The sequence below is a fragment of the Triticum urartu genome, chromosome 3A, assembly GCF_056163025.1.
Source record: "Triticum urartu cultivar PI428250 chromosome 3A, HENAU_Tu73, whole genome shotgun sequence".
In the NCBI taxonomy this organism is placed as follows: domain Eukaryota; kingdom Viridiplantae; phylum Streptophyta; class Magnoliopsida; order Poales; family Poaceae; genus Triticum; species Triticum urartu.
The window spans coordinates 376,373,908-376,662,265 of NC_141875.1; the positions used below are offsets into that span (position 1 = coordinate 376,373,908).

At 46.9% G+C, this 288,358-nt stretch overlaps 1 protein-coding gene across 1 annotated transcript; it reads right to left on the minus strand.

The window, feature by feature from the left end:
• Positions 1–208,770: 208,770 nt before the first annotated feature.
• On the minus strand, positions 208,771–215,060 carry LOC125544052 (Protein kinase superfamily protein). Its single transcript, XM_048707590.2, has 6 exons — positions 214,540–215,060; positions 211,325–211,662; positions 211,095–211,230; positions 210,560–210,696; positions 210,355–210,478; positions 208,771–209,737 (listed from the first exon to the last, which is right to left on the minus strand). Exons 1-6 carry the CDS (start codon positions 214,727–214,729, stop codon positions 209,229–209,231), a joined length of 1,434 nt encoding a protein of 477 aa, XP_048563547.1. The 5' UTR covers positions 214,730–215,060; the 3' UTR covers positions 208,771–209,228.
• Between the last annotated feature and the right edge of the window lie 73,298 nt (positions 215,061–288,358).

Below are 288,358 nucleotides of genomic sequence, written 5' to 3' on the forward strand. Positions count from 1 at the left end.
GAGTCCCAGTTGAGTCGCCGGAGGAGGAATGAGACGTTCCCTGATAGTTTTAATCAGATGGGTTAAGAGGTTGTAGAAAAAGACCCGCCTTTGGATAAGATAAGTAAGAAATGGTTGAAACCTCCGATCGACGTTTGCGAGGTGCTGGGGTGTTCGGTAAGCCGGAGGATAAAACTCCACCGCCACTGTTCTGGGTTGTGCGGCGAGCTTCATGTTGCTACTTATTCAAAAGAAAGTTGGGATCCAAGTAAGCTAAATGATGAGAAAATCTTACTTTCCGGCTTGCTTGTCGGGTTTTCCGTGTTGGCAGAGGGTCTGAGCCAGAGGAAAGAGTAATTACCTCTTCATCATCTGCACGGCTGGCATCTGCATCATCCTGATAATGGTCATTGTCAATAAGATGTACAAATAATGAGCCAAGTGAATCGAGTTCTACCTCCGACTCATAATTTTCATGATCGTCCAAGTTAAATAACTCGACAGGGTTGGCTTTCTTCTTGCAGGCTTTTTGATAGCCTTGCTCTTTGTCCGGGTCTTCTTGACCGGTTTATCCTGTAGTTTCTTGGTCCAAAAAGGTGAACCAGCCTACAAAAATTGAATGAGGGTGAACAGACAGTACAAGTGAAACACATGATTCAAGTGTGAACCTGATTAAAAGCTTACAGCCGGCGATTTGTTCAGAACGCAGAAAGGACTTAATCTGACCTTACTGCAATCTTCCAAGCTCTCATTTAATAGAGACTTGGTCATCTCATTGATGTCTTCATCAGTCAGTTCAATTTGATAGTGGCGTTGAGGATATGATAACTCGCCGGTATATTCATGCATTAAACCGGGACGGCGGCTTAGAGATAATACTCTCCAGGCGACCCAACATCAAACCAGATCAATTCCAGTCAATCCATTGGCCATCAAGGCCCGGATATTTGAAAAAATTGGCATGTACTTCTTTTGCTCTGCTGTACTGATGTGATATGGATGGGGATGCCTGTTGCTAAGTCAGTTGGCGTGATAACCCGGCAGAGGATTTTCCTCTTCGGGAGAAGTGTCCTTGCAATGAAAGCAAGTCTGGTTCCAGTCTTTGGGATGACTGGACAAGGTGGCAGCTGGTAAAGTGGCTTCTTTCCGCCGTTGTATGAAAATGCTGCCTAGCTGTAGCTGGGCCCATCCGTGAATTCGTTCTGCCGGTTTAAATATTAAAACTCCCTGAATAATTCTACGGTGGGCTCCAGTTGAAGGTAGACCTCGCAGAATACTTGGAAGTTGCAAATGTTTGAAATGGAGTTTGGGCCGATATCTTGTGGATGGAGCTTGAAGAAATGCAACACGTCGCGAAAGAATTTTGAGCCGGGAGGGTTGAAGCCCGAAGCATATGATCAATAAAGACAACTACGTCCCCATCCTTAGGCTCAGGAGGAGTTTCGGTGCCTGGGACCCTCCAATGGATGACGTCCTTTTTGGCCAGGACACCTGTCTGAACATATTCGTTCAAGTCTTCATCGGTGACCCGGGAAATGACCCAATTGCATGCAGTGATAGTTTTACCCATTTGAAGATTGAAATCCTAAAAGAAAGAAACATTACCGGTTTTGAAAGGGGACCATAAATTCAAAGGTAAGGTGCTATAAATGGCTGGAAGGTTAAGCCGGATGAGCAACATTGAAGTACGCGGATATTCATATTCGCGGCTTAAAAGGGGGCTAATGGTACCTGCTGGGTTATGTTTTCTGTTGTTAAGCTGGATAGAGTTTAAAAATCAAGTGCATTGTGTAGAGCCAAATTATGAGGATAAATAAGCGAGCATGGTTAAACTGGAGATGTATTACCGTTTTATACAAGCTATGAAGCATATGATGGTGGTTTAAACATGGCTTAGTGTTGCATGGTGGGTCACAGTTTATGATATGAGCCGCCATGGCAGTTATGGTACTTCAGATCTATCAGTGAATTTTTTTCTAAATGATGGACAAACAGATTTCATATACTGAGGCTATGATTTTGTATCTACAACAATTTAGAAAAGACAGTAAAATTCTAAAGCCTAAGGTGGTGGTAGCAGAAAGTTTGGGTGCTCCAACGAGATCTTCTATGGAAAGAAGTTATTCTAATGATAAAAATAAATGCTAAACTACTACCGCACAAGTTTCATGACCTATTTAGATTAAAAGCTTCTTGAGTTGAAGGAGAAAACGAAGAACGACGAAGAACATCGATGAACAGAGGAAACCCTAATGCAGATCTGAGGTAAAACGAGAGAAGCACTTACACGCGACGAAGGACAGCGGTGGCGCACCGGAGTTCTCTAGTCAGGTCAGGTTGATGCAGCGGCCTGAGTTAGTGCAGCGGTCGGAGATCGCGGTGGCGAAGCTCGGGCGGCAGAGGAAGACGAAGGCGATGAGGCAAGGGAAAAATTAAAAAGACCCCCGTCCCAATTTATAAGAGGGTGGATACAAGGCATGCACGGGAATCGAGGAAGCCAAAATCATCATATGGCTATATGGATGCCTCGATTTTCGGGATGGTCATTAAGATAAGGACCAATTAAAGATATTCTGGGCCTCGTGTGAAATTAATGCGAAATGACGTCACGATGGTTTAAGAAGATTCTGTGAGCTGACGTCATGGCGGGTTACAACAAGTTTATTAAACAAGCGATGCAAGATTTTGACATGTCATGTATTGAAGATTGATATGAACAAGTTCAAATCAACCTGGGGCCTAATGTTGGGGATATAACTACCGGGTATGAACCGCCCAGGAGGGGCCGGGTCATACCACTGGCGATTCATCAATGAAGATGGCAGCTCATACCAGCCCATTGACGGCCCAACACCCAGAGGCGACTTGAGGCCGAAGAGGATGAACATCCATATGTGTACAACTTATTTTATAAGGCAAGCATAGTTAGTCACTGAGCCAGACACGCTGTGTACGAGCCGGCCGGGACTCCGTGAGCCGCCGGGCGTCTTCCTGTGTATATAAAGGGATGACCCGACAACGGTTTAGGGACAGATAACAAACAATCGAGAGCTAGGTCAAGCGTATTCGCTCCCTGGTAATCGAACCCCTAGTAAGACAACACAAAGCCGCAATAGGCTTTTACCTTGTTGAGAGGGGCCGAACTTGGGTAAACTCTCTGTGTCCTTTGTCACGCTTAACCCCTTCAAGCTAACCTAGTTGCGATGGCTCCACGACTAAGTCCTTGCACTAGGACATCTGCCATGTCAAGTCCAAGACAATAACCCATGTTTTTCATGCATTGTAGTCATCTTGAACTAGGAATCCCCTGTAGGACTTTACTTTATGCTTGACAGAACCCAATAGAAGAAATGTAGGTCCATTATGTCTTGACCTTGTAACCAACGAGTAGTTGCTTAGCTGCTATTACGTGGATTGGGATCAACATACAAAAGGTTACTATATGCTTGACTAGTTAACTACCACTTAATTAATGAATCGATCTGGGTGGACTAGTTTTGATTGGGTCACCGGAGTGTATTCAGTGATGGGGAATGCCACCCAGGTATCAAAGGGATTGTACGAGTTCAAAGTTGAGTACCTTCCATGTGTAACCATGAGACAATATGGGCTTTGTCTGGACCAAGTAAGTTGTGGGAACTCTCCTGGGCATGACCAGCAGGTGTAGATTTTGCATGTAGGGAAATTGGACAGGGTTTGCTGTTTCTGAGAGGGCTACTACTTCCCAAAAGTCTTGTCTTGATCTACCTAGATACTTCACGAGTGAAGTTTAGTAGCGGAAGGGTGTGATTGGAATCATGGGTAAAGTACACAAACATCTATAGTGTATAAAACTAATCATGATTAGTCATGTCCCTGGTTACAGACTACTTTTGAGTAACTCATCGGAGAATTGTCAGCTTGATCTCATCACCTCTTCTAATAAAATTGATGAGATGGACAAAAGGGGAGTATGGACCAACTCAAATGCGTAACGGGATACCGGAGGGATCATCTGGGTGTGGTTTAGGGTGGTTGTGTGATGTGGAGGCCCACATACTCAAATGCTTATTTTTGGATGATCGCATGATACAATCTGTTCAGGACCACTGTGTGATGCGGTGTGTCTATCTATTAGAATAGACCACTATTACAAAGGTAGGAAAGCTATTTTCACACATAATAAAACATAGTCACACCAAATTGCATGTTTAATGTCCCAACAAGCCAATCCTGGTGCAGCTTGCTAATACATTCAATGTATTAACCCTTGCGGCTGCAACGTATCATGTTACAACAAGCTTACTGTATCGAAGGAGAGGTATGGACTAGGGTTACGATGCTATACTCAACTCTTGCCTGTGAGTGGACGGACGCCAAAATACTAGAATATTATCTCGCTACATGATTGTATACTAAGCTAGCCCATGAGCTAAGCAAGTGTGTATTGTAAAGCACTTGATCTACGATGTAATACTATGACATGTGTTGTATTCTTGGTATTTCATCATCAGTTTTGCATGTCAGCTATTGATCCATGGACTAGCATAGAAAGTGCTGAGATTCGGGCCCCCCTTCGCAATCGGTTGATGACATAGCCCAAGCTTTGACCAGCTCTGCCCAAGCAAACCAAATCCATTGGAGTCTAAGGGTGGTTGCAAACTTGCGAAGGTTGAGAATACCCAGACCCTCGGGAGATTGAGGCTTACACACCTGTTCCAAGTTGACCTTGCACTTGCCGCCCGACACCTTGTTGCAACCACCCCACAAGTATGTTTGAAGAAGCTTGTCAATAAAATCCAAAATATCCACCCGAAGCTCGAGCGGTGTCATGTGGTAAATAGCAATCATAGTGAGAACCATCTTAATAAGAACAACACGATCATCCAATGCAAGATGCTTCCCAAGCCATGGAGTGAGCTTGCCCGCAACATTGTCCTTAAGCGGTTGGAAATGAATCAACTTGAACTGCGTGACCGAAAGGGGCAGCCTGAGGAATTTCATCAGAAAGGTTGAGCAAGTGGTCCGAAAGGCCTGGAGGATGTCATTGATGACCCACAAGTATAGGGGATCGCAACAGTCTTCGAGGGTAGTATTTCACCAAAGACACAAGGGGAGCCAAAGAATATTTATAAGCCCTAGCAGTCGAGTTGTGAATTGAACCACACCTGAAAAGTTAATTCTCTGCAGTAAAATGTTTAGTTACATAGTAGTATGATAGTTTTGATAGTAGCGGTAGCAATAGTAATAGTGACAATGATAGTAGTAGTTTTGTAGTAACTGTAACCGTAGCAAGAATAGTAATAACTTAGCAAAAGTCAATATGAGCAAAGCGTAGGCATTGGATCAGCGATGGCTATTTGTATGGATGACATTCATCATGTAACAGTCACAACCTAGAGCGATACACAATAGCCAATTCATCAATTCAATGTAGGCATGTATTCCATATATAGTCATACGTGCTTATAATAAGAACTTGCATGACATCTTTTGTCCTACCCTCCCATGGCAGCGGGGTCCATAAGGAAATCCAAGGGTAATTAATGCCTCATTTTAATAGAGAACCAGATCAAAGCATTAACACATGGTGTAGGCACTACAAAAAAAATACACTTCCGTGATGATACGTGTTTGTCACAGTAGGTCGCTTTTTTGTCATGCATGTACATCCATGACAAATTTATGACAGAATCAAGATAGTCATACCTGTGCTGTCATAGAAGTGTTCCATGACATTACCAAAATTATCATCACGGAAGTGTCCACTTCCATGATGATAAATCGTGCGTCACAGAAGTGCTTTCGTCAAGGGTGACCGACACGTGGCATCCACCGTAACGGAACACCATTAAGCTATCGGGTCGGGTTTTGGATCCGATAACCCATTAACAGCCCCGACCAATGGGGATTTTCCATGTGTAAAATCATCATTGGCTGGAGGAAACACGTGTCGGCTCATCGTTGGGACAGATGTCAACCACTCATTGGACGGGAGGCACCTATGATATGTCGACACGTGGCACGGCCCAACAGAGGCCCATTCCTGTGAAAAGGCCGGCCCGTTTGACTTGGTCAAAAGGTGGCGGGCCGGCCCATGGAAAGCCTATTAACGGCCTGTTCGCATATAGCCCATTTACAGCCCGCTAACCCAAGGCCCGTTACGCCCTATCCGAATTAGGCCCAGTAGCGTCATCTGGGCCATCCAATATGATTCCAGCCCGTTTTCACTTCTGGCCCATGTATGGCCCATGACGTCTTTCGGCCCATATGAGGCCCTATGTAACTCTTGGCCTATTAACGACCCATGGTGAAACTGGCCCGTAATGAACAGTGTATCACTTTACACCCATTAACGGCCCATGGTGAAACTGGCCCGTAATGAACAGTGTATCACTTTATACCCATTAACGGCCCGTTATTCCGTTGGGCCGTTTCCAGCCCATGTTATCTTTCGGCCTTCTCAGAGCCCATTTATTCTTGGGCTCATTTTCGGCATTCGTTTACTTACGGCCCGTTACTGTCATTTTCTGCTTGTGGGTCAAATTCAGCCCGTGGTTACAGTCAGCCCGTTTGTGGTCCGTTAATATGTTGGGCCGTTTTCATAGCGTCATCAAATACGACCTATTAACGATGGCCCGTTACGGTCGGCCCATGAACGGACGATTCCAACTCTAGCCCGTTTACGACCATAATGCGGCCTGTTATTGGCCCATGTTTGGCCAATCGATCATACGGCCCGTATAAGGCCCATTGATGATACGGCCCGTAGAAGGCCCATTGTTTCTACGGCCTGTAGAAGGCCTACTGTTTCTATGGCCCGTAGAAGGCCCACTGTTTCTACGGCCTGTAGGAGGCCCAGTGTCACTACAGTAAATATTAGCCCATGGTTATTGTGGCCTAGTTTTAAAAAATAGGTTATTGCAGCCACTAGTTAACCGCGGAAAAAGAACTGCAATGACTACAAGCAAACAAAGAAACAAGACAACAAGGAAATAAATAAGCAAGCAACTAACGCTAGGCTATCACGGCTATTACACATATTACATCCACTGGGCATCAAAGTTCGCCACCAGTGCAAATATAGGGAACAAAGCAGCATATCATATACACTGGCCGTCAAAATTGGCCACCAGTGCAAATAAACGCGGCAGCAAAACAAGAGCATAACTGAAACCACTTCAGAAGAGCTCAAGAAACGTTATCCTGGGTATCCACCATGCTGGAAATAAGCTTAGCAAGCTGATTAGCTTTGTCCTGTTTGGCGCTAAAATCCTCCAACGCTTGCTGTTGCACCAGAAAGTATGCATCTGAATGCTCCAGGGACTTCCGCAGTCCTTCCGCTTCTTGTCGCAGCACAGCTGATCGATGTCTTTCAGCTTGTAGTGGAGACTCAAGAAACCGAACTGATTCATACAATGAGTTTGAATAGCTTGTGCAAGCGGTAGTGGCCAGTAACTCCAACACTAAACCAAGACAGGATGTGTCACTATCCTGAACCTTATCTACATTACTTCCTTTACCGTTGCTTAATAAGGTACTCTTCCCCAATATTCTGCCAGCATTCTAAAAGAAGAAACAAGCAGACACATAACAAGTTTAGCATGTACTAGTATATGAAACTCATTTCGGTGAACCAGTTCATTAGTAAGGTGGACAGGATTAAACTACCAAGTCTTCTATTGCCAAGTACTAGTACATAATAAAAGCATCAAACAAACATATATCTATGTCCTATGGTAGCAATGGAATCTTAAATTAGAACAGTTGTTCTTCAGGTTTAGGCACTTGTTCTACATGAACAGAGTACAGTAAGACGCAAGAATATAATACTTAAAAATAGAAAATGAGCTCATAGACCTTACCACATTCTTGGTTCGGGACCAGTACAGAACAAGGCGTTCCCAGTCATCGTCCAGTAAATGTGTCTCAGGAGAACGTAAGGGAATTTGACGAGTTTCTTTGCCGGTGAAGTACGTCTTCTTCAGGTAATTTCGATACTGCCACCAAGCATTCTTGAAGATAGCAGAGGTATTAGCACAGGTTACCTCATCCTGAGTTTCCAAATCGGTCCTTCTCTATAGAGAAAAATGGGAAAATTTGTTGTATTATAACCATCATGGAGGTAGGATATATGGGACGAAGCAAAGTAATTGCCATGAATAACATTACTTACACATAACTCCTAGACAAACACCTGCAACTGGCATTTTCCTTCATCTTCAGTATAATATTTCCAAGATGGGAAGATACGCACATACAATTTAACAACATCAAATGCCATAGATGCTAAACTACGACTAGCTGGTTGTGCTTCCTCCACAGGAATAGGCGTACTAACTGGTGGAGTTGGGGTTCGCCGTGATAGTACTGGCCCTATGGGCACTGGAGTTGCCTTACTAACTGCTCTTGTTTGGGAGCTCTGTGGTGGAGATGGTGATGTGTCAACAGGAACTGGGTTACTATCGGCTGGGGTTGGGGTTAGATTGGGTGAAGCTGGTTCTCTGTCCATCGTAGTAGGGCTACAATCTGCGAGAGTTTGGGTTATGTGTGGTAGGGCTGGTTCTTGTGCATGTACAACTGGGGTGCTATCTCCACCAAGAGGTAGCACTGTTTTATTTGAAGACCGTGTTTTTAGTTCGCTAGATACTGGCATCACCCGCTCCAATTCAAATGGCTGATAAACAGGAAACATAGTTGAATGTACAGACATTGTATGAGAGACAGATGCAATAGATAGTGTGGAAAAAAGAGGGCATGAAATAGTTGACATGTATATTGTTTAATTAAAACGGATAGCATGACATAATTTCACATATATGATGTCTATCTAAACTGGATAGCATAGCATAACATAATTCAAAGATATGATGAATAACTAAACAGGATCGCATGACATAATTCACCTACATGTTATCTAAGTAATCAGGATCGCATCATTTAATTCACATATGTGATTTGTATGCTAAACAGAGGGCATTCAATATGATGTCTGAACTAAGAACATGGTGTTGAATATTGTGTATATGATGTCTAAACTATGCAATGCAAGACACCATATGCATGATATGAGCAGTATAACCGTGCCAAGTTAGAGCATACACCTCAGTGGGGGAATTGGACTGTTCATCTGTCTCTGAATCCATCTCTGAGGAGCTATCGGGACCCAACAAGAGATCTGCTTCGACAGGTAGCACTGTCTGCTCTGAAGGTCTTGTTTTCACTCCAGATTTTTCCATTTCCCACCCAAATGGCTGATTCACAGGAAGAGTAGTTTAATGTACAAACATTGTCGACAAATGGAAATGTAATGAAGAAAAGGATGGGCAAGATATCATTCAAATATATGATGTCTGGTTAAACAGGATGGCATTGCACATTTCACATATATTATGGCTGGCTAAAAGACATGAGACTGCATAATTCCCATATATGATATAGAAACTAACCAGGTGGCAATACAGAACATGTCTAAACTAAGCAGATGACATATATGATGTCAAAAGTAGGCACTGCAAGACAACATATGCATGATATGACTAACATCATCATGCCAAGGTAGAGCAAACACCTTGGGGGGTAAATAGGAGTGGTCAGCGGCGTCCGAATCCGCCTTAGAACAGATATCTTCCTCTGGATTACAATCTGGAGAGGGGTGGGGAGGGTTTGCCATTGAACCCACCATGGAGCGATGTCTGCATGACATTGTATTGCCGCGCAAAACTCTTCTCTTTTTCTCTACATGTTCAGCAACTGTGTACAATATCTGACATGCATACGAAAAAAATATGGTGTGATTATGTAAGGAGAGCATGCAGAAATTTAGAGTGATGGTAACAACCAGTGGATCAATGTTTTTCCGTTGAACCAAAATAGCCCTAATGGATCGACGTGAATGTATAGTAATAAGTGATGCAACAAGTGTACAACCTCTTTGCCGTAGCCGTGTCAACCTCAGCATCATTGGGTTGCTCGCTGAAGCAGTTGAGGCAGAGGTGGCTGTCAGAGGTGTGGAGGAAGATCTGAGGAATCTGTAGACGGCATCCAGGGCACTGCTCTATTGTGACGGATCGTTCTGTCGTTGGAGCAGCTCCGGTGAGCCGTAAGACGTCAAGGCTGAAGCAGCACAAGACATACATCGTCAATCTCAAGTTGGATTCTAATAGCATCTCCAATAGATGATGTAAAATGGATGTAAAATTAACATCACCAAAAACCACCTGACTGCAACAGATGAGGTAAAAAATGTTGACTCTAAACTTAACTGTTGAAACTGAAATTTACTGTGGAATCTGAATGCTACTGTCAAAACTGAACGCAATGGTAGTAGATAGGCACTTGACATGTAGTTTAGGGAGGGCCTACAGTTCATCTTCAACCTGCACCCCCCTGAGCCCCAGCCACCACCGGCCGAACCGCCAGCCCCAGCGCCGCCTCGCCGCCCCGAAACAACTCGCCACCGCCGCCCTGGCCAGCCCTCTAGGCCCCCCGCCCCCACCCTAAACCCTAAGATAGATAGTGGGGTACCTCTCCGGCGAGCCCCCATTCCCACTGCGGGTGGTTCTTCCTTAACTCCGGCGAGCACCCCAACCCCTGAAAATCGACTGACCCAAAAGTTGATTCAGTCGACTGATGTGTGGCCTAATTGGAGCAGAGTAGCAGCACGAGCGAGGGGGAGAGCAGCAGCAGCAGCTGGGCGAGCGAGCGATCAAGCGAGAGCCGGAGCAGCAGCAGCAGATCCGGCTGGTATGGACGCTGCCGCTGAACGGGCCTCGCACTAGGGGAGAGCCGCCGTGGAGATGTCGCCCGCGGCGCCGGCTTCAAGGTAGCCGCTCCATGGTGGTGCGGGATGGAGCACCGTCGGCGCCGGGAGGTCGAGTTAAGGAGAAGGTGCGATGCGATGAGTGTACAACCTCTTTGGTGGCGCCGAGTAGGCCTCGGCTTCGTCCGAGGAGTCGGTGAGGATGCTACGGTTCCAGTGGAGCAGGTTAAGGCGGCGCTGTGGGGATGGAGCAGCCGCGATAGACGAGGCGATCGTTGGAGCAGCTCCTTGGAGGTGGAGGACGGGGCGGCTGAACCGGCGTGACGGCGAGATGGACGACGGATCCTCATCCGGGGAGGTGGACGAGGGACGTCGTGCTGTTGCGCTGGACGATGTCGTCGGGGAAGAGGCTCCGGCTGGGCAGCGGTGACGTGGCGGACAGAGGAGGGTGGGGTTTCGCGGCTGGAGTGGAGAGGTTATGGCGGCCTGGGATTTCAAATGGCGAAAAGGGGGCGATGGGAGGGGGTGAAGCATGACTTAGGAACGCGCTTGTCCAAAATGTAGGGTGTGTTACAAAAGTACTCCCCACCGATTTGAACTAGCGGCCCTTTCGGCTCAGGGTTAGAAGGGGGATTTTGCATGTCGGGATTTGGCAGCTGGAGGGAGTTTTCGCGCGCGCTGTAATTTCGGGATAGCAAGGTGCGGGTTGTGAAGGCGCCAGTTTTGGGAGCACGATATCTGATTTTTCGGGATATAACAAGACACGGGTTGAATTTCAGGGACAAGCCTAACATGTAGTAATATTGTACTTGTACGTACCAAATCAATTCGCACTTCCCTCAACCAAAAAGAAAACAAAAAAATAAAACTATTCACACCACACAAAGAGAGAGTCTTGTCCCATTTTACTATACAAATGCTATTCAAAGCTACTCCCTCCTTCCATCTATATAGAGCCTAATGCGTTTTTCAATGCTAACTTTGACCAAATATTAGAGCAATGATATATGACATGCAACTTACACAAAGCACACTGCTAAATTCGTCTGTGAAAGGTTCTTTCAATGATATAATTTTCACATTGTGCATGTCATGTACTATTAATCTTGTCAATAGTCAAAGGCGGTCTTAAAAATCTCATTACGCCCTATATAGATGGAAGGAGGGAGTATGAATCCATGTTATGTCCGATTAAATTTTTCCGCTTGCTGTATAATGCATGTAACCTACTCATACCAACATTTTAGTGCGTTCCAAATGTCTATACTACCACTGCAATTCGAACTAAATTTGAATTCATTTCTCTATTTCAATAAGAATCTACAATCATGATTGTTGCCAACTTCAACCATCATAGTTTCCTTGCTATCCGCCAGATATAAATCAGACGGCCTATAATGCAGGATGGCAGGCACACCATCATCAACAACTCCGTTTTTTATAAGAGTAGAGATAAAACATATTAAATGTAGTATACCATGTTCATAACCACACCATGTGTATCACCGTTATATATATTCACACATCCGTCGGTTTGAAACACTATGATAAATTCTACAAATATCCGAATTCACTTTTTATAATGAAGTATATATGATCTCTATCCGTCTTTTACACCCACACAACCCTCTTATCTTTGTAGCTAGCGCTAACTTTCTCTTGTGCATGCACACGCCCGCATCCCTCTCACCCTCCCTCGGCATTCTCTAGCTCCATCGCGCAAATTCGTCTTTTCACTTTAGGTCGTTCACCCACGGTGTGTGTAGGCCCCCAGTTCCTTCTTTACGGCACACATCTATCGATATGCCTCTCTAGCCAGGTGTGCCTAGCACAAACACAAGCTTCCCCTCTTCTCTTGTCACCGTCCATGCCTCACTCCCACCACTCTTTTCATCGTTCTCGTACTCACACACTCCTCCCCCTCGATATAGTATGCCTCTCGTACCACCTCCTACATGCATCCCTCTCCCTTTATCCTTCTCCTCGTGCCTCATTTGCTTCTAACACACACATGCATGTATACCGATCGATCTCCCAACATATACCTAGATCGACTTTAACTACCCCCCATCGATCGACGTACCTCACAAGTTATGTCTCTCCTTTCTCTTACAAAGGGCGATTGATCTTCCTATGTAGTTATGTCTGCTTACCATAGCCACATCGCCCCCCCTCATCATTCGTGCATGCCTCCTGACCCATCTTTCACACGCACGTGCACAGACAACAAGCATCCATCTCCTCTCTTATTGATATTGCAGGCGTGCCCTCCGTTTGTCTAGCAAGCCTATCCCACCATTTGTTAGAAGCAACTCCACTACCACCCCCTCCAACACTCTAGCTCTGTCTCTCTCCCAACCTTATTCATCTCCTGCACATATGCATGGATGTCGATCGATCTCCCTTAATACATGAGGCAGATCGATCTCCTTAATACATGAGGTAGGCCTCTCTCCTCCTCCACATATATACCAGCCATTGTACCTCTATAGTTAATTGGGCCTCCCTCTTCCCCCACCACACACTGATAGTCGAGCGCTGCAGGTAGGTATCCATGCCACAGAGACAAACTGCACATGTTCCATCTCACGTTCCAGTAGGCCAACCACTCTATATCTTTGACGTGGGCACACACAAATTCGATGGCACTCTTTATCGATCGCTCGCGCGCGCACACACACACACATCATCCCTCTCTTCAATTCTATGGACACCTCAAGCCGATGATACCTCCACTCTCTTCTCGTGGATCGCCCCCTCTATATATATGTTATATCCAGGACTCTATTTCACACACATTGCATATGTTAAAATTTTTGATTGACCCCCCCCCCAAAAAAACTCTCAAGAACCCACACACTATATCTCTCTAGGTTTGTATCTCTCTCACACAACCCCACGCAGGTGGTGTACGTATACAAGAAGAGAATAGGTGCACCGTGCACGTACTCATGCTTCATGCCCAGCCACACCCGCGTGGGTACACGGTGGAGCTCATTTCTTTACGAAATGGCAGCCCACGTGCTAATTTGAACGCCTGTAGCGGTTGTTTACCTAGGGAGGTCGTGTAACATGCGTGCACGCAACAAAGTTCGACTTGACGCGTTGCCGCGTTATTTTTAAATAAATTTATAGTGCTCAATGGCACGTACACAGAATATAAAACGATTTTTATGGAGGAAAAGGTAGTCCGCTCTTCAGAGTATCTCACACAAGGCTCCAGTGGCCTCTCTCTCTCTCTCACCATTGGTCACTGATCCGGCCGCATCCCGTCCGCCGGGGGAAAGGGAGTGCGGTGGCCTCTCTCTCTCACCGTTGGTCACAGATCCGGCCGCATCCCGTCCGCCGAGGGAAAGGGAGTGCGGTGGCCTCTCTCTCTCACCGTTGGTCACTGATCCGGCCGCATCCCGTCCGCCGGGGGAAAGGGAGGAAGTGCATCGTTTCTCCGTTCGACGGCGCCGAGGCAGCACGTCCCAATCTGCGGTACACGCCGTTCTCTCTAACCAAGCTCCGGCGCGGCAAGGCCTACGCCACTTGCTCGCAGATTCCGCCCGCCGCCGCTCACCTAGTTACATCCCGACGACCTCCAGGTATCCGCTCCGGCCTTGCTCCACTGCCCGTTTTCCCACGTCGCTGCATGTGGATCTTCCATAGTTCTTTGCCCAAAACGTCGCTCGTCCGGTGTACTTTCCATATTGCATTCTCATCCTCACACCATTTTAGACAAACACAACCATGTTGTTATCTTCCCTTAGTACAAGGAATATGCTTCTTTTTTGTCGTCGCATGTGTCATCAACTGTTATTGGCCAGTAATTGTTTCCTTTCTACCTCTTTTTGCAAACAGGGCTATCCGTTTCACGTCATTGCTATTGCGACCTTTTGGTGAACTGCACAAATCACTTTTTTCTTAAGAGTGTTTTGTGCAGTTGTACGAAAATGTCACACGGGCAACGTCTCTACATTTCAGTGCGACTGCACAAAGGGAGATTGGTTTTGCTCTATCCTCCTCATCCAACTCCGAGCCTAATCTTCTCCAACTAGTTAGTCTTAAGTGAGACTGCAAATGTGACCTGCTTCTATTTGTGTGTTTATTATTTCATCAGCAATCCTCTATTATCGTAATCACACTTGATATCTTTGGAACAGGGACGCTCAGCTCTATTTTAGTGGAACTGCACAAAATGATCGGAATGTTGCATGCTCCAGACAGCTACTTTTTTCCCAACATGCCTTGTTGATTTAGACAGAGCTGGGGGGACATTGCTGCCAATGAAAGCATGGATCAATTTTAATTTAACACCTTCTCACAACTTTGTCTTCAGTTGTGATGTAATTATTAGCTCTGATCTGCTAATAATCGACATGCATTAGCAAGGAAGTTAGTTTTTTATTGTTTCTGAAAGAGCATCGCTGGCAAGACACGCGAAACAAAAGCTGAAAGCTCACACCATTGTACAATTTCATGTCGTTGGAAAATTATTTGTATAGTACGTCAATTATGTAAACAAATGATGCAAGCTTGATATCATTGCCAGAAGCCTCTTCATCATCCGGGTCCATGTGCCATGCACAAAATTATACTCCTTCATTCCTAAATATTTGTCTTTTTTACAAATTTCAAACGGGCATATTTTAGAGTGTAGATTCACTCATTTTGCTTCGTATGTGTACTCCCTCCGTTCCTAAATATTCTATTCGTCTTAACAGAGATTTCAACAAGTGACTACATACGGAGCAAAATGAGTGAATCTACACTCTAAAATATGTCTATATACATCCGTATGTGCCAGTCCATTTGAAATCTCTAAAAAGACAAATATTTGAGAGAGAGAGTAGTCACTTGTTGAAATCTCTAGAAAGACAAATACTCCGGAGTACATTTAAGAACCGAGGGGGTAGTGCACAACCGCATGGGAGACTCACCCCGGTCGTTGCGCTGCATTAATAGTGAGTAATGAGCAATCAAATCATAAGCCCCACCATTCCCACTGTAAGTTGCTCTGAAGAAGCAACCATCAATACCCTCTTCTTTGAATCCGCTCGTACTACTCCATCTGTCACTATTTATACAGCGCGCTTCAGAAAAAAGGAAAAAAATCTATGGGACCAAGGCGACTAGCGATCGGCCTGAAAAATAGCATTGGTAGTTATAGCACGGCGTCTATTACTAGAGGGAATAATGTGTACACACATGCATGCAGTGCTTCCACCCCGGGTACACACATGCATGCACTCCGTAGTAGTACAGTACATGGAGAGAAAATTGCGGACTTGATTGCGGTTATGACACCCTAATTAATTGAGCATTATACCAAACGCGTCTAAAGTCTCTCTGGTGGTGGAAATGCATTGAGAGAAATGCATCATAATGAAGCGCGCCCTGTAAACTGTGACGGAGGGTGGAGTAGTATGAAGGTGCAAAACCAAGTACGCGTACTACTGCGCTTGGCTCTTCGCCCCTTCGTGAAGTCGAATAATGATGGTACTCCGCATGTTGGGTACTACAGTGTATGCCTCTGACAATCTGACACCGAATGGACTGATGCATGTCCACCGAGGGTAGGTTGCATTAGTCAAAAGGCGTAAGCGAGCTGCACCTTGTCCTGCAAGCTTCTCCTCGTTCTGCGAGTTGACGGGACACACCAAAAAGTAGTGCTAGTCCATACTCCCTCCTTTCTGGTTAATATGGCTTAATCTTTTTTGCGGGTAAATGAGAGAGCTTTATTCATATATAAGCATTCTTAGGACGATCAGCAAAGACACTGGTCACTAGGAAGCGAGGTACCCTGCAAAAAAAGAAGTAGGAAGCGAGGTGTTTCATCAAGCCAGCTCTCGGCCACATTCAAAGTGCAGCAAGCACGGTTCGCACGAAGATGCGCCGCAAGGTTTGCTGACCTGTTTACATGCTGAATAACAAAAAAAGAGGAAATATTACCGAGTGCTACTATTTGTAACAGGATATGAGCCAGAATTAAGCGAGAATTGTGGCGAGTGTTCCATGCAATCAACTTCCATTATCACATGCAAGAACCCTCGAAGAGAACCAAATGTGTTGAAGATTGCTTTATCACATTTTAAAATTATAATAAGAGTGCAGACGCTCCTCCATCCGGTTCCTAGTACTAGTATAGTACGCACCTTTATGGACTATAGTAGTAGTACTAGTAAACTTTGCGCGTGGCTATTCGGGAAGTCGAACAATAATAGCACTAGTAGTATAGTGTATGCTTCTGGCAATCTGACACCGAATTAACTGTTGCACGTCCACCGCCTGAGCGAGGGAGAGCTTGCATTAGTCAAAAGTTTCTCCTTGTCCTGCGAGCCACCGCGCGCAAGCTTCTCCCGCCCTGCAACCTTCTCCTTGTTCGGCAAGTTGACGGGACACAGCAAAGTAATGCTAGTCCATGTTGCCTCCTCTCCGGTTAATATGGCTTAATTTCAAACGAGATAAATACACTGTCTGTCACTATATATTTGTAAAAATACGATCAATGGACTTCATAATACGCTCATTGCGCTCAATATATATATTTTCCGATGTTCATACGGTCACTAGCTCACCCTGACTGAGTATGTGTGTGCATGCACGTGTAGGTTGAGCACTTGAGCGTGACCGTGTGTGTTCCGTCATGTGCTCGTACATGCATGCATTAGGGCATCGCGCGTGTTTTTGCGTCCATGTGTATGTGTGACTGTTGCATACACGTAGGGGGAGTACGTGTAGGGGCCACTAAGGAGCAGTCAAATCACACAGTAAGTTAGTCAGAAGAAGCAACCTTCATTTCACTCTTGAATGACACGTACGCAATATAAAATGGTCGATATGGAGAGAAAAAGAAACCACTATATATACACTAGCAGGAGCCTAAGCTACAAGCCTGCTTGCTTAGGTTGCTCTCTTCACAAACATAGAACGACGGGCCTGATCCTGCAGCTGGGGGAAGGGAACAATGTTCTGCGTAGACGCTGTCGACATCGGCGAGGGAGAAAACCCACAGTCGGTGCGTCCCAATCGGGGGTCACCGTGGTATGGGCTGATGCCGCGTCCCAACCGCCCTTCTAGCTACAGCCCGACGTCCCAGGTAGTCCATCTTCCTTTTGGAGCCGGCTTGCTCCACTGCTGTAGCTCCATCTCCATGTCGATCTTTCTCTACTTCTACCGGCTTCTATTTGTGATGAGTTTATGTCTCCTGAACTAGTGCCAGTACTATTATTCTAATCACACTTCTTCAATATCTTTGCCATCAGGGATGCTCAGGTCGATTTTAGTGGAACTGCACAAAAGCATCGTATGATCTGAGGGTGCCAGCCGTCTTTCCTTCCCGACAAGGAAAGTGCTATGGAACAAGAGGTACCAGAAGGTGGAGAACCAAAGAGTGCTGCTTCTATTGTTGCTGACATTCTCACTAAAGAATCTCCCTCTAGCACATTCCTTCGATAGGTTCTACCTGGCCAGGAAATTAAATCATGTTTAGGGTTTAGGGTTTAAGTCGTAGCGACCCCATCAGTAGTTTTTCTATCATACACGCTCTGACAATTTTTTTCTTTAGTTGTGAAGTAAATATTGGCTATGATCTATGAATCATTGAGATGCATCAGCACGCGTGTTAGTTTTACTTTGTATTTGATGGAATGTTGTTATGGGGCAACCTTGGAATAGGAATGAAAATGGAGTGGAAAAGTTTCCGTTTTTCCGGAGAAAAAATGGAAACGGAGAGAAACCAACATTTCGTTTCATTGGATCGCGCCATCGAGCAAAACCAACATTTAAATCACTTCTATCGTGTTCGTGTCTCACCCTCCTCCACAGCTCGACCCCACATGGTCGCTCGGCATGCCACTCACCGCAAACTGAGTAGTATACCATAACTTTCCCGCCTGCTTGTCGATGGATCGCGCCATGGAGTACTAGCACTACTAGAAGAGATTGACGAGTTGGGGGAGGACAGCTAGCTGTAGCACGGACTCCCAAGAACTTACTGGAAGAGATCGCACATGTTGTAGCCAGCTATTGTGACCTTTGAACGCGGAGCAGCCGCGTGCACCCGGAAGCGGCGCGGGTGACGCTCTCTCGGCCGGCGCGCCACAATCAATGCCGGCGCCAGTGAGAGGTCGCGTCCGCTCTGGCCGGGCATGAATGCGGCACTCACCGTTTCGGGCGGGAAGCACGCGCGCGTGATGAAGAGGGTTTGGGTTGGTCAGGACCGGCCATGTGTAACACCCCGAGAATCATGCTACAGTAATCCCATGCTAATGGCCATGTCATCGTGATCATCATAGTTAAATTTCCATAAGAAATAATTCAACTCCCAAACCCTAGTCAAGTTCAAGATTCAAATTGTAAGTGAAATTTAAAGTTTCACAAACATGTCTGAAAAATAGTTCATGTTTTAGAAAATATTCCATACGTATTTGTCATGATGAAACCAACCTCATTTGGATTCCAAAAATGCCCCTGGGAATTATTAAAGTGGATCAGCAGCATTTAAGTTGGCCGTTTAAAATTCAAACACAAATGTAAATAATTGTAAATGCCCTCAAACTTTTTATGCAACCCTAGAATATTGCATACCATTTTTGTGCAAAGTTTCATAAGTAACAAAATTCTTTTGATCAGTAAACTATTTAGGAGACAATAACTACTTATTGTTTTAGCGAAAGAAAAACACGGAGTGGAATTTTGCACTTGGCCCATTGCTACAGTAGGAGCCCAACCCACCTAGGGCCTCTTCTTCAAGCGTTCTGTTCACAGGGAGACAGAGTGCCTCCGTGTCGAGCATCCATGGCATCCTGGCCATGGATGGCCTCCACGTCCTCCCCATCGTCCTATAACTATGTGAAAGTATCGATATGGTTGACTAGAGGGGGGGTGAATAGGCAACTAACAATTTTTAGCTTTTCTTTAACAATTTAAACTTTGCATCAAAGTAGGTTGTCTAGATATGCAACTAGGTGAGCAACCTATATGATGCAACGAGGATAGGTACACAAGCAAGCAAGAGATATGAAACAAGTAAGCTTGCTCAAATAAAGGCACGAGATAACCAAGAGTGGAGACGGTGGAGACGAGGATGTGTTGCCGAAGTTCCTTCCCTTTGAGAGGAAGTACGTCTCCGTTGGAGTGGTGTGGAGGCACAATGCTCCCCAAGAAGCCACTAGGGCCACCGTATTCTCCTCACGCCCTCACACAATGCGAGATGCCGTGATTCCACTATTGGTGCCCTTGAAGGCGGCGACCGAACCTTTACAAACAAGGTTGGGGCTCTCTCCACAACTTAATTGGAGGCTCCCAACAAAAACCATGAAGCTTCACCACAATGGAATGTGGCTCCGAGGTGACCTCAACCGTCCAGGGTGCTCAAACACCCAAGAGTAACAAAATCCACACAAGAAAGTATGGGGGAAGCAAATATCCTTTGGTGGAAGTGTAGATCTAGGTCTCCTCCTTCAATCCCTAGCAAATCAACAAGTTTGAGTGGCTAGAGAGAGAGATCGGGCAAGAGAGCTTGAAGGGCATTAATGGTGGAGTGAGAGAGCTCAAAGGTAGGAGTGGTAGGTGGGAGAAGCCCCCTTAAATAGTCACCCCACATTTCAAACCGTTACTGCGTTTTTTTGCACTGCAGCGGTACAACCGGTCCTCGTCCCGGTACAACCAGGACTCATGGTGTAACTGCAAAACCCTACCAAGCGATACAACCGGACAGGCGGGCGGTAGTACCGGCTAAGAAAAATAACCGGACTAACCGCCTGGCTACCACCGCATCAAAACAGGAGCTTGACCGGTACTTGGGCGGTGCCTGGCCGGAACAACCGCATGGCCTTGAGCTCTTGGGCGGCTAAGTACTGAGCGGAAGAACCGCTCGGACCACCGGTGGTACCGGTCATCATGGAACGACCGGACCAACCGGGCTACTACCGCCCAAGAACCGCATCAAACCAGAAGCGGGAGCGGTACTTGAGCGGTGCATGGACGGAACCACCGCCCCAGCTATTGCAGAGCATGGTGGCAGTACCACCGCCCGGAGGCAGCGGTACAACCGCTCGAGCAAAGCTGGTGAGCGACAAGACCTAGCGGTACAACCGCTCCAGAGAGCGGTACAACCGCTGGGCAGAAACAGTGAGTAGAGAAGAGGGGAAGAGGCAAGGAAAACTCTCTCTCTCCCACACACACCTGAGGAAGGCAAAGAGAGGGTGAGAAAAGTGTACGTGAACTGATTCCCCCAGAGCTTCCTAATGAGGATTCCCTCTTGATAGTACGGGTACTCTACGACCAAAGAAAATAAAAGCGTGGAGGACACGTCTTCGATCTTTTCCTTTGAGAGGCAATAGCAATCCGATGTAAGCCTAAGCATCGAGAACCTGAAACATATAGCACACGATTAGACCATAAAGGGTTGTCATCATCATCCAAAACATAAAGTAGGGAAATGCCCTTTCAATCTCCTCCTTTTTGGTGGATGATGACAACAACACGATTTGCAAGAGATAAGTCAATGAAATCTAGACGGAACTCCCCCTGAATGTGTGCCCCAACAAGTACTAGCTGATAGAAAGCATGGGCACACTTTCAGGACTAGACTCCCCCTAGATTTTATAGACTCATCACTCTGAGCTCAAAAGGATAGGCAATAATAACGATAATGACCTACGAATGGAAAGGTAAACAGAGTAACAAGTCTCATGAAACAGGTCCACAACCAAACACAAAACACGAGAAAAAAAACCCAAGAAAATCCCCAAGACCTATAGAACCCTCTCCCCCTTTGGCATCAAGACACCAAAAAGGAAAAGAGCGAAGCTAGAGACCCAAAGCTCAGGCGTCCTCCTCTGACTCCTCAGTTGCATCTGGATCTTCATCATCAGAGTCGTCATCGTCGTCGTGATCAGATTCTTCCATGGCATTGTCAGCTGCTGCAAACAAGGATGATGGCTGGGGAGGGGCTTCATCATCAGTCCAGGTGCTATGGGTAGAGATCCAACACTCCTCTGGGGTGATGCTCTTCTCAGAGCCACTCTGAACCTGCATGTTGAGGTGCTTCATCATTGCAATTTGGCGACGCCATGCAAGCTTCTCATTGACATGTGCCTCATACATCTTCTTCTGGATGTCAGCCTGGAGACAAAAGGTCTTCTTCACCTTGGCAGTAAGTTTAGCCACCCACGAAGGCTGGGCCCCTGGCTCCAGCTCAAAGTCCTCATCGTCAGAAGTAGCATAGACATCCTCAGGAGCATGTTCAGGGAAGCGAGGCTCGGCATGCTTCTTCTTCTTAAGGAGCTTGACCTCATGAACAGTGAGGTTGTCTGGAGAAGTGAGGAGCTCTCCAGGACGACGAACAGCCCACACAGAGTTCAGAAAGCACATGACAAACGGAGCGTAGATTGGGACTTTACGGTAGATGACCATGTTGTACATCTCATGCCACAGCCAATTTGACACATCAAACGTTGCCCCTGTCCCCACCATGGTCTTCATAGCAACCATCAAATCAACCAGATAGCCATGAATCTCATCTTGATTGCCCACCTTGGGCAAGAGCACATTGCGGAACACTCGGTGCATGATGTCATAGACCTTCTCCAAATCCTTGGATTCTCCAATAATCCCACGGCCCCGAATGTACAGAGGGGCAAGCTTCTCCTTAGGCATGGACTCAGGAAAATCATGAGGGCGAATGCCACCTGAACACACACATGAGAAGAACACACAAAAACCCAACAAGGATGAGAGGATTGCACCCACTAGCAGAAAAGGAACAAGTTGCAACAACAGAGAAGATAGAACAGTGCTTAGTGGTTGATATACTCCGGTTGTACCGGATCTTCCGCCGGTAGTACCGCTCCAGCGGTTGTACAGCCCGTAGGGGCGGTAGAACCGCTGACAGTGGCACTACCAGGGAAGATAGATCTAACCGAGGCATACGAATCACACAAGTAATATTCCGAATTCTAAGTGATGCAAACAAGATAGGAGGCTAACAAAGAACTCTTCTAAGCCATAGATCGAACACTAAACGCGGAAAGATAAGAAAAGCCCTAGACAAGGAAGAACCCTAAAAAAATCTAGAGGCAAAGAACACGAGGCATTACCACCATCCATGGGAAGAGATCGGGAGGCCTCCACGGAGAGCCAAGGATCCGAAGCGCGAGACGAACTCTGGGGCAGGGGTAGAGATGGCCGGCGGCTAGGGCAAAAAAAAGGAACGAGGACAAAGGGAAAAAGACAACCCTTCAGCCCCGTCGAGTATATATAGGCCCGTACACACGCCCCGGTAGAACCGCTTAGGGGAGTGGTTGTACCGCTCGTCTGGTACAGACCGGTGGATGGAGGCGGTACTTCCGGTGCCTGGGAGGCAGCGGTAGTACCGCACGACATCGACCGGTAGTACCGGACGTGAGTTACCATGGGTTTGTGCGGTGAAACCGCCCAAGCACCGAACGGAGACCCTTGGGATGGCACAACCCGGTACCAGCGGTAGAACCGCTCGTGGTACCGGTTGTACCGCCCGACCACCTAAGCCCAAGCCAAGATCAAAAGAGTGCAGTCCGAAGGGAGGAAGAAGGGGCACAAAACAGGAGAGAAACAACACCCTAGGAGAACCTAACACAAAGAGCAAAGAGAGAAAGAGAGAAAACAACACGAGAACAACAAGGCTAACTCCAACCTCCCGAAGAGAGGACGGTGGCCGAGGCCACCTATGTTTGAGTCAATTGGTATGGCACCGCGAAGAATTATCCTTGGGTCCATGACCAAAACTCGTCTTTGAAGCACAAGTACCATCAAATATGGCTAATGTGAAAGACACAATCAATTTATGCATAATGGGGGGAGGGAGAGTTCATTGAGAGAACAACACTCCCCCTATGTCCATGCCTACACCTAAACTAGACAACAAATTGAGCGTGGTAGGGTGTGCAAGGGTTCAAGCCACATTGCTCGAATCAATGATATTTAGCTCATGCCTTAACTCGCGAAATCTTGCTTCATCTAAGGGCTTCGTGAAAATATCTGCAAGGTTGGCATGAGTGTTGACATAGTTGAGCTCGATCTCTCCTCGTCTAATGTGATCCCGGATGAAGTGATACCGGATCTCAATATTCTTCTTCTTGAAATGTTGCACCGGATTGAGAGAGATCTTGATGGCACTTTAATTGTCACACCAAAGAGGCACTTTGTCACAAGTGACACCGTAATCCTTTAAAGTCTGCCTGATCCATAGGAGTTGAGCACAACAACTGCCGGCGGCAACATACTCCGCCTCAGTGGACGAGAGAGACACACAACTTTGCTTTTTGGAAGACCAACTTACCAAAGAGCAACCAAGGAATTGGCACCCTCCGGAAGTGGACTTCCTATCCACTTTGTCTCCCGCCCAATCGGAATCCGAGTACCCTACAAGCTTGAAGTTTGATCCTCTAGGGTACCATAGGCCAAAGTTTGGGGTATGAGCCAAATATCGAAAGATTCGTTTGACCGCCACATAGTGACTTTCCTTAGGTGCGGCTTGAAACCATGCACAAATTCCCACACTCAACATGATGTCCGGTCTAGATGCACAAAGGTAAAGCAAGGATCCAATCATGGAACGATATACCTTTTGATCCACCACTTTACCATTGGGATCTAAGTCAAGTTGGCACTTGGTGGGCATTGGAGTGGAAGCCGGCTTGACGTCACTTAGCTTGAATCTCTTGAGCATGTCTTGAGTGTATTTGGATTGATTGATGAAGGTTCCTTCTCTTCTTTGCTTCACTTCGAACCCTAGAAAGAACTTCAACTCTCCCATGGAGGACATCTCAAACTTTGAGGTCATGAGAGCGGCAAATTCCTCATTGAAAGCTTTGTTAGGAGAACCAAAGATAATATCATCAACATATAATTGGCACACAAACAACTCCCCTTTGACCTTCTTAGTAAAAAGAGTGGGGTCGCTTAGCCCAACTTCGAAACCACGGTCTTGTAACAACTCGGTAAGGTGGTCATACCACGCACGTGGGGCTTGTTTAAGGCCATAGAGCGCCTTATCGAGTTGATACACATGATCGGGAAAGTAGGGATCCTCGAACCCGGGGGGTTGCTTGACGTAAACCAATTCATTAATGGGACCATTAAGAAAAGCACTCTTCACATCCATTTGTTGTAACTTAAAATTATGATGAGAAGCATATGCAATTAACATGTGAATGGATTCAAGACGAGCAACGGGAGCAAAGGTTTCACCGTAGTCGATACCCTCGACTTGGGAGTAGCCTTGTGCTACCAAACGAGCCTTGTTGCGAATGATAATCCCATGGGCATCTTGCTTGTTCTTGAATATCCACTTGGTTCCAATGACATTGTGGTTCCCCGTTAGCCTTGGCACCAATCTCGACACTTTGTTGCGCTCAAAGTTGTTGAGTTCTTCGTGCACGGCATTGAGCCAATCCAGATCTTCTAGCGCCTCATAGACCTTGTGGGGTTCCACACAAGAGAAAAACGCGTGATTCTCACAATAATTTGCTAATTGTCTACGAGTGCTTACCCCCTTTCTTAAGCTTCCAAGCACATTCGTCATGAGATGATCCTTGGTGGAGAGCTTGGATGCAATCTTGGCGGCACGACGCTCTAATTCCTCCTCGGTGGTGAGTTGAGGAGCGGTTACTTGATCATCTTGAGCGCCGTCATGAACTTGTTCTTGATCTTGAACTTGCTCGGGGGAGAGAACTTGACCTTGGGCATCACTTGGTGTGTCAACACCGTCTTGAGTATGATCTTGCCCTTGGTCTTGTTCATGAGGTTGAGGGCCTTCACTTTGTTCTTCGGAAGCGTGTGGGCCTTGGGTTGGTGATGGCTCCACTTGGGTGGAGCATTGTCCTTCTCCTTCGGCCACAAGGGGTTCCTCAATGGGTAGGATAAAACCAACACCCATTCTTCTTATGGCTTGAGGAGGAATTTCATCACCTACATCACAAGTGCCACTTTGCTCCACTTGGGAGCCGTTATTCTCATCAAAATCCACGTTACACGTCTCCTCAATAAGTCCCATGGATTTATTGAGGACACGGTAAGCATGAGAGTTTGTAGCATAACCAACAAATATGCCCTCATGAGCTCTAGCCTCAAATTATGCAACCGAACACCTTTCTTGAGAATGAAACACTTACACCCGAATACCCGGAAGTACTTGAGGTTGGGCTTGTTACCGGTGAGTATCTCATATGGAGTCTTGTTCAAGCCCTTGCGGAGGTAGAGCCGATTGGATGCATGACACGCGGTGTTGATGGCTTCGGCCCAAAAGTTGTACGGAGACTTGAACTCCGCCATTATGGTCCTTGCCGCATCCATCAACGCCCGGTTCTTCCTTTCCGCAACACCATTTTGTTGAGGGGTGTATTGTGCGGAAAATTGATGCTTGATTCCCTCATCACTAAGAAATTCATCCAAGGTGTAGTTCTTGAACTCGGTGCCGTTGTCACTTCCTATTGTCAAGATCTTTGCATTGTGTTGACGTTGTGCTTCATTTGCAAAGTCAATGACGGTTTGTTGGGTCTCGCTCTTCCTCTTGAAGAAATACACCCACATGTACCTTGAGTAGTCATCCACAATCACCAAGCAATACTTCCTACCTCCAAGACTATCAAAGGATGGAGGCCCAAAGAGATCCATGTGAAGGAGCTCCAAAGGCCTCTTTCAATAAATGATAGTCGTGGGAGGGTGAGCCTTCTCATGTAGCTTTCCTTCGATACAGGCACTGCAAGCACGATCTTTAGCAAAACTAACATTCGTTAGTCCATGGACATGGTCCCCCTTGAGGAGACTTTGCAAAGATCTCATATTGACATGGGCTAAACGGCGATGCCAAAGCCATCCCACATCAACTTTAGCCATTAGGCATGTCGCGGTCTTAGTGGGTCGCTCCGAAAAGTTAATCACATATAGACCATTCTCGACATGCCCAACAAAGGCTACTTTAAGAGTCTTGCTCCACAAGAGGGCCACGGTATCGATATCAAAGAAAGTGGCAAAGCCCATGATTGCAAGTTGACGAACGGAAAGTAAATTGTATGCAAGGGACTCAACAAGCATGACCTTCTCGATCATGAGATCATGAGAGATGACCACCTTGCCAAGTCCCAATACCTTAGAAGATGAGGCGTCACCCCACTCGACATTGGTGGGCATAGATGGAACCTTGTGCATGTCCACCACCAAGTCCTTGCTTCCGGTCATATGATTTGTAGCTCCGCTATCAAGCAACCATGATCCACCACCGGAAGCAAACACCTACAAGAGATCAATTCTTGGTTTTAGGTACCCATTTTGTAATGGGTCCTTTGATGTTAGTAACAAGGGTCTTAGGAACCCAAATAGACCATTCAATGTATTCATGAAGAGAACCAACAAATTTGGCATAAACATGCCCATCACTAGCACGGCATAACACATAAGAAGGATTAAAATCGCCGGCTTTGTTGGGAGGGGTGACATTGCCCTTCTTGACATTGTTCTTCTTCTTCTCCTCTGGGGCACTCTCTCCCTCCCTCACAAAGGTTTGCATGAGAGGAGGAGGTCGTTTGGTCTTGTCATTCTTCTTGTTCTTGGAGTCGGGCACGTACCCAACCCCTTCCTTGGCCACAACTCCCTTTTGGTTGATCAAGAGATCGTTGAGGTTCTTCTTGCCTTGTATGCAAGTCACAAGACCTCTCTCAAGTTGCTCCTTCAACTTAGCATTTTCCTCAACAAGATGTATATGCTCACAACACGGGTTAGTAGCATTTGCATTATCAATTAAAACCATATGAGGAAAAGTTGCTTTCTCCTTAGTTAGCTTCACTTGGAGTTGATCATGAGACTCCTTGAGACTAGCGTGAATACCCTTCAAGGCCTTGTGGGCCTTGTCAAGTATATCAAACTCCTCTTTGAGTCTAGCAAGATCAACCCCGAGTTTGGCCTTCTCGGAATTTAGCACACGAGAAACAATGAGGTCATGATCATAATCTTTCTTTAACTTAGCATGATCAACGTTGTGTGACTCCTCAAGAGCTAAACGAAGACCATGCTCTTCCTCAAGAGCATTGGAAAGATCCGAGATCTCATTGGCATAGTCACGACTATGCCCTTCCATCTTAGAGATGGTGTTCTCGTGAGCCTCGATCATGTCATTGGCTTCACAAAGTTGTTCCAAGAGAGCAACAAAGTGCTTCTTGGATTTTCCCTTGAGTTTGCCCATAAAGGCCTCAAACTCGTTAGCCTCCACATTAGCTCCCTCAAGTTCATTAATGCAATCCGTCGTGGAAGGATGATTAATGATGGTAGTTTTGATGTTGGAGGTTACCTTGTTGGTGGCTTTAGCCATGAGGCACTTGGCGGTGATGCTCTCGTTGGGTGAGTGGAAGAGAGACACCCATGACGTTGTTGCAATGGCAACGGAGGCCATGGCAACCGACTCATCATCTTCATCATCGTCATCATCCTCATTGTACTCTTCTTGCACAACCAAAACCTTGGGAGGAGTCTTCTTGGAGAAGTTGTTCTTGTTGGGGAACGACTTGGCCTTGTCCTTTCGGATGAGCTTGCCACCATTGTCTTCCCTCTTCTCATACGGGCATTCTGCAACGAAATGACTCACGTTGCCGCTATTGTAGCAAGTCCTTACACGTTGCTTGCCCCTTGTACCACTCGAGTTGTTTTTGCTAAAGTTTGGCCTCGAGTTTTTCTTGCTCCAAAATTGCCTTGAAGCAAGTGCCATGTGTTCATGATATGCATACTTCGTATCTTCGGGGTTGCTCTCCTCTTCTTCCTATTCTTTGTCTTCCACGATGAGCTTGGCCTTCAATGCAAGGTTAGGCTTCTTTGCCCGTTGAGAAAGGAGCACCGCATTGTCGGCGGTCTTGTCCAAAATGTTCATGGACACAGACTCATCCAACACTTCGCTTGAGGTCAAAGTGTGGAAGTCCGGTCTTTGACGAATGACGGAGGACATGGCCTTGTGATAGGGCATCATTGCCTTGAGGAATTTGCGCTTGATCCAATTATCATCCGTGTCCTTGCTCCCGTGATCTCGTAGTGAGACCGCGAGTTTGGTTACTCTCCGATAGAGCTCACGAGGTTCTTCATCTTCCTTCATTGCAAACTCATCGGCCTCATCTTGTACCACTTCATAGTTGGAGCGTTGAATGCTTGCACTTCCCCGGTAGAGAGACACGACACAATGCCATGCATCTTTGGCCAAGGCGAAAGGACGAAGATGAGGTAGGTCTTTGGGTGGAATTGCATCTTGAATGATGAAGAGAGCATTATCATTGAATTGATTGTCCGCGGCTTCTCGAGGAGTGAAGTTGCTTGGATCATGTGGATAGAAACCTTCTTCAATGATTCTCCAAAGGTTAGTGTTCACACGATTTAAATGACATTTAAAGCGGTAAACCCAAGAATCAAAATCCTCATTTTTCACAATCTTAGGGGGAGGACCGGCATGATTCAAATGAGTGGAAGGAACCGGTCCACCATAAACAATTGGTGGTTCCACATGGGCAAAGATGCCGGTGCCATTCTTGCCACTAGAAGAAGGAGCCTTTTCACTACTAGCTTCCCCCTTGTCGGGGATAGCATCCGTCACCTTGTTGGCGGGATCACCCACTTTCAACGGTGCGGTGGATAGTTTAAGCCCCTCAAGAAATTTAGTAAACATGCTTTCGACTTCGGTCATCATGGAGGTTTTAAATGTCTCTAAGGCCACATTGAACTCCTCATGAGAGACCGAAGTTCCCCCATCTCCCGTAGACGAGATCGGATTCACACCGGAGTGTTCCTCCACACCGTCTACGGTATCAACCATACTCTTTGGACGGTAAAGTCCTTAAAAAAGAGACGAGGCTCTGATACCAATTGAAAGGATCGATATGGTTGACTAGAGGGGGGGGTGAATAGGCAACTAACAATTTTTAGCTTTTCTTTAACAATTTAAACTTTGCATCAAAGTAGGTTGTCTAGATATGCAACTAGGTGAGCAACCTATATGATGCAACGAGGATAGGTACACAAGCAAGCAAGAGATATGAAACAAGTAAGCTTGCTCAAATAAAGGCACGAGATAACCAAGAGTGGAGACGATGGAGACGAGGATGTGTTGCCGAAGTTCCTTCCCTTTGAGAGGAAGTATGTCTCCGTTGGAGCGGTGTGGAGGCACAATGCTCCCCAAGAAGCCACTAGGGCCACTGTATTCTCCTCACGCCCTCACACAATGCGAGATGCCATGATTCCACTATTGGTGCCCTTGAAGGCGGCAACCGAACCTTTACAAACAAGGTTGGGGCTCTCTCCACAACTTAATTGGAGGCTCCCAACAAAAACCACGAAGCTTCACCACAATGGAATGTGGCTCCGAGGTGACCTCAACCGTCTAGGGTGCTCAAACACCCAAGAGTAACAAAATCCACACAAGAAAGTATGGGGGAAGCAAATATCCTTTGGTGGAAGTGTAGATCTAGGTCTCCTCCTTCAATCCCTAGCAAATCAACAAGTTTGAGTGGCTAGAGAGAGATCGGGCAAGAGAGCTTGAAGGGCATTAATGGTGGAGTGAGAGAGCTCAAAGGTAGGAGTGGTAGGTGGGAGAAGCCCCCTTAAATAGTCACCCCACATTTCCAACCGTTACTGCGTTTTTTGCACTGCAGCGGTACAACCGGTCCTCGTCCCGGTACAACCGGGACTCACGGTGTAACTGCAGAACGCTACCAAGCGGTACAACCGGACAGGCGGGCGGTAGTACCGGCTAAGGAAAATAACCGGACTAACCACCTGGCTACCGCACAACCACCGCATCAAAACAGGAGCTTGACCGGTACTTGGGCGGTGCCTGGCTGGAACAACCGCATGGCCTTGAGCTCTTGGGCGGCTAAGTACTGAGCGGAAGAACCGCTCGGACCACCGGTGGTACCGGTCATCGTGGAACGACCGGACCAACCGGGCCACTACCGCCCAAGAACCGCATCAAACCAGAAGCGAGAGCGGTACTTGAGCGGTGCATGGACGAAACCACCGCCCCAGCTGTTGCAGAGCATGGTGGCGGTACCACCGCCCGGAGGCAGCGGTACAACCGCTCGAGCAAAGCTGGTGAGCGACAAGATCCAGCGGTACAACCGCTCCAGAGAGCGGTACAACCGCTGGGCAGAAACAGTGAGCAGAAAAGAGGGGAAGAGGCAAGGAAAACTCTCTCTCCCACACACACCTGAGGAAGGAAAAGAGAGGGTGAGAAAAGTGTACGTGAACTGATTCCCCCAGAGCTTCCTAATGAGGATTCCCTCTTGATAGTACGGGTACTCTACGACCAAAGAAAATAAAAGCATGGAGGACACGTCTTTGATCTTTTCCTTCGAGAGGCAATAGCAATCCGATGTAAGCCTAATCATCGAGAACCTGAAACATATAGCACACGATTAGACCATAAAGGGTTGTCATCATCATCCAAAACATAAAGTAGGGAAATGCCCTTTCACTATGCCAAATGAAAACCCTAGATCGAGCGCGTCCATCTCCCCCTCATTCCCCCATTGCCCCCTTCTTCTTCTGCTCGAAATCGAGCTTGATATCTTCGATGTCACCACTGCCTCGCCCTTGTTGCCGCGGCCACCGTTGTCGCTGTCGCTCGGCGGCATGTCCGGGAGGATCGTTGTGCTCGGCTTCGTCCGTTCCGGGGACCAGCTCAAGCCAGGGAGCTGCGTAACCACCGCCATCATCGACTTCTTCAACCGGCCGTCACCAACTCGCCGTCGATGCCGTCACTCCGGTCCACCCGACCATGTCTTCGGCACCGCTGTGAGACGCTCTTCCAAACCCCCTCTCCTTGTTGTCGATTAGTCGTCGTAACCGCCGTCCCCGAGCTCATCCGAGTTGCCGCGTATGTACATACATGCATACTGTCGCTGCTACTCCTGCTAGCTTCTCCGCTAGTTGCTGGTGCTTTGCACAGCTACCGCCCTGCTATTGCTGCCGTAGCCGCGTGCCATGTTGACCCCCTGCTCGCCGTCTGCGCCCGCGCCGCCCGTTCACCGGTCGTCACCCACCTTGGCCGGAGCTGTCCCCATCTGCGCGCGTGCCCTGCTGCGCCTGACGCCATCCTGCGACCGTGGCCGGAGCTCCATGTACGCGCACCAACTGCTGCTAATGCTTTACAGCGGCGCTCCGCCGACGGTCCCGCGCTGCCCTGTCACCCGCACCTGCTAGCCTCTCCCATCCGCCTGGCCATGCTCGCCCGCGCCGCTCGAGCTTCCTACACATGCGCTCGCCGCAGCTGCCGCCGCTGCCGCCGCCACTGCTAGTCCTGCGCGCGCCCGCCGGAACTCTTGCCTCCGCCTCCGCCTGCCACTTGATCCGACAACGCGGCCCGGGCCGTATCCGGCCATGCACGGCTTTGCCTGGCTGCCTCCGTGCCATGTGGAAGACTGCTGCTGCTCTGAACGTACTACTGCTGCTGAATGCTACCGTATCTATGGCTAGCTTTGCGAATATTACGCTGATTAACCCCCTTCACAGCCTCTAATCAGCGGGTAAACAACTACTAATAGGCCAAGAAAAATTATGAGTAGAAAGTATACTTGAAAAACTTCATTTTATCCCATTGGACCAAATCCTTTCGATGAACAGATTAAATCGTATGAAAATCACAAAAGGCTATCTTCTGTTAACAAAGAACATAATTAACCCCTAGTTGTGTGTGTGCGTGTGTGTTCTGTGTTTGTGAGGCCGGCCCCATGTTCAATTAGTTTAGGGTTAATTAGTATTTAGGTTAGCTACTAATAGATGACATGTGGACCCCATTAATTAGGTTAGTATTTATTTATTTGTTTAGGTATAGCCTATGACATGTGGGATCCACTTCTACTATTCATGTGTTGACCAGTCAAATATTGACTGGTTCAACCCAGCCCCACTAGCCCCACTATCATACATTGTGGCTAGAATACTGCTAGGTGGCAAAGTATTTCACCGTTTATAATTCGAGTTAAATAAATTCTAGAAATCTTTTAAACTTTGAAAATTCACAAAATTAACCGTAACTCGGATGAAAATACTTTGAACATGAAAGTTACTCAGATCGATGAGATAAATCTGAATATGCAGTCCGTTCGTCCGCCACGCATCCCTAGCATAGCAAACACGCAACCTTCCCCCTCCGGTTCATCTGTCCTAAAATGCAAAACACCAGGAATACTTTCCCGGATGTTTTCCCCTTCACTGGTACCACCTCGTACCGCATTAGGGCACACCTAGCATCACGCTTTGTCATGTCATGCATCTTCATGCATTTGTTTGCATTATATTTATTGTTTCTTCCCCCTCTTCTCTCGCTAGACACCGAGACCGACGCCACTGCTACCCAGTACGACTACGGTGTTGACGACCCCTCCTTCTTGTCCGAGCAACCAGGCAAGCCCCCCCCCCTTGATCACCAGATATCACCTACTCTTCTCTATACTGCTTGCATTAGAGTAGTGTAGCATGTTACTGCTTCCGTTAATCCTATCCTGATGCATAGCCTATCCTTGCTACTACTGTTGTTACCTTTACCTGTAATCCTAATGCTTAGTATAGGATGCTACTTTATCATCAGTGGCCCTACATTCTTGTCCGTCTGCCATGCTATACTATCGAGCCGTGATCACTCGGGAGGTGATCACGGGTATATACTTATACATATATATACATGCTATACAGGTGGTGATTAAAGTCGGGTTGGCTCGTAGGAGTACCCGCGAGTGATTCCGATGTTGGGGGCTGAAGGGGCAGGTGGCTCCATCCCGGTAGAGATGGGCCTGAGTTCCCGAAGGCCCCCGACTGTTACTTTGTGGCGGAGCGACAGGGCAGGTTGAGACCACCTAGGAGAGAGGTGGGCCTGGCCCTGGTCGGCGTCCGTGGTTATATCAAAATAACATGCTTAACGAGATCTTGGTATTTGATCTGAGTCTGGCTACTGGCCTATACGCAAAAACCATCTACGCGGGGACAGTTATGGGCACTCGACGTCGTGGTATCAGTGGAAGCCTTCGCGACATCAGCGACTGAGCGGCACGCGCCGGGTTGGACCGCGTAACGCAACTTCCTTTGTAATGGAGGTTGCTAGGTCTGCTCTCCGGCTGCGTACGCAACGTGCAGGTGTGCAATGTGCGATGGGCCCAGACCCCTGCGCCACAGGATTTAGACCGGCGTGCTGACCTCTCTGTTGTGCCTAGGTAGGGCTGCGACGTGTTGATCTTCCGAGGCCGGGCATGACCCAGAAAAGTGTGTCCGAACAAAGGGGATCGAGCGTGTTGGGAAATGTGGTGCACCCCTACAGGGAAGTTGATCTATTCGAATAGCCGTGTCCCTCGGTAAAAGGACGACCCGGAGTTGTACCTTAACCTTATGACAACTAGAACCAGATACTTAATAAAACACACCCTTCCAAGTGCCAGATACAATCGGTGATCGCTCTCTCACAGGGCGACGAAGGGAGGATCATTGGTTAGGATTATGCTACACGATGCTACTTGGTGAACTTACCATCTACTCTCTTCTACTGCTGCAAGATGGAGGTTACCAGAAGCGTAGTCTTCGAAAGGACTAGCTATCCCCCTCTTATTCCGGCATTCAGTAGTTCAGTCCACATATGATACCATTAATCCATTTGATACCAATGCATACATATGTAGTGTAGCTCCTTGCTTGCGAGTACTTTGGATGAGTACTCACGGTTGCTTTGCTCCCTCTTTTCCCTTTTTCTATACTCGATTGCTGCGACTAGATGATGGAGCCCAGGAGCCAAACGCCACTGTCGATGACGACTACTACTACTCGGGAGGTGCCTACTACTACGTGCAGCCCGCTGACGGCGACCAGGACTAGTTTAGGAGGATCCCAGGCAGGAGGCCTGCGCCTCTTTCGATTTGTATCCCAGTTTGTGCTAGCCTTCTTAAGGCAAACTTGTTTATCTTATGTCTGTACTCAGATATTGTTGCTTCCGCTGACTCGTCTACGATCAAGCTCTTGTATTCGAGCCTTCGAGGCCCCTGGCTTGTAATATGATGCTTGTATGACTTATATTATTTGTAGAGTTGTGTTGTGATATCTTCCCATGAGTCCCTGATCTTGATCATACACGTTTGCGTGTATGATTAGTGTACGATTGAATCGGGGGCGTCACAAGTTGGTATCAGAGCCGACTGCCTGTAGGAATCCCCCTTCCACACTCCTTGGGCGAAGTTGAGTCTAGACATTACAAAACTTTTACTAACATGGCTGTGTGCCTTATGGGCCCACGTCGCCATCTGGATGGTATTAGTATCTTTTACTCCTCGATCCTTACTTTGGGACTCTAATCTCTCTTATCTTCGGGTTAAATGAATTTTCTAAAACTCTAACATTAGGTTCTTGTAACAAATTTCTCCCGGAGAGCCACTTATTACAGATGATCGCCTGCTGCACCAGAAGATTCCGAAGTTACTCACCGATGTTCTCTCGAGACCTTGTTCCCGTCGCTTTTGCAATTCCCTATCATCGATATATCCCTATGGATAAATACATACACTTGTCGTTCTTACCTTTATTCCCGGTTGCTCGTGTTATTAGAAGATACACCGAAAATTATCTCTATTGTTCTGAGAATACTTTGTGGCTACTACCTTACAGTTCTTTGCCACCTGAATACCCCTATGGATAATTTCTCGCACTCATCGAGTATCCGCTCATCCCCAGTTGATTCTGGTATTTCACAAAAGCTTTTGAAATACCATTCGATCTTCCGAAGATCCTCAACAACCTATTGCTCTTGAAATTCTTGGTTGCTTGCATTGGGATTAAATCCTATAAGTCTGGTAATCTTATTGGCATCCTTTGTCATTATCAATTTAAGTCTGTTGATCCAATATGATGTGAATGCTCTCAATCCTCAGTCATATCCTAGAATTCATCCTTCCGGCTCAGACATCATTTCAAACGTGAGCTGGTTCTCGCCAATCAAGTTGTCGTTGATTGTGCCCCTAAGTATATTGGACTTATCCATCCTTGATTAGAGCGTCTGCTTCTGATCCTTCACTTTGTAAATCATAATTCCTTTGCAATTGAGCTCTAAGTTACTTAGTTGTTTCTATAATCCAATGTCTTTGCATTGATTCTTCCTCTGGTTGTGAGCTGTTACTCACATCAGATCCTTTATGGACCATCAGAACCTTGTTGGATTTTATCCGACAACGTCCTTCATATTCAATCACTTTGGAAGTTCTTTCCCTGATACATAATGCCTTTGGTATATCTTATTCCATGATTTAGCCAACCATGCTATGCTTTCGAGCTGGTGATATTTACTATTGAAGCTTGTAGTATATGTTTCCATGATCCCTAATGGGTTGAACCAACGCCTTCCCTAACCTATGTGAACCCGAAAGATTTCACGGGTAATACTTATCTGGTATTGCACCAGGTAAAACTTCCAACAACTAATGTCATTTTCGAAATACGAGGAGGTGAATGGAAGGTTATGCATTAAGGAAGTGGGAGTCGACCTTGAACCTTTGTGTTCATGCCCATGGACACGATGTAGATCCTATCATGGAAGCTTCTTGTAATAATAACTATTTCCTTGATATAATATCCTTGGTATCGGTGAATTAATCCTTTGCAATCGTGGTTCCGACCATATGTTCTTCTTTGATCCCATTTCTCGGGCAAGTTTAAGCACTTGTCTTCTGTGGATCAATACACCTGTCCAACCTTTACTTTGATCTTTCGTCGAGTATTACACCCTGGTATCTCGAGATCATCACAGGACTGCATAACTTCTTATGAGTTCTCCATCAAGTACTACATTCTCACTGATTCCAAATTTTCACGGGCTTTTGAGTTATTAAACACTCAAAGACACCGATAACTGAACCGAGTCCGCACTACGGTTCAACAACTTTTAGTAATCTTCTTTACTTACAAGTTTGTACCCAATCACGCCATTCCTAGCCTGTTCGGCTACATCATTACCGTGCTAATTTTAATTGTGCTACTTGGCCCTTCCCGGAGCACAAATTTTGACGATGAGCTAAGCTTACGTTGACTTTCCTCGTCATATCCTTTTGCCTTGAACAACAAGCTGGATTCTAGGTTTGTGATGTACCCGTGGTTCCAATAACCTTTTGCTTCATCATTCCTTTGACTTGATGTCATTGCCGATCGATTACACCTTCATGAAATCTCTCGACAATTGTGTCGTGATCATCATCAACATTCTGAGCTCTTCCAGGATATCAATTGAATTCATGATGGGAAATACCATCCTTGCCCCTTGATGATTTGTGTTATCATCAACAACATCTTTGATTTCCCTCTCAACACAAACTTGTTCGTGTTTTGTGTTATACCTTGATATCCTTGCTACCTAGCATTTGTTCTTCTTTACCTTGGAAGTATTACCATCTTTTATGTCAAGAATGTTGTGAGAATTGCTCCACCTCTTAAGAATTCTTGATATAGTAACACTTCTTGCCATCACCATTCTTTCTTGGTCCCCGTGTTGATTCTAACCGAGATACTAACAAGTGAACAATGCTCCTTGGATTCTATACTTCTAGCAACCCTATTGCCATGAAGTCAATGGTCGATAGTTCATTCTTAGACTATTGGTTATTGAATCGCCATTCTAACATTGATCATGCTACCTGAGCCCATATTTCGGTTGCACCTTTCAACCAATGTCTAGTTGTGTATGTTTTCCTCTAGCATACATCTTTATATCATTTGATCTGACAAATGTTATCTCCTTGTTCACATAATTGTGGAAATCCATCTTTTGGAGATCTCGTTGAATTGTCGTTGAGTCCATCAGCCACCTCCTCATCCTCTTCTTCGTTTACTGATGAACTCTTGTTCCGAAACTCGCTTCCATAGTTCATTTCCCAAGAAACTTGCTATGTCATCTCGACAATTTGTGTTGCACCTTTCCTTCTCAGGCCTCCAAAGTCTGAGGTATCCTGGCACCAATCAGATCTGAATCTTGGTCAGATATGATGGTTGGAACATATTTCCAAGAATTATAACATTTGGTCGTTATATGGCCCATTAAGGTGATGTCATTCCTAGCACACCTGGCCGGAGGACCTATTGTTATAGTATCCTCTTTAGCAAGGTTAACCACTCTTCCAAGCGGAAATTGTAAGACTTATTCTATAAGTTGTTCCTAATAAGTCCTTTGTGTATCTAGAGTCCGACCTTTGATTGAAGACCATGTCAATGCTATCTCGAAGCATGTCGGTGGTACTTCGATCTTCAATAAGAATAGTTGAAACAATTCTAAGTTCTCATTATCAATTATCCAAACACTGTTGCATGGATAATGTCATGAAATTTCTCTTCCCTCACCTAAAGGGTTTACTACTTTATATCCTATCGTGCTTGTCATTGGGAAGGATATACCTCTGAAATATGTTTTTAAACACATTTTCCTTTCCATTGTTTTGTTTGACCTTTCTTGTAATATGACTTAACTGAGCAGTAATAATTCCATGCTTATGTAAGTACCTTGTTATACCACTCTGTCAGTAAGACCCTGTTACTATTGTCGATGACATTCTGGTATCCACCGATGGACGAGAACCTTGCCTATTGGTCCGCCTCGTTTAACAAGCAGGAAGATGGTTCTCTTCGTCCCTCGCAGTTGGTACCAACGGTTGTTGCCGACATAATTGACAGGCTACCCTCTGACAGGCCTTGCTATAATAACCGTACAAGATGTCACCGCCCTTCCTACTTTTAACCCACATGGTGGCCCCATAACCCATAGTTCCACAGGATCAAAACCTGACTCTCCTGCACACCCTCCTGTTTCCAAAGTTATTCCTCGCGTGTGGCCTCATATGTAATTCACGAGCCACCTTCCGAGATATCATCAATTCTGGTATCAGAAACAAAACTTATTCCCATTGCTCTGGACCACTTTTACATTATGTTTCAGGCATCGAACAATTGCCTACCCGCTTGAAACTTCTCATGGTACCTTCTTACTTGGCTCTCAAATTTTCTTAAGTTTTAGTTTGAGAGTTACTTTCCGCCACCTTCCCCGATGTTAGCTACCAGATAGTCAACCTTGTAGAGGTCCGTTCTCCCGGAATATACCCACCCTTTATTCTTTCGTAAGTACGATGGAGTTCCCGAAGAAAGGATGCCGACTTCATCATGATGACCTGGAGAAGAGAAATAAAGACATCAGCATAATGGACCGACCTTTTCGAGAAGAGCAACCAAGACCGAGAAGACTCGTTAGAATTCCGTAACCAAATCTATCCCCCATACTCCACCTCCTAAATCTCGGGACGAGATTTCTTGTAGTGGAGGAGATTTGTAACACCCCAAGAATCATGCTACAGTAATCCCATGCTAATGGCCATGTCATCGTGATCATCATAGTTAAATTTCCATAAGAAATAATTCAACTCCCAAACCCTAGTCAAGTTCAAGATTCAAATTGTAAGTGAAATTTAAAGTTTCACAAACATGTCTGAAAAATAGTTCATGTTTTAGAAATATTCCATACTTATTTTTCATGATGAAACCAACCTTATTTGGATTCCAAAAATGCCCCTGGGAATTATTAAAGTGGATCAGCAGCATTTAAGTTGGCCGTTTAAAATTCAAACACAAATGTAAATAATTGTAAATGCCCTCAAACTTTTTATGCAACCCTAGAATATTGCATACCATTTTTGTGCAAAGTTTCATAAGTAACAAAATTCTTTTGATCACTAAACTATTTAGGAGACAGTAGCTACTTATTGTTTTAGCGAAAGAAAAACACGGAGTGGAATTTTGCACTTGGCCCATTTCTACAGTAGGAGCCCAACCCACATAGGGCCTCTTCTTCAATCGCTCTGTTCACAGGGAGACAGAGTGCCTCCGTGTCGAGCATCCATGGCATCCTGGCCATGGATGGCCTCCACGTCCTCCCCATCATCCTATAACTATGCCAAATGAAAACCCTAGATCGAGCGCGTCCATCTCCCCCTCATTCCCCCATCGCCCCTTCTTCTTCTGCTCGAAATCGAGCTTGATATCTTCGATGTCACCACTGCCTCGCCCTTGTTGCCGCGGCCACCGTCGTCGCCGTCGCTCGGCGGCATGTCCTGGAGGATCGTCGTGCTCGGCTTCGTCCGTTCCGGGGACCAGCTCAAGCCGGGGAGCTGCGTAACCACCGCCATCATCGACTTCTTCAACCGGCCGTCACCAACTCGCCATCGATGCCGTCACTCCGGTCCACCCCGACCTCGTCTTTGGCACCGCTGTGAGCCGCTCTTCCAAACCCCCTCTCCCTGTTGTCGATTAGTCGTTGTAGCCGCCGTCCCCAAGCTCGTCCGAGTTGCCGCGTATGTACATACGTGCATACTGCCGCCGCTACTCCTGCTAGCTTCTCCGCTAGTTGCTGGTGCTTTGCGCAGCTACTGCCATGCTATTGCTGTCGTCACTACGCGCCGTGTTGACCCCCTGCTGGCCGTCCGCGCCCACGCTGCCCGTTCGCCAGTCATCACCCACCCTGGCCGGAGCTGTCCCCATCTGCGCGTGTGCCCTACTGCGCCTGACCCGTCCCGCGATCGTGGCCGGAGCTCCATGTACGCGCACCAACTGCTGCTGATGCTTTACTGCGGCGCTCCACCGATGGTCCCGCGCTGCCCTGTCACCCGCACCTGCCAGCCTCTCCCATCCGCCTGGCCATGCTCGCCCGTGCCGCTCGAGCTTCCTGCACGTGCGCTCGCCGCAGCTGCCGACGCTGCCGCCGCCCCTGTAGTCCTGCGCGCGCCTGCCGGAACCCTTGCCGCGGCCTCCGCCTGCCACTAGATCCGACAACACGGCCCGGGCCGCATCCGGCCGTGCGCGGCGTTGCCTGGCCGCTTCCGCTGCTCTGAACGCACTACTGCTGCTGAATGCTACTGTATCTATGAATAGCTTTGCGAATATTACGCTGATTAACCCCCTTGACAGCCTCTAATCAGCGGGTAAACAACTACTAATAGGCCAAGAAAAATTGTGAGTAGAAAGTATACTTGACAAACTTCATTTTATCCCATTGGACCAAATCCTTTCGATGAACGGATTAAATCGTATGAAAATCACAAAAGGCTATCTTCTGTTAACAAAGAACATAATTAACCCCTAGTTGTGTGCGTGCGTGTGTGTTCTGTGTTTGTGAGGCCGGCCCCATGTTCAATTAGTTTAGGGTTAATTAGTATTTAGGTTAGCTACTAATAGATGACATGTGGACCCCATTAATTAGGTTAGTATTTATTTATTTGTTTAGGTATAGCCTATGACATGTGGGATCCATTTCTACTATTCATGTGTTGTCCAGTCAAATGTTGACTGGTTCAACCCAGCCCCACTGGCCCCGCTGTCGTACATTGTGGCTAGAATAGTGCTAGGTGGCAAAGTATTTCACCGTTTATAATTCGACTTAAATAAATTCTAGAAATCTTTTAAACTTTGAAAATTCATATAAAATTAACCGTAACTCGGATGAAAATACTTTGAACAGGAAAGTTACTCAAATCGACGAGACGAATCCGAATACACAGTCTGTTCGTCTGCCACGCATCCCTAGCATAGCAAACACACAACTTTCCCCCTCCGGTTCATCTGTCCGAAAACGCAAAACACCAGGAATACTTTCCCGGATGTTTTCCCCCTTCACCGGTACCACCTCGTACCGCATTAGGGGACACCTAGCATCACGCTTTATCATGTCATGCATCGTCATGCATTTGTTTGCATTATATTTATTATTTATTCCCCTCTTCTCTCGCTAGACACCGAGACCGACGCCACTGCTACCCAGTACGACTACGGTGTTGACGACCCCTCCTTCTTGTCCGAGCAACCAGGAAAGCCCCCCCCTTGATCACCAGATATCACCTACTCTTCTCTATACTGCTTGCATTAGAGTAGTGTAGCATGTTACTGCTTCCGTTAATCCTATCCTGATGCATAGCCTGTCCTTGCTACTACTATTGTTACCTTTACCTGCAATCCTAATGCTTAGTATAGGATGCTAGTTTATCATCAGTGGCCCTACATTCTTGTCCATCTGCCATGCTATACTATCGGGCCGCGATCACTCGGGAGGTGATCACGGGTATATACTTATACATATATACATGCTATACAGGTGGTGATTAAAGTCGGGTTGGCTCGTAGGAGTACCCGCGAGTGATTCCGATGTTGGGGGCTGAAGGGGCAGGTGGCTCCATCCCGGTAGAGGTGGGCCTGAGTTCCCAAAGGCCCCCGACTGTTACTTTGTGGCGGAGCGACAGGGCAGGTTGAGACCACCTAGGAGAGAGGTGGGCCTGGCCCTGGTCGGCGTCCGTGGTTATATCAAAATAACACGCTTAACGAGATCTTGGTATTTGATCTGAGTCTGGCTACTGGCCTATACGCACTAACCATCTACGCGGGGACAGTTATGGGCACTCGACATCGTGGTATCAGCCGAAGCCTTCGTGACGTCAGCGACTGAGCGGCGCGCGCCGGGTTGGACCGCGTAACGCAACTTCCTTTGTAATGGAGGTTGCTAGGTCTGCTCTCCGGCCGCGTACGCAACGTGTAGGTGTGCAATGGGCGATGGGCCCAGACCCCTGCGCCATAGGATTTAGACCGGCGTGCTGACCTCTCTGTTGTGCCTAGGTAGGGCTGTGACGTGTTGACCTTCCGAGGCCGGGCATGACCCAGAAAAGTGTGTCCGGACAAAGGGGATCGAGCGTGTTGGGAAATGTGGTGCACCCCTGCAGGGAAGTTGATCTATTCGAATAGCCGTGTCCCTCGGTAAAAGGACGACCCGGAGTTGTACCTTGACCTTATGACAACTAGAACCAAATACTTAATAAAACACACCCTGCCAAGTGCCAGATACAACCGGTGATCGCTCTCTCACAGGGCGACGAAGGGAGGATCATCAGTTAGGATTATGCTACATGATGCTACTTGGTGAACTTATTTTCTACTCTCTTCTACTGCTACAAGATGGAGGTTACCAGAAGCGTAGTCTTCGAAAGGACTAGCTATCCCCCTCTTATTCCAGCATTCTGCAGTTCAGTCCACATATGATACCATTAATCCATTTGATACCAATGCATACATATGTAGTGTAGCTCCTTGCTTGCGAGTACTTTGGATGAGTACTCACGGTTGTTTTGCTCCCTCTTTTCCCCTTTTCTATACTCGATTGCTGCGACTAGACGATGGAGCCCAGGAGCCAGACGCCACTGTCGATGACGACTACTACTACTCGGGAGGTGCCAACTACTACGTGCAGCCCGCTAACGGCGACCAGGAGTAGTTTAGGAGGATCCCAGGAAGGAGGCCTGCGCCTCTTTCGATCTGTATCCCAGTTTGTGCTAGCCTTATTAAGGCAAACTTGTTTATCTTATGTCTGTACTCAGATATTGTTACTTCCGCTGACTCGTCTATGATCGAGCTCTTGTATTCGAGCCTTCGAGGCCCCTGGCTTGTAATATGATTCGTGTATGACTTATTTTATTTGTAGGGTTGTGTTGTGATATCTTCCCGTGAGTCCCTGATATTGATTGTACACGTTTGCGTGTATGATTAGTGTATGATTGAATCGGGGGCGTCACACTGTGGCAGCGGTCCGGACATGCGCAAGCAAGAGATGATGTACATTAATATTGTTGCGTATATAATTAGCAACGTAAATAATGTGCCAGTTGGACAAATATGATTGGAGATGGAGATGGAAATGGAATTTTACGTAAACATGGATATGCATGTCTATGTCTATGTGTGTGTGCGCGACGACTCTCGCGACCTGGAAGCGGGGGCGTGTTTTGATCGAGTTTTCTTTCTTGGTATGTTAGAAAATCAGTTTGTCTAATTCACATCTAGATGTTATTTAAGGATATCACATCTAAGCTCCCACAAGTATATAATGTAGAAACAAGAAACAAAAAAACTAGGAAAAGACCACAAACAGAGTGGACATCAACTTATATGTGACATAACTATGTCACATCTAGATGTGTCCTAGACAGACCCTTAAAAAATTGTCCGCCAGTTTTCGTTTCTTTTTTCCGGGAACGCGCGTATTCTATTTAAAACCAGTGCTATGGAGAGATTTTTTACTCCATTATAGCCTCTTGTTTGATAGAGTTTCTCGCATCTCGCTCTCTCACCCTCTCCATATCAAAACAAGATGACAGTGTCCACTCTATCTCTCTCCTCACCGGTGGTCACAGATCTGGCTGAATCCCGTCCGCTGCGGGAGGTGAGGAGGTGCAGCATTGACGTTGTCGCTGTCGGCGACGGGGGAAGCCGATGCGCGCCGTCCTCTCGGAGCCAGCGCTGGCACGGACGAAGATCCTCCGCGCCCTTGTTCGCTGCCATCGTGTGGGCAAATCCCGCCCGCCCGCCTAAACGACATCTCGCCCACCTGAGGTATAACTTCTTGTACTGGTCCATCTCTGTCATAGCCCTAGAGTTTATTTGCAAGTAGTTGCATAATCATCCATGCCTCATGTCTAAATTTATTGGAAACCTGAAATAGGGGTGATCAAACCCTAGCACTTTAAAAATCCAAATAGGTCCAGCTTTAAAAAATGCATTCAATGAACCAAAAATGCTCTTCATTAATGTCTGGTATTTTTGGCAAGGGCTTAGACCCAAACCAAAAATAATGAACATTTTTAAAGAATAATTTCTGGCACTGAATTTAAATCATATTATATTTGAATTTGGAATTATATTCTTAATATATGGAATACATTTCAAATAACCCTGAGTTATTTTATGTACATCTGGCCTAGTCCAAAGTATGTGCATAAAAACAATCAGAATAGTTTGGCACTGTTTTAGTTCATGTGAATTTGCAAACAGTGGCAAATATTAAACAAAAACAGAAAAACAGAAAGAAAGGAAAGAAGCAGAAACTTACCTGGCCTCACTGTGCAGCCCACCTAGTCGGCCCAGCTGTGGCCCAGCACCATAGAGAGCCCAGCCCACCACCCCACCGCGTCGTCTTCCTCCTGCTAGTAGGAGCAGCTCGCTGTCGTGCGCGCGCTCGCCCCTGGCCACCTCCTGCTTCCTCCCCGGACCTTCTAGCGACGCCACGGAGACGCCCCGTGGCCCCTTGCTCCTCTCCCTCACTCTCTGCTCTCTCCCTCGCCCTCTATTCCTTCCCCGAGCGCGACCGAACGCAGTCATCACCGCCGACGAGCTCCACCGCGGCCACCGGCCACCCCACGCCTCACCGACGCGCCCAGAAGCTCCGCCACTTCGTCCTCGACCTCCTCACCGAGCCACGCCCCGCCGGACGCCCTCGAACGCCGGCCACACCATCTTCTTCAACCTCGGTCCGCCGAGATCGCCATCGCCGCCCCGCTTGCTCCGGCCCATCCCCGAGCTCGCCGACCAGCCCTACACGATCCCCGTGAGCTTCTACACCGTGTCCCCCTTGTCTCCGCGACGTTTGCTAGCTCTAGTCGCCGTTTTGCCGATGACCGAAACCCGCCAGCACCTGTGACCGCCGCCGACGTGCCTCCGGCCACCTAACGGCCCGGTCGTCGTGCTTAGCTCCCTCCCCACGCTGCGTAAAGCACGTAGGTGCCTCGCATGAGCCTCCCCGACCACCATAGCGTCGACCCCGAGCTCGCCCGAGCTCCGGCGACCACCAAGGTCGACGCCGGTGATGACTCCAGCCATCTCAGGCCCAGCCGCTGCCATTACTCGACGCGGACGAGCGCCCGCGTCATGTAGACGCCCTCCGCCGGCCATTTGGTCACCGGAGGAGGAAACCCGCAGCTCTCCGCCGCGTCTCGCCTCACCGGCGTTAAGTCGCCAGCAGGTGTTGACCTAGTTGACCCGGGTTTGACCCCGCTAACCAGGGGGTTTGACCTCCCCGACTCACTGACTTGTGGGACCCAGGCCACTAACTAAACTTGGTTAATGTTAGTTTAATGCTAACTAAATTTAGTTAGCTTAACTAACCACTAACAGACGGGACCCATAGGTCAGGGTTGACCTGGACCGTCGCCTTTGACCTGCTGACGTCACCACGACATCATGCTGACGCAGTAACTTATTTTCTGGATTTATTCTTTTACAGGAAATTCCAGAAAATGACTTAAACTTCAAAAAAATCATAGAAATTAAACCATAACTCCAAATGAAATAATTTATATATGAAAAATTATCACAAAAATTCAAGGAATCTGTTTATGGCATTTTCATGCATGTTAGAACAACTTATGGCTGCTTTTTAGGCCAATTCACATAAATGGAATTTAAACTCTCACATATGGAGTTTGAATTTGAACCTAGGGTTCAAACCAACTCCATTTAACATGTTGCTAGTTGCATTAGCTCAAAACACAGCATATTGACATGTCATGATCATGCAACATATTGTGCATTGCATTGATTGTGTTCATTCTCTGTTGCCGGTGGTTGTCCCCTCTCGATAGACGTTGTACCGACGCTGTGATTGTTGACACTGATGAAGACCCAATGACATCTTCAGAAGTGCCAGGCAAGCAAAACCCCCCTTATTCATTCCGATACAATCCCACTCTCGCTCCTGCTCTCTTTTACTGCATTAGGACAACAACGATTGAACTGTTACATGTTGCGGTAGTTGAACCCCTTTCCTCTGCATGACCTGTCATTGCCACAGTAAATAGATGAAACCCACTAGCATGAGTAGGAGTTGTTTGAGCCCTGATGTGCCTACTCATTCATGCTTGTTTGTCATGCCTGCTACTGCTAAGAGTTGTGTTAGGTCTGATTCATCGGGAGTGAATCGGAGGTGTGTGAACATGTCCTACTGTGTGTGAGCTAAGTGTGTGAACACGTTTTGGTAAAGGTAGCGGTGAGAGGCCATGTAGGAGTACATGGTGGGTTGTCTCATTGAAACCATCCTCAGGAAATGAGTTCTGTGTCTTTGATCCATGAACAGCTACTACCACTCATTGGGATCTTTAATTGACCCTCTCGGCTTCTTAATCACCCTAGTACTCTGTCCAGGAGTTGCAACTAGTTTCTGGTGTTTGTAGGTTATGTGTTGGCGGCCGTGCGTAGCGCTGACCCTAGGGGTGGGCTATGTTGCGGTAGATACACCGTGGCAAGGTGTACCGGGCGCCCGTTTGGTGACTCGGGAACCCTGTTCACATCGTTCGGGGCCGTATGTGGAAACCTCGGCTGGACTCCCTGCGGATGGAACCTGGATAGGCGATAAACCTGGACTAGAGACTTAAGTGTTTAGGTAGGCCGTGGCCGACACCCTCGCCAGGCTTCCGCTTGAAAGTTGCTGAGATACATGACGTGTATATGGTGGTAAGTGGTGGGAGCGTGTGTGAAGAAGTACACCCCTGCAGGGTTATCATTATCTATTCGAATAGCCGGATTCCTCATATATGGAAACTTGGACCCCTTGCATAGTTCATAGACAAGTGAAAGTGGATACTCTAAAACTCGCAAGATAAGTGTGAGTGCTATGGATGGCGTTCTCGTAGGGAGACGGGAGCGGATCCATAGTGCTGTATTGATATGGTGAATATGTGGAATCGTGTGCGCCACCTCAAAAGAGTTGCTTGCAGTCGTAGTTCAGGTTAGCCACTGAGTCAAAGCTGGCTTGCTGCAGTTAAACTCCACCCCCCCTTGTTGATACCGATGCATATGTAGCTAGTTCTGATGTAAGTCTTGCTGAGTACCTTTGTACTCACGTTTGCTTAATTTATGTTTTGCAGAGAGAGACTTCAGTCTCGCTAGTAGTTCCGTGTGGACTTCGACGTTAGCTTGATACCTCAGCTACGATCTTGTGTCCTCGGCAGGATCTGGTAGATAGTCAGGCTTCTTAGCCTTTTTCATTTGTACATGTCTGTACTCAGACATGTTAAGCTTCTGCTTGTGCCTTGATTTGTATGCTATGTTTGTTGGGTCATGAGACCCATGTTTGTAATATCTCGCTCCTCGGAGCCTAATGAATAAATACTTGAGTTGTAGAGTTATGTTGTGATGCCATGTTGTATTTACACATATCAAGCATATTGTGTGTATGATTGAAATGCTTGGTATGTGTGGGATCCTACAATCTAGTTGTTTATCCTTGGCAGCCTCTCTTATGGGGAAATGTAGTCTAGTGCTTCCATGAGCCATAGTAGTCCGCTACAGCCTGGTTCACCGGAGTCCTGTTAGCCCAGCACTACTGCTCAGGACACTTGACTGGCCGGCATGTGTTTCACTTCGTTCCTGTGTCTGTCCTTCGGGGAAATGTCACGCGGTGACATCCGGAGTCCTGTTAGCCCAGTGCTACAGCCCAGATTCACACACTGCTGACCGACATGCTCGATGTGATTCATGTATGCTTGTTCCCATAGGTTGGTGCCGCTTTGGGTTCACGACTAGCCATGTCAGCCCGGGTTCCCTGTCATATGGATGCTAGCGACACTATCATATACGTGAGCCAAAAGGCGCAAACGGTCCCGGGCCATGGTAAGGCGACACCCGTGGGAATACCGTGCGTGAGGCCGCAAAGTGATATGAGGTGTTACCGGCTAGATCGATGTGACTTGGAATCGGGGTCCTAACAGCTTTGGTATCAGAGCCTGACTGCCTGTAGGATTACCAAGCCAACCGGTCGAAATTGAGTCTAGAACTGCTCTAGTTATATAAGGGAATTGAATGTGGAAGGGAACGTAAGGCTCTTTTTACTCCTTTACCTTATGCCCTTCTGATCTGAGTCAACCTCTTATTTTCTACGGGGTTAAGAACTATGCCTTCTCATCTATCTATCAGGATGACGTGTTACTAATCCATTGACTTATAAGATTGTTGGATTTAAGCCCCAGTTATGTTTCTACTACTTCCGTGTGTTGTTAGTTAATCTCAGAACCTTGATATTATGATGTTGAGAGGTTATGCCACCATTTTTGCAAGATGTCTCAAATCTTTTTGAGCATTTACAGCCGTTATGTTGTCCGAGTCATCCCAGGTATCTACATAGTCTGATCCATTTGCAAACCCCTTCCTCCTGTTCCTGATGTCCATTTGGGCTAGATTAATCACACTAATCAGTGAGTTAAGGTACTCTATTGCCTCGACATATATGTTGGAGCTATTATTATGACCCTAGGTGTTTTAGGGAGTCACCTAGTGATCTAGCCATGTTTTGTATCCCCAGTGTGTGATTCTGGCCATTATTCTCAAAAGCATCCCGTGATGCCATGTAGTGGTAGGTATTCTATTCTTGGGTTCTTGAACCCGAGATTCACCCTACTTACCTCATGCTGATAGTGTTTGATAGTTCCTTTAGGATATTAGTAACCTTGCGACAGCCCTCAAGGTCTGTGGTATTTCCTTCTTCCAAATACCATGAACCATTAATGCAGATGTTCTTTGAACCAAAATATCACAATCAGAGTACTCTTGAGGAGTTCTCCATTCATAATTGTGATTCTGCCAGTTCTACCTTTCTGCATGGGTTATCTGGAAGAAACCTGTTGGACTTGGTTCGACATATTAATCTATGCATCCACAACTCAGAAAGATATATGTCCCCTTGAGTTGTCCCTCTTCATTTGTTATCCGACCATCATCTATCATTTGATAGTCAGGACTAGTTGTGCATTCCTATTATCGATGCCTATTATTCTTGTGGTCTGTCAAGCCATTCTATTCCGGAATGACTAGGAGAAACTAACTCCAGCACCTCATCCATTTCTTGGAGTGGTCAAAGTAGTTGTGTTCCGTAGATCAAAATGCCAATCCAGCATTTGTTCTATTCTACCTCGGAGTATTACCCCCTTCATGTCAGGATTGTCAGGAGAATTGCACCATTTCTCATGAATTCTTGACATAGATATACTTCTCGCTATCAATATCCATTCCTCGGTCCCGTGTTGTTGTAACCGGAGTGCCGACAAGTGAACTATGATGTGTCAAATCAATACTCTAAGCAACTCGTTGCTTTGTAGTAAATGGACAATATTCTTATTCCTAGCATGTTGGTTTTTGAGCTAGCATTCTAAGATTGATCGTGCTACCTAGTCCATATCTCCGGGTGCACTCATCGACCAATGAGTTAGGATTGTGACAATCCCTCGCTCCTTGATCATATCGTCTTGCCCTCAAAAGCAAGATTGTTCTCGAGCTTAATAACATATCGGTGGATCGTGATTTTCTGAATATCTTCTCGGAAGTATTACCAGGTTGTTCCCTGATCGCTATGTTGAGTTCGTGATCATGTTGGTTTTTCTATAAACCACCCCTTCTCCAAGAATCTGTGTTGGATACCCCTGAGCTAGATGGTTAAGCTAAACAACAACTTGGAGAGTTGGAAGATAAAAGGCTTTGCCGAATTTGGTTCTTTTTGAAGGGATATCTTTGTGTTGTGTGTGTGTGTTGAAGAAAGATGATATCTTCACCAATTGGTCCTCGTGATCAGTTGTTGGATCTATTGTCTTGTCAAAACTATGACTTGAGTATTGGTTATCGTCAAGTCAAATCAGAACCAACAATATTCGTAGTGTTGTCTTACTCGTGGTTGATCCCTCGAGAATACACCATTACATCTTTTGGTCTGACCAATGCTATCACCATGTTCACATGATGGTGGAAGTCCAGTGATATGGAAATTCCGATGAGTTGTTGTTGAGCCCATCAGCAGCATTTTGTCTCCCCCATGATTCATGTTGAACATCAACCTAGTGTTGAAAACTTTGTAAGCAATGCCTTCGTGTTCCGTTCATGAAGCTTATGCTTGGATGAAAGAAGTGACTTTCTCCAAGTTCACGTGCACTAGGTGTAAGTTGCCGCCATGAATTTGAGAAAGGTTTGTTTTGTTTCCCTTGGAATCATCCCAAATCAGTCATGCATATGTGTGAAGTATTCTATGGTTTGAAGACTTGCAACCTTCAGCCCATATGTATCCCTAGCACACCAAGCCACTGATTGATTTGTTCAAGGAGAAGGAGTTCCTTCATAACAACTAGTCATGACTTATGTTAGGACTTCGTTATCCTCAATGATGGTTCCCAACCTGAACTCGGTAGTGTTTATTATAATACTACTAGGTGGTCATGCTTGTCTAGGACCGCATGTTCACATGTGTGTAGCATAACCATCTCATGTTTTGGAGCTTGCTATCGTAGTTCATCTCCTGAGAATCCCGCAATGTCATCTCGTCGGTTTGTGTTGCAACCTTTCTTTTCCACACATGAGTCTGGAATATTCTGACACCAACCAGGTCTGAATCTCAGGAAGATATGATGGTTGGAACGTTCCTCAAGAACTATAATATTGGTCTCCCTGTAACCCGGTAAAGTGGATGTTGTCGCCAACACACCTAACCGAAAGGCTGATTATTATAGTATCTTGATTGAGAAAGTTGGCCACCTCCCCATAAGGATTTCGTAGGATTTATTTCCATAATTATTCCTTATGGATGCTTGTACTCCCGAAGTCCGACCTTTTACTTGATGTTCTATATATCAAACCATATCTATGAATAGGATACACTAGCACATCAAGTAGAACATTAGAGGCGGAGTGCTATATGTCTCTCAGTCGATCATCCAGATTTTGTTCCTTGGCCTCGCTAAGGTGAAATCTGAGAAAGTGTTATCTTCCTTTGCATCTGCATCACCCATCACCATTCATCATGGTGGTATGTTGTGTTGCCAGGATCCTTGACACGGATATTGGTAAAACCTTGATGAATATGGAGATGCTCAAGTTCTTGAGAGCACGCGCAAGCACCAGGTTTTACCGTTGGCGTTAACTGGGATTTGCTTCCAGTTTCATCGGTTATGTTATAACCTTTTCAAACAGTGGACTCACTCTCGACTGTTGAGTTCTTCCCCAGTTACCAGAATCATTCCAACATTTGCATTTTGTTCCCAGCTTGCACCTCAGAAGTTGTTGTTCAGGATCATCTTCAAAAGTGGACTTACCATGGGTCCCATCCATTTCCGATGATAAGCAAAATAATCCATTGCGTTGTCCTCAACAAGGTAGTCCACATCATCCATTCTAGTCTCGGTATGCCATCCCTACTTACTCCGCCAAACGATTGCTCGAGATTTTCCCTAGGCTAGTATAGAGAATTTTATTGATCTCTGGATCAAAAGTAATTCTTTTTGCCGCTTAAGGGATGATTCTACGGGTCACCCTCCCCCAAGATGTCTCGTTTTGGTGTCATGGCAACTCAATTCCTTGCTACATTGGCAACCGACCACCACCCTCTTAGGTGTGGAATTGTTTGCCTACCTAGTGTACCTTTGTCATGTGTTGCACTCCAATCCTCTCGATGTATGCTTTGTGTCTCAGCTCGAGAGTTGTTTCAGCGTCTCGCTCCATGAGTTGATCCTGAGTTGTTCGATCTTCGATAAGATCAATCCTTCTAGAGTTTTTCCTTTCCTCTCATTGTCATGTTTGTTGTAGTTCTCAAAGCAAGACATCTGGATCGTGAAGATTGTGATAGTTATGTTCCCCCACTGTCTTCTTACTTCACTTCTTGAATCTCGGGACGAGATTCTTGTTTAGTGGGGGTGAGTTGTCACAGCCCTAGAGTTTGTTTGCAAGTAGTTGCATAATCATCCATGCCTCATGTCTAAATTTATTGGAAACCTGAAATGGGGGTGATCAAACCCTAGCACTTTAAAAATCCAAATAGGTCCAGCTTTAAAAAATGCATTCAATGAACCAAAAATGCTCTTCATTAATGTCTGGTATTTTTGGCAAGGTCTTAGACCCAAACCAAAAATAATGAACATTTTTAAAGAATAATCTCTGGCACTGAATTTAAATCATATTTTAATTGAATTTGGAATTATATTCCTAATATATGGAATACATTTCAAATAACCCAGAGTTATTTTATGTACATCTGGCCTAGTCCAAAGTATGTGCATAAAAACAATTAGAGTAGTTTGGCACAGTTTTAGTTCATGTGAATTTGCAAACAGTGGCAAATATTAAACAAAAATAGAAAAATAGAATTGAAACAGAAAGAAAGGAAAGAAGCAGAAACTTACCTGGCCTCACTGTGCAGCCCACCTAGTCGGCCCAGCTGTGGCCCAGCATCGTAGAGAGCCCAGCCCACCACCCCACCGCGTCGTCTTCCTCCTGCCAGTAGGAGCAGCTCGCTGTCGCGCGCGCGCTCGCCCTTGGCCACCTCCTGCTTCCTCCCCAGACCTTCTAGCGACGCCACGGAGATGCCCCGTGGCCCCTCGCTCCTCTCCCTCACTCTCTGCTCTCTCCCTCGCCCTCTATTCCTTCCCCGAGCGTGATTGAACGCAGTCGTCGCCGCCGACGAGCTCCACCGCGGCCACCGGCCACCCCACGCCTCACCGACGCGCCCAGAAGCTCCGCCACTTCGTCCTCGACCTCCTCATCGAGCCACGCCCCGCCGGGCGCCCTCGAACGCCGGCCACGCCGTCTTCTTCAACCTCGGTCCGCTGAGATCGCCATCGCCGCCCCGCTTGCTCCGGCCCCTCCCCGAGCTCGCCGACCAGCCCTACACGATCCCCGTGAGCTTCTACACTGTGTCCCCCTTGTCTCCGCGACGTTTGCTAGCTCTAGTCGCCGTTTCGCCGATGAACGAAACCTGCTGTCGCCTGTGACCGCCGTCGACGTGCCTCCGGCCACCTAGCGGCCCGGCCGTTGTGCTTAGCTCCCTCCCCGCGCTGCTAGAGCACGTAGGTGCCTCGCACGAGCCTCCCCGGCAACCGTAGCGTCGACCCCGAGCTTGCCCGAGCTCCGGCGACCGCCAAGGTCGACGCCGGTGATGACTCCGGCCATCTCAGGACCAGCCGCTGCCATTACTCGAAGCGGACAAGCACCCGGGTCACGTAGACGCCCTCCGCCGGCCATTTGGTCGCCGAAGGAGGAAACCCGCAGCTCTCCGCCGCGTCTCGCCTCGCCGGTGTCAAGTCGCCGGCAGGTGTTGACCTAGCTGACCCGGGTTTGACCCCGCTAACCAGGGGGTTTGACCTCCCCGACTCACTGACTTGTGGGACCCAGGCCGCTAACTAAACTCGGTTAATGTTAGTTTAATGCTAACTAAATTTAGTTAGCTCAACTAACCACTGACAGACGGGACCCACAGGTCAGGGTTGACCTGGACCGTCGCCTTTGACATGCTGACATCACCACGACATCATGCTAACGCAGTAACTTATTTTCTGGATTTATTCTTTTACAGGAAATTCCATAAAATGACTTAAACTTCAAAAAATCATAGAAATTAAACCGTAACTCCAAATGAAATAATTTATATATGAAAAATTATCAAAAAAATTCAAGGAATCTGTTTATGGCATTTTCATGCATGTTAGAACAACTTATGGCTGCTGTTTAGGCCAATTCACATAAATGGAATTTAAACTCTCACATAGGGAGTTTGAATTTGAACCTAGGGTTCAAACCAACTCCATTTAACATGTTGCTAGTTGCATTAGCTCAAAACACAGCATATTGACATGTCATGATCATGCAACATATTGTGCATTGCATTGATTGTGTTCATTCTCTGTTGCCGGTGGTTGTCCCCTCTCGATAGACGTTGTACCGACGCTGTGATCGTTGACACTGATGAAGACCCAATGATATCTTCAGAAGTGCCAGGCAAGCAAAACCCCCCTTGTTCATTCCGATACAATCCCACTCTCGCTCCTGCTCTCTTTTACTGCATTAGGACAACAACGATTCAACTGTTACATGTTGCGGTAGTTGAACCCCTTTCCTCTGCATGACCTGTCATTGCCACAGTAAATAGATGAAACCCACTAGCATGAGTAGGAGTTGTTTGAGCCCTGATTTGCCTAGTCGTTCATGCTTGTTTGTCATGCCTGCTATTGCATAGAGTTGTGTCAGGTCTGATTCATCGGAATGAATCGGAGGTGTGTGAACATGTCCTACTGTGTGTGAGCTAAGTGTGTGAACATGTTTTGGTAAAGGTAGCGGTGAGAGGCCATGTAGGAGTACATGGTGGGTTGTCTCATTGAAACCGTCCTCAGGAACTGAGTTCTGTGTCTGTGATCCATGAACAGCTACTACCACTCATTGGGATCCTTAATTAACCCTCTCAGCTTCTTAATCACCCTAGTACTCTGTCCAGGAGTTGCAACTAGTTTCTGGTGTTTGTAGGTTATGTGTTGGCGGCCGTGCGTAGCGCTGACCCTAGGGGTGGGCTATGTTGCGGTAGATACACCGTGGCATGGTGTACCGGGCGCCCGTTTGGTGACTCGGGAACCCTGTTCACATCGTTCGGGGCCGTATGTGGAAACCTCGGCCGGACTCCCTGCGGATGGAACCTGGATAGGCGATAAACCTGGACTAGAGACTTAAGTGTTTAGGTAGGCCGTGGCCGACACCCTCGCCAGGCTTCCACTTGAAGGTTGCCGAGATACATGACGTGTATATGGTGGTAAGTGGTGGGAGCGTGTGTGAAGAAGTACACCCCTCCAGGGTTATCATTATCTATTCGAATAGCCGGATTCCTCGGATATGGAAACTTGGACCCCTTGCATAGTTCATAGACAAGTGAAAGTGGATACTCTAAAACTCGCAAGATAAGTGTGAGTGCTATGGATGGCGTTCTCGTAGGGAGACGGGAGCGGATCCATAGTGCTGTATTGATATGGTGAATATGTGGACTCGTGTGTGCCACCTCAAAAGAGTTGCTTGCAGTCGTAGTTTAGGTTAGCCACTGAGTCAAAGCTGGCTTGCTGCAGTTAAACTCCACCACCCCCCCCCCCTTGTTGATACCAATGCATATGTAGCTAGTTCTGATGTAAGTCTTGCTGAGTACCTTTGTACTCACATTTGCTTAATTTATGTTTTGCAGAGAGAGACTTCAGTCTCGCTAGTAGTTCCGCGTGGACTTCGACGTTAGCTTGATACCTCAGCTACGATCTTGTGCCCTCGGCAGGATCTGGTAGATAGTCAGGCTTCTTAGCCTTTTTCATTTGTACATGTCTGTACTCAGACATGTTAAGCTTCCGCTTGTGCCTTTATTTGTATGCTATGTTTGTTGGGTCATGAGACCCATGTTTGTAATATCTCACTCCTCGGAGCCTAATGAATAAATACTTGAGTTGTAGAGTTATGTTGTGATGCCATGTTGTATTTACAAATATCGAGCATATTGTGTGTATGATTGAAATGCTTGGTATGTGTGGGATCCGACAATCTAGTTGTTTATCCTTGGCAGCCTCTCTTATGGGAAAATGTAGTCTAGTGCTTCCATGAGCCATAGTAGTCCACTACAGCCCGGTTCACTAGAGTCCTGTTAGCCCAGCACTACTGCTCAGGACACTTGACTGGCCGGAATGTGTTTCACTTCGTTCCTGTGTCTGTCCCTTCGGGGAAATGTCACGCGATGACATCCGGAGTCCTGTTAGCCCAGTGCTACAGCCTGGATTCACACGCTGCTGACCAACATGCTCGATGTGATTCATGTATGCCTGTTCCCATAGGTTGGTGCCGCTTTGGGTTCACGACTAGCCATGTCGGCCCGGGTTCCCTGTCATATGGATGCTAGCGACACTATCATATACGTGAGCCAAAAGGCGCAAATGGTCCCGGGCCATGGTAAGGGACACCCGTGGGAATACCGTGCATGAGGCCGCAAAGTGATATGAGGTGTTACCGGCTAGATCGATGTGACTTGGAATCGGGGTCCTGACAATCTCCCCAGGTCACTACGTGCGGGTTTTCTTCTATGCGACTACTCCCCAGCTCCCCATGCATAGTAGCCAGGGTTCGTCGGCTGGTCCAACATCACCTACTAGTACTATTATAGAGGAAATGCCACTCAAAAAGTTGTCCTGATTTATGCCTCGGTGGAGGTATACACGTTGTTTCGGCAAAAATTACATGGTGGTTGTGCAGTCATTGTCCATATGGTGGTAGTACTATCACTGGTTAAATGAAGAAATGCTTTTTTTCTCGGGTATCCTGGTTTAGTTCCCATCAAGATAATTATGATTCTTCTGTTTGTTGGTGTATTTTTCATTAATTCTTATTGACAATTGAGATGTCATTGCTAACCCTTTTTTATATTTTTGGAAACAGCGATGCGTGTCTCCATACCCGGGCATGTCTTCCTCAATTTTAGTGGAACTGCACAAAATTGGATGGCCATTGTTGTTCCGCCTCACTGTCCTCTGCCATGTGGTTCTGCCTTCCTCGAGCTTGATTACTGAGAAGAAACAGACCACAGTGATGATTTGTCGAACTTCTTAGGTGCCTCACCCAAACTTGATGCCAAATGGATGATGCATCACCACGATGACCTATCAATGCTCATGGTTGTGCCTCATGGTTGCGTCTGCTGGTGAAGCTGGTCGATTTTCGACAAAAAACAAGCTGTCTTCCATCAGTGCTCTTTGCTTGTTACGCACAAAGATGATATCCTTCGTCAGTTCACCTTGGTTGCGTTGGAGACGCAGTCGTCTTTCACGTTGGTGCAATTTTTGCTAGGGTTTTACGATAGGTGGGCCCAAAATGTGGCTGGCTCACCTGTCATACAGCCAAAAGCAGGTGTAGTGAAGGAACCGGAGCTCAGTCCGTACTACAGTAGTATATATATAAGCAGGAGCCTCAGCGCTTGTTCGCTAGGGTTTGCACTCTCCACACGCTCGCCGCACTACATATATGTTTCTCCCTCCGTTCTGAATTACTTGTCTTAGATTTGTCTAGATACGAAGGTATCTAGCACTAAAATGAGTCTAGATACATTTTCTAGGGTTTGCTATATTCATAGTCTCTCACCCTCTCTTCACCAGATCTAAACAAGACTACGTTGGCCTCTTGTCTCGCTCTCCCCCTCACAGCTGGTGAAGGAGGCGTTCGTATCCCGTCGGAAGGGGAGGAGGTGCAGCGTTCACTATATCGCCTTCGATGAGGGAGGCAATCCACTGTCGGCTGCGCTATTCTCTTTCACCCAGCGCCTATGCGGGAGGGCCACCGGCCCCTTCTTCCTCGCTACCGTACTTAGTGTGGGTAGATCCGGACTCCCGCCGCATGCCTTGCCACATCCCGACGACCCTAAGGTATAAGTTTCTTTGAAACCATCATTGCTCTAGCTGCATGTGGATCTTTTTTGATCTATAGTCGAATCTAGGTCTTGGTTCCAAGAGGAATGAAGGGTGCGATGGGATGGAGCAAGAATCTAGGACGTGGTTCAATGAGGAAAGGAGGGGCGGAAAGTAGTATAGACTGGCTATCCAGCTCCTTTGTAGGTCGAAAAGGGAAAAAAGGGGGTACCCAGTACACACATCTATAAGGAACCGATCTCTTTGTTGAAAAGGGAAAGAAACTGGGGGGGAATGTAGTTTGTGCATGACTAGATTTGTTGCCCTCACATAGGAAGAAGGTTCAAAGAGAACAAATATGGGACCAACGCATATATGCTGTTTGGCTACATACTCTGCATCACCCATTTATACGTGTGGACGCACATGGTGCTGGCATGTCCCATGCAGCTATTTTGCTGTTGTTAATCTCAGAATTAACTACTGATCTATTTTAAAAGAATTTCTCTGTTAATATGAATCAATGCAACCGTTTTAGAAATGCTACTGTCCTATACTTTGTTTTCCATCAAGATAAGGTAGATGCTTCTTTTTGTGGCCGCATGTTTCATCCTCCTTTATTGGCCAGTAATTGTTTTCTTTTTTGCCTCTTAAAATAGGGATATCTATTCAACTTGTTGCTATAGAAAACTTAAATGTCACACCAGCAACTTTGCTTGATTTCAGTGCAACTTCACAAAACTTGATTGGATTTCCTATTCGTGTTGGTAGATTTGTATTTTATGTTGGTCATCTCATGAAAGGTCAGTACAGGCATTCATCCACATGATTGTGCAGTGTGCTTTGAGATGCTGTGCTACTTGTATTGGTACTGTTTTAAATAAATGATGAATTGAAGCTATTGTATTGTTGTCTTTTCACATTAAGTAGTGAACAAAAATGGGACCAACCCAAACATGATGCTTGTTGCTTTGTTACAACAAATTCAGCATCACCCCCTTTATAAGCCAGTAATTGATGCCACTCTCAGAATTAACTACTGAATATTATTTAAAAACTGCAACACTTGTTAGGGATTGGCGGGATTACCATTTTTGTGGCCGCATGTTTCATCCTCCTTTATTAGCCAGTAATTGATTCCTTTTTTGCCTCTGTTTATACAGGGATATCTATTCAACTTGTTGCTATTGTGACATTTTGCTTCGCTACGCGAAACACTTTGCTTGATTTCAGTGCAACTGCACAAAACGAGATTGGATTTCCTATTCGTGTTGGCAGATTCGTACGTGATCTTGTGTGCGTCATGACAGGTTGGTACTTGCCTTCAGCCACATGATTGTGCAGTGTGTTTTGAGATGATGTGCTACTTGTATTGGTACTGTTTTAAATAAATGATGAATTAAAGCTATTGTATTGCTGTCTTTTCCCATTAAGTAGTGAACAAAAATGGGACCAACCCAGACATGATGCTCGTTGCTTTGTTACAACAAATTCAGCATCACCCCTTTATAAGATTTGTCGTTCTTTATACATGTTGAAACAAGGCATTGTTGATAATGTCTCAGTCAATATGAATGAATCACACTGATGGAGAATTGCTACTCTCCTGCTTTATTTCCCACTAAGATAAAGTAGATCAGTAGATGCTTTTGTTCTGGGAGTACAAGTCATCAACCGTTATTTCTTAGTAATTGTTTCCCTGATACCTATTTTTGCTTACAAGGATATAAAAATTAAAGCTCGGTTTTATTCCAACTTTGATTTTAGTTGAACTGCACAAAAGGAGCCAATGTGTAAGGCAAACTGCTGCATTACTGGGTCTAGTTGGTCATTCCACTTTGCAGAAAGAAGCAGTCACTGTTTGCGCTACATTACAGAAGGAATGACCGAGAAGCTTTACAAAGTATTATTAGACACCGGTGACATGACTAGTCTGCAGAGACCATTGGCAATTTAACAATACGTGGAGTGCCCTGGGCAAAAAGTGCCCAAACAAGTATAAAAGCTACGACAGGACTCCACGATCATAGGCATTACATATTTTGAATGGGAAAGGCTTGTCAAAGTTTAATCATTGATGTCAGCAAGAAGTCGTTAGCTTAATATATTGGAATTGGAAAACCTTGTCAAAATTTGCTCATTGATGTTAGCTAGAAGACATGCATTTGATATCTTTAGTGGGACGCCCTTGCTGTGAGCAGCGTCGAGTGTTTTTTCCTATTCCTGTGTTCAGTTTAGAAGTAAATAGTTACTCTGCTGAGATATTCCTGTGTTAAGAGTTTGTTCTGAATATTGTCTATGTAGTGCCAGGCCTTGTGTTTGATTGCAAAGTTGAGCTTGGAATGTTGTGGCATGCGGCATCACGAGCTGTTCACCGTGCCTCCTGAGAATAATGCTTCGTATTGTTTTGCATGTCGATCTAATGCCAGTGATTTGCTTGTTAAGAAGATCATCCTCTTCTGTTGTTTCCGTGCTTAAGAAGTTCATCGTCTGATGTTTCATTCATAGCCTATACGACAAGTCGGGTAGGTTAGACGTGAAACCATATGATCTTCTGACCAACTCATGATATTAGGCCATGATTGGATCGTCGTTTTCCACCCAAAACTGCTTGTAAAACTGACGCTTGTAAATTAAAGCAGATGGTCTCGGGCAAAGGCGCTTGGTTGGTCGATTTCGACTAGTAAAATATCGGAAGTTCTTGACACACGATAAAAACACTGAACGACACTCGGGCGATTTCTAATCCAGCCGTTAGCTGTTGTTTCAGCCTTGCCCATGGATGGCATGATACGCACGTCGTGCATGTATCGTCTGGTAATGTCATCCATATAGCAGTGCTCGTAAAATATACACTGGTCTCTCAAATTACACGCGTAACCCGCCGGTTTTACTTACAGACCTCGGGCCCTCGGTTTCATTACGCCTGTATTTTACGCGTTGTTTTTGATGATGAGTAAATTACACTTGTATGTTAATACATGTTTGAAATAAACCAGAGCTCCCAAGCGCGGCCTTACCGTTTCATGCCGTCTCAGTTTCTCGAAGGTGCTCATAGGTGTCCGATGATCCTGGCTTCATGAATGAGTAGCGGGCGCTGTATCAGACCATTCGTAGGGCCCGCGAGGCCCTCTCCGTTGTCCTTCGGGTTGTTGCGCTCGCCGTGGCGCCGAGCATTGTTAACATCATCAATGAACATGAGGATTCAGGAGATGACTTTATTTAGACTGGATGACACTAGGGACCCACTAGGGCCATAGCCGTACGTACGCAAGTGCCTCCTTATTATGTACAACTATATTTTTTTTGCTTTCTCCTGGTTTCGTGACATCACAGTCCCACACCATTGTCAACCTATGTAGTCAATATAAACGAGAGAATTGCACAAGGTGCGGCCGACAGCTGGGACCAAGCAGCTCGAGCAGTATTTATGTTTTTGAGGCGTGAGCACTGTAGAGTTTTTCTTGGCGATGATTTCCTTGTTGTTTAGAGGAGAGCAAGGTATTAACTGGGCGGGCTGTGGCCCGTCTAGCCCAGGCCAGATATCCAACCCAGATACTAATTTTTTCAAGATGAAAATGGCTAGGCCAGCTATACGTCTTTTTGAGGAATACCCAGGCAAGGTCAACTTGTTATTCTCCGCCCCGCTGGGCTGCAAATCTTTCCTAGGAGGGATGCATTAGGCTTAACAGGAAAATGGGCTTTAAAAAATAATAAATGGGATGTAATTATAAAAACTGGGCAGTAACTATAAAAAAATGCACCAAACACGAAATTAGTTTATAAAATATTATTTATGGATTTTGAAAATCTTAAATTTTCATTGTTGCGCGCGCAATGTTTCGTTGGATTTCTATGTAATACAAATTTATATTTAATCTGACTAGAAATTTCGGGATAAAAATATTTCGGAGCCCATCAAAATGTGGGAAATTTTATTGAATTCTGTCTTCAACGGTTGGTTGAAATTATTAATCATTGTCCTAGCTAGAAAATGGGCTATACTTTTAACAAACTGTAAATGGGTTGTTGTAAATTCCATTAGAATTCCAAAATGGGCTGTACATTCTTAGAAAACGCAAATGGGCTATAAGTTCTCTGCCACACACTTGTGGGCCTACTAAGTGACGCGCCCCTAAAAAAATAAGTTGACGAGTATGCAAGGCTTTGCCAACTTATTATAGTCATCACATGGTTCTAGCAGCAGTGGCCGTTGGATGTCTATCCAACGCATGTCGTGCTTCTTCTTCAATCTCGGATAATCTTAGCTTCGGCCGCCCAAAAAATGATTCCTCCCCCTGACATCTGGGGCGCACCATTTTCAGAGGCTGACCTATGGGCCTACTAAGTTGGAGCGTACCAAGTGCTTTGTCAACTTAGTCAATAATAAACGTTTCTAGCTTCAGTGACCGTACGATGTCCATCCAACGGTCGTAGTGCTTCCTCAACCTCCGGTCTTCTTGGTCCAGCCGCCCAAAGTAGTGCCGGTCGTGCCGCCTGCTCCTGCCTCCCGTGGCCGGCCGTGCTGTCGCGAAGGCCTCACCGCCCCCATACTACTCCCACCGCTGGCCAAGTCATCCCTCCACTCACCCACACCCCCTGTTATTCTGTGGCGACGGCAGCCTCACACCGCAGTCGAACCAGTGAACCCTCGTACTCCTCTCCACGCGGGCTTCCACTGCTGCGTCTTCCCCGGCTCCGCGTCGTCCCCTTCCTAGGCCTCGCCGTCGTCCATACCACCGCCCTGGTGCTCTCGGCGCGGCGTGGTCAACGTGGTCAATGACCGACTTCCATCGGAAGAGTACTGTACGTGGAGAGGCTGTCAGCTGGGTCCAGGCGGCCGCAAGGAAGTGCCTCCTTATTATGCGCAAAATAATTATTCCTCCACCTTACAGCAGGGACCCACCGGACGGGCCACCTTATTTTGTGAAAAAAACGTTCCCCCCCTGAATGCTCGGACCCACCGGACGGGCCAGCGTATTTCGCGAAAAAAAGTTCCCCCCGCTGTCAGCTCGGACCCACCGGAAGTGCCTCCTTATTACGCACAAAAAAATGAATACTCCCCCTGCTAGCTGGGACCCACCATGGTGGGAGGCTGACTTGTGGGCCTACTAAGTTGACTGGGACGGGGGCCTTTGTCAACTTTAGTCAATATGAACGATTCTAGCTCCAGTGACCGTACGATGTCCATCCAACGGCCGCAGTGCTTCTTCAACCTCTGGTCTTCTTGCTCCAGCCACCCAAAGTAGCACCGGTCGTTCCGCATGCTCCTGCCTCCCGTGGCCGGCTGTGCTACCGCGGAGGCCTCACCGCCCCTACTATTCCCACCGCTGGCCAGGCCCTGCGGCAACGGCAGCCTCACACCGCAGCCGAACCAGTGAACCCTCGTACTCCTCTCCGCACGGGCTTCCACTGCCGTGTCTTCCCCGGCTCCCTGTCGTCCCCTTCCTAGGCCTTGCCGTCGTCCACCGCCCTGGTGCTCTCAGCGCGGCGTGGTCAACATGGTCAAGGAACGACTTCCATCGGACGTGGACTGTACGTGGAGAGGCAGATAGCTGGGTCCACGGCCGCAGCAAGGAAGTGCCTCCTTATTACGTGCAAAATAATTATTCCTCCACCTGACAGCGGGGATCCACCGGACGGCCCACCGTATTTCGCGAAAAAAACGTTTCCCCCTGACTGCTGGGACCCACCAGCTACACCTTCGCACGCAAGGAAGTGCGTCCGGGTAAAAAAACAAAACGATTCGCCCCCTGACTACTGGGACCGACCAGCTACATCTTCGCACGCAAGGAAGTGCCTGATAGTCGGGACCCACCTGGTTGAAGCGTACGTAGCGTTGTCATTCTAGTCGCGAACGTGTACATACATATAAACTGGTCGATGTAGAGGCGCGCACGTGTCGTAGTAGAGGCGTGCACGTAGCATGTACACGTACGTGCAGCGGTCAGGGTGCAAGAAAGAAAATACGGCCACGTATGTGTACATACGGGCGGGGTCTCGAATGCCTACTCGCGCATACGTACGGCGAGGGCTCGTGTACATGGCTGGGTCGGAACGGAGAAACAGCATCGTCTTCGTGTTCATGGGGAGGCAATGGAATGCGTCATGTTCATGGGGACGCAACGGAATGCGTCGTGTTAATCGGGAGGGCTTGGACAGAACAGGCGATTGAAACGAGGCCTGGCGTACCGCAGAACGGAGGAAACGGCCTTGTGTTCGACCGGCCACGTTCAAAACGGGATCCTGTTGATCGGGAGGGGTCTGGCATACCGCAAAACGGAGGAAACGGACCTCCTACGATCGAAACGGGGGTCCTGTTGATCGGGTGGGGTGTGGCGTACCGCAAAATGGACGAAACGGACTTGTGTTGGAGCGCTACGGTCGAAACAGGGGTCCTGTTCATCAGGAGGGGTGTGGCGTACTGCAAAACGGGACTCCACGGGATACTGTTCATCTCCACCGTCGACCCCCTCCAGCCTCCACGAGCTAGTTTTCATCCACCGTCGACCTCCTCCAGCCTCCACCTGCGACTGTTCATCCACGTGCTCCTGTTCATCCAGCCTCCACCGCGCGCTACTCCACCGGCTACTGTTCAACCAGCCCTCTCTGTCGGTGTTCTGGGAACGGGGGTCCCCAGACTTGCCTGCCTGCTGCCTGCGGCATGGCTCAAAGGGAGGCCCAGCGTGGCCCATCTTCACCAACACAAACCCAAGACCCTCGCGAGGGGCCAAGCCTCGCTGGGCGGACGATGCGGAGCTTCCTCAGGCACGGCCTCATTAGGCTGGTTCACGACGAGGCGGAGAGACCAAGGCGGGGTACCTCACGAGGTGCCCGTGATGCAAGCCATGACGACCAAGGGCGCCAGGCGGGTGCCAGCCTGCGCAGTGTCCTCCTTTCCTCTTTGGTGCAAAGGGGGCAAGCGCAGCCACGGAGTACCGAGGCATCAGGCAAAGGTTGCCATTTCGGTGCAACAAGACCAAGACCAGAAGGACTGCAAGACGGAGGTCATCGTGGAGCCCAAGACGGCGTCACCACCAGAGCTTTGCGCAGGCGAAAACTACTTTTGTCAGGGTACCTAGTACTAGCTGTCCCCCTTCAAATTAGCCCGCCATTGTTGGCTCCCTTCCCACTTGGTATTTGGGAAGAGGACCAGGGACCCTATAAATAGGACCAGCCACCCACATAGCAGACGGGTTTTTCTGGAGAGGAGGTTCTTTAGAGAGGGGTTTGATCAAAGAGAGAGAGAGAGAGAAGGGTGACTGAACTCCACCCAGCAGTTCATCCCCCAGCCAAGAACAGACCCTCGCGAGGCTGTTCTTCCTTGTATTGTTCATCATCATCAGCCCAAGAGGCAATCCACCACACCACACACTAGAGTAGGGTATTACACCACAACGGTGGCCCGAACCAGTATAAACCCTGCGTCTCTTGTGTTGTTCTTTCCGTAGTTTAGATTTTAGTGCGGCGGAGGGGTGCAGGTAGGTAGGAGGCAAAATCTCCGCACGCACCCGAGTGTTCGAACCTCAAGGGTCTGCCGGAACCCGAAATCCGACATTTGGCGCGCCAGGTAGGGGTGCGCCGGAATCCACCTTCTACCGCTTCGTGCCCCGTCGCGTCGTCATCACCATGTCCGGTGACCAGGCGGGCAACCCAGATCCATGGGCGGCGTGGCCCGCTCGCGCAGAACCGCTCGCCTCGGGCGACCCCGTGCCCCAGGCAGCTCGCGGTCCGCAGGGCGCTGCGGGCCGCGGGCGACGCGGACAGGCTTCGACAGCTCCCACACCGCGGCAGGCGCGGTCGGCAGCAAGGGCCTCCAATCACGCCACGACCACGACACCGTACACCCGCCGGGAGCAGGAGAACTCGAGGGCCGCGCTCACGGTGGCCCGAGAGCTGCTGCAGTGCAGGCTGCTGGAGGGCGGCCGCGACGTGCTGTTGGAGCGGGTGGCGGAGCTCCTGGGCTTCGCTGCCTCGGGGGCTCACCCCTTCTGCGCCCAGCTCCCATCTCAAGCCCAGGGTGGCCCGCGCGGGAGCTCCGCGCGCGCCCGTGGGCTCCAAGGCTACTCCAACGCCAGCGAAGCTATCAGCACCGGACCGGTGGCGGCGCTGCCCCCGCTCCCGGTCCGCGAAGAAGAAGGACTCGGCATGACCCGCGGCCCCAGTGGACAGCCGCGCTGCCACCCCACGGTGGGCGCGTCAAGCAGGACCACGTGGCACGCGGGGCACTGCGGCGTGGCCTTCGGGATGGCGGCGCCAGAGGAATACGTGCCCCTCATGATGGACCAAGGACACCCTCACGAGAGCGAACAAGGCTCGCTCCTCAGCCCAAGCTGGGGGGACGAGACGCCAGAAGCTGAGCCTTTCTGGGAGCCCCGGGACGGTCCCACTGGCCACGCTGGAGGCAACGATTATCGGGTACCACTAATTCTTCAGGAGCAGGCATACGCTAACCATGGATCGCAGGAGGTGCAGGTCGCCACAGCGAGCAGCTGCCCCGCTCCCACAGTCTCCTACCCCTCGGGAGGAGGGCGCAGGGGGCTGCAGGAGAGGGGCCGGGACCCGACATCACCACCGCGGCGTCCGGAGCAAGGTGTTCTCAGGAGGTAGGCCCTCCGCTGGGGAGGTGCCTCAGGGCCTGCCCCCGGCGGAGGACCCATGGTCGTCGGGGGAACCGCTGGCGACCGCTCTACCCCATCGGCGGCGTCCTGGTTTCTGGTCGTCGTTGATGGCACTAGAGTGTGGCGCAAGGCGGGGCCCTCATCTGGCGATATGAAGCAAGGCCAGTACCTGTGAAGAAGGCCCAGTGCCTATGAAGCTCGCCACCCCGTGACACTCTCACGTAATAATGAGTGGGGCTGTACACGCCCCGGAGTCTCAGGGGTGCCGGCCTCAGGCCCTGGGGCTCCCTCCCACGCCTAGTGGCAGCACTTAGCTCCGCACTGGTGAGAAGACGTCCAAGACTAGACTACGTGCCGAACGCGGCCTTTTTTTTGCTTTCGTTGCTTTTCCCTTTGGTTGTCGCTTTCCCCCGCTGGATTCAAGTTGGGTTCGAATTTGAGATTTGCGTGTGTTCGGGGAAGGGGTGCTTAGTCTCGTTCGAGCAATTTCTCGCGTTTCGGTTACCAATTCGCCTCAGCTGCCTCCCCTCGCGAGCCCCTCGCGAGCCGGGTCAGGCCTAGCTTGCGCGCAGCCCAGACTGCCGCCGACGTGTCCTCTCAGGAGGGTGTTTTACTGCAGATCCTACAAACCAATCAAGGAACACCTGAGACACCACAACCTCCCACAGGCTGCCTCAGGGCTAGCACGGGACAAAGGTAAACTAGCCGACCAGCGCGTCGCTTAGGCCAACCACTTGGCGTGGGCGCATGGGCAATGTAGCGTCTACTAATACGATGAACACAAGTTTTACATAAGGGGCTCCCCCTCCAAAATGCTCTCACTGCCATCTGGCCAAAACCTGAGTTCTATTCATGCAGGCTAAGGAAGTAGGAACGATGCACAATCAATCGGATAAATCCCCCAATGCGTTCTCAGGAGCACCACCCGAGCCGTTGCTGGCGTCGCTGAACTCGCCATCGCTGTCCGCGTCGCCGCTAGCGGCGTCAGGGCCGTTCACCACGCCGCCCTCGTCGGCCGCCACGATCACGTCGTCGTTGTCTGAAGCGAAGGCCCTGATAAGAGCATCCACATTGTCTTCCACCCAGTGCGCCAGATCGCCTCGGACGGCCTGGGGGACTGGGGCGATGGCGGCGTCAAAATCAAAGTGGGGATCCATGTTCCGGAGGTGGCTGAAGACGCGAGAAAAGGCGCGCCCGAGCAGGGCGCGGCTCCTCTCCTCCACCAACCTATCAGCCCTGACCGACCGCGCCTCCAGCTAAGTCACCATGTTAGTGAAGAACTGAAGATTGCCAGTATAGTTGACTGCGTGCGGCTCGCCAACAGCCGCCTCGCAGATGTTGCCCAAGGCTGTGTTGGCTCTCTCCCGGAGCGTGGTGAGCATGGGGCCGTGCTCATGCTCCAGGATCCGCCGCTGACGTATCTCGTCCGCGTTCTGGCCCGCGATGACCTCAGCCTCCTCCACCCGCTAGCGGAGAAGGAGCACCTCGGCCTGGGAGGCGGTTAACTCACCTTGCGCCACCTCAAGAGCGGCCCGGAAAGCGTCGGCCCGCCGCGTTGCCTCCTCCAGCTTGGCCCTCAAGGCAGCAGTCCTGCCTTCAGCTTCGGCCCGGATCAACCCCAGCTTCTCTTCGAACTCGTGCTCGAGGTTCAAATGCGCCATCGCCACTCGACGTCCGACCTCCTCCAGGACGCGGGCTTCCTGTGCAGCAACATCATCCTCCGCCTGCGTCACCAAGCGCTCCCTCGTCTCCAGACGCTCGTACTCATGGGTACGTTCGGCGGCTTCCAGCGTCAGCGCCTCCTCATGCTTCTGGAGCTCTGCTGAGTCGCCGGAGGCCACCTTCATCGACGCGAGGGCTGCCTCGCGCAGCTCCACCTGCTCCTCCAGTGAGTGGCACCAGGCCAGGAGCTCCCGAGCCCGCTCCTCCGCCGACGTTCTCCGCCGGTCAGCTTCCCGAGCCTCCTCAGCGGCCCAAGATCGGGCCTCCCGAGAGGCCACCAGCGACGCCTTAGCCTCTGCGTCATCAAGATCGCGTTGACAGCGTGCAAGGGCGATGGCGCCCTCCAGCTCGCACCTCTCGGCAGCCAGGTGCAGGCCCTCGGCCTCAAGGCACGCATCTTCATCGGCAAGCTCCTCTCCAAGCAGGCTTACCGCGTCAGCCGCCCTTCAAAGGAATCCTTGGCGGAGAGCGCGATGCTCCTGAGCGCTCGAGCACGTCTTCCACACCATCATCTGCCCCAAGCAAGTGCCGGGGGCCACGAGCCAGCACTCCCCCTCCGGGCTAGGGGCTGGCACCCTCGCGACGGCCGGGCACGCCGCGTCAGAAGCCCGGCCTGGGGCCAGCCCGTCCCCAGGTGAAGAGCGCAGGAAGCGCCTCAGCCAATCGTAGTCCACGACCAGGTGACAAGCCCACGGAAGGCTAGCTATGCCACGAGAAGGCCCGCGAAGGATTGCGAGGTGCGCGGGGCCACGATACGCCTCGGGACGGTTCGCCTCGTCGATCGCCCTCACCACAAGGGCTCCACTGCTTGGAGCGCTTGAGGACGATGGAGGGGGCGAAGCCAAGGGGGACGGCTCCTCAGCCGTCTTCGCAAGCTCGGCTGGAAGGGGCCTGCGAAGCAAGGGTCAGTAAGGGCAACAGAAGGATCGGGAGCTGGGAAAGGAGAAGGCTTACTCATCAGTGGTGAAGTACTTCCTACGCTTCAGCAGGCGACAAGGGTAATCGTCGCCCAGGGCCTCCCTTCTCTTCCAGAGGGCCTCAAAGTCCACGCGGAAGCGGCCTAAGAGTTGGGCACAGGGATCAACCTGCGACGAAGATGGAGCGTCAAGGCGATCTGCGTCAGGGGCGCCTGCCTGATGTGCGCCGCCAATCGCCTCGCCAAGAGATGCCGCCGGGGCCTTAGTGGCCTCGGTCGTAGGCGCAGAGGGCAGCTGCTTGTCACCCTCAGCCTCAGCGGCACGGGCCCCAATAACTGCTTCCTCATGAGCATCGCCCGGCGCTGTTACCCCGCCGGGAGCCCCCTCGGCCTCTGGCGCCTCATGCCTCCCTGCTCCGCCACTTGAGGAAGAGCCGCCTTGGCCGACTGGAAGGGCAGTCACCACCACTGGGTTCACGCGAGGCCCCTGGAGGCCGGCGGGGCGCGGCCCCCACTCATCGAAGATAGGCATCTGCCTCACAAAATCACCCCCGCTCTGGCAGAGGTATGGCAAGGCCCCTCCCTGCTGGATGCTGCCAGGGCTGGGGTCCCTCGTCAGGGTCAAGAGCGCCATCCTCAGCACTTCAGGCGTCAGGTCCTCTTCCTGGAACCTCATACGATCATCGCGCCCGCTGAAGGCCCACATCCGGCGGGAGTGGCGTTGGAGAGGAGCAACGCGGCGTAGCAGGAACTCCTTCACCACCTTGGGCGCTGTCACGCCAATCGACCTCAAGAACGCGAAGCGGTGCCAGACGAAGACGAGCCGGGGGCTCTCAAGCGTCTCCTGGCCCTAGCCCGAATTGGGGACAGCAGGCGAAGTTGGCTCCGACAGCAGGGGGCTGGGCATCCCAGCATCCACATACAGCCACCGCTCGCGGAACCCAGCCGCGGGCGGAGGGAGCTTGAAGTCAATCCCAGAGGCCGCCGTCTCAGACGCGGCAACGAAGCTCACACACGCCCAGCATTGGGTAGGGTCAACAAGGCGCAGCGAGAAGAAGTGGCGCAGCAAGGCAACTGAAGGAAGGATGCCCATCATAGCCTCGCAAACAAAGGCGAAGACCGAAAGGAGAGTGATGGATTCAGGACCCAGATGCATCATGTGGATCTGATAATGGGAAAGCACGGCATTGAAGAAATCAGAAAAGGGAGGAACCAGACCAGCCCACAGGGCGTCGGCAAAATATGGGACCTCGGTGACTATCCTGTCGATGGAGAAGTGGGACGCGGGCCAGGCCGTCGTCCTCCCGCATTCATTGAAGATGGTGGCCAGAGCCGAGCTGATCTTGCCCAAGCCCTCGGCGGGGGCCACCAACGGCGGCGGGCAAGGCGGAGACACGGGTTTCTTCCCTCTTCCCTTCTTCGTCGGAGCCATGGCGATGGGAAAGGGGGGGAAGGTTCAAGATTGGGTTGAAAACAGAAACCAGAGTTTGAGCGGAGGAAGGACAGGGGGCGCTCGACCAACAGAAAGGGGAACGGCTGTGTACGACTACGGGTCCACCTAGCATGGCGCAAAATAAGGAGGGCGTGGGGGAACAGTGCCGCCCACGTCCAATCAACCGCCACGCGGCGTCCAAGGCCGCAGGCTGTTAGGGCCCATGGCGCTTCACTCTTGCCCTTCCGCCTCCCTGCACGGCCAAGTCCGGGCGCGCCTTGGGCTTGGGGGCTACTGTCGGCGTTCTGGGAACGGGGGTCCCCAGACTTGCCTGCCTGCAGCCTACGGCGTGGCTCAAAGGGGGGCCCAGCGCGGCCCATCTTCACCAACACAAACCCAAGACCCCGCGAGGGGCCAAGCCTCGTGGGGCGGACGACGCAGAGCTTCCTCAGGCACGGCCTCATCAGGCTGGCTCACGAGGAGGCGTAGAGACCAAGGTGGGGTACCTCACAAGGTGCCCGTGACGCAAGCCATGATGACCAAGGGCGCCAGGCGGGTGCCAGCCCGCGCAATGTCCTCCTTTCCTCTTTGGTGCAAAGGGGGCAAGCGCAGCCGTGGAGTACCGAGGCATCCGGCAAAGGTTGCCATTTCGGTGCAACAAGACCAAGACCAGAAGGACTACAAGACGGAGGTCATTGTGGAGCCCAAGACGGCGTCACCACCAGAGCTTTGCGCAGGCGAAGACTACTTTTGTCAGGGTAGCTAGTACTGGCTGTCCCCCTTCAAATTAGCCCGCCATTGTTGGCTCCCTTCCCGCTCGATATTTGGGAAGAGGACCAGGGCCCCTATAAATAGGACCAGCCACCCACATAGCAGAGGGGTTTTTCTGGAGAGGAGGTTCTTTAGAGAGGGGTTCGATCAAAGAGAGAGAGAGAGAAGGGTGACTGAACTCCACCCAGCAGTTCATCCCCCCAGCCAAGAACAGACCCTTGCGAGGCTGTTCTTCCTTGTATTGTTCATCATCATCAGCCCAAGAGGCAATCCACCACACCACACACTGGAGTAGGGTATTACACCACAACGGTGGCCCGAACCAGTATAAACCCTGTGTCTCTTGTGTTGTTCTTTCCGTAGTTTAGATCTTAGCGAGGCGGAGGGGTGCAGGTAGGTAGGAGGCGAAATTTCCGCGCGCACCCCAGTGTTCGAACCTCAAGGGTCTGCCGGAACTCGGAATCCGACACTCTCCACGGGCTCCTGTTCAACCACCCCTCCACGGGCTACTGTTCATCCTGCCCTCCACCGTCTATTGCTCATCCTGCCCTCCACGGGGTGGTCCTGTTCATCCAGCCCTCCACGGGGTCCTGTTCATCCAGCCCCAACCGGCTCGATCGATCGGGGTCCTGTTCATCCAGAGGCAACAGCACGGGGTCCTGTTCATCCACCCCCATCGGGAACTGTTCATCCAACCCCCCCCCCCAACGCTCACTGTTCATCCAGAGGCAGCATCGATCGGCTTCAGTTAGTAGCAGTAGCGAAGGAATCGCTCGATCGGGTTCAGTTAACAGCCATCGATTGATCGCTCGGGTTCAGTAACGCGTAGCCTGTAGTGCAATCGATCGGGTTCAGTTAGAGCCCAACGCCTCGCTCGGGTTCAGTTAGAGCCAATGCCTCACACACACACGCGTACGTGTACGAGAGAAGCACGCATCGCTCGGCCCCCGACCTCCCACCGTAACCGAGAACTCCCCGAAATTTTCCTCCCCCTCGCTTCTACCACGGTTTTTTCCGTCATGGACGGCCCAAAGAATGTCATGCAGCTGCGTCTCCAGCCCGCCCAGGACGAAAAGCCCATTTTCTGTCATGATTTTTTGTCGTAGAAGTAGGAGCCCACCACATCTATGATGATATCGGGTTTTGTCACAATTATCGTCATAGAAGTGTCATATGTATGACAAAAAAAATTTCGTTCGGCCCAAAATGTCACGGATGTGTCTTTTTTTTGTAGTGAGGATTGAAAGTATGTCTAGAGGGCAGGGGTGATTAGACTACTTGACCAAATAAAAAATCTAACCTTTTCCCAATTTTAGTTGTGGACAGATTCTAGCAAATCTAGCAAGTCAAGTATCACCCTACACATGCAATTCTAAGAGTATAGCCACAAAAAGTAAAACATTGCACATGTAAGTAAAGGAGGGGTTTGGAGATTTCAAATGCAATGATGACACGGTGATTTTTGGTATGGTTCCGATAGGTGGTGCTATCATACGTCCACATTGATAGAGACTTCAACCCACTAAGGGTAATGGTTTCCTGAGTCCACGTAGGGCTCCACCCACGAAGGGTCCATGAGGAAGCAACCTTGTCTATTCAACCATGGCTTCCGTCCACGAAGGACTAGCCTCACTCGGGTAGATCTTCAGGAAGTAGGCGATCTCCTTGCCCTTACGAACTCCTTGGTTCAACTCCACATGATGTTGGAGGCTCCCAACTGACACCTAACCAACCTAGGAGACACCACTCTCCAAAAGGTAATAGATGTTGTGTTGGTGATGAAGTCCTTGCTCTTGTGCTTCAAATTATAGTCTCCTCAAAACTCAATCTCTCTCTCATAGATTTGGCTTGGGTAGGAGAAGGATTGGAGTGGAAAGCAACTTGAAGAGGCTAGAAATAAAGGTTCAAATGATGGAATCTCTTGATCTCAACACATGAGTAGGTGGTTCTTTCTCAGAAAATGAATGGTGGAAGTTGTGTTTCATTCTGGTGACTCTGTTTTAGAGTAAGTGGTGGTGGTGTGTGGGGGGGGGTATAAATAGGCAGCACCAAAAATCCAACCCTTACAAGCTTTTGACGCAACTTGGTGGCACCGATATGAGAATCTCAGTGAGACCAACTAGTGCAAAAGACTTGACAGTTAGGCTTTTCGGTGAGACCGATTGTACCAACTCGGTGGGACCAAAGTGCAATGGCTAGGAAAATCCACGTCTCAGTAATTCAGATTGATTCATCTCGGTGATTCTGAAATGAAACGACTTCATTATAGAAGCTTGGCAAGGCCGTCTCATTGGGACCGAGAACCATTTCGGTCAGACCAAATTGTTAGATTTTTGGTTGTGGCAATAGAATGATCATATCGGTGGGTTCGGAGTGGATTGTATCAGTGGGACCGAAATGATGAATTAGGGTTTGGACATATGTGTTTTGGGGAAAGTGATGGAGGGTTTTTGGAGAAATATCACTAAGCACTTTGAGCAACAACCTCATCAATAATACATCATCCCCTTTTAATAGTATTGGCTTTCCTAAGGGACTCAATGTGATCTTTGATCACTAAACCAAAAATGTAGAGTCTTGGGGTAGCCAATTCTTGTTCTTCACATTTTTAGGGGTCCACATCAATTAGTCCATGCCATGCCTGTCGACGTTCTGGGAACGGGGGTCCCCAGACATGCCTGCCTGCGGCCCGCGGCGTGGCTAAGCCAGCAGGCCGTACGGCCCATCCTCATCAACAAGGCATCCAAGACCCTCGCGAGGAGCCAAGCCTCATGAGGCGGACGACACGAGACCTCCTCTAGAGTGGCCTACTCGGGCAGGCTCATGAGGGGCGGAGATATCAAGGTGAGGCAAACCTCACAAGGCTCTCGTGACGTGAGCCATGACGATCTGTAAGTGCATCTAGTGCCACCCCTAGTTGGTTTTGGAGTATTGACGACAAACCTAGTTGAGGGACTAATGTGTTTGTGAGAATTGCAGGACAACACAGGTAGAAGTCCCTCATTGATTCGGTTTTCCTACCAGAGATGACCCCTAAAAATATATGAAGACATTGATGTCAAAGGTGGTATATGAAGATATTCACATCGAAGACTATGACAAGAGAAGACATCGCTTGAAGCCTATGGAACTCGAAGACTTAGATCTTTCGTAGTTCTTTTTCTTCTTTGTTGAGTCATAGGAACCACCGTACTGTTAAGTGGGGTCCAAGAGAACCAGTCAAGAAGACTTAAGTGATGCTTAACCAAATCCTATGTCTTCGAGTGAAGACTATGAGAGCGAATCTTGTCCAGAGTCGGACAAGTCAGCTTTGCTTGTAGCCCAAGTAAAGTTGCCGTGTGAGTTTGAAATCTGACCGTTGGAACACATGTCAGTTCCTTAGTGACCCAGGGTCATTTTGGACAAATCAGGTCGGGTTGCCTAGTGGCTATAAATAGCCCACCCCCTACAACCATAAACGGTTGGTTGCTCAGAGTTAGTGCATGGCTTTTGTCGTTTGAGAGCAACCCACCTCGAAGCCTTTGAGAGATAATTCCTTGCGAGGATAAAGCCCTAACCACCCAGAGCCAAAGAGAGTTAGGCATCACTTAAGTCTTCTTGTCTGTGTGATCTGAAGACTTATTACACTTGAGGACTGTGAATCCTCTAGCCGGTTAGGCGTCGCATTCAGAGCATCCAAGAGACATTGTGGATCGCCGGTGAACGAAGTCTGTGAAGGTTTGGGAGTCTACCTTGAAGACTTACCAGAGTGATTGGGCAAGGTCTGTGTGACCTTAGCTCAAGGGGAATACGGTGAGGACTGGGTGTCCTGAGCTGCGTGTTCAGGACTGGGTGTCCGGGACTGTGTGTCCTCAGGTTTAAATACCTAGCCGCCCCAACCAGACGTACAGTTGTCACAGCAACTGGAACTGGTCCAACAAATCATTGTCTTCAACGAGTCACTGGTTTCATCCTTCCCGTCCCTTTACTTACTGTTGGTCCTTGTGAAGTCATTGTTGATTGCACTATCTTTTGTCTTCACTGAGTGACTGCATGTTCTGTTTGGCTTCATAATATCTTCCTACCTGATCCTCACTACCTAGCTGCTATTAGTCATTGTGCTTTCACTTCATTGAATACTTGACTATGGTTTGCCTAGTGTAGTCTACCTTCCGCTGCATGGTAATAGGTTTATTTCTATTGTTTGTCTTCGAAACTTCCACGTTCTAAAGACTTTCATAAAAATCGCCTATTCACCCCCCTCTAGTCGATATAACGCACTTTCAATTGGTATCAGAGCAAGGTACTCCCTTGTTCTATGTGATTCGGTTTAACCACCTGGAGATTTAGCTATGTCGACTGCAGGGATAATTAAAGTCTCCGCTGCGTGCCCCGTCTTCGATGGAACTGAATATCCCTACTGGAAGAATAAGATGCGCATGCATCTTGAAGCCATTGACGTCGACCTATGGTATGTTGTCAAGAACGGCATTCCCAAGGCTGGAGAAGGTGTCACTGCCGCTGACGTCAAGAAGTTCGTTCAACTGGACTCTACTGCCAAGAATATCATCTGTGGTCATCTGACCAAAGGACAGTATGGCCGCGTGAGTGCTTTGGAAACATCTAAGCTAGTCTGGGACTGGCTCTCCAAGGTCAACAAAGGCGTCTCAACCCAGAGAGATCAGAGAATCAGTGTCCTTCGCAACCTCTTCAACCGCTTCAAGAGAAATGACAATGAGAATGTCCAGCTCACGTTTGATCGACTCACTGACATCACAAATGAGCTTCAAGCCCTCGGCGCTACTGAGATCACCAAGCATGAAGTCGTCAAGACACTGCTGAGATCACTTGAAAGTTCGTTTGACACCCTAGCCCTGATGATTCAAGAACGTCCTGATTTCAAGACACTCGATCCATCTGACATACTTGAGAGGCTCAACACACATGAGTTTCAGCTTTCTAAGAAAAGAGATATTTACGGTCCCAACTATGGGCGAACTCGTGCCTTGAAGGCAAAAGCTGTCTCCTCATCTGAAGAAGAATCTGACAGCAGTTCTGATGACCCTGAAGACATTGGAAAGGAACTTGCTATGCTTGTGAAGAAGTTCCAAAAATTCACCAAGAAGAAAGGCTTCAGAAAGTCTTCACGATCAAGCTCAAGGAATGATGAAGCTTCTGCTCATGACTACAAGAAGAAAACATGCCACAAGTGCAAGAAAACTGGCCACTTCATCTCTGAGTGTCCGCAGTGGGACAATGAGAACAAAAAGAAGAAGAAGAGCAAGGAATATGACTCTGACGACAAGAAGAAGAAGAAATACTCAAAGTCTTCTTCCAAGTCTTCCTCAAAGTCTTCATCACACAAGAAGAGCTCATCTGGCAAGGCACGTGTGTTTGTTGGCAAGGAAATGGATTCAGAAGAGGAGTCCGCTTCTGAGGAGGCGGAGGTGGAGTCTGAGGAGGAGTCTGATTCTGGCGTTGCAAGTCTGGCTGCAGCATACGTTGCCAAGTCCATCTTCAACACTGAAGACAATGACTTCATCACCGACACCGATGCAAATGACAAGGACTACTCCGCTCCTACCTACTGCTTCATGGCACGCGGTAACAAGGTAAACACACGCACTACTCACTATCAAACATCTAGTGAAGATGACTCTGATTGTGGTTCCAGACCCAGCTACAAAACACTTGCTAAAATTGCAACTGAACAACAGAAAGCTATGGAACATATTCAAAAACTGTTAGACAAAAGCGATGATCTGTTAGGCGCTGAAATGACTCGATCTGAGTCCTTAATTGAAGACATAAAATATCTTCACGTTAAGTATGAGGAACTTGAAAGTCGTCATGAAACGCTCTCAACAACTCATGAAAAGCTTTCCTATGATTATCTTCAAAGGAAGCAAGATCTTGAGAAATTGAGAGCGTCTCATGAAGATCTTCAAAAGGAAAACGAGTCACGTCGCGCCGAACAGATCAGTTCCGCTCAGGAAGGATTTGAACCACCATGTCTTAAATGCATTGAGCGTGATAATGCTACTTCTGTTGCTGAATGTTCTACTGCTGCCACTGTTGCAATATCTTCAACTGTTGATGTGGTAACTAACCCCTCTGCTGAGGATACCACTGCTATTGCTGATGAGAATGCTAGGTTGAAGACATTGCTTGAAACCGGGATGTACAAAATCCTTGAAGGGCATCAGACACTATGTGATGTCCTCAAAAGGCAGATTCTGAACCGAAACCTGAGGAAAGAGGGTGTTGGGTTCGTAAGGAAAATGAATGCTGATGGCTCTTACTGGAAACCTGAGCAGTACCCCAAAACCACATGGGTTGTTGCAAAGGAACCTTCAGCAGATCCATCCAATCTATCTGGCTTCACTTGCGCTAACCCCATTGTCATTGATGAATCCTTTGATGCAAACTATAAACTGTTTAAGAATCAGAATGGTGAAGTGTTTGCCAAGTATATTGGTACTAACTGCAGGAATGGGCCGCCTATGAAGAAGATCTGGGTGCTGAAAAAGTGTTTGGAAAATCTTCCTGTGAATGTCATCATGACACCACGGGTGAAGAAGACAAACCCCAGACCACAGGCTTCATACGGTCCAAAGGCTTCATATAGATAGAGGACTCACCTGAGTCGCACTAACGCAAATGTTTTGCAGGGAAACCATACTCAGGCCTATGAATATGAGCGCGGTTCATCGAACCGCCATGTTCATAAGACCAAGAACTATTCTGCTTATTCTTATGAGTACTATTGTCCGCCTACAAGACTTTTTGCTAGGGCTCCAAAGCCAAAGTTCTCAGATGCTGCACTTAGACTTATTGCTTCTAAGCCACCCTTGAAGATGTGGGTGGCTAAGAAAGCTTAACTCGCTTTTGCAGGGAAAGGTCTCCAGCAGAAAACCAAAATCGTCTAACGCTATTGCTGGGGACCTTAAACATCTTGTAGGGCGCAAGATCAAATGCCCGAATGGTCTTACTATGTACTTCGTTCCTGAATCGCTTGCTACTCTCCCTATCAGTCCTAATCTGGATCTAAGCTTTCATAACCCACTGGTTCGTCAAATGTTTTTGCTTCACAATTCTCTTCGTGAAGCCTATCCCCCTAACTGCACTGTAGGGTACGAAACCAGTGTCTTCAGAATGTATTATTGATAGTGGGTGTACCAATCACATGACTGGCAAAAGAAGCCTTCTTATGGACTCAACCTTACGTCCATCCGACAAGAGTCACATCACATCTGCTGACACTGGTAAAAGTAAGGTATTGGGTCTAGGTAGAGTTGCAATCTCAAAGGATCAACACATGGATAAAGTCATGCTTGTTGAATCCCTTGGCTTCAACTTAATGTATGTCTCAATGCTTTGTGATTTGAACATGATCGTAATATTTGGAAAATATCATTGCCTTGTTCTAATGGAATCTGACAAGTCTCTAGTGTTTGAAGGGTATCGGAAAGATGATTTGTACGTGGTAGATTTCTCAGCAGGACCACAGCTTGCCGTGTGTCTTCTAGCAAAAGCTTCAGAATGCTGGCTCTGGCATCGGAGGCTAGGGCATGCTGGCATGAGGAACCTCCACACCCTTGCAAAGAAGAAGCATGTCATAGGCATCGAGGGCGTCAAGTTCAAGAAAGATCACTTATGCGGTGCCTGTGAAGCAGGAAAGATGACGAGGGCCAAACATCCCTCAAAGACAATCGTGACAACTACTCAACCCTTCGAACTGCTCCACATGGATCTTTTCGGTCCCACTCATTACTCAACTCTTACTACTACTGCTTGTCTCTATGGCTTTGTCATTGTTGATGATTATTCTAGATATACTTGGGTGCACATAATCCTCTACAAGACTGAAGTGCAGGATGTCTTCAGACGCTTCACCAATCGAGCAATGAACAACTATGGCGCCAAGATAAAGCACATCAGAAGTGACAATGGCACTTAATTCAAGAACACTGGCCTTGATACATATCTTGATACTTTGGGCATCACACATGAATTCTCAGCCCCGTACACGCCACAGCAGAATGGCGTCGTCGAACGCAAGAACAGAACACTCATTGAGATGGCCCAAACGATGCTTGATGAATACAAGACTCCAAGAAAATTCTGGCCTGAAGCCATTGATACTGCATGCCATACAATCAATCGTGTTTATCTTCACAAGCTTCTGAACAAGACATCTTATGAGCTCCTTACTGGCAAGAAGCCAAATGTCAGTTACTTCAGAGTATTTGGTGCCAGGTGTTGGGTCAAGGATCCACATCACACTTCAAAATTTGCACCAAAAGCACATGAGGGTTTTATGCTTGGATATGGAAAGGATTCGCACTCCTACAGAGTCTTCAATCTCTTTCATTATAAAGTGGTTGAAATAGTGGATGTGCGGTTCGATGAGCCTAACGGTTCACAGAGAGAGCACCTGCCAAATGTGCTAGATGAAGTTCCATCTAGTGAATCAATCAAACTAATGGGAACTGGAGAAATCATACCCTCTGAAGATCAACCTGAAGAGGAACTTATCATCTCTGCACCTGATCAACCTGAAGACAATGCTCAGCCTGAAGACAATTCCACTAACAATGACAATGATCAGCAAGAGCAAAATCTTCGCCCTGTGCATCCTCGTGTTGCCAATGAAGTGCAGATTGAGAGAATAATTGATAGCATCAATGCACCCGGTCCGCTCACTTGTTCAAGGGCAACTCAGCTAGCAAATTTCTGTGGGCACTTCGCATTCGTCTCAATAACAGAACCCAAGAAAGTTGAAGAAGCCTTCATGGAACCTGAATGGATTCAAGCTATGCAAGAAGAGCTTCAACAGTTTGAGCTGAATAATGTATGGGAACTGGTTAAGCGTCCTGATCCTCGGAAGCACAATATAATAGGCACCAAATGGATATACCGCAACAAGCAAGATGAGCATGGTCAAGTTGTCAGAAACAAAGCTCATCTCATTGCTCAAGGATATACTCAAGTGGAAGGCATTGACTTCGATGAAACATTTGCACCTGTGGCTTGACTTGAAACCATACGCATACTGCTGGCCTATGCAAATCATCATAACATACTTCTATACCAAATGGATTTGAAGAGTGCTTTTCTCAATGGCAAGATTGAAGAAGAAGTGTATGTTGCACAACCGCCTGGCTTTGAAGATCCAAAACATCCTGACATGGTATACAAGCTCAACAAGGCACTGTATGGCCTCAAACAAGCCCCTCGGGCTTGGTATGACACACTCAAATACTTCCTGAAGAGCAAAGGCTTCATACCTGGTTCCGTCGACCCCACTCTCTTCACGAAGGCATATGATGGTGAACTGTTTGTGTGCCAAATATATGTGGATGACATTATCTTCGGCTGCACCAATCAGAAGTACAGTGAAGAGTTTGGATATATGATGCAAGAGCAATATCAGATGTCCATGATGGGAGAGTTGAAGTTCTTCCTCGGTCTTCAAATACGACAGCAATGCAATGGCATCTTCATATCTCAAGAGAAGTATCTCAAAGATTGCCTGAAGAAGTTCGGTATGAAAGACTGCAAAGGCTTCACGGTGCCAATGCGAGCCAAACATCATCTGGGTCCCGATGACAATGGTATAGAGTTCGATCAAAAGGTATACCGCTCCATGATTGGTTCTTTACTTTATCTATGTGCATCTAGGCCAGATATTATGCTTAGTGTTTGCATGTGTGCTCGATTTCAAGTGGCACCAAAGGAGTCGCATCACTTAGCTGTGAAGCGAATTCTTTGATATTTGGCTCACACCCCAACTCTAGGATTATGGTATCCAAAGGGTTCACACATGTCATTTTCTGGGACGATCACTTGTATATTGGTCTTCAAAGAAGCAGAACTGTGTATCTCTCTCCACTGCTGAATCTGAATACATTGCTGCTGGATCTTGCTGCGCTCAGCTTCTGTGGATGAAGGAAACACTCAAGGACTATGGCATTCATCTGAAGCAAGTGCCACTCTACTACGACAACGAAAGCGCCATCAAGATTGCCAACAACCCAGTTCAGCACTCGAAGACAAAGCACATTGAAATTCGTCATACTTTCTCAGAGATCATGTTGTGAAGGAAGACATTGATATCATACATGTCAACACTGAAGAGCAATTGGCAGATATATTCACCATGCCCTTGGATGAGAAGAGATTTTGCAAGTTACGGTGTGAGCTAAATATCTTGGAATCCTCAAATGTCATGTGATCAGGCACACATCCTAACACTTATGCATATTGATGACTTAGATGTGCAACACACGAAGTAAAGTATATCTTCAATCAATGAAGACATACATTCTAAGTGTGAATACATTAATGTGAATTTGACTTCGGAGCGCCACGATAATTGTGCACCGTGTCTGGGTCTAATACTTCCTATACGGTGGGTAACGCCACCACCAAAGGTTCTGTTCGAAGTGTTTCACTCATGGCGTTAAATTTGCTATGTCTTCACATTTGGTTTGGCTTCAATCTCAACATGTCTTCATGATTATCTTCACTATGTTGAATATATATATATACACTAGTGTTCTGTCCTCTACAACATTCACTTATAGCTATGTCTTCTTGTTGAATCTTTTGAACTAAGTGAATGTAATCGGACCCTATCCTCTCTATGCTTTCTATCTCAAACTCTATCTCTCCAAATCATATGCATTCTATTGAAACTGTCGAATGTCTTCTCTGCGTCCTTGTCAGTAGAAGATACAGAGACAAACATTAAGTCCGTTTTCAATGCTCATTCCTTCACCTGAAACCCAGAGAAGTGGGAACGACCACCCAACAATCCAGGCGTGCGTGGGACGTGGAACGACCCCTGATATGCTGCATGATGGCCACGTGTTCCTCAGATGTGAATCGCCAGGGGCACCTGTGTAATAACACTGAGCCGCCCCTGTCCCTATAAATACACGCCTCACCACAGTCATTATCTCTTCTTCCACTCCCGCACGAACCCTAGCGCCGCCGCTAGCCCTCGACGACGCCGGCGACGAAGCGCTTCGCTGCCGCAACCTCTCCGACGCCGTCTTCACGCCGACCGCGGACATCGTCCTCTCCGCCGTCGCCGTAGGTGTCCTCTATCGCCAAGTTAGGGCACGGACGATCGAACTGCTCGGCCTCCTCTTCCACACCGTCTAGCAGTTCTAAGTGTGGTAAATAAAACTTCCTTTTTATGGCCCCTTTTGATCCTATAGCTTTGTCACTTTCTACCACAAGCAGTTTCTATTCACACAAGTTGGATCTCTTTCATACTGCATCTCATAACATGCCTAGTATATTCACTTATGCTCCACAAAGTAGTTAGATTCCTCACTTGTACTGATCTCTGGATTCGTACAAATCTGGAACCAACTCCTTATCTATGAGTGAATGTCTTCGCACGATGAGGTCAATGTCTTCTAAACTGATTTATCTTCAAAATCTTCTGAGAATGCATATGACCTCTTCCCTTTCCCTCACACCTTAATGCTGTCACAGGTACATGTCCGTGGGAGAATCCCTTGGTTCTCATAGTCTGCATTCATTTGCAGAATTCCTACAGCATCATATAAATTCTCCCGAAGCCAGTTCCTGTTTGTCCAGCAAGCGAAAACCTTTGAAGCCTTTGAACGTATTGAAGCCTTTTAGTTTAAAATTTGTGGCTTCAGAGAAATCTGCAAGGAAGGGTGGCAGAAAGCATAGAGGAGAAACATCAAGAGATCTGCCCGATGACCTCTCAGAGCTGTACAAGAGAGATCCTGAAGAGGATTACAATCAGCGCAAGACATGAATCCAATGGATTCGACGCTATTGGGCAGAACAGTGGTTCAAGTACAGATTTGTGACCAAGGAATATGCTGAAAAGAATGCCATCAAGCGACCATGGGGAGACATCCTCTACAAAAATCTTCAACCCAGGACCAGAGATGAAGCCATTGAACAAGGCTTATATCCCTGCATGGTCCGTGGACCATAGCCTGCGGATGCTGACCCATCGTCACTGCTATGGTGTCGCGACGACAATTTGTTTAAGCGCAACTTCCAGTTTGCCCAGAACTCAGCGAAGCAGAACAAGAAGTCTTTGGGATTAGACTTCAACCCTGGTCCCTCTGCTCCCCGTGCTGATGGAACTCGTGAAGCTGAACCCAATCTTCTTGGGCCCTTCTACAACTTGGAAGGTCCCATCACTCACATCGTGGTTCAAGGGACAGCCGTGAATGAGCCTGCAGATGATGCTGAATCAGATGAAGCGCCTGCAGTGCCGAAGCCAAAGAAGTTGAAGCAGCCTAAAGCTTCAAAGCCTGCCTCTGCACCAAAAATCTCACGGGCGAAGCCACTGGCGACTGCACCTCCTGAAGACAGTGTGCAGTCTGAAGATTTGTCACGCATCTCCAAGCCCCAGAAGGTCACGATGCCTCTGCCACACACCGGCCAAGAACTGACTGCTGCTGCCATTCTGCGAAACGATGCCATTGATCTGTCCAGTGATGAAGATCTTGCAGATGACGCTCTTGAACAACTCATCAAGAGCAAAGAAGAAGCAGAAATCTTCAATGATATGCCTCTCTTTGACGTGACAATCATCCACAACTTCATTGATGAGTGGTTTGACACGCCCAACATCAGCTTCGAAGATCTGCAACTACCCATTGGCCTCAGTGTCGCCTTCCATGGCGCCATTGCTTCAGAATTAGCCATCGCCCAGCGCATTGTTGAACTGAAGCAAAAGATTGACTTTGAGAAAGCTCAGTTCAAGAAGCATATGGCCAAGCTCATCGTGCAAGAGGTGAAAAACTTCAAGATTATGCTGCACGAGCTCAAAGAAGCCTTTCTCAAGAAACGCGCAGAAGCTCAGGGTTCTCGTGAGCGCATGAAGAGCCTGGCTGACAAGTGTGTGCAAGGCTACAACGCGGCTGAGAAGCGCAAGGCCCTTGGGCGTCCGGGCATTGATCCCAGGATGGCTGCCAAGCAGAAGAAGAAGCCCACTGTGGCCGAACCCAACGCACCAAGGCACGAAGCAGATCCCATTGTCTTCCCAACTAGCATGACTGGCTCGAAGCCAAAGGCCCGGTCAACCGCTTCAGAGCTGAAGAAGATGAGGACTGCTAAGGCTAAAGCAAGGAAGAGGAAACATCCTGAAGCCTCTGCTACTGCCCCCTCCAAGAAGAAGCGGAAGACCAAGAAGGAACGGGCTGCTCCCACAGAGCCCTTGATTGTTGAACCCATCTCCATGGTTCGCCCTGACGCTGAACCTCAAGAGCGCCAACTGACTGTCCATGAGCCTGCTTTCACAGGGGCTCATGAAGCTAAAGACTTTCCAGCAGCTGATCCAATCGCTGCTGAAGACATTGGTCACCATGACCACGATGATGCAGTTCTTCCTCAGCTCGAGCACCAACAGGTATCATTGCCTGTGCTAACGCACAGCGAACTCATCAGCATTGGTCGTCCTCTGACGCCAATTGCTTAGGATGCATCATGGGCTGATTGCCCACAAGCACAAGAGGAAGAAGACTTTGAGGCCCAGCCAACTCCAACTCCACAGGCGTCGCCAGCGTTACGCAGGCTTCGCAAAGGACCAAGGCCTCCAGTCTCTGAGTCTGAAGCTAAAGCTGCTGAAGACATTCCGGCTGCATCAGCCGATGAAGAAGAAACCTCAAAAGCTGCTACTCCCCCGTCCCACCAAGAAGTTGTTCTCGAGGAGAACATGACTGTGACCGACCCTCCAGCTCGTCAAGTGGAGGTTGAGAATCTCGAGGCTGCCACCACCATCACCAATGAAGCCAATGACACTATCATGGCTGAAGCCAGTGTGGAGCCTTCACCAACCCAAGCACCAGAAGTCAGTGAAGCCAATGATGCTACTGCTTCTGTTCCTGCACCTGCTGCTGGTCCTCAGTTTGACTACCATGTTGAGCACAGGCCTCAGGTACAGAAGCCAATCCCCAGATTTCCCAGGTTTCCAGGTCTTGCATCAGCACCTGGATCCTTCAATGTCAATGGCTTCAAAGCAGACAACACTTTCTTCAATAGCTCCCAGAACCCCTACTCAAGGGAAAGAATATCATCTGATCGGTTCTGGAGCTATCCGCAGCGAAGCTATTACTCCTGCATTCTATACAATCAAGGTCGCATATTCCCACATAAGCATCTTGACATTGAAGCAATAGCTGGTCTGCCCTGTCTGGAAGAAGCTCTGGATTGCTTCAAAGAGGTTGGATTGCTGCCGTTCGTCACCGACCAAGAGCATTGGAATGAAGAGTTGCTGCTCCAGTTCTATGCCACACTACACATCCGTGGGTACAACAGAGATCCGAAGACTTGGGTACTGGAGTGGATGACAGGAAATGTTCATCACGAAGCCAAAGCCTTTGATATCATTGAGCTCACTGGTCTGCCCAATCCTGGCAATCTCTACGAACATGGCTGTCAGCTTCACAGTGAAGCTGTGGAGAGCATCTTTCAGAAGCCTGAACCTAACATGAGTCAGATGCTCAGTATGATGAAGCCATTGCCCCAAGATGCTGCATATCCCAAGGAGTTCTTCATTGAAGAACTTGAGTATCTGCCAAGAACTATTTATCACATCATAAGGCGAACTCTCTGGCCCATCAAAGGACATTCTCCACATGCCAAGCTAGAAGGTGCAATGAAGACTCTGGTCTTCTATATTCTTCATGGCAAATGCTTCAATGCACAGGACTTCTTCATCCGCCAACTTGCTGCATCAGGCTCTAATCTTTTTGGCTTGAAGTTCTACGCTCCATGGATAATGCGGCTGATTAAACTTCACTCCGCTATCTCATATCAGCCATCTGCTCGCAATCATCGGATCTTTCTGCCTGATGTGGATATGTCTGATGAAGCCATTTATCCTGAGCCTGCCAAGGAACCTCTAAGTCTTCAGAATGCGGAGCATCAAAGTTTTTCTCAGAACATTGAAGGAGTTGAAGCTGTCACTCGTGTGTATCCTTTTGCTAGAACTACACGTGCACCACATCCTGCCTTTACTGAAGTCACCGATAGCACAATTGCCCAACGACCCAAGAAGCGCACTCGTGTTCTCAATGACCGAGAGCTTCTGGTGGCTCTTCATCAGAAACAGGATAGGCATCATGACTGGCTGAAGCACCAAATGCAAAGCCTCTTGGTGGATGTCAATCGCATTCGCAATCTTGCCACCAAGAATGCCTTTGTTGCCCATGAAACCTCTCGACGCACATGGAAAGGGCTGACGCTGATGTGCTCTGAAGATGATCTTCAAGAGGATGGCTTCTCCGAACGCTTCAAGTTTGACTCCACACCTCCTCGAAGAGCAGTGCTGCGACGAACTCCATCTCTTGAAGACTCTGAGTTCTCTTCCTCCGCTGCAACTGTGAATGCCAGAGTGATCGAGGACGAAGACGATGCTACTTCACCGCCACCTCTTTCAGCATGCTTCGACACTGCTCCAAGTTCTTCTACACCGCCGAACACCACCGACGACCCTGCTGCTTCACCTACTCTTCATGGGAACGAGTAGATGCTCTATGTCTTCAAACCTTTTTGGTCCTTACTAACAAAAGGGGGAGAAGCATATGAGTTTGATAGTCTTCAAGCGGGTCCATATGGGCGGTTGCTTTATATTTTGCTTCGTGTTTACAACTCTCGTTTTGATACATTTGGTTCTTTCAGTTGTAACACTTAAACTCGATGGTCGTCTGCTACTTATTAGCCACTTTGTGATGCGATGATAAATTCCGCATGTGCGACGATAAATTCCGCACTTAGATCATTTTGCATACATCCATTTTCCATTATGCATGTCATTATCTTCACATACCTTCTCATGCATAATGAATTGTCATCATAAGTTGAAGAGGATCTCCACGAGTATAACCTGCCATGTGCATTTGCATTCCAAAAGCAAATTACTTATATGCACATCTTCAGGGGGAGCCCTTGCAACTTATGAAGATAATTCCTTATACTTTTGCAATTTCACATATTATATTCCCCTTTGAAAACTTCAACTAGTTTGTCATCAATCACCAAAAAGGGGGAGATTGTAAGTGCATCTAGTGCCACCCCTAGTTGGTTTTGGAGTATTGACGACAAACCTAGTTGAGGGACTAATGTGTTTGTGAGAATTGCAGCACAACACAGGTAGAAGTCCCTCATTGATTCGGTTTTCCTACCAGAGATGACCCCTAAAAATATATGAAGACATTGATGTCAAAGGTGGTATATGAAGATATTCACATCGAAGACTATGACAAGAGAAGACATCGCTTGAAGCCTATGGAACTCGAATACTTAGATCTTTCGTAGTTCTTTTTCTTCTTTGTTGAGTCATAGGAACCATCGTACTGTTAAGTGGGGTCCAAGAGAACCAGTCAGAATGACTGAATGATGCTTAACCAAAACCTATGTCTTCGAGTGAAGACTATGAGAGCGAATCTTGTCCAGAGTCGGACAAGTCAGCTTTGCTTGTAGCCCAAGTAAAGTTGCCGTGTGAGTTTGAAATCTGACCGTTGGAACACGTGTCAGTTCCTCAGTGACCCAGGGTCATTTCGGACAAATCAGGTCGGGTTGCCTAGTGGCTATAAATAGCCCACCCCCTACAACCATAAACGGTTGGCTGCTCAAAGTTAGTGCACAGCTTTTGTCGTTTGAGAGCAACCCACCTCGAAGCCTTTGAGAGAGAATTCCTTGCGAGGATAAAGCCCTAACCACCCAGAGCCAAAGAGAGTTAGGCATCACTTAAGTCTTCTTGTCTGTGTGATCTGAAGACTTATTACACTTGAGGACTATGAATCCTCCAGCCGGTTAGGCGTCGCGTTCTGAGCATCCAAGAGACATTGTGGATCGCCGGTGAACGAAGTCTGTGAAGGTTTGGGAGTCTACCTTGAAGACTTACCAGAGTGATTGGGCGAGGTCTGTGTGACCTTAGCTCAAGGGGAATACGGTGAGGACTGGGTGTCCTGAGCTGCGTGTTCAAGACTGGGTGTCCGGGACTATGTGTCCTCGGGTTTAAATACCTAGCCGCCCCAACCAGACGTACAGTTTTCACAGCAACTGGAACTGGTCCAACAAATCATTGTCTTCAATGAGTCATTGGTTTCATCCTTCCCTTCCCTTTACTTACTGTTGGTCCTTTTGATGTCATTGTATGATTGCACTATCTTTTGTCTTCACTGAGTGACTGCGTGTTCTGTTTGGCTTCATAATATCTTCCTACCTAATCCTCACTACCTAGCTGCTATTAGTCATTGTGCTTTCACTTCATTGAATGCTTGACTATGGTTTGCCTAGTGTAGTCTACCTTCCGCTGCATGGTAATAGGTTTATTTCTATCATTTGTCTTCGAAACTTCCACGTTCTGAAGACTTTCATAAAAATCGCCTATTCACTCCCCTCTAGTCGATATAACGCACTTTCATAAATCAACTGCTATACCTGTCGGTATTTGTGAGGATGTGCATGTTGTAGTCGCAAATGTTACTATTTTGACGGACTTTGTTATTCTTGATATTCCCGAGGATGATAGTATGTCTATTATTCTTGGAAGACCTTTTCTTAATACTTCAGGGGCTGTTATTGATTGCACTAAAGGCAATGTCACTTTTCATGTTAATGGTAATGAGCATACGGTACACTTTCCGAGGAAACAACCTCAAGTTCATAGTATCAATTCTATCGGGAAAATTCCATCGATTATATTTGGAGGTTTTGAGTTTCCTCTTCCTACTGTCAAGAAGAAATATGATATTCTTATTATTGGGGATGTGCATATCCCCGTTGAGGTAACCTAGTGTTATTCAAAATTTCTCCGGTTTCATGTTAATCGGAATGAGTTTGTTAACAAGACTTGATCAACCTTGTTAGTGGATTCATTTTGACGAGCATGAGATGGATGAAACTAGAAGCACAACCTTCTGTACCCTCTCTATAGTTTCTGTTATTTAGTTAAAATAAAGTAAAAATAAATAATTTTCTGTCTGTTATCTGATTATCCGTGCAATATAAAAATACCTCGAAAATAAAAGTTCTCCAAATGCCCTGAAAATTAAATATGAATATTTGAGGATTTATGGAACAAAGAACACACCAGGGAGGGCCAACCACCTTGCCACGAGGGTGGAGGGTGCGCCCACCCCCCTAGGGCATGCCCCCTGCCTCGAGGGCCCACGATGGCCCTCCTCCACTTATTCTTTCAGCCACACACTTCATCTTCCTCCCCCAAACACGAAAAACTAGCTCAACCCCGAGTCCAAGCTCGTTTTGCTGCCATTTTCGATCTCCTTGCTCAAAGCACCTCTCACAAAACTGCTTGGGGAGATTGTTCCTTGGTATGTGACTCCTCCATTGGTCCAATTAGTTTTTGTTCTAGTGCTTTATTCATTGCAAATTTTTGTTGCTTAGGTGACCCTGTTCTTGACCTTGCATATCAAATTTATATGGTCAAAAGTAGTTTTGATGCATGATATAGGCCCTATGCACTTGTAGGAGTAGTTGCTATCAATATTATTGAGTTTGTTTTACTTTTATTTTGAAGTTACTAAAAATTTCAGAATTTTTCAGAAAATGATGAGGAGATTATTGAGGGGCTCATCGAGCCAAAGCTCGAAGGAAAAGGCACCGAAGCCTAAGTATAATTTGTCGCGCACCGCGGAGGTTCGGGCGTGTGAATGGCCTTCCGAGGATTTCTTGAGAGCAGCCAGTATTTATGAAGATTTTCATGAATTGGATCATAATGCAGGCCTCACCGCTTTCCTCCACGACCAATGCGATCAGTATCTCTTACTCACAAATACCTTTGTGCAAAACTTTCATTTTCATTCTAGGAACTCACCACCTATGGTGGAGTTTCACTTATATGATGAGCATAAGGAGATGTCACTTTATGATTTCTGTCAGGTTTGTTTAGTCCCTTTTGGGGGCAAGACAGAAGAACCACATTATCGGGATTTATTAATACTATCACTATAGGGGAAACTAGGAAGGTTTCCGATGCACGAATCACTAGTATACATTTTCCTGTCTTACGTTACTTTGCATTATTTGCTAGTCGTTGCTTAATTGGTCGCGGAAACTGTGGAAACCTTAGTATCCCTGATATTATTATTTTGCTCCAAGGTTTATACAGTGATAACACTTTTAGTATGGGCGGCATTATTGCTAGACGGTTAAGTATGAACCTACTAAGGGTCCCATCTTTGGAGGCATCTATGCTACACGCCTAGCTGCACATTTTAACATAGCTATTAGGCATGCTGAGAAGGAAGAAAAAGTGCTGCCTCGTGTTTATTTAGATTATAAAAGTATGGTGGCACATGATTTTATTGTTAAGAATAGGGTAGGAGAGCTTAAATATCAATTGTTCTTTAATAAACATCATCCTGAGACTATTACCTTGCCTGCTCCTTCTTTGTTTGATTTGACTGTAGGCACGTACCTTATTCCGTTGACGGCTATCCACGCCTACCGGAACCCTGCACCAGCCGAGGAGCCAGAACCGGAACCACAATTTGATCCTTCACGACAGTCTAACTATCAGTGGGATCCGGAGATGATTGCCAGCCAGTGGCAATCGGAGCCTTCTTCTTCCTCATCACAGTACGACCCCAACAACTATTATTATGGATATCAGCCAGGCCAGCCGTGGCCATAGACCAACTTAGGTCAAAATCCAAAGCTTGGGGGAGTACGTATTTCTCACCGACATTACATTTATGTTCACACACACTCATTGCTAGATGTTGGTGCTCATACTTTTTCATTGTATCATCCATGCTAGTTTATTTCCTTTTGTGCTTTCTTCTTGTGTGTTTAATAAACCTTAAGAAAAATAAAAAAAATTAGTTGTAGCTTTTAATTAATTTACTTTCCATCCTGTAGTAGTAATTAAAAAGAAACCCAAAAAATATTTCCTGTTCTTCTTTTGCTTGTTGGGAGCTTTCCCATGTAAATAGTTTTATTTCTTTTCTTTCTTTGGGGGGTCAGTAGGAGAAGACAATGATTAAATTGTTGAAGTGTCTCTTTTATGCATTATTGTTTATCTGACAAAAGAGCCCATATTGCTTTGTCTTCTCCTGTTTATTGAATGCTCGCAGATTCCAGCTTAGTCCAATGCACGTGCACTCTTATTATTATTCACATCGTTCGCTCGTGCAAGTGAAAGGCAATTATGATGATATATGATGGACTGGCTGAGATGAGAAAAGCTGGTACGAACTCGACCTCTTTTGTTTTTGTAAATATGATGAGTTCATCGTTCTTGATTCAGCTTGTTATGAATAAACATGTTTGCAATGACAATTAGAGATCATAGTTGCTTGTGCCATGCTTGATTAGCTATGAGTTATAATGGTTTACCTTGCATGCAAACATGCTATTAAAATGGTTATGATGTGGTATGATAGGGTGGTATCCTCCTCTGAATGATTTAAGGGACTTGACTTGGCACATGTTCACGCATGTAGTTGAAACAAATCAACATAGCATTCACGATATTTATGTTCATGGTGGATTATATCCTACTCATGCTTGCATCCAATGTTTATTAATTTTAATGCATGTACATGGCTGTTGTCGCTCTCTAGTTGGTCGCTTCCTAGTTTTTTGCTAGCCTTCACCTGTACTAAGCGGGAATACTGCTTGTGCATCCAAACTCCTTAAACCCCAAAGTTATTCCACATGAGTCCACTATACCTTCCTATATGCGGTATCTACCTGCCGTTCCAAGTAAATTTGTATGTGCCAAACTCTAAACCTTCAAATAATCATCCTATTTTGTATGCTCGAATAGCTCATGTATCAACTAGGGTTGTCTGTATCTTCCATGTTAGGCGGGTTATTCTCAAGAGGAGTGGACTCGCTCCTCACTCACGAGATAAATGGCTGGTCACCGGGATGCCCAGTCCCATGCTTTATGCAAACTAAATCAAAATAATCGCAAACAAAACTCCCCCTGGGACTTGATGTATGTTGGAGGCACTCGTTGTTTCGAGCAAGCCATGGATTGATGTTTGTTGGTGGAGGGGGAGTATAAACTTTACCATTCTATTTGGGAACTGCCTATAATGTGTGTAGCATGGAAGATATCGCCATCTCTTGGTTGTTATGTTGACAATGGAAGTATACCGCTCAAAATATTATTCACCTCTATTTCAAAACCAAGCTCTGGCACCTCTAAAAATCCCTGCTTCCCTCTGCGAAGGGCCTATCTATTCACTTTTATGTTGAGTCATCACCCTCTTATTAAAAAGCACTAGCTGGAGAGCGCAGCTGTCATTTGCATTCATTATTGTTAGTTTACATTGGGTGTGACTATGATTGGATCTCTTTTACCATGAATTATAATGTCTAGTCAGTCCTTGATTTTTAAAGGTGCTCTGCATTTATGTTTTGCGGTCTCGGAAAGGGCTAGCGAGACACCATCTTGTTATATCATATTATGATTGTTTTGAGAAAGTGTTGTCATTCGAGATTTATTATTATGGCTCGCTAGTTGATTATGCTATTGATATGAGTAAACATGAGACCTGAGAATTATTGCAAATATGGTTAGTTATAATCTTTGCTGAAAACTTGAATGCTAGCTTGACATATTTACAACAACAAGAGCAAACAGAGTTTGTAAAAGTTTTTCTTTATTTCTTTCAGTTTGTCAACTGAATTGCTTGAGGACAAGCAAGGGTTTAAGCTTGGGGGAGTTGATACGTGTCCAACGTATCTACTTTTCCAAACACTTTTGCCCTTGTTTTGGACTCTAACTTGTATAATTTGAATGGAACTAACCCGGACCGACGCTGTTTTCAGCAGAATTGCCATGATGTTGTTTTATGTGCAGAAAACAAAAGTTCTCGGAATGACCTGAAACTCCACGGAATATCTTACAGTAAATAATAAAAAATCCTCGCCAAAGATGAAGACCAGGGGGCCCACACCCTTCTCACGAAGGTGGGGGGCGACCCCCCCCCCCCTAGGGCGCACCCCCTACCTCGTGGGCCCCCTGGAGACCTCCCGACTCCAACTCCAACTCTATATAACTGCTTTCGGGGAGAAAAAAATAGAAGAGAAGAAATCATCGCGTTTTACGATACGGAGCTGCCGCCAAGACCTAAAACCTCTCGGGAGGGCTGATCTGGAGTCCGTTCGGGGCTCCGGAGAGGGGTATTCGTCGCCGTCGTCATCATCAACCATCCTCCATCACCAATTTCATGATGCTCACCATCGTGCGTGAGTAATTCCAGCGTAGGCTTGCTGGACGGTGATGGGTTGGATGAGATTCACCATGTAATCGAGTTAGTTTTGTTAGGGTTTGATCCCTAGTATCCACTATGTTCTGAGATTGATGTTGCTATGACTTTGCTATGCTTAATGCTTGTCACTAGGGCCCGAGTGCCATGATTTCAGATCTGAACCTATTATGTTTTCACCAATATATGAGAGTTCTAGATCCTATCTTGCAAGTCTATAGTCACCTATTATGTGTTATGATCCGTTAACCCCGAAGTGACAATAATCGGGATACTTATTGGTGATGACCGTAGTTTGAGGAGTTCATCTATTCACTATGTGCTAATGCTTTGTTCCGGTTCTCTATTAAAAGGAGGCCTTAATATCCCTTCGTTTCCGTTAGGACCCCGCTGCCACGGGAGCGTAGGACAAAAGATGCCATGCAAGTTCTTTTCCATAAGCACATATGACTATATTCGGAATACATGCCTACATTACATTGACGAACTGGAGCTAGTTCTGTGTCACCCTATGTTATGATTGTTACATGATGAACCGCATCCGGCATAATTATCCATCATTGCTCCAATGCCTACGAGCTTTCCATATACTGGTTTACGCTTATTTACTTTCCCGTTGCTATTGTTACAATCACTACAAAATACCAAAAACATTACTTTGCTTTCATTACTCTTTTGTTACCGTTACCATCACTATCATATTACTTTGCTACTAAACACTCTGCTGTAGATACTAAGTTTCCAGGTGTGGTTGAATTGACAACTCAGCTGCTAATACTTGAGAATATTCTTTGGCTCCCCTTGTGTCGAATCAATAAATTTGGGTTGAATACTCTACCCTCGAAAGTTGTTGCGATCCCCTATACTTGTGGGTTATAAGACTAATTTCTGGCACCGTTGCCGGGGAGCATAGTTCTATTCTTTGAGTCACTTGGGATTTATATCTGCTGGACACTATGAAGAACTTGAGAGATCCAAAAACCAAGATCTATCCCTCAACTTCGAGGGGAGGTAAGGAACTGCCATCTAGCTCTACACTTGATTCACCCTCTGTTATGAGTAAGCTTGCGACACCTAAACCTGTTTCTGCTATTCGTTCTGATATGTCGCATGTTATTGATGATGTTACTTCTACTATACATGATACTTATGATGAAACTACCTCTATGCCTAATACTACTATGCCACTTAGTGATTTTCTCGAGGAACGACTTGCTAGGGCTAGAGAGATTGAAAATATTGAATCTGATTATGAAGATGAAAGTGATGATGAAGAATCACTTGTTATTCCTGATGGTTATTTATTTGATCAAGATGCTTCTTTAGCTATTTTAGCTTGCAAAGATAGATATGAACTCAAAAGGTTATTAGCTAAATGGAATAAGCAATCTCTAAATACTAGGATGAGACCTGATCCTGCTTTTGCTACTTCACATATCTGTGTTGCTAATAAGGATTATGAATTCTCTGTTGATCCTGATAATGCATATAAAACATCCAAAACAGATAATATAATAGCATGGAACAATCAAAAATTATAGATACGTTGGAGACGTGTCACCTTGATGTAAATGTTTGCGAATAGCACACGGTTCATTGATGAAAGCTGTGTGCCTACCAAACCGTGGCTGATGACCCCTACTACGTGCGATGTGAGTCATGCATTCTGATTGCACGGAACCCAAACCCCACGGATCGTATGTCTCCACCATTGGATGCTCCCATATCAAACGACAATCCTCATCCCTTTCATCACCACATGCAGTTGTAGTTAGGATTTGATTTATATGCACAAAATGCATGGTAAATGCAAAAAATGCCTTAAATCTAGCAAACGAGCCCTGAAATGCGCCCAAAAAAAATACAAACCTAGGGTATAATGGTGATTGCATACCATGGAATTTTTTTAGGCAAAACGATGAAGTCACCGACGACTTGAATTTGAATTGCCACGTGTCCTTTTGGAAACTATGATCCTCCTTGTGAGATGCTCCGGTTTCCAAGGAGTGGTTATCAAAACTTGTGCCAAACTTTACCAAAAAATTTCCACGGGTTCGTGATTGAACGCCATGGTGACACATTGGTTTTCGTGATTTTCGGACTCTATCTGCATTTCTTGTAATTAAAATACCAACAAGACCTAAACCGATGGCCGCATCTCGCAGCCGAAATGTTTGAATTCTTCGCATTTCTGGGACAATGAATGAAAACTCGAAAAGTGACACTCGATTGATTTTTACACCTTCTTTGCTAACACCCACATGTAGTTGCATTAGGGTTTTGATTTATATGCACTAAGTGCATGGTGAATGCAAAAAATGGCTAAAATATAGCAGACGAGACCTGAAATGCGCCCGAAAATCAAACCTAGGGTATAATGGTGATTGCTTACTATGGAAATTATTTTTTGAGGCAAAACAATGAACTCGTGTCTTCATTTAAAAATTAGCACGTCTTCATTTCAAACGAAATTATGTTGTTTGTGCACACGGGCGCGTAGAGGCAACCATTTGCATAGGCCTGTCTGCACTGCGAGCGGTGCTCTTTTTCACATTTTTCACCGGAGCTGGCAACATCTCCCCACCGCCCGCCCCTGTTTCACTCGATAGTCCGCATTTCTACCCAAACTCCATCACCAGCTCCCCCCCTCCCCCAGATTCACAGCAGAACACTTTTCAGCCCCGACGTGCTCAACTCGGTTGTGTGCCCGCTCTTCGGCATCAACCCTACCTTCTCTGTCGTTCCCAACACGCGGTTGCCCGCGCCTCACGTCTTCGTTTGCTTGCCAGCTGCCCTCGAGCATATCGATCATGTAATCCTTGCCTCTCCTGTCGGATTTGCACAAAAACCTGTAAGTTACTACTATCCATTACGGTGAGGCATATTTCCGCGTGGCCCCTCTTCCTATTTGGTTCGGCATGTTTCCCAATTATAACATACTACCGCGTGGCCCCTCTAGTCGATATAATGCACTTTCACTTATCCCCCTTTTTTGAATTTCACATGTGTTCTCTGTAGATGCCGAGTAGCAGCGACAACACTCATGCTTCAGGCGATGTATCTTCAACCGAGTCTGGCAACCCTAGGTCTCCAGCAGATGATCATGGATCAAGTAATCTGGAATGGGATAGAGCTACTGCAATCACCCTTCCGGTCAGGACATGGAAGAACACTCCAAGAAAGCCCACACACTAGCCTGAAGGTGTATATGAAGTAATCGACATCGATTTGAAGTCTTGGGCTCCAACTAAACCAGATAGCACGCACAAGGTTCAGGAGTGTGTGTGTGTGTGTGTGTGTGTGTGGCTTTGTTGGAAGCGCAAGGCTCAACATTAATCTGTCGAGGTTTTAGAAGGCTAACACAGAAATGCGGCAAAGGATAGTCCGGGAGATTATGGATCACTTCAACGTTCCAGAGCAGTGGAGAATGCAGGTGGAACAGCTGCACTGGAGAAGGATATGGATGCTTGGAGAAACTTGAAGCACATGTTGTACAAGAAGTACATGGGTGAAGGCAAGGACCCAATCCCCGCATACCCCTAAATTATAAAGGCAGACTGGGCAAAATTCAAAAGGGTCAGGGCAACTACAGAGTTTACTCAAAAGAGTGCCAAGCAATCGGAACTTCATAAGAGGAACACACACACACACACACCGTATGGGTGTGGCAGGATACTACGCATGAAACCGATATGGGACCAGGAGTGCAAAGAAGCAGTAGCTGAGGGTGGGAAACCGGCCTGTAGTGAAATCAGGGGGAAACGCGCTAGAGAGTACTTGTGGGCACATGCAAGGAGGCATGACGACAGAACTTATTACTTTGAAAACTCACATGACGAAGAACTATATCGCGTGAAGGCAAAGGCTTCCAACATCCCTGGAAGGTTCTATATGAACTCAAGGCCATGTGACATTCTGTTCGATGCTCTGAAAACAAAAGACCCCCTGGTCGTGCAAGGGTTATAGGTGTCAATGTCCCGCATAAGAGGGCTTTCACACTCAGCAAAGAAGAGAGAGTCGCCATGAAAAAGGCGATGAGTGAATAGAAGTTGAATCAATTGTATGAAAGGTTGAGGAGGGACATTGTAGGATCGAAAGTATGTCTAGAGGGGGGTGATTAGACTACTTGACCAAATAAAAACTTAACCTTTTCCCAATTTTAGTTCTTGGCAGATTTTAGCTATTTTAGGATAAGTCAAGCAATCATCACACAATTCAAGCAAGCATGCAAAGAGTGTATTGGCAGCGGAAAGTAAAGCATGCAACTTGCGAGAATGTAAAGGGAAGGGTTTGGAGAGTTCAAACGCTATTGGAGACACGGATGTTTTTCCCGTGGTTTGGATAGGTGGTGCTATCCTACATCCACGTTGATGGAGACTTCAACCCACGAAGGGTAACGGTTGCGCGAGTCCACATAGGGCTCCACCCAAGGGCAACGGTTGCGCGAGTCCACGAAGGGCTCCACCCATGAAGGGTCCACGAAGAAGCAACCACCCATAAAGGGTCCACGAAGAAGCAACCTTGTCTATCCCACCATGGCCATCGCCCACGAAGGACTTGCCTCACTAGCGGTAGATCTTCACGAAGTAGGCGATCTCCTTGCCCTTACAAACTCCTTGCTTCAACTCCACAATCTTGTCGGAGGCTCCCAAGTGACACCTAGCCAATCTAGGAGACACCACTCTCCAAGAAGTAACAAATGGTGTGTAGGTAATGAACTCCTTGCTCTTGTGCTTCAAATAATAGTCTCCCCAACACTTAACTCTCTCTCATAGGATTTGGATTTGGTGGAAAGAAGATTTGAGTGGAAAGCAACTTGGGAAGGCTAGAGATCAAGATTCATATGGTAGGAATGGAATATCTTGGTCTCAACACATGAGTAGGTGGTTCTCTCTCAGAACAAATGAGTTGGAATGATGTGTGTGTTCTGATGGCTCTCTCACTAAATGAGAAAGAGGTGGAGGGGTATATATAGCCTCCACACAAAATCCAACCGTTACACAGTTTTCCAATCTCGGTGGGACCGAATCAATAAACTCGGTCGGACCGAAAATGTAAACCTAGTGACCGTTAGGAATTTCGGTGGGACTGACATGCAACTCGGTAGGACCGATTCGGTTAGGGTTTGGGCATAACGTAATCTCGGTGAGACCGATTACACAAACTTGGTGAGACCGAATTTGGTAATTAGCTAACCAGAGAGTTGTTCAGGCAAACTCGGTGGGACCGATTTGCTCTTTCGGTGAGACCGAGTGGAACTCGGTGAGACCGAAAAGTTACAAAGGGGAAACACTGAGTTTACATTGCAATCTCGGTGGGACTGATTCGCTCTTTCGGTGAGACCGAAAAGTTACGAAAGGGAAACAGAGAGTTTGCAACCCCATCTCGGTGGGACCGAGATCCTTATCGGTAGAACCGAATTGCTAGGGTTTGGCAGTGGCTAATGACAAGTGAAACTCGGTGGCGCCGGATAGGAAGAATCGGTAGGACCGAGTTTGGCTTAGAGTTTTGGTCATATGTGGATATGGGAAAGTAGTTGAGGATTTTGGAGCATATCATTAAGCACATGAAGCAAGAGGCTCATTAAGCAACACCTCATCCCTCCTTGATAGTATTGGCTTTTCCTATGGACTCAATGTGATCTTGGATCACTAAAATATAAAATGAAGAGTCTTGAGCTTTTGAGCTTGAGCCAATCCATTGTCCTTAGCATTTTGAGGGTTCCACTTTCACATCCACGCCATGCCAATCATTGAGCTTTCCTGAAATAATTATCTTGGAATAGTATTAGCTCAATGAGCTATATGTTGTTATGAATTACCAAAACCACCTAGGGATAGTTGCACTTTCAATCTCCCCCTTTTTGGTAATTGATGACAACATATAGATCAAAGCTTCGACAAATGATAATAAGCATGAAATATATCGTCGCTTTGAGAAGTATGTGATAAGTAAGAGCTCCCCCCCCCCTAAATTTGTGCATATTTAAATTTGCTTTGGACTGCAAATGCACAAAGAATTAGAATCATGGGTTACTCTTCCATGTCACATACATCTTGGTGGAGCGCTCAAAATGATAAGAATGAAATACATGCACTCATCACCAAGAATAGTGAATGATCACAAACGATAGATAGAATGATAATATTTAAGCAAGCATTAAGCAAACATTAAGTGTAGCTTATGATCAAACACATGATCATCAATGTCTCACAGGCATAAGGACGTAGTATCTCACACACAAGCAAACAAAGTTCGAAGAAACCACCAAATAAAGCAAGAGAGAAAAGCAACACTCTCTCTCTCTCGAAGCCTATGATCTATACATCTTCTCCCCCTTTGGCAACAAGTTACCAAAAAGTTCCTAGAAAATGCATAGCACTAGATCGACGCTCAGGCTTGATCTTCAGGTGGTGGTGGAGTCTGGATCACTCCAAGGACGAAGGCTTCTGTAGATGTTGAAGTAGTCGCTGGAGTTGGAGCTGAAGCTGGTGCTGAGGTAGTGGCTCTGGTGTCAGCAACTGGCACGGCAGACGACCTCGGGCCTCGTGGCACTCTAGAAAAAGCATGAGTCGTGGTCCTGCCTCTCCTCTCATTCATGTCCTCCTGGAGCTGCTCCACTGCAGACTGAACTTCTGTTACCTTGACATCCAAGTCATAGAACTTCTGTTCCATGATCCTCTCTAGGCTCTGCTGATTCTTAGTGAGGTTGGCCAGACTTTGCTCAATTCTCAGCGTGGATGCAATCAAGTAACCAAGCTGCTCTTGTTTGGTCTTCAAGAAGTAATCAGATGCCTCCGCTTGAGTAGGCATCCTGGCAGCTTTTTCCTTCTTCGCCTTCTCCTTCTTTGCAAATGCTTGGGCAGATGATGGCTCGTTCTCAGTCATAACAACTTCATTGTCCTCGAAATCTGGACGGATGGGCAGGTGTTCCTTATCCAACAAGTATATGCCCGTGCCCATCTTGGAGTTGATGAGCTCCTGAATCTGAGGGGCATATCCACCGCTCCTCTTCTGATCTGCCGTAGTCCTTTTGATTGTTTCCACTATAAGGCTCATAACTTTGAATTTTTGAGGCACGTCAAAAACATGAAGCAAATTGATCGCGTGACCTCTGATCATCTTGTGATCTCCAGACTTGGGCAGAAGGGTGTGCCTAAGGATCTAGTTGATCGTAGGCAATCCTGAGAGCAGATAATGCACTGAGCCAAACTTGAACGTGTCGAGTGCTTCATTCGGAATCTCCTTGTACATGTTGGACATTGAGTTATGATCCATCTTTTTCTTGGCGTAAATGTCCAAGTCCTCATCCTGCTCCTCTCGGGCATTGATCAACTTCGCCCAGTCCTCAACAGTGGATTGGTACCTTGTACCCTCTGACATCCAAGTTATCTTGCCATCCGGATAAAAGTGTGCTGTGGAGTAGAATTGCATGATCAGCTCCTCATTCCACTTTGTGAGCTTCTGCCCAACAAAGTCTGCAACTCCACACGCATTAAAGCTGTCAAATACTCCGGGGTAGTACTCTTCATGTTCCTTCATGTAGGTCCAGTCGACCCATCTCATGTCACAAACGATTGGCTTCTTGTCAAGCAAAACAGTCTCATAGAAATCTTGCTGCTCCTTGGTATGAAATCTGTAATCCACGGCAGTCCTTCTCCTAGAAGCATATGGATCTGCTTCTCTCCATTTTCTGAGCCCTGAGTCTCTCCTTAGCTTCATATCCTCAGCCACAGGATGAGCATCGTTGTGGTCTGGGATCTTGGGCTTGAGCTTCCGAAGGACACTCTCTTCCTCTTCTTCAGTAGCTTCAGGCACTGGGGCCTTGTTCTTTTCTGCAGCAGGTATACTCCTTGTGTTTCTCTTTGGTGCTGTCTTAGGCTTAGATGCAGCTCCCCCTGACCTTATGGCATCTCCCATAAGTTTGGCTGCCTTGGGCGCTGGTGCAGCTGCCTCTTCTTCCTCCTCCTCTTCTACCATGATGGAGGCCTTGCCAAGGACTCTAGCCACAGTCTTCTTCACTCTATGTTTCCTTTTCTTGCCCTCAGTTGCAACGGGCTCAATGGGATCAGGCTTCTCAGTTGAGGCTCTAGCCTTTGACATGGGCTGCCTGCCTGCTGGCCTTTTGATTTTCAGGCCCGGCTTTGAGCCTTGAGCTGGCTCAACTCTCTTGGAAGTGGACTCTTCCTCTGCCACATAGTCCTCATCTTCAGAATCTGAGGTTTTCTTCTTCCTTTGTCTCGTGGCAGCTTTAGGCAGGTTGCTGAGTGTGCTCCTGCTGCCTTCATCAGATGAACTGGAGGGACTAGTGCCCTCACTCATGACCACTTGCTGCTCTGACAGATTCTGGCTATCACTCTGGTCTGACATGATGCAAACTGACTGCTGACCCTGTGAATAGATTATAGAAGAGATAGAGTGGATGAGCATCACAAAATGCAGAGATTTTTGCAAAAAGAATGATCCAATAACTTAGTTTTAGTTTCCCACTGAAATCATCTCGGATCTACCGACTTTCAAACTCGGTGATACCGAAGCAGTTTTGGAACCTAAACTAGTGAACTCGGTAGGACCGAGTCACAGTTCGGTGGCACCGAGACTGCTACGGTTTCACTGAGTTCAAAAATCGGTCACACCGATAAGTAATTCTCGGTCAGACCGAGTCTCACTTGTGCAATGGCATAAGCCAAATCGGTGGGACCGAGTTTTTCAACTCGGTGGGTCCGAGATGGTTTCGGCGGAAACCTAAACCTAGAATTTTCGAATCAAACCTAATCTATGAGCGTTTTGACTGGATAGAAGTTTATCAAACGTGGCCAGAAACAATATGATCACAATGTGCTAGGAATCAGATTGAGGAATAGCACAAAGATCAAGTCCATACCCTAGTTCGGCGGGGACTTGCTACGACGGCAACGGCGGGGCAGAATTCCGTTGACGGTGACGGAAACCAGCGACTGGAGGCTGCTGGCGGTGAGAAGACGATCCGGAGACCTCGGGGGCAGAGCAGGCTATCGCGCGGGCGAAGGGGTTTGGAGAAATTTCCAAATTTTGCCCGTGACTATATATAGCCCGACCCTGTCGGTGTGACCGAGTTGAACAACTCGGTGGCACCGAGATTCATAACTGCGTGCAGTTACTGAAACTCGGTGAGACCAAAAGGTTCAAATCGGTTGCACCGAGATCGAAAACCTAGATCAACTTAATGATCTCGGTAGGACCGAAAGTGGAGTATCGGTCAGACCGAGATTCATAAAGAGGTTTTGGAAGTTTAAGTCTATGACAAATCGGGGACTCCGAGCGCTCCTCACACAGAGTGGTTCGAATCTGACTTGATCAAATTTTGTGATGCAGCATGAATAGAGTTTGAGACGATAAAAGCATAGATAGCTAGAGGAGGTTCTTAGGCATTCTTGTCCATCCACTTGGCAGAAAGAAATAAAACCGAACAATCAAAGCAACAAGTGGATGTCCTCGAATGAGTAAAATATGCAATCAGCATGCTCACACAATAAGATGGCAAATGAAATATGTGGCAAGGCATGCACAACCAATTCTAGCATCTATCAAGCAATTTGCGATGACTAGGTCATCTATATATGAGTATATTGACTTAGGAGTCAAGTGAGAACACTTGATCGTAGGTCATACTCATCGTTTAAGCTCAAGTGGGGTTACCACTTTTACATAAAGCATTGTTTTGTTCACATCTTTAGAGTTGCTTTAGCTCAAGTCTTAGAGTAAGCTCCCCTAGATGTGATATCCCCCTTAAGAGGGATGAACTAACCTTGGGTTTTCTCGATGATGACTTCATGTAGATATTGAAGCTGTGGATGCTCAATGTTGATGTAGATCTCTTGGAGCTATCCATTTGAGTGAATTGCACTTTCAATACCTACACGGGTTAGTCCCACAAGGAACAAACAAGGATATCCATAGACATAGAGTGATGCACACAAGATGATGTCCATGAAAACTTTTAAGTTACCTTGTCCCTTGTCTTACCAACAAGAGGGTTTGTGACTCCTTGAACTAGTGCAAGATGTGGAAGTTGATTGCACTTGTTCTTGCCAAAATGATAAGAGTGAAGTATGTTGGCGGAGTCACCCTCAAGAACTCTCTAGTTCTTCTTCTTTTGGATCCACATCATCTTGATGGGAATCCTTGGAGTTGTAGTCGTACTTGATGAAGTGGAACTTGAAGTAGTCTTGGGAATCCACTTGACTAAGGTCTTTGGAGCTTCTTCAAATGCATCAATTTCCTCTTGAAGCTTGTCCTTGCCTTTTTGCTCATAGTCTTGTGGTGGAAGATCATCTTGAGCTTGTGTCCCCTTGAAAGAAGTATACTTCTCTTGTTGAGGGACAAACTTTGTCTTGAGGTATTGATCTTCTTCCCATTCAACTCCATTGGCATTGAACTTTCATTCAAAACCAACACCTTGATTCTTCCGGTGCATTCCTTGCTTGCGCACAATTTCCTCGAATTGCTTACTCCCGGCAAGGCTCTTGTACACTCCTTTCTCTATAATTCCCTTCAATAAGCTATTTTCTTGCTCAAGTGTAACTTGGCTAAGAGAATCATTAGTGGAATCAAGAGAACTACTAGAAGCAACAATATTGGATTTAGCATGATCATTGTTACTACTAGAGGAGGAATATTTCTTGTTACTAGACTTGACTTGAGGCATGTAAGTGGATAAGAGTAAACGCTTGGCAATGTAAGAAGAACTTTTCTTGCGGAGATCATCATTGATTGCCTTTAAGAACTCATGCTCTTGCTCAAGATTGAGCTTTTCAAAGTGTAGTTTCTCATGAGCTCTTAAAAGTTCTCGATGATCTTCGAAGATAGTGTCATGAGCTAACTTAAGAGTTTTTAGTTCTTTAGTTAGAGCCTCAATCTTCTCCTTATCATTGTCATTCGTTTTATCTTGATTAGCATGATTAATTGGTCTTTCATCATAGTATTCATCACTAGAGTTGTCACCAAGCAAATCATCACCTAACAAGTCATCTTCATCACTATTGAAATTAACATACTCGGGGTGTGTTACCTTAGGACCTTTGGCCATGAAGCATCTTCCAATTCCTTCATTTGGTGAGTCAAATATGTCGTAGGAGTTGGTTGACACAAGTGCTAGACCGGCAACACCTTCATCTTGAGTATCTTCGGAGTTGGAGTGATAACTTCTCTCGGAGTGGCTATCGGAGTCGGAGCCGGATACCCATTCACCAACATGAGCTTGATGTCTTCGTTTTGTGTAGCTCCTTGATGATTTTTCCTTCCTTCCCGAATCCTTGCTTCTCCGTGAGTATCTTCGTTCATAATGATCATCTCTACTCCTCCTCTCTCTTGGTGGTGATCCTTTGCTTCTTCTTTTTGGAGAATCTTCTCTTCTTTTGTAGGGAGCCGTACACTCATTGGAATAGTGTCCGGGTCTTCCACAATTGTAACAGTTTCGCTCTCGACTAGAAGATCTTTTGTCATTGTAGGACCTTGATTTGGAGCTTCTATCTTTGCTTCTACTCTTGTAGAACTTGTTGAAGTTCTTCACCATTAAGCTCAGTTCTTCATTGAAGTCTTGTTTCTCACTTGAAAATGTAGAGGCTTCACATGAGGCTTTATAGGCACCACTTGATTTGTTGTGAAGTTCCTCTTTATCCTTAAGTGACATCTCATGAGCAACAATTCTTCCAATCACCTCCGTTGGCTTGAGATCTTTGTAATTGGGCATCATTTGGATCAATGTGCACACGGTATCATATTTTCCATCCAAGGCTCTTAGGATCTTCTTGATGATGAATTTATCGGTCATCTCTTCACTTCCTAAGCCGGCAATCTCATTTGTGATGAGAGCAAGCCTAGAGTACATTTCAGCGACACCTTCACCATCCTTCATCTTGAACTTGTCAAGTTGGCTTTGAAGCACATCCAACTTGGATTCCTTGACGGAGTCGGTACCTTCATGCATATCAATCAAAGTGTCCCAAATTTCCTTTGCATTCTCAAGGCGGCTGATTTTGTTGAATTCTTCGGGGCACAATCCGTTGAAGAGAATATCACAAGCTTGAGCATTGTATTGCAACATCTTCAACTCATCCGCGTAGCTTCACGGTTTGGTTCTCTCCCATCAAAGAAGTCACCTTGCAAACCAACACACACAATAGCCCAAACAGCGGGGTTATGTCCAAGAATATGCATTTTCATTTTATGCTTCCAACTAGCAAAATTAGTACCATCAAAGTAAGGACCTCTACGGTGATAATTTCCCTCGCTAGACGCCATACTCTCCTAGGTTGTGAAACCAAGGCTATGACCACCAAAAGCTATGGAGATCTAGCAAATGGAGACCAAAGCTCTGATACCACTTGTAGGATCGAAAGTATGTCTAGAGGGGGGTGATTATACTACTTGACCAAATAAAAACTTAACCTTTTCCCAATTTTAGTTCTTGGCAGATTTTGGCTATTTTAGGATAAGTCAAGCAATCATCACACAATTCAAGCAAGCATGCAAACAGTGTATTGGCAGCGGAAAGTAAAGCATGCAACTTGCGAGAATGTAAAGGGAAGGGTTTGGAGAGTTCAAACGCTATTGGAGACACGGATGTTTTTCCTGTGGTTCGGATAGGTGGTGCTATCCTACATCCACGTTGATGGAGACTTCAACCCACGAAGGGTAACGGTTGCGCGAGTCCACATAGGGCTCCACCCAAGGGCAACGGTTGCGCGAGTCCACGAAGGGCTCCACCCACGAAGGGTCCACGAAGAAGCAACCACCCACAAAGGGTCCACGAAGAAGCAACCTTGTCTATCCACCATGGCCATCGCCCACGAAGGACTTGCCTCACTAGCAGTAGATCTTCACGAAGTAGGCGATCTCCTTGCCCTTACAAACTCCTTGGTTCAACTCCACAATCTTGTCGGAGGCTCCCAAGTGACACCTAGCCAATCTAGGAGACACCACTCTCCAAGAAGTAACAAATGGTGTGTAGGTAATGAGAAAGCAACTTGGGAAGGCTGGAGATCAAGATTCATATGGTAAGAATGGAATATCTTGGTCTCAACACATGAGTAGGTGGTTCTCTCTCAGAACAAATGAGTTGGAATGATGTGTGTGTTCTGATGGCTCTCTCACTAAATGAGAAAGAGGTGGAGGGGTATATATAGCCTCCACACAAAATCCAACCGTTACACAGTTTTCCAATCTCGGTGGGACCGAATCAATAAACTCGGTTGGACCGAAAATGTAAACCTAGTGACCGTTAGGAATTTCGGTGGGACTGACATGCAACTCGGTAGGACCGATTCGGTTAGGGTTTGGGCATAACGTAATCTCGGTGAGACCGATTACACAAACTCGGTGAGACCGAATTTGGTAATTAGCTAACCAGAGAGTTGGTCAGGCAAACTCGGTGGGACCGATTTGCTCTTTCGGTGAGACCGAGTGGAACTCGGTGAGACCGAAAAGTTACAAAGGGGAAACACTGAGTTTACATTGCAATCTCGGTGGGACCGATTCGCTCTTTCGGTGAGACCGAAAAGTTACAAAAGGGAAACAGAGAGTTTGCAACCCCATCTCGGTGGGACCGAGATCCTTATCGGTAGAACCGAATTGCTAGGGTTTGGCAGTGGCTAATGACAAGTGAAACTCGGTGGCGCCGGATAGGAAGAATCGGTAGGACCGAGTTTGGCTTAGAGTTTTGGTCATATGTGGATATGGGAAAGTAGTTGAGGATTTTCGAGCATATCATTAAGCACATGAAGCAAGAGGCTCATTAAGCAACACCTCATCCCTCCTTGATAGTATTGGCTTTTCCTATGGACTCAATGTGATCTTGGATCACTAAAATATAAAATGAAGAGTCTTGATCTTTTGAGCTTGAGCCAATCCATTGTCCTTAGCATTTTGAGGGTTCCACTTTCACATCCATGCCATGCCAATCATTGAGCTTTCCTGAAATAATTATCTTGGAATAGTATTAGCTCAATGAGCTATATGTTGTTATGAATTACCAAAACCACCTAGGGATAGTTGCACTTTCAGACATGTATCCGGGGCTTCGAAAGGAAATTGAGGAATCACCGATGATGCAGAAGACTCTAACACTAAGAGATAGCCAGCAAATGGGAGGGGAGGCGGCCATGGAGGATGATGCTTATTTCCCGACAACACCAAACAAGAGTAGTTGTGCTTCAGCTGACACCAGCGACACTGAGATTGCAGCTGCGCATGATGATGCTATATCTGATCTATCTGGAATGACAGGCGGACCAAGGGGCATGCTTACACATTATGAAGGTACGTTAAAATGTGCAACATCCTGCCCCCCCCCCACACACACACTCAAAAGGGGGCCTCTCGTTGGATAATGTGCCATTGAAGACGGGTTGTGTGAAGTGCTACGTGACTGGAGTAAAGCCTGGATTTAGTGAATTTGCCTTGAAGAATGTCCTGGGGGACTATGATGAGCAGAGGACCTTGGGAGAAACACTTTTACATCATATCTAGTGGCCACGAAAGGAAATAGACATCATGAATGAGATCCCTCCAGCCCCGCCAAGAGCAACCAATGTCACCCTTCAACCGGTGACTCTCTCCTTGCCACAGCAGCTCTCGCTTGCTTCCCCCGAGGAACCTAATACTCGTAATCCGACGGCTAATGCATCAACCTGTGATCAGCCCGCCTAACTTTATGCCATATAGGACATGGCATCGTCCGCCTCTGAGAAACCAGTGGCAAGGCCTACAACTGCTGAAGACACACCATCGGTTCAGATGCCAGCCACTGAAGCAGCAGGGGAGACTCAGCGGCACCACATTCTCAGGAGACCAACCTGATGGAACAGACTTCTAAGCAGTCTGATGCTTCAGAACCACGTGCTAAGCAGTCCGAAGGTCCGGAACCAATTGCTCATCAGTCGTCGGTTCATAGGCGCGTGATCATCATACCAATGTGTCAGCACTACCTGCTCAACAAACTAATGCGTTGGCACAACCTCCTCGACACACCGACAAGTTGGCACCACCTGTGCAAAAACCCGACATAGCTTCAACGACTGGTCGGCAGTCTGATGCCTCTGCTCCTACAATCCAGTAGACTGGCGTAGCTAAACCATCTGGTTAGTAGTCCGTCATAGCTTCATAATCTGCTCAGCAGTCTGCCTTTCAGCCATCCAGACCTTGCACCAGAAGTGCTTACAGTACCAAGAAGGAAGCAGGCAAAAAGGCTGCCACCCCGAGGAAGCGGGCCCTAAGACCAAGGAGGAATGAGAACGGTAACCTCTTACTTAAATCACTCATCACCGAGAACCAAATTACCAGCAAGTTGTTTGAATTGGAGAGTAATATTGCTTCTAACAGCCTGAACGATGAAGAATTTGATATGATTCTTGCTAAAAATAAAGAAGACGTACTTCAAGGAGGCAATTACGTCCATGGCCATCCATTTCTTGTTGGCGAATACTTTGAGGAGTGCAATTCCAGTTGCGACATGGCACATTACATAAATATTGCATGGATCAAATGTCAAAAGGCCATGAGGTTCTGCTAGTCCACTACGACAAAGATCATTTCCGTCATGATCCGGGTTTCATCAGTGTGGGTTTCAAGGACTTACATCTCTTCTTCAACTTCAGTGTGCTTGATGGCACTCTTGTTAAATGCATGATTTTGTAAGTACTTCACAAACTCTGATCAACTTCTCCATAAAAGGATGTAAACAATAAAAAGCTAATTGTATTGTATTCCTCTCAGGGGATTGATCATGCAGAGAAGAAAAAGGGAGAGAGCGTATTTCATAGATCCCGCAGAAGCAAATGGCACATTATTACGTGATAAGGGTGAATGGGAGTGGGCCATTAACAAGGTCGCTAGTATCTTGGAAAACACGCCCCATGCAGAATTATTTCTCAGGCCACATCATGAAGGGTAGGTCAAATAAACAACAACACATACATTGTTCGTCTTCCAAATTTCGACATAGTTTGTAAGTTCATGGTTTTCTTATTCTGTACCATTTTCACTGGATTTTGGTAGTCATTGTTCCAAAGAAGAACGAATTTTACTACCTGGATTATGTTAGAGAGTCAATAAAGCCTCAGGATCTGACACATCTTCAACAATTCATGGATAGGTATTGAATTCTATGATGTTGAAATTTGCATTCATGTCTGGTTCAAGAATTGAGTATGTGAAAATGCATCTTCATTTGCAATGTGTTGGCATCGTGCAAAACTAAACCAGGGAACCTGTTCAAGAGGGAACTACCTCTGCAGCAGTTTCTCCGGTAAGACACTGAAATCAGTTATTTTCAGAAAATGCATCCAAAAGTTTGCAACTACCTTTTCTTGCGCTAGTCAAATTTTCAAGTTTCTAAATAAGAATATTTCTATTTCTCTCCAAAGAAAGAAATTACATCTTACACTGGTTAGGTTCTTCCTAACAGGGCAAATACATGACTAGTTCTGTACAAAAAAATCCAGTGTCCTTGGCAACAAGTAGGGACCAACCTTTGTGGATACTATGTTTGTAGACACATGATCTCCATCTGCAAATCTACTGATTGTTGTGACGATGCTCGCGGATTAGTACTAGTAATTTTGTATCTTAGTTAATATCTTATACTCCACTCGTATGGCACGTTATGATCTTAAAATTCCTGCAGCTCATCTTTGAACCGATGACCACTGAACCGCTCCACACTAGTGAATTGCTAGTGGTTAGGAGATTTATCAGCAACCGCTTCCTGAATCACTGCATCAAGCCCACTAGTGATAATGAAGATTTCAACGTGGCTTTTCCTGAAACAATGAGTAAGAGCTAGCTGCTAAACATATATGCATGCACTGGTGCGCGTCAGTCCTAAACAAATGGTTTTTAACCCCTTTCCGCGACGGCATTTGGAACCGTCGCCAAGTGAGTGTGGGCGATAGGGGGGTCCTTCCCACACGACCCAAAACCATCGGGGATAGGGACTTGATGACCCACAAGTATAGGGGTTCTATCGTAGTCCTTTCGATAAGTAAGAGTGTCGAACCCAACGAGGAGCAGAAGGAAATGATAAGCGGTTTTCAGCAAGGTATTCTCTGCAAGCACTGAAATTATAGGTAACAGATAGTTTTGTGATAAGACAATTGGTAACGAGCAACAAGTAACAAAAGTAAATAAAGTGCACAAGGTGGCCCAATCCTTTTTGTAGCAAAGGACAAGCCTGGACAAACTCTTATATAGAGAAAAGCGCTCCCAAGGACACATGGGAATATCGTCAAGCTAGTTTTCATCACGTTCATAAGATTCACGTTCAATACTTTGATAATTTGGTATGTGGGTGGACCGGTGCTTGGGTGCTGTCCTTACTTGGACAAGCATCCCACTTATGATTAACCTCTATTGCAAGCATCTGAAACTACAACAAAAGTATTAAGGTAAACCTAACCATAGCATGAAACATGTGGATCCAAATCAGCCCCTTACGAAGCAACGCATAAACTAGGGTTTAAGCTTATGTCACTCTAGCAACCCATCATCTACTTATTACTTCCCAATGCCTTCCTGTAGGCCCAAATAATGGTGAAGTGTCATGTAGTCGACGTTCACATAACACCACTAGAGGAGAGACAACATACATCTCATCAAAATATCGAACGAATACTAAATTCACATGACTACTAATAGCAAGACTTCTCCCACGTCCTCATGAACAAACGTAACTACTCACAAAGCATATTCATGTTCATAATCAGAGGGGTATTAATATGCATAAATGATCTAAACATATGATCTTCCACCAAGTAAACCAACTAGCATCAACTACAAGGAGTAATCACCACTACTAGCAACCCACAGGTACCAATCCCGGACTTGGAGACAAGAATAGGATACAAGAGATAAACTAGGGTTTTGAGAGGAGATGGTACTGGTGAAGATGTTGATGGAGATTGCGCTCTCCCGGTGAGAGGAGCGTTGGTGATGACGATGGCGATGATTTCCCCCTCCCAGAGGGAAGTGTCCCCGGCAGAACAGCTCTGCCGGAGCCCTAGATTGGTTCCGCCAAAGTTCCGCCTCGTGGTGGCGGAGTCTCATCCCGAAAGGTTGCTTATGATTTTTTCCTCATCGAAAGACTCCATATAGCAGAAGATGGGCATCGGAGGGCCACCAGGGGACCCACGAGGCAGGGGGACCCAGGGGGTAGGGCGCGCCCCCACCCTCGTGGGCAGGGTGTGGCCCCCCTCTAGAACTTCTTGCACTCATTATTTTTTATATATTCTGAAAATGCCTTCCGTGAAGTTTCAGGACTTTTGGAGCTGTGCAGAATAGGTATCTAATATTTGCTCCTTTTCCAGCCCAGAATCCCAGCTGCCAGCATTCTCCCTCTTTATCTAAACCTTGTAAAATGAGAGAGAATAGGCATAAGTATTGTGACATAATGTGTAATAACAGCCCATAATGCAATAAATATCAATATAAAAGCATGATGCAAAATGGACATATCAACTCCCCCAAGCTTAGACCTCGCTTGTCCTCAAGCGAAAGCCGAAATTGAAAATATGTCCACATGTTTAGAGATAGAGGTGTCGATAAAAATAAAATACAGACATGAGGGCATCATGATCATTCTTAGAATAGCAACTTATATAATTCTTGTCATATGATCTCTTATGCTAGATGTACAATTCAATCACAATTTCAAGTATAAATCATAAACTTCATTGAAAACTAACAAACTATAATCTCAGTCATTGGAGCAATTGCAATTTTTCATAACATAGGAAAGAGTCAATATAAGAGCTTTTCAGCAAGTCCACATACTCAACTATCATATAGTCTTTCACAATTGCTAACACTCACGCAATACTTATGGGTATGGAGTTTTGATCGGACACAGAGAAAGATAGGGGCTTATAGTTTTGCCTCCAAACGTTTTACCTCAAGGGTAATGTCAACAATAATAGTTCATGAAAACTCACATCCAATTAGCCATATATACCAAGATCGTTCCAACATATTGTGCTTGTCAAAAGATAAAATGTAAAAAGGAAATGTGAAGATCACCATGACTCTTATGTAAGGTAGGAGACAAAAGTAAAAGATAGGCCCTTCGCAGAGGGAAGCAGAGGTTGTCATGTGCTTTTATGGTTGGATGCACAAAATCTTAATGCGAAAGAACGTCACTTTATATTGCCACTTGTGATATGGACCTTTATTATGCAGTTTGTCGCTTTTATTTCTTTCATATCACACGATCGTATAAAGCTTATTTTCTCCCACACTAATAAGTCATACATATTTAGAGGGCAATTTTTATTGCTTGCACCGATGACAACTTACTTGGAGGATCTTACTCAATCCATGGGTAGGTATGGTGGACTCTCATGGCAAAACTGGTTTAAGAGTGTTTGGAAGCACAAGTAGTATCTCTACTTGGTGCAAAGATTTTGGCTAGCATGAGGGGCAAAGGCAAGCTCAATCATGTTGGATGATCCATGACAATATAATTTATCTCAGATGTAAGAAAACATAACCCATTACGTTGTCTTCCTTGTCAACGTCAACTCTTTAGCATGTCATATTTTAATGAGTGCTCACAATCATAAAAGATGTCCAAGATAGTATATTTATATGTGAAGACCTCTCTTTCTTTATTACTTCCTATTAATTGCAACGATGATGAAAACTATGTTTGTCAACTCTCAACAGCTTTTATTCATCATAATTTTTCTATGTGAGCTCATTACTCTCCATAAGATCCATATGATCTCTTCTATTTCTTTTTATTCTTTCTCTTTTATTTTATTCACTCAAGATTATGTAAAAACAATCAAGCCCTTGACTCAACACTAATATTTATTATATATAGCTCACGGACTTGATTACATAGAAGGATCATAAAGCAAAACTCACAACTAGATCATACTAAAACTTTATGCTACTAGATCAAGATATTACCAAAAGGATCAAACTAAGAAAATTGGTAAAGATAGAAGTGATGGTGATACGATACCGGGGCACTCCCCCAAGCTTGGCACTTGCCAAGGGGAGTGCCCATACCCATGTGATTATGTCTCCTTTGTTGGTGAAGAAGATGGTGGTGATGAAGGGTAGTCGCACATCGAGCGTAGGAGGTCTTCCAACTTGCGGATAATGCCCTTGAGTGCGATGATATGCTCCTTCAACAAAATATTTTCACGTTTGAGATACTTGTTTTGTATACGAGCTAGCTCAATCATCTTGAAAGCTTCGATCTCAGTTGGGGTAAGAAGATTGTGATCAAGTTGAAGTATGTCTTCTGTTGCCGGAACTTGGTCCTCCGTGGCCTTCTTGATCCCTTCATCCTTGTTGATCTCCATGGGTTCTTCTCTCTTCAGCTCTATCTTCGTTAGCCAAGCATTGTTGCCCTCCTTGTTGGAGGAGGAGGGAGACGACATGATGCTTGGCTTTCACAACCCTGGCAGAAAACAGCTCGAAACAAGAACATGAGATTTTTGCGTGATACGGTGGTCAAAACCTTCGGGAGGTTATATAATGAATTTTTACCGACCAAAATACATGACGTGTAAGAAAACAGAGTCCGGAGAGCACACGAGGTGCCCACGAGGTAGGGGGGCATGCCCTCCACCCTCGTGGAGCCCTCCTGTCCTTCCCGGACTGCTTCTTATTTTTCTATTTTTCTAAATATTCCAAAACGGAAGAAAATTGCCATTAGAACTATTTTGGAGTCGGTTTACTTACCGTACCACATACCTATTCCTTTTCAGAGTCTGAAACATTCTGGAAAGTGTCCCTTATGTATTCCTCCGGGGTTACGGTTTCAATAACATTGGTTTCAACATTTATAGGATTACCTGAGATATAATGTTTAATTGTTTGACCGTTCTCCACCTTCGGATTTGTGCCTTCGAAGTTGTTGATTTTTATGGCACCGGAACGATAGACCTCCTCGATAACGTAAGGACCTTCCCATTTAGAGAGAAGTTTTCCTGCAAAAAATCTTAAACAAGAGTTGTATAATAATACATAATCACCTACATTAAACTCGCACTTTTGTATTCTTTTGTCATGCCATCTTTTGACTTTTCTTTAAACAACTTGGCATTTTCGTAGGCTTGGGTTCTCCATTCATCAAGTGAGCTAATGTCAAATAACCTCTTCTCACCGGCAAGTTTGAAATCATAGTTGAGCTCTTTAATAGCCCAATAAGCCTTATGTTCTAGTTCGAGAGGTAAGTGACATGTTTTTCCATAAACCATTTTATACAGAGACATACCCATAGGATTTTTATATGCAGTTCTATAGGCCCATAATGCATCATCAAGTTTCTTGGACCAATTTTTTCTAGATCTATTGACAGTCTTCTGCAAAATTAATTTGAGCACTCTATTACTCAATTCTACTTGACCACTAGACTGAGGGTGATAAGGAGATGCAATTCTATGATTAACATCATACTTAGCAAGCATTTTACGGAAAGCACCATGAATAAAATGTGAACCACGATCAGTCATTAAATATCTAGGGACTCCAAACCTCAGAAAAATAACTTCTTTAAGCATCTTAATAGAAGTGTTATGATCAGCACTACTAGTTGGAATATCTTCTACCCACTTAGTAACGTAATCAACAGCGACTAAAATATGTGTGTAACCGTTAGAGGCAGGAAAAGGTCCCATATAGTCAAAGCCCCAAACATCAAATGGTTCAATAACGAGTGAATAGTTCATAGGCATTTCTTGACGTCTACTAATATTACCAATTCTTTGACATTCATCACAAGACAAGACAAACTTACGGGCATCCTTGAAGAGAGTAGGCCAATAAAAACCGGATTGCAATACCTTATGTGCAGTTCTATCTCCAGCGTGGTGTCCTCCATAAGCCTCGGAATGACACTTGCGTAGGATCTGTTCATGTTCATGCTCAGGTACACAACGTCTAATAACACCATATACTCCTTCTTTATAAAGGTGTGGGTCATCCCAAAAGTAATGCCTCAAATCATAGAAAAACTTTTTCTTTTGATGGTATGTGCAACTAGGTGGTATAAATTTAGCAACAATATAATTAGCATAATCAGCATGCCATGGAGTAGTACGAGAAGCATTTATGACATTTAATTGTTCATCAGGAAAGCTATCATCAATAGGTAGTGGGTCATCAAGCACATTTTCTAACCTAGACAAGTTGTCTGCAACGGGGTTCTCGGCTCCCTTTCTATCAACAATATGCAAATCAAATTCTTGTAGCAGGAGAACCCATCTAATAAGTCTAGGTTTAGCATCTTTCTTTTCCATAAGGTATTTAATAGCAGCATGATCCATGTGAATAGTTACTTTAGAATCAACAATATATGGTCTAAACTTATCACAAGCAAATACAAGTGCTAGGAATTCCTTTTCAGTAGTAGCATAATTTCTCTGAGCATTGTCTAGAGTTTTACTAGCATATTGAATAACATTTAATTTCTTATCAACTCTTTGCCCTAGAACAACACCTATAGCATAATCACTAGCATCACACATAATTTCAAAGGGTAAATTCCAATTAGGTGGCTGAACAATCGGTGCAGAGATCAATGCTTTCTTAAGTATTTCAAATGCTTCTACACAATCATCATCAAAGACAAATGGTATATCTTTTTGTAATAAATTAGTCATAGGCCGAGAAATTTTTGAGAAGTCCTTAATGAACCTCCTATAAAAACCGGCATGACCAAGGAAACTTCTTATACCTTTGATGTCCTTGGGACATGGCATCTTTTCAATAGCATCAACCTTGGCTTTATCAACTTCAATACCTCTTTCAGAAACTTTATGCCCCAAGACAATACCTTCATTAACCATAAAGTGGCACTTTTCCCAATTCAAGACAAGATTAGTTTCTTCACATCTCTGCAGAAATCGATCAAGGTTGCTCAAGAAATCATCAAAAGAGGATCCATAGACGGAGAAATCGTCCATGAAAACCTCACAAATCTTTTCACAAAAGTCAGAGAATATAGCCATCATGCATCTTTGGAAGGTAGCAGGTGCATTACATAAACCAAAAGGCATACGTCTATAAGCAAAAGTACCGAACGGGCAAGTAAAAGTGGTCTTAGATTGATCATCAGCTGACACAGGTATTTGAGAGAAACCAGAATAACCATCTAGAAAGCAAAAATGTGTATGTTTGGATAATCTTTCTAGCATTTGATCAATAAAAGGTAAGGGGTAATGATGTTTTTTAGTAGCCTTATTTAATTTGCGGAAATCAATTACCATCCTATAATCTGTAATAATTCTTTGCGGAGTCAATTCATCTTTATCATTAGGAACGACAGTAATACCTCCCTTTTTAGGGACACAATGGACAAGACTTACCCACTGACTATCAGCAATGGGATAAATAATACATGCCTCCAGAAGCTTTAGTATTTCCTTTCTTACCACTTCTTTCATCTTAGGATTCAGCCGTCATTGGTGACCACAAACTGGTTTGGCATCTTTCTCCAAATTTATTTTATGTTGACATAGAGTGGGACTAATGCCCTTAAGATCATCAAGAGTATATCCAATAGCAGCGTGGTGCTTCCTCAGAGTTTTCAATAATCTCTCTTCTTCATGCTCTGAAAGGTTAGCACTAATAATAACAGGATATATCTTATTTTCATCAAGATAAGCATATTTAAGAGTATCAGGTAACGGTTTAAGCTCAAACATGGGATCACCCTTGGGTGGAGGAGGATCCCCTAGGATTTTAACAGGCAAATTGTGTTTCGGGATGGGTTCCTGTTTAAAGAATACTTCATTTGTTTTCCTTCTTTCATTCATAAACATATCATTTTCATGGTCTAGCAAATATTGTTCTAAAGGATCACTAGGAGGTACAGCAATAGAAGCAAGACCAATAATTTCATCTTTACTAGGCAATTCCTCTTCACGGTGTTGTCTACGAAATTTAGAAAAGTTGAACTCATGAGACATATCACCCAAACCAATAGTAACAACATCCTTTTCGCAGTCTATCTTAGCATTAACAGTGTTCAAGAAGGGTCTATCGAAAATAATGGGACAAAAGCTATCTTGTGGGGAGCCAAGAACAAGAAAATCAGCAGGATATTTAGTTTTCCCACACAAGACTTCAAAATCTCTAACAATTCCCATTGGTGAAATAGTATCTCTATTGGAAAGTTTAATTGTGACATCAATATCTTCTAACTCAGTAGGTGCAATGTCATGCATAATTTATTTGTATAAGTCAAAAGGTATTGCACTAGCACTAGCACCCATATCACATAAGCCATGATAACAATGATCTCCTATTTTAACAGAAATAACAGGCATGCCTACCACAGGTCTATGTTCATCTTTAGCACAAGGTTTGGCAATTCTAGCAGTTTCATTACAGAAATGAATAACATGCCCATCAATATTATCAGCCAAGAGATCTTTAACAATAGGAATATTAAGTTCAAATTTAATTTGCTCAAGAGGTGTATAAGTTCTAATATTGCTTTTACGAACCACAGTTGAAGCTTTAGCATGATCCTTTATCCTAATAGGGAAAGGTGGTTTCTCAACATAAGAAGTAGGAACAATAGGATCATTATAAGTGATAGTCTTTTCTTCAACTTTAATAGGTGCAACTACTTTTACTTCTATGGGAGGATGATATTTAAACCATTTCTCCTTAGGGAGATCGATATGAGCAGCAAAAGATTCACAGAAAGAGGCTACTATCTCATAGTCAAGTCCATATTTAGTGCTAAATTTACGGAAAACATCGGTATCCATAAAAGATTTAACACAATCATACTTAGGTGTCATACCTGACTCCTTACCTTCATCGCGGTCCCAATCTTCAGAGTTGCGTTTAATTCTTTCCAATAAATCCCATTTGAATTCAATAGTCTTCATCATAAAAGAGCCAGCCCAAGAAGTATCGAGCATGGTGCGATTGTTATCACAAAGCCGAGCATAAAAATTTTGAATAATCATTTCTCTTGAGAGCTCATGATTGGGGCATGAATATAACATTGATTTAAGCCTCCCCCAAGCTTGAGCGATGCTTTCTCCTTCGTGAGGCCAGCAATTATATATATATTTGCGATCACGATGAACAAGATGCATAGGATAAAACTTTTGATGAAATTCCAATTTCAATCGTTTGTAGTTCCATGACCCCATATCATCACATAGCCTATACCATCTCAATGCATCTCCCTTCAAAGATAAAGGGAAGACCTTCTTAATAACATCTCCGGACACACCTGCAAGCTTAAATAATCCACAAACTTCATCCACATATATTAGGAGCTCATCAGGATGCTTTGTTCCATCTCCTGCAAAAGGATTAGCTAGCAGTTTTTCTAACATACCCGAAGGAATTTCAAAGCAGACATTTTCATTTTCAGTAGGTTCAGTAGGTTGAGGAGCAACTCTTTGCTCTACTGGTCGGGGTGAAGATACCCCGAACAAGCCCCTCAGAGGATTACTTTCCATAGTAACAAGTGACAGTAAATTTCAGCACACTATATAAATTTTTCTTTACCAAATTCCACCTACCAAAGGCGCTTCACTCCCCGGCAACGGCGCCAGAAAAGAGTCTTGATGACCCACAAGTATAGGGGATCTATCATAGTCCTTTCGATAAGTAAGAGTGTCAAACCCAACGAGGAGCAGAAGGAAATGATAAGCGGTTTTCAGCAAGGTATTCTCTGCAAGCACTGAAATTATAGGTAACAGATAGTTTTGTGATAAGATAATTGGTAACGAGAAACAAGTAACAAAAGTAAATAAAGTGCAGCAAGGTGGCCCAATCCTTTTTGTAGCAAAGTACAAGCCTGGACAAACTCTTATATAGAGAAAAACGCTCCCGAGGACACATGGGAATATCATCAAGCTAGTTTTCATCATGTTCATATGATTCACGTTCGGTACTTTGATAATTTGGTATGTGGGTGGACCGGTGCTTGGGTGGTGTCCTTACTTGGACAAGCATCCCACTTATGATTAACCTCTATTGCAAGCATCCGCAACTACAACAAAAGTATTAAGGTAAACCTAACCATAGCATGAAACATGTGGATCCAAATCATCCCCTTACGAAGCAACGCATAAACTAGGGTTTAAGCTTCTATCACTCTAGAAACCCATCATCTACTTATTACTTCCCAATGCCTTCCTCTAGGCCCAAATAATGGTGAAGTGTCATGTAGTCCACGTTCACATAACACCACTAGAGGAGAGACAACATACATCTCATCAAAATATCGAACGAATACCAAATTCGCATGACTACTAATAGCAAGACTTCTCCCATGTCCTCAGGAACAAACGTAACTACTCACAAAGCATATTCATGTTCATAATCAAAGGGGTATTAATATGCATAAAGGATTTAAACATATGATCTTCCACCAAGTAAACCAACTAGCATCAACTGTAAGGAGTAATCAACACTACTAGCAACCCACAGGTACCAATCCCGGACTTGGAGACAAGAATTGGATACAAGAGATGAACTAGGGTTTTGAGAGGAGATGGTGCTGGTGAATATGTTGATGGAGATTGCCCTCTCCCGATGATAGGAGCGTTGGTGATGACAATGGCGATGATTTCCCCCTCCCGAAGGAAAGTGTCCCCGGCAGAATAGCTCTGCCAGAGCCCTAGATTGGTTCCGCCAAGGTTCCGCCTCGTGGCGGCGGAGTCTCGTCCCGAAAGGTTGCTTATGATTTTTTTCCTCATTGAAAGACTCCATATAGCAGAAGATGGGCATCGGAGGGCCAACAGGGGACCCACGAGGCAGGGGGCGTGCCCAGGGGGTAGGGCGCGCCCCCACCCTCATGGGCAGGGTGTGGTCCCCCTCTGGAACTTCTTGCACTCATTATTTTTTATATATTCTGGAAATGCCTTCCATGAAGTTTATGGACTTTTGGAGCTGTGCAGAATAGGTCTCTAATATTTGCTCCTTTTCCAGCCCAGAATCCCAACTGCCGGCATTCTCCCTCTTTATGTAAACCTTGTAAAATAAGAGAGAATAGGCATAAGTATTGTGACATAATGTGTAATAACAGCCCATAATGCAATAAATATCAATATAAAAGCATGATGCAAAATGGACGTATCAGGACCCTACAGTACTCCAACTCGTTTTTGCTCGCATTGCCATCGCAGTCGGTATTCTGTTGTGCTACATTTACGATGTGCGTCCCATCACAAATGGCTCACTACTATAGAACGTGTATGTTGCGTGACCCATCACAAACGGTTCACTGTTAAGAAGATTAGCTAATTGTCGTACGAGTATCGGACAGGATTACGATACGTCGGACCGTCGTAACATCGTCGTACACGACAACTATCGCACACGCTATTCTGTGGTGCAACGTTTAGGATGCATACTTCATCAGAAACATATCATGGTTTTGAATCATGTACGATAAGGCAACTAACACAAACGTTTAGTTTGCTCGCGCCGTTTGTGATATTGTCTGAAATCGCACACGCTTTGGAAACGTCAACTGTGTGCATGCTTGCACACGTTTCCTCTCTGTGAACCGTCTCGGATTATGGTGTATATCACAAACGTTTGTGTTTTACCAACCGTGTGTGCAGTAACAACCTGGAGAGCGTAATTTCACCGTAATTTAATTGTTGTTATTTCAAATTGTACCGGATTTGAATTTGAATTTGAATGTATGCTATAGCTTTGTTCATATCAATCAGGTTCAAACAACCAATGCATTATTCGATTCATAGGTACATATGTTCAAGAATTACATAAGAATCAAATAAAAAATGATGAACCACAATTGTATACTTGTACTATTAAATACGGTAAAGAAAGAGGCGAAATATATCCTGGTTGCTGAACAAGCTGAAGCGGAGTGCCCATATTGTGCCCTCCTCCATGCAGAAGACATGCACGACTCTAGTCCAACCCCTTGTGATGGCCGACCGCCCATCCTTCATGGTCTTCATGAAAACATCTAGATAATCATTGTGTTCTGGTAGAAATACGTTAACCTTTGCATGCCCACCAATCATGTAGTTTGAGAGGTAATCTTGAGTAAACTGCTTTGGCAACCACTACAAAGGAAAAAAGATTCAGACGTTGTCATCTAACGCAACTCATTATGGGCAGTAAAAAGAAGGTTGCAGAGTTCTTACTTACCATCCTACAGCTCGCTGTTGTCTTGGATAAAGTGTAAACAAATAGTTTAATTGCCATCTTTGGACCCATTTTACTAACAATCTTTATCAGCTTCCTCACTTGATGTTAGTTCATCGATATCTCATTGCCCCATACGCAGAAAGGGTCGAAGCGCGGATCTTTACCAATGACATATGTACCTGAAAGCACCAAGTTAATATTAGAAGCTAAACAACAATTGCACAATGATGTAGTACAACACTCTTTTATAATATGTCTATATACATCCGTATGTGGTAGTCCATTTGAAATCTTTAAAAATACAAATATTTAGGAACGGAGGGAGTATCTTATAACATCCAATATACTCACATATTAGATGAATTAACATCTTATATTATGGGCCGGAAGGAGTTTAGTGCATTCTTACAAATTATTGGTTGATTAACTGCTGTTGTATCCAGGGGTTATCGTTAGTTTGAGCTAGTTCAGGCTCAAATAGCCCTAATGTATATCTAAGCATGAGAGCTGGTTTGAGCTAGTTGCATCTATAACCCACACAAAAAAACTATCCAACCCAAGAGGTGCTAATTGGAACTAGCTCTCTTAGTGCACTTATTGTCAATCTAACCCTGCCATCCAAACAACTCTTTGGATGGAGTTAGTTCAGGGTTAGTAATGAGCTAGAAAGTAACTCTAACCTCTAGCTAAGTTGAGTATTCAAACAGGGTTGTTTTGTTGCTGTTGCTGTTGCTGCTCTTCTACGTATATCTAGACATCATTAGAACATTAATGTAACACTCTTCCTTGTTGATATGTAGCCTAGGATTGCATATTAGACATTAAGTACAGTGCATGTTGCTATGTAGCCTCAAATATATTACATATGGCCCTAGTTAACCTAACGATAAATGGGTTGCAGATATATTCAGTTAAAAGTCTGATTCACCGATTAGTCCCTTATCAGCCGCCAGCCTATATGGTACCAGCTACCGATATCCTAAACAGTGAGCGGATATAAGCCATGGGATGAAACTAACCTCGATGGAAAACAACAGTCGTTCCCAAAATTGTCCTATGTAGGTACATCGAGAAGCATGTTAAGCACAACAGTTCATACTTGCACATATAGAACATCACATTGTGAATAACTGGAATAAACAAGGCATAATACGAACGACCAAAGATAGCATTTGAAACTGGACATATGCTTACTACAAACAACCGAACAATCAAAAAACTTTAAAAGAGGCATGTGTGCTATAACAGGCTTAACAACAAGCAAATATATGCATTCCTATCGGTATGTTTAAAACTGGATTGATGAAATATACTGCACAGTAAATAATAGCACATATAGAGCATCACATTGTGAACAACTGAAATAAACAAGGCATATTGCAAACAACCAGATATAGCAATTAAAACTGGACATATTCTCACTACACTACAAAAGGGACTCGACAAAACAAATCATGGGTTTCCCCCTATGAAGAGGCACGGCAAAACAAATCATGGGTTTCCTCACTTGTCACAGATGGGCTCGTTCCTGTGGGAAGAGCATGGACCCTAGATGTGCTCCATGTTGTCGTAGATGGGCTCCTTCCCCTTGGAAGAGCACGGTTGTAGGGTGCCCTCCTTGATGTCGCAGACGGGTGCTTTCCCGTTGGAAGAGTAGATGGGCTCTTTCCCCTTGGAAGAGCCAGAGAGGGTGACCTCCTCGTGGTGGTCGTCGATGAGGTCTGACTTGGAAGCTGTGGATCCCAAGCCAGCGTCGCAGAACGTGTCCTTCAGAAATGACAAAAGGGGCTCGATGGCGATGTAGCATGGCAAATTGCTGACAGCGAGTGAGAGGAAATCAGCGGCGGGGGCTTGGATGAGATCGACGGTGGGTGAACCCGAGGGGTTCGGGGTGGGCCACTTAACCTGTGACATAGCCTGCCTAAGGTCGTCGTTGTCGATGACCTCGATGCCGTGGCCGGCGGACGAGACATGCCTGCATACTCTAGCCCGCTGCTTGAGTGCCTGCCGCCAATAATGGTCGTCAGCTTCCTCGGCGACGTCGGGCGAAGAGACCGCTATACACCTCTTTTGGGCCAGTCGCTCCTCGAGCTCCACAGGAAGCGTAGCCGGGCTTAGGCTGCGACGCTCTACAGTGGGGGATGGGGATGGGGATCTGTACGAAAGGGGGCGTTTGGCAGGCGTCATCTAAGAAACTCAGGGCGGCCTGGGTATGGAGATCGGTCGGTAAGCTGCACGGGAAAACCGGCAGATGTTGACAATGGAGGCCTTGTGGCGGAGGCGGCGGAGGCAGCGGCGGCGGGGACCTTGCTAGGGTTTTGAGCGAGGGAGGGGTGTGTGTGTGCGCACGCCCGAGGAGGTTTTGGTGTGTGTGTGTGTGTGGAGGGGGCAGGGTGTTTGAGGAAATGACGCGGGTACTGAAAATTTTACTACACGGGAGTCAAACGCGGGATTGAAATGTCGGGCTATTGAAAATTTTGATGTTAGTGCATCGCACACGGTCCAGAGATAACAACCATGTGTTATGAAACAAAAAACCCTCGAGGCGGGCAGATATTTTCTAGGGATGTAGGCAGGATTGGGAACAAGAAACATCGCACACGGTCCGGATATAACAACCATGTGTTATGAAACAGAAAAACCATCGAGGCGGGCAGATATTTTTGAGAGGGGGAGCCTCGTGGAGCCCAATGTACTGCGCGGATGTGTGCGTGACAGGTGCACCGGCGTGGCACACGGTTAGTTTGAGTGAACCGTGTCTGTTGTGTCATCCGAGTTATCTAATGTTCATAAATTTGGCGAAAAATGACATGGGAGAGGGTCAGAAGACGACCACACTTGCATGTGGACCAAATTTATGTATCAAAAGGGTGGTTTAATTTTGAAATACCAAATGCAACTTCGATGTGGTACCTCTCTCGCAAAGAGCACTATATTGCTTGCCCCCACCCCCCCCTCGTGTTGGCACGAAGGTAATCCTAAGCTATGAATGCATGCCCCTCCCGCCAACCGAGGTTCACCTAGCAAAGTGCGAAGTAGCTAGCATCCCCCCTCCTCCATCGTGTCGGCACGAAGGGAATCCTAAGCTATGAATGCATGCCCCCCCCCCCAAACCGAGGTTCATTCACCTAGCAAAGTGTGAAGTAGCTAGCAGCCCCCCTCCCTCCTCCCTCATGTCGGCACAAAGGGAATCCTAAGCTATGAATGCATGCCCCCCCAACTAAGGTTCACCCTAGCAAAGTGTGAAGTAGCTAGCAGCCCCCTCCCTTGTGTCGGCACGAAGGGAATCCTGAGCTATGAATGCATGCCCCCCCCCAACCGAGGTTCACCCTAGCAAAGAGCGAAGTAGCTAGCAGCCCCCCTCCCTCGTGTTGGCATGAAGGGAATCCTAAGCTATGAATGCATGCCCCCCAATCGAGGTTCACCTAGAAAAGTGCGAAGTAGCTAGCAGCCCCCCTCCCTCGTGTCGGCACAAAGGGATTCCTAAGCTATGAATGCATGCCCCCCCATCTAAGGTTCACCTAGCAAAGTGCGAAGTAGCTAGCAGCCCCCCTCCCTCGTGTCGGCACAAAAGGAATCCTAAGCTATGAATGCATGCCCTCCCCCCAACTGAGGTTCACCCTAGAGAAGTAGCTAGCAGCCACCCCTCCCTCGTGTCGGCACAAAGGGAATCCTAAGCTATGAATGCATGCCCCCCCCCGACCGAGGATCACTTAGCAAAGTGTGAAGTAGCTAGCACCCCCCCTCGTGTCAGCATGAAGGGAATCCTAAGCTATGAATGCATTCCCCCTCCCCCCAACCGAGGTTCACCTAGCAAAGTGCGAAGTAGCTAGAAGCCCCCCACCCCCTCGTGTCACCATGAAGGGAATCCTAGGCTATGAATGCATGCCCCCCCAACCAAGGTTCACCTAGCAAAGTGCAAAGTAGAACCCCCCCCCCCCACACACACACACACATTTTCAGTCGGCGGGCCAGAGAGGCATATATCTCACCAAGATGGATTGTAAAACAGACCAAGAATAATCCACCTTGGTCGTACAACCTCTCTCTTGTTGTTGGTCAAAGTGATGGTCGTCCATGCGACCCCGGAGATGGGCTAGCTTGCCAATAATCACGCAAGTAGCTAGTCCCCGAAGACAACCACTGCATGCGTGTGGCCCAAACATTTGTATGGAGAGGTGTGTTTTTGAGTAACAATGGAACAACTTTGATGTGGCACCATGATTTCGAACTAGAAATCCCTAGACTAAGTGAGGGTTAGGTTGACGATGCATATGTATGTTACACCACACTTCAAGCCAACGACGGGGATTCATGCATGCATGCGTGCATAGTATATGCGCTCAAACTTAATTAGGTCTGAATCTCACCATGACCTATACTACGATAACACGAACCAAATGAAGAATCTGCCATGGTAACCTATCTTGTTGTTGGTCAGGTGATCATGGATGTCCACGCGGGCCCATGAATATATAGGCTTGTCGCCGATAACCACGCGAGGGAGTCTACCGTTCGAAGGCAACCACTACATGCATATGTATGGAGGTGATGCGTGCATGCATGTTTGAATACACAACATTGATGTGGCGCGTGTGTCAAAAATCGTACACTAGCTCCCCACACAGAGCGAGATCGGTTCATGATGTGTCGTTGTACTAGCCACTTCGACTCGATGGGAGGGATTCATGCATACACATGCATGTGTGTATGCTCAAGCTGTATCATGCATGTCATCCCAGAGCAAAGATAATAATACCCTCCTAAGTCAAATTAACCTCTCTTGTTGTCAGGCAAAAAGTAGTGATGGACCAAGCAGGCCCACAAATGGAAAGCATCGATATCACTGACAACCGCTTAAGTGGGCACGAGAGGACAACCACCACCACTTTGCATGTGGGCCAAACATATATATGTTGAATACCCAAAATGGACAACTTTGATGTGCCACATGCCTCAAAAACCGTAAACCATGCACCCACACAGAGTGGGGTTCATATCAAGCGTACTACATATGATGGTCCCCTTCCCCCCTCTTCACCGCATACTATATGCTCCTGCCGTAATATATTTACAACCCAAAATAATCCTCATCGATGGTGAAATTAATTAACCTCTCCCGATGTAGGTCAAAGTGATGCATGCATGCATCAACGATGGCCTCGTGGGCCCACAGATGGAAGCGTCACACATGAGTGTCCTAGCTAGGATATGCATGTGGCCCAAAAAGGTGTTGTGTGATGTTTGAATAACCAATTTCACAATTTTGATGTGGCACGTGCCTTGGAAACCAAAAAGTCTCGACACTGAGTGAGGTGTACTTGTTCACGGACGCATACGTATAGTATATATGCTAGTACCCTCCCACCTCTTCGACGAGTACTATATACCACTGCTACCTCTTGAGCACAGCGTTGGTTTTCCCTTGAAGAGGAAAGGGTGATGCTGCAAAGTAGCGTAAGTATTTCCCTCGGTTTTTGAGAACCAAGGTATCAATCCAGTAGGAGACTACACGCAAGTCCCTCATACTTACACAAACAAATAAGAACCTCACAACCAACGCGATAAAGGGGTTGTCAATCCCTTCATGGTCACTTACGAGAGTGAGATCTGATAGAGATAATAATAATAAGATAAATATTTTTGGTATTTTTATGATATAGATTGAAAGTAAAGATTGCAAAATAAACGGTGCCAGAAATAGCTTGTTGACGGAAGATTAATATAAAGGAGAATAGACCCGGGGGACATAGGTTTCACTAGTGGCTTCTCTCAAGATAGCATAAGTATTACGGTGGGTGAACAAATTACTGTCGAGCAATTGATAGAAAAGTGAATAATTATGAGAATATCTAGGCATGATCATGTATATAGGCATCACATCCGTGACAAGTAGACCGAAACGATTATGCATCTACTACTATTACTCCACACATGGATCGATATCCCGCATGCATCTAGAGTATTAAGTTCATAAGAACATAGTAATACATTAGGCAAGATGACATGATGTAGAGGGATAAACTCAAGCAATATGATATAAACCCCATATTTTTATCCTCGATGGCAACAATACAATATGTGCCTTGCTGCCCCTGCTGTCACTGGGAAAGGACACCGCAAGATTGAACCCAAAGCTAAGCACTTCTCCCATTGCAAGAAAGATCGATCTAGTAGGCCAAACCGAACTGATAATTCGAAGAGACTTGCAAAGATAACCAACCATACATACAAGATTTCAGAGAAGAATCAAATATTGTTCATAGATAAACTTGATCATAAACCCACAATTCATCGGATCTCGACAAACACACCGCAAAAAGAGTGACATCAAATAGATCTCCAAGAAGATCAAGGAGAACATTGTATTGAGATCAAAACAGAGAGAAGAAGCCATCTAGCTAATAACTATGGACCCAAAGGTCTGAGGTAAACTACTCACACACCATCGGAGGGGACATGGAGTTGATGTAGAGGCCCTCCGTGATCGATTCCCCCTCCGGCGGACCTCCGGAACAGGCCCCAAGATGGGATCTCTTGGGTACAGAAGGTTGTGGCGGTGGAAATAGGGTTTCGTGGTACTCCTGGATGTTTTTGGGGTATATGAATATATATAGGAGGAAGAAGTGGGTCGATGGAGCCATGAGGGGCCCACGAGGGGGGAGGGCGCTCCCCCTGCCTCGTGGCCTCCTTGTTGGTTGCTTGACGTCCACTCCAAGTTCCCTGGATCACGTTTGTTCCAAAAATAACTCTCCCGAAGGTTTTATTCCGTTTGGATTCCGTTTGATATTCCTTTTCTACGAAACACTGAAATAGGCAAAAAAACAGCAATTTGCACTGGGCCTTGGGTTAGTAGGTTAGTCCCAAAAATAATATAAAAGTGTATAAATAAGCCCATTAACATCCAAAACAGATAATATAATAGCATGGAACAATCAAAAATTATAGATACATTGGAGACGTATCAAGCATCCCCAAGCTTAATTCATGCTCGTCCTCGAGTAGGTAAATGATAAAAACAGAATTTTTGATGTGGAATGCTACCTAGCACAATTCTCAATGTAATTTTCTTTATTGTGGCACGAATATTCAGATCCAAAATATTCAATACAAAAGTTTAATATTGACATAAAAATAATAATACTTCAAGCATACTAACTAAGCAGTCATGTCTTCTCAAAATAACATGGCAAAAGAAAGTTCATCCCTACAAAATCATATAGTTTGGTCATGCTCCATTTTCGTCACACAAAAATGCTCTCATCATGCACAACCCTAATGACAAGCCAAGCAATTGTTTCATACTTTAGTAATCTCCAACTTTTTTCAACTTTCACGCAATACATGAGCGTGAGCCATGGATATAGCACTATGGATGGAATAGAATAATGATGGGGGGTTATGTGGAGAAGACAAAAAAGGAGAAAGTCTCACATCGATGAGGCTAATCAACGGGCAAGGGAGATGCCCATCAATTGATGTCAATGCAAGGAGTGGGGATTGCCATGCAATGGATGCACTAGAGCTAAAAATGTATGAGAGCTCTACAAAAGAAACTAAGTGGGTGTGCATCCAACTTGCTTGCTCACGAAGACCTAGGGAATTTGAGCAAGCCCATTGTTGGAATGTACAAGCCAAGTTCTATAATGAAAAATTCCCACTAGTATATGAAAGTGACAAAATAAGAGACTCTCTATCATAAAGATCATGGTGCTACTTTGAAGCACAAGTGTGGAAAAAAGGATAGTAGCATTGTACCTTTTTGTTTCTTTTCTTTTTTTCTTTTTTTGAGCCTTCCTTTTTTTATTTGGCCTTTCTCTTTTTTTTATTTGGGACAATGCTCTATTAATGATGATCATCACACTTCTATCTATTTACAAGTCAATGATTTCAACTCGATACTAGAACAAAATACGACTATATGAATGCCTCCGGCGGTGTACCGGGAAGGGCAATGAATCAAGAGTGACATGTATGAAAAATTATGCATGGTGGCTTTGCCACAAATACGATGTCAACTACATGATCATGCAAAGCAATATGAAAATGATGAAGTGTGTCATAAATGAAATGGTGGAAAGTTGCATGGCAATATATCTCGGAATGGCTATGGAAGTGCCATAATAGGTAGGTATGGTGGCTGTTTTGAGGAAGATATAAGGAGGTTTATGTTTGATAGAGTGTATCATATCACGGGGTTTGGATGCACCGGCAATGTTTGCACCAACTCTCAAGGTGAGAAAGGGCAATGCACGGTACCGAAGAGGCTAGAAATGATGGAAGGATGAGAGTGCGTATAATCCATGGACTCAACATTAGTCATAAAGAACTCACATACTTATTGCAAAAATCTGCAAGTCATGAAAAACCAAGCACTACACGCATGCTCCTAGGGGGATAGATTGGTAGGAAAAGACCATCGCTCGTCCCCGACCGCCACTCATAAGGAAGACAATCTAAGAACAACTCATGTTTCAAATTTGTTACACAACGGTTACCATACGTGCATTCTACGGGACTTGCAAACTTCAACACAAGTATTTCTCAAATTCACAATTACTCAACTAGCACACTCTAATATCACCACCTTTATATCGCAATTATCAAGTATCAAACTTCTCATAGTGTTCAATGCACTTTCTATGATAGTTTTTATTATACCCATCTTGGATGCCTATCATATTAGGACTAGTTTCATAACCAAAGCAAATTACCATTCTGTTCTAAAGGACTCCCAAAATAATATAAGTGAAGCATGAGAGATCAATAATTTATATAAAATAAAACCACCACCGTGCTCTAAAAGATATAAGTGAAGCACTAGAGCAAAATTATCTAGCTCGAAAGATATAAGTGAAGCACATAGAGTATTCTAATAAATTTCAATTCATGTGTGTCTCTCCCAAAAGGTGTGTACAGCAAGGATGATTGTGGTAAACTAAAAAGCAAAGACTCAAATCATACAAGACGCTCCAAGCAGAACACATATCATGTGGTGAATAAAAATATAGCCTCAAGTAAAGTTACCGATAGAAGAAGGCGAAAGAGGGGATGCCTTCCGGGGCATCCCCAAGCTTAGGCTTTTGGTTGTCCTTGAATTTTACCTTGGGGTGCCATGGGCATCCCCAAGCTTAGGCTCTTGCCACTCCTTGTTCCATAATCCATCAAATCTTTACCCAAAACTTGAAAACTTCACCACACAAAACTTAAACAGAAAATCTCATGAGCTCCGTTAGTAAAAGAAAACAAACCACCACTTAAGGTATTGTAATTAACTCACTTTTTATTTATATTGGTGTTAAACATCTGTATTACAACTTCTCTATGGTTCATAACCTCCGATACTAGCCATAGATTCGTCAAAATAAGCAAACAACACACGAAAAACAGAATCTGTGAAAAACAGAATAGTCTGTAGTAATCTGTAGGTTTCGAATACTTATCTAACCCCAAAAATTCTAAAATAAATTTCTGGACGTGAGGAATTTATCTATTAATCATCTGAAAAAAGAATCAACTTAATATCACTCTCCAGTAAAAAATGGCAGCAAATCTCGCGAGCACTAAAGTTTCTGTTTTTTACAGCCAGATCGCAAAGACTTTCCCCAAGTCTTCCCAAAGGTTCTACTTGGCACGAACACTAATTAAAAGCATAAAACCATATCTAAACAGAGGCTAGATGAATTATTTATTACTAAACAGAACCAAAAAGCAAGGAACAAAAATAAAATTGGGTTGCCTCCCAACAAGCGATATCGTTTAACGCCCCTAGCTAGGCATAAAAGCAAGAATGGTGTTGCCATGATAATCATAAGGTAAATCGCGAAAAATCATCTCATACTCCCTACGTTCAGCAGCAAGCTTTCTTTGTGGAAAGCAAAATTAATCAAAAGGGCTAATTTTAATGGGACAAAAGTCCCCAAGATCAAGCTCGGGAGGTATTGGTTCCTCCTTTGGCCCCTCATATTGCACAACCAATTCATCATTATAAGCATTCTTTTGGCAAAAAGTCATGAGCCTTTGTTCAAGGGAAAAACCTAACCCATTATTCTGGATAGCAAAATTATCATTAAGTTCAGAGATCCTGTTAACAAGAACATCGGTAGGAACCTTTTCTAAGGTTTTCATTAAAAGCAACATGGTCTAAAGATCGTAAATGCATAATGTCTTCTTGATAAAAAAGGATTGCTTCTACGGGAGGATGGACGGCATCCACCCTATAATGCGCAAAAATTTCATTGGACTCTTTTATTATAAATCTGAACTCATGAGCTAAAAAGATGGTCGCTGCTCGCTTAACAGAAGAATGCTCAATATTAGAAAATTCTAGGAAAATCCTTTGTATGGAAGGATGCATATGTAAAAATTGTCTTTCAAGTTCAACTATGAGCAAAGATATAGCATCCGCGAGACTACTAGTTTTATGAAGAATAGACCCGCTCATGGTGGGTAAAGCACCAGCACAAGTAAAGAAATATTGAATAACTCCCTTCCCAATAATATTACCGCTACCAATCCGAAACCTTTTAGTGTGTAAAATAGTAGGATTTTCAAGAGGATCATCAATAGCATCAAAGTTTTCCATATTATTATCCTTATCAACGATAACCTCCCCAGTTTCAGACGCGAAGGCAACAAATTGCAAAAAGAACAAGCACACAAAAGGCAGGAAGGAAAAAGAGGGCGAATAAAACGGCAAGGGTGAAGTGGGGGAGAGGAAAATGAGAGGCAAATGGCAAATAATATAATGCGAGGGATAAGAGTTTGTGATGGGTACATGGTATGTCTTGACTTGTGCGTAGATATCCCCGGCAACGGTGCCAGAAATCCTTCTTGCTACCTCTTGAGCACTACGTTGGTTTTCCCTTGAAGAGGAAAGGGTGATGAAGCAAAGTAGCGTAAGTATTTTCCTCAGTTTTTGAGAACCAAGGTATCAATCCAGTAGGATACTACACGCAAGTCCCTCGTACCTACACAAACAAATAAGAACCTCGCAACCAACGCGATAAATGGGTTGTCAATCCCTTCACGGTCACTTATGAGAGTGAGATCTGATAGACATAATAATAATAAGATAAATATTTTTGGTATTTTTATGATATAGATTGAAAGTAAAGATTGCAAAATAAATGGTGCCAGAAATAACTTGTTGACGGGAGATTAATATAAAGGAGAATAGACCTAGGGGCCATAGGTTTTACTAGTGGCTTCTCTCAAGATAGCATAAGTATTACGGTGGGTGAACAAATTACTGTCGAGCAATTGATAGAAAAGTTAATAATTATGAGAATATCTAGGCATGATCATGTATATAGGCATCACATCCGCGACAAGTAGACCAAAACGATTCTGCATCTACTACTATTACTCCACACATCGACCGCTATCCAGCATGCATCTAGAGTATTAAATTCATAAGAACAGAGTAATGCATTAGGCAAGATGACATGATGTAGAGGGATAAACTCAAGCAATATGATATAGACCCCATCTTCTTATCCTCGATGGCAACAATACAATACAATACAAGCCTTGCTTCCCCTGCTGTCACTAGGAAAGGACACCACAAGATTGAACCCAAAGCTAAGCACTTCTCCCATTGCAAGAAAGATCAATCTAGTAGGCCAAACCAAACTGATAATTCGAAGAGACTTGCAAAGATAACCAATCATACATAAAATATTTCAGAGAAGAATCAAATATTGTTCATAGATAAACTTGATCATAAACCCACAATTCATCGGATCTCGACAAACACACCGCAAAATGAGTTACATCAAATAGATCTCCAAGAAGATCAAGGAGAACATTGTATTGAGATCCAAAGAGAAATAAGAAGCCATCTAGCTAATAACTATGGACCCGAAGGTCTGAGGTAAACTACTCACACATCATCGGAGGGGCCATGGAGTTGATGTAGAGGCCCTCCATGATCGATTCCCCCTCCGATGGAGCTCCGGAAAAGGCCCCGAGATGGGATCTCTTAGGTACAGAAGGTTGCGGAGGTGGAAATAGGGTTTCATGGTGCTCCTGGATGTTTTCGGGGTATATGAATATATATAGGAGGAAGAAGTAAGTCGGTGGAGCCACGAGGGCCCACGAGGGGGGAGGGCGCCCCTGGGGGGTAGGCATGCCTCCCTGCCTTGTGGCCTCCTTGTTGGTTGCTTGACGTCCACTCCAAGTTCCCTGGATCACGTTTGTTCCAAAAATAACTCTCCCGAAGGTTTTATTCCGTTTGGATTCCGTTTGATATTCCTTTTCTGCGAAACACTGAAATAGGCAAAAAAAACTGCAATTTTCACTGGGCCTTGGGTTAGTAGGTTAGTCCAAAAATAATATAAAAGTGTATAAATAATCCCATTAACATCCAAAACAGATAATATAATAGCATGGAACAATCAAAAATTATAGATACGTTGGAGACGTATCAACCACCATAACACAAACAAAAAAGATTCTACATTGCTGGTCAAATTAGCCTCACTGATGGCTGTTCATCAAAGTGATGGACGACGACCTCGTGGGTCCATAGAAAGCGTCACACGCGAGTATCGAGTGTCGTGTAGGACAACCATCGACTACATGTGGCCAAAACATTTATGTATGAAAGGGCTATGTAATGTTTTAAATAACGATTTCACGACTTTGATGTGGCACCGGCCTGCCTAGCAAAATGGCCAACCCACATGGTGGCTCACAACTCGTAGTGTACTGTGAGCCACCCGCCACCCCCAGACGCACACACCCACACACACGCGAGAATCTACCGCAACTACGATGCATGTTAAATTAATTATCCCGCGGTGAACATACATGTTACCAAAGGAGGGACATTTTAATTTCAAAAAAATCACGGAGATCATTAAGATGTTTTAGTACATTGATTGATTGATTTTCTATGGGTATAATGTGCAAAAATCAAATTTGAGCTGCATGCATGCACATGTGACAGTGCACCTAAATGGATTGCAAAAACACATGTGTCTTGCTGGGTGCATGTTTACACCCCGTGCAACAAATTTCGAACATTGAGAATCTTGATTTTTAAATTCTAGTACATCCAAAACTTATTTGAAGTTCATGAAACTTATCGTGTTGTCATATGGACACCAATACAAAGTGGCATTGTACTTTTTTGTCAAATTTGAGACTAGTTTTGATGTAATCTTTATCTAATTACAGACGGGAGATTATTAATAATTGGGAACCAATTTCCCAAATGAATTATTTATTCAAACCGTGAGTGTTAGACCAACAATGGATACGTGCCATGCTTCGGTTAACCAATAAAGTGGAAGCATTAATCATCAAAATAGAAAAACAATATACGTGCCGCCGCGTGACTCGTGTGTCGTGCGAGCAGACGTGAGTTGACGGGACGTGTCCGCCGCATAGGAAGACGGGGAGGCGTGCGTGCAGGTGTGTGAATTGACGGAGGCATGCTCGCTGCGTAGTGTCATCGGGTGGCGTGCGAGTAGATGTGTGAAACTTTGGTAGGCATGCCAGTAGTCCGGTGCGCAGGCTCACCGGGAGGTGAGCCATCGGTTTGACTGTCGCCTGCCTCTCTCCCACAACTCCCACTACTCCATATTAATGGTGCGCCCGAGCGGCCGCACCCCCCATCCTGCTATGCACACACAATCCTCTCTCTCCGCTTGCATCCTTGACGCCGCTCTCAGTCCTCAAAGCCGTCAGTGTATGAGGATGCCGCCGAAGCGCCCCATCGGAGGGAGTGGCGACGCCGGGGCTGCTAAAGCACCGGAGCACGGCGTGGAGATGGAGAAAGAGGTTGTCGTCACCGCCGACGAGTTATCGCTGCACCCTGACATCGTCGACGGCGTCGAGCTTCCATAGCCGAAGGCGGAGTTCCACACCGACTCCGACGACCACTCCGGCGACGACTCCGACGACCTCTCCTGGCGACGACTCCGACGACCACTCCGGCGATGACGGACAGCTGGTTAGTCATCTATACCCATTTATGTGTCAAATAGATCATAGGGTTTCTCTGGTTACCCCTGCCTCCCCCTTTTTGGAATAGAAATCCTATGGTTATGTTCTCCCAATCCATGAAATCTGAGTAAGTTTCATTAGATCCGTGTAGTGTATTGATTGTTTGAATGGTACATGTGATAAGTGATTAGTTGTTTCATCTGTGCAAATGATTTCTGCTAGTAATCTGACTAGGTTTAGTGTTCGTGCTAATAATTCCTAGCCAGGGCTTGACAATTGATTTTCAATGACCTACATATGTGTAACACCCCGGATGTAACTTTCCCTATTTGTATCCAACTCTTGCCCTTTCCGGTGTTAAGTTATATTTATTTCTCGGGTTCGGGTCCTTGTCTCCGTGTGGGTTTTTCTTTTCCGTGCATCTCTTATCATGTCATCTCGTGCATTGCATTTGCATACATGTTCATCTCATGCATTCGAGCATTTTCCCCGTTGTCCGTTTTGCATTCCGATGTTTCGTTCTCCTCCGGTGGCCATTTCTAGCTTTCTTTCGTGTGTGGGGATTAAACATTTCCGTATTGGACCGAGACTTGTCATGCGGCCTTGGTTTACTACCGGTAGACCGCCTGTCAAGTTTCGGGTCATTTGGACTTCGTTTGATACTCCAACGGTTAACCGAGGGACCGAAAAGGCCTCGTGTGTGTTGCAGCCCAACACCCCCCAAATTTGGCCCAAAACCCACTAAACTCTTCTCCATGTCCTAGAGCGTTCGATCACGATCGCGTGGGCGAAAACCGCACCTCATTTGGACTCTCCTAGCTCCCTCTATGCCTATATATACACCCCCCATTTCAGATCTCGTCTTCCTCCCCGTCCTCCTCGTTTTAAAAAAAAACAGCTCCACCGCGCCGACGGACGTGTCCGCCCCGGCCGGACAACGTCCGCCGCCGCCGCCTCCCGTCCAGTCCGCGCGCGCCACGTGGGCCGCGCCCACATCGCCGCCGCCGGGCCCGCCGGGCCCGCCTGGCCCGCGCGCCAGCCCCCTTCCTCCTCCCGGGCCAGAGGTGGCCGCCGCCACCGACCGCCGCCGCCCGAGGCCACCGGCCTCCGCCGCCGCCCGTAGCTCCGGTGGCCGGAGCCACCACCGCCGCCATCGCCGCCCGCCGCCTCGCCCGGCCCCGCCTCGGGCCCCGCCGCCTCTTCGCCGCGCCGCCGGCGCCGCCCCCGCCGGCGCCGCCGACCGCTGCCGCCGCCCCGGCCGGCGAGCCCCTCCTCTCCTCCGGCGTTTTTCTCCGGCGAGCGCGAACTCCGGCGCCGAGCTGCTACAGTGCCGCCGTGAACAGTGCCCGAAACCCTAGATCTGAGATCTAAAACTGAGGGTTGACTTTTTCCTCTCCCCCCCTTAATTTTTGTGCAATCTTTGACTGCCCGTAACTTTGCATCCGTAGCTCCGTTTTGGGCATATAATATATCAAAATCTTCGTCTCGACATGTACATCATTTCATTCCATTGCATCATTTGCATTTGATCTCATCTTGATGCCCTAAATTCTGTTAGAAGGAGGCTTCGTGAGTTAAATTGCAGATCCGTTAGTTCATCATGCATTTTTGTCATTTTTGCCATGTTTAATCCGTGCATGATATGCCTGTGCCCCTTTGGGATGGATTGTTAAGCATTTTGTCTTATTTCCAGAGGTGCCACCCATGCATTTTTAGGATGTGTGTGTTGTCTTGTGCAAGCTTGCGAAGAGAGGTACCTGAGATTGCTGATTTCAGGGACTTAGTGATTTTCACTAAGTCTGGGATATTTTAGTTCGTGATGCTATATGTCCAGCTTGTTTCCTAGTGATCCGTGCCTCTTTTGAGGATGATCAGTAAGGGAGTTTTGATATTTATGTTATGCTCTATCCATCCATGTCTTTGTTTGCATATGTGGAGTGCTCTAGGTTGACTCAATCGAGCTCAACTTTTGCTTCGTTGTTAATCTGGGCAGATCGTCTACTTGTTTGCGATTTTGCCGATGCTACCGTTAGTGTTCCATGCATGCTATGCCTTTGTTCTTGCCATGTGTAGCTAGAATATTGTGTCTTCTTTCTGGATATATGCTTGCCTTGCCATGACTTGCACCGTAGTGAGTGCATCGAGCTCATTTACATGCCTTCGTGAGCTATAATTTCAGCATGTCTCAGTTTTCACTAAGTCTGAAAACTGATTGTGTTCGAGCTATGTTCGTGAGCTCGGTAGAGTATTTTGTGAACCCTTTTGACCCCAGGTCACTTTGGGTCTTTTGTTAAGCTTGTTGAGTACCTCCATGCCATGTTCTTACTTGTCATGTTCAGGTTATCTATCATGTTGTTTTGCTGCTCCGAAGAGGGCTTCGTGATCTGAAATTTCAGGCTAGTGTTAATTTCACCAAGTCTGGAATCTGTTTTGCATATTCATTTTTGCCATGCTTGTTTGAACCTCTTAATGGATGAATTTGCCTATGGCTCAGTGCTAGTGTTTTATTAACCATCTTGTGTACATCACTGCCATGTATTTTGTTTTCATGTTTGGTGGCTGTAGCATGTTCATTTCGTTGCATTTAGATGCCTACTTGCTGTAAATCGCAGACCGGTGCCATATCTTAAAACGCTTGCCATTTCCAAACCGTAACTCCGATTCCAATGATCTTTATATCGTTTTCAAGCGATTTCATCCCCTCTATCCAGTGGCACACTTGGTTTTCCAAGTTGAGGCTAGGTTCATGCAATTCCTGTCATATCTTGCATTTTGCATCCCGCATCGCATCCCGCATAGCATATCATCATTTCCTCATATTGCTTGGTCTTGCACGTGGTTGATTGTATCCTTGTTGCTTGTTTGTATTGTTGGGTAGAGCCGGGAGACGAGTTCGCTACCGAGGAGCCCGTTGAGTTTGCTTGTGAGGATCCAGTCAACTCTGACAACTGTGCAGGCAAGATGATCATACCCTCGAAATCACTACTATCTTTGCTATGCTAGTTTGCTCGCTCTTTTGCTTTGCCACTGCTACGATGCCTACCACTTGCTTGTCAGCCTCCCAATTGCATGATTGAACCTCTAACCTACCATTGTCCTAGCAAACCGTTGATTGGCTATGTTACCGCTTTGCTCAGCCCCTCTTATAGCGTTGCTAGTTGCAGGTGAAGATTGGAGCCGTTCCTATTGGAACATCTTTTATTTTGCTTGTTGGGATATCACTATATTGCTATGATATCTTAATGCATCTATATACTTGGTAAAGGGTGGAAGGCTCGGCCTCTCGCCTAGTGTTTTGTTCCACTCTTGCCGCCCTAGTTTCCGTCATACCGGTGTTATGTTCCCGGACTTTGCGTTCCTTACGCGGTTGGGTTATAATGGGAACCCCTTGATATTTCGCCTTGATTAAAGCTTTTCCAGCAATGCCCAACCTTGGTTTTACCATTTGCCACCTAGCCTTTTCTTTCCCTTGGGTTCTGCAGACTCAAGGGTCATCTTATTTTAACCCCCCCCGGGCCAGTGCTCCTCTGAGTGTTGGTCCACCTGTCAGCTACCGGTGGCCACCAGGGGCAACTCTGGGCTGGCCTACCCGTACCTAGGACAATCTGAGTGTGCCCTGAGAAAGAGATATGTGCAGCTCCTATCGGGATTTGTCGGCACGTTCGGGCGGTGTTGCTGGTCTTGTTTTAACCCGTCGAAGTGTCTTGAGTTACCGAGATATCGAGTCTGATCGGAACGTCTTGGGAGGAGGTCTTTTCCTTCGTTGACCGTGAGAGCTTGTCATGGGCTAAGTTGGGACTCCCCTGCAGGGATTGAACTTTCGAAAGCCGTGCCCGCGGTTATGGGCAGATGGGAATTTGTTAATGTCCGGTTGTAGATAACTTAAACCTTAATTAATTATAACGAATCAACTACGTGTGTTGCCGTGATGGCCTCTTCTCGGCGGAGTCCGGGAAGTGGACACGGTGTTGGAGTTATGCTTGCGCAGGTTGTTCCTCTAGTTTCTCGCTCGCGCCTTGCCTCCTCTTCTCGCTCTCTTTTGCGGATAAGTTAGCCACCACATATGCTAGTCGCTTGCTGCAGCTCCACATACTTGCCTTATCCTTCCTATAAGCTTAAATAGTTTTTATCGCGAGGGTGCGAGATTGCTGAGTCTCTGTGGCTCACAGTTACTATAATTCCAGATGCAGGTCCAGGTGATTCCGCTCCAGGTGTCGAGTACGAGCTCAAGTGGGAGTTCGACGAGGACTCTCAGCGTTATTATGTTTCCTTTCCCGACGATCAGTAGTGGTGCCTAGTTGGGGTTATCGATTCAGGGCCTTGTCGCATGTTGGGGGTCTTTTCTATTTTGGCACCGTAGTCGGGCCATGAGTGATTTGTATGATGGATGTTATTATGTACTCTGATGTGACGTGGCGAGTGTAAGCCAACTATGTTATCTTCCCCTTTATATTAATTATGTACAAGGGATGTGTGATGATTTCCTAACTTGCGACATTGCTTTCAATGCGGTTATGTCTCTAAGTCGTGCCTCGACACGTGGGAGCTATAGCCGCATCGAGGGTGTTACAAGTTGGTAATCAGAGCCTTCCCCGACCTTAGGAGCCCCATTGCTTGATCGCTTTTAGCAGCCGAGTTGTGTCTAGAAAAATGTTTTGAGTCCTTAGGAATTATATATCGGAGAGCTTAGGAATTCTTTTTACTTCCCAGTCTCCTCATCGCTCTGGTAAGGCATCCTGACGTAGAGTTTTGACTCTTCTCTTCTCAAATTTCACTAAAAAAATTTTAGGATCACGCGAGTATCTTGGTTTTGTTCCGATGGTTTTGTGACGAGAACATTGTTCTTGGTGCCTCCTGTCTTTAGGGGTTGTGGCAGTGTCCCAGGGAGTTGAGCTCCGAGGTGTTGTCGTCACAATTTTATCGTTGCAATTCTGGTATACTTGAGATTTGTGCGCGACATCGAAAAACTCTTTTATGCAGTTCGTTGGTGAGATAACCTCGACGCCACCCAGTACTGGGGCGGGAGTTCGGGAGTATCGCCATAACTTGTATAACGGATGCTTTTCGAAGGTTGAGATAGATGGTTTCCGAAGGTTTCTTGGTTATGTGTTGAAGGATGGATACAGCTGGATGTAGGATTTGCTAGCTTGGGTGAGATATTATGCTTCCCCTGTATCCCCAACACCTGATTGCATAACCGGGAAAATTTCGGAAATTTCATAGGTGGGAATTCAAGTAGCCTTAGGATATCTTTCCGACAGATGTATGATATGAAATTGGGGTTCGACGTCTAGTGGTTCGCCTATTCACGGTCGATTTTACAGTGGTCTCGTTGTGTCTTAAAGAGTCCTTGGCTATGCTGACTCGGGGACGCTTCGTATGTCATGTGCACTGCCTTGTACATGATGGTGTTGTACGATCGAGCCCGTGTAGGTCCCACCACGAAAACTTCGGACGAAATTTCTATCATGTATTTGTTCCGGCTTATTCCGCAAGCCAACCCTTGGTTTTACTTCGAGTTGTGGCATTCGTTTTGCTTCGACGTCATATGTTGATTCCATTCCTCGTTGTTGTACCCCTTCTACCTGATTCTTCGTGGCTTCGCAGTTTAGGAATATGTGACCACTTCAAGAGAAATGCATTCGTTCATTTTGTTCGGATGTGAAGATTATATGTTGCAATTTTTCATTCCGTTGGATTCAGCTTCAATATTTATCTGTCATGTGCTAATGGTGGTCAACATCTTCAGGATGGCTCCTCCAACACGCACGACTCCGAATCCTGATCCGCCACCACCTTCACTCAGCCTAATCTCAACCTAAGGCAAACTCGATGGGTCGAAATGATTCAAGAGTATAATCCGAGTATTGAGTATACTCCAGGCAAGGCCAATGTGATTGCTGACGCTTTGAGCAGAAAGGCCTATTGCAACAGTCTGATTCTCAAGCCTTATCAACCCGAGCTTTGTGAAGCTTTCCGCAAACTGAATCTGCAAGTTGTTCCTCAAGGTTTCCTCGCCAACCTTCAAGTCTCTCCTACCTTAGAAGACCAGATTCGCCAAGCACAGCTTCTTGATGCTATGGTGAAAAAGGTGAAGATTGGGATTGCCAAGAGTCAGTCCAAGTACAAGTGCTACCGACTTGATAATAAGGACACTCTCTTCTTCGACGGTCGTATTGTTGTGCCCAAAGGTGAACTTCGTAAAGTGATCATGAACGAGGCTCACAATTCTCTCCTCTCCATCCACCCTGGTAGTACGAAGATGTATCAGGATCTCAAGCAAGCTTATTGGTGGACTCGAATGAAGCGCGAGATCGCTCAATTCGTGAATGAATGTGATGTCTGCAGAAGAGTGAAGGCAGAACACCAAAGGCCAGCTGGTCTCCTCCAACCTCTTGCCATTCCAGAATGGAAGTTTGACCACATTGAAATGGACTTCGTGACTGGGTTTCCAAAGTCCAAGCGTGGCAATGATGCTATATTTGTTGTCATCGACAAGCTCACCAAAGTGGCTCACTTTCTGCCTATCAAAGAGTCGATCACTGCAGCTCAATTGGCGGAACTCTATACCTCTCGCATTGTCTCTCTGCACGGTATTCCTCAAGTGATCTCTTCAGACCGTGGCAGCATCTTTACCTCCAAGTTTTGGGATTCTTTTCAGAAGGCCATGGGCACCAACATCCGCTTCAGCACAGCTTTCCATCCTCAAACGAGCGGTCAAGTCGAGCGTGTCAACCAGATTCTTGAAGATATGCTCAGGGCTTGTGTGATCTCCTTTGGCATGAAGTGGGAGGATTGTCTTCCTTATGCTGAATTCTCCTATAACAACAGTTTTCAAGCAAGTTCGGGCAAGGCCCCCTTTGAAATTCTGTATGGCAGGAAGTGCCGTACCCCTCTCAACTGGTCTGAAACCGGTGAACGTCAGCTGCTGGGTAATGACTTAATCACAGAAGCAGAAGAAATGTGCAAAGTCATTCGTGATAACCTCAAAGCAGCCCAATCCCGCCAGAAGAGCTACTATGATAGTAAGCACCGTGATTTGGCTTTCGAGATCGGAGATCATGTTTACCTCCGCGTCTCTCCTATGAAAGGTACTCGTCGCTTAGGTATCAAAGGGAAGCTTGCCCCTAGATACGTGGGACCTTTCAAGATTGCTAGCAAGAGAGGCGACCTCGCCTATCAGCTCGAGCTTCCTTCAAACTTTGCCAATGTTCATGATGTGTTCCACGTCTCTCAGCTTCGAAAGTGCTTCAAGACTCCTGACCGCACCGTCAACTTCGAGGACATTGAGCTCCAAGAAGATCTCTCCTATCGTGAGCACCCAGTTGCTATTCTTGAAGAGACTGAACGCAAGACTCGCAACAAGTCAATCAAATTTCTCAAAGTCAAGTGGTCTCACCATTCCGACCGTGAAGCTACATGGGAACGCGAGGATCACCTCCGTTCTGAGTACCCGGAGTTCTTTCAGTCCTAGATCTCGGGACGAGATCCTTTCGTAGTGGTGGAGTGTTGTAACACCCCGGATGTAACTTTCCCTATTTGTATCCAACTCTTGCCCTTTCCGGTGTTAAGTTATATTTATTTCTCGGGTTCGGGTCCTTGTCTCCGTGTGGGTTTTTCTTTTCCGTGCATCTCTTATCATGTCATCTTGTGCATTGCATTTGCATACATGTTCATCTCATGCATTCGAGCATTTTCCCCGTTGTCCGTTTTGCATTCTGATGCTTCGTTCTCCTCCGGTGGCCATTTCTAGCTTTCTTTCGTGTGTGGGGATTAAACATTTCCGTATTGGACCGAGACTTGTCATGCGGCCTTGGTTTACTACCGGTAGACCGCCTGTCAAGTTTCGGGTCATTTGGACTTCGTTTGATACTCCAACGGTTAACCGAGGGACCGAAAAGGCCTCGTGTGTGTTGCAGCCCAACACCCCCCAAATTTGGCCCAAAACCCACTAAACTCTTCTCCATGTCCTAGAGCGTTCGATCACGATCGCGTGGGCGAAAACCGCACCTCATTTGGACTCTCCTAGCTCCCTCTATGCCTATATATACACCCCCCATTTCAGATCTCGTCTTCCTCCCCGTCCTCCTCGTTTTAAAAAAAAACAGCTCCACCGCGCCGACGGACGTGTCCGCCCCGGCCGGACAACGTCCGCCGCCGCCGCCTCCCGTCCAGTCCGCGCGCGCCACGTGGGCCGCGCCCACATCGCCGCCGCCGGGCCCGCCTGGCCCGCGCGCCGGCCCCCTTCCTCCTCCTCCCGGGCCAGAGGTGGCCGCCGCCACCGACCGCCGCCGCCCGAGGCCACCGGCCTCCGCCGCCGCCCGTAGCTCCGGTGGCCGGAGCCACCGCCGCCGCCATCGCCGCCCGCCGCCTCGCCCGGCCCCGCCTCGGGCCCCGCCGCCTCTTCGCCGCGCCGCCCCGGCCGGCGAGCCCCTCCTCTCCTCCGGCGTCTTTCTCCGGCGAGCGCGAACTCCGGCGCCGAGCTGCTACAGTGCCGCCGTGAACAGTGCCCGAAACCCTAGATCTGAGATCTAAAACTGAGGGTTGACTTTTTCCTCTCCCCCCCTTAATTTTTATGCAATCTTTGACTGCCCGTAACTTTGCATCCGTAGCTCCGTTTTGGGCATATAATATATCAAAATCTTCGCCTCGACATGTACATCATTTCATTCCATTGCATCATTTGCATTTGATCTCATCTTGATGCCCTAAATGCTGTTAGAAGGAGGCTTCGTGAGTTAAATTGCAGATCCGTTAGTTCATCATGCACTTTTGTCATTTTTGCCATGTTTAATCCGTGCATGATATGCCTGTGCCCCTTTGGGATGGATTGTTAAGCATTTTGTCTTCTTTCCAGAGGTGCCACCCATGCATTTTTAGGATGTGTGTGTTGTCTTGTGCAAGCTTGCGAAGAGAGGTACCTGAGATTGCTGATTTCAGGGACTTAGTGATTTTCACTAAGTCTGGGATATTTTAGTTCGTGATGCTATATGTCCAGCTTGTTTCCTAGTGATCCGTGCCTCTTTTGAGGATGATCAGTAAGGGAGTTTTGATATTTATATTATTCTCTATCCATCCATGGCTTTGTTTGCATATGTGGAGTGCTCTAGGTTGACTCAATCGAGCTCAACTTTTGCTTCGTTGTTAATCTGGGCAGATCGTCAACTTGTTTGCGATTTTGCCGATGCTACCGTTAGTGTTCCATGCATGCTATGCCTTTGTTCTTGCCATGTGTAGCTAGAATATTGTGTCTTCTTTCTGGATATATGCTTGCCTTGCCATGACTTGCACCGTAGTGAGTGCATCGAGCTCATTTACATGCCTTCGTGAGCTATAATTTCAGCATGTCTCAGTTTTCACTAAGTCTGAAAACTGATTGTGTTCGAGCTATGTTCGTGAGCTCGGTAGAGTATTTTGTGAACCCTTTTGACCCCAGGTCACTTTGGGTCTTTTGTTAAGCTTGTTGAGTACCTCCATGCCATGTTCTTACTTGTCATGTTCAGGTTATCTATCATGTTGTTTTGCTGCTCCGAAGAGGGCTTCGTGATCTGAAATTTCAGGCTAGTGTTAATTTCACCAAGTCTGGAATCTGTTTTGCATATTCATTTTTGCCATGCTTGTTTGAACCTCTTAATGGATGAATTTGCCTATGGCTCAGTGCTAGTGTTTTATTAACCATCTTGTGTACATCACTTCCATGTATTTTGTTTTCATGTTTGGTGGCTGTAGCATGTTCATTTCGTTGCATTTAGGTGCCTACTTGCTGTAAATCGCAGACCGGTGCCATATCTTAAAACGCTTGCCATTTCCAAACCGTAACTCCGATTCCAATGATCTTTATATCGTTTTCAAGCGATTTCATCCCCTCTATCCAGTGGCACACTTGGTTTTCCAAGTTGAGGCCAGGTTCATGCAATTCCTGTCATATCTTGCATTTTGCATCCCGCATCGCATCCCGCATAGCATATCATCATTTCCTCATATTGCTTGGTCTTGCACGTGGTTGATTGTATCCTTGTTGCTTGTTTGTATTGTTGGGTAGAGCCGGGAGACGAGTTCGCTACCGAGGAGCCCGTTGAGTTTGCTTGTGAGGATCCAGTCAACTCTGACAACTGTGCAGGCAAGATGATCATACCCTCGAAATCACTACTATCTTTGCTATGCTAGTTTGCTCGCTCTTTTGCTTTGCCACTGCTACGATGCCTACCACTTGCTTGTCAGCCTCCCAATTGCATGATTGAACCTCTAACCTACCATTGTCCTAGCAAACCGTTGATTGGCTATGTTACCGCTTTGCTCAGCCCCTCTTATAGCGTTGCTAGTTGCAGGTGAAGATTGGAGCCGTTCCTATTGGAACATCTTTTATTTTGCTTGTTGGGATATCACTATATTGCTATGATATCTTAATGCATCTATATACTTGGTAAAGGGTGGAAGGCTCGGCCTCTCGCCTAGTGTTTTGTTCCACTCTTGCCGCCCTAGTTTCCGTCATATCGGTGTTATGTTCCCGGACTTTGCGTTCCTTACGCGGTTGGGTTATAATGGGAACCCCTTGATATTTCGCCTTGATTAAAGCTTTTCCAGCAATGCCCAACCTTGGTTTTACCATTTGCCACCTAGCCTTTTCTTTCCCTTGGGTTCTGCAGACTCAAGGGTCATCTTATTTTAAACCCCCCCGGGCCAGTGCTCCTCTGAGTGTTGGTCCACCTGTCAGCTACCGGTGGCCACCAGGGGCAACTCTGGGCTGGCCTACCCGTACCTAGGACAATCTGAGTGTGCCCTGAGAAAGAGATATGTGCAGCTCCTATCGGGATTTGTCGGCACGTTCGGGCGGTGTTGCTGGTCTTGTTTTAACCCGTCGAAGTGTCTTGAGTTACCGAGATATCGAGTCTGATCGGAACGTCTTGGGAGGAGGTCTTTTCCTTCGTTGACCGTGAGAGCTTGTCATGGGCTAAGTTGGGACTCCCCTGCAGGGATTGAACTTTCGAAAGCCGTGCCCGCGGTTATGGGCAGATGGGAATTTGTTAATGTCCGGTTGTAGATAACTTAAACCTTAATTAATTATAACGAATCAACTGCGTGTGTTGCCGTGATGGCCTCTTCTCGGCGGAGTCCGGGAAGTGGACACGGTGTTGGAGTTATGCTTGCGCAGGTTGTTCCTCTAGTTTCTCGCTCGCGCCTTGCCTCCTCTTCTCGCTCTCTTTTGCGGATAAGTTAGCCACCACATATGCTAGTCGCTTGCTGCAGCTCCACATACTTGCCTTATCCTTCCTATAAGCTTAAATAGTTTTTATCGCGAGGGTGCGAGATTGCTGAGTCTCTGTGGCTCACAGTTACTATAATTCCAGATGCAGGTCCAAGTGATTCCGCTCCAGGTGTCGAGTACGAGCTCAAGTGGGAGTTCGACGAGGACTCTCAGCGTTATTATGTTTCCTTTCCCGACGATCAGTAGTGGTGCCTAGTTGGGGTTATCGATTCAGGGCCTTGTCGCATGTTGGGGGTCTTTTCTATTTTGGCACCGTAGTCGGGCCATGAGTGATTTGTATGATGGATGTTATTATGTACTCTGATGTGACGTGGCGAGTGTAAGCCAACTATGTTATCTTCCCCTTTATATTAATTATGTACAAGGGATGTGTGATGATTTCCTAACTTGCGACATTGCTTTCAATGCGGTTATGTCTCTAAGTCGTGCCTCGACACGTGGGAGCTATAGCCGCATCGAGGGCGTTACAATATGTTTGTGCCATTATTTTCTTCAGGATTGGTCTATACATAGAGAACTGTGCTTAAAAATCGAACCATAATCTCTGGATATGTATAAATAAATTGCCATAAATTCCTAATCCTACTTCATAGCATGTAATCATTGATTTGATGCCAAATTTGTTTTACTATTTGTATAGGTGTTGTCTGACGATGTGGGTAGCAAGGATGAAGATGTCCAGAGGAGGTACAACAGGCAAATCCTGAGGGAGCTTTATGCGGGAATGCATAACAGGCGTATTAGGACTTGTTATTGGATCCACACCTGTTCAGGTACAACAGCCGCCTTCTACCTCTCCTTCTACAAATTAACATTATTTCTAATTTTGAAGATGTTTGTTCGTCTGTCATTCAGAAAATGATTCCGACAATCTTGACCCCGAAACTGTGCACAGTGAAGGTCTTGGCACTAGAATCTATCGGCCCCAACCTGGAGCAAGCTGTCAGTTTCCTGAGATGCTTTCCGTGCCTGGAGAAGCTATATATCGAGGTGATGTTCCTTTCCTGTTAAATATTAACCGTAAGGGAGTTCAAGTTTTCTTAGGGAACTTTTCATCCACTCCAACCTCTTGTGAAGAAGGCTACATTTTTCTAGAATGTAATCAAATGCCCATGTTAATCATATCAGATCGAAGATGGCATGTTAGTGCATTTTACAAATCCTCCAGACCAAATAGGCATGTAGTAATGTTCAAAACTTCATGTAGGCACTAACACGTTTTCTTCTTTTGCAGATAAGATTAGGCCCAGTGGTGGATAATGTGATACAATATAACAATCACGTCGAATGCCTAGATCTACATCTCTCAGAAATTACTTTGAACTCCTACCGAGGAACCTAACCAGAGATTATATTCGCCAGGTTCTTTGTTCTCAGAGCAAGGGTGTTGAAGGAAATAAGGTTTGCACTACATTTATTTCGCAAAAATGATTGGTTTGTTGATCAGCACCGGCGCCTACGGCAGAATGGAGTAGGCTCCAAAAATGCTGAATTTCATTTCGGAACTTCAGATGACAGAGTAATCGGAAGTCATCGTGTCAACCCATACATGACTTCTCAGTGGCTGACCCCTTTGAAAAAATTGTGAGGTTTCGAAACCAGACTTAGAAGCGGTGATATTAGTTTGAACCTCTCTGATATCCATGTTGAGCGGATCAGTGCGAGCGTTTGTAGCTGATGAGCTGAATTTCATTTCTAATATCAGTTTGAACCTTGTAATCTTTGAATTCGAGCCATATAACTCTGGAATTTGAACCTTGTAACATTTCAAGCTTTTGTGGTACAATCTTTGAAATGCCATCGTATGAGACTTGTATATTTCTAACACTATTTTGACCTTAATATGCAATGGTCTTAGATTTTATTAACCATTCTTGAATCAGTTTACCTTGTCGATCTCACAGCACACGATCTATATAGCTAACTTGACTGTGACCTTCGACATTATTGCACATAGTTGGTTTCTTCCACTGTGTGCACTGTAGAGCGTAGAATCACTTATCACACTCGAGTGTCCATGATCACCCTTTTGTGTAACTTTGACCTCATCACCTATAGGTAAACTTATGATCGAAGTCATTCCACATACTTTGTTTTTACAAAGCTTTTGCTAATAAATGCCCACGATTTGTCCCTCTTCTAGCCGACGTGTGGCCAAACAAGACAGGCGGGAATCTTGCATGGTAAACAGCGCAATAGCGCGGGAACAGGCTCATCGACGATACATTTGGCACCTTTTCGAGCCCACGCGTGTAGGGCGGTGTTGTCAAGCGTGCACTGGAATCCTCTGCTATGAACGCCGTGAAAAAAAGTGATGATAACAGGCCGGTGATATGTCTCCAACGTATATATAATTTATGAAGTATTCATGCCATGTTTACAATAGTTTTATATGATTTTGGTATGATTTGATTAGAACTTACCCGGAGTGACGCTGTTTTCGGCAGAACTACCGTGGTGTTGTTTTTGTGCAGAAATAAAACTTCTTAGAATGCGATGAAAATCAACGGATATTTTTTCTGGAAAATATAAAAAATACTGGAACAAAAATCTACCGGAGGAGACTCCTGTGGCCCCACGAGGGTGGGGGCGCGCCCCTGTGCCTTATGGACTTTCCGTGGGTCCCCCTGACTTTTTCTCGACACCAACCTCTCCTATAAATGCCCAAACCTCCAGAAAATAACCTAGATCGGAAGTTCTGCCGCCACAAGCCTCTGTAGCAACGAGAAATCAATCTAGGCCCTCTTTGGCACCCTGCCGGAGGGGGCCATCCTCAACGGAGGCTATGGAGGAGGATCCCGGAGGGGCCATCATCACCATGAAGGCCAAGGACCAGAGGGAGAACCTCTCCCCATCCAGGGGGGGCATGGAGGAGGAAGCACAAGGGGGAGAACCTCTCCTACTCTCTCTCGGTGGCACCGGAGTGCCATTGGGAGGGGAATCATCGCCGTGGTGATCGTCTTCATCAACATCACCATCCTCATCTCTTTTTACGCGTTCCACTCTCCCGCACCCCGCTATAATCACTACTTGAACATGGTGCTTTATGCCACATATTATGATCCAATGATGTGTTGCCATCCAATGATGTTTTGAGTAGATATCCTTTGTCTTTGGGTTGATTGATGATCTAGATTGGTATGAGTTGTATGTTTTATTTTGGTGTTGTCCTATTGTGCCCTCCGTGTCCTGCAAGCGTGAGGGATTCCTATTGTAGGGTGTTGCAATACGTTCATGATTCGCTTATAGTGGGTTGCTTGAGTGACAGAAGCATAAACCCGAGTAAGGGGGTTGTTGCGTATGGGATAAACGGGACTTGATGCTTTAATGCTATGGTTGGGTTTTACCTTAATGATCTTTAGTAGTTGCGGATGCTTGCTACAGTTCCAATCATAAGTGCATGTGATCCAAGAAGAGAAAGTATGTTAGCTTATTCCTCTCCCTCATAGGAAATTGCAATGACGACCACCGGTCTTGTTAACGATTGCCTAGGATAATTCCGCACACCGACCCATCATTATTCCACACTCCTATTTATAATATTTAGTAATATATTATAACTTTATGATAATAGCACCTACTTTTATATTTTAGCTCTCTGATATCATGCAAAGTTATCCTCTTCATACCCACAATGTAGTTTTATTTCTCGTTTCTAGTTGGAAGGAAACGTTCGTTGTCGTAGAGTCGTATCAGTGGCAGATAGGACTTGAGAGAATATTGATCTTACCTTTAGCTCCTTGTGGGTTCAACACTCCATACTTATCACTTCCACCTTTGGGACTTGCTACGATGATTCCCTGCACTTGGGGATTTTCAAGCTCTTTTCTGGCGCCGTTGCCGGGGAGCAATAGCGTGGGGTTGATATTCTCGTGTGTGCTTGTCTGCTTTCTTCACTAAGTAGATTTTGTTTTTCCTTTTTGTTTCTGTTTAGTTGTGGGTGAAACATACAAAAAAATTAAAAGAATGAAAATACAAAAAAATACTTGCCTCTCATACCTAAAAAGTTTTTTAATAAGAGAAGTGATTGGAAGGTTATGCATTGGAGAAGTGAGGGTCGACCTTGAACACTTGTGTTCATGCTCATGAAAACAATGTAAAAAAAATCATGGAAGCTTCTCTGAAAATAATTATCCCCTTGTATATATCCATTGTATTATAAAAATAATGTGCCAAGCTTCGGTTTTAGGATGATTAGATTGCTTGTTTACTATGTGCAGTACAAAAACAGAAACTTTGCCTATAACGCGTGAATTTGCATTTTTTACTGAAAATTCAAATGAGTCTGAAACTTTTTGCACATTACTTATGTACAAATTTTTTAAATTGTCATATTTTTTAGAATTTTTTGGAGTTACATAAGTTTACTAAACTTCCAGATAACTACAGACCGTCCTGTTTTTGACAGATTCTGTTTTCTATGTGTTGATCGCTTATTTTGATGAATCTATGGGTAGTATCGGCGGGTATGAACCATGGTGAAGTTGGAATACAGTAGATAAAGTTCTAATATGAAATTGGAATGAATTTGCAACAGTAACTAAAGGTAGTGATTTGCTTTACTATACTAACGGATCTCATAAAGTTTCTAATAAGTTTTTGTGGATAAAGTGTTCGAAGAACGAGGAGTTACCGATGTGAGAAGAATAAAGAGAGGGAAGAGCTCAAGCTTGGGGATTCCCAAGGCACCCCAAGTAAATATTCCAAGGATACTCAAGCATCTAAGCTTGGGGATGCTGTCGGATGTGGGGTTCCGGCAAACCCTTAAGGTTCGAACACTGGGGTGCGCGCGAAGTCTTTTCCTCCCACCGATCTACGCCCTAACTCACTAAGATCTCACGGACGAACTCGACGAACTCGCAACACGGAAAGACACAAGATTTATACTGGTTCAGGCCACCGTTGTGGTGTAATACCCTACTCCAGTGTGGTGGTGGTGGATTGCCTCTTGGGCTGATGATGAACAATACAATGGGAAGAACAGCCTCCTGAGGTTGAGGTGTTCTTGTGCTTGGCTAACTTGTGTGGGTGAGAGTGACCTCAGATCTCTCTCCTCTCCTCCTCCCCTTCCTATGGTGGTGGATAGTCCTACTTATAGAGGCCCTGTTCCTCTTCCCAAATCTTGAGCAGGAAGGGAGCCAACAATGGCGGGAAAATTTGAAGGGGGCAGCTAGTACAAGCTATCCTGACAAAAGTGGTCTTCGCCTGCCAAAGGTTCTGGTGGTGACGCCGTCTGGGGCTCCACGATGACCTCCATCTTGTCGTCCTTCTGGTCTTGGTCTTGTTGCACCAAAATGGAAACCTTTGCCTGATGCCTCGGTACTCCTCGCATGCGCTGGTTTCCTTAGAACCAAAGAGGAAACAAGGGTGGTGTGCGCGCTGGCGCCCGCCTGGTGTCGATCGTCATGGCTTACGTCACGAGAGCCTCATGAGGTTCTCCTCGCCTTGATATCTCTGCTCCTCATGAGCCTGCCTGACTAGGCCACTCCGGAGGAGGTCTTGTGTCGTCCGCCTCGCGAGGCTTGGCCCCTCGCGAGGGTCTTGGATGCCTTGTTGATGAAGGTGGGCCGTACGGCCTGCTAGCTTAGCCATGCCGTGGGCCGCAGGCAGGCAAGTCTGGGGACCCCTGTTCCCAGAACGCCGACAGTAGCCCCCATGCCCAAGGTGCGCTTGGGCTTGGCTTCGCGGCGAAGCCAAGGGTCAAGTACGGAGCACCACGGGCCCCGAAAGCCTGCAGCCTCGGTTGACGCGTGGCGGTTTAATTGGACGTGGGTGTCTCCGCTTCCCCATGCTGCCTCAGCAACTACATGACTTGACGAGTCCCTGCGACATGCAAGGAAAGCCATCATTACCTGCGATCGTGGGAGGTGCCGGTTGGCCTTCTCTTGCTATAAATGGGGAGGGGGGCGGAGCCCCTATTGCCCATCTCTTCCTCGCTCGCTTGCTTCTTCCTCCTCGCTCCACTGCTAGCTTCTTTTCCCTCGCTTCATTGCTAGCACTAATGGCGCCTATCAGAAGGTTCTCCGCCGAAGAAAAGGGGAAGGCCCCCTGAGATGTCCCGGAGCAACTTCCGCCGAAGAAGAGGTTGATCCATCGCCGTGAAGAAGCGGCGATGTAGGTGGTGACGAGGCCTTGGTGCAAGTGTCCTCCCCCATGGTATCCTCTACCCCTGTATGCCCAAGCCGAGGACTTAGGAATGCGGAAGGATGAGCAGCGCCACCGGCGCCGCACCCGGAGTCACCGCGCCGCGGCGATGCGCGCCGTCGCCCCAAGAATCCACGTCGCGGACTCCTCGCGCGAGCTGGTGCTGTGGGAGCCGATGCCCCCAAGCTCTTGGATCCGCTTCCCGCGGTTCTTCTCCGACGTGATGCCGCCAAGGGGGCCTCTCGAGCTCTGGTTGCAGCACGCCGACTGCGGTGCTCCGGCAACAGGAGTGGAGATCAAAGTGGTCCCCACCGGCAAGATCTTCATGACCTGCGGCTGGGGCGAGATCGTGCCGGTCTGCCGCGCGAGGGGCGCCCTCGCGATCCATCTTGAATACGACAGCGTCTCCACCCTCTTCTTCAAGGTCTTCGATGTCGAGGGCCGCCGCTTGGAGTGCTGCTCTGGAGAGGAGCGCGAGGCTGATGCGCGCTCCGCTCGCGACCACTCCAGTAGCAGCAGCCCTTGGGAGTCCAGCAGCTCTCTTGAGCTCTACAAGACTCCGGAGACGAGCGACGACAGCTACGTGCCCCCGAGCTCTCGCCGCACTCGGAGCAGTGCTGCCACGTCCCGCCATCGTCGCCGCTGATCTGGATGGGGTTGGCGCTGGCCTCCCGTGGCCCACTGTTGATGATGGTGTCCGCCACGGGGGGGTGTAGATAGGGTCCTCCTTAGTTTTAGCTTTCGTTTCCTGCGAAGAATCATGAAGCGTCCCGTGGGGACATGTAAGGGTATGTAATGTCTTTTGTGTTTATCTTCCCTGTTATGAAGATTTGATGAACTTGCGTCCCGTTAAGGCTCGGTCCCCCTTTCTTTCTTTGCGATAGCTTGTTGCTCTACGCCGACAGGTCCCAGTCCCCAGGCAGGCTACAGCCGTCGCTGGTATGCCAGGTCGCGTGCCGTGGTCAAGGCCAAGAGGTGTGCGGCCCGAGGTCCAGTAAGAGCCCCTGAGGCGCGATGCTCAGGAGGTCCCCATTAGCGCTCAAGCGGCCATGGTAAGGGAAGAAAGGGAGTTGACGTGGCCGCAACGGGATTACGGCAAGGCGTGAGTATCCATAAGGCCCAGACATTTAGCCAATTCGAGGGCGAGACTTATCTTGTGAACTTCATGGCGATTCCTGACGTTGCACTGGGGCTGCGTGCCAACTCGTGCGGCATAGCCAGACCGGCCCATACAAGTTTCCCTCCCATGCTTTCCATAGTGCTATGCGTCCTTAGGTCCCAGCCCTCGAGCGAGCTCAGCCGCCGCTGGTATGCCACGTCGCGATGCCGTGGTCAAGGCCAGGGGGTGAGGGCTGGAGAGCTAGTAAGAGCTCCTGAGTCGCGATGCTCAGGATCCCCCCTTTTAATGCGCAAGCGATTGCACGAGAGAAAAAGAGACTCGTGGTGCCGCCTGCTTTCCTCCCTGTGTGGTCCCTGTGAACAGGCACAAGACGAACATGGTTTGCCGTTACAGCCGTCAGCCTGCTGCTGGTTGGTCCGGATGAAGTGAAGGCACTAAGAGCCTGGTGAGGTGACGTGCGCGGGGCGTGCCGCGAGCCAGAGCTCGACCGCTCAGATTTGTTGACGTGGCAGGGACGGACCCATGCACCAGCGCTGTGCCTGCGAGGAGGCCCCGTGGGAGGCAATGATCGAGCAGGTGATAACCGTAGGCAGGTTAAGCAGGGAAGGCAAATCAGCTTGGGTAAATGCAGGAAGATACATGCCACTGGGTCCGGCCTGAGCGGCTTGGGGATGATGCAGCCCGAGGGGCGCCCCCATCAAGGTAAGCTAAACACATAAGCAAATGGGATACATGCCGTAGGGACGGACCCACACGGCCTGGGAATAATGCAGCCCAAGGGGCGCTCCCAGCTTAACGAGCTTGGAAGATGTCACCTGGTTCTGTAGACAAAGTAGAGTTGGTGCAGCTGAAGGCGTGCGTCGAAGAAAGGACTCCTCATGAGCCACCGGAGCCCTGAGCCTCGGGAGGCTCTGGGGGCTCAGGAGGCTTCCCGAAGACCATCTCCATTCCCTCCAGGATGATGCGGTGCCTGGCCTCTTGAGCCGCCAGGTCACGCCGCACGGCACGCTGATAGGCCGACACCACGCTCGGCAAGCCGAGGGGCATGCGAACGTAGCTGTGTGGCGGGCCCCCACAACAGCCCACACGCAAGGGCCAGAAGCACTCCTGAGACGCGGCCCTGTTGAGCCCTGGGATGTCGATGCAGACACGCAGCTCAACACCCTCGCCTGGGTGGTGAGCCGTGCCCTGTGAGCAGCTGACGTCGTGCATGGCTCTTGCGTCTTGCAGTTCCTGTGTGGTCTTGGCGATGAACTCCTGATTGGTGGGCACCCCTTGCCCTGCGTCCTCCTGAGGAAGACGTGTCGCGTGGCATGCCTCCAAGTGGCGCCCAAGCGCCTCCCTCATGAGGTTGGCAAGGCCTGAGGCCCTCCAGAAGAGAGCCCCCGAGCCCTGCCTGAGAAGGGCGCTGGGCGCGCCTTCCTATGCGATGGAGGGAGGCGCCCCTGGGACGGACGCTGATCCTGACGAGGCTCCCGCCGCGACGCCATCCTCCTGAGGTCCTGCACGGCGCAGCAGCTTCTTCTTGGGGATGGCCTCCGGAGGGCCCTCACTTCTTCTGTCGGGGTCGTCGATTGCTGCAGCTTGGAAGGCGCGCTCGAGGGAGCACACCGCATCCCTTTCTTCACATGGGACCATGATGACCCCACCACTTCCAGGCATCTTGAGGACGTTGTAGCCGTGGTGGTTGACTGCCATGAACTTTGCCAGGGACGGATACCCGAGGATGGCGTTGTATGGGAGGCGGATGAGCGCGATGTCCAAGTCGATGAGCTCGGTGCGGTAGTTGTCGCGTGTGCCGAAGGTGACAGGCAGGCGGACCTGCCCTATCGGTGTGTGTAACGCCCCGAGACCGTTGCGCCAGGTGTCTTCCAGTTATTCGCCGGTGTTGCCATGTCATTTGCTTGCATGTTTGCTTTTTATCATGTCATCATATGCATTGCATCATCATGTTTTCAAAACTTGCATCCGTCTCGGTCTCCTCGTTCCGTCCGTTGTCCGTTCTGAGCCCAAACACACTTGCACGCGCCCGAGGCATGTCTGAAATAGTATTTTATAAGTGGCCAGAAATGTTCTCGGAATGGGATGAAAGTTGGCGTGCGGTGTGGTTTTGTTGTAGGTAGGCCGCCTGCCAAGTTTCATCGCGTTCGGAGTCTGTTTGACGCCCCAACGGATAACTATAGCGGCAGTATAGCCGGTCTAACGTCGGACGTTTTCGGTCTCCGAAAACTGTTGCTGGGCTTTCCCTCTCTTTCCTCTCTAGACCGTCTACACAGCCCACTACCTACTGTTAGGTCCAACCTAATCTCTCTCGTCAGCCCGCAGCCCCCCTCGCGCGCGTCCGAAAGTTGTCCCGAACCCGACCCGGACTGTCGCTACCGTCGTGTCCGGATCATCCCCAAACATCTACAAAACGTCTCCGTTTTGTTAATTGGACTTCCTAATAAATTTTTTCGCGATCGTCCGATTGCGATCGGAGGGACAAGTTAGCCCCTAACCCAAAACTCATCTGATATAAATATCAGATCAAACCGTAGCCTATCCTGTCCAATCCACCAATCCTCCTCGCTGCTGCCACTCTCTTCATCGGGATCCTCCCATATCCATCCACCCTTTCCCAACCGATCCTGACCAACTCCCTCTTTTTCAGCACCGGTCCAACCTCCTCCTCCCCTCGATCCACCCAATCCCGCAACCTCTTCCTCCCGAGAGCCCCGACCAGAACACCACCGAGCAGAGCATCGGCCAACCCCCGAGCGCCGCCCTCACCCAACCAGCTCTCAGCCGCCTCCCCTTCCCTGCTCCTGTGCGTGTCCAGCACCAAAGGAGAGGTGCTCCTTGAGCCCTCGATCCAGCGCGCAGGCGCCTGAGCGCCTCCTCACCTCGTCCTCGTGCCACTCGTCGGAAGATCCAGCAGGTCTCCTGCCTCGGCGGAGGTCGACTACGGTCGCCCAGGCCAGTGCTCTGTCGTCCCTCTCCGCCTTCTCCTCCCTTCCCTTTCCCCGTTCTCTTCCTCACGCCCTCTCTGTCTCCCTCGCAGGGGAGTAACCCTGGCCGCCAGGGCTCGAACTCACGCCGCCAGCGTCCTGCGCACCCCGTGCTCCGTTCCTCGCGCCATCACTTGGATCCAGTGACCCTGCCCCGGATGCACCCGTCCCTGGCCTCGCCGCATGATGCCATGCCCTCGCCTTGCCGGAGTTCCAGCCAGCGCACCTCCAGGGCCTTGCCTCGCCGCGGCTCCCGCTGAAACTCCTCGCCGCTGGCGTTTTTCTTCAGAGACGAGCAGTGCAGCTCGCCCGATGTCTGTTGACGCATCGCCCTTCCGTTTGGGCTGCCACATCGCCTGCAGGCCTCCTAGCGCTCAAGGCCCATCTGAGATCTAGCAAGGCCCAGCTCCCATGGCCCATGGTGAGGCACCCCCAGCAGCGCCTCATTTTTTTTTCTACTCAGTTGGCCCAACTTGCACCAGATTTGGCCCATAGATGTTTTTTTAGTTCTGTGAATTTACTAATTTTCCTTCACATGCATAATTACAGAATATGCCATCATTTTAAAAATGCTCACACCTAAATAACCGTGCATTGGTTTTAAACAAAATTAACGTGAAAGTTGCTTAGATTTCCGTCTAGTTTCATAATATGCAACTTTCATGCATGTTTGAAATGGTTAAAATGCTGTTTGGTTAAATTTGCTCCTATGCCATGTTAAAATGCTTTAATTCATAACTTAATAACCGTAGCTCGGTTTTAAATAATCTTTATATGTAAATGGGGTAGAAAAATGCCTAGTTTAACATGGTGTACTTGTTTTGCATGTTTATTAACTCTAAAATTATGTTTAGGGCAGAACAGTACCAAACCTAATATATGCATATGAGGAGTTTCCGGACTTGTTGTTTTGTTGTTCCGGCCTCATTTAAACTTGCCTAGATTAGATAGTTTCATCATGTTTCACCTCTTGCCATGCTAAAAAACATTTAATCTTGTTGGGTACATAAACGAGAGAGAACTAAATAAGTCACGTGGTGTTTCGTCAATATGCAACTAGTTGCATATTGAGCTCCACTTAATTTGTAGGATTGCTTGTGCTCTTTTGCCATGCCATGCTTCATTTAACCGGACATCCATCATACTTGGTTGTGCATCATGCCATGCTTATGTCGTGGTTGTTTACTATGTTGTGTGCTTCTTTCCGGTGTTGCTCCTTCGGGTTGGTTCCGTTAACGTCGCGTTTGTGAGGACCCGTTCGTCTACGTCTGTTTGTCTTCTTCATGGACTCGTTCTTCTTCCTTGCAGGATCTCAGGCAAGATGACCATACCCTCGAAATCACTTCTATCTTTGCTTGATAGTTGCTCGCTCTTTTGCTATGCCTATGCTACGATACCTACCACTTGCTTTTCATGCCTCCCATATTTGTAAACCAAGCCTCTAACCCACCTTGTCCTAGCAAACCGTTGTTTGGCTATGTTACCGCTTTGCTCAGTCCCTCTTATAGCGTTGTTAGTTGCAGGTGAAGATTGAAGTTTGTTCCTTGTTGGAACATGGAGATGTTGTTCCTTGTTGGAACATGTTTATTTGTTGGGATATCACAATATATCTTATTTAATTAATGCATCTATATACTTGGTAAAGGGTGGAAGGCTCGGCCTTATGCCTGGTGTTTTGTTCCACTCTTGCCGCCCTAGTTTCCGTCATATCGCTGTTATGTTCCCGGATTTTGCGTTCCTTACGCGGTTGGGTTATAATGGGAACCCCTTGACAGTTCGCCTTGAATAAAACTCCTCCAGCAATGCCCAACATTGGTTTTACCATTCGCCACCTAGCCTTTTCTTTTCCTTGGGTAGGCCTGCCCAAGGGTCATCATTATTTTAACCCCCCCCCCCTCGGGCCAGTGCTCCTCTGAGTGTTGGTCCGAAACGGGCAGCCTGCGGGGCCACCTCGGGGCAACTCGAGGGTTGGTTTTACTCGTAGCTTGACCTATCCGGTGTGCCCTGAGAACGAGATATGTGCAGCTCCTATCGGGATTTGTCGGCGCATCGGGCGGCTTTGCTGGTCTTGTTTTACCTGTCAAAATATCTTGTAGCCGGGATTCCGAGTCTGATCGGGTCTTCCCGCTAGAAGGAATATCCTCCGTTGACCGTGAGAGCTTGTGATGGGCTAAGTTGGGACACCCCTGCAGGGATTTGAACTTTCGAAAGCCGTGCCCGCGGTTATGGGCAGATGGGAATTTGTTAATGTCCGGTTGTAGAAAACCTGAAGTTGACCTTATTTAAAATGCACCAACCGCGTGTGTAACTGTGATGGTCTCTTCTCGGCGGAGTCCAGGAAGTGAACACGGTGTTGGAGTTATGCTTGACGTAGGTTGTTCTAGGATCACTTCTTGATCATAGTTTCTCGGCCGTGCTTTGCCTTCTCTTCTCGCTCTAATATGCGTATGTTAGCCACCCAAACATGCTAGACGCTTGTTGCAGCTCCACCTCATACCTTTTACCTTACCCATCAGCTTAAATAGTCTTGATCGCGAGGGTGTAAGATTGCTGAGTCCCCGTGACTCACAGATACTTCCAAAACCAGCTTGCAAGTGCCGTTGAACCGTGCAGATGACGCAACCGAGCTCAAGGAGGAGCTCAATGAAGATCTTGTCCTTTGTGTTGCTTCGTTCTAGCTGATCAGTACTGGAGCCCAGTCGGGACGATCGGGGATCTGTGTAGCATTTGGGGTAGTCTTCTTTTATTTTGGCTCCGTAGTCGGGCCCTGATTGTATCTGGATGATGTAATGCCTTATTCATGTAATTGCGTGAGGTGGTGATTGTAAGCCAACTATGTATCTTTTCCCTTATGTATTACATGGGTTGTGTGAAGATTACCTCACTTGTGACATTGCTTTCAATGCGGTTATGCCTCTAAGTCGTGCTTCGACATGTGGGAGATATAGCCGCATCGAGGGTGTTACAAGTTGGTATCAGAGCCTGCCCTGACCTTAGGAGCCCCCTGCTTGATCGAATCGCTGGCATTATTGAGTCTAGAAATGTTTTGAGTCATTTAGGATTATATATATCGGAGAGTTTAGGAATTCTTTTTACTCCTCAGTCCCTTCGTCGCTCTGGTGAGGCATCCTGAAGTAGAGTTTTGACTCTTCTCTTCTCAAATTTCTCCCAAAAAAATTTAGGATCACGCGGGTATCTTGGAATCGTTCCGATGGTTTTGTGATGAGAACATTGTTCTTGGTGCCTCCTGTCATTTAGGGGTTGTGGCAGTGTCCCGGGGAGTTGAGCTCCGCGGTGTTATCGTCACAATTTTATCGTTGCAGTTCTGGAATACCTGAGATTAGTTTCGCCGACATCGAAAAATCTCTTTTATGCAGTTGTTGGTGAGATAACCTCGACGCCACCCAGTACTGGGGCGGGAGTTCGGGGGTATTTGCCATAACTTGTATAACGGATGCTTTTCGAAGGTTGAGCTAGATGTTTTCCGAAGGTTTCTCGGTTATGTGTTGAAGGATGGATACAACTGGATGTAGGGTTTGCTAGATTTGGGTGAGATATTATGCTTCCCCTGTATCCCCAACACCTGATTGCATAACCGGAAAATTTCGGGAGTTTATAAGTGGGAATTCAAGTAGCTCTTAGGATATCTTTCCGACAGATGTATGATATGAAATTGGGGTTCAACGTCTAGTGGTCCGCCTATCCACGGTTGGTTTTACAGTGGTCTCATTGTGTCTTAAAGAGTCCTTGGCTATGCCGACTCTGGGACGCTTCGTATGTCATGTGCACTGCCTTGTACATGATGGTGCTGTACGATCGAGCCCGTGTAGGCCCCACCACGAAAACTTCAGATGAAATCTCTATCATATGTTTGTTCCGGCTTATTCTGCAAGCCAATCCTTTGTTTTGTTTTGAGTTGTGGTATTCGAGTTTCTTCAATGTCAAATGTTGATTCCATAGCTTTTCCTAAGTGGTGTTCTCATATTCCTATGTGTGTTCTAATCCTTCTTGATCATCGAGGTTGTCATGTCAATCCTTTTTCAACTGGCGTGTTTCTCTTCAAGTGGATCCGATCATTTCAACATCCGCAAGATCAATTATCAGTTCTTTGCAACGGTGTTTGTTTCATCCGTCTCCTAGTTGCCTTTGTTTTTCCCACCCTCCCACCCTTGTTTCTTCAAGGACTCAGATTTCTTAATCAAGTATCCTTTGATTCATGTGAAGTCTCTCCATTCTTTTCCTTCATGTTCTTACCCGGTGATTCTCATGAAGATTCTAACGGAGCTCCAAATTCATCACTCATTCTCTTCTTCGGTGGTTTCAAGTCAAGCTTTGTTGATCATACCCTTCCTCATTTCAATGCTTTCTCATGCCAGTGCACCTCTTAATCATCCACTTCTCGCTATTCAATTGTTCTAGAGTGCTCAAGAAATCTCAGAATATTCGTGTTTCCAGTCTGCTTTCATAATCCTTTCAAGCTCTTTCGAGATTGTTATCTCATTCTAGCCATTTAATTCAACCGGTGCAACCTCTCTTTTAAATCTTGTCAACGGTGTATCTTTTGAGTGGGCCCTAATCCACAGGTCTTTTCTAGGATCTTACCTGACTTTTCTAATTTTCCCGGAGCTATCCTCAAATTTCTTTTCCAAGTTTGACGTAAGTATGAATTATCATCAGTCAAATGCCTTTCTCCAAGATCTTTCAAATTCTTTTCATCATTGGTTCAACCTTTCTAATTTTCATCCCGGAGTATCTCAACAATTCATGGTGGTGTTCTCATCGGTTTTCTCAACATTTGAGGACCGAAGAAGAATTTCTCTTCAATCTTATCCATTCTCTTCAAGATTCAAGGTTCTAGCTTGATGTCATCCTCTCATAATTGTTTTCAATTGCGAGAATTCTTTCCACCTATCCGGAGCAATTCAGGAGTCTTTTCAGTTTGATTCTCCGGAGCCCATGATCTCAGAATTATTCATTCCAGCTTTCAGCTCCCGTCCTTCAATCTTACCGGTGCATCATTCAAATATCATCTAATAAGCTCGTGCTCTCTTCGTTCTCATGTATCTAAATTCCCTCAAGTATCTTCATTCGTTCTCTAATTCTTACCGGTGATTCATCCCTTTTACTTCGTCTGTTTTCAATCCTTACGGTGGTTTCTTCCAGGTTTCTCTTCCTTTATTATCATATCAATTTATTCGTTCTTCCAAATTCCTACCGGTGGTTCGTGGAAGACATTCTCAAGTTTATGTTATATCTCTCTTATTTTTTCTACGAGAATAAGTAGTATGCCAAATCCGTTGCTTGTCATCAATCTAAATTGGTGAAGGATAAGCATAATGTAATTCTTATTCTTGTTTCATCCATATGTTAATTTTTTTCTTCCGGAGTTTGTTCACGATGATTAAATTCCTGATTTCAATTGTTCATCCTCTATTTTTCCCGGAGTTCCAGTCTTTTCCAACTATTTCACCATGGAGATTCATCTAAATTGGTACAAGGATTCACCTTGTGTTTTCAACTTCCTTTTCTTTTCGTCATCCTTTTGTTTACCGGAGTTCTTCATGGAGACTCTACATGATGGTTCATCAAGGATTTTTTCCCCTTCTCGAAGCGTTCATCAAGATTCTTTTCACAGAAGCTCAAGCATTCTTCATCTTGTAATCCGGAGTGCAATTCTTTCAACCGTATCATTCGAGGTGGCATTATGTCATTCTTGATAATTTTGTTTCGTGATTCACATGTTATTAAGAATGAGGTATTTTAAATCCATCAACCAACTAGTTGGAGCTATCTTGTGTCATGTTTCATCTAAAGCCTTCCCTAAGGATTGTTGCTATCTATGGTGCTCATAAGTGACCCAAGTTCTTCTTTTATCCTCCCGGTGAAATAGCTTCTCGTCTACTTGTTCTTACCAATCCAATTCTTTTTCCCATGAGTGGCAGGTTGTCACCTCATAATTTGAGATGTATTCCATAAGACCATATCAAGCTTACTCTTTTCGTTGTTGGTTTTCCAACAACTCCGTTCGACACTTCTCCTAAGGATGCCTTTTCAAGCTCATTCGAGATACAAGATCTTGTTTCCCTTCGTTCATTCCATTCAATTCTTTCTTTTGTTCCGGAGGCATTGTGATGTTGGTCTCATCAACCCATCTTCTTGTTTTGTCAGGATCGTGTTCTTTTCTGGGTTTATCCATTTAACCGGAGTGTGTGCCCGCTGCTCAAGTTCTTTCATTTTATCAAGCCTTGCATATCTTTCCAACCGGAGTGCTGTTAGAAGTTGTTCTTCCTTGTCTCTCTTTTCTAACGGAGTGTTTCAACTTTGTTCTTCTCCGTTGTTTTATTTCTTTCAATTTGTTCAACCTTTTCAAGGTTCTTTGGTTTCACTCGTTTGTCAAAGAAGCAACTTAGTTTTTACCTTTTCTCTTCCTCTTCCTTTTCCCTCCGGTGCCATTCTAGATCTCAGGACGAGATCCTCTCGTAGTGGTGGAGTGTTGTAACGCCCCGAGACCATTGCGCCAGGTGTCTTCCAGTTATTCGCCGGTGTTGCCATGTCATTTGCTTGCGTGTTTGCTTTTTATCATGTCATCATATGCATTGCATCATCATGTTTTCAAAACTTGCATCCGTCTCGGTCTCCTCGTTCCGTCCATTGTCCGTTCTGAGCCCAACCACACTTGCACGCGCCCGAGGCATGTCCGAAATAGTATTTTATAAGTGGCCGGAAATGTTCTCGGAATGGGATGAAAGTTGGTGTGCGGTGTTGTTTTGTTGTAGGTAGGCCGCCTGCCATGTTTCATCGCATTCGGAGTCCATTTGACGCCCCAACGGATAACTATAGCGGCAGTATAGCCGGTCTAACGTCGGACGTTTTCGGTCTCCGAAAACTGTTGCCGGGCTTTCCCTCTCTTTCCTCTCTAGACCATCTACACAACCCACTACCTACTGCCAGGTCCAACCTAATCTCTCTCGTCAGCCTGCAGCCCCCCTCGCGCGCGTCCGAAAGTTGTCCCGAACCCGACCCGGACTATCGCTACCGTCGTGTCCGGATCATCCCCAAACATCTACAAAACGTCTCCGTTTTGTTAATTGGACTTCCTAATAAATTTTTTTGCGATCGTCTGATTGCGATCGGAGGGACAAGTTAGCCCCTAACCCAAAACTCATCTGATATAAATATCAGATCAAACCGTAGCCTATCCTGTCCAATCCACCAATCCTCCTCGCTGCTGCCACTCTCTTCATCGGGATCCTCCCATATCCATCCACCCTTTCCCAACCGATCCTGACCAACTCCCTCTTTTTCAGCACCGGTCCAACCTCCTCCTCCCCTCGATCCACCCAATCCCGCAACCTCTTCCTCCCGAGAGCCCCGACCAGAACACCACCGAGCAGAGCATCTGCCAACCCCCGAGCGCCGCCCTCACCCAACCAGCTCTCAGCCGCCTCCCCTTCCCTGCTCATGTGCGTGTCCAGCACCAAAGGAGAGGTGCTCCTTGAGCCCTCGATCCAGCGCGCAGGCGCCTGAGCGCCTCCTCACCTCGTCCTCGTGCCACTCGTCGGAAGATCCAGCAGGTCTCCTGCCTCGGCGGAGGTCGACTACGGTCGCCCAGGCCAGTGCTCTGTCGTCCCTCTCCGCCTTCTCCTCCCTTCCCTTTCCCCGTTCTCTTCCTCACGCCCTCTCTGTCTCCCTCGCAGGGGAGTAACCCTGGCCGCCAGGGCTCGAACTCACGCCGCCAGCGTCCTGCGCACCCCGTGCTCCGTTCCTCGCGCCATCACTCGGATCCGGTGACCCTGCCCCGGATGCACCCGTCCCTGGCCTCGCCGCATGATGCCATGCCCTCGCCTTGCCGGAGTTCCAGCCAGCGCACCTCCAGGGCCTTGCCTCGCCGCGGCTCCCGCTGAAACTCCCCGCCGCTGGCGTTTTTCTTCAGAGACGAGCAGTGCAGCTCGCCCGATGTCTGTTGACGCGTCGCCCTTCTGTGTGGGCTGCCACATCGCCTGCAGGCCTCCTAGCGCTCAAGGCCCATCTGAGATCTAGCAAGGCCCAGCTCCCTTGGCCCATGGTGAGGCACCCCCAGCAGCGCCTCGTTTTTTTTTCTACTCAGTTGGCCCAACTTGCACCAGATTTGGCCCATAGATGTTTTTTTAGTTCTGTGAATTTACTAATTTTCCTTCACATGCATAATTACAGAATATGCCATCATTTTAAAAATGCTCACACCTAAATAACCGTGCATCGGTTTTAAACAAACTTAACATGAAAGTTGCTTAGATTTTCATCTAGTTTCATAATATGCAACTTTCATGCATGTTTGAAATGGTTAAAATGATGTTTGGTTAAATTTTCTCCTATGCCATGTTAAAATGCTTTAATTCATAACTTAATAACTGTAGCTCGGTTTTAAATAATCTTTTTATGTAAATGGGGTAGAAAAATGTGTAGTTTAACACGGTGTACTTGTTTTGCATGTTTATTAACTCTAAAATTATGTTTAGGGCAGAACAGTACCAAACCTAATATATGCATATGAGGAGTTTCCGGACTTGTTGTTTTGTTGTTCCGGCCTCATTTAAACTTGCCTAGATTAGATAGTTTCATCACGTTTCACCTCTTGCCATGATAACAACATTTAATCTTGTTGGGTACATAAACGAGAGAGAACTAAATAAGTCACGTGGTGTTTCGTCAATATGCAACTAGTTGCATATTGAGCTCCACTTAATTTGTAGGATTGCTTGTGCTCTTTGGCCATGCCATGCTTCATTACACCGGACATGCATCATACTTGGTTGTGCATCATGCCATGCTTATGTCGTGGTTGTTACTATGTTGTGTGCTTCTTTCCGGTGTTGCTCCTTCGGGTTGGTTCCGTTAACGTCGCATTTGTGAGGACCCGTTCATCTACGTCAGTTTGTCTTCTTCATGGACTCGTTCTTCTTCCTTGCGGTATCTCAGGCAAGATGACCATACCCTCGAAATCACTTCTATCTTTGCTTGATAGTTGCTCGCACTTTTGTTATGCCTATGCTATGATACCTACCACTTGCTTTTCATGCCTCCCATATTGTTAAACCAAGCCTCTAACCCACCTTGTCCTAGCAAACCATTGTTTGGCTATGTTACCGCTTTGCTCAGCCCCTCTTATAGCGTTGTTAGTTGTAGGTGAAGATTGAAGTCTGTTCCTTGTTGGAACATGGAGATGTTTTTCCTTGTTGGAACATGTTTATTTGTTGGGATATCACAATATATCTTATTTAATTAATGCATCTATATACTTGGTAAAGGGTGGAAGGCTCGGCCTTATGCCTGGTGTTTTGTTCCACTCTTGCCGCCCTAGTTTCCGTCATATCGCTGTTATGTTCCCGGATTTTGCGTTCCTTACGCGGTTGGGTTATAATGGGAACCCCTTGACAGTTCGCCTTGAATAAAACTCCTCCAGCAATGCCCAACATTGGTTTTACCATTCGCCACCTAGCCTTTTCTTTCCCTTGGGTAGGCCTGCCCAAGGGTCATCATTATTTTAACCCCCCCCCCCCGGGCCAGTGCTCCTCTGAGTGTTGGTCCGAAATGGGCAGCCTGCGGGGCCACCTCGGGGCAACTCGAGGGTTGATTTTACTCGTAGCTTGACCTATCCGGTGTGCCCTGAGAACGAGATATGTGCAGCTCCTATCGGGTTTGTCGGCGCATCGGGCGGCTTTGCTGGTCTTGTTTTACCTGTCGAAATGTCTTGTAGCCGGGATTCCGGGTCTGATCGGGTCTTCCCGCTAGAAGGAATATCCTTCGTTGACCGTGAGAGCTTGTGATGGGCTAAGTTGGGACACCCCTGCAGGGATTTGAACTTTCGAAAGCCGTGCCCGCAGTTATGGGCAGATGGGAATTTGTTAATGTCCGGTTGTAGAAAACCTGAAGTTGACCTTAATTAAAATACACCAAACGCGTGTGTAACCGTGATGGTCTCTTCTCGGCGGAGTCCGGGAAGTGAACACTGTGTTGGAGTTATGGTTGACGTAGGTTGTTCTAGGATCACTTCTTGATCATAGTTTCTCGACCGTGCTTTGCCTTCTCTTCTCGCTCTCATTTGCGTATGTTAGCCACCCAAACATGTTAGACGCTTGCTGCAGCTCCACCTCATACCTTTTACCTTACCCATAAGCTTAAATAGTCTTGATCACGAGGGTGTAAGATTGCTGAGTCCCCGTGACTCACATATACTTCCAAAACCAGCTTGCAGGTGCCGTTGAACCGTGCAGATGACGCAACCGAGCTCAAGGAGGAGCTCAATGAAGATCTTGTCCTTTGTGTTGTTTCATTCTAGCTGATCAGTAGTGGAGCCCAGTCGGGACGATCGGGGATCTGTGTAGCATTTGGGGTAGTCTTCTTTTATTTTGGCTCCATAGTCGGGCCCTGATTGTATCTGGATGATGTAATGCCTTATTCATGTAATTGCGTGAAGTGGCGATTGTAAGCCAACTATGTATCTTTTCCCTGATGTATTACATGGGTTGTGTGAATATTACCTCACTTCCGACATTGCTTTCAATGCGGTTATGCCTCTAAGTCGTGCTTCGACACGTGGGAGATATAGCCGCATCGAGGGCGTTACAGTGTGGTGGAGCCGTTGGTCACTCCTGAGAAAGGTTTGGTAGGCTGGAGCTGCTCATATGGCACTTGGAGGTCGTCGAAGGTGTCGACGGATAGGACGTTGAGCCCTCCACCGCCGTCGATGAGAGTCTTGGTAATATGCACATTGCTGATGACTGGGGAACACAACATCGGGAGGACACCGGCGGTGGCCGTGCACTTGAGCTGATCTGCCGAGTCGAAAATGATGGCGCACTGGGACCACTTGAGCGGGCGCACGGCCTCAAGCTTGGGGAGCGCCGCGTTCACCTCGCGAGTGAACCGTTTGAAGATGCGCTGAGAGGCTAGGGCCTGGGAGCCGCCGAAGATGCAGGCGATTGCACGCGGCTCCTGGAAGCCCCCAGCCCCCTCGTCCTGATGATGGTCATTGTTCCTTCTTGGCAGTAGTGGAGGAAGACCGGCGTTGCCTTGGGAGCAATCCTCACAAGGCTGGTCCCTCCAGGGCCCCTCGCGAGGATGGTCCTGCCAGGGGTCATCACGAGGCCTGTCGCGCCATTCCTGGCGCGGGCCACGGTCGTCCCAGCGTCCACCTCGTCCTCCTCCACGGTCGTAGCCCCGGTCGCTGCGCTCGGGGCATCGACCGTAGCGTCCCTCGCGTAGGGCTCGGAGCTCTTGGCAGTCACTAGTGTTGTGGGTGTTCAGGTTGTGGAAGGCGCAGAATGGTCGGTTGTTCTTGGATGACTCGGGCAGATCTCTGCCCCGTTTGGTGTCGGGCTCCGCAGCTAGCACTACCACTTCCTTGCGCTTCACGTCCTTGGCCTTGGCTTTCTTCTCCTCTGTGCCTGTGGCTGGCAGCTCAAGGAGGGAAAGGCGCCCCTCCTCAGCTCTCGCGCACTTGGTCGCCAGGTTGAACAGCTCCTGAGACGTGCAGAGCTCCTCGTGGATGGCGAGCTCTTCCTTCATCTTGACGCCACGGACGCCGTCAGAGAATGTGGAGATGATGGCCCCATCCGTGACCTTGGGAATCTTGAGGCGGGTGTTGTTGAAGAGGGTCTCCCCTGGTTGTTGCTTGATGCGGCACAGGTCGGTCGCGGCCGGCGGGCGGTCGCGAGTGCCCTGGAAGTTGACGATGAAGCGGTCGCGCATCTCGTCCCATGAGGAGATCGAGCCGTGCTGCAGGTTCAGGAGCCAGGTGCGGGCCCCATCCTTGAGAGCCATGGGAAACCAGGTCTCCATGACTTTCTCGTCGCCGTTGGATGCTTCGATGCTCAGCTCGTAGAGCTGCAGGAACTCTGTGGGGTCGGCGGTGCCATCGTAGCGAGGAGGCAGATCCGGCTTGAACTTGCCTGGCCAGGTGACGTTGCGCAACTCGGGGTGAAGGCGCGGCAGCCGGCCGTGGTTACTGGGGCCTGCCTTGGAGGTGGAGCTTGGTCTTGTCGAGGTCCGCGCGGCGCCGCCGCAAGCGGCGCACGGTCTTGACGAGGCGGCGCGGGAAGTGCGGGTGCAGCTTCACGCGGCCTTGGGATTTCTTGGCAGCTTCTCTCTTCGCGCGCGGGCACCAGTCGTGACAGATCGCACCGCGGGGCCGCACGCCTTGGTGCCAAGGCACCGTCTTTGGGCTGGGGTGGTGGAGGCGTGCCTCGGGCCTCATCGCCCGTGGCTGGCTGAGGGTGAGGCCGAGAGAGGGACGACGCCGGGGAGCCCCCTGCGGCACGGACGAGCTCGGCGATGCGGTCAAGCCACTCCTCGTAGAGGTCGTCGACTGGGCGGTAGCGCAGGAGCTCATTTGCGGCGATGAGTACGGCCCGCGCCTCCACGGGAGCGCGGTGTGCATGACACGAAGAGTCGACTAGGGCCAGCGATGGAGTGGTGTTGCCGCCATCCTGCCGCATCGAAGGATGCAGCGAAGACGCTTGCTGCTCGTTCCCCACCGGGCCGGTGGCAGCGTTGACAGCGGGAGACGGAGAACAACGTGGTGGCCCCCCGATGGGAGCTGTCTGAGCGACTCGGGCGGTAAGGGCAGCCCGACGCTCAGCTCGAGCACGGTGAGCGTCCGCCATGGAGACGATGGAGCGACGAAGCGACGAGCTGATGGAAGGAGAGCTACGGCGCACCCCTTCCTGGCGCGCCAAATGTCGGATGTGGGGTTCTGGCAAACCCTTAAGGTTCGAACACTGGGGTGCACGCAAAGTCTTTTCCTCCCACCGATCTACGCCCCAACTCACTAAGATCTCATGGGCGAACTCGACGAACTCGCAACACGGAAAGACACAAGATTTATACTGGTTCGGGCCACCGTTGTGGTGTAATACCCTGCTCCAGTGTGGTGGTGGTGGATTGCCGCTTGGGCTGATAATGAACAATACAATGGGAAGAATAGCCTCCTGAGGTTGAGGTGTTCCTGTGCTTGGCTAACTTGTGTGGGTGAGAGTGACCTCAGATCTCTCTCCTCTCCTCCTCCCCTTCCTATGGTGGTGGCTAGTCCTACTTATAGAAGCCCTGGTCCTCTTCCCAAATCTTGAGCGGGAAGGGAGCCAACAATGGCGGGCAAATTTGAAGGGGGACAGCTAGTACAAGCTATCCTGACAAAAGTGGTCTTCGCCTGCCAAAGGTTCTGGTGGTGACGCCGTCTGGGGCTCCACGATGACCTCCATCTTGCCATCCTTCTGGTCTTGGTCTTGTTGCACCAAAATGGCAACCTTTGCATGATGCCTCGGTACTCCTCGCCTGTGATGGTTTCCTTAGCACCAAAGAGGAAACAAGGGCGTTGTGCGCGCTGGCGCCCGCCTGGTGTCGATCATCATGGCTTACGTCATGAGAGCCTCGTGAGGTTCGCCCCGCCTTGATATCTCCGCTCCTCGTGAGCCTGCCTGACTAGGCCGCTCAAGAGGAGGTCTTGTGTCGTCCGCCTCGCGAGGCTTGGCCCCTCGCGAGGGTCTTGGATGCCTTGTTGATGAAGGTGGGTCGTACGGCCTGCTAGATTAGCCATGCCTCGGGACGCAGGCAGGCAAGTCTGGGGACCCCCGTTCCCAGAATGCCGACAGATGCCTCGATTGGCTTCCCATCTTTCTTCTTCAACAATTATCAGTATACCTCGGTTTTTGTTTTGTTCACATGATTTGTGTCCTTTTTATTTTTCTTTTTCTTTAAGAACCATCCTAGTATGAGATATCCCTTCATCGATTTATAGACGATTCATGTGCTTCACTTATATCTTTTGAGTATGACCTTATAGAATGCTCTTTGCGCTTCACTTAAATCTTTTGAGTATAGTTTTATAGAATGCTTTGTGTGCTTCACTTATATATTTTGAGCTTGGATATTGGTTAGTCTATATTAATTGTAGAATGCTCCATGAACTTCAATTATATGTTTTGGAGTATGAATAATACTATCATCTAAAGTGGACTCGGAAGAGTGTCGACTTTAGTTAGTAATGATTCCACTATTTCAGAAGAGGTTCCAATTGATTATGAGAACAAAGCTCCTATCTATGATGATTATTGTGATGACATGTATGCTATAAATAATAATGTTAACCATGAAACTTGCCATCATCATTTTAATTGTCAATTGGATTATGCCTCACATGACAGTTATTCTGTTGAGTTTGCTCCCATTATTCCGAATGAGAAGAATTTTGCTTATGTGGAGAGTAGAAAAATTTCTATGCTTGTAGATCATGAAAATAATGCTTTATGTGATGGTTATATTTTTGAATTAATTCATGATGCTACTGAAAATTATTATGAGGGAGGAATATATGCTTGTAGGAGTTGCAATAATATCAAGTTTCCTTTCCATGTGCTTAAAGTTTTGAAGTTATCCTTGTTTTTCCTTCCTATGCTAGTTGATCCTTGTTCCTATAAATTGTGTGCTCACAAAATCCCTAGGCATAGGAAGTGGGTTAGGTTTAAATGTGCTAGTCATATTCTTCATGATGCTCTCTTTATGTTTCAATTCTTATCTTTTATGTGAGCATCATTGAAATCATCATGCAGAGCTAAAAGGCATTAAAGAAAAGTGCTTGTTGGGAGACAACCCAATATTTACCCTTACTTTTTTGTGTGTTCTCATGATTAAGATACTGTAGTAATCATGTATTATATCTTTTGTTTCAATAAAGTGCCAAGTAAGGCCTTTGGGACGACTTGGGTGAAAGTTAATGTGATCTTGCTGTAAAAAGCAGAAACTTTGCACTCATGAGATTAGCTGTCCTTTTTTACAGAAGAGTGAGATTGAGTTGATTCTTTTTTCACTTCCACCAATTCCTCACTTCCACCAATTTATTTAATAATTTTTGGAGTAGCAGAAGTATGGTTGGTGTTCAGATCATTACAGACTATTCTGTTTCTGACAGATTCTGTTTTCATTGCATAGTCTGCTTGTTTTCTAGTTTCTATGGCTTATATTTCTCAATATAAATTTTAGAAATGATTTGGTACAGTAGGCATTGTGTGAGAACAATTATGAACCTTTTCTTTGACAGTACCAAAGTGAATGGTTTACTCTTTATCATACTAACCTATCTCACGAAGTTCCGTTAAGTTTTGTGTGATTGAAGTTTTCAAGCTTTGGGTGAGATATCGATATGAGGAGAGTAAGGAGTGGAAAGACCCTAAGCTTGGGGATGCCAAGGCACCCCAAGGTAATATTCAAGGAAGACTCAAGCGCCTAAGCTTGGGGATGCCCCGGAAGGCATCCCCTCTTTCGTCTTCAAAACTATCGGTATACCTTACTCGGAGCTATATTTTTATTCGTCACATAATATGTGTTTTGCTTGGAGCGTATTTTAAATTTTACTTGATGTTGGAATAAAATCATTGGACCTGAAACCTTGAGTGAAAAAGAATCCTCCCATGGCTAGCTAATTATTTGACTACTCAGCGTTCTTCATTTTGTATCTTTTTGGAGTAGTTTGTCATTTACTCACGCGCTTCATGTATATCCTATGAGTAAACGGTTGAATGAATTGAATATCATAAATCTGAATTTATATACGTTTCATATGCCTTCAACATGGCGAGTAATGACTTCACACATAATAAGTATAGGTAGTAAACTTATTGAAAGTTAGCAAACGCAGAATTGGTCACTTGAACAATTCATGAAAGAATATTGAAGGAAGAGAGATTTCATATATAAATACACTATCTTGGACATCTTTTGTAATTGTGAGCACTCATTAAAATATGACATGCTAAAAAGTTGATGTTGGACAAGGAAGACAACTTAATGGGTTATGTTTTCATATATTCAAAATGGTATATTGTCTTGGATCATCCAACATGTTGAGCTTGCCTTTCCCTCTCATGCTAGCCAAATTCTTTGCTCCAAGTAGAGATACTACTTGTGCTTCCAAACATTCCTTAACCCAGTTTTGCCATGAGAGTCCACCATACCTACCTATGGATTGAGTAACATCCTTCAAGTAAGTTGTCATCGGTGCATGCAATAAAAATTGCTCTCTGAATATGTATGATCTATTAGTGCGAAGAAAATAAGCTTTATACGAACTTGTGATAGGGAAGAAATAAAAGCGATGGACTGCATAATAAAGGTCTCTATCACAAGCGGCAATATAAAGTGACGTTCTTTTGCATTAAGATTTTGTGCATCCAACAAGTGCATGACAACCTCTGCTTCCCTCTGCGAAGGGCCTATCTTTTACTTTTATCTTCTACCCTTATATAAGAGTCATGGTGATTTTCACCTTTCCTTTTTACACTTTTTCCTTTGGCAAGCACTTTGTGTTGGAGCGATCCGGATATATATATCCACTTGGATGTAGGTTTTCATAAAGTATTATTGTTGACATTACCCTTGAGGTAAAAGGTTGGGAGGCGAAACTATAAACCCCTATCTTTCTGTGTGTCCGATTAAAACTTTGAACCCATAAATATCACGTGAGTGTTAGCAATTGTGAAAGATTAAATGATAGTTGAGTATGTGGAGTTTGCCGAATCAAAGCTCTTACGTAGACCCTTCCCAAAATAAAATGAATTGCAATTGTTTGATGACTAAAAGCACGGTTTGTTAGTTTTCAAGAAAGTTTATGATCTATACTTTAACATGTGAATAGCTTGTTACTTGATCATGAGAAGTTTCATGAGTTGAGCTACTATTATGATATATAATCATGCTAGAAAAAGTGATTGGAACTATCATTGATCAATTATGAACTTGCTAGCATTCACGCTTCATAAATTATTTCTTTTATCATTTACCTACTCGGGGACGAGCAGGAATTAAGCATGGGTATGCGGATACGTCTCCAACATATATATAATTTATGAAGTATCCATGCCATGTTTACAATAGTTTTATATGATTTTGGTATGATTTGATTAGAACTAACCCGGATTGATGTTGTTTTCAGCAGAACTACTGTGGTGTTGTTTTTGTGCAGAAATAAAAGTTCTTGGAATGCGACGAAAATCAACGGAGAATTTTTCTGAAAAATATAAAAAATACTGGAACAAAAATCTACTGGAGGGGAGTCCCATGGGCCCCACGAGGGTGGGGGTGAGCCCACCCCCCGGGGCGCGCCCCTGTGCCTCGTGGACTTTCCGTGGGGCCCCCTGACTTGTTCTCGATGCTAACCTCTCCTATAAATGCCCAAACCTCCAGAAAATAACCTAGATCAGAAGTTCCGCCGCCGCAAGCCTCTGTAGCCACGAGAAATCAATCTAGGCCCTCTCTGGCACCCTGCCGGAGGGGGCCATCATCAGCGGAGGCTATGGAGGAGGATCCCGGAGGGGCCATCATCACCATGAAGGCCAAGTACCAGAGGAAACCTCTCCCCATCCAGGGGGGAGGCCATGGAGGAGGAAGCACAAGGGTGAGAACCTCTCCTCCTCTCTCTCGGTGGCACCGGAGTGCCATCGGGAGGGGAATCATCGCCGCGGTGATCATCTTCATCAACATCACCATCCTCATCTCTTTTTACGCGGTCCACTTGTGACGCCCCAAGACCGGAGCTGCAGATGCCTTCCAGGGTTTCTGGGTTTCGTCTGTGATTTGTTTGGTTCATCGTTTTCATCTTTGCATCATGTGCATTGCATCATGTCATTTCTTTTCTTAACTCAACTAAATAAATGGCATGGATCTTTGATCCATTTAAAATTCACATGGTGATTCTCTTTATAACATATCCTCCCGATATTAGGGAGCTATATTGAATATTCCATTTTTGGAATCACCCATGAACACACTTGCAAATAATCACATGCCTATTTCCACTTCGAGTTTGACCTTCACATCTTGTCCACAATTCTGTATCTCTTTTATCGAGGTTCCTCTAAAAACCGAACATTTTTGGACCTTCCAAACCTCCACTTCCTATTCACCCATTTGAATTTAATTCAAATGTGTTTGAATCTAAACCTTGCATCCATGCCCACTCCTATTTTCTTGGATTGGACTCATTTTTTATGAGTTTGAGAATATATTCTTTCTCCTACCATCTTCTTTTCACTCTTTTCTTTCTTTCTTGTTTTTTTTCTTCTCTGTTTTTTTTCATTCTAGAGTGAGAGAGAGAGCCCAGCCTAGATCTCAGGATGGCCCATCCTTTTTCCCCTAAGGCCCGGCTATAGCCTCAGGCCGGCCGGCCCAAGAACCAGCCAAGGCCCGACCGAACCCTAGCCTCCCTGTTTCCTCCCCCTCGCTCCCTCCTCGTCCCTCAACGCCGCCAGAGGGGATCAGTACGCACGCGCTGCACCCCTTCGCTCCCTCGCCGCTGCTCTCTCCCTCAATGCCCTTTCAGCGCCGCCGCTTGCCCGTTTCCCCTCGTCCTCCCTCCAGCGCCGCGCTAGCACACGCTATGGCGCCTCCATCTTCGTGTCGCCTCTCTCCCTTTCCTCCCGTCGCCGTCTTCGGTGGGAGAAGGAGCTCCCTGCTGTCGCTCCGGCCGGCAGAGTCCAAGCCGCCGAGGAGCCACGCCGCTCCTTCCCGTCCTCACACGTGCCAGGGGCCGAGCTCCTCTCGCTGCGCCTCTGTTGGCTTCGACATCGACCAGATGCGCCCGACGAGCTCCCCGAGCGAGCTCACCCACGGCCCCTGCGTTCCACGCGACTCCACTACTGCTCCGTCCTAACCTCGCGGGACTCCTTCTGCAGCAGACGCCGTCCAGGGCCCTTGCCGCTGTGCCCACCTGGATCCTTCGCCGACGGCTAGAATCCGCTCGTCCCGCGCCTGCCTCATCTGTCCCCGCCTCGCGTTGCCCATCTCGCCTCTGCCTCCTGTTTCTCTACATCGAAGCAGTGCAGAGGAGACCAAGCTCTTCGTCTCCTGCCTTGTTTGACCACCGGAACCGTGCCAAGTCGTTGCCTCTTTGCATCTGTGCTGTGTTGCCATGGATGCATGCAACCATGGAATCAATCCCAAGCGTCAAGTACCAGGACACTACGAAACCTGAATCGCCAAGACCGGACCCGTCAAGTACCCCTTCGGATTCGTCAAGACCCTCATGTACAACTACACCCAATGATGCGACAAGTACCCCGACAACGTGTACATCTACGCCGCCAAGACCGGACCGACAAGTACCCCGACGTCGCGTGTACCACTACCGTCACCCCAAAGACGTTAGAGCCATCAAGTACCTTTCCGAACGAATGTGAACGACTACAAGACCGGAACGAAGTACCACAATGACCGTTGACATGTACCACTACACCGCACCGAAACGTCAAGACCGTCCCAGATATTGCCAAGTACCACTTCGGTTTCGGAACACGACGAGTACCACGACTACCTCGAGGACATTGGTTCCATCAAGTTCGACTACCACGTGTGTACAACTACCGCCGCCATGATTTTCGACAAGATGTTGTGTGCCTCTATTTCTACTACCGTCCCGGTGACCACAGATGAACGATAGCACGACTACTTCCACTACGACATGAGTACAACTACTACCTCTACGAACGTGGCAAGACCGTCTACTTCCGCTAAGAACTTGATCCGTTTCGAAAAGTCTCACCTCGAAGGTATAACCCCGAGATGACGCCCGTGAACGCATGAATGCATGTTGGATGAGATGCACCCATTGTCTGCACCGTGTCCGTTTTGTCACTCGTTTTCCATGCCACTAACCCGTGGGACACCCGGAATCCGGGAGCGCCCCACCATCTTTTGCACGCATCCGCACACTTCTCCTTTGCATCGGTATCTCAATCGAGTTACCGGAACCGGAACGCTGCCGTGGCACCGTTTTCGTTATCATTGCCGTGGCACCCCTTTTCCTTCCACCACGGTGACAAATGCCTTATAATGCTCTTGTCAACTTTTAATAAAAACTGCATAAACTTGTTCATGTCATTCGCATCATGATAATAACATTTAAATGTTTAAAAATTGTTGTTGCACCAAATTGCTAAATGCATATGGGGATTTACCGGATTCGTTATTTGTTATATCCGGCCCCATTTAAATTGTTTAGATGGTGTAGTTTTGTTATGCCTCACCTCTTGCCATGTTTAACAACATTTAATATTGTTGGGTACATAACCGAGAGAGAACTAAATAAGTCATGTGGTGTTTCGTCAATATGCAACTCGTTGCATATTGATCTCCACTTAATTTGTAGGATTGTTTGTGCTCTATGCCATGCCATGCATATTTAAACCGAACATGCATCATACTTGATTGTGCATCATGCCATGTTTATGTGATGGTTGTTTACTATGTTGTGTGCTTCTTTCCGGTGTGTGCTTCTTCGGGTTGGTTCCGATAACGTCGCGTTTGTGAGGACCCGTTCGACTACGTCCATGTGTCTTCTTCATGGACTCGTTCTTCTTCCTTGCGGGATTTCAGGCAAGATGACCATACCCTTGAAATCACTTCTATCTTTGCTTGCTTAGTTGCTCGCTCTTTTGCTATGCCTATGCTGCGATACCTACCACTTGCTTATCATGCCTCCCATATTGTTGAACCAAGCCTCTAACCCACCTTGTCCTAGCAAACCGTTGTCTGGCTATGTTACCGCTTTGCTCAGCCCCTCTTATAGCGTTGTTAGTTGCAGGTGAAGATTGAAGTTTGTTCCTTGTTGGAACATGGAGTTCATTCCTTGTTGGAACATTGGTTACTTGTTGGGATATAACAATATATCTTATTTAATTAATGCATCTATATACTTGGTAAAGGGTGGAAGGCTCGGCCTTATGCCTGGTGTTTTGTTCCACTCTTGCCGCCCTAGTTTCCGTCATATCGGTGTTATGTTCCCGGATTTTGCGTTCCTTACGCGGTTGGGTTATAATGGGAACCCCTTGACAGTTCTCTTTGAATAAAACTCCTCCAGCAAGGCCCAACCTTGGTTTTACCATTTGCCACCTAGCCTTTTTCCCCTGGGAGTCGCGCATCCCGAGGGTCATCTTTATTTTTAACCCCCCCCCCCAGGCCAGTGCTTGTCTAAGTGTTGGTCCGAAATGGGCAGCCTGCGGGGCCACCTCGGGGAAACTTGAGGGCTGGTTTTTACTCGTAGCTTGACCTATCCGGTGTTGCCCTGAGAACGAGATATGTGCAGCTCCCATCAGGATGTCGGCGCATCGGGCGGCTTTGCTGGACTTGTTTTACCATTGTCAAGGATGTCTTGAAGAACCGGGATACCGAGTCTGATCGGAATGTCTCGGGAGGAGGTCTATTCCTTCGTTGACCGTGAGAGCTTGTGATGGGGTAAGTTGGGACACCCCTGCAGGGATTTGAACTTTCGAAAGCCGTGCCCGCGGTTATGGGCAGATGGGAATTTGTTAACGTCCGGTTGTAGAAAACCTGAAGTTGACCTTAATTAAAATACATCAACCGCATGTGTAACCGTGATGGTCTCTTCTCGGCGGAGTCCGGGAGGTGAACACGGTGCTGGAGTTATGCTTGACGTAGGTTGTTCTAGGATCACTTCTTGATCATAGATTTCTCAAACGTGCTTTGCCTTCTCTTCTCGCCCTCTTTTGCGTATGTTAGCCACCATATATGCTAGTCGCTTGCTACAGCTCCACCTCATACCTGTACCTTACCCATAAGCTTAAATAGTCTTGATCGCGAGGGTGCGAGATTGCTGAGTCCCCGTGGCTCACAGATACTTCCAAAACCAGCTTGCAGGTGCCGTTGAACCGTGCTGATGACGCAACCAAGCTCAAGGAGGAGCCTGTTGAAGATCTTGTCCTTTGTGTTGTTTCGTTCTAGTTGATCAGTAGTGGAGCCCAGTTGGGGTCGATCGGGGGACCTTTGTCGCTTTTGGGGTTCTTCTTTTATTTTGGTTCCGTAGTCGGGCCCTGATTGTATTTGGATGATGTAATGCTTTATTCATGTAATTGTGTGAAGTGGCGATTGTAAGCCAACTATGTATCTCTTTCCCTTATGTAATACATGGGTTGTGTGAAGATTACCTCACTTGCGACATTGCTTTCAATGCGGTTATGCCTCTAAGTCGTGCTTTGACACGTGGGAGATATAGCCGCATCGAGGGCGTTACACCACTCTCCCGCACCCCGATGTAATCCCTACTTGAACATGGTGCTTTATGCCACATATTATGATCCAGTGATGTGTTGCCATCCTATGATGTTTTGAGTAGATATCCTTTGTCTTTGGGTTGATTGATGATCTAGATTGGTATGAGTTGTATGTTTTATTTTGGTGCTGTCCTATTGTGCCCTCCGTGTCGCGCAAGCATAAGGGATTCCCGTTGTAGGGTGTTGCAATACGTTCATGATTCGCTTATAGTGGGTTGCTTGAGTGATAGAAGCATAAACCCGAGTAAGGGGGTTGTTGCGTATGGGATAAAGGGGACTTGGTGCTTTAATGCTATGGTTGGGTTTTACCTTAATGATCTTTAGTAGTTGCAGATGCTTGCTAGAGTTCCAATTATAAGTGCATATGATCCAAGAAGAGAAAGTATGTTAGCTTATGCCTCTCCCTCATATGAAATTGCAATGATGACCACCGGTCTTGTTAACGATTGCCTAGGATAATTCCACACACCGATCCATCATTATTCCACACTCGCTATTTATAATATTTAGTAATATATTCTAACTTTATGATAACATCACCTACTTTTATATTTTAGCTCTCTGATATCATGCAAAGTTATCCTCTTCATACCCACAACATAGTTTTATTTCTCGTTTCTAGTTGGAAGCAAACGTTCGGTGTACGTAGAGTCGTATCAGTGGCAGATAGGACCTGAGAGAATATTGATCTTAACTTTAGCTCCTTGTGGGTTCGACACTCCATACTTATCACTTCCACCTTTGGGAATTGCTACGATGATTCCCTGCACTTGGGGATTATCAGTTGGCCGATCCCCATTTATTACAGCGGCCATTTAACCCTTGTGTCTCTTCAACCTTTCGATCGCGCCCCACCATTGCAAGAAGCACACCCACCACGAGAAATTCTTAGAGGGTATCCTGCACGGCTCCAATGGCGCTCCGAGCGGTTGTCGACGACGAGCAGCAATTCACCATGCGTGCTGTGGTGGACACCCACACAAGGTTCATGGACCTCTCGGTGGTGTACACCAACAGACCGGTCTGGGTGGAGCACTCCATCCACATCATGGAGTTGTTGCTTGCCGCGGAGAAGTACAAGGTGGTCGGGTTCGACCGCGAGTACACCTGCGCTCGTGCCGGGTCTCGTCGCAAGGTCACCGTCCCCCAGATGTGCGTGCGCCACCACATCCTCGTCTACCACTACTGCCTGGCCACAAGGCCTTGCAAGTGTTTCGCCAGGTTTGTCTACAGCCCCCACTACATATTCGCTACGGTGGACATCACCAACGATGTAAAGGCGCTCGAGAATTCGGGCATCGCCTGCCAGAATCTTGTCGACATCCAGGGCCAATACAAGATCTGGGGCAGCAAGGAGCATGAGAAGGACTCACTGGTTCACCTCGTCGAGGCCATCATCGACCCCTACTACAGAGACATGAAGGATTCATGCAACAAGGACAGGCGTTCCTGGCACTCGGCCTGGATGGAGAAACTCGACAAAGCTCACGTCGTGTACGCGGCCAAGTAGGCGTGCACGAGCTACGACATGTACAGGCGGATCATTGACATGAGGAAGTGCCTCCTTCCCCAAAACGGCCAGGGATCCAGCCAGAAGCAGAGCAATGGTAAGTGTCGTTGCAACAATAAGTAGATGATTAGATCCTCGTTTCTCCTACTTTAGTATGCATGTAATTGCTTGCTTTGGTGTGTGGAAATGTTATGTGTGTAGCCACTTGTGTAATTGTATGCTTAATTTGGTTATGCAATGTTGTCTAAGTATATATGTTGATGCTCTGTAGACAGAGTGTGGATGTTGTGAGGACAAATAAAATCACATCACAGACGGACTAAACAATGTAACCCGTCAGTGATGTTTTCTTCAATCACTCACAATTGTATACCAGCAATCGTTTGCTCACAACACACACGGCTTGTTAGCAGTAACCGTCTAACTTGTTATCCGTCTTCGCACACGTTTCCGATTACACACCTGTTTGCCTCGTTTCACACACATCTTGTTCATTTGAACCATTTCTGCTCTCATGTCTCAACATGAACAGTTCATCCGAGTGAACCGCATGCCGTATATCGCACACACCTTTGATCTGGCTGACCGTTTATTTTGTGTTGCCTAATCACAAAAGAGTTCATCCGAGTAAACTGTATGATGTACATCGCACACACCTTCATTTGGCTGCCCATTTCTTTTGTTCCTCCTCATCACAAACAGTTACTTGAGCTGAACCATATGCCCTGCATAGCACACGCAACTAAAATCTGAAGCGTGTTTGATGCATCCTCCATTGCAAATGTTTTGCACCTTTTTGACGGGTTTTTTACACCACCGTTTGCGATTATGGCATCGCACACAGTTTCGTCGAAGGGTCTTTGATCGTAGTGTCGTGTTAGCAGCAACCTGCAGTAGTGATGGATGCATTCTTTTCCATGTGATGAGGTCTTCGTATTTCTTACACTATGATTATGTACTACATATGTCGATAAATCAGTGGAATTTAGCTAGTATTTGTTCAATTGCATATTGTTGTGAATTCTGATGAATGTTCTTCATGTGGACACTATTTGTTTAATTGCATATTATGGCGAATTTGCTTTTTGCATGGCAATTCAAATGCGATATTTTTGCTTTAACCTGACCATTGAGCGCACACGGTTCAACTAAATGAGTGTGTGTGATCCAGAATGGAAAGCACGCATCACTCATAGTGGAACCGTTGGTGATACACAACAAATCGTAGACGATTTGTAACACTTCTATGTGTGCATAGGGGATCCTGAACCGTTTGTGATAGCACATTATTGCACATGAGATCTTATAGGAAACCATGGCCAATGCAAAATGCAATCCTACTTGTAAATTGTTCAGGAAATGTGTACAACCCCAAATGGAAAGCACATGTCACTCATACCGCAACCGTCGGTGATACACAACAAATCGCGGACGATTTGCAGCACTTCTACGTGTGCGTAGGGGCTCCTGCACCGTTTGTGATAGCACAGTATCGCACACGAGAGCTTATAGGAAACCGTGCCCAGTGCAAACTGCAATCCCACTCATAAATTGTTCAGGAAACGTGTGCAATGGTGTCATACATGGTAGACGATTGCCATAGAATACTCGTGTGCGATGGGGCACATATCGCGCACAGTTTCTATGATGGCTCATGTGCCTTAGGTACTATTTCACAAACGGTCCAATATGAAACACCATTTGGTTTCACTATGTAATTAGAAATGCTTGACTCGTGAGAGACGTAGGCAAGTGAGCACCAATCCCACACATGTGCCAGAATGTAGTGTTTGTGATATGTTCCTGCATCGCATACGACTACATTTGGCAATGTGTCTACATCATCGCTGCCTATTGTTAATGGTTTCTGGGTCGTGTGGGAAGAACCCCCGTATCGCACACACAGACAAGGCAACGGTTTATAACTCCGTCGTGGAAAGGGGTTAAAAACCATTTGTATAGCACGTCGCTCTACCAGTGCATGCAAGTTCTTATTATAAGCACGTATGACTATATATGGAATACATGCCTACATTGAATTGATGAATTGGAGGTATTGTGTATCGCTCTAGGTTGTGACTACACTATCCATCGCTGATCCAATGCCTACGCTTTTCTCATATTGGTTTTGCTAAGTTACTAACGTTACAATCACTACAAAACCGCTACTGCTACTGTTACTACTACTACTACTATTATTGTTACCGCTACTATCAAAACTATCAAACTACTATGCTACTAAACGCTTTGATGTAGAGAAATAACTTTCCAAGTGTGGTTGAATTGACAATTCAAATGTTAAGGCTTATAAATATTCTTTGGCTCCCCTTGTGTCAGATCAATAAATTGGCTGAAATACTACCCTCGAAGACTATCACGATCCCCTATACTTGTGGGTTACCATCGGCCATGCTTGAAGCCATGGTGCGCCTAGAGAAGAAGAGAGATTTCAGCCCCATTTAGGCGCGTAGTAGTAGTAGTCGTTCATGTTGTCCTGTTGAACAGAAAGAAATAGCAGGAAGCTAGGAACTCATGAGCGAGTTAGAGTGGGAAAAATGTGTATGTAATTTCCACCCTCTTTTGACTAGTATGATTGGTAAACCTGATCGTCTTGTTCCTCACGAACCCCCCTTTCTTTTTCCCTCACCCATTTGGCCTTTTAACAGTGTACTACTTAGAGGTGTACCCGGTTGCACTAACCCCCTCATGACTAGAAGTAAAGTGTGGAACTTTTACCATTTGTCGGCGGGGTTTGTGCCTTCCAGGATACCAATGCTCCCAGAGTAATCATAACCAGGTGCTAGGCATACAACGTGCCCCGAAAACTCGTCATTTAAGCCTATAAGCATGCCACAAGTGAAGTGATCTTAGGAGGGAAACGAAAACGAAAGTTACCTTTGTTTCTCTTAGTTTTTGCTTGCTCTTGCTCTGAAACCCCCATGCGGGCAACCTGTTGGTTCCCGGAGCTCCCAGGTTCTTCGCCTGGGTTAGAAGATGAAAGTTGCTTCCCGGAGCGGATCCGATCATCGCTCTTAAGTGAAATTCTTGCAGAGATAGTTTTCTACCAAACCCCCAATGCCTTATTGAGGGTGTGCGAATTCGCTACTCTAGGATAGCGATTGACCCCTAGGTAGATCTATTGACTAGAGTCCCCTAGAAGAGCATTCCTGCAACGGTAACGTCTCACTGTTTTCCTTTTGGACGAGTTGAGGCAAAGTACGAGGCCACCTCCCCCGCATCCGTGGAAAAAGGCAAGGTGACTAGGCTGGTCACCTTGTGCCTGGTTATACATGCACGACATGCATAATAATTGTGGAACAATTCTCCTCTGGGAAGTTAACACCCCTTCGTGTTTACTTCTGCCCTGGTGCGACATGGCGTTGGACGAATACCTGAGGGTTAAACCGTACGCGGGTTTGACAGGGATTACCTCCCCAGCTCCACAGAAGGAAGCAAGGAGGTTTTTTTCGTATCACTTATCTAGGTATCATTACGAGGAACCACATGGTGATGGGACCTTCATTAGATTAGCGCCTACCGTATTCTTCAATTTGTCAAAAGCTTGGGAACAACACCGCACAGTTTTCCTCGAAACCTTCCCCCTCTTCTAAAGGAAATATGCCCTGGAGGCAATAATAAAGTTGTTATTTATATTTCCTTATATCATGATAAATGTTTATTATTCATGCTAGAATTGTATTAACCGGAAACTTAGTACATGTGTGAATACATAGACAAACAAAGTGTCACTAGTATGCCTCTACTTGACTAGCTCGTTAATCAAAGATGGTTAAGTTTCCTAACCATAGACATGAGTTGTCATTTGATGAACGGGATCACATCATTAGAGAATGATGTGATTGACTTGACCCATCCGTTAGCTTAGCACTATGATCGTTTAGTTTATTGCTAATGCTTTCTTCATGACTTATACATATTCCTATGACTATGAGATTATGCAACTCCCGAATACCAAAGGAACACTTAGTGTGCTATCAAACGTCACAACGTAACTGGGTGACTATAAAGATGCTCTACAAGTGTCTCCAATGGTGTTTGTTGAGTTGACATAGATCGAGATTAGGATTTGCCACTCCGTGTATCGGAGAGGTATCTCTGGGCCCTCTCGGTAACGCACATCACTATAAGCCTTGCAAGCAATGTGACTAATGAGTTAGTTACGAGATGATGCATTACGGAATGAGTAAAGAGACTTGACGGTAACGAGATTGAACTAGGTATTGAGATACCGATGATTGAATCTCAGGCAAGTAACATACCGATGACAAAGGGAACAGCGTATGTTGTTATGCGGTTTGACAGATAAAGATCTTCGTAGAATATGTAGGAGCCAATATGAGCATCCAGGTTCCGCTATTGGTTATTGACCGGAAGTGAGTCTCGGTCATGTCTAGATAGTTCTCGAACCCATAGGGCCCGCACGCTTAACATTCGATGACGATCGGTATTATGAGTTTATGTGTTTTGATGTACCGAAGGTTGTTTGGAGTCCCGGATGTGATCACGGACATGTGGAGGAGTCTCAAAATGGTCGAGACATAAAAATTGATATGTTGGATGTGTGACGCCTGAATAATTAAGCTACAATAACCACTCACTAATGATGCCATGTCATCACAATTATTTTTCTAAACCTCACTATGTTCCAAACCGAATTCAAATTCAATTTAAAATAGAGTCAAATTAATATTTATTCAAACAAAAAAATGTTCATTGGTTTCCAAATATTCACTAACTAATTTTCATGAGTAAAACAACATCATTTGGGATATTTAAATGACCCTAAAATATTCAAAACAGAACCAACATCATTTAAATCAACCATTTGAAGAAACAAATATTTAAACTATTCGAAAATATTTGAAACTTGTTGCGCTAGGTCATTACATAGTCTAGTATATATATACTAAATTTTGGGTTCAAGTAAATTCATTTACTAGCTCAACTAAATGCAAAACATGGGCAAAATAAATGAAAACAGAAAAAGTAAAAGCCCATCTGCTACAGTGCCACTGGACCTAAGTGCTACAATGCACGAAGGCCCAGCCCACACTGGTTTTCTTCAACCTCTAGCAGTGAGGCATCATGGAGCACATCCACGGATGCCATGGCACCGTGGCACGCATCCACGGTCCTCTCTCACCCTACTTAGCAACGGCACCCCTCACCCGAACCCTAGCACCTCCTCCCCCCCCCTCGTCGCGCATAGCCGAGTGTTGCATCGCCGCGCCACCTTCCTCAACACGCTCCGAAGCCACCCCGCGCCGCAAGGATACGTGCAAGAGGATCCCCGACGTCAACCACGTCGTCTACGCCAGTTGATTTGGATCGAGGAGCCGCCAAGACGTCGGCCGCGCCCTTCTTCCCCGATGACGACCACCGCTCCCTGCGTTGATCCGTACTGCTCCGGCTATCCCCGACCTCCCCGAGCACACCTCCGAGTCACTGTGAGCCTTCGCTTATTTTCCTCCCTTTTCCGTCGTCGGATTCGGCCCCTTAGCGCGTCCGCTCATAACCGTAGCCACCGTCCGCCATGGCCGCGAGCTGGGCCTAGCCGATCTCACCTAGGACCCATCTACCTCGCCTATGGGCTCCATTGGACGAGGTCGCACCTACGCACACCCCCGCAATCTCGTATGTGCTCATCAGCATCCTCCCGTGCCTCCATGTGTGTGTGTTGTACGCCGGCCATCCTCCGGCGTGCTGCCATGCGCAGCCTGCTTCCTGTGTGCCCCGCGGTTCGCCCGTTTCTAGCACGCACCGCGGCGCGTCGCCCCTCCCGCTCGCCGCTGCATGGTGCAGCTCCTGCAGGCTGGCATCGCCCCGTTCGTTGCGCCATTGTGTCGCCCGCGTGTGCGCAGGCTTGGATGCCTTGATGTGCCACTGCCACCGCTGCTTCAGATCCCCGTACCTGCTGCTGCACCCTCCCGTGCGCCAACGCTCCCGCCGCTGAGCCTGCTCCGCTCACCTGCCCCGTCTCGTGTAGCCGCTGCATTCTGCTGCTACTCTGCTACAATAATGTTCAGTTACTGTAGCAGTAGCTAGCTTTCGTATTTCTACAATGCCAAGCCCTCTAGACAGCCCCTAAACAGCGATAAGACAAGTCATAACATGGGTAAAAATTATATGCACAGAAATTAGATGTATCAAGCCCCATTTTGTTCCATTGGACCTGCTTCAGATAATGCGTGGATTAATTCCTATGAAAACCACAAAGTTCTATGTTCTGCTAACAGAAAATCGATAAACAACTTTATTTTCATAGCTACTTTAGAGCTGCTGATGATCAAGCAAATGAACTCTAATTTGAATGAAAGTGATGCTAACATGTAGTTCACATAAAATCCTCAAGATTGATATAAGTCACAAAATCATAGGATGCACAGAATAGTAGTTGTCGCCTTTTGAAAACAGTTAAATGATGTTTAAAACTGTCGAACTTTCAGACTTGGCAAAATTTCAGGAATTTTCAGAATATTGCTAGAACTTTGATAATTCATAGAAAAGTATCAGTAACTCGGATGAAAAAGTTGTATACATGTTTTGCTCAGAACGACGAGACGAATCCGGTTACGCAATCCGTTCGTCTGCCATGCGTCCCTAGCATAGCGAACACGCAACTTTCCCCCTCCGGTTCATCTATCCGAAAACGCGAAACATCGGGAATACTTCCCGGATGTTTCCCCCCTTCGCCGGTATCGCCTATCCCTACGTTAGGTCACCCCTAGCACAAGTATTGCCGCGTCTTGCTTTGTGTTACATTTGATTGCTCTATTATTTATTGTGTTCCCCCTCTGTTACTTCTTTCCGGTAGACTCCAAGACTGTTGCTGTCGGGTGGTAGGTGCGACATATGCCAACGGGTGGCTTATCATTGTGGGAGCCAGTAAGACGTCGCCGGTGCCTGGAAACGGGATGAGGCGAAGACATGCACGCCGGCGAATCTTACCTAGTTTCGGGGCTCTCCGTGGAGATAACACCCCTACTGCTGCTCTGCGGGGTCTCCGCATGATCACTAGATGAACAAGTAGCTACACGATGCTCCTTGAGCTGTTTGTGAGAAGAAGAAGAAGAGCACGGCTAGCCCTTCTCCCCTCTCTATGTGGTGTCTAGAACTTGCTTGGATCAACCCTTTGCATGGGTGTCCCGGGGGGTTTATATAGGCCTACCCCCCGGGGGTACAATGGTAATCCGGCTGGGTGTGGGGCCCAGCCGTCTGTGTCTACACTCGCCGGCTTCTACGCTGGCTGCTAGGGCCCGTCGGCTGGTGGGTCCCGCCGGCTGCCGGCTCCTTGGTCGACAGGCAGGTCCCACTGTCCAGGGCCTTGTTGGTGGCTGGTTACTGTTGCTCAATCCTGGTGACGAGGGCTTCGCCGAGGTGGGCGTGGCTACAGTGCCGCCATCCAGCGGGTGATCGCTGTAGCCTCACCGCGTCTTGTCTCCTTAATAGGGCGTCTCCTTCGAGGGAGGTGGCAAGCCGGCTATGGAGAGCCGGCTTTGTCTTGGGCCGACTGGGGGAGGCCTGGCCGCCTTCGGGTGTCTCTCTGCCCGAAGGGGCCCACCGCCCGTGGGCCGCACTGGCAACACGTCGTGGATGACATCAGGGTCAACATGGCAACAGTGCCGCGCCGGACGGGCCATGGCCACCCGTACGGCGCACTGTGCCAGGCGTGCTCCGGGATTCAGGGGTGGCAGGCTTTACTGTAGCCACGCCCCGTCACATCGCCGTTATGTGGATGTAGACTTCGAGGGTACGATCTTGACCGCTTTGTGGGAGCCGGCTTCTTGGAGTCGGCCTTCTCGCGGCCGGCTTCTCGGAGCCGGTCCTCCCGCGGCTTTCTTCATGAGGGCTAAAGTCGGGTCGCCTTCCGATAGGCGGCCTGGGAGACAGCCGGCAAGGGGAAGGCGGCCCCACGTCTTGGATTCTTGAGGGCCGGATCGGCTCGTAATTTTTCAGAAGAGCCAGGGGGTGCCGGCTAGGCTACCTGTGGTCATTTACTCCGACAGTAGTCCCAGAAGCTGATCGAGCTTCGAGGCTGACAAAGGGACGAGAAGCTTGGTCAGCTTCCTATCCTGAGGGGCCGGCTTTGCTTGTGCGCGCCGTCTTCGGAAAGCCCCGTTTCTCGTAGGCGGGAACGCGGGTCGGCCTGCGAGCTGATCGCGCGCCATCCCGCGGGCCACGTGGCAAGGAAATCCTGCCAACGCACGCGCGCGACGGGACACCGCCGCAGGCCCAGGCCCGCCACTCCTAGGCCTCGGCCCGAGCACGGATCTTCTGCGGCCCACACGGACCGCTCGCCTTCCCGCGGCGGTTTTATTACGCCATCAGGGCGCAATAATCGCGGGACGTGGGGGAGTGGGCGCAGTTGATCCCCACGTTCCCCCACGCCACGCCTCCTCGGCTCCGCCGCGTGGGTCTATAAGTAGGGGGAGGAGGGGGAGCGGCAGAGGCTCGCACGCTCTCCCTCGCTCCGCCCCTTCTCACCTTCCTTCTTCTTCCCTCCGCCGCTGCAGCAACCCATTGCCGCGCTGTTCCGTCGTCGAACCTCTCGGTTCCTTTGGTCCCGCCGTAGCGGGGTTGTGCACATCTCCGCCGTCGCTTCGTCTTGCTCCCCGCCGCATCGCTCCCATGGCGCTGTCGAGCTCGTGGGATGGCTCCAACGTCCACGAGGACCACGTCGAGTTCCTCCGCCGGACGCGGCGCCTGCCGGGCAAGAACTTCGTGCGGGTTTGTTAGGCGCCGGCGAGGGAGATCTCGCCGGCACCGGGGGAGGGCGACCGGGTCATCTTCCGCTCGCACTGCCTGCGCGGCTTCGGCCTCCCGGTGAGCGGATTCCTTCGAGCTTTCCTTGAATTCTACCACCTCCAGCCGCATCACCTCACGCCCAACGCGGTGATGCTGCTGTCGGCTTTCGTCACCCTGTGCGAGGGCTTTCTTGGGTTCTCCCCACTCTCGAGCTCTGGGGGGGATTCTTCTAGAGCAAGCTCGGCACCGTCGTCACGGGCGTGCCCGCCCCCTGCGGAGCCTTCATTGCCATGAGGCGGACGGGCGAGAACAATCCCTTCCCGCCCATCCCGTTGATCCAGTCGGTGAAGCTCTGGCAGAAGTCCTACTTTTACGTGAAGAACGTCGCCCAGCAAGGCGACTACGTCAACCTGCCGGCTTACATAGCCGGCCCGCCGGCTGGGAGGCAACCTTCGTGGAGCTACCGGGCCAGGTCGCTGTCTCAGGCCGGGAACGCAGCCGTCTCCCAGCTCCGAGTGATGATCCAGTCGGAGGGCCTGACTGGAGCCGACTTGGTGGCCGCCTTCGTGGAGCACCGAGTACTTCCGCTCCAAGGCCGGCCTCACATGATTTGCCAGATGAGCGGCCGCTTCGACCCGTGCCGGCTGAGCACCAGGGAGATGCCTCATGCAGAGGTGTCTTACATGGTGAACTACATCTCCAACTGCAAGCTCGCCGAGGATTGGCGATATGGCAAGGGGCCGTATTCTCGCGCCAACCCTCCGCCTGCCGTAAGTTTTTCTTCTTTTCTTCCTTTTTGTAGCCGGCCTCATGATAGCCGACCTCTGATCAGTTGGTTTGCCCTTAGTAGAACCCTCTTCTTCCGCCGACGGCCGGGGCCGCAGGGGTAGAGCGCCAGCTCCTCCCCGACCGCACGGTGGACGACGCCGACGATCCGGACCTGGGAGCGGCTGCCATGGAAGACGCCATCATGGGGGAAGGCGACGAGGCAGGAGGCGCGGGGCCCGGAGCCGGCTTCGAGGACTGGCCGGACGACGACGAGGTCAAAGCCGCCCCGCACCGCCAGCCGGCGCTTGATCATCAAGGCGCGGGCCCGTCTGCCGCGCCGACTACCCGTGGCGGCGCGCAGAAGCGATGGGCCGCGTCGACCTTCTTCGGCAGCCGGCCGAAGAAATCCAAGGCTTCCACGACGGCGACCAAGCGGGATGAGGCGGCCGTGAAGGCGGCCCGCTTCTGCAAGGCGGTGAAACAGCCGCAGGCGATCTCGGCATAAGTCGTCAAACGTCTTGTATATATATTTTTTTTGTTGTCCTTTTCGATTGAAGCTCTTCTGAACCTTTCTTTGCTCGCCGGGCAGGGCACCGCTCTCCCTTGAGCGAGGTCCTGGTGGCTCCGTAGTCGGGCCGACTGGAGGGTCCTCCGGCTCCCGTCGCGTGGATCCTCGCGCCGACCTTAGGGAGGCCACGGAGCGGAATGCACGGGAGGCGCGGGAGGAGCGGGAGGCGGCGGAGCGAAGGACCGCCCAGGCGGCGAAGGAGCAGGCCGATGCGGCGGCCAAGGCCCGGGCGGAGGCGGCAGCCGCGGAGACGGAGGCGGAGGCCTCGCACAACCAGCCTCCGCTGCTCGTCGTTCCCCTCCGCGCCGTGGCCCCCGACATCCCCGTGCCCCCGTCGGAGGAGGTTGACCAAGACCCGCCGGTGATGGAGAGGAGGGAGGACCACGTGGTCTTCGTGGAGGGGGCACCGCAGATGGCGCCGACTAGGGCGGGCCAAAGCGGCCAATCAGCCGCGGCGCCAGAGCAGCCGGCCGGGGGCGAGCCAGAGGCAGGGGCCGGCCTCGAGGTCCAGCCGGCATTGCGCCGGCGCGCAGGGGGAGGCACCTCCGCGCCGGAGCCGCACCGAGCTGCGGGCGCCAGCCAGACGGCGGAGGCCCTGGAGGCGACCAGCGTCAGCACGTCCGAGTGGACTCCCAGCGGGGGGACGGGCGAGCTGAATGCGGCGGCCCAGGAGGTCCGGAACTGGCTTCAAGCCCAAGCCGCCTCGCTGCAGTGATACACCCAAGAGTTCCTCGCGACGCGGGCTGTCATCCGGGTGAGTCTTCTGGCCTTGTTTGTTTTGCTCTTTTGATTTCTTCCGTGGGGGCGCGTCAGCGCACCCACTGGGTGTAGTCCCCGAGTTCTGAGTCGGCCGCTGCGCAGGCGGCTTGGAACTTACTAGGTCCTGACAACTATCTTATTCTCGCCTCCTGTCTGATCTTCCAGGAGTATCATAATCTCCGCGCTACTGCCTTCAACTCCCGGGCACAGGAGCTGGGCCGGAGAACCGAAGACCTGACCAGCAGCCGGAGTGCGTGCTTTGTTTCGTTCATCTCCTGTGGGGGCGCGTCAGCGCACCCACTGGGTGTAGTCCCCAAGATTCGGGCCGACTGCTGAGCAGTCGGGTCGGATCTTCCTTGACGACTTCTTCCTTATTGATTTTCCTTTGTCTTCATGCTTGCAGGAGCCAATGCCGACTTGAGGGGGCAGCTCAGCGGGGCCCAGGCCGCCCTTCGCGCCAAGGAAGCCGAGTACAACACCTTGGTCCTGGAGCGTGACCGCCTGGCCAAGAAGTTGGCCGACCAGGAGGAGAGCCACAAGGCGGCCCGGAAGAAGGCGCAGGACAGCGAGGACGCCCTGAAGGCCGAGTTCGAGACCGAAGCGGCGGGCTGGGCTAAGGCAAAACAAGCGCTGAGCGAGGGCTTCGGTCGTATCGAGGATCTGATCGACGGTAAGCTGCCTTCCTCACTCCTTGCTTGCCCCTTGCCCCTGATTTGTGTTTTGACTTGTGCTGCTTTTTGTTCTCTGCGCAGAATACTTTCCCGGCTACTCCGTCTTCGCCACCCAAACCATCGAGGCCCATCGCGAGGCGCGCCGGCAAGCGGGGGCTGAAATTGCACTGGACGCGAGCCAGACGCTTGAGGAGCAACTCTTGGCGGTCCAAGCCCGGCGGCAGACGGCTCACCGTATGCTCCGCCGCCTCCAGCGCGCCGGGGCGCAGGTGTTGGCCGCCCTCTGGCCAGGCGAGACGATTCCCCACACCCTGAGTCGGACTGCCGACTGGCTGGAGGTTGCGGTTGGCCGCTTCAAGGTCTGGAAGGCATCGGCGGCCCGACTTGGGGCTAGGCGGGCGCTGGAGTTCGTCCGAGCCTGGTATCCGGGGCTGAACCTGGACCAGCTGCGCACCTGGCGGCTGGAGGCCGACGAGGAGATGGAGGAGGTGCGGCCGGCTATCGCTCAGCATGCTTCAACGATCGCCGAGTGCACTGACATCAGCGTCTTCGCTCCTAAAATAAATGACGACGGCGTTGCCCAGCCGGAGGAGTGGTTCGGGCTGGACCCGGCAGCGGGTGAGGACTCGGCAGAGGAGATCGCCTCCAGCGATGAAGGCGAAGACGACGAAGGAGAGGAAGGCGAAGACGTTGAGCTGGCCGGTGAAGTGGCCAGCCAGCCTCAGCCTGACCGTGCTTCCAGCAACGAGGCGCGTGCTAGCGCGCCCTCTGCGGGAGGCGTTGATCATGCCGAGGTTCGCCAGCCGGCCACTCCTCCAGCCGGCACTGCCGTCTCCACCGACCTGCCCGACTCGCCAGTCGCTCCCCTAGCTTAATCTGTCGTCCTTGCTTTTCCTGCTTGTTACCCTTTGAACAATTTTCATTAAACTTGCACAGTTCCACCCACTGGGGGTGTATTCGGATTATGTTGAATGCTGGCCTTTTGAAGGTCTTTTGTGTAAATATGATCGTGTGCGTGTTTGGTTTCCATTCGTGTATGCTTTTTATCCTTAGGCTGTTTCCTTTGCCGCCTTCCCCTTTTGGGAAGGCAAGTACTCGAGCTTTCTTAGATTGAAGGGAGGCGAATGGAAGCCGGCCGGCCGGCTACTCTGGTAGTCAGTCGGTGGTGGGAGAAAAACCGGCTTTTGTTATATTAGTCCGTTAGTCCCTAGCCGTTTTTCGTGTGGGCGTCCTTTCCTGCCTTTAACTCTTGTCAGCCGGACAGCCGGTTCTTCAAACTGCGACTTTTGGCAAGAGAAGGCTTGGGTGCCGGCACACTACTTGTCTAACCGCGGGTAGGACTTCTAATATAACTCCAGGCGGCCAGTCCCCGGGCCGACTAGTCGAACCCGGTGCCGGACAAAAAAAGTGAATGTAATGACAAGGTCATAAGCATAATACTCTTAATTTATAGATAAAAGATGGCAGTCCCCGAGCTCTCCTCGGGGGCCTATTGTCTCGTACTTAGTACAAAAGTTAGCGTGATACATACTGCATTTCAACTATAAAATCTTCGAAGGAGGTTGGCGTTCCATGGTCGTTCCGACTCCTTGCCGGAGTCGTCTCTCTTTCGTGCCTTCGGCTTCTGCGCGTTGATCAGGTAGTAGGAGTCATTGCCTAAAGCTCTGCTGATGACGAAGGGGCCCTCCCAAGGGGCCGAGAGCTTGTGCTGGCCGGCTGTTCGCTGGATCAGCCGGAGCTCAAGATCGCCCTCTTGGAAGGATCTTGGCTTGACCTTCCGGCTGTGGTAGCGGCGCAGGCCCTGCTGATAGATGGCGGACCGGCTGAGGGCTAACAGACGGCCTTCTTCCAGCAGGTCGACGCCGTCTTCTCGTGCTTCCTTGGCCTCCGCCTCTGTGTACATGGTTACCCGAGGCGAGTCGAACTCGATGTCAGTTGGGATGACCGCCTCGGCACCATACATGAGGAAGAAAGGAGTGAAGTCGGTTGACTTGTTTGGGGTAGTGCGCAGACTCCAAAGGACGGCCGGCAGCTCATCGAGCCAACAACCGGCCGAACGCTCCAGTGGTACGACCAGTCGGGGCTTGATGCCGGAAAGGATAAGGCCGTTGGCTCGCTCGACCTGGCCGTTTGACTGCGGGTGGGCAACGGACGCTAAGTCCAACCGGATGCCCTGCGTCGCGCAGAAACGTGCCAAGGCTCCCTTGGTGAGATTCGTGCCATTGTCGGTGATGATGCTGTGTGGCACGCCGTACCGAGTTGTTATTTCTGCGATAAATGTCACGGCAGTCGGCCCATTCAGCTTCTTGATCGGCTTTGCCTCAATCCATTTGGTGAATTTGTCCACAGCGACAAGCAGATGTGTCATGCCGCCGCGCGCCGTCTTGAATGGTCCCACCATGTCCAGTCCCCAAACGGCGAAGGGCCAAGTGAGGGGAATGGTCTTGAGTGCAGAAGCCGGCATGTGTTGCTTGGAGCTGAAGAGTTGGCACCCTTTGCAATGTTTAACTAACTCCTTGGCGTCATCCAAAGCAGTCGGCCAAAAGAAACCATGGCGGAAAGCTTTGGCGACGAGTGATCTTGAGGCCGCATGGTGGCCGCATTCTCCTTGGTGGATGTCTCTGAGGATTGCAATGCCCTTCTCTTGCTCGACGCATCGCTGGAGGACTCCAGTGACACTGCGCTTGACGAGCTCTCTGTTGACGATTGTGTATGCTCTGGCTCGGCGTTGGACTTGTCTTGCCTCTGTTTCGTCAGCCGGCAGATCTTGGTTTATTAGGAAGTTGAGGATGGACTGAGCCCGTGATGGAGCTGCGACTTCTTCTAGGGCCAACACGGCTACTACGACCAGGGCGGGCGGGCTGGGTGGTGAGATGCTGGAGTCGGCCGCCGCCTGTTGTGTTGGTGCAGCCTCCGGGCCGACTACCGCAGTCCCCGAGCCGGGTGTGGCAGTCCCCGGGTCGGGGCGTAACTACGGAAGTCCCTGAGCCGCCTGCTGATGTCCCCGAGCCGACTATCGAAGTTCCCGGGTCACCCGCTTGGTTCTTTGAGCCGGACCCGGCTGTATCGGGGTCAGGCGGCACGAAGATGGAATCGGACTCTGGAGACGGCTTGATAGACGGCTTGAGGAGGCGTTGTAGAGAGACACCGGTTGGTATTGCTTGCGGAGTGGAGCCTATTCGAGCCAGGGCATCAGTTGGCTCGTTGTCGGCTCGTGGTACGTGGAGGAACTCGCATCCTTCAAAGTACCCACTGATCTGCTGAACGAGGAAGCGGTAGCTTGCCATATTTGCGTCCTTGGCATCCCAGTCGCCGGATGATTGCTGGACCACCAAGTCCGAGTCGCCATAACATAGGATCCGGCGAATGCCGAGTTCTTTGGCAAGCTGGAGCCCGTGTATGAGCGCCTCGTACTCGGCCACGTTGTTGGAGGCGGCAAAGTGAATTTGCAGTGTGTATCTGAGCTTGTCGCCTTTGGGAGAGGTGAGGATGACGCCGGCTCCCAAGCCGGTGCGCATCTTGGACCCATCGAAGTGCATGCGCCAATGAGTGGAGTCGGGAGCTGGCGGTAGGTACTGGGTCTCGGCCTAGTCGACCAGGAAGTCGGCCAATGCTTGGGACTTGATGGCGGTGCGAGGCTGGTAGAAGATCGTGTAGGGGGCCAGCTCGATGGCCCATTTCGCCACCCGGCCGGATGCATCCCGGCTGCCTATGATCTCGGCTAGCGGGGCGGTGCATACAACCGTGATGGGGTGCTCTTGGAAGTAGGGCTTCAGCTTCTTGGCGGCGAAGTACACGCCGTAGCACATCTTTTGGTAGTGCAGGTAGTTCTGCTTCGAGGTAGACAGGACCTCGCTCAAATAGTACACCGGCCTCTGGACCGGCTGGGCTCGGCCCTCTTCTGGGCGTTGGACTACGATGACGGTGCTGACCACCCGGCTGGTTGCGGCAATGTAGAGGAGCATGGGCTCTTTCTCAGTCGACGCCGCCAGGACAAGCGGCGTGGCCAGCATCTTCTTCAGCTTGTGAAAATCTTGGTCGGCTTGGTCATTCCACTCGAAGTGAGTGGTCTTCTTCATGAGGCGGTAGAGGGGGAGAGCTTTCTCTCCGATCGGCTGATGAAGCGGTTCAGGGAGGCCAAGCATCCGGTGAACTTCTGGACGTCTCGAAGTTTGGTGGGAATCGCCATTCTCTCAATGGCCTTGATCTTTACTGGGTTGCATTCGATGCCACGTTCGGAGACCAGGAAGCTTAGGAGTTGGCCGGCTGGCACTCCAAACACGCATTTCTCGGGGTTGAGCTTGATTTGGAACCGGCGCAGGTTCTCAAATGTTTCCTTGAGGTCTTCCAGCAAGGTGCCGCGCTTCTCCGTCTTCACCACAATGTCGTCTACGTAGATGTGGGCATTTCTGCCGAGCTGCTTGAGGAGGCACTTCTGCATGCAACGCTGAAAAGTGGCACCGGCATTTCTTAAGCCGAATGTCATAGTCAGGTAGCAGAAGGCTCCGAATGGCGTGATGAAGGCGGTCTTCAGGCGGTCTTCCGGATCTAACTTTATCTGGTGGTATCCTGAGTAAGCATCCAAGAAACTCAACAGCTCGCATCCGGCCGTGGAGTCTATCACCTGATCAATCCTCGGCAGGGCAAAGGGATCTTTGGGGCAGGCCTTGTTGAGGCTCATGTAGTCTATGCACATGCGCCACTTGTTGTTCTTCTTTAGCACGAGGACCGGGTTGTCGAGCCACTCTGGAAAGAAAACTTCCATAATGAAGCCGGCTGCCAGAACCCGGGCTATCTCTTCTCCTACAATCCTTCTTTTCTCCTCCGACAGTCGGCGGAGGGGTTGTTTGACTGGTTTTGCGTCTTCTCGGACGTGTAGCTTGTGCTCGGCGAATTCCTTCGGAACACCCGACATGTCCTTGGGGGACCATGCAAAGATGTCCCGATTCTCACGGAGGAAATCGGCGAGCTCGCCTTCCTATTTGCTGTTTAGGTTTGCCCCGATGACGGCAAACCTCTCTGGGTGCTCGGGGTCAAGAGGTATCTTCTTCGTCTCCTTGGCCGGCTGGAAAGATCCTTGGGCATCATACTCCTTGGGATCGGGGGACAAGGTCGACTGTTTGACGGCCATGGCCACAACTCGGTCCAACATCTTCTTTTCTTCGGCAATCACAAGGGACTTGGCCAGCCGGCTGCTGGCTGCTGCGCACTCGGAAGATTTCTTGTAATCGCCGGCTATGGTGATGACGCCCTTGGTGCTCGGCATCTTCATTTTGAGGTAAGCATAGTGGGGAACAGCCATGAACCTGGCCAAGGCAGGTCGGCCAAGCAATGCATGGTAGGGGCTCTCCAGGTCCACCACTTCAAACTAGATCGCTTCCCGGCGGAAATGCTCCTTGTCCCCAAAAAGTACGTCAATCTTGATCTTGCCAATGGGGGCGCAGGACAGGCCGGGTACGATGCCATGGAACACAGTTCGAGTAGGTATGAGTTGCTTCGTCTTGACGTTCAGCTTCTCCAGGGTGTCACGGTACAGGATGTTGATGCTGCTCCCGCCGTCTATCAGCACGCGGGAGAAACGGGCGGCGCGTCTATCCGTTGCAAGGGTGGCATCCAAAACCAACGCATAAGAGCCGGGAGATGGCATCACCTCTGGGTGGTCGGCCCGGCTCCAGCTGATAGGTTTTTCTGACCAGTGCATGTGCTCGGCAGGGTTGGCAGCGACCATGCTGACTTCCTGGTGCTCTCGGCGTTTGCTGCGCCGGTCTTCGGGCTGGCTTGTAAAGACGATATAAGCGGCATGCTCGTCGGGGAACTCATCGTGCACGGCTCCGACTGCAGGCCGAGCGGTCGGCGGCGGCGGAACCGGAGGCGACGGACCAGCAGGCGGAGGCGGCGCGAACCCTTCGCCTTTGGAGATTCGGGTGAGCCAGTGGCACTTCCGGGTTGTGTGGTTGGACGGCTTCGCACCGCTGTGGAACTTGCATGGGGCGTCGAGAGTTTGCTCGTAGGAGAAGGCCGGCTGCCAAGCCGGCTTGCCACCCCTCTGCTTCTTGGGTGCGGGCCGCCCTTCGGGCTGCTCGTCTTCAACTGTGGCCACCTGCCGACTGGTGGAGGGCGGCACGGGGCCCTTGAGCTTGTGGTCGTTCTGGTGTGGGCGTCGGCCGGAGTCCCCAGCCGGCGTCTTGGGCGCCGGGTTGAGTACTTTCCCGGACGCGTCTACCCGGAGCTCGGTCTTCATTGAGGAGTCGGCGGTGGCGTACTTGTCCGCTATGTCCAGAAGCTCGTCGAGGGTAGTCGGCTCGTCGCAGAGAAGCTTGTGCTCGAGGAGGGTGCCTTCTCGGCACCCGGCAGTGAAGTATTCTATGGCTTGCACCTCGTGCACCCCTCCACAAGAGTTGTGGAGCTCGGCCCAACGCGTGAGGTAGTTGCGAGTGGACTCGGCGGGGCCTTGTACACACAAGGAGAGCTGTCTGGTCTTGGGAGCCCGCTTGTAGGTGCTGGTGAAGTTGCGGACGAAGGCTTCTGTGAAGTCTAGCCAGCTGTTGATGCTGTATGGCTTGAGGCTGTTGAGCCAGGTCCGCGTCGTGCCTTGCAGCATGAGGGGCACGTACTTCACGGCAATGCGCCTGTTGCCGTTTGCTATACTAACCGCCATGGAGTAGTCGATCAACCAATCTTCCGGCTTCACGGAGCCGTTGTACTTGGGCGTGTCTCTTGGGAGCGAGAACCCTTGGGGGAAAGGCTCGTCGTGGATGCGGGGGCCGAAGCAAGGCGGGCCGACATCATCTTCTTCTTCCAGCGCCAGGGATCGCGCTAGGCGGTCGATCCGATGGCGGGCGTCGTTCTCGCCGACCCCTTCGCGGCCGCCTAGTCGGCCGCTGAGAGTCGGATGCACAACAGGCGGTGGGGTGGGATATCTCTCCCCACGGGGCCGAGGCCGAGGCGGGTTGCCCCGCCACTCCGTGGCCCGGGGATGGCCTTCTGCGTCTCGCTCGATGGAGATTCGGGTTCGGCTTCGGCTGGCAGCCGGCTCTTTCTCGTGTCGCGCGCGGGTTTTACCCGCAGTTGGCGTCCGGGACGTCGCGCCGCGATCTCGGCGCGGGGGAGGGCTTTCCGCGTGGGCGTCGACTTTGTGCCGCTGCGCGGCCGCATCGATTAGCTGCTGGATGCGTCTGGTCATGTGGGGGAGTTCTTCGGCCCCCAATCTGTCTAGCTCGTCTACGGCCGCCTGGGCGGCACGCAGGTTCTCGAGTGGAGTGGCGTAGACTGGGAGGTCGACTCCTAGCGTGTCGGCGACGACAGCGCCGCGCTGTCTGACAACGCCGGCCCGGCTGGGCCTGCCTGGGGGCGGCGTGCCAAAGGCGGCGCGGTCGGCTTCGCGCCGGTGGGCCTCAGTGAGGCATCTCATGGAAGCCAACTTCCGGCCCTCCGCGAGGAGGGCGAGGCGGCGAGCCTCCAGTGCTTCGGCATCGGCATCGGCCGGGAGGGGGATGGACAAGTCGTGGACCGCCGCATGCGGGGCGTCGTGGGCGCTCTCGTCAGAAGCGTCGCCGTGGCCGATGACCATCACCTCGGTGGTGACTGCGTCGCAGCCATCGGCCCGGGGAAGCGGGTCGTTGTAGATCGTGACGTCGGTGGGGAAAGTGTCGAGTGAGGACGTGTCGGAGACGACAGGCATCGGATCGGTGGAGCCAAACAACTCCAAGTCCACAGTAGGCTCGCCGAAGACGCGGAGCTGGCCGAGGAGGTTGACGAGGTGGTCGGTGCCCGTGTTAGAGGCGAGCTCGTCGGAGATGAGGGTCTTGTCAAGGAGATCGGCGAGGTCGCTCGCTGCGCAGACGTTGGTGACGCCTTGCAGCGCATCGTGGCAAGCGCCATCGGGCATGCCGGGCAGGCTACGCTCGCTGGGGAGGAAGAGGGTTCCCGTCCAGAACAGGTCTCTGGGCGACGGTGCACCTGGCCCCACGGTGGGCGCCAAATGTCGGGTGGTATGTGCGACATATGCCAACGGGTGGCTTATCATTGTGGGAGCCAGTAAGACGTCGCCGGTGCCTGGAAACGGGATGAGGCGAAGACATGCACGCCGGCGAATCTTACCCAGCTTCGGGGCTCTCCGTGGAGATAACACCCCTACTGCTGCTCTGCGGGGTCTCCGCATGATCACTAGATGAACAAGTAGCTACACGATGCTCCTTGAGCTGTTTGTGAGAAGAAGAAGAAGAAGAGCACGGCTAGCCCTTCTCCCCTCTCTATGTGGTGTCTAGAACTAGCTTGGATCAACCCTTTGCATGGGTGTCCCGGGGGGTTTATATAGGCCTACCCCCCGGGGGTACAATGGTAATCCGGCTAGGCATGGGGCCCAGCCGTCTGTGTCTACACTCGCCGGCTTCTGCGCCGGCTGCTGGGGCCCGTCGGCTGGTGGGTCCCGCCGGCTGCCGGCTCCTTGGTCGACAGGCAGGTCCCACTGTCCAGGGCCTTGTTGGTGGCTGGTTACTGTTGCTCAATCCTGGTGACGAGGGCTTCGCCGAGGTGGGCGTGGCTACAGTGCCGCCGTCCGGCGGGTGATCGATGTAGCCTCACCGCGTCTTGTCTCCTTAATGGGGTGTCTCCTTCGAGGGAGGTGGCAAGCCGGCTATGGAGAGCCGGCTTTGTCTTGGGCCGACTGGGGGAGGCCTGGCCGCCTTCGGGTGTCTCTCTGCCCGAAGGGGCCCACCGCCCGTGGGCCGCACTGGCAGCCCATCGTGGATGACATCAGGGTCAACGTGGCAACAGTGCTGCGCCGGACGGGCCATGGCCACCCGTACGGCGCACTGTGCCAGGCGTGCTCCGGGATTCGGGGGTGGTAGGCTTTACTGTAGCCACGCCTCGTCACATCGCCGTTATGTGGATGCAGACTTCGAGGGTACGATCTTGACCACTTTGTGGGAGCCGGCTTCTTGGAGTCGGCCTTCTCGCGGCCGGCTTCTCGGAGCCGGCCCTCCCGCGGCTTTCTTCATGAGGGCTAAAGTCGGGTCGCCTTCCGATAGCCGTCCTGGGAGACAGCCGGCAAGGGGAAGGCGGCCCCACGTCTTGGATTCTTGAGGGCCGGATCGGCTCGTAATTTTTCAGAAGAACCAAGGGGTGCCGGCTAGGCTACCCGTGGTCATTTACTTCGAAAGTTGCCGATGTCCGTGTGTTCAACTACATTAAAGATGACCCCTCCTTCTTGCCAGAGCAACCAGGCAAGCCCCCCCCCTTGATCAACCCGATATCGCCTATTCTTCTCTCTACTGCTTGCATTAGAGTAGTGTAGCATGTCACTGTTTTCCGATAATCCTATTCTAATGCATAGCTTGTCTTTGCTACTACTGCTGTTACCTTTACATGCAATCATAAATGCTTAGTATAGGATGCTAGTATTCCATCAGTGGCCCTACATTCTTGTCCGTCTGCCATGTTATACTATCGGGCCGTGATCATTGGGGAGGTGATCACGGGTATATACTTATACATAATATATGATACTTGTGGTGACTAAAGACGGGTCGGCTCGAAGAGTACCCGCGAGTGATTCACGGATTGGGTCTGAAAGGACGTTTGTCCCGACGGCCCTCTGAGTGGATCTTTGTGGCGGAGCGACAGGGTAGGTTGAGACCACCTAGGAGAGAGGTGGGCCTGGCCCTGGTCGACGTCCGTGGTTATTTCAAAATAACACGCTTAACGAGATCTGGGTATTTGATCTGAGTCCGTCCATTGGCCTATACGCACTAACCAACTACGCAGGAACAATTATGGGCACTCTACGTTGTGGTATCAGCCGAAGCCTTCTTGACGTCACCGACTGAGCGGCACGCGCCGGGTTGGACTGGAACGCCTGCTCTTGTATAAGGGAGGCTAGGTTTGCTCGCCGGCCGCGTACGCAACATGCAGGTGTGCAATGGGCGATGGGCCCAGACCCCTGCGCCATAGGATTTAGACCGGCATGCTGACCTCTCTGTTGTGCCTAGGTAGGGCTGCGACATGTTGATCTTTCGAGGCCGGGCATGACCCGGAAAAGTGTGTCCGAACAAAGGGGATCGAGCGTGCTGGGAAATGTGGTGCACCCCTGCAGGGAAGTTGATCTATTCGAATAGCCGTGTCCCTCGATACAAGGACGACCCAGAGTTGTACCTCGACCTTATGACAACTAGAACCGGATACTTAATAAAACACACACTTTCAAGTGTTGGATACAACCCGGTGATCGCTCTCTAACAGGGCGACGAGGAGAGGATCGCTGGGTAGGATTATGCTATACGATGATACTTGGTGAACTTACCATCTACTCTCTTCTACATGCTGCAAGATGGAGGCTGCCAGAAGCATAGTCTTCGACATGACTAGCTATCCCCCTCTTATTCTGGCATTCTGCAGTTCAGTCCACCGATATTGCCCCTTTTACATTGATACCCATGCATATGTAGTGTAGATCCTTGCTTGCGAGTACTTTGGATGAGTACTCACGGTTGCTTTGCTCCCCCTTTTTCCGCATTTACTTTCTTCCTGGTTGTCGCAACCAGATGTTGGAGCCCAGGAGCCAGACGCCACCGTCGACGACGACTCCTACTACACCAGAGGTGCCTACTACTACATGCAGGCCGCTGACGACGACTAGGAGTAGTTAGGAGGATCCCAGGCAGGAGGCCTGCGCCTCTTTCGATCTGTATCCCAGTTTGTGCTAGCCTTCTTAAGGCAAACTTGTTTAACTTATGTCTGCACTCAGATAGTGTTGCTTCTGCTGACTCGTCTATGATCGAGCTCTTGTATTCGAGCCCTCGAGGCCCCTGGCTTGTAATATGATGCTTGTATGACTTATTTTATTTTTAGAGTTGTGTTGTGATATCTTCCCGCGAGTCGCTGATCTTGGTCGTACACATTTGCGTGCATGATTAGTGTACGGTCAAATCAGGGGCATCATAGGATGACTATATTCGGACACCGCATGAGTTCCGGGGGTCACCAAATATATATCGGAGTGCCGGAAGGGTTAACGGAACCACCGGAGAAGTAATGGGCCTTATTGGGCCTAGGGGAGAGAGAGGGGCTGCCAAGGGCTCCCCCCCCCATGGGCCTAGTCTGAATTGGACTAGGGGGAGGGGCGATGCCCCCTCCTTCATTCTCTTCCCTCCCTCCCCTCCTTCCTTCTTCTCCTAGTAGGACTAGGAAAGGGGGGAGTCCTACTCCTACTAGGAGGAGGATTCCTCCCCCCTTGGCGTGCCTATGAAGGCCGGCCGGCCTCCCCCTTGCTCCTTTATATACGGGGGCAGGGGGGCACCCTAGAACACACAAGTTGATTGTTTAGCCGTGTGCGGTGCCCCCCTCCATGGAATTCCACCTTGGTCATATCATTGTAGTGCTTAGGCGAAGCCCTGTGTCGGTAACTTCATCATCACCGTCATCATGCCGTCGTGCTGACGAAACTCTCCCTCGGCCTCAACTGGATCAAGAGTAAGAGGGACGTCACCGAGCTGAACGTGTGCAGATCACGGAGGTGCCGTGCGTTCGGTACTTGATCGGTTGGATCGCGAAGACGTTCGACTACATCAACCCCATTTCATAATGCTTCCGCTTTCGGTCTACGAGGGTACGTAGACATACTCTTCCCCTCTCGTTGCTATGCATCTCCTAGATAGATCTTGCGTGATCGTAGGAATTTTTTTGAAATACAGCGTTCCCCAACATCTTCTCCTTGCGTTAGTTTTCTAGGGGTATTTCCTAGTCGTGAAAAGAATCTGGTTACCATATAGGGAGGAAGTGTTTGAGGAAAAAAACCGTGGGTTGGAAACCGTCTGCAGGTTGTGGCATGTACCCATGTGAACCAGTAGTAATCCAATGCCCTGTGGAACTTGATTGCCAACTGATGGTGGCTTTCATGACAGGACCTTCCATTAGTCACTTCGAGATCACCAGAGTGTGTCCGAGAACCGAAGCGTGCAATAGAACGGGGTATCCGACCATGGAGGCCCAACCCCTATTGTCAGAACTGGCGACAAGAGTTGGGATCGCAATAGAGTCTGCCCTAACCGACGACATGTTTGAAGTACTGGTACGGCGTTTGAAGTGCGCAACTTCCCCTCTGGCCTTTGTTGGGAAATTATTCCATCATAGCATTTTATAAGGAACTCCCTCAATAAATACTGAAAAACCAACGTGGACTTCTCTTCGTGAATCTCGTGATGGAGCTCCACCACACAATCCACGTATACGATTTCTTTTGGATTGTGCCGCCATTACCCTCGAACTACCATGCTGCCCACCGAATGGGAAAGCTCGTTCGATCGAATGATTATCCTAGGCTTCTTGGGAAAAAAAGGGGAGGCGACAGTTTTCATGTAATATCAGAAAAACTAGGGCTACCCGACGCATAACCTTATGGCTCAACAACATGCTCAACCGAACTGAAGGGTCATCCACTCCTGAAATCGCACTGAGCCAAACACCCCAGGAATGAAGTTTTGACATCATCAGTAAGGCTGAGAACAACAGATTTGTAAGATTAGGGCGAGTATAGCCTATTTTAACGATATTTCACTATTCTAAGGTCGCACGGTGCTACTTGAGACAAAGGAGAGTTTCTACAATAACCCTACCCCCTATAGTGCCCATGCCAGGAAGGACGTTTCTATAACGTGGGTAATGAAAGCACTATCTGCCGCATCGTACTGTCGCGTTCCGTGCTCGATGCTTTCGACAAAGAGGAGGGATATGAGATTCTGATCGTGACATTCCAAGATAATGAATGAGATCATGGAAGGCGAGAAACCTTTTAGCAAACACTCCTTAAGATGCAGAAAATGGGACGTGTCGAGTGAAACTACAAGTAGAAAAAGCATTCAGTTGAAATGATAATGTCCAAGATGTATATCTCATGTCTCAAACCATGGATTATGGTGGTATTTTGGGGAACCATAAATACAGTCACCATACTAGTTCTTTTGAGCTTGTAGTTTAACAAGACGGTTTCACTCCATATCTGGGAACGAGTGTTCTTGGCATACGGGAACGTATCTGGTGCACCAAGGCAATTGGTGCTACCGGTGCACCGGACCTCGTTGCACATTCAAAAATGTTCAAAAAAATCTGGAAAAAAATTAGTGTATTGATACAACATCAATGTATCTTTTCACAAAAATTTAAACCAAAAATCAAAACAATGGTCAAGATACAAAAATGACAAATTTGACATCAATGTGCTAATGGGCCAAAACTGAAGCCCAACTTGTGTTATGTATTATTCAGTGTCAAATTTGTTATTTTTTATCTCGAGCAATGTTTCGAATATTGATCTAAATTTTTGTGACAACATACATTTATGTTGTGTCAATGCACTAATTTTTCCAATTTTTTTTGAACATTTTTGAATGTGCAACGGACGACTGGTGCATCGGTAGCACCAATTGCCTTGGTACACCAAATACATCCCCCTTGGCATACACTTGCATGAATCTATGGATTAACACATAAATAACTTTTTAATAGGAAGTACTTGGCTTTTTCAACACCCTGAGTATCTGATCTCGATGCCAAGGAGGTGTTAAGGTGCTTGTTGATTAGGCGTTGACCAGGGCAAGGTCCGCACTAACAGTGTGAGACCCATCGTCGGCCCGCACTATCTTGATGATGAAGGAGTTCTTCTGCTTGGCCAGCCTTACCAACAGCCCTGGATCCATGAACGTTGGCTGCAACATGGCCCCGGGTCTCGAGACAGCAAGCTGGTGTCCGCTAGCTCCCCAAAGGTTGCTAGCTTCCTCTGTCCGGGCGCACTCGTGAGTAAGAGCATAAATCTCCACTACGGTGTGCGCCCAATGAGCCACCATCGCCTCGCGGACCCGGGCACTACATATGTTGAGGTAGAAGGCCGTGATGATGGAGGCAGTGGGCAGTCCTTCAATCTCGTCCTCCACTTGACGAAAGCGCCACATGTGCTCCTGAAGTTGCTCGCCTGGCTTCTTCTTAAGGTATTGAAGTGAAATGTAGGTAGGGCGAGCCACTGTGAGATCCTTTCCCCAACGAGGGATCTTGGCGGCAGTCGCTCGGGGGCACCGCCTCCCTGCCTTCGGGGGTGAACCGCACAGTCCTGGGGTTGCCAAATGTGGGGTCCTTTCGAATGCAAGGCGGGGCGCCCTCCTTTCGCTGGCAAGGATGAAGATTTTGTGGATGCCCAGTGTGCGGGGCCGCAACTTTAGGCAACCAAAATTCTAAAAAAACTTTAGGCAATTGTACTTTGGTCATCCTCACCTCACGATGAAGAAGCTGATGACGATGAAGATGGATCTAGCGTCAAGAGAGACGTCGGCAACTTTATTGATGTAGATCTGCACGAGCGCCCCCTGCATGGCGTGCCAGATGTCGAGTGGCATGTGCAGAACACACGTGTGACACCCTGGACGGATGACATACTTTTGCTAGTTCGGGGATGGGGCGCGAAGGTGAGGACCTACACTACTAAACTATACGAAATGGACACGATGATTTACCCAGGTTCGGGCCGCATGGTTGTGTAGTACCCTACTCCTGCCTTTTGTGTGTTTCATAGGTGTATTAGAGCTACAAGTCCTTCCCGGGAATGGGAAGCGTAGTGTGCTCCTACTGATTATCTAATAAGTGTCCAACCTTGTTCTACTTGATCTTCTTCTACTCATCGTGTTCCTCTTTTTCCTCTCCTCTGGTATGGCCCTCCTTTTATATTCCAAGGGATACCACAATGGCTTTGAGGCTAAGGAAGTGGTCTAGGTCCAACCAGGTAGGTGAGTACATTAAAAGATGCTCAGGTGGTAGGGCAACAAGTATCGTAGCATCATCCGCATAAAGAGATGCTCGGGTGGTAGGGCTCTTCCGCCAATTGGGTGGAGCTTTCCTTGCCAAGTGGTCGTGGCGAGGATGTGGTGAAGCGGGTCAATGGCGAGAACAAAGAGCAGCGGCGATAGGGGGTCTCCCTACCGCAGCCCCTTGCCATGATTAATAGGATCACCCGCCAATCCGTTGAGCAACACTCGAGGGAAGCCGTTGTGACGGAGCATGTCCATGAGGAAGTCCCACCTAACCGAGTCAAATGCCTTTTTGATGTCAAGCTCGAAGAGCAAGGTTGGCTTCTTGTTGCAATGTAGGCGTTGAGCAAGATTCTAAACATACAAGAAATTACAATGGATGTTTCTCTTGTGGAAATTTTCATGATGGAGGTAAAATGCCATTGGACGATGGTCTTCTTGTGCTCATGATTGGTAACCCATCCTTGGACATGCTTGAGATGGAGGATATTTTTTTCCTTCCCCGATGGTTGATGCGGAGATGAAAATATTTTGTGTTCGCATATCCCTCTTTGAGACTGGTGATCCTCGAGCACTGTCGCTTGCGAGCTCTCTCCATTGTCGCTAAGCCAATCACCCTTGTTTTTAGCATTTTCCTTAGGTCCCTCTCATCCGCAGAGAGCACTTGAGTTTCTTGGGCCGTATCGAGGCGAAGAATGACCTCCAAGGCCATGTGGAGCTGAACCTTGGAGTTAGAGAAGATGGACCTACTCCAAGCACGAAGCCGTTGACCAGTATTCTTAAGTTCGTAAACAACTGGCAAGGATCAGAGCGGTTGCAAGGCCCGCTCCACGCCTTTTGCACTACCGGTATGAACCCAGGCATCTTGGTCCAGAAATTTTCAAAGCGGGAGATTTGGGTCGGAGAGGGCCATCTTCGTTCGCCAAGAGCAGAGGACAATGATCGAAAAGGGAGGATGACAATGCATGAAGAATGTGGTTTGCGAAAGCAAGGTCCTAGTCCTCATTACAGAAGAAAGAATCAAATTTACAAAAAGTTGGATGGGGCCGCTCGTTGCTCCTAGTGAATTTGCGGGTTTTGTAGGTGAATCTCCTTGATCTCATAAGAATTCAGGGCTGCTCGGAATCTAGTGATGCAGCTATGATCCGCATTCGGCTTATTTTTATCTTGGGCACAGCGGATCTGATTAAAATCACCGTTGACAAGCCACGTCACCTCTTCAGTCGGCTTCTCATGAATAAGCTCCTCGAATAAAGAATATTTCAGGTTTGAGCGCATCGGTCCGTAGATCTTGAAGGTGAGGTTGGAGGTAATAAGAGTGATCACTTGTCACTGAAGGTGAGGTTGGAGGAAATAAGAGTGATTACTTGTCACGTGGCCCTGACTTTGTGGGGCCTGGACGCCAGGTTCGCTGTCCAAACACAGTCAATCGACCAGTTAGTGCTCTTGGCAACTCGCTTACTGAATCGGTGTTTTCGGCAAACTTCTATGAAAACGATGGTTTTCCGCACTGTCCAACACAACTGCGGTGGTTTTTGACAATTTTACTTGTTTCCATCGTAAGTTGGTGCTTGATTTCCACCTGATATTCTCTCCGGTCACTGCCATGATGCCACCGCCAGCCCCGTGCTGCCTGAATGTGACCCACCCAAAAAGGAAACGAGACAGTGGTAACATCACAAGCACCCGGAGTAATGGCAAGTGCCAGCGATAACCAGGCATGTTTATGGATTTGATCTGGCAAATGTACCAGGACCTGAAAGCGAGCCCTGTCACCCCCATCAATAGCACATGCAACTTAAATACTAGGCCGCTGCCATCGCTCATCATGGAAGCATGATATGATGGCGAAGACGACGTTTGTCTTTCATTTTTCTTTAACAAGTAAAAATCTGCTCTGAATAAGAGACGAGAGAGCCATACATGCACTAGGCTCTTCTTCCTGTGCCGATGGTTGATTCTCCAATCAGGGGAGTTTCTAAGCATCCATCTGAGCATTTGTTCAAATGGCAAACAAAACCCTGTCTGATTCCCCCCTCCCAAGTCAATGTTCCCAGAGTAATAGATACAGAAGCAGCTAAAAAGCTAAGCAACGAGAAGAAATCTTCACTGCGGAATTCTAATCATCCTTGAGGGCATCTGTCTATCCACGGCAACGGGGGCCACAGCCAATGCACGCGCCATTTCCCATCAGTGCTAGACGAGAACCCAACCTTGAACCACTCATGATGAACAGGTGAGTCTTAGGGCTGTTTGCCGTTGGGCCTTGGAGACTGGCGGTACGGAGAAGCGTGCGGACCATACGAGAGGCTCCTCATTGGCTGCACTCCGTTCCGTGCAAAGGTGCTCTGTGCCTTCATGCTTTGGCTACCATTTGGGTTGCCAAGGCTTGCAGCACGCTCTTGGCGCATGGACTGGAAGAAGTAGGAGGAGCTAGCCATGTCTTTCAGGTTTGGAAGAGGCTTGAGAACTTCCACCACTTGGCTCATGAGAGGCCTAGCCTTGGGATCCCGGCTAAGGCAAGCATGTGCCAGCTGAGCCGTCTTCTGAGCGCCTTTTATGGAGAAATTTCCCTCTAGACGGGGATCTACGAGCCTATAGAATCGCCTTCTTTCTCCAAGATAAGGGCGTGCCCATTCAACCAGATTGTGCTCCCCGTTTGGCCTGTTCTTGTCCATTGACCTTCTGCCCGACATCATCTCTAGTAGCACCACTCCAAAACTGTATACATCGCTCTTTGATGTCAGGTGACCTGAGCAAGAGATGAACTTATAAGCAGTAGAACATGCGAGGGAATTCAACAAGCTACACGAACCGAATAAAAGAATGAGTGGTAACTTGTCTATTTTCTAGGAGATTCATTCAGCTTAGTTGACCCAAAATGGGCAAGATTATCTTGAGCCTGTGAAATTATAATCATATTTCTGACTACCTCAGAGCGGAATGAATTCAGACGAACAGCTGTTGCACAACCCACAGCAGCACATGGACTGCCTAAAATAGCCGTAATCACCTAAATTATTATGTTATGCAATAATAGCATCCACATAAATGCGAAGGTGGCCAGAAAGGTGCAGGCCCTAAAACACTCCACACACACACCATCCTTGTACACAGTCATTATAATATAGTTGCTAGGTTATAAGCCTATCAATGTACCTATCACCTATCAAAGGAAACATAATGCATTGTTTGTCGGATAAGTATGTATGAACTTCAGTCTATCTAGCATACATTGAATGATTGAAGTATAGGACACACTAGCAGTAACTGGACAGAACAATAAGGATAACATCATGCAAGATTTGCTCCAATTTTCAGGACAAGTTGAGCAGTAGTATGATGCAGGACAACAACTGATCGACTCACCTGTCATAACATACTCAGGAGCTGCATATCCATATGTTCCCATGACCCGAGTAGAGACATGTGTCTTATCACCCTCAGGGCCATCTTTCGCAAGTCCAAAATCAGAGAGTTTTGCATTGTATTCCTGGAAATAAATGTATAAGAAATGGGCAAATGTAATAGTCTGAATGATCATGGATTATCGGTTCTCAGTATAGTTGCATACCGCATCCAAAAGAATATTTGAAGTTTTGAAATCCCGATATATCACTGGCCTTTCAGCTTCTTCGTGAAGAAATGCAAGGCCTTTTGCAGCACCAAGTGCAATTTTCATTCTGATAGCCCATGGGAGCGGAAATGACCCTATTTAGTACAATTATTCAAGACAGTTATTGGACGAATACAAGACACTACAGAATATAGTTGTAATAAAACTACTCCCTCCGATTCAAATTAATTGACGCAGCTCTAGTACAAAATTGTACTAGAGCTGCATCAATTAATTTGGATCGGAGGGAGTAACAAATTTAGGTTTCGTCAAATTTAGCACACAAGCAGAATTTTAGCAATGGAATAAAAAGTTAGTAGTAGCAAACAATAAGTAACGAATAATACCTACGAGTCGCATTCGACCAAGAGTCTAAGAGTAGAAGAGAAATATGCCATGTATTAATTATTTCAACAAGGGTAGATGTCCTGACAGAGTGAAAGTCTGCATCATATGTTATATCTGACTAAGAGTAAAACAAAATAACACTTACTCCTGAAAAGATGATTCTCCAAACTTCCGCGGGGCATAAATTCGTATGCTAGCAACCGTTGGTCATCTTCAATGCAGTAACCAACCAATTTCACTAGGTGTGGATGTTGAAGGTTTCCAAGGAAATCAACTTCTGCCTGAGAACACATAATGATAGTTTACTTAATGAAGCAGTTAAAGCTAATACCATAATGTTTCGTGTGCTGCATACCAAAGAAAGTAAAAACATACCACCCACTCCTTATGCCCCTGAAGCCCATCATGGTTGAGTGTCTTGACAGCAACAGTTAATCCTGTGCCAGGTTTCATCGGAGCAGTTCCATTCTCTTCAATCCAACCTTTAAAGACACAACCAAAACCTCCCTCACCAAGAAGACTCTCAGGTCGAAAGTTTCTGGTGGCGCACTTAAGTTCATTGAACGTAAATCTACGCAGTTGGGCTGCTAGTTTAAGTTCTTCTCCAACTATGGAAGAAGGCGAGATGCTTCCAGTGTTGCTGGATGTTGTCGAACCAGATGCGGCTGGTGGAGCTGATTGATCCCAACAACTATGATTTACCTTTTTGCTCTCTGCACAGTAGACATTAACCATTAGGAGATCAATGCCTGATATAATTGAAATTTGACAAAGGTAGTGCCACAGAAATATGTGAATCCTTGCTTCTGAGTAAAACATCAGAAGCTGCAAAACAATAGCAAATGTGATAGCAAAAAATTTATGGGACTAAACAACAAGGCTGACAGTCTCTCTTATAAAGTAAAAAATACTACCACTAACTGTAAGATGGTCAACATTTTTTTCTCAAATAGGCAGAAGAGCTACGTATCATTGCATTAAGAAGGAAAAACACAATCCAACAAACACACACACCCCTACAGGATACAACACAAGCGCGCCACTGACTGAAAAACTACCTCGACCAGGACACTACTAGGTGGCCCACAGCAAGCTGCGCCAAACCGCAAGAAACAACAGGTGCCTCTAGCTCCCGCAAAATTGTTAACAGGCCCATATGGTAAGCAGGTGCAGCGTGTGCGATGACACAGGGCCCCTAAAATTTTGAGGCCTCAAAAATTATCTTAAATGACAATTAATAGTATTAATCAAGAGAATATCTAAGCAACGCTTCATCTCCTGTGCAACATTCCAACTTCCAAACGCCGACCAGTTCCAAGGCCAGCCAGTACACAAGCACACGCCTTTCTCTTGACCTCTCTCTCCATTTAAATCACAATTAATAGTATAAATCACCGCTCAGTTTCCACTAAAAAGATCACCGATAACTTTTTTTAAGGAAAATCTCCGGTGCATCATACTAGGAACTAGCACAACCTATATATTCAGCTATTCTTCTCCAGTTTTTCCGTTATCTTTGAAACAATTATTGGGAAGATTATGTTTATAGTATGATAAAATAAGTAATAATATTCGTAACTAGGATTTTCCATAAAAGGGCCTTATTTCATACTCCCCCCGTCCCACAATATAAGACTAGCTTGCAGAAACATCTTATATTATGGGACGGAGGGAGTACTATTTTGCACTGGCCCCCAGATTCTCGTGTACGGCCCTGATGGTCAACATGACTTATATATTTCTACTTCTTTAATGTGGATCAGGTATGAGGCCATGTGTAAGTCTATGGAATTAAAATCCAATTCTGCACCAAACATGACGGTATGTCCAGAGTTTATACAGCAGATGACTTTGTGGGGTCATACATTTTAGAAAGGTGGAAATGTTTTGGGTGCAACTCAACTGAATCAAATAGTCTGCTTGAACATAAGATATAAGTTTTCTCACTGAAGTAAACTTTAAATGCTAAAGGTATAACACTAATAACACAAAATGCTTTATAAGAAAATAGAGCGTGTGACAATTTGAAGTGACTTGATACAAAAATTATGACATAACCATCAATTACAGGCACCCTTTATATTTTAGTTTTGTCCATAGACCATAACTATAACTAGTGTTTCCTGCTTGAGCATTTCACTTGACACTCCCTTTGGACATATCCGTTTGTTATTCTGAAGCATGCATAAATGGAACCCTAAATGTTAAATCTCGGAACAAAAGTTGCCTTCTGTACTTAATTACAGAGAAATATCAAATATGCATAATGCCACATGGCCAAACGGTAATTAATTGTATGCGTCTACAAGCGTATAGACAAAAACAGACAAACATTGAATTTAACAACATTTAGGCGTCCCTTCAGTTCCTCCTAATCAGTTATCACCACTCCTGCAGCAACAAAACATCACCTTGCATTTTACCTGAGGTACTCCTGCTTCAACCACTACAGAGTCCCCTATTACCAGCAACCCGCAAACTTACCCCGACAAGTGCAAGCCACGCACTTTTATACTAACAATTTAACAGCAGGCTCCCGAAATTGTCGCTGGAGCAGCAGCCCATCACGGATACGGCTCGATCTTAGCGAACCAAAGCGAGACGACGTGGGATTTTTGACAAAATCGAACGGCCAAAAGCGGCGAGAACTGAAGATCCAACGGCTGTCAACGCTAATAGCCTGAGATGGATGGAAAGTTGCACGGTTTTAATGCCTCTAAATATGCATAACCACATGGCCAAACGGTAATTAATTGTATTGCGTCTAAAAGCGTATGGACAAAAATAGACAAGCATTGAATTTAACGACATTTGGGCGTCCCTTCAGCTCCTCCTAATCAGTAATCACCACTCCTGCAGCAACAAAACATCACCTTGCATTTTACCTGAGGTACTCCTGCTTCAACCACTACAAAATCCCCTATTACCAGCAACCCGCAAACTTAACCCCACAAGTGTAAGCCCCGCCCTTTTATACTAGCAATTTAACAGCAGGCTCCCCAAATTGTCCCTGGAGCAGCAGCCCATCACGGATACCGCTCGACCTTAGCAAACCAAAGCGAGGCGACGTGGGATTTTTGACAAAATCGGATGGCCAAAAGCAACGAGAACTGAAGATCCAGCGGCTGTCAACGCTAATAGCCTGAGATGGATGGAAAGTTGCACAGTTTTAATGTCTCTAGATGGGTAATGGCAGCACTCCGACATGGCACAACATTCAGTTTACATCAACTCATGTACCACTGTGTGTAAATTAAACAGAAACATCTCATCTCATGCCACCCCACACCATACCAACCACTCTTAAATGATCCTACCACCCACCAGAGCACACCAACACATCCAATTTCATCATAGAACGCTCCCATCGCCATCAACTTAACTTCAAGAGATATAGAATAAAAAAGTTCAGGCCTCTGTCATCTCGAGTGCTAAAACACAAGACACACAGCACCCGGGCAACCAATCAAACATACGGACGAGCATCAGGCATGGACAGACGCGAAGGCGTAGGCTGCTGCTAGTGCTGGAGAGCAGGGAAGCAGACCAGAAAGTGAACGCGATGTCTAGGAGGAGTGAGAGCATTTTACCGCCGCCGTTGGCGCAGGCGCCGCTGGTGGAGGAGTCGACCTTGGAGCCCGAGGACATGCATCCGCCGCCCAGTCGCGGTAGCCGGATCCAGCAACCAGTGGGAGGCGCCGCATCGTCCTCGTCCATTGCCGCCTCCTTCCCCTTCCGCCGCATCACATCCTGCCCCCGCCGCGTCCCCTCCTTCCCCATCTCCTATCCAACCCACCCGCCGCCACCACCCCGCGCACCGACCAACTCAGCAGCAGCGTCCCCAATGCTTCTCAGCGCGGCAATGGAAGCCGCCCGCGCGGCCTCCGGAGGTGAGCATCGGGGCGGGGCGGGCGGAAGGGAGAAGCAGGGAAGGAACTAGCAAGAGAGAGTGTGAAGAGGGGTGGGGGTGTCGGGGCAGGGCGGGCAGGGGAAAGGGTAGGCTGCAGTGCAGGGAAGGATTCGGGCAGTGCGGGCAGGGTAGTGGGAATTTGCCAAAGACCAAAGACCAAAGACCGAGGGCTGGGCGACGACGGAGGAGGAGGCTGCGGCCGGAACGGTGGTCGCTTCTTTATGGCCTCCTCCTACACGAGGAGCGCCCGTTTCTGATGCGATTTAGCCCAACGCCCCTCTGAAATATACGCATTTCTTTCTCTATCCTCACTAATGGGGATTCGCTTTATTTTGTTCAACGAGTCAAAACCTAGGCCCTGTTTGGACCAGCGTTTTCGTTTCAAATACCTCCGTAAAAATTACATCTCTTGGTTGGTGTTTTAACACCGTATCCGTCCGTTGATCGGTGGGGACCAGTCCGCGAACACTAATACGAGAACTGGTCATCCAATCATACATTTCAAAATAAAGTCGACCAAACCATATGAATTACATACAAACCGGATGATTTTCATATAAACCGAAACACATTCATTACATTTTTTTGTAAAAAACTACCGGACCTAAACCTAGTCTACAGCGACTCCCGTCTCCACGTCCTTGTTGTTCCTTTATGGCATCCGTCGGGTCGATTGGCAAGAAGAGGACTCGATCACCAAGACAGTTGCCCAATGTGAAACCAAGCAGAGGAGAGCATTAACCACATCCTTTTACAAATGTGTCGTTGCACGGGAGGTGTGGACCGCGATCTGCCGCCCCCTAGACAAGCCAGAGTGGATACCCACAGCAAACGACAACCTCGCTGCATGGTGTCAAGACAAGGGGGGAAGAGGACAGACCAAGAGGGATGCAAATGCAATCATCATTCTAGGCCTATGGCAACTATGGAAGCACCGCAACTCTATCGTCTTCGACGGGGCCACACCTTCAAAGAATCGGGTTATCCATGCCGTCGTCAGAGAGGGCCGCGTATGGAAACAGGCGGGCATACTAAAAGGGGACATGGATGTGTTCTTCACAGAAGTGGAAGGGTGGGTTGCAGAGAGTAGCTAGACATATGAGAGGAAGGTGGAGGGTGGGGTTAGTGTTCGGTGTGTATATATGTAATCTGTAACACTAACGTGGACGGGCTCTTTACCCCGGTTCCTTCTTTATAATATAGTACGCACACTCGTGCGTATTCGAGAGAAAAATCTTCCCGTCTCCATGAGCGGTGACGATGAGACTCGTGAAGTGAAGGTGCGGTCGCCGACGGGAAAGAGTAGGACAAGGGAGATGGACCAACCCACTTGGGACACAAGGTCATGCGGCCTCCCATGCACTACTACTACTCCTTGTCGGAGTCCACGACCTGTCCGTCGTCGATGGACGTGAGTTCCACGATGGATGTGGACGTGCGGAACACTCATCATCCCACGGCGCCAACGAAAGTTTGTTGGCGCCGCGTAGAATGCATAGCTGGCAGCGTTCTTGACCGCGGCCGCCAGCGCCCTCCGCATCGGCCTACACCGTGATCAGGTTGCGAGTGGCGGCGTGAACGCTAGATCGCCGGTTATCGGTGACGAATTTGGGGTTCGCCGCGTCTATGGCCGCCACGGCTTCCTCACTCGCTCGCTCGACATAGATTTGGCCCTCCGTCGACCGATGCTGCTCGAGGAGGAAGAGGTTGTACCGTTGCTCCTCCTGTGCTTGTCATAACGCCGACATCAGATGCTCCTCCGCCATAGCGACGTTGAAGTGTGCCTGCGCATGCTCCATGGTGCAGCCCCCATGGACCGGCGCGGGTTCCGGCATCGAGTCGTCGTAAGAGCCCGTCTCCACCATGGGGTCATCATCAGAGTGTTGGGGAATGTAGCATGCAATTTCAAAAAAAAATCCTACGCTCACGCAAGATCTATCTAGCAGATGCATAGCAACAAGAGGGGGAGAGTGTGTCCACGTACCCTCGTAGACCGAAAGCGGAAGTGTTTTGACAACGCGATTGATGTAGTCGAACTTCTTCTCGTTCCGACCGATCAAGCACCGAACGTATGGCACCTCCGAGTTCTGGACATTTTCAGCTCGATGACGTCCCTCGAACTCTTGATCCAGCAAAGTGTCGAGGAAGAGTTACGTCAGCACGACGGCGTGGTGACGGCGATGGTGAAGTGATCTGCGCAGGGCTTCACCTAAGCACTACGAAGATATGATCGCAGGCGTAAACTGTGGAGGGGAGCGCCGCACACGGCTAACAATTGTTGGTGTCTTTGGGGTGCCCCTGTAACACCCCGTATGTAACTTTCCCAATTTGTACTCCAACTCTTGCCGCTTCAGGCGTTAAGTTATTTTATTTTCTCGGGTTCGGATTTTTGTCTCCGTGTGTTGTTATCGTTGTCATGAATCTCATATCATGTCATCATGTGCATTGCATTTGCATACGTGTTCGTCTCATGCATTCGAGCATTTTCCCCGTTGTCCGTTTTGCATTCCGGCGCTTCGTTCCCCTCCGGTGGTCATTTCTAGCTTTCTTTTGTGTGGGGGGATTAAACATTTCCGGATTGGACCGAGACTTGCCAAGAGGCCTTGGTTTACTACCGGTAGACCGCCTGTCAAGTTTCGTATCATTTGGACTTCGTTTGATACTCCAACGGTTAACAGAGGGACCGAAAAGGCCTCGTGTGTGTTGCAGCCCAACACCCCTCCAATTTGTCCCAAAACCCACCTAAGCCTTCTCCATCATCTAAAGCGTTCGATCACGATCGCGTGGCCGAAAACCGCACCTCATTTAGACTCTCCTAGCTCCCTCTATGCCTATATATATCTCCCCCCATTCGAATCACGGACGAAACCCTAGTTCCCCTCCTCCTCCAGTCGCCGGACAAAATCCGGACGGTCGGACGTGTCCGGATCCTCCCCGCCGCCGCCACGTGTCACGCCTCCATTGGATCCGCACCGCCGCCCCACTTCGTCACGCGCCGCCGGCCCGGGAGGCCCAGGTCGGGCCCCCGAGGCCCACGACCATCCGCCGCCGCGCAGCCCGCTCGCGCGCCGCCCATCGCGCTGCCGCCCGCTCACCGTCCCCGCCGCCTTTTGCCCGCGCCGCCGCTCGCCGCCATCGCCGGCCGCCGCACCGCCGCACCGCCGCTAGTGCCTCGCCACGCCGCCGCAAGCGCCTCGTCGCACCACCGCCTCCCGCGGGCACCCGCTCCCACGCGTGCTCCGGCCGCTGCCCGGCGCCTCCGTGCCGCCCTCCCCGCCGACGTCGCCGCCGGCCACCGGCGTCGCCTCCCCTCAGGTGAGATTCGGGCCGAAGCTGGATCAGATCCACCAAGTCGGTGAACCAAACGCCCTTGCCCCGCCCGGATCCCTCCGTCCCGGGTCGAGCCCGTCCCGCGTTGACTTTTCGCGGAGGTTGTTTTTCTTCCAAGTCCCGAAAATTCCAGATCCATGTGCCCATGTTCGTCGTGCCGTAACTTTGTATCCGTAGCTCCGATTCATGCATATAGCATATCAAAATGTTCATCTCAGAGAGTACATCATTTAATTCCATTGCATCATTTTCATTTGAGTTCATCTTGATGCCCGAAATGCTGTTAAAAGAGGGCTACTTGAGTTAATTGTCAGATCTGCTACTCCATTTAGCTTTTTGTCATTTTTGCCATGATTATTGTGTGCATGATATGCCCTGATGCTCTACATATGTTTTGTTAAGGGTTTTGTCATCTTTCCAGAGGTGCAACCCATGTATTTTTGTGATGTGTGTGGTGGCTAGCACAAGTTTGCAAAGTGGTGCACTTGTTAATTCTGATTTCAGGGACTTAGCAATTCCACTAAGTCCTTGAGCTGTTTATCTCATATGGCCATATGTTCATGTTGTTTCCTAGTGATCCGTGCCTCTTTTGAGGATGATCAGTAAGCATGTTTTGTTAATCTTGTAGTGCTCTATCCATCCATGTCTTTGTTTGCAATTTTGGAGCACTCTAGCTTGAGTCAATCGAGTTCTACTTTTGCTACTTTGTGAATCTGGGCAGATTGTCAACTTGTTTGTAATTTTGCCGATGATGTTGTAGTTGATCCGTGCATGCTATGCTATTGTTCTTGCCATGTCTAGCTTGAATTTTATGTGTTCTTGATATATGTATGCTTAGATTATCATGACTTGCACTGTGGTGAGTGCATCGAGCTCGTAAACATGCCTACTTGAGTTATGTTTCAGCATGTGCCAGTTTTCACTAAGTTTGAAAACTGATTTTGTTTTTGCTATGTTCACATGCTTGCGATCGTATTTTCTGATCCCTTTTGGCTCAAGGTCACTAAGGGACTTTTGTTAGGCTCTTTGAGTAGCTCCATGCCATGCTTTACTTTGCCATGTTCAGGTCCTGTAGCATATAGTTTTGTTGCTCCGAAGAGTGCTATCTGATCTGAAATTCCGGACAAGTGTTAATTTCACTAAGTCTGAAATCTGTTTGTCATATGCATTTTTGCCATGCTTGTTTGAACTTGTTAATGGATGAATTGGCCGTAGCTCAGTGCTAGACTTTTGTTAAGCATCTTGTATGCATCCCTGACATGTATTTTGATGTCATGTTTGGGTGCTGTAGCATGTTCATTTCATTGCATTTAGATGGCTACTTGCTGTAAACCGCAGACCGGTGTCATATTTGATTCGCTCGCCATTTCCAAACCGTAACTCCGATTCCGGCGTTCTTTATATCGTTTTCAAGCGATTTCATCTCATCTTTCCAGTGGAACACTTGGATTTCCATGTTGAGGCCAGGTTCTTGCTTTTCCTATCATATCTTGCATATGCATCCCGCATCGCATCTCGCATAGCATATCATCCTTGCACCATATTGTTTGTTCCTTGCACGCGGTTGATTGTGTCCTTGTTGCTTGTTTGTCTTGTTTGGGTAGAGCCGGGAGACGAGTTCGCTAACGAGGAGCCCGTTGAGTTTGCTTTCGAGGATCCAGTCAACTCTGACAACTGTGCAGGCAAGATGATCATACCCTCGAAATCACTACTATCTTTGCTATGCTAGTGTTGCTCGCTCTTTTGCTATGCCATTACTACGATGCCTACCAATTGCTTTCAAGCCTCCCAAATTGCCATGTCAAACCTCTAACCCACCATGTCCTAGCAAACCGTTGATTGGCTATGTTACCGCTTTGCTCAGCCCCTCGTATAGCGTTGCTAGTTGCAGGTGAAGATTGGAGGCCGTTCCTTGTTGGAACATTTATTTACTTGTTGGGATATCATTATATTACCTTGTTATCTTAATGCATCTATATATTTGGTAAAGGGTGGAAGGCTCGGCCTCTCGCCTAGTGTTTTGTTCCACTCTTGCCGCCCTAGTTTCCGTCATATCGGTGTTATGTTCCCGGATTTTGCGTTCCTTACGCGGTTGGGTTATAATGGGAACCCCTTGACAGTCCGTTTTGAATAAAACTCCTCCAGCAATGCCCAACCTTGGTCTTACCATTTGCCACCTAGCCTTTTCCCTTGGGTTTCGCGGACTCAAGGGTCATCTTATTTTAAACCCCCCTGGGCCAGTGCTCCTCTGAGTGTTGGTCCAACCTAGAGCACCGTGCGGGGCCGTCCCTTGGCAACTTGGGTTACGTTGGCTCCCGTACGCTTAGCTTATCCGGTGTGCCCTGAGAACGAGATATGTGCAGCTCCTATCGGGATTTATCGGCACAGCGGGTGGTGTTGCTGGACTTGTTTTACCATTGTCGGAGTTGTCTTGAAGAACCGAGATACCGAGTCTGATCGGAATGTCTTGGGAGGAGGTCTATTCCTTCGTTGACCGTGAGAGCTTGTCATGGGCTAAGTTGGGACTCCCCTGCAGGGATTTGAACTTTCGAAAGCCGTGCCCGCGGTTATGGGCAGATGGGAATTTGTTAATGTCCGGTTGTAGATAACTTGAACCTTAACTTAATTAAAATGAATCGACTGAGTGATGGCCTCTTCTCGGCGGAGTCCGGGAAGTGGACATGGTGTTGGAGTAATGTTTGCGCAGGTTGTTCTCTAGTTTCTCGCTCGCGCTTTGCCTCCTCTTCTCGCTCTCTTTTGCGAATAAGTTAGCCACCATATTTGCTAGTCGCTTGCTGCAGCTCCACATATATTTGTACCTTGCCTTACCTATAAGCTTAAATAGTCTTGATCGCGAGGGTGCGAGATTGCTGAGTCCCTGTGGCTCACAGATTACTATTACACCAGATGCAGGGCCTGATAATTCCGCTCCAGGAGACGCGTTTGAGCTCAAGTGGGAGTTCGTCGAAGACTCTCAACGTTACTATGTTTCCTTTCCTGATGATCAGTAGTGGTGCCCAGTTGGGGGTGATCGGGACCGTGTCGCATGTTGGGTTCTCTTTTATTTTGGCGCCGTAGTCGGGCCATGAGTGTTTGGATGATGTAATGTTATTTATGTACTTGATTGACGTGGCGAGTGTAAGCCAACTATGTTATCTCCCCTTTTATTATATATATATTACATGGGATGTTGTGAAGATTGCCTAACTTGCGACATATGCTTTCAATGCGATTATGCCTCTAAGTCGTGCCTCGACACGTGGGAGATATAGTCGCATCAAGGGTGTTACAAGTTGGTAATCAAAGCCTTCCCCGACCTTAGGAGCCCCATTGCTTGATCGTTTTTAGCAGCCGAGTTGTGTCTAGAAAAAAATGTTTTGAGACATTTAGGAATTATATATCGGAGAGTTTAGGAATTCTTTTTACTTCCCAGTCTCCTCATCGCTCTGGTAAGGCATCCTGATGTAGAGTTTTGACTCTTCTCTTCTCAAATTTCACTAAAAAAAATTTTAGGATCACGCGGGTATCTTGGAATCGTTCCGATGGTTTTATGATGAGAACATTGTCTTGCTGCCTCCTGTCAGGGGTTTAGTGGAAGTGTCCCGGGGAGTTGAGCTCTGAGGTGTTGTGATCATAATTTTATCGTTGCAGTTCTAGAATACTTGAGTTTAGTACGCCGACATCGAAAATCTCTTTTATGCAGTTCGTTGGTGAGATAACCTCGACGCCACCCAGTACTGGGACGGGAGTTCGGGAGTATCGCCCTAACTTGTATAATGGATGCTTTTCGAAGGTTGAGGTAGATGGTTTCCGAAGGTTTCTTGGTTATGTGTTGAAGGATGGATACAGCTGGATGTAGGATTTGCTAGATTTGGGTGAGATATTATGCTTCCCCTGTATCCCCAACACCTGATTGCATAACCGGAAAGGTTCGGGAGTTTCATAGGTGGGAATTCTTGTAGCTCTAGTTCTTCTTCCACGGATATTGGTTTGAGATTGGGATTTCTTACCGATTATTCGTTCTTGATCCGTACCTTGTTGATTTATTTCTCTACCTTAATTCTAAGTGGCTTCTCAATTTATGGATATGTGACCATTTCAAGAGGAATGCATTCGTTCATTTTGTTCGGATGTGAAGACTATATGTTGCAATTTTCATTCCGTTGGATTCAGCTTCAATATTCGTCTATCAATGTGCTAATGGATGTCAACCTCTTCATGATGGCTCCTCCAACGCGCACGACTCCGAATCCTGATCCGCCACCACCTCCACCTCCTCCAGAGGCATGGCAAGCTGTGATGGCCGCAACCAATGCAAACACACAGTTCATCATGCAAATTCTTCAAGAGCGCAGTCAAGGCAACCAAGGGAACCAAGGCAACAATCAGAATCACTTTGCTACACTCAACCAGTTCCTTGCTAATGGCCCAAAGACTTTCAGCAATTGTGTTGAGGCAACCGATGTTGACGATTGGCTTGTGGATCTGTGCAAGCATTTCGAGTGCAGTAACGTCAAGCCTGAGGACTTTGTCAAGTTCGCTTCCTTCCAACTCAAAGATCAAGCTGCAGAATGGTTCCAGCAGTACAAGGACTCCAGAGGTGGGCGTGTTATCACCTGGGATGAATTTCGTCAAGATTTCCGAGCTCATCATATTCCCCAGAGCGTGGTTGAAAGCAAGCGTGAGGAATTCCGCAACCTGAAGCAAGGTTCTTTGTCTGTCTATGACTACAACAAGTTGTTTCAGAAGCTCGCCCGCTTTGCCAAGCAGGACGTCCCTGATGAGAAGAGCATGATATATCAGTTCAGGGATGGTCTCAGAGAAGAAATCCAGCTAGCTCTTGTTCTCTTTGAGCCCTTGAGGTACGATGAGTTCTACAACATGGCATTGAAGCAAGAGGCTGCTTAGTTGAGGTGTGATGCTTCCAAGAAGTGAGTCAGAGATGTTACTCCTTCTTCCTCTACTCCAGTGGCCAAGCAGTAGAAGTATTGGCTTCCTCCTCCTCCGTTCCGTCAGCCGTATCAGCAGAAGAGCAAAGGTGGCAGTGGATCTTCCCACCCACCCAACCCTGGCTTTCAGAACAAGACTTCGTCTCAAGCTCCAAGATCGAGTGCTCCGTATCACCGTCCGCTTTCAGAGGTCACGTGCAACAAGTGCCAACAGAAGGGTCACTATGCCAACAAGTGTTTCAACCAGAGGCGTCTTCCTCCTCCTCCTCCTGTCAGATCGGCAAGTACAGCTGTGGTCAAGCATAACCCCAAGCACGCTAAGGTCAACTTGCTAAATGCAGCTCAGGCAGAGGATTCGTCAGATGTCATCATGGGTAACTTTCCAGTTAACTCTATTCCCGCAAAAGTTCTTTTTGACACTGGTGCATCGCATTGTTTCATGTCAAGATCATTTGTTTCCAAGCATGACTTCGTTTCACAAATGTTGGGTAAACCTATGGGAGTGGTTTCTCCGGCTAAGTCTATGAGGGCTACTTCAATAGTCCCAGATGTTTCTATCATGATGGGTGATTTCAAGTTTCTGGCTTCTCCAATGGTTCTTGGTAACTCGGATATTGATCTTATTCTCGGAATGGATTGGCTTTCTAAGCACAAGGCTCAGCTTGATTGTGCAGCCAGGCAGATTCAATTGACTCATTCGTCCGAGGATGTAATTGTCTTTGCTGCTCGGGATGATACCATCCGTCTGTTTTCTCTCAATGAGAAGGGTGAACTGGACGCTATCTCGCAAATTCCAGTCGTTTGCGAATATCAAGACGTCTTTCCAGAAGCGCTTCCAGGAATGCCTCCGCACCGGCTAGTTGAATTTGTTATTGATCTTGAGCCTGGCACGGAACCTGTGTGCAAGCGTCCTTACAAGCTCGGACCTGAAGAGTTGAAGGAGCTGAAGAAGCAACTCGATATTCAAGAGAAAATGGGTCTCATCCGGCCTAGTTCTTCTCCGTGGGGTTGTGGTGTTCTTTTTGTGAAGAAGAAGAAGGATGGAATGGACCGACTTTGTGTTGATTACCGTCCATTGAACAAGAAGACCATCAAGAACAAATACCCACTTCCCAACATCAACGAGCTGTTCGAACAACTCAAAGGTGCCCAAGTATTCTCCAAGCTTGATCTCCGTATGGGCTATCATCAGATTCGAATCCGTGAGCAAGATATTCCCAAGACGGCTTTCAGGACAAGCTATGGTTCATATGAATACACTGTCATGTCTTTTGGCCTCGTCAACGCTCCTCCGACGTTCTCTCGCATGATGAACTTCATCTTCAACACCTACACCAATGACTTCGTTTTGGTCTATCTCGACGACATTCTGGTTTTCTCCAAGAACAAGGAAGATCATGCCAAGCACTTGCGTTTGGTTCTCGATAAGCTAAGGGAACATCAGTTCTACGCCAAGTTCTCCAAGTGCAAATTTTGGCTCGATGAGGTTCTTTATCTTGGTCATATCATCTCTGCCAAGGGCATTGCCATGAATCCTGAGAAGGTGTCTGCAATTGTGAATTGGGAACCTTCTCAGAACGTGAAGCAACTCCGTAGCTTCCTCGGTCTCGCAAGCTATTGCCGAAGATTCGTTGAAAACTTTTCTAAGATCGCGAAGCCTCTCTCAAATCTTCTCCAGAAGCACGTCAAGTACGTTTGGTCTCCGGAGTGTGACATTGCTTTCAACACTTTGAAAGAGAAATTGATCACTGCTCCAGTTCTCACTCCGCCTGATGAATCCAAGTCGTTCGAGGTCTTTTGTGATGCCTCTCTCCAAGGTCTTGGCGCAGTATTGATGCAAGAGAAGAAAGTTGTTGCTTATACCTCTCGCCAGTTGAAGCCTAATGAGAAGAACTACCCCACTCATGATCTCGAGTTGGCGGCAGTTGTGCATGCTCTTTTGACTTGGAGACATCTCTTATTGGGAAGAAAAGTGGACATTTTCACTGATCACAAGAGTCTCAAGTACATCTTCACTTAGCCTAATCTCAACCTCAGGCAAACTCGATGGGTCAAAATGATTCAAGAGTATAATCCGAGTATCGAGTATACTCCAGGCAAGGCCAATGTGATTGCTGACACATTGAGCAGGAAAGCTTACTGCAACAGTCTGATTCTCAAGCCTTATCAACCCGAGCTTTGTGAAGCTTTGCGCAAACTTAATCTGCAAGTTGTTCCTCAAGGTTTCCTCGCCAACCTTCAAGTCTCTCCTACCTTGGAAGATCAGATTCGCCAAGCCCAGCTTCTTGATGCTATGGTGAAAAAGGTGAAGATTGGGATTGTCAAGAGTCAACCCAAGTACAAGTGCTACCGCCTTGATGACAAGGACACTCTCTTCTTCGAGGATCGTATTGTTGTACCCAAAGGTGACCTCCGTAAAGTGATCATGAACGAGGCTCACAATTCTCTCCTCTCCATCCACCCTGGGAACACGAAGATGTATCAGGACCTTAAGCAAGCTTTTTGGTGGACTCGAATGAAGCACGAGATTGCTCAATTCATGAATGAATGTGATGTCTGCAGAAGAGTGAAGGCAGAACACCAAAGGCCAGCAGGTCTCCTCCAACCTCTTGCTATTCCAGAATGGAAGTTTGACCACATTGAAATGGACTTCGTGACTGGGTTTCCAAAGTCCAAGCGTGGCAATGATGCTATATTTGTTGTCATCGACAAACTCACCAAAGTGGCTCATTTTCTGCCTATCAAAGAGTCGATCACTGCAACTCAATTGGCGGAACTCTATACCTCTCGTATTGTCTCTCTGCACAATATTCCTCAAGTGATCTCTTCAGTCTGTGGCAGCATCTTTACCTCAAAGTTTTGGGATTCTTTTCAGAAGGCCATGGGCACCAACATCCGCTTCAGCACAGCTTTCCATCCTCAAACTAGCGGTCAAGTCGAGCGTGTCAACCAGATTCTTGAAGATATGCTCAGGGCTTGTGTGATCTCCTTCGGCATGAAGTGGGAGGATTGTCTTCCTTATGCTGAATTCTCCTACAACAACAGTTTTCAAGCAAGTTCGGGCAAGGCCCCATTTGAAATTCTGTATGGCAGGAAGTGTCGTACCCCTCTCAACTGGTCTGAAACCGGTGAAAGTCAGCTTTTGGGTAATGACTTAATCACAGAGGCAGAGGAAATGTGCAAAGTCATTCGTGATAACCTCAAAGCAGCCCAATCCCGCCAAAAGAGCTACTATGATAGTAAACACCGTGATTTGGCCTTCGAGATCGGAGATCATGTTTACCTCCGCGTCTCTCCTATGAAAGGTACTCGTCGCTTCGGTATCAAAGGGAAGCTTGCCCCTAGATACGTGGGACCTTTCAAGATTGTCAGCAAGAGAGGCGACCTCGCCTATCAACTCGAGCTTCCTTCAAACTTTGCATATGTTCATGACGTGTTCCATGTCTCTCAGCTTCGAAAGTGCTTCAAGACTCCTGACCACACCGTCAACTTCGAGGACATTGAGCTCCAAGAAGATCTCTCCTATCGTGAGCACCCAGTTTCTATTCTTGAAGAGACTGAACGCAAGACTCGCAATAAGTCAATCAAATTTCTCAAAGTCAAGTGGTCACACCATTCCGACCGTGAAGCTACCTGGGAACGCGAGGATCACCTCCGTTCTGAGTACCCGGCGTTCTTTCAGTCCTAGATCTCGGGACGAGATCCTTTCGTAGTGGTGGAGTGTTGTAACACCCCGGATGTAACTTTCCCAATTTGTACTCCAACTCTTGCCGCTTCAGGTGTTAAGTTATTTTATTTTCTCGGGTTCGGGTTTTTGTCTCCGTGTGTTGTTATCGTTGTCATGCATCTCATATCATGTCATCATGTGCATTGCATTTGCATACATGTTCGTCTCATGCATTCGAGCATTTTCCCCGTTGTCCGTTTTGCATTCCGGCGCTTCGTTTCCCTCCGGTGGTCATTTCTAGCTTTCTTTCGTGTGTGGGGATTAAACATTTCCGGATTGGACTGAGACTTGCCAAGCGGCCTTGGTTTACTACCGGTAGACCGCCTGTCAAGTTTCGTATCATTTGGATTTCGTTTGATACTCCAACGGTTAACCGAGGGACCGAAAAGGCCTCATGTGTGTTGCAGCCCAACACCCCACCAATTTGTCCCAAAACCCACCTAAGCCTTCTCCATCATCTAGAGCATTCGATCACGATCGCGTGGCCGAAAACCGCACCTCATTTGGACTCTCCTAGCTCCCTCAATGCCTATATATATCTCCCCCCATTCGAATCACGGACGAAACCCTAGTTCCCCTCCTCCTCCAGCCGCCGGACAAAATCCGGACGGCCGGACGTGTCCGGATCCTCCCCGCCGCCGCCACGTGTCACGCCTCCATTGGATCCGCGCCGCCGCCCCACTTCATCGCGCGCCACCGGCCCGGGAGGCCCAGGTCGGGCCCCCGAGGCCCACGACCATCCGCCGCCGCGCAGCCTGCTCGCGCGCAGCCCATCGCGCTGCCGCCCGCTCACCGTCCCCGCCGCCTTTTGCCCGCACCGCCGCTCGCCGCCATCGCCGGCCGCCGCACCGCCGCTAGTGCCTCGCCACGCCGCCGCAAGCGCCTCGTCGCACCACCGCCTCCCGCGGGCACCCGCTCCCGCGCGTGCTCCGGCCGCCGCCTGGCGCCTCCGTGCCGCCCTCCCCGCCGACGTCGCCGCCGGCCACCGGCGTCGCCTCCCCTCCGGTGAGATTCGGGCCGAAGCTGGATCAGATCCACCAAGTCGGTGAACCAAACGCCCTTGCCCCGCCCGGATCCCTCCGTCCCGGGTCGAGCCCGTCCCGCGTTGACTTTTCGCGGAGGTTGTTTTTCTTCTAAGTCTCGAAAATTCCAGATCCATGTGCCCATGTTCGTCGTGCCGTAACTTTGCATCCGCAACTCCGATTCATGCATATAGCATATCAAAATGTTCATCTCAGAGAGTACATCATTTAATTCCATTGCATCATTTTCATTTGAGTTCATCTTGATGCCCGAAATGCTGTTAGAAGAGGGCTACTTGAGTTAATTGTCAGATCTGCTACTCCGTTTAGCTTTTTGTCATTTTTGCCATGATGATTGTGCATGATATGCCCTGATGCTCTACATATGTTTTGTTAAGGGTTTTGTCATCTTTCCAGAGGTGCAACCCATGTATTTTTGTGATGTGTGTGGTGGCTAGCACAAGTTTGCAAAGTGGTGCACTTGTTAATTCTGATTTCAGGGACTTAGCAATTCCACTAAGTCCTTGAGCTGTTTATCTCATATGGCCATATGTTCATGTTGTTTCCTAGTGATCCGTGCCTCTTTTGAGGATGATCAGTAAGGATGTTTTGTTAATCTTGTAGTGCTCTATCCATCCATGTCTTTGTATGCAATTTTGGAGCACTCTAGCTTGAGTCAATCGAGCTCTACTTTTGCTACTTTGTGAATCTGGGCAGATTGTCAACTTGTTTGCAATTTTGCCGATGATGTTGTAGTTGATCCGTGCATGCTATGCTATTGTTCTTGCCATGTCTAGCTTGCATTTTGTGTGTTCTTGATATATGTATGCTTAGATTATCATGACTTGCACTGTGGTGAGTGCATCGAGCTCGTAAACATGCCTACTTGAGTTATGTTTCAGCATGTGCCAGTTTTCACTAAGTCTGAAAACTGATTATGTTTTTGCTATGTTCACATGCTTGCGATCGTATTTTCTGATCCCTTTTGGCTCAAGGTCACTAAGGGACTTTTGTTAGGCTCTTTGAGTAGCTCCATGCCATGCTTTACTTTGCCATGTTCAGGTCCTGTAGTATATAGTTTTGTTGCTCCGAAGAGTGCTATCTGATCTGAAATTCTGGACAAGTGTTAATTTCACTAAGTCTGAAATCTGTTTGTCATATGCATTTTTGTCATGCTTGTTTGAACTTGTTAATGGATGAATTGGCCGTAGCTCAGTGCTAGACTTTTGTTAAGCATCTTGTATGCATCCCTGCCATGTATTTTGATGTCATGTTTGGGTGCTGTAGCATGTTCATTTCATTGCATTTAGATGGCTACTTGCTGTAAACCGCAGACCGGTGTCATATTTGATTCGCTCGCCATTTCCAAACCGTAACTCCGATTCTGGCGTTCTTTATATCGTTTTCAAGCGATTTCATCTCATCTTTCCAGTGGAACACTTGGATTTCCATGTTGAGGCCAGGTTCTTGCTTTTCCTGTCATATCTTGCATATGCATCCCGCATCGCATCCCGCATAGCATATCATCCTTGCATCATATTGTTTGTTCCTTGCACGCGGTTGATTGTGTCCTTGTTGCTTGTTTGTCTTGTTTGGGTAGAGCCGGGAGACGAGTTCGCTAACGAGGAGCCCGTTGAGTTTGCTTTCGAGGATCCAGTCAACTCTGACAACTGTGCAGGCAAGATGATCATACCCTCGAAATCACTACTATCTTTGCTATGCTAGTGTTGCTCGCTCTTTTACTATGCCATTACTACGATGCCTACCACTTGCTTTCAAGCCTCCCAAATTGCCATGTCAAACCTCTAACCCACCATGTCCTAGCAAACCGTTGATTGGCTATGTTACCGCTTTGCTCAGCCCCTCGTATAGCGTTGCTAGTTGCAGGTGAAGATTGGAGGCCGTTCCATGTTGGAACATTTATTTACTTGTTGGGATATCATTATATTACCTTGTTATCTTAATGCATCTACATATTTGGTAAAGGGTGGAAGGCTCGGCCTCTCACCTAGTGTTTTGTTCCACTCTTGCCGCCCTAGTTTCCGTCATATCGGTGTTATGTTCCCGGATTTTGCGTTCCTTACGCGGTTGGGTTATAATGGGAACCCCTTGACAGTCCGTTTTGAATAAAACTCCTCCAGCAATGCCCAACCTTGGTCTTACCATTTGCCACCTAGCCTTTTCCCTTGGGTTTCGTGGACTCAAGGGTCATCTTATTTTAAACCCCCCTGGGCCAGTGCTCCTCTGAGTGTTGGTCCAACCTAGAGCACCGTGCGAGGCCGTCCCTTGGCAACTTGGGTTACGTTGGCTCCCGTACGCTTAGCTTATCCAGTGTGCCCTGAGAACGAGATATGTGCAGCTCCTATCGGGATTTGTCGGCACAGCGGGTGGTGTTGCTGGACTTGTTTTACCATTGTCGGAGTTGTCTTGAAGAACCGAGATACCGAGTCTGATCGGAACGTCTTGGGAGGAGGTCTATTCCTTCGTTGACCGTGAGAGCTTGTCATGGGCTAAGTTGGGACTCCCCTGCAGGGATTTGAACTTTCGAAAGTCGTGCCCGCGGTTATGGGCAGATGGGAATTTGTTAATGTCCGGTTGTAGATAACTTGAACCTTAACTTAATTATAATGAATCAACTGAGTGATGGCCTCTTCTCGGCGGAGTCCGGGAAGTGGACACGGTGTTGGAGTAATGTTTGCGCAGGTTGTTCTCTAGTTTCTCGCTCGCGCTTTGCCTCCTCTTCTCGCTCTCTTTTGCGAATAAGTTAGCCACCATATTTGCTAGTCGCTTGCTGCAGCTCCACATATATTTGTACCTTGCCTTACCTATAAGCTTAAATAGTCTTGATCGCGAGGGTGCGAGATTGCTGAGTCCCTGTGGCTCACAGATTACTATTACACCAGATGTAGGGCCTGATGGTTCCGCTCTAGGAGACGCGTTTGAGCTCAAGTGGGAGTTCGCCGAAGACTCTCAATGTTACTATGTTTCCTTTCCTGATGATCAGTAGTGGTGCCCAGTTGGGGGTGATCGGGACCATGTCGCATGTTGGGTTCTCTTTTATTTTGGCTCCGTAGTCGGGCCATGAGTGTTTGGACGATGTAATGTTATTTATGTACTTGATTGATGTGGCGAGTGTAAGCCAACTATGTTATCTCCCCTTTTATTATATATATTACATGGGATGTTGTGAAGATTGCCTAACTTGCGACATATGCCTTGAATGCGATTATGCCTCTAAGTCGTGCCTCGACACGTGGGAGATATAGTCACATCGAGGGTGTTACAGCCCCCCACCTCCGTATATAAAGGGGGAGGAGGAGGTGGCCGGCCAAGGGGGGCACGCCATAGGGGGGAGTCCTACTTGGACTCCTAGTCCAAGTAGGATTCGGCCCCCCTCCTTCCTTCGACCGGAGAGGGAAAGGGGAAGGGAGAGAGAGGGAGAAGGAAAGAGGGGGGCCGCCCCCTCCCCTAGTCCAATTCGGTTTGGGCAGGGGGGAGGGGCATGCGCCTCCTCACGTGGCCTTTCTCCTCTCCTCCAATATGGCCCAATAGGCCCAATACTTCCCCCGGGGGGTCCGGTAACCCCCCGGTACTCCGGTAAGATATCCGAATCACTCAAAAACATTCCAATGTCCGAATTTAACCTTCCGATATATGAAACTTTACCTCTCAGCCATTTCGAGACTCCTCGTCATGCCCATGATCTCATCCGGGACTCCGAACAAACTTCGGTCATCAAATCACATAACTCATAATACAAATAATCATCGAACGTTAAGCGTGCGAACCCTATGGGTTCGAGAACTATGTAGACATGACCGAGACACATCTCCGGTCAATAACCAATAGCGGAACCCGGATGCTCATATTGGCTCCTACATATTCTATGAAGATCTTTATCGGTCAAACAACATAACAACATACGTTATTCCCTTTGTCATCGGTATGTTACTTGCCCGAGATTCGATCGTCGGTATCATCATACCTAGTTAAATCTCGTCACCGGCAAGTCTCTTTACTCGTTCTGCAATGCATCATCCCATAACTAACTCTTTAGTCACATTGCTTGCAAGTCTTATAGTGATGTGCATTACCGAGAGGGCCCAGAGATACCTCTCCGATACTCGGAGTGACAAATCCTAATCTTGATCTATGCCAACCCAACAAACACCTTCGGAGACACCTGTAGAGCATCTTTATAATCACCCAGTTATGTTGTGACGTTTGATAGCACACAAGGTGTTCCTCCGGTATTCAGGAGTTGCATAATCTCATAGTCAGGGGAATATGTATAAGTCATGAAGAAAGCAATAGCAATAAAACTTAACGATCATTATGCTAGGCTAACGGATGGGTCTTGTCCATCAAATGACAACACATGTCTATGGTCAGGAAACTTAATCATCTTTGATTAACGAGCTAGTCAAGTAGAGGCATACTAGGGACACTTTGTTCTGTCTATGTATCCACACATGTATCAAGTTTCCGGTTAATACAATTCTAGCATGAATAATAAACATTTATCATGATATAAGGAAATATATAACAACTTTATTATCGCCTATAGGGCATATTTCCTTCAGTCTCCCACTTGCACTAGAGTCAATAATCTAGTTCACATCATCATGTGATTTAACACCAATAGTTCACATCTTTATGTGATTAGTTCACATCGCCATGTGACTAATACCCAAAGGGTTTTTACTAGAGTCAATAATCTAGTTCACATCACTATGTGATTAACACCCAAAGAGTACTAAGGTGTGATCATGTTTTGCTTGTGAGAGAAGCTTAGTCAATGGGTCTGTCACATTCAGAGTCGTATGTATTTTGCAAATTTTCTATGTCTACAATGCTCTGCATAGAGCTACTCTAGCTAGTTGCTCCCACTTTCAATATGTGTCCAGATTGAGACTCAAAGTCATCCGGATCGGTGTAAAAGCTTGCATCGACGTAACTCTTTACGACGAACTCTTTATCACCTCCATAACTGAGAAATATCTCCTTAGTCTTCTAAGGATAATTTTGACCGTTGTCCAGTGATCCACTCCTGGATCAATATCGTACCCCCTTGCCAAACTCATGGCAAGGTACACAATAGGTTTGGTACATAGTATAACATACTTTATAGAACCTATGGCTGAGGCACAGGGAATGACTTTCATTCTCTTTCTGTTTTCTGTCGTGGTCGTGTTTTGAGTCTTACTCAACTTTACACCTTGCAATACAGGCAAGAACTCCTTCTTTGACTGTTCCATTTTGAACCACTTCAAAATCTTGTCAAGGTATCTACTCACTGAAAAATCTTATCAAGCGTCTTAATCTATCTCTAGAGATCTTGATGCCCAATATGTAAGAAGCTTCACCGAGGTCTTTCTTTGAAAACTCCTTTCAAACACTCCTTTATCCTTTCCAGAAAATTCTACATCATTTCTGATCAACAATATGTCATTCACATATACTTATCAGAAAGGCTGTAGTGCTCCCACTCACTTTCTTGTAAATACAGGCTTCACTGCAAGTCTGTATAAAACTTATGCTTTGATCAACTCATCAAAGCGTGTATTCCAACTCCGAGATGCTTGCACCAATCCATAGATGGATCGCTGGAGCTTGCACATTTTGTTAGCACCTTTAGGATTGACAAAACCTTCTGGTTGTATCATATACAACTCTTCTTTAATAAATCCATTAAGGAATGCAGTTTTGACATCCATTTGTCAGATTTCATAAAATGTGGCAATTGCTAACATGATTCAGACGGACTTTAAGCATCGATACGAGTGAGAAAATCTCATCGTAGTCAACACCTTGAACTTGTCAAAAACACTTTTCGACAAGTCGAACTTTGTAGATAGTAAAATTACTATCAGTGTTTGTATTCCTCTTGAAGATCCATTTATTCTCAATGGCTTGTCGATCATCGGGCAAGTCCACCAAAGTCCACATTTTGTTCTCACACATGGATCCTATCTCAGATTTCATGGCCTCAAGCCATCTGTCAGAATCTGGGCTCATCATCGCTTCCTCATAGTTCATAGGTTCATCATGGTCTAGTAACATGACTTCCAGAACAGGATTACCGTACCACTCTAGTGCAGATCGTACTCTGGTTGACCTACGAAGTTCGGTAGTAACTTGATCTGAAGTTTCATGATCATCATCATTAACTTCCTCACTAATTGGTGTAGGCATCACTGGAAGTGATTTATGTGATGAACCATTTTCCAATTCGAGAGAAGGTACAACTACCTCATCAAGTTCTACTTTCCTCCCACTCACTTCTTTCGATAGAAACTCCTTCTCTAGAAAGGATCCATTCTTAGCAACAAATATCTTGCCTTCGGATCTGTGATAGAAGGTGTACCCAACAACCTCCTTTGGGTATCCTATGAAGACACATTTCTCCGATTTGGGTTCGACTTATCAGGTTGAAGCTTTTTCACATAAGCATCGCAACCCCAAACTTTAAGAAATGATAGATTAGGTTTCTTGCCAAACCACAGTTCATATGGTGTTGTCTCAACGGATTTAGATGGTGCCCTATTTAATGTGAATGCAACTGTCTCTAATGCATAACCCCAAAAGATAGTGGTAAATCGGTAAGAGACATCATAGATCGCACCATATCCAATATAGTACGATTACAACGTTCGGACACACCATTACGATGTGGTGTTCCAGGTGGCGTGAGTTGTGAAACTATTCTGCATTGTTTTAAATGAAGGCCAAAACTCGTAACTCAAATATTCGCCTCTGCGATCATATCGCAGAAACTTTATTTTCTTGTTACGATGATTCTCCACTTCACTCTGAAATTCTTTGAACTTTCCAAAATGATTCAGACTTGTGTTTCATTAAGTAGATATACCTATTGAGGGAGTCCTGGATAAGGGGGTCCTCGGGCGTCCGGGCTATGCAATGGGCCGGACTAATGGGCCGCCAAGATAGAAGACTTTCCCCCATGTCTGGATGGGACTCTCCATTGTGTGGATGGCAAGCTTAGCGTTCGGATATGAAGATTCCTTTCTCTGTAAACCAACTTTGTACAACCCTAGCCCCCTCCAGTGTCTATATAAACCAGAGGGTTTTGTCTATAGAGGCAATCATAATCCTACAGGCTAGAAAACTAAGGTTTAGCCATTACAATCTCGTGGTAGATCAACTCTTGTAACCCCTATACTCATCAAAGTCAATCAAGAAGGACGTAGGGTATTACCTCCATCAAGAGGGCCCAAACCTGGGTAAACACCGTGTCCCTGTCTCCTGTTACCTTCGACCCTTAGACGCACAGTTTGGGACCCCCTACCCGAGATCTGCCGGTTTTGACACCGACATTGGTGCTTTCATTGAGAGTTCCACTGTGTCGTCGTCGAAAGGCTCAATGGCTCCATCGATCATCTACAACAATGCTGCCAAGACGAAGATTTTTCTCCCTGGCCAGATCTTTGTATTCAGTAGCTTCGCATTGCGTGCCAACTCGGTTGGCCACCTAGAGCAGATCAATAGCTACGCCCCTGGTCACCGGATCAGTTTTGGAAATCTGAACTATGTCGGTGATATCCGAGGAGACTTGATCTTCCAAGGATTCACGACCCCAACCACCACTCCGGCCTTAGATCCGGAGCGCGTCACCAGGTCCGAAGATGGCAGTCTAGAGCCCGCCGGACCCTCTATGGCCATAGATCTCAACACTGGAGAACTGGAGAGAATAGTGTCACCGGTGGTCATCTCAAGGCTGGACTCTTCTCTGAAAATTGGCTCTGAACCCTCGAAGTCCGCGTCATGCAAGCTCGGCCCGGGAACTTCTGTCCCCATCCAAACCTCGCTCTTAAACGAGGCTTTGAACTTAATGCGATCCCTCGCCATCACAAAGGAACCGCTTCTGAATTACGCCCAACCCGGACTAGGGGCTGAAAATAGGGAATTTTACTTCCCACCCACCACCCACTTCATAGCCACTGTCAACGATCTAACCGACATGCTCGATGATAACCCACAAGTGTAGGGGATCGCAACAGTTTTCGAGGCGGAAGCTAATGCGAGGCAGATGCCGGATGTTCCTCCTACAGAGGATGCGGATAGACTATCCGCTACAAATTCCGAAGTGGAGAGCACCATGAATCACAGGCGTCGCCGGGCCGTACTCTGTGACGCTTATTTCTCACCAGAGGCATTTTATGCCTTCAATTTCGGAGACGCGTACATCCGTGCTGCTCAAAATGGTCTAGCCAGAGCCATGGACCAGTATGTAAGGGATATACGGGTAAGTAAATCTAACGATTATATGTATTAGTAGCCCCTGAGACTTGAAACAGTTGACACAACTGATTTAAGGATCATTTATTTGAGTAGGTTCTTATAAAGAAGAATTCCCAATTGTCTCAAGAGCTGGAAGAGTGCAAGGCCCAGCTAGGGGGCGCTGTTGCCGCATTGAGGGAGTTCGAGAAGGGTCCCTCTGGTAACACCTGTTTCCCTTGCAAAGAAGGCAGGTACCAGGTAGTATGCGACATTTATGCAAATCTAACAATAGATGTTGCAGGTGACCCCGGAGTGAATTTGGAGGCCGTAGTGGTGAATGGGGCACGTGCTGATCGACAGCTAAATGCTGGTGAGCGCGTGCTTACGCGAGTCAGGCAGGAGAAAAACAATCTCCAAGACGCCAATACCCGGCTGGGCGAGGAACTGAAAGATGTCCAGGCCCAGCTAGTGAACTCCGTGAAGGAGAATAAGCGGCTTCGGCGCGACATTTTTAGTAAGTGCTTGAACGAACTTTTAAAGGAGTTCGGCGAAGAAGCCGACTGATAGAGTTGTGTCTGCAGGTATGCTGATGGGTCATCCCGCGGAAGAGATGCCCGGGTCTTCGGGTGATCTTCTAGCAGAGCTCTCACAACTGCACAAGCAAGTTCGGCAGGTGATGCAGGGTATTGCCCAAGCCTTGTGGCCATCCGCATCCCTACCAGGAGGCATGGGAGAGCTTGTAGAGAAGCTCAAGGGAGCGCGGCGGCGCTTCCGATTATGGAAGATATCAGCTTGCCGACAAGGTGCGAGGGAAGCCTGGGCTATGGTGAAGACGTGATACACCAAAGCAGCCCCAAACCACAATGCCAAGGTCGGACCTGTGGGCCTGATGGGAAGGAGATTCCCGTCAGTTTAGTGCATGATCAAGTAGAATTAGCCGTAAAGTATTCACAATAGGATTGTAGACTAGATAGCCTGTTGGATGGTATAGAAGAAGAATTTAATCAGTCTTAGTGACTGTGTACTTCAAGTGACATATGTAATGTCCCTAGCCGGATTGTAAATCATTTGTCATGGCGGACCTTTTCGCTTCGACCTCTGGACCCGATAGTCCGGAGTGTATCCGAATACCTGCTCGATTATGTAAAAACCGGGGTATGCATGGAAACCAGGCGTAGGGGTCATAAGTGCTTGAACAGACAAGTACCCAACTATCTATGTTATATTACATGGATAGTAAGAAACATCTTCCAGGGAGAATAGTTCCGTTAAGGGTTCCTTTCCCTGGGTACGCATGCCCTAATGTGCATGTCCGAACTGCGAGACGTGGGCTAAAAACATTTGGGGGCATGTAGTAATTTAAATGAAATTCATCTTTTATTCACCGACCGAATATTCCCTTAAGAACGCTAGCTTTCGGCTTCACCCAGTCTGAGGTACACATCCGGCTGACTCGACAGTAACAATCGCAGAGGTGCTCCCCTTATGCCCTAGCCGAATTAACGGGAACGTAGGGCATAAATACAAGAGCCAGGCAACCCAGCTTGGCCAAAACTTAAGTCATATCGATGCATATAATGGAGAAAAAAGGGTACATGCGGAAGAATAACACATGTGCGGGACATAAGGTCCGGAAAAATAGTTATATTAAACTTCTGTATAAGAAGCCCCCATGTACAATGAGCGCGGCTAGCGCGGCGCGATTGTGCAACCAAGACACAAGTTTAGCCCTTTAGGGCCCGGATGAGAAATAAAAGGAGAGGAAATAGAAAAGACAGATATGCAAAAAATTGACGGAGGTGAGGGGACGAACATATAGTCCGGCGCTAGGCGTAGAATCGTCGTAGTTTGGCTGCGTTCCATGGGTTTGGCTCGAGTCGATTATCCGATGCATCCTGCAGACGGTACGCTCCACCGGTCAGAACTTGGCCAATAATGAAGGGACCTTCCCATTTGGGCTTGAGCTTGTTCTTTTTCTTCTCCGGCAGGCGTAGAACTAGTTCGCCAACGTTGTAGGTTTTGGCCCGTACTTCTCTGCTTTGATACCTTCGAGCATGTTGCTGGTAAAATGCGGAACGGGCCTTTGCCACGTCGCGCTCCTCCTCCAGGGTGTCCAAACTGTCCTGCCGATCGAGCTCGGCCTCCTTTTCCTTGTACATGTGCACTCGAGGTGAGTCATGAATTATGTCGCAAGGAAAAACTGCCTCTGCCTCGTACACCATAAAGAACGGTGTGTATCCGGTAGTGCGATTCGGCGTGGTCCGCAACCCCCATAGTACGGAGTCAAGCTCCTCTACCCAGTGCGTGTTTGATTCCTTTAAGGACCGCACTAGTCTGGGTTTAATGCCGCTCATGATAAGACCATTTGCTCCCTCAACTTGACCGTTAGTTTGCGGGTGATAGACAAAAGCATAGTCGAGCTTGATGCCCATATTGTTGCACCAGAGTTTCACCTCATCGGCTGTAAAATTCGTGCCGTTGTCAGTGATGATGCTGTGGGGGATGCCATAATGGTATACAACCCCAGATATGAAGTCTATCACCGGTCCGGATTCAGCCGTCTTGACGGGTTTGGCTTCTATCCATTTGGTGAATTTATCCACCATGACCAGTAGGTATTTTTTCTTATGGGTTCCCCCTTTAAGGGGTCCAACCATGTCAAGCCCCTAGACCGCGAAGGGCCAAGTAATAGGGATTGTTTGGAGAGCGGTAGGCGGCATATGGCTTTGGTTTGCAAAAAGTTGGTAACCGACGCAATGTTGGACCAGATGCTGCGCATCTGCCCGGGCCGTCGGCCAATAAAAACCTGTATGGAAGGCCTTGCTTACAAGGGCCCGGGCTACGGCGTGGTGGCCGCCGAGTCCGGCATGGATTTCTGCCAAAAGCTTCCGCCCTTCCTCTTCAGAGATGCACCTTTGAAGGACTCCGGTAGTGCTTTTCTTATAAAGCTCTCCCTCGTGGACCTTGTAGGATTCAGATCGCCGCACTGCAGCGTGCCTCATTTTGGTCCTCAGGTAGTTCCTGCCTGGTTAGGTAGGCCAGGAATGGCTCTGTCCAGGGGGCGATGACGGCCATTATTACATGGGCTCAAGGTGTTATTTCAATAGCAGAGCCTCCGATTGTGTCAGAGTGTTCGGTATCCGGTGTTGTGGCCGGATCCGGGCTATTATTGCCGGTGTCCCCTTCCCATACCACGGATGGCTTAAACAGTTTTTCCAGGAAGATGTTAGGTGGGACAGGGTCGCGCTTAGCGCCGAGACGGGCGAGGATATCCGCCGCCTAATTATTTTCCCGAGCCACATGGTGGAATTCAAGCCCCTCGAACCGAGCTGACATTTTGAGAACGGCGTTGCGATATGCCGCCATTTTCGGATCCTTGGCATCGAAGTCTCCATTTATTTGGGATATTGCGAGGTTTGAATCCCCACGCACCTCCAGGCATTGAATGCCCATGGAAACTGCCATCCGGAGACCGTGCAATAGGGCCTCGTATTCGGTCGCGTTATTGGAGTCTGTGTATAGTATTTGGAGTATGTATTGAACTTTATCTCCGATGGGGGACGTCAGGACGACGCCAGCCCCTAGACCAGCCAGCATTTTAGAGTCGTCGAAGTGCATGATCCAATTGGAGTACGTGCCGTACTCTTTAGGGAGTTCGGCTTCTGTCCATTCGGCAATGAAATCAGCCAGCACTTGCGACTTGATGGCTCGCCGTGGTTTGTATGCTATGTCAAACGGGAGGAGCTCGATGGCCCATTTGGCAATCCGGCCCATGGCATCGCGGTTGTTTATTATGTCGTTGAGTGGTACTTCAGAGGCCACCATGATTGAACACTCTTGAAAGTAATGTCGTAATTTCCGGGATGCCATGAATACCGCGTATGCTATCTTTTGGTAATGTGGGTACCGTGATTTGCATGGAGTGAGGACAGTAGATACATAGTATACCGGCTTTTGAAGTGGGAATTTATGTCCATCTGTCTCTCGTTCGACGACGAGCACTGCACTTACAACTTGGTGCGTTGCCGCTATATATAATAGCATTGGTTCGCCGACATTTGGCGTGGCCAAGATTGGGTTGGTGGCCAGGATGGCTTTTATGTCTTCCAATCCGGTCGTGCCCGCGTCCGTCCACTCAAAGTGTTCGGTGCGCCGAAGAAGGCGATAAAGGAGGAGTGCCTTTTCTCCTAATCGGGAGATAAAGCGGCTTAGGGCCGCCACACATCTAGTTAACTTCTGGATTTGCTCGAGGTCGGTTGGTGTAGCCAACTGCGACAGGGCTCAGATTTTAGCCGGATTTGCTTCAATTCCTCTACTGGAGACGATGAAGCCCATGAGCTTTCCGGCGGGTACGCCGAAAATGCATTTTTCCGGATTGAGCTTAATGTCGTATGTTCGGAGATTGTCGAACATGAGCCTCAAGTCGTCTATTAAGGAGTCGATATGTCTGGTTTTAATGAACACATCATCTACGTATGCCTCCACTGTCTTGCCGATCTATTTTTCCAGACATGTCTGAATCATGCGCTGATATGTTGCGCCGGCGTTTTTGAGCCCGAAGGGCATTGTGTTAAAACAGAAGGGGCCGTATGGAGTGATGAATGCCGTTGCGGCTTGATCAGACTCCGCCATCTTAATCTGGTGGTAACCGGAGTATGCGTCGAGGAAGCACAATGATTCGTGTCCTGCAGTAGCGTCGATGATTTGATCGATGCGAGGGAGAGGGAAGGGATCCTTTGGGCAAGCCTTATTAAGGTCCTTGAAGTCGACGCATAGGCGCCAGGATTTGTCCTTCTTTGGTACCATCACCAGGTTGGCTACCCAGTCCGAATGTTTTATTTCTCTAATGAATCCGGCCTCCAGTAGCTTGGCTAGCTCCTCCCCCATGGCTTGTCGCTTAGGTTCAGAGAAACGCCGAAGAGTCTGCTTGACCGGCTTGAATCCTTTTAGAACGTTGAGGCTATGCTCGGCCAATCTGCATGGGATTGTTGGCATGTCTGAAGGATGCCAGGCGAATATGTCCCAATTCTCGTGCAGGAACTGCCGTAGTGTGGCGTCTACCGCGGGGTTTAACTGTGCCCCGATGGATGCTGTTTTTGTGTGATCCATTGGATGGACTTGGAATTTGACTATTTCGTCTTCTGGTTTAAAGGAGGTGGACTTGGATCTTTTGTCTAGTATCACGTCGTCCCTGTCCACTTAGAGCGCAGCGCGGTTAACTCCTCCGCCACAAGGGCTTCAGATAGTGCCTCGAGGGCCAGTGCAGCTGTTTTGTTCTCGGCGCGGAGTGCTATGTCCGGATCACTAGCTAGAGTGATGATTCCATTGGGTCCGGGCATTTTGAGCTTCATGTACCCATAGTGGGGTATGGCTTCGAAAATCGTGAATGCCTCCCGCCCCAGAAGGGCGTGGTATCCGCTACTGAACGGAGCCACTTGGAATGTGATTTCTTCGGACCTGTAGTTCTTCGGAGTGCCAAATACCACATCTAGTGTGATTTTCCCAGCGCAACGTGCCTCCCGACTAGGGATAATTCCTCGGAAGGTCATGATGCTTTGCTCTATACGGTTGCTGTCTATTCCCATTTTTTGAAGGGTCTCCTCATAAATGAGGTTTAATCCGCTGCCGCCGTCCATGAGCACTTAAGTGAGCCGAAAGCCGTCCACAATTGGACTAAGGACCAAAGCACCTGGTGCTCGGGTTGTTCGGAATTGAGGTTCGTCACTGGCATTGAAGGTGATAGCCGTGTCGCTCCATGAATTTGTTGCTGCCACGTGGCAGACTTCGACAAGGCTGCGGAGTACTCGCTTACGCCTATTATTTGAGGCGAAGGTCTTGAAGACTGTCAGTACTGTATTGTGATCCCCGGGGAGGTGTTCTAGGGTGTTTTGGATGAGGAGATCCTCACCGCTTTTGGCCACCTGCCGGAGTACCCGACATGCTCTAAGGCTGTGTGTTGGTATGGCATCCGTTGTACTATGAATTTTGCAGGGCCCGTTAAGCCATCCCTCCAATACGGTTCCACGCCCTATAGTGGGCTTTTGTTTCTTTATAATTGAGTTGAGTGACTTATGAGAGTGCACCCTTTTAGTTCGGACTGGGGGTTTTGTCAGGGCCGGATTATCCCAGAATTGTGTTTGGGTTTTCCAGGCGCTTTCCATCACACAGTATTTCCGTACCATGGCCGCCAAGTCGGCGAAGTGTGCAATGTCACGGTGACTTATGGCGTTGAGGATCCCCTTGTCCGTGCAATTGTTGCGAAAGAATGAAATTGCGTCTTCCTCGCGACAGTCCTTGACCTTGTTCATTACAAGGAGGAATCTGGCCCAATAGTGATGTACTGTCTCTTGGGGCGCTTGTCTAATGTGGGAAAGATCATTTGTATCTGGGTGGGTGGGTGGATTTAAGTCCAGACCTTGACCCAATTTGAGATCCCAGGGCGGGGGAGTTTCCGATCTTGGAAGTTCGGACTCTGGGATGTTGCTCCGCGGGTTCGGTATGCGACATGACTCCAGGTTCAGGGTTAGTGTCGGGGATATACCCCGCGGTGTAAACCGGCCGGAAGTTAACCCGGCCGGACTTGGCAGTTTATCTGAAGACCCCGCTGACACTTGGCGAGTTACTGGCGACCCGCCCTGACCTGGCAGTTTACAAACAACCCACCTGGTCATTATAACTCACTGGTGATCCGGCGTGCGGGACAGACGGATGACAAGGCCCAAGGCCCAGAAGGCCGGTTCACGTTTAATGGTGGGCCGGTTTAAGAAGAAAGGCATGAGGAACGTTTATCTTACAAGGAGTTAAGACCCGGACTTGTATCCGGTTTGTATTAGAGATAGACTAGTCCTAATCCTAATAGGACTCTACATGTAACCCGCCCCTCCAACATATATAAGGAGGGGCAGGGCTCCTCAAAGGGAGACAAGATTCACAAGTTCCACAAGTTGGACAAATTAGGTTTAGACAATAGCTCTCAAGATAGAGCACTCTTGTAACCGTGATCATCATCATCAATATCAATGAAGCAGGATGTAGGCTTTTACCTCCACCGTGAGGGGCCGAACCTGGGTAAAACATCGCGTCTCTCATCCCGCTCAACCCCTCTCAAGCTACCACATAGATGCGTTGGCCTCACGACTAAGTCCTAACACTAAGGACATCTGCCACGACAATTCCACGACAGTTGGCGCCCACTATGGGGCTCGCGCACGGTGGTGTTGAGTTCTTGAAGGGATCTCTCCTAAGGATCGAGGAGCTCACGATTCCATCAGATACGGAAAAGCTGGCAAGTAAATTGTTTTTTGATCAGGAACATGATCAAATTTGAAGCCAGCGCACACGACCAGATGATCTATTGAGACCGGATTAATCTCCGCTGCCGCTGCAAGTCCTAGGGATCGAGAAGGTTGCAATTTTCCGGATGAGAAAGGAGTCGGTTCAATAAATCACGTCATCCACGAGCAGTACAAACCAGATCAAGAAAAGTCAGGGTTGCATGTTCAACATCTGCCATGTGCGCCGTGATAATCCGCCGAGTCCGGTTTACAGAAAAAAGGAGATGCGCCGCGAGTCACCCGAGACTGCAGCTTAATCCGTCGAGTTCCACTGTTGCTCCATGTTCACAAGTCCCAGGCCGTGGGGATCCAATCGTCCACCCTCTTTTTCCCCGATGTGAAGAATAGTCAAAGCGGAAAAATCAACTAGTACTTACACTAGCACGTGACCAAGACTAGTACTACTCCTACTAGAGTACTCATAGACCGGATCAATACCTCCGTCCGAGTCAGAAGATTCAAGGAGCGGCTGCCGTATCATCGTCAGGGGAATTTTCAAAGAAAAGAAAAAACAGCCATGAGTCCGTGACCCAGGAGCGAGTCATCCACGGGCTTACACTCTTTCGTTGAACTGGACCCCGAGCCTCGTGCGGCCGCCTCCACTGTTGCCGTGGTCTTCGTGGTCGCTGGCCCTGGAGCAGGCCGCCTCCACTGCTACTGTTCTCGCATCGAGTCACCGCCTCGCTCTGTCCACATAGGCAGTGACCCGAGCCGTCGCGCCTTGGATTCACCTCTGCTGTTGCTAGTTCGCGCCTTCAACTCGTCGGCTGCTGGCCTCGCCCACTACTGCTCTGTTACTGGCCGTTCTTCGCCGGTTCACCGCGGCTAGACTTCTATTCCACCAACCCGCCGCCGCAGTTACGGCCTCCGCAGTGCCCTTGCTGTTGTTGCCGGTTGGGCCGCCCTCGTTGATCCGCTCGGTCGCCTTAGGTCGCTGTAAGCAGTCTTCCGCTTGTGGTGACTCTGGTGTTTTGAACCGCCGTATCTCAAACCGTCTTCACCTTCGCTGTTGTGGACTGCAACTCCACGTCAAAACCGCCATCGCCGCCTTGCCAAGTCGCTGGCGCCCCTCTCACGAACCGGCCGGGGATCAGAGGCCCCGAGCTGCCTAAGCCCTCACTGAGCTGCCTGTTTAAAAACGGCTGTCAACATATGGCCGCGTCAAGTCGTCATCGCTCTTTGCCGATTCGCCGCCTCATCTTCAGTCTGCACGGCGACGGTCGTGACCCGGCCCCGCTTCACGGTGCTTCCAAGTCACCCCCGCCCGGGTCGTGTTGCCCCTGCCTCGTCGGTTCAGGAGGAAAATGTCCGGTTTGACCATCAAATTATATTTAAAAAAACCATTTCTCGCTTCAAATATGGAGGAGGAGCTATTATGAGGGTATTGGTCCTCATACATTGCATTTTCGTTCAACCGACAAAAATACCAGGTGATATCCATCCAAGTTTATTTTATTAAACATATTGTTTTCATCAAAGAACAATTACTTTGGTCTGTATATTTTTATGTACAGCAAAGGTGGTGCCATCACCATCACGCTCGCGTCTGCGCCCGCTTATTGATGGAATAGGTGTGCGCAAGTCGCCACCCGTACAACTTAATCTACATCAACCCGCCGGAGCCGCGTTGAGCCGCCCTTGCCGCTTTGAGCCGCCAGGGTTATATTAAGTCGCCGGTTAACCTAAGCCGCCGGAACTATATTGAGTCACTGGTCTGCCTGAGCCACCTCTATCACGATAAACGGATCATCCGTCGTCCAAACAAATCAGGTGAAATCCATCTGGTATATTTTTATATTATATATCGCTTTCTTTTAAAAAAAGAGGAGCCATTACTTTGTCTTGCAAGTTCTTCAATGTAGGACAAATTAAATCACAAAGCTTTGAAGCTCTCAATATCCAGTTTAACATCCGGTTCAAGAAGAATTTATCTCTTGCAAAAAGTTAAAAATTGCCAAAGAGAACCTGCTGCCATGATGCGCGGTTCAAACATGGGTATTCCGCCTTACTAGCCTGACATATTATTGATCACATGGGGGCTTCTACTTCATAAAGCGGGGTCTCTGGTCTTTTACATCATGTGTGGTTACATGGAGTTGTTCTAAAGCGGCCTCCGGTTTACCCCTTGAGTTTGCTTTTTAAAAGCATTGTGTTATATCACTTGGAGGATTGGTCGTGTCCGAACCAATACCATACCTCTTGATAGGCGAGAGCCACCAGATCACTTGGGGACTTGGTCAGGTCTGAACCACTCATGCCTTTTGATCGGCCTAAGGCCACAGAATCACTTGGGGGCTTGGTCGAACCCGAACCATGACCATGCCACTTGATCGGCATAAATGCCACGGTTTCATTTGGGGACCTGGCTGACTAGAACCATAGTTACACCTAACGGGAGCTTGGTCGTGTTCGGCCATGGTAACACCATCTGATCAGCTCAAATAAACCTTTTTTGCAACACTTTGTCATTGCACTTGATTTACACTTTTCTTTGAAGGGGGGTTTTTGCTTTTTATTGCATTTTTTAAACCGACAAAGTTTTTTAACCAATCAATTGACGGAACACAGTTCACGTCAATCCGGAGACTATTTGCCCGGTTTGATCCTTATTGTTAACATCCTCTTATGGAGTAACACGGTGTTTATCACAACCCGGCACGGTTTTATTATAAACCGGCACAATATGGAAGGAGTTATCAGTACTCAAGATTTGGGTTATCACCCTTACTACAAAAAGTTGGTAAAACCAACGATGTGATTCAATGTCACAGGTATGATATATTTCATATTTGATTATTCTTAAGTGCAGCCTTGGTTATAAACCCGGGTTATATGTTGGGTATTATGACCCGTCCGGCGGTAAACCGCCAGGACACTTTAAACTTGTTGTATGCAGAAATAGGTTTGTTAAACCGGCCTGGCTTTGGACAACAAGTCGCTAGTATATATTTGGATTGCGCCATTAGAATCATGCGCTTATAAATCATTGGGTTATATTATTCAAATAGCCAAACTTGGCTGAAATTTCATTATGATGTTGAATGAATAAGGTTTTCATACCGGATTATATTATCTTGAATAGCCAACATGGCTGGATTTTTATTATAAAGGTTTTCAAAGTCGCTATAGCGCAATGTCTACTCTTTTATCAAAGGATATGATTTATTCTACAATTGAAGAAATAGTCCCGAGTCACTGCAGGCTTACAACCCGGCACTTGGGGGCTACATTATTCAAATTGAGATTACATGCAAGTCTCATGTCACTGCAAGAATGCACCATGACACTTGGGGGCTAATGCAAAGTCATTTTTACTAGTCTTATTGAAGACCCGACTCATCATATTATAATGAGCCGGCCCTTGGGGGCTACCAATTGCTCCTGTCAACAATTCAAGGTACACAAGTTTTCGTCCATAATATTGAAGAATCCATTGCTCAGTTGGTAAAGCACAAAGCTCTTAACCCTGTGGACGTGGGTTCAAGCCCTACGATGGAAGCTACATTATAATATGTTATTTTCATTAAAGTATATATATCAATTCCCGGTTCAGTATTATCTTACTAAGACGGCCCTTGGGGGCTACACGTTGCTGTTCAAAGTTTACAAGATTATACTTACAAAGTCCCTGCTCATTATTGCATAATGACCCGGCCCTTGGGGGCTACACTGATTGAAGTTTTTATAAGCAATTGCAAGTTCCAGGTTGCTGCAAGCATGACAACCCGGCACTTGGGGGCTACATATATGGAGTATTCAGTTTATATGACTGAGATGAACAAACCGGATTTCTTCAAGGTTGAAACACTTATTGGAGCAAGTCTTAAGTTATCATTATGTTCTCCTCTTAAGACTTGGGGGCTACAGGTATTATGCATATAAAGGAGGAACATCTTCATTTTATTAGTTTTGAGCAAATCAGGAAGATCAATTACATGACCCGGTGTCGACAACAATTATGACCCGGCGCCATCAATATTTATAAACCGGCCATTTTGGTAATATTAAACCGGCAAGTTTTACATCTTCAAACCGGCTGAATATCAGATAAGTATTTTCAGACCCATATTTCTTAAAATCGGCGCTTTGGGAGCTGAGTCAAAGGAGTTATTCTTCACAATATTTCTCGGTGACAAACCAATGTCGGCAAATTGATTATGAAGCTGATCTGTTGACCCGGATTTCCCAGAAGGAGGAAATAACAAGGACTTAAGGATGATCAGGTACCGGTTTACAAAAATTCTTAACCCGGAGCATAACCTGTCAAATTTGTTCTTGTGTTTATTTTGCAGTATAAGTTTACCATGAATAAATCCAAGCTAAACTTGGGGACTAATGTCGGGGATATACCCCGCGGTGTAAACCGGCCGGAAGTTAACCCGTCCGGACTTGGCAGTTTATCTGAAGACCCCGCTGACACTTGGCGAGTTACTGGCGACCCGCCCTGACCTGGCGGTTTACAAACAACCCACCTGGTCATTATAACTCACTGGTGATCCGGCGTGTGGGACAGACGGATGACAAGGCCCAAGGCCCAGAAGGCCGGTTCACGTTTAATGGTGGGCCGGTTTAAGAAGAAAGGCATGAGGAACGTTTATCTTACAAGGAGTTAAGACCCGGACTTGTATCCGGTTTGTATTAGAGATAGACTAGTCCTAATCCTAATAGGACTCTACATGTAACCCGCCCCTCCAACATATATAAGGAGGGGCAGGGCTCCTCAAAGGGAGACAAGATTCACAAGTTCCACAAGTTGGACAAATTAGGTTTAGACAATAGCTCTCAAGATAGAGCACTCTTGTACCGTGATCATCATCATCAATATCAATGAAGCAGGATGTAGGCTTTTACCTCCACCGTGAGGGGCCGAACCTGGGTAAAACATCGCGTCTCTCATCCCGCTCAACCCCTCTCAAGCTACCACATAGATGCGTTGGCCTCGCGACTAAGTCCTGACACTAAGGACATCTGCCGTGACAATTCCACGACAGTTAGGGAGATGTCCTCCTGTGAGCGAGTATCCGGCTCGGAGAGCTCGGGAATCCGGACATAGTTCGTCCTTAGGATAGAGGGAGAAACGCCACATTGTTCCTCCACCACCGCTATTCAATGGGTGACCGACGGAGAGTTAATCTCCCTTTGGTGGGGTTTAAGCCCGATCCGATCGTAGTCCGTAGTGACTCCCAGAGCGGCGATGCGATCCAAGAGCTCGTTCGAAGAGGAGAGCTCCATTGGATCCATCTGTTCGGCGAATTTTGAGCCGATATGGAGGCTGTTTTCGATGACCCGAGAAGTCATCGTTGGTGCAGCGACCGAGTGGGCGGTCATGACGAAGCCGCCTAGTCGGAGAGTTTGGCCTACAGCTAGGGCTCCCCCCGAAGTGATGTTGTCTTTGACAATGAGACGAGCCATCCCCCTTTATGATGACGACACAGTGGAACTCTCAATGAAAGCACCAATGTCGGTGTCAAAACCGGCGGATCTCGGGTAGGGGGTCCTGAACTGTGCATCTAAGGCGGATGGTAACAGGAGGCGGGGGACAAGATGTTTACCCAGGTTCGGGCCCTCTTGATGGAGGTAATACCCTACTTCCTACTTGATTGTTCTTGATGATATGAGTATTACAAGAGTTGATCTACCACGAGATCATAGAGGCTAACCCTAGAAGCTAGCCTATGGTATGATTGTATGTTGTCCTACGAACTAAAACCCTCCGGTCTATATAGACACCGGAGAGGTCTAGGGTTACACAAGGTCAGTTACAAGGGAGGAGATCTACATATCCGTAGTGCCTAGCTTGCCTTCCACGCCAAGGAGAGTCCCATTCGGACACGGGACGAAGTCTTCAATCTTGTATCTTCATAGTCCAACAGTCCGGCCAAAGGATATAGTCCGGCTGTCCGGAGACCCCCTAATTCAGGACTCCCTCATTCATCAAGAAATTCACCAAGTGGCACAGTAGTATCAAGCATAGAAGTAGTTTCATCATAAGTATCATGCATAGCAGAAGTGGCATCATCAATAACATGCGACATATCAGAATGAATAGCAGAAGCAGGTTTAGGTGTCGCAAGCTTACTCAAAACAGAAGGTGAATCAAGTGCAGAGCTAGATGGCAGTTCCTTACCTCCCCTCGTAGTTGAGGGATAAATCTTGGTTTTTGGATCTCTCAAGTTATTCATAATGATAAGCAGATATAAATCCCAAGTGACTCAAGTAATAGAGCTATGCTCCCCGGCAACGGCGCCAGAAAATAGTCTTGATAACCCACAAGTGTAGGGGATCGCAACAGTTTTCGAGGGTAGAGTATTCAACCCAAATTTATTGATTCGACACAAGGGGAGCCAAAGAATATTCTCAAGTATTAGCAGCTGAGTTGTCAATTCAAGCACACCTGGAAACTTAATATCTACAACAAAGTATTTAGTAGCAAAGTAATATGTTAGTAGTGGTAACGGTAGCAAAAGGTAATGATAACAAAAGTAATGTTTTTGGTATTTTGTAGTGATGATAGCAATAGCAACGAAAAAGTAAATAAGCGAAGAACAATATATGGAAAGCTCATAGGCAATGGATTGGTGATAGAGAATTATGCCGGATGCGGTTCATCATGTAACAATCATAAACTAGGGTGACACAGAACTAGCTCCAATTCATCAATGTAATGTAGGCATGTATTCCGAATATAGTCATACGTGCTTATGGAAAAGAACTTGCATGACATCTTTTGTCCTACCCTACCGTGGCAGCGGGGTCCTAGCGGAAACTAAGGGATATTAAGGCCTCCTTTTAATAGAGTACCAGACCAAAGCATTAACACATAGTGAATACATGAACTCCTCAAACTACAGTCATCACCGGGAGTGGTCCCGGTTATTGTCACTTCGGGGTTGCCGGATCATAACACATAGTAGGTGGCTATAGACTTGCAAGATAGGATCAAGAACTCGCATATATTCATGAAAACATAATAGGTTCAGATCTGAAATCATGGCACTCGGGCCCTAGTGACAAGCATTAAGCATAGCAAAGTCATAGCAACATCAATCTCAGAACATAGTGGATAGTAGGGATCAAACCCTAACAAAACTAACTCGATTACATGATAAATCTCATCCAACCCATCACCGTCCAGCAAGCCTATGATGGAATTACTCATGCACGACCGTGAGCATCATGAAATTGGTGATGGAGGATGGTTGACGATGACGATGGCGACAGATTCCCCTCTCCGGAGCCCCGAACGGACTCCAGATCAGCCCTCCCGAGAGGTTTTAGGGCTTGGCGACAACTCCGTATCGTAAAACGCGATGAATCCTTCTCCCTTATTTTTTTCTCCCCGAAAGCAAATATATAGAGTTGGAGTTGAGGTCGCGGGAGCTCTAGGGGGCCCACGAGGTAGGGGGGCGCGCCCCCACCCTCGTGGCTAGGGTGTGGGCCCCTTGGTCTTCATATTTTGCAAGGATGTTTTATTATTTCCAAAAATACGTTCCATGAAGTTTCAGGTCATTCCGAGAACTTTTGTTTCTGCACATAAATAACACCATGGCAATTCTGCTGAAAACAGCGTCAGTCCGGGTTAGTTCCATTCAAATCATGCAAGTTAGAGTCCAAAACAAGGGCAAAAGTGTTTGGAAAAGTAGATATGACGGAGACGTATCACTCGACTACGCCTCCGAAGACATCGGCGGTATGGACGACGATGCCAGAGAGGAGCATGTCCAAAACCAGCCGTTCACCGGACGCTGGACGGCCACTTCCTCATACGACGTGTACATGGTGGGCACACCTAAAGAAGGCGACAACGATGATGAAAAGGATCCAGTTGAGGACGAACCTCCTGAGATACCACCAAAGCGCCGACGTCAGCGGCGCCGCTCTAAATCGCGTCGCAGAAAAGACAACAATACTGGCACCGGAGATGATGACACTCCGGAGAACGCCGAAGACCAAGAAGACCCCATAAAACCAACATCTAAATAGGATGATCGGGAGGACGAGCAAATTGACCCTGATGATCAAGCAGGGAACGAAGACTCGGAGGATAGCAACTATCTACCACTTTATGAGGACGACGTGAGCCATGGCGACGAAGATTTCATCATGCCAGATGAACCCCTCGAACAAGAGCGGTTTAAATGCCGGCTAATAGCCACTGCAAGAAGCCTAAAGAAAAAGCAGCATTAGCTTCAAGCTAACCAAGATCTGCTCAATGATAGATGGACTAATGTCCTGGCAGCCGAAGAATACGGCCTCGAACACCCAACAAAGAGTTACCCGAAGCATAAACTGCTACCCCAATTCGACGATGAGGCGCTGGAGCCCATACCACCCGCGCGTAACGCGGCTGACAGACCTGACCAACCACCACGTCGCCGGGACAGAATGACAACTCAAGCCAAACACCAGCCCATGCCACCTCGGCGTAAAAGCAGAGAAACAACAGCTCGGGGATACACTTATGACCTACGTCGGGACCTGGACAATAGAGCCGGCCAGACCAGGTCAATCTACGGATCAAGGGGGCGTGCCCAAGCGCGAGAAGATGACCATCAGGCCTAGCGCGACAAACACAACCCCACCAGGGTCCGCATACGGACTTCATCCGAACTACGCCGTGACGTTGCCCGATACAGAGGCGCCGCACGCCCCCTATGCTTCACCGATAAGGTAATGGAGCACCAGTTCCCAGAAGGGTTTAAACCCGTAAACATCGAATCATACGATGGCACAACAGATCATGCAGTATGGATTGAAGATTTTCTTCTCCACATTCACATGGCACGTGGTGATGATCTACATGCCATCAAGTACCTCCCCCTAAAACTCAAGGGGCCAGCACGGCACTGGCTAAACAGCCTACCAGAAAACTCTATTGGTAGCTGGGAAGACTTGCAGGACGCATTCAGAGACAACTTCCAAGGTACCTATGTTCGGCCCCCAGATGCCGATGATCTTAGTCACATAATCCAGCAACCTGGAAAATCAGCCCGACAGCTCTGGACCAGGTTCTTAATAAAAAAGAACCAGATTGTGGATTGTCTGGACGCCGAAGCCCTCGCGGCCTTCAAACACAGCGTCTGAGATGAGTGGCTCACCCGACACCTCGGCCAAGAAAATCCGAAGTCCATGGCAGCCCTTACCGCACTTATGACCCACTTTTGCTCGGGAGAGGATAGCTGGCTTGCTCGTAGAAGCAATAACACTAGCGACCCTGGCACCTCCAAACCCAGAGACGGCAACGACAAGCCATGACGCAACAAGCACAAGAGTCAAAACAATAACTAAGGGACCCAAGACATGGTGGTCAACGCCGGATTCAGTGGCTCCAAACTCGGTCAACAGAAGAAGCCATTCAAGGTAAACAGAGATGTCCCATCCAGTTTAGACCGCATACTTGATTGGCCTTGCCAGATTCATGGCACCCCTAATAAACCCGCCAGTTGATGACGCACAAGTATAGGGGATCTATCGTAGTCCTTTACATAAGTAAGAGTGTCAAACCCAACGAGGAGCAGAAGGAAATGATAAGCGGTTTTCAGCAAGGTATTCTCTACAAGTACTGAAATAAGTGGTAACAGATAGTTTTGTGATAAGATAATTTGTAACGAGCAACAAGTAACAAAAGTAAATAAAGTGCAGCAAGGTGGCCCAATCCTTTTTGTAGCAAAGGATAAGCCTGGACAAACTCTTATATAAGGAAAAGCGCTCCCGAGGACACATGGGAATATCGTCAAGCTAGTTTTCATCACGTTCATATGATTCGCGTTCGGTACTTTGATAATTTGACATGTGGGTGGACCGGTGCTTGGGTGCTGTTATTACTTGAACAAGCATCCCACCTATGATTAACCTCTATTGCAAGCATCCGCAACTACAACAAAAGTATTAAGGTAAACGTAGCCATAGCATGAAATATATGGATCCAAATCAGCCCCTTACGAAGCAACGCATAAACTAGGGTTTAAGCTTCTGTCACTCTAGCAACCCATCATCTACTTATTACTTCCCAATGCCTTCCTCTAGGACCAAATAATGGTGAAGTGTTATGTAGTCGACGTTCACATAACACCACTAGAGGCTAGACAACATACATCTCATCAAAATATCGAACGAATACCAAATTCACATGACTACTAATAGCAAGACTTCTCCCTTGTCCTCAGGAACAAACGTAACTACTCACAAAGCATATGCATGTTCATAATCAGAGGGGTAATAATATGCATAAAGGATCTGAACATATGCTCTTCCACCAATTAAACCAACTAGCATCAACTACAAGGAGTAATTAACACTACTAGCAACCTACTAGCACCAATCCCGGACTTGGAGACAAGAATTGGATACAAGAGATGAACTAGGGTTTTGAGATGAGATGGTGCTGATGAAGATGTTGACGGAGATTGCCCTCTCCCGATGAGAGGAGCGTTGGTGATGACGATGGCGATGATTTCCCCCTCCGGGAGGGAAGTTTCCCCGGCAGAACAGCTCCGCCGGAGCTCTAGATTGAATCCGCCAAGGTTCCGCCTCGTGGCGGTGGAGTTTCGTCCCGAAAGGTTGCTTCTTGTTTTTTTCTCGATGAAATACTTCATATAGGATAAGATGGTCATCGGAGAGCCACCAGGGGGCCCACCAGGTAGGGGGCGCCCCCCACCCTCGTGGCAAGGGTATGGGCCCCCTGGTCTTCATCTTTGGCGAGGATGTTTTATTATTTATTATAAGGTATTCCGTGGAGTTTCAGGACTTTTTGGAGTTGTGCAGAATAGGTCTCTAATATTTTATCCTTTTCCAGCCCTTCTAGCTGTCGGCATTCTCCCTCCTTATGTAAACCTTGTAAAATAAGAGAGAATAACCATAAGTATTGTGACATAATGTGAAATAACAACCCATAATGCAATAAATATCGATATAAAAGCATGATGCAAAATGGACGTATCAACTACCCCAAGTTTAGACCTCGCTTGTCCTCAAGCGAAAGCCGATAACAATAAATATGTCCCCATGTTTAGAGGTAGAGGCGTCGATAAAAACAAAATACGGACATGAGGGCATCATGATTATTCTCATAATAGCAACATACATAGATATTGTCATATGGTTACTTATTTTCAAGTGATGATCTATTCACAATGCAAAAGTATGAATCAGAAACCATATTGAGAACCAACAAACTATAACCTCAGTCATTGAAGCAATTGCAATTTATCATAACATCGGAAAGAGTCTATGTCAGAGCTAAAAAGCAAGTCCACATACTCAACTATCATCTAGTCCTTCATAATTGCTAACACTCGCGCAATACTTGTGGTTACGGAGTTTTAATCGGACACAGAGAAAGATTGGGGCTTATAGTTTCTCCCCACAACCTTTTACCTCAAGGGTAATGTCAACAATAATAACTCATGCCCCCCTACATCCAATTAGATATATATATATATATATATATATATCAGGTTCTTTCCAACATGCTGGGCTTGCCAAAGGATAAAATGAAAAAGGGAGAGGTGAAGATCACCATGACACTTGCATAAGGTAGAAGATAATAATAAAAAATAGGCCCTTCGCAGAGGGAAGCAGAGGTTGCCATGCGCTTTTATGGTTGGACGCACAAAATCTTAATGCAAAATAACGTCACTTTATATTGCCCCTTGTGATGTGAACCTTTATTATGCAGTCCGTCACTTTTATTACTTCCACATCACAAGATCATATAAAGCTTATTTCTCCCACACTAATCATAAATATTTAGAGAATTTTTTATTGCTTTGCACCGATGACAACTTACTTGAAGGATCTTATTCAATCCATAGGTAGATATGGTGGACTCTCATGGCAAAACTAGTTTAAGGGTATTTGGAAGCACAAGTAGTATCTCTACTTGGTGCTGAGAATTTGGCTAGCATGAGGGGGAAAGGCAATCTCAACATGTTGGATGATCCATGACAACATACTTTATCTCAGATATAAGAAAACATAACCCATTACGTTGTCTTCCTTGTCCAACATCAACTCTTTAGCATGTCATATTTTGATGAGTGTTCCCAATCATAAAAGATGTCAATAATAGTATATTTATATGTGAAACCTCTCTTTCCTTATTACTTCCTATTAATTGCAACGATGACCAAAGCTATGTATGCCAACTCCCAACAACTTTCAATCATCACACTCTTTCTATGTGAAGTCATTACTATCAATAAGATCAATATGAACTTTTGTTTCTTCTTATTCTTTTTCTCTTTTCTTTTATTCACCCAAGATCATAGCAAGAAAATCAAGCCCTTGAATCAACACTAATCTTTATTATATAGCTCACAGACTCGATTACATAGAGAGATCATAAAGCAAAACTTAAAACTAGATCATGCCATAAACTTTATTCTACTAGATCAAAATACTACTAATAGGATCGAACTAAGGAAAACGGTAAAGATAGGAGTTGTGATTGTGATACGATACTGGGGCACCTCCCCCAAGCTTGGTAGTTGCCAAGGGGAGTGCCCATACCCATGTGATTATGTCTCCTTTGTTGGTGAAGAAGGTGGAGTTGTTGATGACTGATAGTCGCACATCGAGCGTAGGAGGTCTTCTAACTTGCGGATAATGCCCTTGAGTGCGATGATATGCTCCTTCAACAAAATATTTTCATGTGTGAGATACTTATTTTGTATAGGAACCAACTCAATCATCTTGAAAGCTTCGATTTCTGTAGGGGTAAGAAGATTATGATCCAGTTGAAGGGTGTCTTCTGTTGCTGGAACTTGGTCCTCCATGGCCTTCTTGATCCCTTCATCCTTGTTGATCTCCATAGGTTCTTCTCTCTTCAGCTCTATCTTCATTAGCCAAGCATCGTTGCCCCTATGGTTGGAGGAGGAGGGAGACAACATAGTGCCTGGCCTTGACAGCCCTGACAGAAAACAGCTCGAAACAAGGACATGAGATTTTTGCGTGATACGGGAGTCAAAACCCCCGGGAGATTATATAGTGAATTTTTACCGACCAAAATAAGTATCATGCAAGAAAACAGAGTCTAGAGGGCACACGAGGCGCTCACGAGGTAGGGGGGCGCGCCCAGGGGGTAGGGCGTGCCCTCCACCCTCGTGGGGCCCTCGTGTCCTTCCCGGACTGCTACTTAATTTTCTATTTTTCTAAATATTCCAAAATGGAGAAATATTGCCTTAAAAATTGTTTTAGAGTCGTTTTACTTACCGTACCACATACCTATTCCTTTTCGGAGTCTGAAACGTTCTGGAAAGTGTCCCTTATGTATACCTCCGGGGTTACGGTTTCAATAATATTGATTTCAATATTTATGGGATTACCTGAGATATAATGTTTAATTCTCTGACCGTTTACCACCTTCGGATTTGTGCCTTCGAAGTTGTTGATTTTTATGGCACCAGAACGATAGACCTCCTCGATAACATAGGGGCCTTCCCATTTAGAGAGAAGTTTTCCTGCAAAAAATCTTAAACGAGAGTTGTATAGCAATACATAATCACCTACATTAAACTCACACTTTCGTATCCTTTTGTCATGCCATCTTTTAACCTTTTCTTTAAACAACTTAGCATTTTCATAAGCTTGGGTTCTCCATCAAGAGAGCTAATATCAAATAACCTCTTTTCACCGGAAAGTTTAAAATCATAGTTGAGCTCTTTAATAGCCCAATATGCCTTGTGTTCTAGTTCGAGAGGTAAGTGACATGCTTTTCCATATAGCATTTTATACGGAGACATACCCATATGATTTTTATATGCAGTTCTATAGGCCCATAATGCATCATCAAGTTTCTTGGACCAATTCTTTCTAGACCTATTGACAGTCTTTTGCAAAATTAATTTGAGTTCTCTATTACTCAATTCTACTTGACCACTAGACTGTGGGTGATACGGAGATGCAATTCTATGATTGACGTCATATTTAGCAAGCATTTTATGGAAATCACCATGAATAAAATGTGAACCACCATCAGTCATTAAATATCTAGGGACTCCAAACCTCAGAAAAATAACTTCTTTAAGCATTTTAATAGAAGTGTTATGATCAGCACTACTAGTTGGAATAGCTTCTACCCACTTAGTAACGTAATCAACAACAACTAAAATATGTGTATATCCATTAGAGGAAGGAAAAGGTCCCATATAATCAAAGCCCCAAACATCAAATGGTTCAATAACAAGTGAATAATTCATAGGCATTTCTTGACGTCTACTAATATTACCAATTCTTTGACATTCATCACAAGATAGGACAAACTTACGGGCATCCTTGAAGAGAGTAGGCCAATGAAAACCGGATTGCAATACCTTATGTGCAGTTCTATCTCCTGCGCAGTGTCCTCCATAAGTTTCGGAGTGGCATTGCATAGGATCTGTTCCTGTTCATGCTCAGGTGCACAATGTCTAATAACACCATCTAATCCTTCTTTATAAAGATGTGGGTCATCCCAAAAGTAATGTCTCAAATCATAGAAGAACTTTTTCTTTTGTTGGTATGTGAAGCAAGGTGGTATAAATTTAGCAACTATGTAATTAACATAATCAACATACCAAGGGGTACTACGAGAAGTACTTATGACATTTAATTGTTCATCAGGAAAGCTATCATCAATAGGTAGTGGGTCATCAAGAACATTCTCTAACCTAGATAAGTTGTCTGCAACGGGGTTCTCAGCTCCTTTTCTATCAACAATATGCAGATCAAATTATTGTAGCAAGAGAACCCATCTAATAAGTCTAGGTTTAGCATCTTTCTTCTCCATAAGATATTTAATTGCAGCATGATCAGTGTGGATAGTTACTTTAGAATCAACAATATAAGGTCTGAACTTATCACAAGCAAATACAACTGCTAAAAGTTCTTTTTCAGTAGTAGCATAATTTCTTTGAGCATTGTCTAGAGTCTTACTAGCATAATGGATAACATTTAATTTCTTATCAACTCTTTGCCCTAGAACAACACCTACAGCATAATCGCTAGCATCACACATAATTTCAAAGGGTAAATTCCAATCAGGTGGCTGAACAATAGGTGCAGAGACTAATGCTTTCTTAAGTATTTCAAATGCTTCTACACAATCATCATCAAAGACAAATGGTATATCTTTTTGTAATAAATTAGTCAGAGGCCGAGAAATTTTTGAGAAGTCCTTAATGAACCTCCTATAAAATCCAGCATGACCAAGAAACTTCTTATACCTTTGATGTCCTTGGGACATGGCATCTTTTCAATAGCATCAACCTTGGCTTTATCGACTTCAATACCTCTTTCAAAAACTTTATTCCCCAAGACAATACCCTCATTAACCATAAAGTGGCACTTTTCCCAATTCAAGACAAGATTAGTTTCTTCACATCTCTGCATAACTTGATCAAGATTGCTCAAGCAATCATCAAAAGAAGATTCATAGACGGAAAAGTCGTCCATGAAAACCTCACAAATCTTTTCATAAAAGTCAGAGAATATAGCCATCATGCATCTTTGAAAGGTAGCAGGTGCATTACATAAACCAAAAGGCATACGTCTATAAGCAAAAGTACCAAAAGGGCATGTAAAAGTAGTCTTTTATTGATCTTTAGCCGACACATGTATTTGAGAGAAACCAGAATAACCATCTAGAAAGCAGTAATGTGTATGTTCGCATAATCTTTCTAGCATTTGATCGATAAAAGGTAAGGGGTAATGATCTTTCTTAGTAGCCTTATTTAATTTGCGGAAATCAATTACCATCCTATAACCTGTAATAATTCTTTGTGGAATCAATTCATCCTTATCATTAGGAACAACAGTAATACCTCCCTTCTTAGGGACACAATGAACAGGACTTACCCACTGACTATCAGCAACGGGATAAATTATACCTGCCTCCAGAAGCTTTAGTATTTCTTTTCTTACCACTTCTTTCATTTTAGGATTCAGACATCGTTGAGGATCATGAACTGGTTTGGCATCTGCTTCCAAATTTATTTTATGTTGACATAGAGTGGGACTAATGCCCTTAAGATCATCAAGAGTATATCCAATAGCAGCACGGTGCTTCTTCAGAGTTTTCAATAATCTTTCTTCTTCATGCTCTGAAAGGTTAGCACTAATAATAACAGGATATATCTTCTTTTCATCAAGATAAGCATATTTAAGATTATCAGGCAATGGTTTAAGCTCAAACACGGGATCACCCTTAGGTGGAGGGGGATCCCCTAGGATTTCAACAGGCAAATTGTGTTTCAGGATAGGTTCCTGTTTAAAGAATACTTCATCTATTTCCCTTCTTTCATTCATAAACATATCATTCTCATTGTCTAGCAAATATTGTTCTAAAGGATCACTAGGAGGTACGGCAATAGAAGCAAGACCAATAATTTCATCCTTACTAGGCAATTCTTCTTCACCGGTGTTGTTTACTAAATTTAGAGAAATTAAATTCATGAGTCATATCATCTAAGCCGACAATAACAACATCCCTTGTGCAATCTATGGTAGCATTAACAGTATTTAAGAAGGGTCTACCAAATATAATGGGACAAAATCTATCTTGTGGGGAACCAAGAACAAGAAAATCAGCAGGATATTTAGTTTTCCCACACAAGACTTCAACATCTCTAACAATTCCCATTGGTGAAATAGTATCTCTATTAGCAAGTTTAATAGTAACATCAATTTCTTCTAACTCAATAGGTGCAATGTCATGCATAATTTCTTTATATAAGTCAATAGGTATTGCACTAGCACTAGCACCCATATCACATAAGCCATCATAACAATGATCTCCTATTTTAACAGAAATAACAGGCATGCCTACCACAGGTCTAGGTTTATCTGTATCACGGGGTTTAGCAATTCTAGCAGTTTCATTATAGAAGTAAATAGCATGCCCATCTATATTATCAGACAAGAGATCTTTAACAATAGCAATATTAGGTTCTATTTTAACTTGCTCAGGAGGTGTATATGTTTTAATATTGCTTTTACGAACTACAATTGAAGCTTTAGCATGATCCTTTATCCTTACAGGGAAAGGTGGTTTCTCAACATAACAAGTAGGAACAATAGGATCATTATAAGTGACAGTCTTTTCTTCAACTTTAATGGGTGCAGCTACTTTTACTTCTATGGGAGGATGATATTTAAACCACTTATCCTTAGGGAGATCAACATAAGTAGCAAAAGATTCATAGGAAGAAGCTACCATCTCAGAATCAAGTCCATATTTAGTGCTAAACTTACTGAAAATATCGGTATCCATAAAAGATTTAACACAATCAAACTTAGGTGTCATACCTGACTCCTTACCTTTGTCGAGATCCCAATATTCAGAGTTGTGTTTAATTCTATCCAATAAATCCCATCTAAATCCAATAGTCTTCATCATAAAAGAGCCAGCACAAGAAGTATCGAGCATGGTGTGATTATTTTCAGAAAGCCGAGCATAAAAATTTTGAATAGTCATTTCTCTTGAGAGCTCATGATTGGGGCATGAATATAACATTGATTTAAGCCTCCCCAAGCTTGAGCGATGCTTTATCCTTTGTGAGGCCAAAAATTATATATGTAATTGCGGTCACGATGAACAAGATGCATAGGGTAATACTTTTGATGAAATTCCAATTTCAATCTTCTATAGTTCCATGATCTCGTATCATCACATAGCCTATACCATATCAATGCGTCTCCCTTCAAACATAAAGGGAAGACCTTATTCTTAGCAACATCATCGGGTATACCTGCAAGCTTAAATAATCCACAAACTTCATCCACATATATTAGGTGTTCATCAGGATGCTTTGTTCCATCTCCTGTAAAAGGATTAGCTAGCAGTTGTTCTATCATAACCGAAGGATACTCATAAGGAATTTCATCTTCAATAGGTTCAGTAGGTTGAGGAGCAACTCTTTGCTCTACTGGTCGGGGTGAAGATACCCCGAACAAGCCCCTCAGAGGATTACTTTCCATAGTAACAAGTGACAGTAAATTTCAGCACACTATATAAATTTTTCCTTACCAAATTCCACCAACAAAAGGCGCTTCACTCCCCGACAACGGCGCCAGAAAAGAGTCTTGATGGCCCACAAGTATAGGGGATCTATCGTAGTCCTTTCGATAAGTAAGAGTGTTGAACCCAACGAGGAGCGGAAGGAAATGATAAGCGGTTTTCAGCAAGATATTCTCTACAAGTACTGAAATAAGTGGTAACAGATAGTTTTGTGATAAGATAATTTGTAACGAGCAACAAGTAACAAAAGTAAATAAAGTGCAGCAAGGTGGCCCAATCCTTTTTGTAGCAAAGGATAAGCCTGGACAAACTCTTATATAAGGAAAAGCGCTCCCGAGGACACATGGGAATATCGTCAAGCTAGTTTTCATCACGTTTATATGATTCGCGTTCGGTACTTTGATAATTTGACATGTGGTTGGACCGGTGCTTGGGTGCTGTTATTACTTGAACAAGCATCCCACTTATGATTAACCTCTATTGCAAGCATCCGCAACTACAACAAAAGTATTAAGGTAAACGTAACCATAGCATGAAACATATGGATCCAAATCAGCCCCTTACAAAGCAACGCATAAACTAGGGTTTAAGCTTCTGTCACTCTAGCAACCCATCATCTACTTATTACTTCCCAATGCCTTCCTCTATGCCCAAATAATGGTGAAGTGTTATGTAGCCGACGTTCACATAACACCACTAGAGGCTAGACAACATACATCTCATCAAAATATCGAACGAATACCAAATTCACATGACTACTAATAGCAAGACTTCTCCCTTGTCCTCAGGAACAAACGTAACTACTCACAAAGCATATTCATGTTCATAATCAGAGGGGTAATAATATGCATAAAGGATCTGAACATATGATCTTCCACCAATTAAACCAACTAGCATCAACTACAAGGAGTAATTAACACTACTAGTAACCTACTAGCACCAATCCCGGACTTGGAGACAAGAATTGGATACAAGAGATGAACTAGGGTTTTGAGATGAGATGGTGCTGATGAAGATGTTGATGGAGATTGCCCTCTCCCGATGAGAGGAGCGTTGGTTATGATGATGGCGATGATTTCCCCCTCCGGGAGGGAAGTTTCCCCAGCAGAACAGCTCTGCCGGAGCTCTAGATTGGATCCGCCAAGGTTCCGCCTTGTGGCGGCGGAGTTTCGTCCCAAAAGGTTGCTTCTTATTTTTTTCTCGACGAAATACTTCATATAGGAGAAGATGGTCATCGGAGAGCCACCAGGGGGCCCACGAGGTAGGGGGCGCCCTAGGGGGGGCGCCCCCCACCCTCGTGGCAAGGGTATGGGCCCCCTGGTCTTCATCTTTGGCGAGGATTTTTCATTATTTATTATAAGGTATTCCGTGGAGTTTCAGGACTTTTGGAGTTGTGTAGAATAGGTCTGTAATATTTTCTCCTTTTCTAGCCCAGAATTCCAGCTGCCGGCATTCTCCCTCCTTATGTAAACCTTGTAAAATAAGAGAGAATAGCCATAAGTATTGTGACATAATGTGAAATAACAGCCCATAATGCAATAAATATCGATATAAAAGCATGATGCAAAATGGGCGTATCACCAATCACACCAACTGAAATTGTTGGGTCTTTAAACAGGCCGGCAAAATCAACACCGAACAAAAGGGGAAAGGGTCGCCCAGCGATGACGATGACCAAGAGCCTCGTCAACCGAACACGGGGGACAGAAGAAATTTCCCCCCGAGGTAAAAACATTGAATATGATATATGTCACACATATCCCTAAGAGGGAGCGCAAGCGCTCATTACGGGACGTCTACGCCATAGAGCCGGTCGCCCCAAAATTCAACCCATGGTCGGCTTGCCCGATCACCTTCGATCGAAAGGACCACCCAACCAGTATCCGTCATGGAGGTTTGGAAGCTCTGGTCCTTGATCCAATCATCGATGGATTCCATCTCACGCAAGTCCTCATGGACGGTGGCAACAGTCTCAGTCTACTTTATCAAGACACTGTCCGCAAAATGGGCATCGATCCGTCAAGAATCAAGCCCACTAAAACTACCTTTAAAGGAGTAATACCTGGTGTAGAGGCCCGCTGCACGGGCTCAATCACGCTAGAAGTCGTCTTCGGTTCACCGGATAACTTCCGAAGCGAAGACTTGACCTTCGATATCGTCCCATTCCGCAGTGGCTATCACACACTGCTCGGATGAACCGCTTTCACCCGCTTTAACACGGCCATGCACTACGCCTATCTAAAGCTTAAGATGGCCGGTCCACTTGGCGTCATTACAATCAACGGAAACACGGAACACTCCCTCCATACTGAGGAGCATACCACGGCCATTGCGGTCAAAGTACAAAGCAGTCCTGTCAAGCCACACACCTCATCGGCTATTAAGCCGCCGGACTCTATTATACAAGGCCGGCCAATTCCGCATGCTAACAGCTTGGCAATTCCAGAGCTGGATTAGCAGCTTTGCCTCCGTTGCTCTCCATGTATATCCGCGAAAGTCGTACCGCGCATGCATAATTACGCACTCAAAGTACCTTGGGCATCAGCGGAGGCACAATATGAACAGGCCTATAGTACGGCTTGACCCTATACGGCCTTCCCATTTTCTTTAATTATTTTTTATCTTTTACCACAGGTGCATCAAAACATGCTCATCCTATGAACTCATATATAAGGACTCTCTCCGAGCCCGATTCCGTACAAATAGTTGAAAACCATTCCTCTCAAGGAATCTTTTCTTACTTAGGCGAAAGTAGCGCAGACGTGCTGTTGGAAGGTGCAAAGGACTTCATAGACCAGAACTTCACTCAAGAACCTGTATAAAGTTTTTTCCCTTAGCCTTAGACCCCCGACATGTAAAATGATCTTGGTGATTATGGTACCCTCTGTAAGATTACATTTTGACGTATCAACCAGATTCCAGTAAACCAAATTTTTCTTTGGTATCGCCTTTACTTATAGACTTTATTCCGTATCTTTAGTTGTCTCATGCACACACGTCAGCACAAACTGCCAGGGGCTCTATATGGCAACACATGTGTTGCCAAACAAAAAGTCCGAACAGCTTTATAGCACAATTTGACGTCCCGAGCTCGGCACTATATGCATCAGCTCCGAATCATGTCTTTGGTCAATAGTTGGGTTGCCCGGCTCTTGTGTTTGCTACCTTACGTTCCGTCTGATCGGCTAGGGTAGTAAAGGGAGAACTACCATGATTGTGTTTCCGGTTCGTCCGGTTAAGCACCTCAGTAGAGAAAGCCGAAAACTGACTGTCATGATGCGGCGAGAGCTGGTCAGCCACCCGATGACCTATTAAAATCTTTAGCAATTTTTCCGTATTACATGAAGGACCGTTTTCCGGTCACATATGCAACGCATCCGCATTGGGATAGCCGCGTACACACCTGGGCTACTTTATAGACCCATCATCAAACTCCTATGGCTAAGTGAGAGTAATAAAATCACATAGTCTGATTGCCTGGTTCACCGCGCTGACACCTCCTTCATGGACCAATACATTGGGATAAGTGTAGTCATGCGCAATTCCGAACACCCCAATAGTATCTACATGGGGGTTGAAGTCGACGACTGGGAACTCTCAGATATAAAAACAGTCGCACAGGAGGGTAAAGCCTTTCATAAAGGCATGAATATATTACAAAAGCCTTAGTTCATAATACAAACTCCCGAATAGTTCGGACTCGCTCACTCGAACACTACATCCTTTGAGCATTGGCCTTCTACAAGGCGGGCACCTTTTAGTACGTCCTCAAAATAGTGCTCTGGTGTGCGATGGTCCTTGCTTTCGGGTGGGCCCTCAACTGCCACCTTTTCAGACTTCATCTTCGCCTAGTGCATCTTCACACGGGCGAAGACCATTCGCGCTCCTTCTATGCAGGACCACCTCTTGATGGCGTCGATTCGGGGCAGCGCATTGATGAGACGCCGCACAAAGCCGAAGTAGCTGTCCGGGATGTCTTCGGTCGGCCATAACCGGACTATGACGTCCTTCATGGTCGCAATGGACATCTTATGCAGCTCCGCCCATTGTGCCATCTGGTCATTTAGCAGTGCGGGACGCACCTGCCCCGCACACTGCGACCAGAAAAGCTTCTCCGTTGCGTACCCCTCCTGGGCCCGAAAGAATTGGGCGACGTCCGCAGCACTCTTCGGCAGATCCGCATATGCGTTTGGAGAACTCCATAGTCTATTAAGCAAGGCATAACCTCGATCCCCAAATTTAGCTTGTAACGGAAAGGGCTTACTAGCCGCTATCTGTCCGGCTTGACGGATTTCCTTGCGCACCGCGCTGGATTCGGATCGCGCCTCCTTGGCGTCTTGAAGGGCCTTGGCGAGTTCGGTCCCCTTCGCCTTATTTTCCTCTTCTAAGGACTCGCACTTACGGGCGGTGTCCTTGAGCTTCTGCTCCACCTCGGTCACCCGTTCCTCAAAACAGCACCGAGCGGCCTATTCGGTCGTTAAGTCCGCAGCCGCTTTATCAGTGGCCGCCTTGCTTACCCTAGTGATACGTCTCCAACGTATCTATAATTTTTGATTGTTCCATGCTATATTATATTCTGTTTTGGACATTATTGGGCTTTATTATACACTTTTATATTATTTTTGGGACTAACCTATTAACTGGAGGCCCAGCCCAGAATTGTTGTTTTTTTGCCTATTTTAGGGTTTTGAAGAAAAGGAATATCAAACGGAGTCCAAACGGAATGAAACCTTCGGGAACGTGATTTTCGGAACGAACATGATCCAGAGGACTTGGACCCTACGTCAAGAAATCAACCAGGAGGCCACAAGGTAGGGGGGCGCGCCCTCCACCCTCATGGGCCCCCTGTTGCTCAACCGACGTACTCCTTCCTCCTATATATACCCACGTACCCCCAAACTACCAGATACGGAGCCAAAACCCTAATTCCACCGCCGTAACTTTCTGTATCCACAAGATCCCATCTTGGGGCCTGTTCCGGAGCTCCGCCGGAGGGGGCATCGATCACGGAGGGCTTCTACATCAACACCATAGCCTCTCCGATGAAGTGTGAGTAGTTTACTTCAGACCTACGGGTCCATAGTCATTAGCTAGATGGCTTCTTCTCTCTTTTTGGATCTCAATACAAAGTTCTCCCCCTCTCTTGTGGAGATCTATTCGATGTAATCCTCTTTTGCGGTGTGTTTGTTGAGACCGATGAATTGTGGGTTTATGATCAAGTTTACCTATGAACAATATTTGAATCTTCTCTGAATTCTTTTATGTATGATTGATTATCTTTGCAAGTCTCTTCGAATTATCAGTTTGGTTTGGCCTACTAGATTGATCTTTCTTGCAATGGGAGAAGTGCTTGGCTTTGGGTTCAATCTTGAGGTGTCCTTTCCCAGTGACAGTAGGGGCAGCAAGGCACGTATTGTATTGTTGCCATCGAGGATAACAAGATGGGGTTTATATCATATTGCATGAGTTTATCCCTCTACATCATGTCATCTTGCTTAAAGAGTGACTCCGTTCTTATGAACTTAATACTCTAGATGCATGCTGGATAGCGGTCGATGTGTGGAGTAATAGTAGTAGATCCAGGCAGGAGTCGGTCTACTTGTCTCGGACGTGATGCCTATATACATGATCATACCTAGATATTCTCATAACTATGCTCAATTCTGTCAATTGCTCAACAGTAATTTGTTTACCCACCGTGAAATACTTATGCTCTCGAGAGAAGCCACTAGTGAAACCTATGGCTCCCGGGTCTATCTTCCATCATATTAATCTTCCAATACCTAGTTATTTCCTTCGACTTTTATTTTACTTTACATCTTTTATTTCTCTTTATCATAAAAATACCAAAAATATTATCTTATCATATCTATCAGATCTCACTCTCGTAAGTGACCGTGTAGGGATTGACAACCCCTTAACGCGTTGGTTGCGAGGATTTATTTGTTTGTGTAGGTGCGAGGGACTCGTGCGTGGCCTCCTACTAGATTGATACCTTGGTTCTCAAAAACTGAGGGAAATACTTATGCTACTCTGCTGCATCACCCTTTCCTCTTCAAGGGAAAACCAACGCAAGTGTTCAAGAGGTAGCAAGAAGGATTTCTGGCGCCGTTGCCGGGGAGGTCTACGCAAAAGTCAACATACCAAGTACCCATGACAAATCCTTATCTCCCGCATTACATTATTTGCCATTTGCCTCTTGTTTTCCTCTCCCCCACTTCACCCTTGCCGTTTTATTCGCCCTCTCTCTCCATCCTCCCTCTCTTTCTCTATTCGCCTCTTTTTGCCCGTTTCTTGTTTGCTTGCGTGTTGGATTGCTTGCTTGTCACGATGGCTTTACCTAGATTTGGTGATCTTCACCTTAAAAGGTTAGAAGAGATCGAAAGCAACGCCAGGAGTTTTATGGTTTTACAATTTGAGCATAATAGCTTCTTTAGAAATGAGCTTAAAGAACAAAAAAGTTGTATGGGTTATATGAATAAAGAGCTCGATGATATGTCTAAAGAATTTGATGGTTTGAAATCTCAGATTACTTATCTTGAGAAGTTAATAGCTGAAGTTTCGGATAAGCAAGCCACCTTAGTTAATAAGATGGCCGCTAAACCGGAAAATTTTCTGGAAGATAAAGATGAAGATCTAAAAGTTATTGATGTGTCCCCTATTAAATCTTTGTTTTGCAATATGAATCTTAATAATGATGGGACTGAATATGACCCACCTTTACCTAGACGGCGTTCCAAAAATTCAGAGTCTTTAGATCTTGATGTTAAAATTGTTAAAAGTGGGATTGAAGAAGTCAAAACTCTAAATATTAATGAACCCACTATTTTGGATTTCAAGGAATTTAATTATGATAATTGCTCTTTGATAGATTGTATTTCCTTGTTGCAATCTGTGCTAAATTCTCCTCATGCTTATAGTCAAAATAAAGCTTTTACTAAACATATCGTTGATGCTTTGATGCAATCTTATGAAGAAAAACTTGAGTTGGAAGTTTCTATCCCTAGAAAGCTTTATGATGAGTGGGAACCTACTATTAAAATTAAAATTAAAGATCATGAATGCTATGCTTTGTGTGATTTGGGTGCTAGTGTTTCCACGATTCCAAAGACTTTGTGTGATTTGTTAGGTTTCCGTGATTTTGATGATTGCTCTTTAACTTGCACCTTGCGGATTCCACAATTAAGAAACCTATGGGAAGAATTAATGATATTCTTATTGTTGCAAATAGGAATTATGTGCCCGTAGATTTTATTGTTCTTGACATAGATTGCAATCCTTCATGTCCTATTATTCTTGGCAGACCTTTCCTTAGAACGATTGGTGCAATTATTGATATGAAGGAAGGGAATATTAGATTCCAATTTCCATTAAGGAAAGGCATGGAACACTTCCCTAGAAAGAAAATTAAATTACCATATGAATCTATCACAAGAGCCACTTATGGATTGCCTACCAAAGATGGTAATACCTAGATCTATCCTTGCTTTTATGCCTAACTAGGGGCGTTAAACGATAGCGCTTGTTGGGAGGAAACCCAATTTTATTTTTATTACTTGTTTTTTGATACTGTTTAGTAATAAATAATTTATCTAGCCTCTGTTTTGGTTGTGTTTTTTGTGTTTAATTAGTGTTTGTGCCAAGTAGAACCGTTGGGAAGACTTGGGGAAAGTCTTGTTAATCTTGCTGTAAAAAACAGAAACTTTAGCGCTCACGAGAACTGCTGCCATTTTTATTTGGAAAGTGATATTTAGTTAATTCTTTCTGAAGATGATTAATAGATAAATTCCTCACGTCCAGCAAATTATTTTAGAATTTTTGGGGTTCCAGATATTGCGTTAGCTACAGATTATTACAGACTGTTCTGTTTTTGACAGATTCTGTTTTTCGTGTATTGTTTGCTTATTTTGATGAATCTATGGCTAGTAAAATAGTTTATAAACCATAGAGAAGTTGGAATACAGTAGGTTTAACACCAATGTAAATAAAGAATGAGTTCATTACAGTACCTTGAAGTGGTGTTTTTTTTTCTTTCGCTAACGGAGCTCACGAGATTTTCTACTTTAAGTTTTGTATTGTGAAGTTTTCAAGTTTTGGGTAAAATATTTGATGGATTATGGAACAAGGAGTGGCAAGAGCCTAAGCTTGGGGATTCCCATGGCACCCCAAGATAATCTAAGGACACCTAAATGCCAAATCTTGGGGATGCCCCGGAAGGCATCCCCTCTTTCGTCTACTTCTATCGGTAACTTTACTTGGAGCTGTATTTTTATTTACCACATGATATGTGTTTTGCTTGGAGCGTCTTGTATTATTTGAGTCTTTATTTGTTAGTTTTCCACAATCATCCCTGCTTCACACACCTTTTGAGAGAGACACACATGATTCAGAAATTGTTAGAATACTCTATGTGCTTCACTTATATCTTTTGAGTTATATAGTTTTTGCTCTAGTGCTTCACTTATATCTTTTAGAGCGCGTCGGTGGATTTGTTTTATAGAAACTATTTTTCTCTCATGCTTCACTTAGATTATTTTTAGAGTCTTACAAAACAACATGGTAATTTGCTTTAATTATGTTAGGCATTCAAGATTAATAAAAATAATAATAAAATTCTCTTATGAGTGTGTTGAATACTATGAGAAGTTTGATACTTGATAATAGTTTTGAGATAAGGAGATGCTGATATTAGAGTCATGCTAGTTGAGTAGTTGTGAATTTGAGAAATACTTGTGTTAAAGTTTGTGATTCCCGTAGCATGCACGTATGGTGAACCATTATGTGATGAAGTCGGAGCATGATTTATTTATTGATTGTCATCCTTATGAGTGGCGGTTGGGGATGAGCGATGGTATTTTCCTACCAATCTATCCCCCTAGGAGCATGCACATAATACTTTGCTTTGATGTAGATTTTTGCAATAAGTATATGAGTTCTTTATGACTAAGGTTGAGTCCATGGATCATACACACTTTTCTTCCTTCCACCATTGCTAGCCTCTCTAATACCGCGCACCTTTCGCCGGTATCATACACCCACCACATAACTTCCTCAAAACAGCCACCATACCTACCTATCATGGCATTTCCATAGCCATTCCGAGATATATTGCCATGCAACTTTTCACCGTTCCGTTTACTATGATATGCTCCATCATTGTCATATTGCTTTGCATGATCATGTAGTTGACATTGTATTTGTGGCAAAGCCACCGTTCATAATTCTTTCATACATGTCACTCTTGATTCATTGCATATCCCGATACACCATCGGAGGCATTCACATAGAGTCATATTTTGTTCTAAGTATTGAGTTGTAATTGTTGAGTTGTAAGTAAATAAAAGTGTGATGATCATAATTTTTAGAGCATTGTCCCAAGTGAGGAAAGGATGATGGAGACTATGATTCCCCCACAAGTCGGGATGAGACTCCGGACGAAAAAAAGAGGCCATAAAAAAAGGCCCAAATAAAAAAATAAGAGAAAAAGAGAGAAGGGACAATGCTACTATCCTTTTACCACACTTGTGCTTCAAAGTAGCACCATGATCTTCATAATGGAGAGTCTCCTATGTTATCACTTTCATATACTAGTGGGAATTTTTCATTATAGAACTTAGCTTGTATATTCCAATGATGGGCTTCCTCAAAATGCCCTAGGTCTTCGTGAGCAAGCGAGTTGGATGCACACCCACTTAGTTCCTTTTGTTGAGCTTTCATATACTTATAGCTCTAGTGCATCCATTGCATGGCAATCCCTACTCACTCACATTGATATCTATTGATGGGCATCTCCATAGCCCGTTGATACGCCTAGTTGATGTGAGACTATCTTCCCACTTTTCTCTCCTCCACAACCACCATTCTATTCCACCTAAAGTGCTATGTCCATGGCTCACGCTCATGTATTGCGTCAAGATTGAAAAAGTTTGAGAATACCAAAATTATGAAACAATTGCTTGGCTTGTCATCGGGGTTGTGCATGATTTAAATACTTTGTGTGGTGAAGATAGAGCATAGCCAGACTATATGATTTTGTAGGGATAACTTTCTTTGGCCATGTTATTTTGAAGAGACATAGTTGCTTAGTTAGTATGCTTGAAGTATTATTATTTCTAAGTCAATATTGAACTTTTGTCTTGAATCTTTCGGATCTGAATATTCACACCACAATTAAGAAGAATTACATTGAAAATATGCCAAGTAGCATTCCACATCAAAAATTCTATTTTTATCATTTACCTACTCGAGGATGAGCAGGAATTAAGCTTGGGGATGCTTGATACGTCTCCAACGTATCTATAATTTTTGATTGTTCCATGCTATATTATATTCTGTTTTGGACATTATTGGGCTTTATTATACACTTTTATATTATTTTTGGGACTAACCTATTAACCGGAGGCCCAGCCCAGAATTGATGTTTTCTGCCTATTTCAGAGTTTCGCAGAAAAAGAATATCAAACGGAGTCCAAAGGGAATGAAACCTTCGGGAACGTGATTTTCGGAACAAACGTGATCCAGAGGACTTGGACCCTACGTCAAGACATCAACCAGGAGGCCACGAGGTAGGGGGCGCGCCTACCCCCCCAGGCGCGCCCTCCACCCCCGTGGGGCCCCTATTGCTCCACCGACGTACTCCTTCCTCCTATATATACCTACGTACCCCCAAACTACCAGATATGGAGCCAAAACCCTAATTCCACCGCCGTAACTTTCTGTATCCACGAGATCCCATCTTGGGGCCTGTTCCGGAGCTCCGCCAGAGGGGGCATCGATCATGGAGGGCTTCTACATCAACACCATAGCCTCTCCGATGAAGTGTGAGTAGTTTACTTCAGACCTATGGGTCCATAGTTATTAGCTGATGGCTTCTTCTCTCTTTCTGGATCTCAATACAAAGTTCTCCCCCTCTCTTGTGGAGATCTATTCGATGTAATCTTCTTTTGCGGTGTGTTTGTTGAGACCGATGAATTGTGGGTTTATGATCAAGTTTATCTATGAACAATATTTGAATCTTCTCTAAATTCTTTTATGTATGATTGGTTACCTTTGCAAGTCTGTTTGAATTATCAGTTTGGTTTTGGCCTACTAGATTGATCTTTCTTGCAATGGGAGAAGTGCTTGGCTTTGGGTTCAATCTTGAGGTGTCCTTTCCCAGTGACAGTAGGGGCAGCAAGGCACATATTGTATTGTTGCGATCGAGGATAACAAGATGGGGTTTATATCATATTGCATGAGTTTATCCCTCTACATCATGTCATCTTGCTTAAAGTGTTACTCTGTTCTTATGAACTTAATACTCTAGACGCATGCTGGATAGCGGTCGATGTGTGGAGTAATAGTAGTAGATGCAGGCAGGAGTCGGTCTACTTGTCTCGGATGTGATGCCTATATACATGATCATACCTACATATTCTCATAACTATGCTCAATTCTATTAATTGCTCAACAGTGATTTGTTTACCCACCATGAAATACTTATGCTCTCGAGAGAAGCCACTAGTGAAACCTATGGCCCCCGGGTCTATCTTCCATCATATTGATCTTCCAATACTTAGTTATTTCCTTTGCCTTTTATTTTCCTTTACATCTTTTATTTCTCTTTATCATAAAAATACCAAAAATATTATCTTATCATATCTATCAGATCTCACTCTCATAAGTGACTGTGTAGGGATTGACAACCCCTTATCGCATTGGTTGCGAGGATTTATTTGTTTGTGTAGGTGCGTGGGACTCATGTGTGGCCTCCTACTGGACTGATACCTAGGTTCTCAAAAACTGAGGGAAATACTTACACTACTCTGCTGCATCACCCTTTCCTCTTCAAGGGAAAACCAACGCAAGTGCTTAAGAGGTAGCACCTAGCTAGCTCCTTGGCTTGGGTACGCTCACCCCTAAGGGTTTCAACCACGACAGCACCATCTGCACAAACACACACATTGCAGCTCTAGAAATCCCATAGAATACGGACATAAATAGGCATAACATAAGAGTATCTCATACCTTGCGCCTAGTCGAGCCGCTTGTTAACAAGGACTAGGTCCTCATTAGCTTGCTCTAGTTTCTGTTTGAGTTTGGAAATTTCTGTTGATTGGGCAGTCGCCGCTAACAGGGAGGCCTATTTTAATCCAAATAAAATAGCATGTTCCGACCTAACAACTGACTATTGATCCTCTGCTCACTTTTCTTTCAAAGAACCGAATAGAGTCTCAGGGTCTACTGTCTATATACAGGCACATTTTTCGTAAAAATGATCAAAAATATTACATTGCGTACCTCGAAGCCTGCTAGCAGGCTGGAGAAGGCTTCATTTAGCCCGCTCTTGGCGGACTGAATCTTCGCAGCAACCGTACCCATCAGGATGCAGTGCTCATCCAAGATGGATGCACTTTGCAGTGCGTCTGCCGTGGTATTTGGCGCCTCGGGATTAACAGAGGATGGCACCCCCTTCCCCTGCAGGGGTCGCTCACTAGACTCTGGAGCTGTATGGGTCTCCGGAGTAGTAACCGGTTGTGGGACGGATTGACCGGGCCCCCGTCGCCGGTCTCCGTAGGGGCCCTACCCCCCAGTCCTTCGGCAGCCGAGGTGTTGCCCTCCGGCGCCGTTAAGTCGCCCCCCCCCCCCCCCGCGTCTCTTCGAGGCCCGTGGAGGGCCTATGCGATGACACCTCGATGTCATCTGCCCTAGGCGGCAGGGAAGCTAGTGGAGGCGATTCGCTCTCCATCATCTCCGTCGGCAGATCCCCCGAGGATGAGGATTGCTGGGGGAGACTGTGGGTCGGACTAAAAAAATAGAACTTAGAGTTATCATCATAGTCCATAGAGATTGGATGTATGTGGAAAAATCCCGGACTACTTACGAGTCGGCTTGGGGCTTGGTCCGGCGATGGTGCTTCGGTATGGCCTCGGCGTTTGATTCCGAGTCATCGGCGAGGGTAATCTTGTCCCTCTTGGATGCTTCGGCCTCTAGGTCTTCAGAGGCCGCCCTCTTCTTTTCCTTGCGGGGAAGATCTTCTTCTTCCTCCTCCTCCTCCTTGTCGTCATCGCCCTCGTGAGAGGACTGGGCATCAGCTTCTCCGGACACTGCGTCCGAAGAGCCCTCCTCTTTCTTCTTCTTCTTCTTCTTCTTCTTCTTCTTCTTCTTCTTGTCCTTCTTTACCGATGCCTGGTATGGCGCTGGGACCAGCATCCTCATTAGTAGAGGATCGGCCGGGTTTTCGGGGACCGGATCCGGACACCGAATCTGCTCCGCCTTCTTGGTCCAGACCTGTTTGGAGATGGACTACTCAATACTTCTCATTCGGATGGACGCACCAATTGTTGTTCGGAGGTTTTAGAATTTACCTCAGAGGATGGATGATTGCAGTCGAGGCCTGTGTCGTCCGATGACTTTGGCCATGATTTCTGCTTCTTAAAAACAGCTTCCAGATCCCCTTATGCGTTGTGCCGTAGAACTGTTGTAGGGCCCACGGCCCTTCCGAATTGAACTCCCACATCTTGAGGGGCCGCCGCTGGCAGGGAAGTGCTCGGCGGATCAACATCACTTGGATCACATTAGCGAGGGTAATGTCCGTCGCTATCATGCCTTGGACGCGTTTCTGCAGCAGCAGCACCTCATTGACCGACTCCCAGTCCAGACCCTTGTCGGTCCAGGATGTGAGCCTTAGCAGGGGTCCGGATCTGAAGGCTGGAGCGACTGCCCACTTAGGGCCGCGGGGTTCTGTGATATAGAACCATTCCTGTTGCCATATCCTGACGGTGTCCACAAAGACTCCCTTCGGCCAGTTGACTTTGGGGAGCTTGCTCAACATGGCGCCACCGTAGTCTGTCTGTTGCCCATCAACCACCTTCGGCTTCACGTTGAAAATCTTGAGACATAAGCTGAAGTGTGGAGGGACGCGTAGGAAGGCCTCACACACGACGATGAACGCTGAGATGTGGAGGAACGAATTTGGGGCCAGATCATGAAAATCTAGACCGTAGTAGAACATGAGACCCCTCACAAAGGGGTGGAGGGAGAATCCGAGTCCGCAGAGGAAGTGGGGGATGAACACCAGCCTCTCACCAGGCTCCAGAGTGGGGATGACCTGCACCGAATCGGGAAGCCTGTGCCTGATTTCCGTGGTTAGATGCCGCGCCTCCCGCAACTCCATGATGTTCTCTTCCGTGACGGAGGAAGCCATCCACTTGCCCTGAGAGCCAGCCATGGTCGGAGGAGTTGCGGAGGGGATAAAAGCTTGGAACTTGGGCGCTGGAGCTGGAGGATGGGGAGGCAGAGAGAGAGAGAATGAGGCGTGGGACGGAAGAGTTGGATTCTATCCACTTATATGGACTTCGAATATCAAGCGTCCCCCCTCCCTTGAGCCTTCAAACTCGCTGTTCCCAAGGGGTCATGCGAACAACACGGTTAGATTACCAAAACTCGTATTGATGAGAGTCCCGCAATAAGGGGACACGATCTCTGCTTTGACAAGCCATGTCGATAGGAGTTGTGTGTTAAAACGCGAGGCAGGAGGCCCAAAAACGGTTCTAAATGATAGCAGAGCTAGGTGTGACGTTTCGCTGGAAAAAGTTGTCGATGGATATATCTTATTTTAAGTATTATGCTTTTATGGTTGGAGGGTTAATCTGTTAAACAGATCCGGACATAGTTCTTGTTGATCAACTACTTTAAAGTATTCAGAGGAGGAACCCGCCTTGCAATGCCAAAGACAATCTGCGTGCCGGACACATCGTCATTGAAGCCTGGTTCAGGGGCTACTGAGGGAGTCCTGGATAAGAGGGTCCTCGGGCGTCTGGGCTATGCAACATGGGCCGGACTAATGGGCCGCGAAGATACAAGATAGAAGACTTTCCCCGGTGTCCGGATGGGACTCTCCTTTGCGCGGATGGCAAGCTTGGCGTTCGGATATGAAGATTCCTTTCTCTGTAAACCGACTTTGTACAACCATAGCCCCCTCCGGTGTCTATATAAACCGAAGGGTTTAGTCCATAGAGGCAATCATAATCCTACAGGCTAGACATCTAAGGTTTAGCCATTACAATCTCGTGGTAGATCAACTCTTGTAACCCCTATACTCATCGAAGTCAATCAAGCAGGACATAGGGTATTACCTCCATCAAGAGGGCCCGAACCTGGGTAAACACCATGTCCCTGTCTCTTGTTACCTTCGATCCTTACACGCACAGTTCGAGACCCCCTACCCGAGATCTGCCGGTTTTGACACCGACACCTATATCTGCTCAAATCAACTATGAAGGTTAGAAAATAATGATACTCACCACGAGCCTCAACACTCATCGGACTGCATACATCGGTATGTATTATTTCCAATAAGTTAGTGGCTCGCTCCATTGTTCCGGAGAACGGAGTTTTATTCATCTTGCCCATGAGGCATGGTTCAAAAGTATCAAATGATTCATAATCAAGTGATTCCAATAGCCAATCTACATAGAGTTTCTTCATGTGCTTTACACCAATATGATCAAAACGGCAGTGCCACAAATATGTTGCACTATCATTATCAACTTTGCATCTTTTGGCATCAATATTATGAATATGTGTATCACTATGATCGAGATTCAATAAACCATATACATTGGGTGTATGACCATAGAAGGTTTTATTCATGTAAACAGAACAACAATTATTCTCTGACTTAAATGAATAATTGTATTGCAATAAACATGATCCGATCATATTCATGCTCAACACAAACACCAAATAACATTTATTTAGGCCCAACACTAATCCTGAAGATAGAGGGAGTGTGCGATGGTGATCTTATCAACCTTGGAATCACTTCCAACACACATCGTCACCTCACCCTTAACTACTCTCTATTCATTTTGCAACTCCTATATCGAGTTACTAATCATAGCAACTGAACCGTTATCAAATACCCTGGGGTTACTATGAACACTAGTAAAGTACACATCAATAACATGTATATCAAATATACCTTTCACTTTGGCATCCTTCTTATCCGCCAAGTATTTGGGGTAGTTCCGCTTCCAGTGACCATTCCCTTTGCAGTAGAAGCACTCAGTTTCAGGCTTAGGTCTAGCTTCGGGTTTCTTCACGGGAGTGGCAACTTGCTTGTCATTCTTTCTTGAAGTTCCCTTTCTTTTCCTTTGTCCCTTTTTCTTGAAACTAGTGGTCTTGTTAACCATCAACACTTGATGCTTGATACGTCCATTTTGCATCATGTTTTCTTACTGTTATTTATAATGTTTTTATCCATAATAATGCTTTTTGGAGTAATTCTAATGCCTTTTCTCTCATAATTTGCAAGGACACACCAAGAGGGAGAATTCCGGCAGCTGGAAATCTGGACCTGGAAAAGCTACGCCAGGCCACCTATTCTGCATAACTCCAAATGAGCTGAAACTTTATGGAGATTTTTTATGGATTATTTAGGAAATAGTCGAGCCAATAAACACTAGAGGGGGGCCACCAGGTGGGCACAACCCACCTGGGTGCCTCAGTCCCCCCGGGCGCGCTCTGGTGGGTTGTGGCCTCCTCGGCCCACCTCCGGTGCCCATCTCCTGGTATATAAGTCATTTTGACCTAGAAAAAATAAGGGAAGGACTTTCGGGATGAAGCGCCGCCGCCTCGAGGCGGAACTTGGGCAGGAGCACTTTTGCCCTCTGGCGGAGCAATTCTGCCGAGGGAACTTCCCTCCCGGAGGGGGAAATCATCGTCATCATCATCACCAACAACTCTCCCATATTGGGGAGGGCAATATCCATCAACATCTTCACCAACACCATCTCATTTCAAACCCTAGTTCATCTCTGGTATGCAATCTTATTACCGGAACTATAGATTGTTGCTGGGGGGGGGACTAGTAGTGTTGATTACATCTTGTAGTTGATTTATGGTTTATTTGGTGGAAGATTATATGTTCAGATCCAATATGCTATTTAATACCCCTCTGATCTTGAGCATGATTATTATTTGTGAGTAGTTACTTCTGTTCTTGAGGTCACGGGAGAAATCATGTTGAAAGTAATCATGTGAATTTGATATGTGTTCGATATTTTGATAGTATGTATGTTGTGATTCCCTTAGTGGTGTCATTTGAACGTTGACTACATGAAACTTCACCATATTTAGGACTAATGGAATGCATTGTGGAGTAGTAAATAGATGGTGGGTTGCGAGAGTGATAGAAACTTAAACCCCAATTTATGCACTATTCCGTAAGGGACCGATTGGATCCTAGAGTTTAATGCTATGGTTAGAATTTATTCTTAATACTTGTCGTAGTTGTGGATGCTTGTGGGAGGGTTAATCATGAGTAGGATTTTTGTTCAAGTAAGAACAGCACCTAAGCACGGTCCACCCACATATCAAATTATCAAAGTAGCGGACACAAATCAAACCAACATGAAGAAAGTAACTAGATGAAATTCCCATGTACCCTCAAGAACGCTTTGCTTATTATAAGAGACCGTTTTGGCCTGTCCTTTGCCTCAAAAGTATTGGACTACCTTGCTGCATACTTGTTACTATTATCGTTACTTGCTCGTTACAAGTTATCTTGCTATCAAACTACTGACTACTTGCAATTTAAGCACTTGTAGACATTACCTTACTGAAACTACTTGTCATTTCCTTCTGCTCCTCGTTGGGTTCGACACTCTTACTTATCAAAAAGAGATACAATTGACCCCCTATACTTGTGGGTCATCAAGGCTATTTTCTAGCGCTGTTGCCGGGGAGTGAAGCGCCTTTGGTAAGTGGAATTCGGTAAGGGAACATTTATATAGTGTGCTGAAATTTATTGTCACTTGTTACTTGCTACCTCTTGAGCAATGCGTTGGTTTTCCCTTGAAGAGGAAAGGGTGATGCAGCAAAGTAGCGTAAGTATTTCCCTCAGTTTTTGAGAACCAAGGTATCAATCCAGTAGGAGGCCACGCACGATTCCCTTGCACCTACACAAATAAATAAATCCTAGCAACCAACGGATAAGGGGTTGTCAATCCCTACACGGTCACTTACGAGAGTGAGATCTGATAGATATGATAAGACAATATTTTTGGTATTTTTATGATAAAGATGCAAAGTAAAATAAAAGGAAATAAAAATAACTAAGTGTTATAAGATTAATATGATGGAAAATAGACCCGGGGCCATAGGTTTCACTAGTGGCTTCTCTCAAGAGCATAAGTATTCACGGTGGGTAAACAAACTACTGTTGAGCAATTGACAGAATTGAGCATAATTATGAGAATATCTAGGTATGATCATGTATATAGGCAGCACGTCCGAGACAAGTAGACCGACTCCTGCCTGCATCTACTACTATTACTCCACACATCGACCGCTATCCAGCATGCGTCTAGAGTATTAAGTTCATAAGAACAGAGTAACGCTTTAAGCAAGATGAGATGATGTAGAGGGATAAACTCATGCAATATGATATAAACCCCATCTTGTTATCCTCGATGGCAACAATACAATACGTGCCTTGCTTCCCCTACTGTCACTGGGAAAGGACACCGCAAGATTGAACCCAAAGCCAAGCACTTCTCCCATTGCAAGAAAGATCAATCAAGTAGGCCAAACCAAACTGATAATTCGAAGAGACTTGCAAAGATAACCAATCATACATAAAAGAATTCAGAGAAGATTCAAATATTGTTCATAGATAAACTTGATCATAAACCCACAATTCATCGGTCTCAACAAACACACTGCAAAAGAAGATTACATCAAATAGATCTCCACAAGAGAGGGGGAGAACTTTGTATTGAGATCCAGAAAGAGAGAAGAAGCCATCTAGCTAATAACTATGGACCCGAAGGTCTGAAGTAAACTACTCACACTTCATCGGAGGGGCTATGGTGTTGATGTAGAAGCCCTCCATGATCGATGCCCCCTCCGGCGGAGCTCCGGAAAAGGCCCCGAGATGGGATCTCGTGGATACAGAAAGTTACGGCGGTGGAATTAGGGTTTTGGCTCCGTATCTGGTAGTTTGGGGGTACGTAGGTATATATAGGAGGAAGGAGTACGTCGGTGGAGAAACAGGGGGCCCACGAGGGTGGAGGGCGCACCCAGGGGGGTAGGCGTGCCCCTACCTCGTGGCCTCCTGGTTGATGTCTTGACGTAGGGTCCAAGTCCTCTGGATCACGTTCGTTCCGAAAATCACGTTCCCGAAGGTTTCATTCCCTTTGGACTCCGTTTGATATTCTTTTTCTGTGGAACTCTGAAATAGGCAGAAAACATCAATTCTGGGCTGGGCCTCCGGTTAATAGGTTAGTGCCAAAAATAATATAAAAGTGTATAATAAAGCCCAATAATGTCCAAAACAAAATATAATATAGCATGGAACAATCAAAAATTATAGATACGTTGGAGACGTATCAAGCATCCCCAAGCTTAATTCCTGCTCGTCCTCGAGTAGGTAAATGATAAAAACAGAATTTTTGATGTGGAATGCTACTTGGCATAATTTCAATGTAATTCTTCTTAATTGTGGTGTGAATATTCAGATCCGAAAGGTTCAAGATAAAAGTTCAATATTGACATAAAATAATAATACTTTAAGCATACTAACTAAGCAATTATGTCCTCTCAAAATAACATGGCCAAAGAAAGTTCATCCCTACAAAATCATGTAGTTTAGTCTTGCTCCATTTTCATCACACAAGAATGCTCTCATCATGCACAACCCTGATGACAAGCCAAGCAATTGTTTCATACTTTAGTAATCTCAAACTTTTTCTACCTTCACGCAATACATGAGCATGAGCCATGGATATAGCACTATTGGTGGAATAGAATATAATGATGTGGGTTATGTGGAGAAGACAAAAAAGGGAGAAAGTCTCACATCAACGAGGCTAATCAATGAGCTATGGATATTCCCATCAATTGAAGTTAATGGAAGGAGTAGGGATTGCCATGCAACGGATGCACTAGAGCTATAAATATATGAAAGTTCAACAAAAGAAACTAAGTGGGTGTGCATCCAACTTGCTTGCTCACGAAGACCTAGGGCATTTGAGGAAGCCCATTGTTAGAATATACAAGCCAATTTATATCATGAAAAGTTCCCATTAGTATATGAAAGTGACAAAACAAAAGACTCTCTATCATGAAGATTATGGTGCTACTTTGAAGCACAAGTGTGGTAAAAAGGATAGTAACATTGTGCCTTCTCTCTTTTTCTCTCATTTTTTGGGCCTTCTCCTTTTCTATGGCCTTTCTCTCTCTTTTTTTATTTTTTATTTTTCCTCACTTGGGCAATGCTCTAGAAAATGATGATCATCACACTACTATTTATTTACAACTCAATGATTACAACTCGATACTAGAACAAAGTATGACTCTATATGAATGCCTCCGGCGGTGTACCGGGATATGCAATGAACCAAGAGTGACATGTATGAAAGGATTATGAATGGTGGCTTTGCCACAAATACTATGTCAACTACACGATCATTCAAAGAAATATGACAATGATGAACGTGTCATGATAAACCGAACGGTGGAAAGTTGCATGGAAATATATCTCGGAATGGCTATGGGAATGCCATAATAGGTAGGTATGGTGTCTGTTTTGAGGAAGATATAAGGATGTTTATGTGTGAAAGAGCGTATCATATCACGGGGTTTGGATGCACCGGCGAAGTTTGCACCAACTCTCAATGTGAGAAAGGGCAATGCACGGTACGGAAGAGGCTAGCAATGATGGAAAGGTGAGAGTGCGTATAATCCATGGACTCAACATTAGTCATAAAGAACTCACATAATTATTTCAAAAATCTACAAGTCATCAAAAACCAAGCACTACGCGCATGCTCCTAGGGGGATAGATTGGTAGGATAAGACCATCGCTCGTCCCCGACCGCCACTCATAAGGAGGACAATCAAAGAACACCTCATGTTTCAAATTTGTTACATAACGTTTACCATACGTGCATGCTACGGGACTTGCAAACATCAACACAAGTATTTTTCAAATTCACAACTACTCAACTAGCACAACTTTGATATCACTACCTCCATGTATCAAAACAATCATCAAGCATCAAACTTCTCTTAGTATTCAACACACTAATAAGAAAGTTTTTACTAGTCTTGAATACCTAGCATATTAGGATTATTTAAGTAAATTACCATGCTATTTAAGACTCTCAAAATAATCTAAGTGAAGCATGAGAGAAAAATAGTTTCTATAAAACAAAACCACCACTGTGCTCTAAAAGATATAAGTGAAGTACTAGAGCAAAAACTATATAACTCAAAAGATATAAGTGAAGCACATAGAGTATTCTAATAATTTCCGAATCATGTGTGTCTCTCTCAAAAGGTGTGTACAGCAAGGATGATTGCGGTAAATTAAAAAGCAAAGACTCAAATCATACAAGACGCTCCAAGCAAAAAACATATCATGTGGTGAATAAAAATATAGCTCCAAGTAAAGTTACCGATGGAAGTAGACGAAAGAGGGGATGCCTTCCGGGGCATCCCCAAGCTTTGGCTTTTAGGTGTCCTTAGATTATCTTGGGGTGTCATGGGCATCCCCAATATTAGGCTCTTGCCACTCGTTGTTCCATAATCCATGAAATCTTTCACCCAAAACTTGAAAACTTCACAACACAAAACTTAAAGTAGAAAATCTCGTGAGCTCCGTTAGCGAAAGGAAACAAAACACCACTTCAAGGTACTGTAATGAACTCATTCTTTACTTATATTGGTGTTAAAACTACTGTATTCAAACTTCTCTATGGTTTATAAACTATTTTACTAGCCATAGATTCATTAAAATAAGCAAACAACACACGAAAAACAGAATCTACCAAAAACAGAACAGTCTATAGTAATCTGTAGCTAACGCAAGATATGAAACCCAAAAAACTCTAAAATAAATTTACGGAAGTGAGGAATTTATCTATTAATCATCTTCAAAAATAATTAACTAAATATCACTTTCCAAATAAAAATGGCAGCAATTCTCGTGAGCGCTAAAGTTTCTGTTTTTTACAGCAAGATTAAAAAGACTTCCCCAAGTCTTCCCAACGGTTCTACTTGGCACAAACACTAATTAAACACACAAAAACACAACCAAAACAGAGGCTAGATAAATTATTTATTAAATAACATAAAGGAAAAATATTGGGTTGTCTCCCAACAAGCGCTTTTATTTAAAGCCTTATAGCTAGGCATAATGTTTCAATGATGCTCACATGAAAGACAAGAATTGAAGCACAAAGAGAGCATCATAAAACACGTGACAAACACATTTAAGTCTAACATACTTCCTATGCATAGGCATCTTATAGACAAACAAATTATCAAGTCAAGCAAAAACAAGCATATGCAAGGAAGCAGAAAGAAACAATAGCAATCTCAACCTAACGAGAGGTAATTTAGTATCATGAAAATTTCTACCACCATATTTTCCTCTCTCATAATAATTATATGTAGGATCATAAGAAAATTCAACAAAATAGCTATCACATAAAATATTTTCAACACGATCCACATGCATGCAAAGTTTATACTCTTCCAAAATAGTTGGATTAATATTAACTAAAGTCATGACCTCTCCAAACCCACTTTTATCAAAAATTTCATAAGATTGAACATTCTCCAAATATGTGGGATCTAAAGTTGACACTCTTCCAAACCCACTTTCAATAATATTGCAAACACTATTATAAATCTCATATTCATCATGGGGCTTAAATAAATTTTCAAGATCATAAGAAGAATCATCCCAATCATGATCATTGCAATAAGTAGAGGACATAGCAAAACTAGCATCCCCAAGCTTAGGGTTTTGCATATTATTAGAACAATTTACATAAACAGAATTTATAATAAAATCATTGCAATCATGCTTTTTATTCAAATATCTATCGTGAATCGCTTCATAAAGTAATTCATCACACTTTTCAAATTCATGAATTTCAAGCAAAACTTCATAAAGATAATCTAGTGCACAAAACTAACTAGCAATTGGTTCATCATAATTGGATCTCTTAAAAATATTAGCAAGCGGATGAGGATCCATAGATCTTAGGTTCTCTGTTTAGTAATAAATAAACAACTATTCCAACCAAACGAGCAAACGAGCCAAGTAAGACATCAAAGCAAATGGAAAGTCGAAGAGAAGAAGGGCGAATAAAATGGCAAGCGTGAAGTGGGGGGAGAGGAAAACGAGAGGCAAATGGCAAATAATGTAATGCGGGAGATAAGGGTTTGTGATGGGTACTTGGTATGTCTTGACTTGCAAAGGCGCCACAAGTGACTCGTTGCCGGGAGTCAAATCTTGATTTGTCTTGCCTTGCGCGAACCTCCCCGGCAACGGCGCCAGAAATCCTTCTTGCTACCTCTTGAGCACTGCGTTGGTTTTCCCTTGAAGAGGAAAGGGTGATGCAGCAAAGTAGCGTAAGTATTTCCCTCACTTTTTGAGAACCAAGGTATCAATCCAGTAGGAGGCCACGCACGAGTCCCTCGCACCTACACAAACAAATAAATCCTAGCAACCAACGCGATAAGGGGTTTTCAATCCCTACACGGTCACTTACGAGAGTGAGATCTGATAGATATGATAAGAGAATATTTTTGGTATTTTTTGTGATAAAGATGCAAAATAAAATAAAAGGCAATAAAAATAACTAAGTTTTGTAAGATTAATATGATGGAAAATAGACCCGGGGGCTATAGGTTTCACTAGTGGCTTCTCTCAAGAGCATAAGTATTCACGGTGGGTAAACAAATTACTGTTGAGCAATTGACAGAATTGAGCATAGTTATGAGAATATCTAGGTATGATCATGTATATAGGCATCACGTCCGAGACAAGTAGACCGACTCCTACCTGCATCTACTACTATTACTCCACACATCGACCGCTATCCATCATGCATCTAGAGTATTAAGTTCATAAGAACAGAGTAACACTTTAAGCAAGATGACATGATGTTGAGGGATAAACTCATGCAATATGATATAAACCCCATATTGTTATCCTCGATGGAAACAATACAATACGTGCCTTGCTGCCTCTACTGTCACTGGGAAAGGACACCGCAAGATTGAACCCAAAGCTAAGCACTTCTCCCATTGCAAGAAAGATCAATCTAGTAGGCCAAACCAAACTGATAATTTGAAGAGACTTGCAAAGATAACCAATCATACATAAAAGAATTAAGAGAAGATTCAAATATTGTTCATAGATAAACTTGATCATAAACCCACATTTCATTGGTCCCAACAAACACACCGCAAAAGAAGATTACATCGAATAGATCTCCACAAGAGAGGGCGAGAACTTTGTATTGAGATCCAGAAAGAGAGAAGAAGCCATCTAGCTAATAATTATGGACCTGAAGGTCTGAAGTAAACTACTCACACTTCATGGGAGTGGCTATGGTGTTGATGTAGAAGCCCTTCGTGATCGATGCCCCCTCCGGTGGAGCTCCGGAAAAGGCCCCAAGATGGGATCTCGTGGATACAGAAAGTTACGGCGGTGGAATTAGGGTTTTGGCTCCGTATCTAGTAGTTTGGGGGTACATAGGTATATATAGGAGGAAGGAGTACGTCGGTGGAGTAACAGGGGGCCCACGAGGGTGGAGGGCGCGCCCAGGGGGTAGGCGCGCCCCTACCTCATGGCCTCCTGGTTGATGTCTTGACGTAGGGTCCAAGTCCTCTGGATCACGTTCCTAAAGGTTTCATTCCGTTTGGACTCCGTTTGATATTCTTTTTCTACGAAACTCTGAAATAGGCAAAAAACATCAATTCTGGGTTGGGCCCCCTGTTAATAGGTTAGTCCCAAAAATAATATAAAAGCGTATAATAAATCCCAATAATGTCCAAAACAGAATATAATATGGCATGGAACAATCAAAAATTATAGATACGTTGGAGACGTATCATTACTATGGAAAACTATCCTATGAGGGGTTTGTTCGGGGTATCTTCACCTCGTCCGGAACCACAATTAGCCACCCCTCAACCTACTGCACCTACTGAAAATATTGAATATGAAATTCCTTCGGGTATGATAGAACAACTGTTAGCTAATCCTCATGCAGGAGATGGAACTGAACATCCTAATATGCACTTGATATATGTGGAACAAATTTGTGGATTGTTTAAGCTTGCAGGTTTACCTAGAGATGAGGTGATGAGAAAGGTTTTACCTTTATCTTTAAAGGGAAAAGCATTGGCATGGTATAGGCTATGCGATGATATTGGATCATGGAATTGGAATCGTTTGAAATTGGAGTTCCACCAAAAAAATTATCCTATGCATCTAGTTCATCGTGATCGGAATTATATATACAATTTTTGGCCTCATGAAGGAGAAAGTATCGCTCTAGCTTGGGGGAGGCTAAAGTCAATGTTATATTCATGCCCCAACCATGAGCTCTTAAGAGAAATTATTATCTAGAATTTTTATGCTTGGCTTTCTCGTAATGATCAAACCATGCTTGATACTTCTTGTGCTGGTTCATTTATGAAGAAGACTATTGAATTCCGGTGGGATCTTTTGGAAAGAATTAAACGCAACTCTGAAGATTGGGAACTCGGCGAAGGTAAAGAGTCAGGTATTAAACTTAAGTATGATTGTGTTAAGTCTTTTATGGATACCGATGCTTTTCAAAAGTTTAGCACTAAATATGGACTTGACTCTGAGATAATAGCCTCCTTTTGTGAATCATTTGCTACTCATGTTGAACTCCCTAAACAGAAGTGGTTTAAATATCACCCACTTATTAAAGAAGAAATTAAAGAACCAGTATCAGTTAAAGAAGAAACTATACTTTATAATATTGATCCAGTTGTTCCTTCTGCTTATATAGAGAAACCACCTTTTCTTGTTAGGATAAAGGAACATGCTAAAGTTTCAACTATGGTTAACAAAAGCTATGTTAGAACACCTAAACCTGATGAACAAATTAGAGTAGAACGTAATGTTGCTATGGTTAAAGATCTCTTGGAGGAAGATATAGATGTGCATGTTATTTACTTCTGTGCAGAAGCTGCTAGAATTGCTAAACCCGAAAAAGGGATAAAAATAGACCAGTTGTTAGCCTGTCTGTCATTTTAGTTAAAAATAGGAGATCACTATTATCATGGTTTATGTGACATGGGTTCTAGTGTGAGTGCTATCCCTTACACTTTGTATCAAGAAATTAGGAAAGACATAGCACCTACAGAGTTAGAAGACATAGATGTTACTAGTAAACTTGCAAATAGAGACACCATATCACCTTGTGGGATTATTAGAGATGTTGAAGTCTTGTGTGGGAAAAATAAAATATCCTACCGATTTTCTTGTTCTTGGTTCCCCACAAGATGACTTCTGTCCCATTATCTTTGGTAGACCTTTCTTGAACACAGTTAATGCTAAGATAGATTGTAAGAAACAAATTGTGGGTGTTAGTTTTGGTGATGAGTCTCATCAGTTTAATTTTTCCAAGTTTAGTAGAAATCATCATGAAAAAGAATTTCCTAGTAAGGATGAATTAATTGGTCTTGCTTCTATTGTTGTGCCACCTACCGATCCTTTAGAACAATACTTGCTAGACCATGAGAATGATTTACATATGCATGCAATAAATGAAATAGATAAGATTTTCTTTGAACAACGTCCTCTGCTTAAATACAATTTGCCAATTGAAACTCTGGGAGGTCCTCCTCCACCTAAAGGTGATCCTTTGTTTGAATTAAAACAATTTCCAAACACTTTGAAATATGCTTATCTTGATGAAAAGAAGATATATCCTGCTATTATTAGTGCTAACCTTTTAGAACATGAAGAAGAATTATTATTGAGAGTTCTAAGGAAGCACCGGGCTGCTATTGGATATACTCTTGATGATTTGAAGGGCATTAGTCCCACTGTCGGTGTCAAAACCGGCGGATCTCGGG

Coding starts and splice junctions, on each gene's coding strand:
- LOC125544052 (XM_048707590.2), bottom strand. CDS start 214,729: ATGGGGAAGGAGGGGACGCGGCGGGGGCAGGATGTGATGCGGCGGAAG. Junction 210,479..210,559: donor CAAATATTCTTTTGGATGCG/GTATGCAACTAT, acceptor ATTTATTTCCAG/GAATACAATGCAAAACTCTC. Junction 209,738..210,354: donor TCCTGAGTATGTTATGACAG/GTGAGTCGATCA, acceptor TCTCTTGCTCAG/GTCACCTGACATCAAAGAGC.